This window comes from Microcebus murinus, chromosome 13, assembly GCF_040939455.1.
Source record: "Microcebus murinus isolate Inina chromosome 13, M.murinus_Inina_mat1.0, whole genome shotgun sequence".
NCBI lineage: Eukaryota > Metazoa > Chordata > Mammalia > Primates > Cheirogaleidae > Microcebus > Microcebus murinus.
Window position 1 is genome coordinate 74,185,671 of NC_134116.1, and position 288,358 is coordinate 74,474,028.

Here is a 288,358-nt window from a genome sequence, read left to right on the forward strand (position 1 = left end):
CTTAGGAGCCATATAAAAAATCAAATTAACACACTATAGGTGATTTGTTTTAACTTTGATCTAATTAAATTTGGAGAAATTGGTTGTTGGATTTAGAAGTGTATAAAATACCATTAGAAAGTATGGGGGGGAGGGGAAGTCTGTTATAAAGAATATGGGTGTGGTCTGCTCAGGCTAAAAGGAATAGATAGTAGTTTCATAAAGGACTGATACAACTGTAAGGTCTTCAGAACTAACCATTACAGACAGCACATTTTCTCCACAGACATAAGTATGTCTATTAATACCAGCCAGCTTGGTGAGTTAGAGAAACCACAGCCTGTGGATTTGGGCATATGCACTCTCTGCCTGCATCTAATCCTTCGGGTAACAATATACCTACAACTCCTGTAATCCTAGAGCAGTTACATGGATGCACTAAGTGGTGTGATGGGAAGGAAAGATAGCATCACAAGGATTCGTTTGATTATAACAGTAATCCACACCAAGTCAAATAAAATAGCCAAACAGTTTAAAATGTGGCCTCTAATGAATTTGTTAATTCTAGCAGGCCCTCACAAACATTTCCTGCCAGAGTACCCCATATCAAAACGAAGTGGCTGTGCTTTAATTACACGGAATAATTATTTGATTTCCAGGAAGTTAAGACAGGGCTTTGTATTTAAATAAAAAGTTCTAGACATGCTGTGAAACTCGATCAAACCCAGAAAAAGGGTGAAACTGAATGCCTGCTCAGTGAGTCAAGATTTCAGCTGTTCAGCAAGCCTGACGTGAGGGCTTATGAGCCCAGAAAAGGGGCATTTTAAACCCGGCTGGCTGGATCGTGTCACTTTCTTATAGAAGCCCTGCGTTTCCAGAGACCTAAAGCATAAAGCAACCAGAGGCTGTCGAGGGGCTCGAGACTCGGCGGCTTCCGCCCCTCTGCACTAGCAGAGACCCCAATTTTTAGCGGACATTCTCTCATAGCGTCGCCCTCACTTTTGAAGGACCATTAAAAGCCTGGGGCCTCTTATCTCAACGGCTTTGGGCGTGAGTGTGGGGCAAGAAGGGGGGGGCGAGGCCTGTGGGTGTCTCTTTTGCCTGAGGAGTTGGAGGCACTTGTGGAAAAGTCAGGCCCTTTTCGCTCCGGCGGCCGCTCCGGTGTGGGGCTGGCTTGGGTTAGACACATGCACACATACACCATAGAGCTCTGCTTTCCCGTAGCAGCTGCTGCCTCTGCCTCTGCCTCTCCCGCCTCAGCCTCTTTGCCCGGCATACACACACATTCGGATTTACGCGCTGTTTCAATCCTTGATGACGTGTCCCCGGAGACAGCCAATAGCAAACGGGCTCTGGTCAGGACAATGGGAGGTATCGGGCCAATGAGCGAGCCCCGTGAGTTGGCGGTAGCCAATAGGAGCCGCGCTGGCTGGAGAGTAATGTTACAGAGCGGAGAGAGTGAGGAGGCTGCGTCTGGCTCCCGCTCTCACAGCCATTGCAGTACATTGAGCTCCATAGAGACAGCGCCGGGGCAAGTGAGAGCCGGACGGGCACTGGGCGACTCTGTGCCTCGCTGAGGGTGAGTCTGGGGCAGCGCCGCGGCGGGGAAAGCGCCTCCGGCAGCTCCCCAGCCCGCGCGGCGGCCGGATCCCCGCGGCCGGGAGCCGGCGGGTCAGGATCCACACAAAGGCAAATGAGGGGGGACCGTGGGGGGAACTGCGCACGGAGCGAGCCTCTGCTCGGGCGCCGGGGACGCTGCCCCGCGCCGGAGCCCCGGCCCACAGGCTGCCTGAGGCGCCGGGAACCCCGAGCCCCGCGAGTTTCCACCCGCGGCGCCGTCCGCGCTGACTGGCGCAAAAAAAAAATTTTTTTTTAATTAAAAAATTTTTAACGTGTTTTCGGCCCCCGGGCCGGGCGTTCGGGCGGGCGGCGTGCGCGGAGCGCGGCCGGGGCGGCGGCGGGAGGGCAGCGGCGGCGCTTCCCCGGGCTGCATTGGCCGCCGCCGCAGCGAGCCGGGCGCCGGCGGGGAGCGCGGCCGGGCGGGCGGGCGGCGGGCGAGGGCGGCGCGGCGGCCCGGGGGCGGCGGTGCGGGCCCGGCCGGCCTCGGCCCGGGCGCGGCGGCGGCGGCGGCCCGGCGGCGGGGGGAGCGGCGCCGCTGCGCTCGCTGGAACATGGCTGACTCGGGCCCGGCGCTGCTGGCTGGAGAGAAAACAAGGCGGGCGGGCGGGCGGGGGAGCTGGGCGCAGCAGTTCCGAGGCAACTTTTTTTTTCCTCTCTCTTTTCACAGCCCCGCGTTCTCCGTGCGGGGGCGGCGGGGCGCGCGGGCCCGCGCGGAGGGAGACGGGGAGCGGCGGGCGGGTGGGCCCTCGCGGCGCCCCCACCCCGCGGCCGGAGGGGGAGGGGAGCGAGGGAGGGCCGCGCGCCCCCCGCCCCTCCCCCGGCCGTAATGGCCGAGTGTGTGCGCCAGAGCGCGGCGCGCACCCCGCCCGCCGCCGCCTCGCTCGCACTCACACACTCACACACACACACACACAAAGGGAAGGAGCCATATTCTCGCTCGCGCTCGCCCTCGCGGCGGCGGCGGCGGCGCAGGCGGGGAAGACGCGCAGCGGCCATTCCGTGCGCGCCGGCCCCGGCGGCCGCGGGCGGAGCCAGCCCCCATTTCGAGCGGGGCTTCTCCCTGCGCCGAGCCTGACAAAATGGGGGCGGCGGCGGCGCGGGCCTGCCGGGCGCACGTGGCGGCCTCCGGCCTGGGAGCCCGGCCGCGAACCCTCGCCCCGGCGCGCGGCCGCGGGCGAAGTTCTGGGGGCGGGGGCCCGCCCCGCGCGGGAGTCACCCCAACTTTCACCGGCCCGAAAAATACTCCCCTAGTGGGAGGGAGGGGGCCACCGAGCCACGGGCAGGAGTGGCTTTTGTCCCTCATCCTTGTTTACTCGGAGAAACTTCAGACCGGACGTGTTTAGTCAGAACAGAAATACATCTCTGGGCCAAACCGATAGGAAGCTGCCTCGCGGTGGCACCGCCACCCCCCAGCCCGGTTCCGAGCGCTGGAGCTTGCTGCTCTCTCCTCGCAGCAAAGTTTTATGCAAAGGGGGTATTTTAAAAGTAATTGGGAAAACTTTAGATGCACGGTGATTTATTTTTTTAAGGTTTCATAATTTGGAAGGGTCTGCTCACTTAAGCTCTTCCCTGTTCTCTATCTAGCAAAGATCCACGAATTGGCAGCACGTTTTCTGACCTTTGGTTTTCTTGGTTAAAAATGGTTTTCTGGATTTAAAAAATTGTTTAAATGACTAGTTAGATACTTAGAACAGACACAGGCAGATATGGAATGCTGTTTAAGTATATACCCTTGTTTTTATACTTTTTGAGATCACGTTGAAGGACCGTTTTTTTTTGCTTGGCATAGCCCCTTCTAGGAATTGGCTGTCACTGCCATGTTGTCTGGTTTTTATGGAGGTTAATGTCACTCTTAAATAACCAGTACTTTAGTTTTCATTCAGTTCCTAACAAAGTACTTTAAGCTTAAGCTCTCACCTCTTAAATGTCATAGTTTTATTGCTAACATCAAACATTTATTTTTTAGAAAAATAACTAAACATGGGCAAAGGAGATCCTAAGAAGCCGAGAGGCAAAATGTCATCATATGCATTCTTTGTGCAAACTTGCCGGGAGGAGCACAAGAAGAAGCACCCAGATGCTTCAGTCAACTTCTCAGAGTTTTCTAAGAAGTGCTCAGAGAGGTGGAAGGTAAGAAGGCTTAAGATGTACTAACAAGATGATTAAAAAACAGTTATGATTTCCTAATGGGGGGGTTTAAAAGCCTAGCTGGTGTTCTTACAATGTGAGGCTATTGAATAGCAAAGGACATGGTTTTACTCGTTTTGTGTTTTTGAGAGTGATGTATTAAAATTTTTATAACCTAAGTTTGCAAGTAATTCTTTTGTAGACCATGTCTGCTAAAGAGAAAGGAAAGTTTGAAGATATGGCAAAGGCGGACAAGGCCCGTTATGAAAGAGAAATGAAAACCTATATCCCTCCTAAAGGGGAAACAAAAAAGAAGTTCAAGGATCCCAATGCACCCAAGAGGCCTCCGTGAGTATCTTGCCTATATTTATTTTCCAGGCATGTTTTACAGTAGAATCTGATAGAAATTTAGCAAGCCACCTGTGAGTTGAGTGCAAAGTTTCTTAGCTAATATTTCACATTGGTATATTTAAATATAAGTTCCTGTTGGATGAGAGTGTTAGAACATTTGGATTAGACACTTGGCCTCCTTTGCCTAGTATATCTTGTAATATTTGTAGACTGTTCTTCTGGAGCTCAGAAGAACATTTAACTCTTACAAGTTAAATAATTGTAACTTAAGCTTTGGTTGTGAAGGATATTTAGCTTATTATATTATATATTTACCCTGTCCAATGCACAAGAGAATTTTATCAGGCTGTTAATTGGAAGCTGTTAATAGGCAGCTTTTATATAGTAGTATAGTGTATATTTGATGACAGTATTTGTTTTGTGATCTACTAATTTTAGAATCCTAAAATTAAATTTCTCCTTTTATAGTTCGGCCTTTTTCTTGTTCTGTTCTGAGTATCGCCCTAAAATCAAAGGAGAACATCCTGGCCTTTCCATTGGTGATGTTGCAAAGAAACTGGGAGAGATGTGGAATAACACTGCTGCAGATGATAAGCAGCCTTATGAAAAGAAGGCTGCAAAGCTGAAGGAAAAGTATGAAAAGGTAAGTGATGGAAGGAGGAGGTATGCCAGATGTTGAATGATGGTAGTTGTTGTCTCATCTTAATTTCCTGTTTTGAGTTTGAGGTGTAATAGTTTCTAGTGTGTAACTGCTACATTAAGTATGATGTTGACCAAGTCATCAATAATATGGAGGACCAAATAAATTGTTACATGATTAGACTTAGACAAAGACTATACATTTAAATTGATGTTATTATTTCATAGTATGTCCAAATTGGTGAAAGTTTTGGTGGGTACTCTAGTCAAAAATAATCATTTGTAAATGGTCAGACATATAATTTAAAAATTAGGCTGGATAAAGTAATATAGGCTATATTTTTCATAATCATACCCTGAAACATTTATGTATCTTCAGGTACCCCCCAAAAATTACACCATCACTAAGTTAAATTTCAAGTCTGCCTATCTGTACAGTAAATAAGATGAAGGAAATCTATAACTCATAATTAAAATTAAAATATTAAGTTCCTAATTTTTAGCTTCTTTAGTCATTCTGAAAAATATGTATTTGTAGATGTTTAACCTATTTGCATGCTTACTGGCAAGTTACTTTTTTTTTTTTTTTAAGAGGAAATGTTCTCTGGATTGGGGTCTGACAATATAAACCTGTAGAATGCTTTTTTGCATTCAGAAGGTGGCAGTGTCTACCCTTTAATCAAAGTCTCTACATTCTAGTTTTAATAAACTAGAGTTAGGATGTTGTACATAATTGCACCTCAATGAGGCATAACTTTTGCAAATACTAGACCATGCCATTTAATGAGTTATAGATTGCTATAATTATAATGATCCCCATAGTATTTTAATGTGCATAACTTGACGTTCTGGTTATTTCTGGAGTTGAGTGGGTCTACATGTGTCTGATAATTTTAGTGTGACTTGTTTCTTTCTCATAGTTTTGCCATGTTCTATTTCTCCCCTTACTTAACAATTTTTTCGTTTCCTACTGTTTTATCTTGCCTTTATTTTGGAAGGATATTGCTGCATACCGAGCTAAAGGAAAGCCTGATGCAGCAAAAAAGGGAGTCGTCAAGGCTGAAAAAAGCAAGAAAAAGAAGGAAGAGGAGGAAGATGAGGAAGATGAAGAGGATGAAGAGGAGGAGGAAGATGAAGAAGATGAAGATGAAGAAGAAGATGATGATGATGAATAAGTTGGTTCTAGCGCAGTTTTTTTTTTCTTGTCTATAAAGCATTTAACCCCCCTGTACACAACTCACTCCTTTTAAAGAAAAAAATTGAAATGTAAGGCTGTGTAAGATTTGTTTTTAAACTGTACAGTGTCTTTTTTTGTATAGTTAACACACTACCGAATGTGTCTTTAGCTAGCCCTGTCCTGGTGGTATTTTCAATAGCCACTAACCTTGCCTGGTACAGTATGGGGGTTGTAAATTGGCATGGAAATTTAAAGCAGGTTCTTGTTGGTGCACAGCACAAATTAGTTATATATGGGGATGGTAGTTTTTTCATCTTCAGTTGTCTCTGATGCAGCTTATACGAAATAATTGTTGTTCTGTTAACTGAATACCACTCTGTAATTGCAAAAAAAAAGTTGCAGCTGTTTTGTTGACATTCTGAATGCTTCTAAGTAAATACAATTTTTTTTATTAGTATTGTTGTCCTTTTCATAGGTCTGAAATATTTCTTCTTGAGGGGAAGCTAGTCTTTTGCTTTTGCCCATTATGGATCACATGAGTTATTACAGTGTTTATCTTTTCATATAGTTAGCTGATAAAAAGCTTTTGTCTGCACACCCTGCATATCATGATGGGGGTAATAAAAATTAAATTGAGACAGTTTTCATCTATAACTTAAACTCCAAAGTTGATAAATTTCACATAGCCCACTTATATTTACAAAGTGAAGAGTAACCAGTCTACTCACAGCATGGCATTATTAGAATCAAAACATTTTGAGAGTCTGTCCTTGAAGGACTAATAGAAAAGTATGTTCTAATCTTTACATGAGGACTCTATTCTTTAACTCCCATTACCATGTAATGGCAGTTATATGTTGCAGTTCCCACATTAAAGAAGACCTGAGAATGTATCCCCAAAAGCGTGAGCTTAAAATACAAGACTGCCATATTACATTTTTTGTTGATGTTATTCCCAGTGAAGACTAAGTGCTGGCCATAAATGTCTTTTCCCATTTATCTAAATATGGACTGCTCAGGAAACTTAAGGTTCTCCGTTAAGAGTATCTTTAATTAATTGGGCCAGCCTTTAAAATGATACCACATTTTAAAATTGGGTTTTCCTGTATTATGGCTTGCCATTTTACAAATCAAATTGATGAGGAAAGGTGAAACTTAAACTTTGCATTTCAATACAAATTATTGAATTTATTTGAATTTAATTTTTCTTTACAAAACCCAAACTGATTTGTTGAAGTTATGTTTATCTGCTTAGCAGTTTAGGGAACAATTTGGCAATTTTGAGGTTTTTTGAGATTATCCTTCTCTTAAAAGTGCCAGTATTTTAAAATAGCGTTCTTGTAATTTTACACGCTTTTGTGATGGAGTGCTGTTTTGTTATATAATTTTGACTTGGATTCTTTCCATTTGCATTTGTTTATGTAATTTTAGGAGGAATACTGAACATCTGAGTTCTGGATGATACTAATAAACTAATAATTGCAGAGGTTTTAAATATTAGTTAAATGGCTTTCACTTAAGAATTTAAGATTTTTGTTATATATTTTAATCTTGTTTCCAATAATACCTCTTAGCAACACCTTTTAAATATAAGGACTGGCAAAGTTTTTCCTTTTAAAAATACTCACTTTATGCTTATAAATAGGTTAATGGGCTGATAAAAACAGGTTTTGTCAAACATTCTAAGTACTCTCAGTGGATGCTATATATATAAATGAGGAAAAACTAATTTTATTCTCAGAATGATTAAACAAGATTTTTTAAAGTAAGGCACGTGTAAGTGAAAAGCAGGGTTAGTGATGGAAAGGCTGTAATTGTTTCAACATTTATCAAATTTTTAGTCAAAGGGAACAAATGACTCATTTAATCTGATTTAGATGGAAGTTTCTATAGCTATAGAATCAACATTAGTAAGTCTGATCTATTTAAAAATGAATTCTGGCAAGGAAACTTAACTTTAGTAGGTGTGTCATGACAACTACCATTTTTGAGATGTTGAAAATGAGAAAGATTTTTTAGGTTACTTTTTAACTGACCTCAGATCTTAACAGGAAAAAATGGACAAAAATTCTCTTCAACCTGAAAATTAATAGTTTAGTGTTCCAACAGTATTCCTGGGAAGTTAGATGTCTAAAACTCAAGTTTGTGGAGGTGAGAGGCAATTATAAGACTTAGATGATTCAGTGTAAAATCTGTTAAAACTGGAGATAGGTTTTTCAGAATGTGTAGGAACTATTTTAATTCTGAGGTAGTTAATGGTGCTGTGGGATTTAAAGATTTTCATAACATCAAGAACAGATTAAATAGCATATAATTTAGTATTTTAAATCAGTATATTACATTCTGATTAAAATTTCTCTAAATCCAATTTCCTAACTTGCTGTGTAAAGGTTGAGAGTTGTTGCTGGTTAACTGCTATAATTCTGGTGCTCTCCCATCAAGGTGTTGATAATTTGTCATACTTGCTTTCTTACAGCGATAGCTGAAAAGTCTTGTATGTGTCCTGTGTACTGCAGGGTTTAGGGATTAAGTAAGTGATAAAGATAGGAAAAGTGCCCAGGTGACACAAAGTAGCCATTCAACAGATTATTTCCTTCACTGCCTTGAGAATCTAACATGCTGAGACATGATGGTAGTATCTAGCTATATTGAAAACTGCACAGGAAAGACGAAATAGTGATTTTTGAATAAACACGGCTACTACCTTGCTTGACCACATGTCTATAATGAAAGTTCAAATTTAGGTCTGGTTGGTATAACACAACCACCTGTAAGAACTTGAAATAGCTTTCAGTACCAGTCAGGCATTTTTGCATATGATAGTATCTGCAAATTTGCACAAATCAAACTTATGTCGGAATTAACTTGGCTTAGATGTGAACCATTGGCTATTTGGCTGTTTTATTAATAAGGGATTGCGATAATAGTCACTTAAATTTATTTTTTATATTTGTGCTTTATGTCACTTTCAAGTGACCCCTGAAATGCCTTTTTTTTTTTTTTTTTTTTAAGAGAAGGTCTCACTTTTGCCCAGGCTGGAGAGTAGTTGGCACAATCATAGCTTACTGCAGCCTTCAACTCCTGGGCTCAAGTAACCCACTTCAGCCTCCTCTGAGTAGCTGGGACTACAGATATGTGCCACTATGCACAGCTAATTTTTAATTTTTTGTAGAGATGGGGTCTTGCTATGTTGCCTAGGCTGGTCTCAATCACTTGGCCTCTAGTGATTCTGCCTTGGCCTCCCAAAGTGCTGGGGTTACAGGCATGATAGGATGCCTTTTAGGCTGGGCATGGTGGCTCACCTGTAATCCTGGCCCTCTAGGAGGCTGAGGTAGGAGGATTGTTTGAGCTCAGGAGTTCCAGACCAGCCTGAGCAAGAGCAAGACCCCATCTCTACTAAAAAAAAACCAGAAATTAGCCAGACAACTAAAAGTATATAGAAAAAAAATTTGCCAGACATGATAGCATATGCCTTTAGTCCCAGCTGCGCAGGAGGCTGAGGCGGTAGGATTGCTTGAGCCCAGGGGTTTGAGGTTGCTGTAAGCTAGGCTGGGTAACAGAGACTCTCTCTCTCTCTCAAAACATAAAATGCCTTTTAAAACTAGATAAAAGCCAGAAAATGGTTTGGATAGCTATCCCGCAAAAGTTGGAAGGGATGGTTCATTTTCTTTTCCCCTTCTAAGAGCAAAGCAGTGCTGACACTGGCCACAACTTGGGAAATTCTCTGGGTCTCAGCCAAGTTGCTCCCTGGAGTAATGAGGCAAAATGATGCTGTTATAGGATTGCTGCTATTTCACGATAAGTCATGGCATGGGATCATATCACAGAACGTGGAATGACACATAACATACCACACTCCAGAATATAATGCTCATCTTCCAATGAGTATCAGTCCAAAATAGATCCTATCTACCAGGAGAAAATGTAAGTAATCACTTTTGCCTCTAGGCCTGCCCACTAGTTTGGACCCGGCATCCTCAAACTACAGCCTGCGGGCCACCTAGCACATTTATCCCGCCCTCCAGGTGTTTTTGCTGCAGCTGCCTGTCCTGCTTAGTAGCCCATGAAATACTCATTTTTAAAAGATGAAAAATTAAAATACTGAAATTCTATTTGTCCAGAGCTACCCAAACACAACTGGGAACACAGACGGAATTGCAACTGAAAGACCCTGAGTATAGCTATTGCTTATTTAAACTGCTAACCTATTTTTCTAAAAAGTTACCCCAGGCCAGGCGCGGTGGCTCACGCCTGTAATCCTAACACTCTGGGAGGCTGAGGCGGGAAGATCGCTCAAGGTCAGGAGTTCGAAACCAGCCTGAGCAAGAGCGAGACCCCGTTTCTACTATAAATAGAAAGAAATTAATTGGCCAACTAATATATAGAGAAAAAATTAGCCAGGCATACTGGCGCATGCCTGTAGTCCCAGCTCCTTGGGAGGCTGAGGCAGCAGGATTGCTTGAGCCCAGGAGTTTGAGGTTGCTGTGAGCTAGGCTGATGCCATGGCACTCACTCTAGCCTGGGCAACAAAGCAAAACTGTCTCAAAAAAATAAAAATAAAAAGTTACTGCAATGACTAAGTTTATCCATTGCGTGAAAATGAGGAGGTTCCTTCCCATTTTGGCATGGAAGTATCTGGTAGTTTTCATTATTGGTGTTTTATCTGGGCAGACAGTGTGTCAATCTTATAGAAGCTGCAGTCAATAGTTTTGGAAAACCAAGTTTGGCTATAAGGTATAGCAAAAGAATGAGAAATTAAAGGATCATGTGGGCCAGATTCTAGGGCTTAGGAGATAGGTTACAGTATTGGAATGGACACTGAGGATTTGCCTTAAATGGAACAAAGTTCACCACTGCTTCACCTCCTTGCTGGAGGTGGTACTTTAAGGGTAAAGGACATATTCCAAATGGGTTCATAAACACAGTTTTGTTTATAGGCTGAAAGAGGAATTAAGCTTGGTTCCCTAGAGTTACATAGAATCTCTAATTACAGGCTTTACCATATTTTTGTTTATTGAGTTTCAATTAAAGATCATCTTACAAAGTGTGCAGAACATAACCAGGTAAGAGAATAAAAAGTCTTATAAAATAAGTATCTGTTGGGTGTGAGAGAGTACTAAAGATAAAGAAAAACACGACCCTCAATTGCCAGACCCTCAGGTGCCAGTGTAATGCCCGGGATGGTATGAAGAATAAGGAGGCTATTCAGAGCAAAGACATTGCAACTTGCCCACCCCTACCACCTCCTGAATTTGAAGGAAGCCCAGGTCCTGCTCTGCCTTAGGGAATCAGCCTGACTGGAGAGCCTCTTTTCAGAGGAGGGCAAGAGTTGTCACTGCTTTGGGAGCCATCAACAGAATAAGGCATAGCACCAATGCAGCAGAATCATAGCCTGTTAGAGGCCAGGGGGCTCTAAGAGTTATTGCAGTCTCATCTGAGCATTTTTTTATAGTAGTGGACAGAGGTAATAGAGACTCAGAGGCTTGCTCAAGGACAAATAGCACTATCAAAACAATCCAGTAGTACCTGGCTCACAGTAAGTGCAGCGAGCTCCTTCCCCTTCCCTTAAGGACAGCATCAAAGAGGCTGGAAGCCTTCTTCCCTGCCACTCACCTCCGTGGTTGGATTCTCCTGCCATGGCTACAATTGTTCATATGCTAGTGCAGCCAGCGCACCCTGCCAGCTCTGAGAGAGATTCGATTCACTTGGACTTAGAACACTTCCAAACCAAACCAAACCAAAATACTTCCAGTCATGATAGAAAGTTATAAAATACCTGATTCTAAAGGGCTGGTGGTCATCAGAAGAATGGGTGCTGCTTAAAACTGTAGCATGGCTTTCCAGAAGTGGAAGGATGGCAATACACTCCACACAGCAATAACTTTTGAAAAACTGGTTGCCCTTATTATGAATGAAATTTACATTCCTTGAAACAAAATAAATAAGCAGGAAAAAAAAAACTACAATTCTACCAATCAGAAAGACTATTAACATATTGTATACCCTTCCAGTTTATATATATATAACATGTATTATTGTATATAAGTTTTTAAAATCGAGACATGGCATGAAATTAACCATTTTAAAGGGAACAATTGAGTAACACTTAGTACATTCACAGTGTTCTGCGACCACCACCTCTATCTAGTTCCAAAACCTTTTCATCATCCCAAAAGGAAACTTCATATCCATTAAGTCTTCTCTCCTACCTAGCCCTTGGCAACCACCAATCTCATGGTCTCTATAGATTTATTTATTCTGGTATTTCATATAAATGGAATCACACAATATGTGACTGACCATTTATGCCTAGCTTCTTTATTTTTATTTTTTTTTTTTTTTTGCATCTAGAAGTAGGTGGCATAGCTTCTTTAACTTAGCATAATATTTTCACAGTTCATCCACAATTAGCATAGTATCAGTACTTCATTCCTTTTTAAGCCTGAATAATATTCCATTTTATTTATATACTATAATTCCTTTATCCGTTTATCCATTGATAAACTCTTGGGCTGTTTCCACCTTTTGGCTATTGTGAGTAGTGCTGCTATGAACATACATGCACATACTTTCAATTTTGGGGGTATATACCTAGGAGTGGAATGGCTGTATGTTTAACATTTTGAGGAACAGCCAAAGTGTTTTCCATAGCAGCTGCACCACTTAACATTCCCAACCAACAATGCATGAGGGTTCCAATTTCTCCACAACTTGCCAACACATTTTCCTATTTTTTAAAAATTATTATTATTATATCCATCCTAGTGGGTGTTAAGTGGTATCTCATTGTGGTTTTGATTTGTATTTCCCTAATGATTAATGATGTTGAGCATCTTTTCATATGTTTATTGGCCATTTGTAAAGCTCCTTTGGAGAACTAACTCAAGTCCTTAACACATATTTCAATTGGGTTGTTTGTCTTTGTTGTGTATATATAGATATACATTTGTTTTACAAAAATGGCAATATGTTTACAGACATTGTATTTGTAAGCTTCTTTTCCTGCTTAGCAGTCTGTCTTGAGCAAAGAAATATGTGTCATCATATAATATGTTCTTATTCTAATCTGCATCATTTTTAATACCCATGTGATATTCCACTGAATGAATGCAAAAGACCATCAATTATTTAGTCAATCCTGTATTACTGGACATTTGGGTAGTTTCTGATTTTTTACTGTTACAAATAAGGCTGGCTATCCTTACCTTATACTCATACCTTTGTGTTCATAATTGTTTTATTAGGATATAAATATATTCCTCAAAGTGAAATTGCTCAATCACAGGATGAACCAAATTTGGTGAGTTTTACCTGGCTGCTTTTGGAAAATTTTCACTCAAAATATAATAGCTTTTATAAAGGCTATTCGGGCAATTTTACATATAAAGGATACAGAATAGGATCATGATTTCTAAGATTTTGTAAAAGTTTGAGCCTACAACACTGGGGAAAATTGTGAAAGGGGTAAACCTTCAAAGCAAGCAGATGAAAAGCCTAAAAAAACTGGAAAGACATTTGGTTGAAATGTCCATTCCCCTTTATACTTCTGTTACTTTACTACTTTTCAGGTTGAAGATTAATGGAAAGAGCTTTTATATTCAAGTAATTGCAGAACTGTAAAAAGTGAATGTGCAGATCAATTGGAACGGGTGGGAAAACTTTGAAAATTTTGCAAAAGCATTAGAGTTTTTTGGTTTTTCACTTCATTGTATCACCATTCTTTATAATAACCTACATAATTTCCAAAATTTACTAATCAGTAATTGTATCAGAATTTTATTCTTTAAATATATGCTTTAAATAAGGTTAAATACATTTTCATGTATTGTTTTAAGACCAAGATGTAGGTCAACATTCTTTTGAGGCATACATATCTTATTTAATGGTGACCAACATGTCAATATGAAATTGAATTAATAATATATAATTTATCTGATAGACAATCTGATAAGAATCTTTTTCATACATTGATGACTACTAGATTTAATACTACATAGATCAAACCTGAAAAGCAATGTAAATTTCATGTTTCTTTTAAGAACCTAAATTTTAGAGGTCAACATTGTACACTTTCATGTCATGAGTTTATATACATTGAACATCTACAGATAATTATAATATGACATTAGAAATAATACTGATTTTATTTCTAAAAATTAGAAATATATAATAGCTGTATTAATATAACACTTGACATTGAAAAAAATTAAATGTTAAGTTCTTTAGGATTTTTACAGAATTGTGGTTTAAGAAAAAAAAAAGAATTGTAATTAAGAATCAACTGACCTAGGGGGGAAAAGATGCAGTTTTTTACTTTGTTTATTATTCTATACTATATCTTCATTTTTAGGCCAAATCTAATTTTTTCTCACTTTAGGACCAGTCTTAGGAGGCAATTAATAATGGTGCTTAAAACCTCACTAAATCCAAGAAATGTGTCACCATAAAAAAAAAAAACAAAAAAAAACCTCACTAAAAAAACTACCAAAGGCTGAGCAAGGTGGCTCACACCTGTAATCTTAGCACTTTGGGAGGCCAAGGCAGGAGGATCCCTTGAGGCCCCAGGATTTTGAGACCAGCCTGGGCAACATAGCGAGGCCTCATCTCTACAAAAATTAGAAAAATTAGCCGGGAATGGTGGCGGCGTGTACCTGTAGTTCCAGCTACTGGAGAGGCTTAGGCAGTATTGCTTGAGCCCAGGAGTTTGAGGTTGCAGCGAACTATGACATCACTACACTCTAGCTTGGGCAACAGAGTGAGACCCTATTTCAAAAAAAATAAAAATATTTCCATTTTGTTTATTTTGAATATCTTTTTTTAAATGGGAAAATTAAGAAACCGCTGGTGCAAATAGAAATTAACCTCAAAATATATGTTTACTAGCTTTTTTTAAAAATTATTTTTTATTTTTTCCAGCATATTATGGGGGTACAAATGTTAAAGTTACGTATATTTCCCTTGCCCTCCCTCCCCTCTGGAGTCAGAGCGTCAAGCGTGTCCATCCCCCAGATGGTGAACATCACACTCATTATGTATGTATATACCCATTCCCCCCCACCTGCCCAACACCCAATAGAAGTTATTCCTATATGTCCACTTGTGTGTTGATCAGTTAATACCAATTTACTGGTGAGTATATGTGGTGCTTTACTAGCTTTCATGACTCCACAATCAAATAAAGTATTTGTGAAAAGGATTAAGAAAAAAAAAGAAAATAGATAAATTCCAAGCCTGCTCATGTTAGAGTCGAATATGTTACTTTACTTCTTTTTATTTAAACCTGTAGACCAAGGGCGTGTGATAAATATGTAGACTTGAGTGTGATATTATTTGAGAGTTTGGCCATGTTCTCTAGTCATGCTTTGGCGAGTCAATGGACAACACTTTGGCCAAGGATGGCAGCCAGAATTTTCACCAGGGAAACTGTCCCTCAGCATCAGCAGGGGTTCTTGCTGCTGGAGGGCCTGTTCTAGGGGATAATTTTTACAACTTAACATTTCCTTGATTGGCGTGACTTTCTGAACACCCATCCAAAGCACCTCCCTCAAAATGGAGGGGTCCCATCTGAGCCGCATTCCAATGAAAGGAAATCTGAAACCATTTTCCCCAGAGATAGGCAACCCACTGCTAGAAGAGCTATGATGTGATTTCACAGTAACAGACTTACAAGGAGTAGCTTTTACTAACTTCCAGAAATCCAAAGGAATTCCTAAAACTTATGTTTCCACCCAAGGGTTCTGGAACATGGGTCTCCATAGTTTCTTGTCTTTAATTCCAGGAAAGAAGGAAGTTAGGTGAATAATGGAATCAGATGACAGTAATCTCCTTATCATCTACTCTACATTCTTTTCCAGGACCCAATTTTAGCTAAAAACAGAATAAAAACCATCTGGCACCACTTCAGAGAGTTAAGGGGAAAAAGCCTGAGGAAGATTTTTAAAAGAATAAGCCAGCAAGATATAGTCATGATAAAGATGACCAAAATTACAGTTGCAATCTAAGTTTACTTAGAAAAAAATTTGCTCCCCAGTATGAAGAAGTCTTTCAATTTTTTAAAAAAGGATTTTAAAAGAAATGTTATTCATCAAAATGTGGCTGCTATAACATCATAATATTGAACCATTAAATGTATGGTACCCATTTACTGTATGTACATGTCTTCTCACTAGCTTAAAACTTACGCTTAGCATGACTTTGAAAGTACAAAAATGGTAAAACAAACAAACCAACCAACCAACAGACCCAGGGCAAACACTCAGCTGTCTTTTCCTTGAGAGAAAGTCTGAGGCATGAAAGAACCCTCAGGTACCAAGTTTGTTTCCTGATCTGTAAATTCTCTGATTAACCAATGAACTTGTCTCTTCTTTCAGGTAGGTTCTGCTGATCCACCAAGATTCCTCCCCTCAGCCACTTTCCTTGGCTCAGCCTGACCCAATCCTCCCTCTCTGTGGCCACAGCCAGTGCCAGGGGGTGCCTGGCCCACCAAGGAGAGTGCGGTGGGAAGCTGGCCAGGGCCTGTGCACATCCCACAGGCCTCTCCAATGGAGAGGCTTTGGCAGGTTTTCTTTTTTCTTTCCTGAATTCTTTCTCTTCTAGTCACCAGAGAGGGCCAGTTTCCCTGGTGACAAGAATCCATAGGCAGTGGTGTTATATTCCCAGTTCCCTACCTCTAGGCACGCTGCCTTCAAGCCAAAGTCCTTGCACAGAAGATTTCTATTTTCCACTTTCTATTAAACAGCAGGGAGGGAGTCAAATGCAATTCAAATTGCATTTGTTTACCACTTTGTTCGAAAGATGTGGTAACATTTATTTTTCTAGTAAGTTTGTCAGTTCCAGAAGGGCTGGGACTACTCCTATCTTTTGACTGTTGTATCACCTAGGTTGGCGCTCATAAATAAGTGCTTCATGAATGAATTTGTTTTCTACTATGTGACAAACTACAAAGTCTAACATGTTGATTCTAATAACGAACAGGATACAAGTCATTTCTAGAAACGTAGGTTGGCATACCTTACTACCCAGGTATAATGCTAGCAAGAAATGGGGACATGTCATTATAATTACAGAGAAATAAGTGATGAATTCTGAGATTGTGGGAAGAATGGGCACTAATATGTCCAGTGAATATAATTTTCACAGTATCTCCAGATGTAGGTATCAGTATCAGAAAGGATTGTCACTTTTGCTGGGTGTGATGATACACATCTGTGGTCCCAGCTACTGGGGAGGCTGAAGCAGGAGAATCGCTTGAGCCCAGGAGTTCAAGGCTATAGTGCACTATGATCATGCCTGTGAATAGCCACTCCAGCCTGGGCAATATAGCGAGATCCCACCTCTAAAAAAGGAAAAAGAATTGACTATCACTTTTGACAAGCTTTTTGTTTTCAGCTAATATTCTTCTTAAATATAAAATATTTAGGTTTAAAGAACATTTGCTTTCAGAGTGAAGGCCTTCAGTTCCATTAACACATAAAGGTAATTTCACTAATGTCATGAAATCTTCCTTTATAAAGGTCTGAATTCTTACTAAATATAGCAGACTACAGATTGGATCTGTCAGTAAGTTAAATTTGTTGAATTGAACTGAACTGAGTCTTAAACTTATTTTAACTAAGTTTTAGATGACAATCTTCTAAATTATTATGCTTAAGGTTATATACTACTATAACTAACTTTCTATTTACCCTATAATTTTACATTCCTTAATTGACTTGAGATTGTATTAAACAGTGACAAGTGGCAAGCATCATCAAAAGCCTGTAATCCTAGCACTCTGGGAGGCCAAGGTGGGAGGATCGCTCAACGTCAGGAGTTCGAAACCATCCTGAGCAAGAGGGAGACCCATCTCTACTGAAAATAGAAATAAATTAATTGGCCAACTAATATATATATATATATATATATATATATATATATATATATATATATATATGTATTAGCCGGGCATAGTGGCGCATGCCTGTAGTCCCAGCCTCTCCGGAGGCTAAGGCAGGAGGATCGCTTGATTGAGCCTAGGGCTTTGAGGTTGCTGTGACCTAGGCTGATGCCATGGCGCTCTGGCCCAGGCAACAGAGTGAGACTCTGTCTAAAAAAAAGAAACCATAAAGACCACGAATATTTTCAGATCCTACACTATGGCTTGGAAAATATGTAAACCCAGGGAGGATGAATTTCCTTACCCTCACATAAATTCGTAGGTGGACGACAACATCCTCTCCCAAGATAAAGTTGAGAAATCCAACTACTTGATTGATGAGTAGGAAGCCTGCTCGCACTGGACTCATTCATTCACTTACAAATGAGCCAGGCCGGGTGCTGAGCCTTGGAGACCCAGAGGTAAACAAAACAGACCAATTGCCTCCCTGGCAAAGTTTCAATGAGTTTGCATTTTAATGGAGAAGAAAAACAATGGACGAGTAAACAAATACCTAAGAAAGATAATTCCAGATGCTGCTGAGGGCCTGAAGATAAGAGGGGTAATGGGTAGGGGTGGGTTTCTGAGGAGATGACGGGAGGAAGTTAGTTCATTTCCAGACTCGATGAGTACTTCTGCTTGCTTCCTCGCTTCTGGTTGGCTTTGGACGAGGAAAGGCGGCTGGCATGTTCCATGACCCACTGAGGCAGCCTCGGCCAACCGTTTGCTGCTCAAGACTCTGGAGGCCAATATTTCACAACCGCCCCAGGCCTCTCCCCGGGCCCGGAGAAGCCTGACTCTTCTCGCAGTTTTCCCAGCGATCTCGCTGTCCCCGCTCTGCCCCTGCGCTTTACGCACAGCCTCCGAGGGACGGCGCGCGGCCAGCTCTCAGGATGTGGAGAGCTGCAAATAGCGCCGACAGCTGCAGCCGGAGGTGGTGGCCGCCCGGGAAGCGAGCCAGCTGCTGCCACCGCAGGAGCCGAGCCCAGCCGCGGCCGTCCTCGCGCCCTGCGAGCAGCCGGCGGAGCCCTCGACGGGCCAGGCCGGCGCGCTCGTGGGAGCGATGGCGCTTGCTTCCCCATCCGCGCGCACGCGGGCACGGAGGGCGGCGGGCCTGCCTCGGAGGTAGGTCCGCGCCAGTGGTGTCGTCCTCGGTATAAACAGGGCACAGAGGTGATGAAGGGGGACGGTCTGGCCCCCTGTGTCGTGGGTGCTTGGCCTTTTCCTCATGGGGTGCCCGGCCCTTTCACACTATCTCCTTAGCGCGCTGTGTTTTCCGCCACTCACTTTCTCCCCTGGCCACACTCCTAAATGTGACGACGTAAGCAGTGCTCATAAAGCATCACTGGAAATGTCTTTAAAGAAGGAAGCCTAAAAAAAACATTTAAAACGCATCCTTCGGTCAGCCGCACACAGTGGGAGCAGGGATGGGACCCAGGCCGGTGCGCGGCCTGCCACGCTTCCCTCACAGGACGGCGGAAGAGGCGACGCGCGCAGGCCGAGCAGAGGGGCCGCCGCTTCTCGAAGGGGACCCGGCAGTTGCGCGGTAGGTACACATGTGCGCGAGTGCGCGACTCTGCACACCCTGGCGGCAATGAGTTGAGGGCTGATGCTTGGCCCTGAGAGCCTAGTACTCTTCCCCGAGCACATGGATTCGCTTCCTCCGGGCGCTGCCTGGTGTGGAAAGTTCTGGGCCCTTTCAAGGCCGCAGCGGCTGTCCCGCGCAGCTCCTTCCTCCTATGTGGTGGTGGCTGTGCTGGGTGCGAGCAACGCCCATGCGGGAGAAAACCCGCTCTCTGGAGGCCAGAGGGCGGCACAAAGACTGCTGACGTGGCGATTCCGCGCCGACGGGTGGCCCTGGTCCCCGGGGAGCTGCTCTGGCCGTTTTAGCTCCTTTCTCGGCTTTTAGGCGAAAAGGGAGACAAGCCACAACTGAGAGATGAGCGTACAGCAGCGTAACTGTACACAGGAAACCGGTGCAGATGACCGTGACATTTCACTGAATTTTCGTCTTTCTTCTTTTTGTTTTGTGTTCTGCAACAAAAAATGTTGATGTTTATAATTTAAATGCTAAGCATTCAGCTGGTATTCAGTAACACATGTTATTTAAGGGGCCTACCAACAAGGAAAAAACAACCTTGTTAAACAAACCCATACAGGTTGACGGGTCAACACTGACGATTTTATGAAACAACAAGATTTGCAGCAAATGGAAAGCACAATTATATTCTTACACTTTTTCAATTAAATTTGAAGCACACTTCAGCAAAAGTGTATGTTTCCTCCAGGTGCACGTGTGTTCAGCTTTCCTTTGCCTACCAGTGCTTTAAGTCTGCCAGAAATTCCCCTGAGAGAGGAGATCTTAATGCAGAATATTAACTCCTCTGCCTATTATATCCATAAAGCCAGGCCTACCTCTCTCCCAGGGGCGTCAGAAATTGCTTCTGTGTGCTATTTGGAGAGGCCTTGGCATCCAGAAACAAAGAAAAGTGAAATAAACTAGTACCCCCAAGAGAGAAGATAAGAAAGTCCAAAGACCTAAAGAAGCACTGAGGGGTTTTTTTTGAGACAGAGTCTCACTTTGTTGCCCAGGCTAGAGTGAGTGCCATGGCATCAGCTTAGCTCACAGCAACCTCAAACTCTTGGGCTCAAGCAATCCTGCTGCTTCAGCCTCCCGAGTAGCTGGGACTACAGGCATGCGCCACCATGCCCAGCTAATTTTTTCTATATATATTAGTTGGCCAATTAATTTCTTTCTATTTTTATAGTAGAGATGGGGTCTCGCTCTTGCTCAGGTTGGTTTTGAATTCCTGACCTTCAGCAATCTGCTCGCCTTGGTGTGAGCCTACGCGCCTGACCTAAAGAAGCACTGAGTTTTAAGTCACTGGTTTTAAAAAATAATTCATATGCAGGCTTTGAAGTCACAGCCATTGTGCTGATTTTCACTGGCCACTTGCTAGTTGGGTGTCCTTGAACAAATATCAACCTACTGTGCCTCAATTCCCCCATTTGTAAAATGGGCACAGTAATCCTACTGACTTCATAAGGCAGTATGGTAATTTAATAAAATAATCCATGAAAATGCCTGGCACTTGATAAGAACTCAGTAAAGAGTTAGCTACTTGTCATATTGAATGGCACAAGTTTAGGTAAAAAAAAAAAAAAAAAAAGAGTTAGCTACTGAATTTTTTATAGCAATAAAAAATTATATAATAAATTATTAGTTTATAATAATTACTATTATATTATTATAAAGTTTCATTCATTCTTTTCTCCTTCCCCAACTTGGGCTTCCACCTTAACAGAAAGCATAGAACAGTGGCTCTTCATTACTGTTTGAACTTTAAGTAAGTGGTCCCCAGGTTTATTTGAACATTGGAATCATTGGGGGACCGGTGCCTGGATTTCACTCCAGAGATTCTGATTGTGTTGTTCTGGGATGTGGGTTGGGCTTTGGAAATTTTAAAAGCTTTCCTGGTTATTTTAATGTACAGCTAAGTTTGGAAACTAATGCTTTTTGGTGTTGTCCTAACCAAAAAGGCAAAATAAATGTTCATAGTTTAGATCAAATTAAGGCAATATGTATTTTGAACTAATAATTTGACTCATTTTGCTGTGTTAGCCAGTGAAATCAGCCATACAACCGTTTCAACTATTTTTTTCATTGAATTTATAAGTTGTGACTGATTTGACCAATTCAATAAAAAGTTTGATTCCTTAAAATCATATAGCCATAGGCTCAAGTAAATTGAATTTGTTGGAAACCAGCTGTGATTCTGGCTATTTTGAACTGTTTAGATGACACATTACCATAGAGGTATACATTATTTAATTCCATTCTATACAGTTACTAAGAAACTGGATATTAAATTAAAATGCTGATAGTTTTAGATTGACTTGATCAGTTCATCCAGTAAAAATTTGATTCCTCAAATTCATAGAGTCATAGCCTAAAGGAAATTGAATTTTGGGGGGAACAGCTAGGAGTTTCAGTATAATTTAGAATATAAATTACTACAGGAGTATGATTTTTTAATTCCATCATGCACATTTGCTAACAAACTGTATGTTAAATCAAAATGTTGTTATTGGAATGAGATGCATGCTGCCTGTGCCTTTGATATCATTCTGGGGACTTTTGAAGGCACGTAGGTTTCTACCGGATTTGTGCACCACTGTCTATGTATTACTAACCTCTTTAAAAAATTAATGAGCATGTTGGTCCCTGTAGCGCCTCGGGTCATACTGATCCATCAGATGAATCACGTGTGAGGTAGCACTCTCAGGCTCTATCAACTTCCTGCCAACATTTCCCGTTAGAAGCATGAATTGCTAGATTAGATAAAGGCCCTGACCCTTGTGCCCAGAAGTTCTTCATCTGACCATGGACCTGGGGCAGTGTTCCTAGTTGGGGAGAGCAAACCTCTGAGATGTATCCACAGTCACACAAAACAGAATCCAGGCTGGGCACAGTGGCTCACGCCTGTAATCCTAGCTCTCTGGAAGGCTGAGGCGGGCGGATCGTTTGAGTTCAGGAGTTCGAAACCAACCTGAGCAAGAGCGAGACCCCATCTCTACTACAAATAGAAAGAAATTAATTGGCCAACTAATATAATTGGCCAACTAATATATATAGAAAAAATTAGCTAGGCATGGTGGCGCATGCCTGGAGCCCCAGCTACTCGGGAGCAGGATCGCTTGAGCCCAGGAGTTTGAGGTTGCTGTGAGCTAGGCTGACACCACGGCACTCACTCTAGCCTGGACAACAAAGTGAGACTCTGTCTTAAAAAAAAAAAAAGCAAAACAGAATCCAACAACCAACCACTTGTCTCAGTGAATCATACAACAGTTATTAAGTTGAAAATCAGGCAATTATATGTATATGAGCTACTTCACTGCAGAATAAGCTGTTTATTAGGGTATTAATCTATAATGGGCAAAGAAATAACATCATTAGAAAATAGAAGACATAAGAAAGGAAATTTTTTTTTTTTTTTTTTTTTGAGACAGGGTCTGTTGCCCAGGCAGGAGTACAGTTACAGAATCAATTCCTGGGCTCAAGTGATACTCCCACCTCAGCCTCCCAAGTAGCTGGGACTGCAACTACCCACGACCACTCCCAGCTAATTATTTTTTTTAAAGATGGGTTCTTGATATGTTGGACTCAAGCAATCCTCCTGTCTCAGCCTCCCAAAGTGTTGGGATTATAGGCGTGAGCCACTGTACCCAGCCAGAAAGGAATTTAAATTTTTTCCTTCTGATAGTTTTATGAGTAAAAGGAGTTTGCACTGAAGACTGGGTTTAAAACAGTTAGCTCATGGCAGACAAAAGGATAGAAATGGAACTAGTATTTAGTCAATGCCTATTATGTGCTAGGCTCTTTCTGTACATAATCTCCTTTAATCCCTACAACTCCTCAATATAGACTCAGTCCCAATTCATAGGTAGAATTAACTGAGATTGAGGGAGATCAAGTAACTTGCCCAAGGGTGCACCATGACAAATCCCAAAAGTGGGATTTGAACACAAGTCAGTCTGCCCCAGGCTCCATGATCTATCCACTACATCTCGGGGTGACCAGTCATCCTGGTTTCCCACTGAGGGATTTCCAAAAGGTGGGACTTTCTGTTTTAAAACCATGGCAGTCCCAGGAAACCCAAGAGGAGTTGATCACCCTGCTTGGTAACCAGAGGTTATTGCTGCCTGAGCCAGCTAGATAGATTCCAGGCCATAGGACTGGGAAGGACACGTGGGAGGCCTGGATCTCTCACTTAGTTCAGAAATACTATATCCATTATACCACATTCCCACTGAGAAAGCAAGTTAATGGCACTTCTAGCCAAATTTCGTACTATATCCTTTTCCCTTAAAGGGCCATTTCAATCACGATTTTAGGTTTTCAATTTTGTGAGCTGTGTGGGGTCTCTATCACAACTACTCGACTCTGTCATTGTAGTGGGAAGCAGCTGTTGACAATACAAAAACAAGTGAGTGTGGCTGTACTCCAAGCAGCTTCTAGTTACCAAAACTGGAGGCAGGCTGGATTTGGCCCATGGATAGTTTGCCAAACCCTGATGTAGGTTATTAATAAAGAATTCTTTGCATAGATAATGCATTTTTGAAGAGGAATTATTTCTCGAAGTTACTTTAGTTGGTATAGGGCCAGTAGGCAGTTGAGAGCTCACTTTTGAACCAGTTGGCCATTCCAACTATTTTCTACTATTTCGGGACTATGGAATTTGACTTTTCTAATCCTACCCAAAAATCACATAGTGTGTGGGTGTGTGAAGGCAGCAGTGTGTGGTCTCCCATCATAAATTTCTTTTCTCCTTTTTTTCAGATTTAGTCCTGAATCCAGATCACCACAAATTTCTGTCCCCTTTCTTGTCTGTAAGGAGATATTAGACACATTCATTTGTCCATTGTTCTTTTCAATCACTTCTTTTATTTCCATATACCATTTAAAATGTAATTCTCATTGCACTCTATATAAACTTAAGATATATCCATTTGCTTCAATATAGCATGTTCTTTATTGTATGCTAGAAAAATATTACAGAAAGTTTCTTTCTTTTTTTCTTTTTTTTTTTTTTGAGACAGAGTCTCGCTTTGTTGTCCAGGCTGGAGTGAGTGCCGTGGCGTCAGCCTAGCTCAACAGCAACCTCAAACTCCTGGGCTCGAGCGATCCTTCTGCCTCAGCCTCCCGAGTAGCTGGGACTACAGGCATGAGCCACCATGCCCGGCTAATTTTTTATATATATATCAGTTGGCCAATTAATTTCTTTCTATTTATAGTAGAGACGGGGTCTCGCTCTTGCTCAGGCTGGTTTTGAACTCCTGACCTTGAGCAATCTGCCCGCCTCGGCCTCCCAAGAGCTAGGATTACAGGCGTGAGCCACCGCGCCCGGCCTAGTTTCTTTCTTTTTACTTACTAGAGACTGGGTTTTACTCTGTTGCCCAGTGGCATTATCGTAGCTCACTGCAACCTCCTACTTGGGCTCAAGTGATCCTCCTGCCTCAGCCTCCTGAGTTGCTGGGACTACAGGTGTGTGTCACCATGCCTGGCTAATTTTTCTATTTTCTGTAGAGATAGGGTCTTGCTCTTGCTCAGGCTGGTCGTGAAATCTTGGCCTCAAGCAATCCTCAAGGGTTGGCCTCCCAGAATGCTAGGATTATAGGCATGAGTCACAGTGCCCAGCCTCATACCATACTTGTTATTGAACTGTTGGTTGGTAAGCTTACAATTGACTTGGGAGAATTAACTCAAACAGCTGATAACCCTAAAAGAGATTCATTTAAAGAAGATATTACAACAATTAAAAATACATAAACAACACTTAAATGTTTCGATAATGCATGTATTAAGCAAGGCACTATTTTGGTTTGATGATAAAATCAGGACCAGGTATTTATCTGATAACATTTCATAACTGTTTAATTTATCAATATAACCTGCGGACTTCCATTTTCTAGCCTTATACTTGTAAGAAAGACATTAATATTGAAGATTATTGTGATATCCAGTAGAGGAGAAGACAGTAATAAATAATTTAGCATCTTTATGTGTCACTTGCCTTCCTAAATTACTTATGAAACAGCAACAAACACTACTGGTGCTATTGGGAAAGGTGACATTGTCCATTTCATATTTAACAATGGAGCCATTAAAAAAAGAGAGGACAAAAAGAAAGGAGGGAGGAGAGAGAGAGAGAGAGACAGAGACAGAGACAGAGAGAGAGAGAAAGAGAAAGAGAAGGCAGGCTGGGAGTAAGAAACTCCTTATTGTATTTAAAATACAGATTCTGGTATCTTGAGAAGCTGCATGTTTGGTTTGGCTGAAGGATATCAAAAGCCACTAAGCAAGAGAATGACATTTGTTGTCACCAGAGTAAACAATTTTTATTTCTGTTTTCCATATGCAGGCATATGAGTAAAACATGGCACATTTTCTATTTGTACATTTTGGGAAAACATGTAGCATTATAATCATCATAATATGAAACACATCCCTTATGCTACTAAATGTTTCATCACTGCTTTGGGAGTTTTACAAGAGAAAGGAAATGGAAATTAGTGATCCTAAGAAGTGTTAGCACTAGTATGGATTCTGGTATGGTCCAGACCAAAAGAACCATACCTGAATTGTCTCAGTTATGTGAAAATTTATTTTGTAATCTGTTTCCAGAGCATGTGGTTCAAATATCACAATAACTCATCAAATATAAACTTCATTGCCAGGAAAATTTTCCTTGAGCCTTGCTGAGATTTTTTTTGTTCTTATCTCACTAGAGATGGAAATGTCTCCCATTCTCCATAAACTCAATGGATTTTTCCTCTCTGTAAAAAGAGGAGTTTTTGCACAGGCAGAATCCCTGCCCCCTACCCCAGGCAAACATGATCAAATGCATACATTTTCAGAAAGGTCTTTGTCAAAATTTCAGATAAATTGAGAGTTCTTTTTATGAGTGATCATTTCCCAACACTCTGATAACAGTTATGCCTGCCAGCCAAGATGTTTGCAATAAACTTTGTAAGCCTCCATATCTTAAGAAATCAATTGTGGTGTTAAGACTGGAAATAGAGCCAGGAATGGTGGCTCACGCCAGTGAATCTGGAGGCTGAGGCAAAAAGATTGCTTGAGGCCAAGAGTTCTAGACTGACCCGGGCAAAATAGCAGGACCCATCTCTATCAAAAATTAAAAAAATTAACTGAGTGTGGTGGCATGCACCTGTAGTCCCAGCTTCTCAGGAGGCTGAGGCAGGAGTATCACTTGAGCCCAAAAGTTTAAGGTTAGAGTGAGCTATAATCACACCACTGCACTCCACATGGGATACAGTGCAAGACCTGGTCTCTTAAAAAAAAAGGCTGGGCCAGGCATGGTGGCTCATGCCTGTAATCCTAGCACTCTAGGAGACTGAGGTATGAGAATTGCTTGAGCCAGGAGTTCAAGACCAGTCTGAGCAAGAGGGAGAACCTGTCTCTATAAAAAATAAAAAATGAGCTGGGCGTGGTGACACACGCCTATACCAGCTACTTAGGAGGCTGAGGCAAGAGAATCACTTCAGTGAGCCCAGGAGTTTCAGGTTGCAGTGAGCTATGATGATGCCACTGCACTCTAGCCTGGGCGACAAAGAGAGACTCTGTCTTAAAAAAGAAAAACAAACAAAAAAGACTGGAAATAGAAGAAATAAATGAAAATAAGAAATCACTGATAATATATAATATATAAAGTCTTGGACAGTGCTTGCCATAGGGTATGTGCTCAATAAGTATTATAAATATTAGCTATTGTAATTTTATTATTTGGGAATATTCATATTGAATGACCAATGGTACATATATATCTATAAATGTGCATATGTATTTATGTATATAATAGGTATGTATAAACAGAGAAGAGTTTAACTTTCCTAATTGCCAAAAATCATCTTTGCTTGTGCATTAATTCATTGCTGTTGCTGTTTATTTGTTGTTCTGCACAGAGTTAGAAAGGGGAGCACTGGCAGAGGTGTGGAATGGCTCATTTATTTTAGTTCATTATTAACTTTGAAGCCTCACCCGAATTGTTCTAACCTTAGCATTGAAGCAAATTTGGCCATTGATGAAATACCTAATCAGTGAATTAAAATCACAAAATATACTGCACAGTGCCACCTTCACCACAGAAAAGTGGAATGTCAGAATGAGAAGAGACTTCAGACAGCATCTGGTACAATATCTTCATTTCATAGGTGAGGGGACATGACAAAGAGGGTCATTCCAAAACTGGATTTCCCTCCGTGTCCAGGCTCTGTCCAGCCTCTTATCTGGGAGGCTTTTCTTACCCCTCTATAAAAACCAAGTCCATCTGATGATGCTGAGCATGTGTGGTGCCATGCAGTTGGGTTGGCCCCATATGTCTCTCCATTCTAGAGAGGAGAGATGACGATTCCAAGACAATTGAACGGAAGGGGCTCCAACAAGTGTATCCCCTTAACATCACCTTTTCTGCTCTGCCGTTGTGGATATCCAAAACTATATGGGTGCTCAGGAATGGGTGCTCTACCTCATCTTAGAATTAAAAATTCCATTGTTATACTTTTGTTTTCCAAGTATATTTTTTTAATGAGGTCTTTGAAGTAGGTCATGGGAATTCTAGACACAGTGCTTTTAGTGAGAAGTGGTTATTGATGAGTTCAAGAAGTCACTTGTCTCTGATTCTGATGGTCAGAATAGGTGGTCCAGTTGTACAAATTAGCAGAACCTAAAATGGGGTCAGGGCTGGAGGGCCCTCAAAGGCAGGATTTGGATCCTGCATCTGGTACAATGGTGTTTGTGCCTTCTTGGTGTTTGTGTCTCCAGGACCAGGTGCAGCGTTTGTTACATCGTAGGTGTCCAGTAACGTTTCTTGGACGACTTAAGGAGAGACGAAGTAAGCAAACTAAATCTCTGGTTCTCCAGGCTTTCCGTGGGCAGAGAAGAGTACTTTCACGTGGAGACAGGCATTTGCTTTTTCTGAAGTGGTATCTTCCAAACTTGATGGTTGGGTGGCTACTTTTGTGAGTCTAAAAAAACTAACCAACCAACCAAACAAAAACCAAAAAATCCTTTTAAATGTTTCTACTTTCTTTTGGTAGTCACCAAATAGCATTTCCCCATGTATGAAAGGGCATCCTTTCAATTGCAGTGGGTGACTTGGGCATGAGTCCCTGCACCCCCTAATTCCTCAGAGCTCTATGTGATTCAGGGTTGCTGACCCATTTCTCCTGATCACTACTGAGGCCAGTCAGCCAGCTGATTTAGCATACCACATGTTTTGGTCATATCTGTGGCAAAGCCCACTTCCAAGTGTCTTGCCTTAGTGGAGTTATGTGTTGTATGGTGTTTCCACCAAGAAAAAAATTAATGGATAAGTTTGCTTGCTGAAATTTTAGATTATTTCCATCTAACAAAGGCCCACACCTGCCTATTGTTAGAATCTCAGCCTGACCTGTGACTAAGTGGTGGGAGATGCTAACATTAAGGGATGGAGTATATGGCACTTGAGAGAGAGCCCTTCTGACAACCACCTGTTGCAAAACTATTTTGTGCATGTGGCCAACTAGTGGGAACAGGCATTCCAGTACATAAGATGTGTATGTCAGTACTGTCAAGAGATCACACATAGGCATGAAATATGTATATTTTAAGGAAGAAGCAACAGTTGGGAATGCATAAAAGACATAGCCAGGGCACTCTCCAGAAGCCTATAATTATACTAGGAACAAAATCTTTCTTTAGGAAGCTCAGTGCTGCTCATTTTTAGAGAGGTCAAACTGCATCTGAAGACATGTTTCTGAGATTTGAACACCGAGATCTCTTTAGTAGGCATCGGCCATAAAACATCTTTATGTTGAACACATCTTTCCCAGAGACATCCGAAAAGAACATGACTTGCCTCGTAGGTCTAAAAAGGACACTCTGTTCCTCTTCTTAAAACCTCCTGTGGTGGCGTTCTACTTTGGTTTTGAATTATAGCAAGATGGGTATTTTTGTTCCTGTGCCAAGAAGACTACGTGCCACGCGTCTTTTACATAGCAGCTACATTTTACAAAAGAAGTATTTTGTACCTGATTTTTCCTGTAGCATTTTAAAAATTTGCACTGGACTTTACAACATTAATATCTTCCGTCCTCAAGGCACCATTCTGAGTTGGTGGGAGGAAAAACATTAACCTAATTTAAGCCTGGGGAGAGGTCAAGCAACACGTCCAGAATCACACGGGGGACTCAGAATACCTGTCAGGGCGGTTTCTGAATCAGTCAGAAGGTTGACTATTGAAGCAGCAGGGAGATATTTATTCATTTTGGACGTCTCTGCTGCCGTGTTTCTCAATGGTTGATATCTAAATTTAAGGGGAAAATCCCTTAGTTTTCACGAACCTACCGCAAGTCAACAAAGTGAAAATAAAAGCTTGCAGAAAATTCCCCTCAGGATAAATCTATAGCTGGTTATTATATTCGGGAGGTGTCTCCTGCTTTCAAAGTTGATCTCATGGAGTGGGTCTGTCCTCATGACCACCCCGCCCTGCCCCAGAAGGGGCAAGACTAATATCAAGGCCACCAGACATTTGAAAGTGTCCTTATATCTGGGTGGAAACTGACTTTCCAAATATCTGGGTAGCCACTTTGTCAGTCTTTACACAGATGCTTGTATTGTAGAAAAATATTAGAGAATGAAGGGAATACAACAGGCAATTTAATGACCATCTTCCACACTCCAGCAGTTTCGAATCCCACCTTTAGCCCAGTGTAAACAACTCATGGCAATCACTGCTTCTAGATTAAAAGTTTCCCCTTTTTATGTTCAGCTGTGGTTGAAACTTGTATTTTCTTTGAATCAAAACAATAATTTTGAAGTTGGAATCTCCTCAGGTTTTCTACTCCTGTTGGGACATAAAAATTCTCTTTGCCCCTTTGCATGTGAAGCAATCCTAGCGCCCTTAATTATCCTGATTTTTTCCTCGCTCCCTCTCCAGCCGGCTGGATGACTCTTCTCTGAGCCTGCTGGTAGATTACTGATTATGTTCTCAGGGTAGTTCAGAAATCTGCCCTCACCAGTAGCCCTCACTTTCCAAAACAAAAACAAAACTACTTAATCACATTCTTCAGACTAACAGGAGGAGGGACTCACTTTCCCTATTCAGCATGTGTCATTTATATTTTAATATATGGGTGTATGGTGTCATGTGTAGGTTTCTCTAGCCCCTTTATAGAGCAAATTAATTTCTAAGCTAGTCTTAGCCAGGCATGGTGGCAGGCGCCTGTAGTCCCATCTACTCAGGAGGCTGAAGCAGGAGGATAGCTTGAGCCCAGGAGTTTGAGGTTGCAGTGAGGTATGATGATGCCACTGCACTCCAGCCTGGGGGACAGAGTAAGACCCTGTCTCAAAAAAAAAAAAAAAAAAATCTAAGATAGTCAAAAGTTTAGTAATCATAAATTGACTAATAAAATCTTAGGCACCTAATATGGTAATGAAATGAAAACATGTCTTCCCAGAAGACTGGCTACCACAAGGATTAGAGAAGCAAATTGCTAGCTAGCACTCTTGGCAACACGGTGATTTCTTGTTGCTGAGGTATGAGGGCTTCCTCTAACTGATGATAATCACAAGTGCTGCTCCTACTGGAACTAAAAAGAGACCTTAAGAAGAAGGCAAACTTTCTTTACAAGTTGAAGGTAAAAAAAAAAAAAAAGCTGGAAATAGTTTCTCAAGTGCTGCTCCTACTGGAACTAAAAAGAGACCTTAAGAAGAAGGCAAACTTTCTTTACAAGTTGAAGGTAAAAAAAAAAAAAGCTGGAAATAGTTTCTAAAGATTTGAGATGTGAAAAATTAAAGACACTGGCTTCAGTTACTAAAAGGCATGAGCTTGGGCTTTTTGGTCCCTTAATTAAAGTTCTTGTTCAAAAGAATGTGTTCAAACAACCTTTAGCAGCTCAATTTCTAAAATAATTTCATAAAATGAGGAGAGTGAACAAACCTACATGTATATGTACTCTATGAGAGAACTCTTAACTCTACTAAAGCAGGGACGTACAGCCGTCCAAGCCAGGTTGTCAAAGATCTTACTGGAGAAGCATGGGGGAGGGGATGGAGAATATGGAATGGTCTGGAAGGATCAGAGCTTAAGCATGATAAAAGAGGCAGCACTTTAGAGCAGCCCAGCAAAAACTAGAGTTGGCAAAGCTACTTTTTTTGTCTGTGAAATCTGCATTTGGTTCATTCCCTTTACCAATGCCTCCTGGGTTCCTCCAAGGCACCTCACCTCTGTAGTCTCCCCTTTCAACCTAATAGGAAAACGCCTCAGTTGTGGTGTGCATTCCAGGTATTTCAATCTCTAAATGTCAGTTCAATGGGAAACATCAGTTAAAACAAAAATGATTTCCCACAAGTTCTATTCGACCAGCTACTGTGGCTTATATACGCTCAGGTTCGAATTTGTCACCCTTACCCCTCTTCCCCTCTCCAGCCACCAAAAAACAAACAAACAAAAAAGAGAATAGTAAGGAATGGGAATGGAGCTTGTAATTTCTTTTCTTGCAGGTTCTCTCTAAGTAAACCTTGGGTTCTGGTAGGACTGTTTGTCAATATCCTGATGTCTGAATTCTTAGTTGTTTTTTTGAGAAAGTCTTACTCTGTTTCCGAGGGTGGAGTGCAGTGGCCTCATCATAGCTCACTGCAACCTCCAACTCTTGGGCTCAGGCAATCCTCCTGCCTCAGCCTCTTGAGTAGCTGGGACAACAGGCGCATGCCACCATGACTGACTAATTTTTCTATTTTTCGTAGAGATGGGTCACACTCTTGCTCAGGCTGGTCTCCAACTCTTTGACCTAAAGTTATCTGTCCACCTAGGCCTCCCAGAGTGCTGGGATTACAGGTGTGAGCCATCATGCCCAGCCCAGATGTCCAAATTTTTATCCTATCAGAATAGCCAAATTATGGTTTTAAAACTGCAACTGGTCTGATAGATAGTCCCATCCATTTATGGCCACTTTCAAGGGTTACATATGTACAGATTCAAATTAAGTCCTGATGTGGCAGTTTGAACTTGTCCTCAGCACAGCAACTTGCCCACTGGTTAGAGTGACCAGCCATGATCCAACATATTGTTATCCTATCTGCCTGTTCACCTGTTGCCTGACTGAAGACTGATTTATGTACAAATCAAATCGCTCATTTTGCATTTCACAGCACAAAGTGAGATCCCTGGTGTTTGAATTTTTTTTCCTGAAGAATTTCCATTAATCTAGTTCATGTTCTCAACAGGAAGTAATTCAGACATGGGAAATGTATGCAACTGAGAGCCAAAGATGATAATGGATAGAAGTCAAATATACAAATATACCCATGCAAAAGGATAAAAATAATATATTTTGGGGAATTTTCACAAAAAGTTGCCACTTTGGAGTAGAAATTAAAATGATAGTTCTTTAACTGAATTTTCAAATATAACCCACTTTGTAGAATATTTGATATACTGAAACTCTCTATAATTTTTATTATAAAATTGGATCTGTATTTTTTCTAGAACAAGAATTAGAGCTAGGAAAATACAAAGAACTCAAAAGGAATGCAGCAAAACCTCAAAAATCCCATAGTTAAAGGTAAGATTATCTTTTACTGATAAATTATTAATGGTACTACTTAAAATAAGTTATGGAATATGAATACAAAGTAGTCACTTATTTTTGCATTTTGCATAATAGCTTAAAATGAAAGCCAATATTAGAACAACAAAAAATGGGACAGGAGAGCCTCTTGGCTTCAACAAGCTTTCTCTACAATATTCTGTAAAAAGAATATATAATACAAGTGACATTTTTAGAAGTTAGCCTCTAGTCATATGCATAAATCCTAGCACTCTGGGAGGCTGGGGCTGGAGGATTGCTTGAGGCCAGGAGTTTGAGACCAGTCTGAGCAAGAGTGAGACCATATCTCTACAAAAAATAGAAAAATTAGTCAGTCATGGTGGCATGTGCCTATAGTCCCAGCTATTCAGGAGGCTGAGGCAGAAGAATCAATCACTTGAGCCCAGGAGTTGGAGGCTGCAGTGGGCTGTGATGATGCCACTGAACTCTAGCTAGGGCAACAGAGCGAGACTCTGTCTCAAAAAAAAAAAAAAGGCCAAATTAGGTTTTACAAACTGATCCATGTGGCTTCTGAAATGATAACCATTCAGTTTGTTGAAGAATTTGCAGCTTGGCTTCCAATGTTAAATTCTGTAACTCTAAAGTATTATAATCGGCCTAGCATGGTGGCTCATGCCTGTAATCCTAGCACTCTGGGAGGCTGAGGTGGGAGGATTGCTGAAGGTCAGGAGTTCGAAACCAGCCTGAGTGAGACCCTGTTTCTACTAAAAATAGAAAGAAATTAATTGACCAACTAAAAATATATATACAAAAAATTAGGCCAGGCGTGGTGGCTCACGCCTGTAATCCTAGCACTCTGGGAGGCCGAGGTGGGCGGATTGCTTGAGGTCAGGAGTTCGAAACCAGCCTGAGCAACAGCAAGACCCCGTTTCTACTATAAATAGAAAGAAATTAATTGGCCAACTAATATATATACAAAAAATTAGCCAGGCATGGTGGCACATGCCTATAGTCCCAGCTACTTGGGAGGCTGAAGCAGGAGGATTGCTTGAGCCCAGGAGTTTGAGGTTGCTATGAGCTAGGCTGACTCCATGGCACTCACTCTAGCCTGGGCAACAAAGTGAGACTCTGTCTCAAAAAAAAAAAAGAAACTACAAAAAATTAGCCGGGTGTGGTGGCGCATGCCTGTAGTCCCAGCTACTCGAGAGGCTGAGGCAGTAGGATCACTTTAAGCCCAGGAGATTAAGGTTGCTGTGAGCTAGGCTGACGCCACAGCACTCACTCTAGCCTGGACAACAAAGTGAGACTCTGTCTCAAAATAAATAAAGTATTACAATCTTTAGGCCAGGTACGGTGGCTCCCACCTGTAATCCCAGCACTTTGGGAGGCCGAGGTGGGAGTATCGCTCGAGGTCCAGCAAGAGTGAGACCCTGTCTCTACTAAAAATAGAAAGAAATTAGCCAGACAACTAAAAATATACAGAAAAAATTAACTAGGCATGGTGGTGCATGCCTGTTGTCCTAGCTACTGGGGAGGCTGAGGCACTGAGGCAGGATTGCTTGAGCCTAGGAGTTTGAGGTTGCTGTGAGCCAGGCTGATGCCATGGCACTCTAGCCCAGGCAACAAACCAAGACTCTGTCTCTAAAAAAAAAAAAAAAAAAAAAAAAAAATTAGCCCTTATGGAAGCTTCTGGTTTTGAAAATGAGTAGCTGATCTTGGTGCAAGCCTGAAAGAAACACAGATGCTTTGAATCAAAATGCAGTAGGATAAATTAAGAGTCCTTGGGCTTAGAAAAGAACTCTTACAGATAAAATCACCACCCGAGTAGGGGCTGTAGAGACCAGTGTTAAAAAAGAGGTTCATCTGGCAGGAAAACAGCACAGGACTCAGAGAGCAAACAAGACCACAGCAGAGGCCATGGTACAGATAACAACAAACAGACAAGAATTCAAAATAGTTTGTCAATATGGCCTACCTTCCCCAACTAAAAGCTCTGTGTGGGCAGAGATTTTAATTTTGTCCACTACCATATCCTCAGCTTCTGGAACAGTGGCTGGCTTCTAGAAGGTGCTCCATAAATATCTGATGACTGAATGAACAGAAGCTAAGTTTCAGAAGACAGACTTGTCCAAGGAAACAAAATTCTACAAATATGTAACAAGCACCTAAACAGTACTATGCTAAGTGTCCACAAGTAATGCTGAAGTAACTGGTATCCGAGACTCTAATATAGCAGGAGAATGGGTGGGGAGTGCTTGGTGGGGAGGAGTGATGGTGATGGAATTAAGGAGCAACTTTGGGAAGAAGACAGCATTAGCAACGGATGGTACTGAATGATGGGTAGTAGGAAAAGCAGGGACTGGAGCCAAATGCTCCTGAGCCCCCTGAAGACAGCAACCACCTCACCTACCTTTGGATGCTGGGTGCCTACTTCAGTGCATTCTTCAGTGCATTTCCGGTAGGCACGCACTAAGTGTCTGGGAACTGAAGAGTAGGCAGTTGGGTTCCAGGCAGGGTGTCCGATCAAGCCTGCGGATCAGCTTGCTCCATCTCATCCGCCTGAATGTCCAGGATAGGCACTGTCACAGTGTGGTCTGAGAATTCCTGCCTCAGAATTAAATGTTAAAATGCCGACCGTTGGGCCCCATTTGGGACTTCCTGAATAAAAATCCTGAGTGAGGGACCCAGAAACTGGAATTTTAAGCAAGTATCCCAGTAAGTTTCCTATATACCAAAGTTTCAAGGGACACAACTATTTTGGGTGGTTACTGTGGGCCAGATTAGGCTTTTACACTTAACAATTTAATATTTATAATAATCTAAGGAGGTAGTAGGATTTAATAACTATCTGTGTTTGAGGAAACAAGCTCAGGGACAGTAAATAAATTGTCTAACATTGCATAGCAAGTAACTAGTGGAGATCCAAATTCCTGAGTTTAATTCCTGAGACCACACACTCTCCCATGTCTCAGGCACCTTAGGGAAACACAGAAAAAGCTAACCAAACCATTGGGTAGAGCTGGTCTTCAGGAAGTGTACAAGGTCAGTTTCTGATGGTTGAATCTGCCCAAATGAATGTCTAGAAATCAAGATTTGGGGTTTTAAGGTATCTTACGTACCCTACTGCGTACGTAAGACATTTATGACTTTAACAATCCTTATAATGAGACTGAGCACTGGGTGCAGTGGTTTGTCTGGACCAACACTAGAAACATGTGCGGGGCATACAAGTGCCTTCACACAGTGAAGGGAGGGGTGAGTGGGGAGGACAGCAGAAGAGGTGGGACTGTCATTCCCTCCCCCCCCCACCTAACAACTGCTGGCTCCAGCCAACAGTCCCACCCACGGTGACCAGGTCTTCTCATATTTCAAAGAGAAGCCAAAAGTCCAGCTTTCCACATGAAACATCATGATTTTAAAATATCCATCACTAAATCAAAAAGTTTAAAACACGCCCTGCAAGTCAAACAAACAGGTCTGGAAGACAAGTTCAGGCCCATAGAGATCCGGCATCCAACCTCTGATCTATCCGGAATACACAAATTCCAGGGCGTTAAGCTACATAAAGTAACTAGTGGAAATGGATTCCTTAGAGTCTGCATCCTGCTTACATAAAGTATATCCCTATCACTACTTCTGGTTTCATCAAACATGCATCACCTCATCTTTTGATTTCATACAGGTTTATCAGGTGTGCCCTGAAGGGCAAATTTTTGTAAATTTTGTGACTTTCTATTAACTTACCATTGTAAAGATGCCTTATTCTGGTTTTGGAGGGATCTTCAATGGGCGCTGGCCAATTTTAAATTTATGATTCCCTGGCCTTTCAGCTTATTGTAAAGAAAATAGAGCAAACTCTGGGAAAAAACTTTCAGTTTTCGTGAGCGCGGTACTGCGTCTGCTTTACAGTAATTGTGTTTAGAGCTTTTCCGAGGTGGAAATTCCCCCCTACCACGGCGATAAAGCTGCTCTGCTTCAGAGCGATTATCCATGTGTGTCTCTCTCACACACAAAGACTGGATGTCGGGTGATTTCCCACATATGATACGACGATAAACACTATAAGTCAGTAAGTTTAAACAAGTAATTGTGTTTCATCACTGCTATTATTTAGTGATTTTATCATGTCACTTTATGCAGAATGGCTTTGGACTAACCAACGAGGTTTTGTTGTTTTTTAACATTTCCACAATCTAAATAATGCTCCACTCTTCCAGTACTGGCGTGGCTTTAGGGAGTATTTTCTTATCTGTTTTATGGCAGGGTTAGATCTGTGCCTTTATTTTTGCCACGCGTGTGCACGTATTACATGCCATCAAGTGAGGCAACGCCAGCCGACCACAGCAGAAATCCTCATCACAGCAAATCACCGCCACGCCACCAGGTTCCCGACGTTAAACACGGTATAGACGCGAGCACCCGCGTGAAGGCATGAAAAGGCACTTACAAGGATGACCCGCCAAGATTCCTACTTTCAAGACACAACAAAAAGCCTCCAGGAAGTGAAGCCAGCAAGTCCTAATCTCATTTATTTTCACGGCTGTTTTTTTTTAAATTGTAGTTTTCCACAGTAAAACCAAAGAGCATCAAAGGACTCTGGTGGATTTTTGAGAAGAAAAGCCTCCTCGCTCCCGGAAGCCAGATGAGGCGAGTTCCCGGAGCCGCGCGGCCGCCGGTCTCGGGGAAGCGGCCCCGGGCGCGGAGCTTCCCGAGCGCGCCGGCCCGGCCCCGCCGCCGCTGTCACCGCCGCCGCCGCCGCGGGCCGGGCGGCTCGGCCGTCTGTAGTTAGTTATTTATTTAGCAGCTTCAGGAACGCTCCGCGGCGCTCGCGCAACCCGAAGACGCCTTCCCAGTCGCTGGGCGCTTCGCACTCGCCTGCCCATCCCCGGCTTTAGAGAAACTAGAGAACTTGCTCAGCGCGCAGGCCCTTCCCCTGCCGCCGCGCGGCCCTTCCCTCCCCTCCCGGCCGCTCGGGCTTTCTACTCCCGCCCTTCCCCCTCCCCTCCTCCTTCTCTTCCCTCCCCTCCCCCTTGCCCTCCCCTCCCCCTTGCCCTCCCCTCCCCCTTCTCCTCCCCTCCCCATCCCCCACTGCCGTCTCCCACCCCCTTCCCGCCCCTCCTCCTCTCCCCCCATCTCCTTGTCCTTCCCCCACCTCCTCACCCCTCCCCTCCCCGCCCCCTCTCCCCCCATCCTCCCCACCCCCACCCCCCAGGGCTGCGGGCGGCTCCCTGGTCCCGGCGTATACAGATTTGGGCAGAATGTGCTTCCAAGGCTGTAGGTCATGAATTCTGAGGAGAAAAGTTTGCGGGCCGCGCCGCGGGCGCTCCGCGTTCCCCGCCCCGCGGGGCGGTCCTCGGGCGGGGGCCGCGCCGCCCACGGCCGCGGTCCGGGAGCCCGGAAAGCCCGCTTACATAAGGGCCTGCGGCGCCTGCCTCGGGCCCGCGCCTGTCGGCGCTCCTCTGTCAGTTTAGCCGTGATTCTGCTCCTGAGGTTTAGCGGGCACAGATAAAATGGGCAGCAATACGTTTACATTTAGACAGGAAAACGGGAGAGCGAAAAGGGACTGGGAGGGAGGGAGGCCGCAGAACCGGAGAGCAGGTTCGTGCTGGTGGGCAGGTGGATGGAAGCTTCCTTTGGAGCAAGTTCATATTTGGATTCCCGTGTAGGGGGAGTGGGTGGGTGTAAAGCCTAGATAACAGCGAGGCGGCCTGGAAAACAGAGGCCGGGCAAGCAAACTGGGTGGTACTTCTGTTGCCAGAAATGGTGGCCACTTTCCTGATCCTTAGTAGATAGATCCAGGGCACATGTGCGGGGGTGAGTATAGCCCTGTTCAGAGAGCATAACACCTGCTTTCCCAGGGGCAGGCTGGGCATACAGTAGGCGCACAGTAAATAGCAGCTAACGTGTGCTAGCTAATAAGAACTCTGCCAGCGTTGTTGCATTTAATCCTCATGATAATTGAGTCAGAGTTATTCCCATTTTACACACGAGGACACCGAGGCATGGCTAGGCTAAGTGACCACAATCACAGCTCTTTTGGCTGAGGACTAAAAGCTGGGACCCCAAAATTCATGCTATGATATGACTTAGTATTTGGTAAGCAGAATACAAAATGGTTCAGCTTTAGCACAGAGTGAACCGCACCCTGTTTGGAGGACAGGCAAGTTGATTTGTAGTATAAGTAAGCAACGTGCTCAGAGTTCTCCCAGACCTGTATTTCACAATTGACATAATCAGCACATCTTCCCCCTCAGGATGTTACTGAGGCCTTTCATTAGCAGGAGTTTTGTAATTCTGAGACCCTCTCCAGAGTGGGTACTTTCAGAGCTATTGTCTCTGGTTAGCCCAAGTCTCCTGGTGGCTCATTAGAGAAATTGACTGTGCCCTAGGCTGCTATCCCTGTGCAAAGTTACTAGGACTGTCCAATAGGATTTAAAAAAAATCTCCCAAACTCCCGTTCTTCTACAAAAGAAATGTATAATAGTGCGGGTGTGGGGGGTTGAGGGTTTACAGCAAGGCAAGTGAAGCTGTGATTCCTGGTCCCTATGATATTTGCAAGGCATTTACTGGGTAGAATAAGGATATAGTGCCAGGAGGTAACGGTAATGGGACATTCTCCGTCTGATGAATGTGTGTCCCTTTTCTGATTCTCCCCAGCAAACAGAAAACACACCTGGTACTGTTAGGGCCCTATGGGAGTTTCTTTACAGAAGGTTTCAAGATCCCTTTTCGGATGTTTTTTTGCTTCTGTTGATATTTTTACTACTGCTTAACATCTACACACTCACAAGCCACCAGAATACACCCTAATCCTCCCCCTAAAATGAGATAAAGATTTGACAAGCCCAGCCCACTAAGATAAGAAAGTTAGTGGGAAGCCTGCTTCTCAAATCTTATGTCCACACATGTTCTAACAGGGTGCAGAAGAAATTGGTATTCAATAAGCCATGTGGGGCCAGACCGAGGCAGAAGGATTGCTCAAGGTCAGGAGTTCAAAACCAGCCTGAGCAAGAGTGAGACCCCCCTGTCTCTACTAAAAATAGAAAGAAATTAATTGGCCAACTAATATATATATATAGAAAAAATTAGCCGGGCATGGTGGCACATGCCTGTAGTCCCAACTACTTGGGAGGCTGAGGCAGAAGGATTGCTTGAGCCCAGGAGTTTGAGGTTGCTGTGAGCAAGGCTGACCCCATGGCACTCTAGCTGAGGCAACAGAGTGAGACTGTCTCAAAAAAAAAAAAAAAAAGCCATGTGGTGGTATAATACCTCAGGGTGCTGATAGTTCATTTATTTCTAAACCTACTACAGCTGCCATATTGACAAATAAACCCCTCATAGGAGCCTAGGAAGCTCTCCTCCTGGTTCTCCCTTCTCCATTATTTTAGATTAAGAACTGGAGCCACTAAAGGGGGGCTTGCTTTGCAATCTGACACCCAAGAGCTTGTTTGGGGGAGTGGGTGGGTGGGTTTGTAGGCCTGTGGCTCCTTAAGCTGACAACCAAGTGAGGAAGGAAGCTGGCTCCACTCGCCAACTCCTACAACAGAAGAGGCCCCTGGGGCCACAGGGAAGAAGCTTCCGTTGATATTTTTACGGTTGATATTGTTCCAGGCAGCTGCTCTACAACAGAATTGGGCCATTTTCTCCAGTGTGGTCAACTCTCCCTAGTCTTTTTGTCATGACTGCCTGGACAGTAGAAGCTGGGGCCAGGGTTGGCTCAGAGGAATTCTTCCTCTTACTGGGGCCTGATGTCCGGCTTCCCTTGTATTGGGGAGGGGTCCTGGAGAGTGGCCAGAGACTCTCTTCCTACTGGGCATCCTGAAAATGGAGCAAAGTTTAGTGCAATGCCTGGAGCTGCTGACCCTCCTGCCTAAGTGCAACTGGCTTAGAGATGGTTCCCCACCTTGGAGCTCTTGGCTACTCATGGGCTACCCTGCACACACTACTTACTGCCCAGGCCTGTCTGCACCACCATGCTCTATGCCCTAGACTTGTCCAAATGTGCCTCTGCCGGATCCCATGCCCAGTATCATTCCTAGAGAATCCAGAGGTAATTCCAGGCTAATAAGCTCTGGAGAAGCAATGGGCAATGTAGGTGTTTGCCTTTTGACCGAGACTACAAACAAAGCTTGGATCCCAGGTCCAGCTCTGGGGCCAGAGAAGCTTTGGGCTTGGCTGTGGCAGAACAGTGAGGGAGGTACTTTGGGTTTTCAATACTTCTTAAATCATCAGAGAGAGCGAGCACCACTCACTTTCGCATGCAGAAGCTGCCGCTGGCTCTGTCACAAGAAGATGAACTACAAGTAATAAAATCAAGATGAAGTTCTGTGTAAATCTTTCCAGCTCACAAAGATTGTAGAAAGTTGAAGATGAAAGGGATATTAAAGACGATCTCATTCTACCTCCTCATTTTGCAGCTGTAAAAACCGAGGCCCTGGGAGGGGTACTGAGGAACCTACCATCACACAGCTGCTTCATGGCAGGAGCTGTGCCAACTTTCCGTGGCTGTGGCCATTACGCCCAGCATCTTTTGAAAACAGTGAAGGAGAAATCAGTCCTCCCAGCATCTTCACCTCCCACGACGTTTGTTGTTTCCAGCTGCTAAAAATTGGCACTTTAAAAAGTGGGTCGCCCTGCCAGTCATTGAGGGTCACCACTGTGGGGAGTGCTGATTTAGAGGGCTGGAGGACAGGCAGGTGATTGGAAGCATAATTGCCAGTCTACCCCCTGGCACCTGGGGATTTCTGTCATTCAAGTCCCTGGGTGTGTGCCCTCAGTAAATACTAACCCACAGAGTCAATTGCCAACTGCAGTCATCTGTGCATTTGCCCTCCGGGGATGGAAAGCTGGAAGAAATGCCATTTCCTAATCTAGTTGGCCTTGTCTGTAAAGATGTTTTTGCCGGGTGGAAGCCTTCAGAGAGTCAATAATGTGTATTTAGGGCCTACATTGCTCTCCAGGATCCTGTGAGCGACCTGGTTGTAAGGAAAACCTCACAGATGGTTCTGGCTTTGTGTTTGTCTTAGTTAAGACCTTTTGGTTGTAAGTAATTAAGTTGAGCTGGCTTAAGCATTAAGGAAAATATGAGGATGAAGTGCTATATTGTGAAGTCCAAGTGCAGATGGTCTCAGGGTAGCCCGGGAAGCTGCTAGGAACCCAGGCAGTGTATCTTCTCTAGCTTTCTCCCCTGCATCATGTCCCTCTCTGCAATCAGCTTTCCTTTCTTTTTCTCTTTGGGGTATCTGGGTGGAAGACCGTCCCTCAACCACTACCAAGTTTACATCTCATCTAGTGAGACATTTGCCAAAGGAGACTGGCCGTCCTTAGTCCAATAGCAAATTCCCAGGAGAGAGAATTTGATTGGCCCAGCGTTGGTCAGGTGCACAGGCTGACCCCATCAAGTGTGTCCAGGATAGGGTGCCCTGAGACAGGCTTAGCTGGGGACACTCATCCTCATGGATGACCGAAGGGCATTTCTCCAAGAAGAATAAAGTGCAGTGAGCAAACATTCATAAGCGCCAAATTAGTTATTGATATAGAAAAAGTGGCAATGCCCAAGTAGGAGTCTTGAGAAACAATCCAGACACCAGAGAGATTTCCATTATTTGCCTAACTTCCTGAGAGATAAAGGATCTATCACGGAGCTGTATCTTTTTCTACAGCAGTTTTCTTGCAATTTAACCCCTATCCTATGAATGGAAGGCCCATTCAGACAATCTGAGGAGTGTCTTTATCTTTTATGTGACTAGCATACATATTTTCATCCTGTTGAGGTGTGTTACGTAGATACTGAAAATGAGATAAAAGTGTAATTTTAAACTTGCATGTGTTGAGATATATGTATAAGCATATATGCACACTCAACTATATTTTAGACACCAAACCCGCTTCCAAAAAGAATTTGAAGCAACATTTAATAAAAACATGGGACAAGTATAACCAACGGCTATTAACACCAAAAAAGAAGTAAAAGACAAGTAAAAACTGGGTTGCAGTTGAACAGAGCTTCATGAGACTTTAATGCCTGGCCTGAACTGATTGCTAAATTTAGCTCTGGACTTTCTGATATTCAAGGCAAATATATATATATATATATAATTAATTGAATAATTATTATTTACACAATGTCTACCTCCTATGGTCCTTAAAACCCTTTCAGGGGATTCACAAATCAAAACTATTTTTATAATAATACCAAGACATTGTTTGCATCTTTCACTCTCGTCCTCTCGTGTGTTATACAGGCGAGTTTTCCAGGGGGTACATGTCAATCTGCATCCCCGCAGATTGAATACAGAAACAGACATGGGAACCTAGCTATCTTTCTATTAAGCCGGACATTTAAGACATTTAAAATTGTAAAACAATGCCACTCTTCTCACTAATATTTTTGTTTTGGAAACTATATTTTCATAAAATATTAATATGTTGATACATTATAGGCTTATTATTATTTTAAATGAATTAAATAATTTTTGTTTCAACTTCTGATATAGTGAGTATTGATAAATATATCCTTTATAGAACAACTCTTTGGGGTTCTCAACTGTTTTTAATATTTTTAAGAGTGTTAAGGGATCGTGAGACCAAAATGTTTGAGAACTTCTGATCAGGAATATTACTATTATTTACACATCTAAGATGGTTATTTTGCCCCCAAGAATTCCTTTCTAGAAGTCATTGGTTATGTCATTGACCCCTAAAAAAATAAAATCATTTTAGGAATAGATGAAGTAGCATTCTGCACACATACATTCATTTATTCTTCATTTTATCTGTTCAAGAAACATTTATTGTGGCCGGGCGTGGTGGCTCACGCCTGTAATCCTAGCACTCTGGGAGGCCGAGGCAGGCGGATTGCTCGAGGCCAGGAGTTCGAAACCAGCCTGAGCAAGAGCGAGACCCCGTCTCTACTATAAATAGAAAGAAATTAATTGGCCAACTAATATATACAAAAAATTAGCCGGGCATGGTGGCGAATGCCTGTAGTCCCAGCTACTTGGGAGGCTGAGGCAGGAGGATCCCTTGAGCCCAGGAGTTTGAGGTTGCTGTGAGCTAGGCTGACGCCATGGCACTTACTCTAGCCTGGGCAACAAAGCGAGACTCTGTCTCAAAAAAAAAAAAAAAAAAAAAAAAAGAAACATTTATTGAGCACCTGTTGTGCACATTCCAGGTATTGTGCTGGACTCTGGGGATGGAGCGGAGGGCCAGGCCGTCTCCTGGCCTCACGGAGATTGTGATCTAGAGTGCAAAGGAGCAACAACGACAACTTGGAAATAACAAAGGGTAAAGATAAAAATAATCCAAATGGAAACAGCTTTTGTTTGTCCTCACATAAATTACCAATTTAAAAAAACTGCTCTTTATTTTGCTGAGTCTGAAGACTTAAGGTTAAAGAATTTCCTGGCAGGATGACATCATGTGCCAGGATTTACTGGTGATTTAAGTTACAGCAGCCCTAGCCTGTTATTTTTGTGTTTAAAGAAATGATATGTTTTGAGAAAATTCAGTGTAAGTAAACAAAAATCCACATTAGAAAGTATTACATTGTATTACAAAAAGATTTTTCACTTTAGAAATATTAGATTTAAGGAAGGGGTGATAACTTTATTGACTGAATGATTTGATTGATTATTGCTTGAATGACTTAGCTCATTGTATACTGAAATTTGATTCAGATGATTATAATTGACTCACAGTTTTTCAGATACATGTATAATACATTTAGGAAGGCAAAACTGAATTGCAGTAAAAAAGAAGGAAGCATGTTTCTAGGTGTGGCCAGTGTCTGCTGTTAGGCGAGATCCAGGACAGGAGGAAAAGTCCAGAGTTGGTACAAGAGCAGTGCCAAAGAAAATGTGAACTTAAGGTTTAAGTAGAACTTAATTCCTTTGACAGCATGGTTGGGCTGGAAGTTCAAGGCAGTGCATATAAATTTCAGGAAGACATTAGACAAAAATTTTTTATAGCTTCCTTGGTGATTAATGGAGAGATATAGGGTAGATCATGGTACAATTAGACTGATTTGCAGCTAGTTGAACAATAATTTCCCAAAAGTCTTGGTAATGGATCCATTCCAACTTTGATAGAGCTCTCTGCTGGCTCACTACAGGGTTCTGTCTTCCGCCTCACTCAATATAATATTGTTATAAGTGATATGCCAGAGAAATCTGTCGCTGTCAACAAGATGAGAGGAACAGCTTATACATTGAGATGCTAGAACCAGAGTCCAAAAACATTTTAAAAGAATGAAGCAATGGGTCGAGTTTAATAAGATATAATTTAATGGGGAATTATTCCACATCGGGCCCCTAAAAGCCACCCAAAGAAGTTCAGGATGTTTGGAATCTGGCATGTTTAAATGGAATCAGAATGAGGTAAATATGAAAATGTATCTCATAACCTGAGCCAGAGTGAGACTCCGTCTCTACAATAAAAAAGAAAAATTAGCTAGGCATGGTGGCACATACCTGTGGTCCCAGCTACTTGGGAAGCTGACACAGAAGGATGGTTTGAGCCTAGGAGTTTGAGGTTGCAGTGAGCTATCATGACGCTAGCCTGGGAGACAGAGCAAGACCCTGTCTTATACACACACACACAAACACACACACACACAAAGTGTACAAAAGACATGAACAGAAGCTTTTGAAAGGAAGATAGAAAACTGGCCAGTAAACATATGAAGAAATGCTCAATGCCACTAATCATCAGGGAAATGCAAATCAAAACCACAACGAGATACCCTTACTTCTGTTAGAATAGCTTTTGTTAAAAAGTCCAAAAACAACAAATGCTGGTGTGGATGCAGAGAAAAAGGAACCCTTACATACTGTTGGTGGGACTGCAAATTAGTACAATCTTTATGGAAAACAGTATGGAGATTCCTCGAAGAACTAAAAGTAGACCTACTATTGGATCTAGCCATCTTACTGCTGGGTATCTACTCAAAGGAAAAGAAGTCATTTTATCAAAAAGACACCTACACCTGAATGTCTATTGCAGCACAATTCACAATTACAAAGATGTGGAATCAACCCATGTGCCCATCAATTCAGGAGTGGATTAAAAAAGTGTGGTATGTGTGCCGGGTGCGGTGGCTCACGCCTGTAATCCTAGCTCTCTGGGAGACCGAGGCGGGCGGATTGTTTGAGTTCAGGAGTTCGAAACCAACCTGAGCAAGAGTGAGACCCCATCTCTACTATAAAATGGAAAGAAATTAATTGGCCAACTAATATATCTATAGAAAAAAAAATTAGCCTGGCATGGTGTCGCATGCCTGTAGTCCAGCTACTCGGGAGGCTGAGGCAGAAGGACCGCTTGAGCCCAGGAATTTGAGGTTGCTGTGAGCTAGGCTGATGCCACGGCACTCACTGTAGCCTGGGCAACAAAGTGAGACTCTGTCTCAAAAAAAAAAAAAAGTGTGGTATGTGTATACTATGGAGTACTACTCAGCTATAAAAAGGACAAATTAATGCCTTTTGCAACAATTTGGATGGGACTGGAGACCATTATCCTAAGTGAACTAAGTGAAATATCACAAGAATGGAAAAACAAACACCACATGTACATGCTATTAAACTAGAACTAACCTATGAGCACACATGTGCACAGAGGAATGTAAATCATAGTGAAATCGGGCTGGGTGCGGTGGCTCACGCCTGTAATCCTAGCACTCTGGGAGGCCGAGGTGGGCGGATTGCTCAAGGCCAGGAGTTCGAAACCAGCCTGAGCAAGAGCGAGACCCCATCTCTACCATAAATAGAAAGAAATCAATTGGTCAACTAACATATATATAGAAAAAATTAGCTGGGCATGGTGGCACATGCCTGTAGTCCCAGCTACTCAGGAGGCTGAGGCAGGAGGATTGCTTGAGCCCAGGAGTTTGAGGTTGCTGTGAGCTAGGCTAACGCCACAGCACTCACTCTAGCCTGGATAACAAAGCGAGACTCTGTCTCAAAAAAAAAAAAAAAAAGTAGTGAAATCAAGGGGGGGGGGATGGGGAAGGAGAGGAGGGGCAAAAACCCACCCAGCCCTCCTTTCCCTGAGCACCCACTGTCCCTTCAGGCCTTGACACTGGGAAAGGCTCTTCCTCAAAGGAGCTCCTCCCCAGCTTTGGAAGCGGCTCTCAGAGGCTCTCCTTCTGTAGCTTTGCAGTATGGCCTCATTTTATTCCTTGAGTATGTCAAAATTTGGACATCGAGTACCTAAGATGTCTCAGGGATGGGAGAGGAAAACAAAACCCCAGCCCTCCTTGGACTTATAATCTATTGAGGAAGACAGAAAATAAATAGTTAAACCAGTATACTCATCATGTAATGTCAGGTAGGTAGGCCAGGGGACAGGAGGGTGAGGATGAGAAAGAAACCTGGGGTGGGAAGTGTGGTTTAAGAGTGCAATATGGAAAAGAAAACAGTTATTTCAATAAATGGCTTCCTAAAATGTGACATGAGAAGCCTCAGATTGTATTAATGGAAGTATAATGTCCAGAATAAAGGAGGGGATGGTCTAATTCCGTGCAAGTTAGGCTTCACCTGGAATATCGGAGGCAATTCTGGGTTATTACATTTTACAGAGACTTTGAGCAGCTAAATATTAATATATAGAGAAGACAGCAACTAAGATGGAAAAGGTGTTAAAATCATGCCACGCCCCTGCTCTCAAAGTGTGACCCTTGGCCTTCAAGGCCACATGGCTCCTGGCTACCTCTCAAACTTCACTTCCTACCTCTTTACCTTCATGGTCTCCACTGCACTGTATCCGTGCTGACTACTTGATATCCCGAGACATCAAGCGTTCATCATCGCAGGGCCTTTGCTGCAGTGGCCCTCAGATATTGACATGGCTCACCCCTCAGTTCAGGGGATTTGTCCCAAAGTCAGGTCTTTGTCCAAATGTCACCTCCTGAATAGGACCTCCCTTACTTCCCAGCCTAAAAGCAGCACTCTCATTTCCCAATCTCTTCACCCTGCTTTTCCTTCAATGTATTTATCACTACCTGACATTGCATGATAAACGTACTATTTTAACTATTTATTTTCTGTCTTCCTCAATAGATTATAAGTCCAAGGAGGGCTGGGGCTTTGTTTTCCTCTCCCATCCCTAAGACATCTTAGGTACTGGATGAGCAAATTTTGACAGACTCAAGGAATAAAATGAGGCCATACTGCAAAGCTGCAGAAGGAGAGCCTCTGAGGGCCACTTCCAAACCTGGGGAGGAGCTCCTTTGAGGAAGAGCCTTTCCCAGTGGCCAGGCCTGAAGGACAGTGGGTGCTCAGGGAAAGGAGGGCTGGGAATCTCAGGCTCTGCCAAAGAAACATTTCTAAGAGTTGGAAAGGGAGGGGCACTTCCGGCATCCCTGCCACCAGTTGTGCTTCTTTAAATACAAGAAAACCACTTATTAGGGATATTGTTCATAATTTGGATTAGATGATACCTAAGACTTTCTCCTAATGCAAGGTTTTATGAGATTGTCACAGATGAAGTCACCTCTTTCTTGTTAATATACACTTTTAAAATTTGGTATGCTGAAGTAGTTTTTCTATGTGAATATAACTTCAATATTTTAAACATGATAATGGGATTCAGTTTATACTGAATGGCCATTTTCTGAAACCTGATTTGGACTGTGTGAGATTTAGAGGAGAAAGATTTTGGTTTCATGGGAAATGTCTGTCCTTCTCTGAGGGGAACCTAAGGATGATCAGGATGTACCTAATTTTTCTTATTTACATACCCAATGTTCTTACCACCCTAGTAAATAACCGTAACTGTTGCTTTCTGGGTATCTTTCTAGATAAGACATAGCATCTGTCCCAAGGAGAATGGGACACTCAATAGCTAGGAAAGGAGTTGAATTATTCCATTGTAAGTTAGTACTAGGGCACTTTAGGTAGTCAGAAATGACCCTGCTATGGACAGACAGACAAAAGAGTAAACAAGACTCCGGTATGCTTTTCAACAAAGTAAGTTTTCTTTTTTGAAAATAGCACAAAATGTTTAGCATTAACACAGAACTTGGAGGAAACTGAACACAGAGGTCTGTATTTTCATAAAGCAAAACAAACAAACAAAACAACATAACAGTGCTTGTAGAGGACTCTGTGTTTTCCACTTAGGGGAAAAGGGACAAAATAACAGTGTGGAAGGACTCCAGGAAGCTTCCAGCTCATATCTCCAGCTCTGACTCCCTCCCACAGCCCTCAAGCAGGCCGAGAGCTGCAACATGGCCTGAAAGCGAGTCATGGGAATTTGTGACTATTTCTCTGGCTATGTGAAGAGATTTCTGCTGCCTAAAAACCCTGGAGGTTAGAACCACATTGTCTAGTGTTCCATTAAGTTAGTAAGTGAGAAAAGAAGGTCCTTTTCAGAGTTCTGAATTTTAAAAACTTATTTCAAAAAACAAGCAAAAAAGCCCAGACATAATTCCAGCACATTAAAAACAACAGAACCCAGCAACAACGATGCACAACTGATCTACATAATAGTAGACACAGGGATAGCAGCCATATTCTTCAGCTCAGGTTCATGAGAAGGGAAGGAAAATATGTGAATGTTTGATACTAATTCCTAGTAACTTCCCAGGAAATGAATTTGTAGGGGAATAGGATGAGTGAAGGGAGAGCAGATCTAAGATCAGGAATTAGGGGGCCTCTATTACTTTGTCCCAGGATAGGGACGTTCTTCCCCAGGCACCAGCACCAGGTGGTGGCTTTCCTATGTGATTCTGCATCATTTGGGTTAGGCTTTTGGGTTGTCCCCAGGGCCTGTGTCCTGGTTCTTCTTGTGCCCTACAATCAGTGGGATCAAGACATCTAACTGACCAGGCTCCAGCCCATTTAATTGCTCATTTCCATGTTTATCAGTTTTACTGTCCCTGCTGAGCTGCAAACTCCTTAAGGACAGAAACTGGCTCTGAGCCTCAAGCCTATAATCCCAGCACTTTGGGAGGTGGAGGCGGGAGGATAGCATGAGGCCAGCAGTTCAAGACCAGAAGGGGCAATATATCAAGACCCCTGTCTCTACAAAAAAATAAGAAAAACTAGCCAGGAATAGTGGGGTGCCCATATAATCCCATGTACTTGGGAAGCTGAGGCAGGAGGATTGCTTGAGCTCAGGAGTTTGAGGTTGCAGTGAGCTATGACATTGCACTGTAGCTCACTCCATAGAATGAAACCCTGTCTCAGAAAAAAGGGGGGGGGGGAGTAAAGTAAATAAATAAAACAAAAAACAAATGAAGAGAAAAGGTCCAGAAATGCAAACCTGCATCAACCCTCTAACCAGAGACAAAGAGTGCATGCTTGATATGACAGCAGAGATTTTCTGTTCCACAGCGTCTTAGATTTTTGAGTTTTAGGCACCAGAGTCATCTTGCTGCCTGGTAACTCATTCCTTTGGTGGTCTGCGTAGCCAAGGCAGAGTCTGAGTTCTTGCTCACTACTGAATCTCCCCTATAGTGTCTGATATTAATAGATGATCAATAAACATTTGTTAAATAAAAGAATAAAAAAGACTGCCACTGGCCTGACTTCTGCCTAGCAGGCTGCTGTCATTACCCAATACATGGGCCTCTTTCAAAACAGGACATGTTAGGAAACCGAATTTCCCTAAGGGGAAAAAATGGTAGGGCGGCAGCCCCTTTTTCCTACTGCGTTTTGGAGAGGTGATAAGGAGAAAGACGGGAAAGGGGAGAAAATTTCCCAGGGTCATGCCTGTTGGTGTTGTTTTGTTTTTTGTTTTTTTTTTTTAATTTTTTATACTGAGCACATTTCAAGTGCTTGCCAGTTGATCTTGGGTTGACAGGGGATCTGGCACTTCTAGCCATAAAGCCTCAGAAACATGAGCCGGCAGGTTTGGAGGCCGGGGAGGCACTTCCTCCCCCACGGGGCGAGGTGGCTCCTCTCCGCGGCCTGCGGGGCGCGCAGCCACCGGTTTCAAAGGTGAGGACCGGCGGCCCGGCGGCGGGCAGGGGCGGCCCCGCTCCCGGCTCCCGGCTCCCCGCCGCCCCTCCCGGTTCCCGCCCCCTCCTCCTCGCGCCTCCATTTGGTGAACTCACAATAGGTCCCGAAGCCAGGAAAGAGACACCTGCCGGTGGCACGCGGCAGTGCGGGTCGCAGACGGCCCCCAACGCGCAGGCCAGGCCGACAACACCCCCAACCCCGGAGGCCCGGGCGGAGGGGCCGCGCCTGGCGCGCACGTGCTTCTCCTTTGCAAGCAGTGCTCGATTCAATTCCCAAGGACACAGCGCGATCTCGTCCTTGGACGTTCTCCCAAAGATCTTACAGCAGACACAGGTTCACGTATAGGGGAGCCCGAATGTCCCCCCAGCCTGGCCCCCCACACTTAGTGTCCCCAGAGCTTCTGGGCCAGGAGAACACGTGAGCGGTCCTCTGCAGTCAGAGAGCACAGCTTCATTAGATTTCTTTTAAGTTCCCTTAGGCTGGCGGGACTGTTCTCTGGCGGACATTCGCCCATGTCCGCCTCAGACAGAGCCCGTGTACTAGTGCTGTGCCTGTGTGTGCGCGTGTGCGTGGATGCCAGGGTGTGTGGACGTCTAACACACCAACTGCAGCAGTTGCTCACGAAGAAAGAAGCAAGCAAAATGCTGTGAGAATGCAATAAGGACAACCTACTATGCCAGACCACGGGAGCCCAGTTTAGTTGGAGAGGCAGGATCAAGCTCGCAGTTACAATCACCGGCTTTCACTGCCTCTGAGTGCTCGAAAAGCAAGCTCTGTGAAGGGTGGAGAAGCGAGAAGTCTTCTCGGAGCTGCCGGTCTGGAGCTAGTCCCTTCAGAGCTGGGTCACCTGGGTGGAGAGGCAAGTTGGAATGAAAGGAGTGGCTCAGGTCACTGAGGAAGTACGTGTAGTGAGAGAGGACCACACTGGAATAGAGGACCAAGAGTCCAAAAACATACAGGAGAGCTGGTCAGGGAGGAAGAAAGAAAACCCGGACAGTGTGGAGTCGTGGAGGCACAGAGGAGAGGGGTTCCAGAAGGGACCAGTTCATGGGAGCTGGCCTTGGGCAGTGTTTTCCAAACCATGAGAGGCTGTGAACCAATATGGTTGTGAAAACCAGCATTTAAAAGAATAATAGAAAATGTCAGAGTGTATCTCACATAGTAAAGATACGTTTCCTGAAATTTCTGTTTAAGATACATATTTTGAGGGGCACACCATCACCTCTATGCCATTCTTGATGAGAAATGTATAACCTCAGTCCAATAATGAAAGAACATCATAGAAGCCAAGGACACTTGACAAAACAGCTGATCAATGCTCTTCAAAAGTGTCAGCATCATGAAAGTCCAGGAGAGACTGAGGAGGAACAGCCACAGACTTGGGGAAACTAAGGGGACAGGACAACTAAAAGCAATGTAGGATGCTGAATAAGACCCTGGCACTGAAAAGGAACATCAGTGGAAAACTGGTGTCTTTAGTTTGGTTGATAGTATCAAACCAATGTTGATTTCCTAGTACCGACAATTGTACCGTGGTTCCGTAAGATGTTAACGGTAGGGGAAGCTGGATGAGGGATATATGGAAGTTCCTTGTACTATTTGCAACTTTTCTGCAAATCTGAAATTAGTTCAAAATAAAAAGTTAAGAAAATTTTAAAAATGGGGTGGTTGCAGGTTGGCTCACACCTGTAATCCTAGCACTCTCGGAGGCCAAGGCAGAAGGATCACTAGAGGACAGGAGTTTGAGACTAGCCTGAGTAAAAGTAAAACCTTGTCTCTACAAAAAATAGAAAAATTAGCCAGGCATGATGGTGCATGCCTGTCGTCCCAGCTACTCGGGAGACTGAAGCTAGAGGATCACTTGAGCCCAGGAGTTTGAGGTTGCTGTGAGCTATAATGAGGGCACTGCACTCTAACCAGGGCAACAGAGTGAGACTCTGTTTCAAATAATAATAAATTAATGAAAAATGTATTTTTGTATGTGTGAAAGGTAGGGGGTTCGTGATGTGAAATATGTTTCTTACGGGGGCTGTGGTGGAAAACGATCTCAAGCCACCTGCCTCCATGTGAAGGGTGTCTGGAGGCACCTGCCTTGGCCAGGCCATGAGGGGAGATCCCAGAGCTGAGGGTCTCAGAAGGTTTGTGGGTGTAATGGGGGACAGTGAGAAGCTGCCAGGGACAGGTTGTGATCAGAGCCGATGGTAGCTGGAGTTATCAAGTGCCTCCAGGAGTTTCTAGGCCTTCTTTCTGCTGTTTGACAGAGGCTGTGGATTCTAGAAGGGAGAGCGTCTCTGACCCCAGGAAGTCTGAGAGGTAGGCTCAGGGGCTGTTGAAGCTGTCACAGCGCTGCTGCTGTTATAACAGAAAACAGCCACTTTGGGGGAAGTTATATGCCAGGAACAGATCCTTTTGGGGGAAGGTAGTGTTTAATAGTCTAGCCTTGTGTTATTTCTTTGATTTTTTTTTTTTTTTTTGGAGTGGGGTGCTGATTTCAGCCCTAAATCCTAGTTTCTCTGAAACCTCAAGGGTGCAGGCAGATGAGTGTTCCTCTTCCACCAGGAAGCTTTCAAGCAACCAGGAGGAATAAAAGGTTTCACGACGCAGCTGCTTCTAACATCTGTATCCCTGCAAACATGTGGCGTTAGAGCAGTAGTTCTCAGTGGGGGTGGTTTTGCCCCCCAGGAGATATTCGGCAATGTCAGGACACAGTTTCAGTCGTCACACTGGGAGGGAGTATATGTGCACGTGGGTTCCTGGCACCCAGTGGGTGGAGGCCGGGGATGCTGCTAAACGTCCTACACTGCACCAGACGGGCAGCCCCTCCACCACCACGGCAGAGAATTATCCAGCCCGAAATGTCAACAGTGCTGAGGTTGAGAAACCCTGAGTTAGAGGAGATGAAAATCCAAGGTCTGTTTATGGTCCAGAAAGTTGCCTGGGTGCTTTTCACAAAAGAAAGGGTATTAAACTTCATTTCTTGGCTTGATTTCAAGTGGATAATTATAGCCTGCCTACCTAAAATTTACACTTTAATTTTCCGTGGGTATCTTTCTTCTGTTCCTGCTTAAACAAGCTGAGTGTGGCTGTGTTCTTGACAACAGGGCGATATTCGATGGCCGAGCCGGTCACAGGTCAGCAGAGGGTGAAACAATTGGTCTGCCAAGTCATTTGAAACCTTCCGGGGCTAAAAAGCACTAAAACAAGAAACCCGGGACGTTACCATCATTATTAATTATTAGTAATATTACAGCACTTATTCAGCCACTCTCAGGATTCCCATGGGATTCCCACTAGCACTAAGGTCAAAATCAGATTCCTGACCTTCAGTCTAACCAGACACCGCCTGGAATTAATATGTTAGCTGTTAGAAGCAGGGAGCTCTCATGCTGCATGTCCCTGCTGCTCTGGTGTTCGGGAGAGGCTTTGCACTGGCAAAGCCGAGCTTCAAAGTAAATCTTCAATCTTCTATTTGTACTCGCTGTTCCCATATATAGAACAGAACGGCATATACTTGTCTGTTGCTTCAAGGCAAGAGCCTTGAAGGTATTAAATAGAGTCTTACTTTAAGCAAACAACAGAGCACAGAAAAAGTTAAGGACAAGACTCTCTCTCTCCCTTCCCTTACATTTTAAAGATTGTAATACTTTAAAGTTGCAGAATTTAACAATGGAAGCCAAGCTGCAAACTCTTCAACAAACTGGATGGTTATCATTTCAAAAGCCACATGGATCAGTTGTAAAACTTGATTTGGCCTTTTTTTTTTTTTAAACAGCATTTAAGTGTTAAACAAGCCTGGACAGCCACAGACAGGTAACAGGTAAAAAATAAGCAGGCTTAAAAAAAAGGTTTTTTTTGGTTTGTTTGTTCATTTTCCCTAGGATTTTTTTCTTCAGAAAGATAGCATCAATTTCATCATTAGTAAGTAACCTGGAGTTTTGGCAAAGTGTGATGTTTGGAATTTTGAATGGTGATATCTGTTGTTTCTTTGCTTGACACATCTTTATTTAAATAGGTTTAACATGGAGGTTTCTCTGCCCGACAGAATTTCTCTGCTTGTTTCTCTGCTTGACGTATCTTTACTTAAATAGGTTTAAAATCTCCTGGCATGATTCTTCCTTTAAAGAAATCCTTATAATTTGCCTGTGCTAAAACATGGAAATGCTATTTAAAAATAATAATAATTTCACAGTACAAGTGCTACCTTTCATACATAGACAAGATACCACTGACTTTAGTTTGATTTTTTTACGAGCTGACTCATTCACACCCTCTCACCTGGGCCCTTGAAAACAAGCCTTTCAAAGGTGTTAGCTGAGGTGAGGGGCAGAAATTTTAGCCAAGGGGCAGAGTCTGTCTTTGCAAAGGAAATTGGTGTGTTCTAGACAGAGCCGGAAACCTGGGTTCCCACTAGGAATAATGACAACAATATTAAGAGTTAATATTTATTGGCTATTTAGTATGTGCCAGTCTGAGTCCCAAGTGTTCTGTGGAGTGACTCATTTCAGCCTTACTGAAGGTAAGTGCTACTTGTTCCTCTGTTTTACTGCTAAGGAAACCAAGGCTGCAAAAGGTCGGGTATTTTATTTAACTAAGGTGGAGGAGCAGAAAAGACCGCTGGACTCTGACGCAAGCCGTCTGTCCCTAGAGCTCCTGCTCCTGACCTTTCCCCAACAAACATGAGATCTAAAAAAAATTAAGCATATTAGCATGTGATAATTTATATGAATAGTTTTGTTTTTTAAATGTTTCAAGCTATTTTCACATTCGTTACCTCTTGAGCTCATGTTGGTAACAAAAATCCTGGAATGTGTCTTTTCATAACAATTAGATTTGGAAATGGCTAGACACAAGCATAGGAGAACTCTTTTCCAACCCGACGTGAACAGAAGCCCTATTTGAGTAAATTTGGTGCCCCAGGAGATCCACTTCAGTTTATTTTCCTTCTCCCCAAGAAAAATTTAGGTGGTGGGGTGTTTTAGGTTTTCTTTCAGTACCGCTTTTCTTTTTCTACACTTTTCCTGAACATGATGCAATTGATACTCTTTTGAAGTTTAATTATATCCCCAGCGTTGCATTGCATGAGGCCTTTTAACTCATGGCTGTGTTTTTGCAAGCTAAGTGCATGGCAGTAACAGCATGTTTATCTTGGAGTTGAGAGTTGAGAAGTGAGTTCCCCCCTTGCGCTAGAACAGAGATACATCACTTACTTATCTGGGATTCCAATCTCAGGTACATAAGGGAGCCAACAGTAAGTGTTAAGAGTAAAGGGGAGTGAGAAGTCATTTATTTACTTATTTGTTTATTTACGTATTTATTTAGAGACAGGATCTTGATCTGTTGCCCAGGCTGGAGTGCAGCGGCATGATCATAGCTCACTGCAGCCTCGAACTCCTGCTGGGCTCAAGATATCCTCCTGCCTCTCAGCTTTCCCAGTAGCTGGGCCTACACGCATATACCACACCATGCCCAGCTAATTTTTCCTCTTTTTGTAGAGACAGGGTCTCCCTATGTTGCCCAGGCTGGTCTTGAACTCCTGGCCTCAAGCAATCCTCTTGCCTTGGCCTCCCAGAGTGCTGGGATTACAGGCATGAGCCACCGCCAATTTTCCATTCATTTAGATGAAAGCTGATGAGGTAAAGTGCAACCATCTATCATTTCTAGGGGGTTTTAGTACTAATATATTCCCCCCACTGCCTCCCTACTCACTATACCCAACGTAGGTAAAGGGATGAGAATCGTTGGCAAACTGACTTTCAGCAATGTCTATTTAGGCTTAAATGTGGCCTTTCTGCATCAAGTTGAAAAGGGAACAAGTTGCTAATGCGTGGACAATTCTGTGCCTAGGAGTCACGGGGCAACTTGTTGGCATGGCCTGGGAGGCCCTTTGCAATCAGTCCCCAGCCCTTCTTTCTCGCCCTAGCACCTGTGGCCCGCCACCCTGCATGTGTCCCAGCAGGCCTGTGCCGTTTTACTCCATCCCAGGCACAGCCACATTATGGCATCCCCAGGGCTGGTTTCCCACTTCCTCTAGGCTGCAGCTGTGAGATCGAGTGGCTCTGGGATGGGGGATGTGGTCCCCGCATGATGGACTTATGCAGCCTGAACCCTCAAGAAACAGAGGCAATTCAATGTGGTCGTTTAAGGTAGGAGACAGTGCATGTTGCTTCACACCTCCAAACCTTTCATCCACTCCGACCCCTGGTCCTGGGATGCCGTCTTTCATTTCATCTCCCGAAATATAATCTTCCTTCAATACTTAGTGCTCCTCCAGGGAGAACCTTCCCTGACTGGCCATCTGACTGAGATGTCCTTCCCACACCCCGTCACACCCTGGGCCCCTCAGTCACAGAGCACACCACGCAGGGACCTCTCGAATTGCTTTGTCTGTCTTTCCCACTAAAGTGTATTCAGTCATTCTGGCTGGTTGTAGAAGATCAATATATTTGTTGAATGAATGAATCATCTTTCTTTCTGGCAGAGGAGTTTATTTGGGAAACAACTCAAGTCAGAAGATTACTTGGTGAATATGGAGGGCTTGGGACAAGCTGAGATAGAAATGCCCCGTGTCCACATCTGAAGCCGGCCACCTGGTCCCATGGCCATCGTCAGCTCTGGTGGAATCAAACGGGCCCCCAAGTAGGTGCTGCCTCTGTAGTCAGACTTGGCCATGATGGTAGCAGAGAAGCAACCCCAGAAGGCACTGGTTTCTTATGCTGAAGGAGTGATGCTGCTTCTCACCTTTGCAGTAAGAAGTAGGGCAAGGCTGTGGGCTCCTTCATTTGCAGGTTCTGTCGCCACTGTCTCTGGGCCCCCAAAATACTCTCTGCCTGCCTTTTTGTTTTTGTTTTTGAGATGGGGTCTTGCTATGTTGCACAGGCTGATCTCAGAACCCTTGGGCTCAAGTGATTCACCTCACCCTGCCACCTCCCAGTCTCCCAATAGGTGGGACTACAGGGTGTGCCACTGTGGCCAGCTTGCCTGCTTTCTGAAGGGGTGTAGCCATGCTTTTATGTTAATGGCTGCATAGGACACCACCCTGATGGGGACAGTTTTCTCCTGGAGGCAGTTCTGCATGCAAGCAAAGGACATGGTCTCCCTGTTATGAGATGAGCAGAACAGAAACTGCTCAAAACAGTTCTCTCTCTGCTCCTACACTGAAACCTTACCATCAAATCCAAGTATCTGCCCCCAGGGGCTTGTATATCTACAATCTATTAACCTCTCCTAACGTGTTAGCACTAATTAGTTTGTTCAAGGACAGGTCCATTTTCATCGTGGAGGAAGGCCCTGAGAGGTGTGTAATTGCAGGGATGGATGGAACTCTCTGGGCAGCATGAGGACCAGGCTTGCACCATGATCGTTCTCTTGGCTAGGCTTAGAGAAATGGGCCTTATGAGGCCTTGGCCAGGCTCTCTAGCTGTGGAGTCTTAGCCACAGTTTTGTGGCAGAGAGTACTCAATTTTTTCTGGGCCTTAATCAAGTGTAAATACCTTGAACTGCTGTCAAAAGCCTTAGAGGCACCCATAGGTCAGATGCTATCAGTGACTAATAACAAAGCTCGATCTTCTCCAGTCCCTGTGCTTGGCATGAGGCCTTTCCCATCCCCTGTCCCCTGCAGGAATTAATCTCTCATGCCATCAGACTCCCAGTGCATTTTCTTTTTATACCTCTATGTGTCATTCGTGGCTGTCTGCCTTAAATTAGAGTTATTTGTGTACCTGTGCCTGGCAAGCCTCCCCACTCCTCGATGATTTGAGCTTCTGGGGGACGAGCCATCTCTTTTTCATTTTTCTATTCCTCACAGTGCTCTGCTCAATATTTTACATGCTCAATGTGTGCTTGTGAATTGAACTGAATGCAACAACCAGGATTTGTATTAGTCGGATGAACCCACTACCCTTGTGTATTCCAAAAGATCTGGGAACTTGGGGAGGTGTCATAGTTAAGTGGGAATAGTCTGTCAACCGTGAGCCCATGAGAAGGGCTACACACAACCTGGGATTTTCCAGACCGTCTTGGATTGAAGTAGTCTTATCTTGCTCTCTGCCTAAGTATATGTATACATTTTACACCAGAAGTTCCTAATTTGGGACTTGGAAAATATAATTGCTGTATCTGTGGGACATCCAAAATAACAACAATGACAATAATAATGGTAGCCAATAATTCAAACATTTGTCAGGTGCCAAGCATAGAGGTAAGCACTTTTTCCTGTAGTGTGACAATACAATGAGGCAGAGAGGTGGAGAAGTTAGGTCGTGTCTTCATTTGAGGCTTTGCCATTCATGTTTTTCCTAATGAGTTTTCAGCCTATTTGAGGCTCTTCATTGTAGGCTGTGCATGAGTCTGACTTGGTAAAGGAGGAAGCAGGGGACAGGTTTGCTGGAGAGTCACAGCAGAACCTTCCTCTGTCTAACCCGCTTTCAGCTTTGTGGGTTGATCAGAGCATTGCTCATGGCGACTGTCAGCCGTTAATGCAGACAACAGAGGCCATCCTAACCACCAGTGCAACTTCTTCCAAGGAGGCCTGTGGTTTTTCCAAATGAAGGTTTTCCTTCTTTTCTAGCAACTCAAAGGACCATGTTTACTTAGCGTTATTAAGTACATGCTTTATGTGACTATGGAATATTTTTTATGATTTCTTGTAACATGAACTATTCTATTGGATGTTAAGTCATAAAGACAAGGCAGAGGACATTTGCAACTTGCTGTCTGCACTTTCCCCTCTCATGCTTCCTGGGATCTTCCTCCCTTATATCCCGTCAAGCCCAGCTCTTGTGGTAATACTCCATCAAGAATTTTGCATCATCTTCTGCAAAATCTGTCCACTCACAGGTGAGAAAGCATTTACAAGTGTGGGCAAAAAAAGTTGATCTCAAATCTATAACATTTTCTACTGGAGGAGTAGAAAGCAGTTGGGCAGCTGGAGTTTAATCTTGTATCTTCCTTCCTAGATGGTACCATTTCTCTTGCTAGCAAATCAGATCAACGGTCAAGGCAGCTGAGTGAGAGTGAGAATGGACTGATGACGGGGGAGACCTTGCCTCTCTGGGCTGTGGGCATCACAGAACCCAGGCTCAAGGACAAGAGAGGTGGCATCACAATGTATGCGGCCACTTTTTTACTTCATCCCCTTGGATATCCAAAGGGAACAGACTGGTGGGTAATTCCCAGAGAGCCAGTTGCAACATGGGACACAACTTCTAGGGCGAAGATTGTTTGAGATTACCTGGAACTCCAAAAATAACTTTCCAAACTGAAACTCCATGGCTATTAAACATTAACTCCCCATTTTCCCCTCCCCTAGGTCCTGATAACCACCATTCTACTTTCTGTCTCTATGAATAGACTGCCCTAGCTATTTCATGTAAGGAGGGTCAGATGGTATTTGCCCTTTTGTGACCAACTTATTTCTCTTACCAAGATCTCTTCAGGGTTCATCCATGTTGAAGTATGTGTCAGAATTTCCTTCCTTTTTAAGGCTGGATAATAGTCTATTATAGGTATATACCACATTTTGTTTATTCATCCATCTGTGGACACTTGGGTTGTTTCCACCTTGTGACTATTATGAATAATGCCACTGTGAACACGGTTGTACAGATATCTGTGTGAGTCCCTGCTTTGAATTCTTTTGGCTACATATCCAGAAATGGGATGGCTGGATCATAGGATAACTCTGTTTAATTTTTTGAGGACCCGCCATACTGTTTTCTGTAGCATCTGTATCACTCTAACACTCTTGGTGGCTCAGGTCTTTGTAAGAGGTGAGCCTGGAGAAAAGATGAATTTTAGTCTTTGATTTTTCTAAGGACTTACTGATTCTGGGCACATTACCAAGTTTCTGCCTCAGATTCCCCATCCACAGAGGGAAGATGGCAGTTACTGTCTCAGGAAAACAAGGGACTATGGGAAGTGTTATTGAGATAGGCTGGGAGAAGAGATTTGTTTTAAAACACAGTATACCCTCATTCTTAGTTTCTTTGCCGTCCCTGCCTCCAGCCTGAGCTGCCACTCCTTTCGATGGCCACATTTGGGTGGAAAGTCTGATATGTACTGTTTATCAGACAGATGCCAAGGAGCTTCTCTGAGGCGATGCTGCTTGTATACAGGACCATCCTCAGCCGGCAGATGCACTGCGCCTGCATTTCTGACTTTTGTTCAAGCCTACCATCTGCCTTTTCTTTGGTGTGGTCTACATGTCTATAGGGAAGAGTATCCACTGAACATCTAAAAGGAATCCAATCAAGATTTCACTAAGAATGTGATAGCCGCATCTTTTCCTTCAGCCTCCCACTTCCTGACCCCTGGCCAGATCTCACTCAGGATGTGAGAAGCTCTGCCAATTTCAGAACACCCTTTTGCTCTCTGTTCATTCACAGCCCCACATTAGGCTCTGTCAAAGCAGGGAAGGCCCCACACCGATCTCTCAGCGAGGAATACAAGCGGTATCGGCACGCTACCCTTTAGAAGGCTGCCCATGGCTGCACCTTGGCCCTCTGGTCACGGAGCTCCTGCCAGAGTCCTTCAGGTGTCCCCCAAAGGCTGGCTGTGGAGAAACAGGGAGGGGAAAGGTGTTGACACTCTGGCTGGAACGCCGTCTGTGCGATGTTTTGATCATAGTTCACAGAGTGATCACTCCAGAGTAACTGTGCTGTATTTTCAGTCTGCTGACAGCCGCATGAGCCTCTACACCAGGCGTCCTCAAACTACGGCCCGCGGGCCACATGTGGCTGTTTTTGCCCGTTTGTTTTTTTACTTCAAAATAAGATATGTGCAGTGTGCATAGGAATTTGTTCATAGTTTTTTTTTAAACTATAGTCTGGCCCTCCAACGGTCTGAGGGACAGTGAACTGGCCCCCTGTTTAAGAAGTTTGAGGACCCCTGCAAAGGGTCTTGTCTGTGCAGGATCAGAGAGGTGGGGGGCGGGTGGAGAGGGAGACACACTCCTTGGTGCTGACTGAGGAGGTGTCTAAGAAACAAGACCTCACCTGTATCTGCCAGCAAAGACTCAGCTCTTGTTTGCAAAGCATCAGCTGGTAGATTAATTAGTCCTTAGTGGCCGGTGGAGAAGGGCCTTGGTTGTTGTGGCCACGCTGGTAGTGCAGAGGGCAGTCTCCCACGCTGCTGCCGCCTTCCCATTCTCCCAACCCTGCCAGCCGGGCTCTTGGCTTCTTGGAGGAGTGGGAGGGAAAGTGCCCTCCAGGAGGGCAGGGCTTCCTCTCTGTTGTTCAGCCTTGCATCCTTGGCACCTGCAATCGCATCAGGCAGAGAAGACAGTCAATATTTGTGTAATAAGTGAATGCACAGCTCAGGACAGGCACTGAGGTTTGGGCTGAGATAACTGGCTGGCTATGTGGTTACTGGATAACTCATCAGAGATAACCAATGCTATTGTTCCTCCCTTGTTTTTCCCCAGTGATTGAGTCCTCTGAAGACTAAGAGGCAGACCGCCCTCAGAGGTGGGAGAAAGCAAATTATAGCAGGGCTTCTTCAGCATTAGAAGAAGGGGAGCAATATTAAAATGTGCAGGATAAGGATGTCACCTTCTTGGGAGGGGTAAAAACCCTCTTGTGGCATATCTGCATATATTTGCATTCTTATGCATGCATACACCCTAACCTGCAAATGGACATCCACCTCTTCCCACCTATGAAAAGACTAATCCTTCTGAGCTCTCCTTAACAGGCTGTGCAGAGAATAAAAGTTTATGTCCTAGAAACCTTATGGGGGGGGAGCAAAAAAAATCACAAAATGAACATGCCATTTAAAATTTAAATTTAAAAATGTCATTTTCAGTGTACATTTTTTATATGTACAAAAGAGCAAATTTTGAAGACTTTCAAGGGAGGGAAAAGGGGAACTAGTCAAAGATAAAAATCAATCTTGAATCTTTATTTGAAAAGGGTATTGCACCTACTGTTTTTGTCTTTATTTCTGTGCTGAGCAATACTTGTACCTTATTGTACCAAAAAGACTAACATGGTTTGGAGAAACTGGGCTTTGTCTTTTTCCAGGATCATCATAGATTTTCCAAAGAGAAAATGGACTCTCACTTTGGAAAATACAGAAAACCCTGTTTAGTTTTATGTTCCTTAGAAAACAGCTCCTTGAGCCGCTGGAAGACCAGGCTGAACAGCGCGTTGTGTAACCCGCCCGGGGAATCACGTTGCACTGACGAGTTCCACAGGCTTTCACTGCAGTAATAAGCTTGATCTTCTTATTCAAATACAAGTAACAACCGCAGCCGGCTCCAAGTCACGTGTGCAGGTCACATGGCGCTCTGACGCAGAAACAGGCTGGCACTCATTAACTAACTAACGCCGACTCCCGGGGAGAAAATGCGGGTTTTAAAGACACGAACTCTGTTTTCATAAAACAACCAGGACTGCACCAGAAGGTAGACAGGGTGGGTGGGGTGTCTGATTCTTGCTAAGTGCTTTACAAGGAAAGGAAAAGCACCAACAAGCCCTCCCTCCTTTCATTCCTCTCCCAGAACTTTCCAAACTTGCCCGGCTTAGCCGCCTTTTCCAAACCTGGAGGAGGCTGGGGCGGCTGCAGCCCGGGCTGAGTCCCCGGGCCAGAGGGAGGGGCCGCCGGCCTGGCGCTGGGGCCTAGCGCTGGGAAATGCAGGGCTTGCTCCGGTCTGAGTTTAGCAGAAAGCCAAGTTTTCTCTTCCTTGCGAAACTGATGCTTCTGGATCGATGGAGCTGGGGGCTGGGGGTCAGGGGAGCTTGAGGGGCACTTCTGAACTTTTCGTTAAAATGAAAAACAACATTCAGAATGTGGCTCCTTGAAGTCTTTCTGCGGTAAGAACAGAAACTGCAAGGACTGTTCAGTGTTCCCTTGTTCAGCGGTTTGAATGTAGAAAAAAGTTCTTTCACTTTCTCTGACTTGCCCTTAGTGTTTCTTAGTGCTTTCAAAAACTGTAATTATCCAGCCAAGTTTGCTTGATTTCAGTGTAGAAATGACAATAGCGGGCGTGAATGAAGACTTTAGGAGCTTTGTTGGAGTGAAGGGAGAAAGTACAGATAAAAGCAGAAAACTGACATTAAAAAAACCCTAGATGCGTTTTATTTCACACTGTAACAAGTATTTTCCAAAAGCACTATGCAATACAGATTCAGCCTTACCAGAAAACCCACTGGTGTGGTCTGGAGTCTTTTAATCTTATGTTGTTTAGCTCTTTTCAGAAAGAAGAAACTTGCAAAGAATTTCACTATATCTCTGAAGTATAATTATTTCAGGAAATTTAGTTAGGGGGTTTAGTTATCTCTCTCTTCGCTTTTTCTCCATCCTACCCTCTTCAAAAAGCTACCAATAAAAGTGTGTTTAGTAAGTGACCCAAAGGCGTGAACCCAGGTTTTGTAAGGCCTGAAGCTTATACAATTTGGAGGGCCTTTTGGAAGGAAGAGAATATAAAATTATATATACAAAATTAGGTATTAAAGTGTCATTAAATTTAGAAAAACGTTATTATTAACTGATGAACACACCTCTAAAATCCTTTTGATGCTGCATTTTGAGTCATATATTTTTTGATGGCGTGTTGTGTTCCTGAAAGGAGAGAATTTTCGTCTTGAGCAGTGATTAATGTTAAGTGTGCCTACACTTGTAGAAGATCGATGAGTGGAAATCTTTGCCCCAGACTTGTGTGGGGCCCTGTCTATTTCATCTCTTGTTTCTGCTCCCCTGGCGCACAATACCTCCAGCACCAGATGTGGCAGGAACACGCTCATGTGGTGATGTGATACCTGGGCCTTCACAACTCCAGGCGGAATGATTCACACCGTGGGCTGTAGGAATATTCCTGGAAACCTTTTCTATTCCAGAACAGACAGCAGTAGTAGCTTAGCTGTGTGGAAGTGACTGCATCATTGTAATCCACCCAAACTGGAGGTAGCTCTAACTCAGTCAGATTCCTTAGCCAGATCTTGAAAATCCCCACGGTCATTCCAAAGCCACCCAAAGGAGGGGAATGTGGTCAAAGGGAAGTCAAAGTAGAAAGAGGCAGCGATCTGAAACAGTGGAGTCTCTTACCCTTGCAAAGTGTATCATAGCAAGCGATTGTAGGAACATGATGCTGGGGCCCTGGCTTGGGCCTCCGAGAAGACCAGTGAAGTGAGAGGCCTGAAGTTTCATTTTCGTCAGCTTCATGGTAAATCTGCTTCTGGGGACCCTAGGTTCATAATAAATGTATTTCAAGGAGCCATTTTCTGGGTTCTAGAGAATTCTAAGATGCTCGTGTGGAAGTGAGGGGAAACTTCCCCTTTGCCCCAGAAGGTTTGCTGAAAGATCAACTCACAATAAGGCAGATTAATAATAAAATTTATTTACCCTACCATGCTTATGGGGGGAATCACAGAGTGCTTACCCAGTTTCCCAGTGGGGTCCAAAACTTTGTATATTTGCAATTTAGAGGGGAGGGGAGACGAGGAATATAGGTAATTCTGTTGAGTGGCAATAGATGGTTACTAGGGAGGATGAATAGATATTAGGGAGAATGAAGGGTGGGGGAAACAGATTAACTTGTAAATGATTCTCTTTGGAAATTAAGTTAACCTGAGAGACAGGTATTATCTTTAAAATGGGTTGGGCCAGGTCTGGTTGCATTCTTGATCTTCTTTCCTGCAATATAGTGAGCTAACAAGTGGCAGGGGAAGGAAAGGCAATTGTTCTTTTGGATGGGTCCATCTGGTTTTATGCAGACAGAGGGAAAGGCCTTTCTATCACCTGTTGCTCTCTAAAGGCCTTTAATTCAAAATACTCTTTATACCAAGGAGTCATATGTTGGGGTGAAATTTCCTGATTTCCTTCACTTGTTTGAGGTGAGCTTGCTTATCTAGACATCTCCTATGGAATAATTAATTTGTCAGGGTAAATTCCATTTAATAAAAAGCCTCTGTTGGGACTGGAGGAGTGACCCCAGGAAGGGTTCCTCCCGACAGCCAGGCACAGGGAAACCGGGTGCAGGGGAAGGCAGGAGGAGAGCAGGACAGGGACCCGGCTCTCACTCCAGACCCCTTTCGTGCACAGCACTCTGTCCAGGCATGGATTCCACGCGTCACAGCCCTTGCTTCTGGGGATGACCCTGTGAAGTGGCTCTTTCTACCGCTCCTGCCTGCCAATGAGAAACCAGGGCTCAGAGAGATGTTTCCTACCTACACAGGGCGAGAGTGGTTCTGAGTGGGAAGTTGAAGCCAGGTGTGTCTGCCTCCCTCGGCTGGTGCCTTCGTGGCAGAACTCTGACCTTCAACTTTTCGTGAAGCAAATGCTGGGCATCTTGTTTTTGTTTCTAGAGTAGAGCTGACTTTATTTGTAGCAGTATCTGGTTAAAGCTCCCCTTTCTTTACCTCCGTTCTTGCAGAACATGATCTCATGGTCTGCCATAGTAATTAGGGAGTGGAGCCGATAGGATCCCCTGGCCAGCTTTAAAGTTCTGCTGTCCCCCCATCTGATGATGATGGTCTTTCCTGGCTTTGCTGTGGTGCCCCTTGGGCTCCTCAACGCCACACTTCACTCTCAGCACACTGACTGTCTCTGAAACATGCCTCATGCCTTTGCCTTTATGGCCCACACACCGCAGAAAGACTCACCTTGCTGAATCACCTGCTCAGCTTGTCAGGACAGCACTTTGAATTTGGAAAGACTTACCAGCATGCTTTCTGTGGGGGAAAGGAGGCTGTCAGTCCAGACACTTTCTAAATGCACTAATTAGCTGGATGGAAAAGCCCAAGTGCAAGCAGCAACATCTCCTCTCCCAGAAGAGATAAGGCACCTGATACTGTTTCTTAAGTGCAATATCTGCCATTCTTCAACCCGGGCCAGCCTGTGGACAAGGCTAAAGAACATTACTGATTCCTTTAGCTTAGGGTTTTTCAACTTCAACACCATTGACATTTGATGCCAGACTGGAGGTGGGTGGCGGGGTGGGGGTGGGGGGCTGTCTATACATTTTTTAATTTTAATTTTTAATTTATTATTATTATTATTTATAGAGCTAGGGTCTTGTTTGTTGCCCATGCTGGCCTCAAGTGATCCTTCTGCCTGGGTCTCCCAAAGTGTTGGGATTATAGACGTGAGCCACTGCACCTGGCCATGCCTGTGCATTATGGGATGTTTAGCAGCATCCCTGGCTGCTACCCGGTACTCCCCCACCCCTACACCCGCCTAACTTGTGATGATCAAAAATATCTTCAGATATTGCCAAATGTCCCCTGGAGGACAGAATTGCCCCTGGGTAAGAGTTACTGTTTGAGCTCTGTCAACAGACTCTGCCATCATCAGCTTCCAGTTCTGTTGACTCTGAAAACATAGAGTCAGGGGGCAGAGTGGCTTTTGATTGTCACACAGGGGTGACCCAACAGTGGGAGTGTTCTAAGGGCTCACCCTGCCAGCCCTCTTGGATGAGAATATTGTGAGGAAAAAGGTAATATGTTCAAGTGTAGCCACACACTCATTTCTCTACAGTCAGAGTTAACCTGAGACTGAGATGGTTACTGAAAACTTGGTTGGTAGTTGGGAGCTCTGTAGTCAGAGATCCAGATTTGAATCCCAGCTCAGCCCCTTGGACAAGTTACTTTACCTATTTGTGTCTCTGTTTCTTTATTTGTGATATAGAATAATAATATCTATATTGTTGGAGTTGTTCTAAGAACTAAATGATAATGCATGCACTCAACACATAGCAAGTGCTTAACCAATGTAACTCATTTTTAAAATTTCTGGACAAATCTTTGATTCTTTTTTTCATGATGTAGATAATAGATTTCTGCCCAAATTCTCCAGATAATTGTGTCAACTTCTTGGTTTGTTGGTCTTCAAGCAGTGTGTTAAACATCAACTTTAGCATCTTTTCTTCTTGCTCTATATGGGAAGCACAGATGCCTTCTCCTTGAGAACTTCCATGGTTATTGACAAAGCTGTGCTCTCCTGGGGACACTGCCCACCACCACCAACTGGGGTCAGGATCTTGGCCACAGGCTCCTTGGCCTGAGGTGTGTTTGTTCCACAGGTACTGGGCACTGGGGTGTTTTACAAATATATTTAACCCCATCATGTCCATGAAAGGGCTTACTAATATATTTAATAACAAACAAGAGATAATTTTTTAAAAAAATGGAAATAAACAAAAAGGTAGTAAACGCTACCCTTGTGTATGGACCAAGTCACTCAACAGTAGGAAGGTTAGTTGTGTAATATATAAAAGCTGCCTCGCCTCTGTAGTCAACCACAATGAGCAAGAGATAGGACAAGTGCTAGGCTAAACCCCAAGGACCTGACATGCCATGGCTCGAAGCTCTGCACCAGCAGAATCTACCAGCTCCTCAAGGGAGAAGGCTAGCTGCTTGAAGACTCAGAGGCTGGGAGTGATGAAATGTTTACGCCAAGCCACGGATATCTCCTCTATATAAGGCCCCTTTGAATTTGTCCAGCTTTAGAGTGCAGTGGGGTGGTGGACATGAAGCTGCTAAGGAGATTCTTATGATACTTGCAGATGTTATCTGTCTCGATGGAATTTTCAACGCAGAAGAAGTGGATTTGTTCGTGGAAAATATGCCTGAGGGTGCACACACGAGGTCGGAGGAGGAGCATGCGTTTGGTTTTAAAACACGCCTGTTTGGTGCAAATAAATCTGAGGGCCGCAAGCTTAAACCCTTCCAAGGCATCTGGAATGACAAACAGTGCACTTAAGAACAGGCTTTCAGGACCTAACCTGCTTCTGCTTGGAGAAGCTTCCCAACATGAATAGTCTTGCTGCTGCCTGGCAGCTTCTTCGTTATTTGTCCGCAAACGCGACATGTAAGCTCAGATTTGTAAACATGGGGATCGTTTTTTAAAATTCTGAGGGCATAAACAGATGGTATAGTTCCAACCTAGACTATTTCATTCTGTAATCTTTAGGAGATGATGAAAGAGTGGCTTCCGTAGAGGTTTAGCTTTGTAGAGGGGGAGCCAGCAGCAGCTTAGCAGAGCACAGGAAAACAGGTTCGACCCCTGTGGCTATTCACATCCCCTTCCTCTCCCTTCTAGTCCAGCAAAGTCTGAGGCCTTGGAATTCCAGCCAAACCTATTGGCTCATGTAGAAAAATGAGCAAGGAGAATGAGCCAGGCAGCTGGCCCAGGCACCAACGCTGAGTTATCCATTAGGATTGAGCTCTGGGGCAATTTACATTTATAAATCCACATCATTATAGAATAAATCTTAGAAGTTAGCTGTGACAGTTCAGTTTAGAACATAAGATGACTTATTTTAACATGGTATGTGTTTAAAAAAAATTTTTTTTTCAAAATAATTTTAGACTTACAGCAAAGTAAAAACAGCTGGGTGTTGTGGCACACACCTGTAATCCCAGCTACTCAGGAGGCTGAGGCAGGAGGATCACTTGAGGCCAAGAGTTTGAGGCTGCAGTGAGCTATGCCTGTGCCATTGCACTCTAGCCTGGGCGACAGAGTGAGACCCTGTCTCGAAGAAAAGAAAGGAGAAAGAATAGTAAGAATAGTAGAGGATTTTTCATATATCTCTCACTCAGCTTCCCCTAAGGTTTACATCTTGTGTAACCATAGTACAGTGATCAAAGCCAAGAAATGAACTTTGGTACAATACTGTTAACTAGACTACAGGTTTATCCGGAGTTGACCAGTTTTTCCACTAACATCTTTTTTCTGTTCCAGGATCCAAGCTAAGATCCCGCATTGCACTTGGTTATTTCTCTTAATCTTTTCTAATCTGTGCAAGTTCCCAGTCTTTCCCTGTGATTCATGATTTTGTCGCTATTGAAGAATAGCAGTCTGCTATGTTGTAGAATGTCCCTCTATTTGGGTTCCTTTGTTGATTTCTGGTGAATTTTTAGCAAGGATACCACATAAGTGATATGCCCTTCCCAGTGTATCTTATCAAAGAATTCATGATGTCTGTAATTCTTATTATTGCTGATGTTTACCTTGGTCACTTGATTAAGTGGCTGGGCTAGTGTAAAGTCACCATATTTCCCATTTCGGGTAATAAATATCTTGAGGGAGACACTGTTAGACTATGCAACTATCCTGTTTCTCCTCAAACTGTTGCCCACTAATTGGTAGCATCCATTGGTGAGTCTTGCTGGCAACAATTATTACTGTGGTGTCCTAATGGGGATTTTGTATTTTCCTTGTTTCTTCTATATTTATTCATTGGAATTATTCTGTAAGGAAGAGCTGTCCCTTCTTGTTTATTTATTCATTCAATTATTTATTTCATATCAGCATGGACTCACGAGTGCTTATTTTATCCTATGCGCTATGATCTAATTATATTGTCATTTATCTTGTATGTGAAAATGGTTCCAGCTTTGGCCATTGGGAGCTCTTGGTGTGGTTCCTCTGTCCTTTCAATCCTGTGCCTCCGTTCCTTTTTTGAGCACTTTCTTACTTTCTGGCACTGCAAGATACTCCAGGCTCATCTTGTTTTCCCTGCTGCAACCGATCAACTACTTCTTCAAAGAGCCCTGGTTCGTTTTAACAGAGAATAGCATTTAGAGACGAACATCTGGGCACTAGATGTGTGCTCATTGCTGCGGCATGTCATTGCTTAGGCTCTCTTAGCAGATAGAGCTAGGAAATATATGTACAGGCATACCTTGCAGATGTTGTAGGCTCAGTTCCATGCTACCGCAATAAAGTGACTATCCTAATAGCGGGGCACACAAATTTCATTGTTGTCATTTCAACAGTGTTCACAGCATATTCACCTGGGGCAGGTTCCATCTCAAGAAACCACTTTCTTTGCTCCCCCATAAGAAGCAACTCCACATCCATTCAAGTTTTATCATGAGATTGCCAGTCCCATATTCAGGCTCCACTTCTAATTCTGGTTCTCTTGCTATTTTCACCATATCTGCAGATACTTCCTCCACTGAAGTCTCGAACCCTCAAAGTCATCTATGAGGGTTGGAATCAACTCTTTCCAAACTCCTGTTAATGTTATTATCTTGACCTCCCATGAAACATGAATGTTCTTAATGGCATTTAGAATGATGAACCCTTTCCAGAAGGTTTTCAATTTACTTTCCCCAGCCCCATCAGAGGAATCACTATGGCATTTACAGCCATATGAAATGTATTTCTTAAATAATAAGACTTGAAAGTTGAAATGACTCCTTGATCCATGGGCTGCAGAATGGATGATATGTTAGCAGGCATGAAAGCAACATTAATCTCCTTGTACATCTCCATCAGAGGTCTTGGGTGACCAGGTGCATTGTTAATAAGCAGTAATATATTGAAAGGAATTCTTTTTCTGAGCAGTAGGTCTCAATAGCTGGCTTGAAATATTCAGTAAACCCTGCTGTAAACAGATGTGCTGTCATCCAGGCTTTGTTGTTCCATTTGTAGAACACAAGCAGAGTAGATTTAGCATAATTCTTAAGAGCCTGGGCCGGGTGCAGTGGCTCACGCCTGTAATCCTAGCACTCTGAGAGGCCGAGGCGGGTGAATTGCTCAAGGTCAGGAGTTCAAAACCAGCCTGAGTGAGACTCCGTCTCCACTATAAAAAAATAGAAATTAATTGGCTAACTAATATATATATAAAAAATTAGCCGGGCTTGGTGGCGCATGTCTGTAGTCCCAGCTACTTGGGAGGCCGAGGCAGGAGGATTGCTTGAGCCCAGGAGTTTGAGGTTGCTGTGAGCTAGGCTGACGCCATGGCACTCATTCTAGCCTGGGCAACAAAGTGAGACTCTGTCTCAAAAAAAAAAAAAAAAAAAAAGAGCCTTATGATTTTTGTAATGATAAATCAACATTCGTTTCAACTTAAAATCACTAGCTGCATTAGCCCCTAAAAAGTGAGTCAGCCTGGCCTTTTAAGCTTTGAAGTCAGAGATTGACTTCTCCTCTCTAGCTATGACAGTCTAAGATGGCATCTTCTTCCAAAAGAAGGCTGTTTTGTCTATATTGCAAATCTGTTGTTTAGTGTAGCCACCTTCATCAATAATCTTACCTAGATCTTCTGGTAACTTGTGACAGAGGCGGCATCTTTCCTTAAACCTCATGAACCAACGTCTGCTAGTTTCAAACTTTTCTTCTTCAGCTTCCTTGCCTCTCTCAGCCTTTGTAGAACTGAATACAGTTAGGGCCTTGCTCTGAATTAGGCTTTGGCTTAAGGGAACGTTGTGGCTGGTTGGATCTTCTGTCCTGACCACTCAAACTTTCTCCATATCAGAAATAAGTAAGGCTGTTTCGCTTTCTTATCATTTGTGTGTTCACTGGAGTAGCTCTTTTAATTTCCTTCAAGAACTTTGCCTTTGCCTTCCCAACTTGGCTGTTTGGCATAAGAGGCCCAGCTTTCAGCCTATCTCAGCTTTGGACATGCCCTCCTCACTAAGCTTAATCATTTCTAGCTTTTGATTTCAAGTTAGAGGTGTGCAACTGTTCTTTCACTTGAACACGGAGAGGCTAAGTTCAATATTGTTGTGTTTTGGGGAATAGTGAGGCCCAAGGGAAGGGAGAGATGGGGAAAGCCCCATTGGTGGAGCATGATATGTACTGTTTTCTTCAATCCTGGGATAATTCTGTCAGAATAATTCCCTCATTACTGTCCCCTGTCGTTACCTCCATCTGTTGGCAAACACTGGTCTGTTTTCTGTTCCCGTAGTGGCCTTTTCCAGAAGGTAATATGAATGGAGTCATACAATGGTCTTTTGCATCTGCTTACTTCACTTAACAAAATGCATCTACGTCATCTCTGCTGTTGCATGAATCAATAATTTGTTCCTTGTAGTTGCCGAATAATATTCCAATTTTTAGGCACCACAGGTTATTGCTGCCATTACTGCCACACTGCCTTGAGTACAGGCTAGAGTATTCCAGTATTCCAGAGGAAAAATGATACTCACGGCTCCTTTGGTGGTACTTTGCATCTTGGTCTTCTTCCTCAATCTGCCTGCTACTATTAATATTTACTTTTTAAAGTCTTCAAACAGGCCAGGTGCAGTAGCTCATGCCTATAATCCTAGCACTTTGAGAGACCGAGGCAGGTGGATCGCTCAAGGCCAGGAGTTCAAAACCAGCCTAAGTGAGATCCTGTCTCTACTAAAAATAGAAAGAAACTAATTGACCAACTAAAAATATATACAAAAAATTAGCCAGGCATGGTGGCGCATGCCTGTAGTCCCAGCTACTCGGGAGGCTGAGGCAGGATTGCTTGAGCCCAGGAGATTGAGGTTGCTGTGAGCTAGGCTGATGCCACGGCGCTCACTCTAGCCTGAGCAACAAAGTGAGACTCTGTCTCAAAAACAAAAACATAAAATAAAATAAAGTCTTCAAACAGCTTCTGTATCATCCTGCCCAGGTGTTGTAAGTACAGTTCATGGGAGAGGCCAGGTGGAGTGTGTGCTTGCCATTCTACCCAGAACTGGGACCTCTGTGCATTGTCTATTTGCTTTTATTTATTTTTATTTTATTTATTTATTTTGAGACAGAGTCTCACTCTGTTGCCTGGGCTAGAGTGCCATGGTGTCAGCCTCGCTCACAGCAGCCTCAAATTCCTGGACTCAAGCAATCCTTTTGCCTCAGCCTCTCGAGTAGCTGGGACTACAGGCATGCACCACTCTGCCTGGCTAATTTTTTTCTATATATTTTTAGTTGGCCAATTAATTTCTTTCTATTTTTAGTGGAGACAGGGTCTCACTCTTGCTCAGGCTGATCTCAAACTCCTGAGCTCAAGCAATCCACCCGCCTTGGCCTCCCAGAGTGCTAGGATGATAGGCATGAGCCACTGTGCCCTGCCTGTCTGTTTGCTTTTAAATGTCTGAAGTCAGTGTGTTTCCTGATCCTTATAATGACTTATTTTATCTTTATGAAAACCCATAGGATCTTTCCTTTTGGTCCCTAGTGTTTAGAAATCACTCAGTGATGTTCCTTGGTGTGACTCTATTTTCATCCACTGTCTTGGGTACTTGGTGGGCCCTTTCATTCTGGAAACGCATGTCTCCCTGTTCTGGGTAAACTTCTTGAATAACTTTGTTGTTAGTTTTCCTTCTATTTGTCATTTCTCTCTTTCTGGGACTCCTTCCATTATCCAAATGTCAGGCCTCCCGGACTCATGCTCTTTTTTGTTTCATTTTCCAGCTCTTTGTCTTTGTTCTAGTTTCTGGGATACTTCCCATCAATTTGATTTTCCAGCCTCTTTATTTAATTTGTCATCTTTGTGCTCCTGTTTTTAATTCTCAAGAGCTCTTCTTGTTGTTGTCATTCTCTGCATGTTTCTTCTTCTTCTTTTTAATGACACTCTGTTCTTTTTATAGGAGTCTCTGTCATCTCTCTGAGGATATTACTTATTTTGGAAAAAGTTTTCTTCTCCCTGTGTAGACTCCAAGTTTCTCTTTCCTTCAGTTTGTTGTGAAACTATCCTCATGAAAAAGAGTTGAGAACCGAAAAGCTAAGTGGAAGCTCTGACATCAAGGCAGGGTTTGTTGTCTGTGAGTCTCGCTGTGGAGCGAGCTGGCTGGGTGGACCATTTGTTGAGCAACCCTCATTTCAGTATCTTTGGATGATTTCTCTTGGGCTAGTCGGATTCTCTGGAGCAGAACTTTAGTCTCCTGCTTGTCTCCTGAAGATCTGGCTATCAGTCCCTTGGGAGCTAAGCAGGGGATGAGGGCTGAGGGGTCTTACCACTGTGCGTGAGTCATTTCATCTTCTTGGTTTTGACATGGCGCTCTCAGCTTCCAAGTCCAGAGGCTTCTGTCTTGCACTCTTAAGAGAGTGAAATCTCTTGACAATGAAGGGTGAGGAAAAGCAGACTCCCTGTGACATAGTGTCAGGGGGAGTCTAAAGATGTGTGTCTCTGGGGGTTTTCACCCAATCTTTATTTTCACCATGCTCTTTGAATCTCCACTTCCAGAGATACCTGGTGCTGTTGGTTCCCGAGATTTTGAAGAGTCTGTAGTGAACTGGTTCATCCTTAGCTTAATCAGTTGCCGACTCCAGGCCTGGGAAGTCATGTATCCCTCCCTCGTCACTGTAGAAGCTGGGTAGCTTCTATAACTCTGTCACCACTGTCTCCTCTCCTGTCCTGCCTGTCCTCATGGGATATGATGTTTAGAACATCTCTTCACTGTAGTTTTAGTGTGTTTGGGAAGGGAGTACGTTAGATGTATGTCTTCACTCTTGCCTCCTAAAGTGGACGTCTAGAACTTACTGTTTTGAAATTACAGAAATCATAACTCTTTTTTTTTTTGAGACAGAGTCTCGCTTTGTTGCCCAGGCTAGAGTGAGTGCCGTGGCTTCAGCCTAGCTCACAGCAACCTCAAACTCCTGGGCTCAAGCAATCCTTCTGCCTCAGCCTCCCGAGTAGCTGGGACTACAGGCATGTGCCTGCCTGGCTAATTTTTTGTATATGTATTTTTAGTTGGTCAATTAATTTGTTTCTATTTTTAGTAGAGACGAGGTCTCACTCAGGCTGGTTTCAAATTCCTAACCTCGAGCAATCTGCCCACCTCGGCCTCCCAGAGTGCCAGGATTACAGGCGTGAGCCACGACGCCCGGCCAGAAATCATAACTCTTGATGCTACCATGAAACTTGCATGCCATCTCGACTTTGCTAGGCCTCAGCTAGACAGGTGGCTTGTGCTAAGCCACAGAGCTAGTTATTGACGGAGCAGCTTTAGAACCCAGGACCCGACTTGCCTGATTCTGTCGATTCCATACCACCATAGTGCCCCTTCTTACCATCATCAAGGACAAGCAAAACATACTTTTATTTAGAACTAGTTTAGGGTGCACACGAGGTGGCAATCGTAAGTTGCAGAGAGTCCCCATGTGCTCCACCTCCCAGCTTCCTCCCATGGTACCATGTTATGTAATAACAATAGTATGTTGTGAAAACCGGCAGCTTGATCTTGGCGCAAGACTCTTCAGTCAGGTATAGACTTTCTATTAACATTTCTGATGTATGCATTTGTATATTCTGTTAAGAAAAAGCCAGAAAAAGACCCAATCTTTTCATATTAAGGACCTTACTATTTAAATAGATATACAAAGATTACCTGCAGACTCCCTGTACAGGTTACCCTCTCTCTATTGGGAGGGAGGATAATAACAAAACCCAAATAGAGGCCCAACTATTAATGTGTTTTAGGGCTTCTTTCAGAAAAAAGCCAGAAGTGGTGGAAAGAATATGGATTTTGAAATCAGACACATATAGGTCTGAATTGAGCTTTGTTCCTGAAGATTTGTGTGTCCCTAGGCAAGAAATTTCCCTGATTCTCATTTTCTTGATTGTAAAATGGAGAATATTATTATCTACTTCTTAAGATTATGAGAATTAAATGAGACAGTATGTATATACATACACATATATACATATGCCTATAGTGCATGACATGCAATAGATATTCATCAAATGGCCAACCTAATTATTATCAATAATAATCCTTAAACTCATAATTCTTTGGTTGCTCATGTGAGCTTAAGTCCTGCTCAAATACCACGTAGGACCTTCTGCCTCTTAATGTACTGTGTGGGTTTAGACCGAAATCAGTGACCCAGCAGCAGCCGTTGCATATGAAGGAGGTCTAGAGAGGGCAGAGTTACTTTCCCAAAGCAGGCACATGGCAGGGCCTCTGCTCCTTCTACGACCACGTCAGTGTCAGGCATGGGAAGACTGTGAGACATTTAACAAAATGCTAGTAATTTACCTTTACTTTTAAATCTTTGGAAAAATGACTATTTTGGGGGGGTATAGTACAAGGTAGGGATGTTTATGTAACAGCCAAGAGGGTGAGTCTGTCTCTCACCTGCAGGGTCAGTTCACAAAGACTTCAGCCCACGCCCAGGTTAAGATATTTGCTCCTTTTGCAAACTCCCCGATTCCATACACAAGTCCCAGGGTCTCACCCCAAAGAGAGAGTTTTTATCACAAGCCCAGTGGGATATCTTTGGAATTTAAGAATGCGTACAAGTTCGAAATTGAGCTTTATTTGATTATTTGAGTAAAATTACGTGTCAGTGTTTGAACTAAAGACTTAGGACTTTTCAAAGGCCTCCCCTTGGGCCTCAGGCTGGTTGACAGATGTTCAGGCTGTTTCCCACCACACCTGAGGCCCCACCTGCCTGACTCTGGCTTGAATTTCCTGCCCTTGGCACCGACTGAAAATGGGGCTTGCAGAGGCGGCAGCTGCCAGTTTGGCCCCACAGCAAGGAAGAAGCTCTGCCTGGAAACCTGCCCTTTGTTTAAGTCACAAAGTCAGGACTGCCCTTTGGGGGTTGGGCTGTCTCTGTCAGTGGGGACTGACAGGTCTCAACCAGACTTAACAAAATCCTCATGTGGATCCACGCAAGCAGGTTGATGGTAAAACCCTACCTGAGGATAAAGAAAAAGCTTACTTCATGATCATGTATCTTTTCTCACTCTTATTGCATGTTACTGGAATGAATGCCTTCCAGAACTTTATTTACGTCTCTAACCCCGCCCCACGCACGGAAGGATCACGTTTCCTTTTTCCTGTTTATCTCTTGTCAGTGTGTGTGTCTTTTAGGTGTTCAGCTCTACCTTTTTGGTAGTGTCATAGAATTGCTAAGTCAAGAAAATCTCTCTTCCACTAGTCGTGTAATTCACATAACCAGAATATCCTAAAAGGAATTTGGCTATGTCTAAATCAGCTGTATGGTAAGTGCTGAACTATAAATGGAAAGCATGGCTTGTTATAGGCTGAATCCTTTCACTTCAAAATTCATATGTTGGAGCCCTAACCCCCCGTATGTCATAATGTGACTACTGTATATTTGGAGACAGGGGCTTTAAAGAGGGATTAAGTTAAAATGCAGTCATGAGGGTGGGCCTAATCCAGTCTGACTGGTGTCCTTGTAAGAAGAGGAGATTAGGACACAGACATTCACAGGAGGAAGACGATATGAAGATACAGGGAGAAGGCGGCCATCTGCAAGCCAAGGAGAGAGGCCTTAAAGAAACCAACCCTGCCCACACCTTGATCTTAGACTTCCAGCCTCCAGAACTGTGAGGAAATAAATGTCTGCTGTTAAAGCCCACCAGTGTGTGGCACAATGTGAGCAGTTTGACATTGGCCTGCACTCATGACACCATCATCACAATTATGATCATGGATGAACGCGTCTATCTGTCATCTTCGTAAGTTTTCTTGTGTGCTCCTTTGTAATTTCTCTGTCCCCTTCCATTTTCTAGGCCAACATTGAATCTGCTCTCTGTCACAATAGATTCATTTGCCATTTCTAGAGTTTTATATAAATGGAATGCAGAAGAAGTATGCACTTCTTCCACCTTGCATAATTCTCTGGAGGGGCTTCGAGGGTGTTGTGTGTGTCCACATTCCTTCCTTCTTACTGCCGAGTTGTGCTCCATATGTGGATGCACCATGGTTTATCCGTTCACTTGTGCGAGGACTCCGGAAAGGCTTGTTATGATTTTTTGAGATTATAAGTGGCTATAAGCATTCATGTACAAGCCAGTGTGTGGACATATGCTTTTTTTTTTTTTTTTTTTCCTTTGGGGAAAATACCTGGAAGAGGCTAGAACATATGGTAGGTGTATGTTTAACTTTTTAAGAAACAGCCAAACTGTTTTCCAAAATGGCTATACCATTTGCATCACCACCAGCAGTGTAAGAGAGTTCCACTTCCTCCACATCCTTGCCAATCCTTAGTATAATTGGTCTTTTTGAGTTTAATCACTCAAATAGATACACAGTGGTATGTCGTTGCGATGTTAATTTGCATTTCCCTAATGATGTCGAGCATCGTTGCCATCATCTATCTTTTTTTAATGAAGTGCCTGCTCAAAGCTTTTGCCTATTGTTTTTATTGGGTTGTTTATTTTCTTATTATTGAGTTTTGAGAGTTCATTTTGTATTCTAAATACAAGTCCTTGATCACATACATACTTTGCAAATATTTCCTCCAACATGTGGCTTGTGTTTTCATTCTCTCGATAGTCTTTCAAAGGGCAGAAATTTTAAATTTTGGTGAAGTCCAACTTATCAATCCTTCCTTTTATAGATTGTGCTTTTTTGTTGTCAAATCTAAGAAATCTTTGCCTCACCCAATACCACCAAGATTTTCTCCTACGTTTTCTTTAACATTTGTTGCAGTTTTAAGTTTTACATTTGGGTGTATGCTCCATACACCTGAGAGTGCTCCCAATCTCACCTTCTGCTACCCACCTGGAAATGCACACCATTCATTAACCCTCTCCTCCCTGCATCGCTTCCTTTCTGCTTCCTCCTTTCTGTGGAGGTGATCACACCAAAACAAATGTTTTCAGCTCCTGCTAAGAGTTGAGTTAATTTTTGTATATGGTACAAGGTATGAATCATAGTTCATTTTTTCCCCCTGCATATGGATGTTCAATGGTTTCAGCACCATTTGTTGAAAAAAACTATTCTTTCTCTGTGAATTTCCTTTACATCTTTGTCATAAATCAGTTGTCCTATATGTATGAGTTTATTTCTGGAATTTTAATTCTGTTCCATTGGTATTTTTGTCTGTCCTTATGTCAATATGGTACCACACTGTCTTGATTACTATAGCTTTATAGTTGTCTTGAAATGAGGAAATGTTAGCTCTGTAGCTTGGTTCTTCTGAATGTGCTTTGTAGATAACACGATCATTAATGCCTTCATTGCACTGAGAGATCCTTTTGGGCAATCTTAATTCATTCCTCTCTTGATCCCCACTGTAGCTCTTCTGCTCAAGCCCTGCCCTGTGCCTGCTCATCTCATGCTTAGTTCTTGACTTTGCCAAATTTGAGGTCATCAGCTTACAATTCCCTTTAGTCGTTACTCTCCCCCAGCTATAAGGTTATCTACATTTGCAGCAATCCTTCGGCTGCTTCTTTCCTGGCTCAGATAACAATACTGGTTATAATGACAATTAGTTAATTATAGTTAAAAATATTGAGTTCTTTTTATGGGCCAAACACAGATATGTACTTTACACCCTTTCTTAATCTGTATGACATTTCTATCAGATAGAGATACTATTATTGTTCTCATTTTACAGATGGGAAAACAGAGGCCCTGAGGTTAGTTATGTTTTCTGTGCTTGTGCAGCCAGTAGGAGGTGGAGCTGGCATTCAAGCTCAGGGCTGTCTGATTCCTGTCCTTCCTCCTGCCCTGAGCTAACACTCCTGCAGTGGTCCCAGCGTCACCCCATCCTTCCCCACCTGGAAGCGCACACCATTCATTTACCTCCCCATCCCTGCATCTCCTCCACTTTGCCTTTCTGCTTGCTCCTTTCAACTCCTGCTAAGAAGTTTTCCAAACCTTCCTCTGCAGCCAGACTTTGATTCTGCAGAGTCATGTATTAAGTTGGGTGTTGGATAGCTCCATTGAAATATCTCATGGGCACCTTGAACATCAAAACAAAACTTACCATCTTCCTTCCAAACCTGCTTGGCAATAGAAGGACTCAGATTTTGGTTGCAAAATCCAGTTCTGCCACTTACCAGACAGGAGACTTTTGATCCTCGATTTCCCAATCTGAAAAATGGGGCTAATAGTACTGCCTCACAGGGTTGCTTTCAGAGCTAAATGATCATGCTAGTTGCTCAAAATTAGGTTATTAGTTTTGTCATCATCATCATTGTCATCATCATCATCATTGTCATTATCATCATTTCCTGATACCCCCTTACCTATTTAAGTTCCATAAATACATCCTTTGCACTGATATTAATGTCTTTGATTCTGCTATTACTTCTGCTGGAAGATTTCCCTGACATTCTATAACAGTGATCACTAAAGTACAAAATCAATCCATACAGATGTAGGAAGAAAATATTAGCACTTCAATTTATATTCATTTAAAAAAATCTCATCTTTTAGGTTCTTATTTATATGTGTGTTTTAACATTTTTTATTTTATTTTTTTAGACAGTCTTGCTTTGTTTCCTAGGCTGAAGTACAGTGGTGTGATAATAGCTCACTGCAGTTTTGAACCCTTGGGCTCAAGTGATCCTCCTGCCATAACCTCCTGAGTAGCTAGGACTATAGGCCCACACCACCATGCCTAGCTAATTTTTATTTTTATTTATTTATTTATTATTATTATTACTTGAGACAAGGTCTCTGTTGCCTGGGCTAGAGTACAATGGTGTCATTATAGATCACTGCAATCTCAAACTCCTGGGCTCAAGTGATCCTCCTGCCTCAGCCTCCCCATAAGCTGAGATAACAGATGCATGCCACCATGCCCAGCTAACTTCTATTTTTTGTAGAGATGTGGTCTTGCTCTTGTCAGGCAGGTCTCAAACTCCTGACCTCGAGTGATCTTCCCACCTAGGCCTCCCAAAGTGCTAGGATTACAGGTGTGAGCCACTGCACCCAGCATTTATGTGTTTTAAAATATTTAATAGATTATGTATAAAATTTTAAAATAAACATAACTATTGAGGGTGCATGTTCAAAAGTTTTTAACAAGGATGTATTATAAAGTTAGTTGGGATATCACCGTTCTTGAGTGAGAAAGGTGCCCGGATTTTGTTCTTCCCGCAGAACATCGTGCTGTTTTGTCATTATTGTTTGTCGTCTCCCTGGACAGCACAAAGGGCAGGGACTGTGACTTAATCAGAGTGAAGTTGCCACTTTAGCTAGTTTTAGCAGAAGTGGATTTATTATCGGCTGTTGGTTTGCAGCCGAGGTTCTTAAACGTTAGGGTGCATCAGAACCACCTGGAAGGTTTGTCTAAGCCAAGACTACTGGATTCCCACCCTCAGACTTTCTGATTCAGCAGGTCTGGGGCCCAGGAATTTACGTTTCTGACAAGTTGCTGGGTGCTGCCGATAGTGCTGGTCTAGAGACCACTCTTGGAGAGCCCCTGGTTATAGATCGATAGCAGGGGCTAGAGAGGGAGGCTACAGAGTAGGGGCCCAGGTGCAGTCTCAGAGCCACACTGAACAACTGGCCTGGTCAGGTAGCTGCCGTATCTTCTGCTTCCACTGTGAACTCAAAAACCGCACTGTCCCTGCTGCAGACCGGAAAGCTGCCAAACCAGGAAGCTGTACTGATTGCTTCTCAAAACCACGAGGTTGGTGACTGACTAGACCTAGTGCCTTTGTCACCCCTATTGGAGAAGGTCCAGAGCACCCTCACGGCTTCCACAGGGGCAGTGTGGCAGCCCCTTACAATGCCCAGGCTGCATGGTACCCGAGCTTCTGCCTGGGGAAAGCTGATATTATTATTATAACCAGAAACCTGAGTGTAAGGAAGGTTAAAGAAGTCTTCAGTATTCTTGCTTTTAGAGCACAGGAGATCTTGCTAGGAGGTTGGAGTGGTTTTGAGTGAGGCAAGAGCAGCATTTGCCACACACTGTGTTTTTCATCTTGGTTCCTGGTACAGTGCCTGACCCTAGGAGTTGGCACATAGTAGGTCCCCAGTAAATAAGGGTTCCTTCTCCCTTTCTTTCCCCAGTGTGCTAGTCCCCTACAGGGAGCTACATTGTCTTGGCTGAGGGTTTGCCTTGCTGTGGTATAATCTCCCTGACTCCTGGCTGGGGCTTTCTGCCTTATACATCAATGAGACGGGCCCCTTGCACATGTTAGAGATGCAGAGGGAGCAGAACAGAATCTTTGTAGTAACAAGTCTGCCTGAGACTACTTCCATCTAGGAGTCAGTCACACTGGCTCACCCAGATCTAGTCACTTGCATTTCCTCGGTGTGACCTCTCCCCAGCTCCTCCACATCCTCATCCCCAGAGCCCGGAACTCAGGACTGAGTTTCTGAGTTGGCCTTGAGAGTCTCTGAGTCTGAATCCATTCCTGGAAAGGAGATGGGAGATCCCACCACAGGTGAGGTGGGAAGGGGCTTGGAGGGAACCCTCTGGTCCAGGGGCTAGCAGATCTCACAGTCGTTTCCAATGCACCCTTCAGGTAACAGATGCAAATGTAGATGGTCCCAAATGATGATGGTTCAACTGACATTCTTCAACTTTACAGTGGTGTGAAAGACGTAGCTTTCAGAAGAAAGAGTACTTCCAATTTTGAATTTTGATCTTTTCATGGAGGGCAAGCCATATACAGTAAGATACTCTCTCAAGATGCTGGGCAGCTCCCAGTTGGCCGCGAGACCATCTCGGTGAACGACACTTGCCGTCTTCCTGAAGAGCACCGTGCCTGCTGGTTCCATCAAGCGTCCGTGCCCCAGAGGCTCCTACCTGCTATTCTCCGGCCTCTTCAGAAGAGAGAGAAACGGATGACCTTGTCACTGCAGCATCCCCACCCTCCAGCAATTAATTTCAGTTCAATGGCTTCAAACATCGCTCGGGCCCGGTGTGCTTTCAGCTGCGCCAGCTGATGGAGACACCGTTCCGTTTTTCACTTTCAGTACAGTAGCCAATAAATCGCGTGAGGTGTTCAGCACTTTATTACAAAACAGGCCTTGTGTGAGGTGAGTTTGCCCAACCACAGGCTCACGGGAGTGTTCTGAGCATGTCTAAGGTGGGCTAGGATAAGCTGCGACATTCCAGAAGTTAGGTGCATTAAATGCATTTCTGATTTTCAGTAGTTTCAACTCAGTATACAGTGGGTTCATCGGGATGCGACCCCGTCGTGGGTCAGGAGCATCTGCAGTCAAGTTGCCTGCTTGCCACCACCACCACGTTGGGCAGGTTCTGAGGTTTGCTGCATCTTCCTGAGTTGTGAGCCGGGCTGCAGGGTGGGGGCCAAGAGGAGATGTGATCAGAGCTCAGGAAATGCTTCCTGTCCTCAGTAGTCCCAGCCTTCCTGTGAGGCGGCCGCCGCAGTGTCAGCCACAGCTCCCGCAGACCATGACATAAGCAAGCTGTTCTAGAGTGTTGGCAGGGCTGACAGTGCCGGAGCCAAGCTTTTAAACAGGCAGCGTGACGCTGAGGGAGGAGCGCGGGATGTGGAAATAGAAGAGGGCTCGGGTTTGAATCTTTTCTCGCTCTTGACTGGTTGCCTCACTTGTGCCTCAGTTTCTTCAGCTGTGGAAGGAGAAAACCAACACCTGCCTTAGAGACTCGTGATGATTTAGTGTAAGGTGTTTGACGCATGTTATCGAGTGACAGCGATTATTAATATTTGTAGTGAAAAGCATTGAAAATGGTCACAGCTCTCATAGTTTATTTTGCCTGTGCTCGTCTCAGTATCTGCGTGGTCTTAGCGAGATGGTGACCACGCTTGTAAACGTCACTTCTTTGCCATCTCGAATCCTTTTGGAACGGGGCCCGGGGAGGGGGGGGGTTAAAAGTATTTTTTATATTATATATTTATTAAGTGAGCACTCTTTGTGTTAGGTGCTGGGGGTACAGTCTGCTTTTTTGGGATCTCTCAGTCAACGGGGGAGGCGGACGCACATGTATCTAAGCACAAGACAGTGAGGGTGTGCAGTCATCGGGATGTGACATGGGGCTGACAGCCCAGAAGAGGGTTGGCCGAGCTAGGTCGTGAAGGTCTTTGAAGGTGGTGAGAGGATTCCGGGGCTGGTGAGAGGTCCATTCTGTAGGATGCAGTAACCTACTGGCTGTGGGAATGAAGCAAAGAGGCCAGACATGGGCCACTTCTGGGTTTCTGGCTCTTGTGACGGGGTGGATGGTCGTGCGTTGGCCCCACGTTCTTTGACTGCTACACCACCACAATCGTGGGACATTCTTAGTAATTCTGATTTCCACTGGGTTACTTTTGGTACCAGAGTTTAGTTGTCCTGTCTTCTCTTTTCCAATAAAATTCTACCCTGTAAGGAATAGGAACAGCAGAGTAAAGGCAGAAGCCTTTGTCCTTTCTTCCCCTAATAGGAAGGCACTCAGGATCATTTCTGTGCTGTTGACTTACACAGCCCATTAGCGAAAGAAGGGGTGCGGGTGTAGGAGCTGGAGTGAGGGCTGCACCAGGCTGTCGCCGGAGAGTGCTCAGTACCATCTGGCACGGCCACACTGCCAGGCACAGACCCAGAGGTTATGAAATATTCAATACCGTGCTTGTGCAGGAGAAATACAAAGAAGAGAAAGAAATGCATTGTAGAGGATGTCTGATCAGGTATTGCCCAACTCACTGCCTTATAGACCAGGAATCATTTTGGCCAATGCATTTAAAGAGCAGAAATGGAAAACAAAAACATTAAAATTGTATTTTTCTCAGATTTGGGTAAACTTGAAGGGAAGCTATTTTCTCAGTTTGAAAGAGAGTTTTTTTCTTCCAATTAAGATGAATGCAGAGATTAACTGCAAAGAACCTAGATAAAATAAAAATCGACTGCAGTGTATTTGAAAAGGTAAGGAAATTCGTGATGGAAGAAGTGGGCCCTAGCTGAGGCTGAGACAGATGATTCAAGTGTCTTTTACATTACTGGGCACTGAGATTTAAAGGTGTAGAGCAGATAATGCTTACCTTTGTGTGTACGTGCATCTTACACCCAAGACTGAAAGCTCAAAGAAGCCCCAGTTAGCAGGTGTAATGCTTATGCTACAAATGTACAGGCATGCTATGGATTGCTGCCGTGTACTTCTTTTCTGCAAACATACCATTCTGGTGTAATGTTCTCTTCCTGAAAGCAAACAGCTTCTAATATTGGATTCTTGAGTGTATCATTAAGCCTCTCCAAACACAAGTTCATCTACTATGCTTTCAAAGTAATGGCCCACACAGCTGTTTATCTGTGTGACTATTTATCTATTTATACCTTTGCCTGTATTTATCTACAGGTAAATGTGGGACCTCAGAAGCGTTAATGAAGTAACTATCCCCGAACACTCAGCAGTCAGAACCAAGCCTCCAAACTGACACAGCAGCAGCAGGTATGGGGGAAAGAAACGTTTCAGGTAGACTCTAACTGTGTGTCTGGTTAACTTGCAACCACACAGAGCGGCCAGGGCAAAGGTGTGTCTCAACCCTTTGAGGTGTACTTGGAACTCCGCAGCTGGAGGATTAGAAGTTGTTTGCTCACTCTGTTCAAAACAAGAGGTGTACAGGAAGTTCAACAACAACCGAAAGATGCCTCGTCATTTGTAACTGGCCCGGCTTGGTGAGCCCCGTGCCTTTGTAATCTTTCAAAGCCAAGTGCAAAGGCTCCTGAGCCTCATTCATCATCCAGCTGCAGCATTCCTGTTTATCATGCGCGTTGTCCCCACAAAACCTGAACAAAAGTAAACTTTTCCTTCCCAAGTTTTTCCTTGGGCTGAAAGAGCCACGGCTTGATCTTTCTAAACGATCGCAACCGACGTCTGCTTTGTGTGGCTGGTCCCTGGGGGTTGTGATTGCAGAAGTATAACCTGGCGGTTGTATCACATGGCCCGAGGAACTGCCAGGGCACCAACGTGCTTCCTGCCAGACAACCTTTTGCAGCCGAAGGCACTAGTGCTCTGTCTGCAGTCACTGTCTCTGCAAGAACAAGTCCCTGAGCTTCCCAGGGCAAAAAGGGGGTGTCTGTTGACAACAGTGAGTCAAAACTTGGAACCCTGAGCCCTCGTTGTGCACTGTATCATTTTCCTGTTAATGGAGTGGCTTGGCCAGGTGTTAATTGGCAAGGGTTTTTGTTTGTTTGTTTTTGTTTTCATAAAAAGAACTATTTCTAAGTATGAGACACTTCCTACCTTTGAATGAGCTCAGAGCACATTTCCTAGTACAAAAGAACAGTGACATCGGCAGAAGGATGCAGAAGGTCTTGCCCAGTTTAACCCCTGGGGATGGAGACCCGGTTTCACAGCCGAGGGGATTCGGGCCGTGCGTGGCCTTGGTGGCTGAGGATGTGGACGCCAGAGATGCTGAGCTCTGGGCTGGTTTGTGTCACCAGCCGTGGTAACCTCATCTGAGAAATAGGGTGGTCGTGAGGGGTCGGTGAACTCATGCACACAAATAATGACGGCTAACACTGTGTAGCCCTCACGCCATCCCAGGTGCTGTTCTTTCGTTGGCTTGTTCTTCCTCAGAGCAGTCTTATGAGGTAGGTGCTGTTGTTGTCATCCCCGTTTCACAGATGAAATGTGGGGCACACAAAGGCTAGTAACTGGCCTAAGGTCGTACAACTACTGAAGTGAGGCGTAAGATGTCAGGCGAGGTGAGGTGGGGGATAAAGGTGGGCAGGTAGGGCCCAGTGGCATATAGAACGGAACCTGGGCTTTGTTGGCTGCCAGAAATGTTGGTGCCATCAGATGTCCGAGCTGCTTTGCGAATGGGTCCCCTGACGGCAGAACGGAGGATGGAATTCCTGAGGGAGAAAGCTGAGCCAGGGAGACCTGCCGTAGCACATCCGGATGAGATGGCAAAGGCTTGAGCCAGGGCTGAGATCATAGCAAAGCCAGGTAAATGCCACAAGCAGGACTTGGTTTTATTGGTTATTGGGTGAGGGATGGGGGAGAGAAAATGAGAATTCAAGGATAATTCCCAGATTTCCAGCCTAGATGGGCAGGTGGATGGATGGTGGTACCAAACACCAAGCTCAAAATTATAGGAGGAGCTGGGTTGGAATGGAAGATGATGAGGTCAGTCTGGAGCACGTTGAGTTTGAGGTGCCCGATGCTGACAGGTATTTAGGTAGAAGGTCCGGGAGGCAGTTCCAGAGGCCTTGGCTAATATCATCAGCATCTAGTGCATAGTTGAAACCTTGCAGGAGAGATGCACTCAGCTGGGAAAAGAGTTGGGGGGGGCAGACTAGGGCTCTAGGAGGGGACCTGGCAGTGCTAGTGCCCAAGTCTGAGGATGCATCAGCTCTGGGCACCAGTTGCTGAGCAGCTCAAGGTGTCTGGTGTGGTCCGGGCTGCGGTGGGCATGGATGCAGTGACCTGCCTGGCTTTGCAGGGGCGTGGGTCACAGTAGGCCTCTTTCAGGGCTTGGGGCATGTGTCACCATTCGAGTTCTACTGCAGGCCTGCAGAGAAGGGTGGCCTTGGGGAGAAGAAAAGAGTCGCAGCCCTCTCCTGGGCACAGGAGCTCTTCAAAATGGGAACATTTAAACATCGGTGAAACATCACTGATGGTCCAGGTCGTTGGGCTCCGGGTTCTTAAGCAGATGAAGTGGGGGAGTCACCTGCCAGGCTCTTGCACGTTGTCACGCTCTCCTCCTCCCACGGGCCTCTGACATTCTCACAAGCCTGGGAGTTGTCCTCCAGGGAGGTGACAGTGGGGGCTGGTTTTGGAAAGTCCCCTGGGGTGATTCCGATACATCCTCACCTGGTGCGGAATGTACCATTTGCTGTCAGGGACTCAGTGCCAACGGCAGAGAAGGCTGGGGACCCTCCTTTGTATTGAGTGCCCTGAAGTGAGCCGTTCACCACCGGCATTTTGCAGTGTTCCCCTCAGACTAATGGCAGCGCAATCCCACCGTTTAGAATCCCCATGTGTTCCTTCACACCTTGGTGAGTAAAGGTGCAAGCCACTCCGTCACACGTGTTAGGAAGGTGAGGGGTGGCTCCCAAAGCCCTGGGGGGGGCGTCTTTGTAGAACCCTGTGAAACACTGCTGTGTTTATTTCTGTCAAATGATCTAAGAACAGTTTTACGGGCAGAAAGAATGACTGTAATGTATGTATGCAACCTTGCAACCTAAAACTACCAGCCACTGTCCATGAAGAAAAAGTAAAGCTGTCACACTAAATCTAACTGGCTGGTTCTGTGTTTTTCTGCTGATATTTATTAGCTACACTCATTTGTTTCATTGTATCAGTATTCCCTGGCAGAGAAGTACGAGCAGATGCCAAAGTTGTAACAAAAATTTAAGAGACAGTTTTCAGTTGAATCTATTGAGGTCAGGGAGCCTTTCAGACACCAGTACAATGCCATCACCCCTGAACGCTGGTGACAACGGCAATGATTTAGTTTCACCTGTGGAACCCCCGAGTCCAGCTTATGGAGTAAATTCAGGAGCATAGTTTGAGAACCACTGGCTTAAAGGATCTCATTTCTTGTTTCTTTCAACCGTCAAGCAGTGACTGTATTTACATATATATTCCTGACCCAAGTGACAGGCCAGCTTTGTGGCAGATGAGGACTCCATCTGAGAGGAAAGGTGCCCCCTCTGTGTTCTAGCTCTGGGGATTTAGTCCTTGGCTTCTTTCTGTCCCAAACCTGCTTCCTTCAGTCTGCACCACCAAGAAGCATGACTTCTAGGCTCAGCTCTTAGGCCATGCGCTAAAATCATCCTTCCAAGGGCTGGAAGGACTTCCACAGGCCACTTTCAGGTGCTGGCACTAGTTCAGAGCCCTACGGACAGCTCCAGTTCCTGCCTGAGTACCTTCAGAGTCCGGGAACTCACCACTTCTTAAAGCAAAGTTTCTCATGGACAATCTCCCATCTCTACCCTCTAAAATTACCTGGCTCTTAACTTCTGCCTTATTTTTGCAATCAGTGCTCTCCCTGCTTTGCATTATTGTTATTTGGGTACTTAACTGTCTCACAGTGGTAAGGACTCCAGTTTGGGAATCATTTGGTTTAGAATCCCAGCTCCATATTTATCTTCACCATTTACCAGCTGTGTGACTTCAGCAAATTACTTAACCTCTCTGAGCCTCAGTTACCACCTATATAAAACAGGAATAACATTCGGTCTTTTTCAAGGATTATTCTGAGGCCTAAGGTAATGGAAGGAATTGCTTGACATGTAGAAAGCTGTCAATACAGCTTAGATATAATTATTATCCCCTCTGCCACACTCACAATCTCCGAGGGCAGAGACCTCTTCTTAGAGATCTTTGAACCCCCTCCATAACAGTCGGCAAAGTGTCTGTCAGAGGAATTTAATGAATACACGACATGAAAGCGACTGTGCTGAGCAAGAGAGACAGGAAGCTTGGATAATTACTTGAATATGTACAGTCATTAGAAGGCTTAAAAATGTAAAGCCAAAGCTCTGCAAAAGAAGTGTGCAGAGCAGAAAACAAAACCCAGAGCAGAATGCCAGGGACAAGGACGAGTTGGGACAGGAAACGCAGAAGCATTGGAAGAGGTCACGCAGAATCAGGTCAAGCTCTGGGGGGAAGAAGGAGCAGAGACACATGACGAGGGAGTGCTAATTAAGGTGGCCAGAGAGAACAGCGTGGTGCAGTAAATGCCAGCAGAGCAGGGAGCCCTGCCGCTGGGCTGACCCAGCGCAGGCACGTTGATTAAAAAAGGAAAAGGAAGACCAGAGTTCACGACAATGCATCGTATATGTCAGAATAGCTAGAAGAGAGGGCTTTGAATGTGCTCATCACAAAGAAATGGTAAATATTTAAGGTGCGGGTTATACAAATTACCCTGATTTTATCGTTACACACTGTATACACGTATGGAAGCATCACATTGTACCCCGTAAATATATGCAATCGTTATTTGCCAATCATAAATGAAAGGTTAAATTTAAGTTAAAGAAAAAAGGAAACAATCTTTCCACCAGAGAATCATTCCATGAGCCTGCACATTTCCATGCGTCTTTTTTCCTGCTCTCACGGCCTTACAGCTGAAAACTGATGACGGCAGAGTGGCAGCCTCTCCGCATTTCTGAACCGTAGCGTGAGCTTCCAACCAACCCCAATGGCATTTTCAGCTGGAGCCTCTTCCTGCCATTCCTTTCCTCTCTGCATGGCTGTCCATGCTCATCCGGGGGCAGGAAATGTGTGCATACTTGGGCTTTTCTGCAATTAGTCCTCTAAGGAGAAAAACAAAACAAAGCAAGAAAGAAAACTGAATGTTTTAGGGATATTCTCAAAACTTTTAAAGACTTGTTATTTACCGAGGCCAGAAAAGAAAGGCAGAAGCTGGTAACTTGGCCTCTCTGGATGAGGGATTTGTGGGAATTCATCTCGGGCTAGTTCATGGTTGTCCTGCACTTCAAAATACCTTTGAAGGTTTATTTGGAGACTTCAACCTGGGAGAGAGTCCCTTGCCAACTCTTGACGGTGCAACAACACATCTTTTGGAGAGAGAGAATTACTTGGGGAGAGCAGGCAGAGGGGGCAGAGCCGCTCCCAAATCTCCCCACCTCAAGGTCACTGGTGTGCCCGTGGTCCCCTTCTACCCTTCTCTGTGCCACCTGTGGGAAGCGGTGTGCTAAATAAATTAAAGGCATTGCTGCAAGTTGGAAGTGTGCTAGGGCCGGGTGGTGGAGGCAGCTCCCAAATCTGCCGTCAGTGACGCACGGAATCTGCAAATGCTCACATCAGGGCTTTTTCCCTCCCCTGAGAATCAGCTTGTAAGGTCGTGTCTAAGTGAGATCCAAGAGGAACCGGCTAACCTGCTGGAGTGAACAAGGAGTTAGCGTGAAAGTGGGCGGACCAGCCGATAAGGCCAATTGATTACATATCCCTTCATGCACGGAAGCCTGGTAGGAATGCTGCCCATAGTGACTAAGCTGTTAGCTCCCTTTATCACACATCCTTGGAATGGATTTTCATGATTTCTTTTCTTTATTCCCCCCGTGAAATGGAGGCTTCCGGTTGCAAAGCTCCCTCCCAGTTGTCAGATTACACTGCCCGATGGGCACGAGACGTCCACAAAAGAGAGTTTTCTGATGGGAGAATTGTGGTGTGCAAGGTGTTGTCTGCAAATGGTGGCCCCAGATCCCCATGGTGGCAGGTCAAGGTAGGTGGGAAGGTTCTAGAACTGTGTGTTCTAGAACCTTCTCGTGTTCTTTATAAGCTGCATTCTCACTCCTCTCTTTTCCACCTTCTACCGGTTTTGCTTCCGTGACTATCTGCACGTACAAGTGCTGTTAAGGCTGGAGAGCAGCGAGTTTCACTTCACAGTGCACTTCAGAGACGGGCCTTTGTGTGTGTTTGGAATTGCTCTCCACACATCCCCCACATTGCAAGCCTCGAGCTCCACTCCACCTCAAGGTTGACATAGTTTTTCAGCTGAAAGACTCTGGCCTGGCTTCCTAAAGCTACAGCCCTAGGTCTATAGATTCCAGGCAGGTGGGACGCAGGGTGCCCATTTAGTTAATTCCAAAGACACAGCATGGTGTGAGGGAGAAAGAATGGATTTGGAATACAGGCATTTGGAGTCAGAAGACTAAGGTGCAAGGCAAAACCAGTCCATGGTGTGGAAGTCAGAAGGTGGTCGGAGGTTTGCTGAGAGAGGACACAAAGAGAAGCTCTGAGTGATGGAAATGTCTTTGCCCTTTTTAGGTGCTAGTTACACGAGTTTATCCCTTTGCCAAAATTTATCAGATTGAACACTGAAGGTCTGCGTGTCTTATTGAATGTCAATTATACAGCAGTCTTTAAAAGGACAGGTTCCAGTCCTGGCCCTGCCTCTTGTTGACTGTGTAGGGAAGTTCTTTACTCATTGAGACTCAGTTTCCGTATCTATGAAACGGAAGCAGCACTTGCACCTGAGCTGTGGGTTAGCAGGGTATTAGCCAGTATGTGAGTCCAGAGCACTGGGAATGGTAAAGAGCCTGTCTGAGCGGGGCTGCTGGTGTCATGCTTCCCACACAGCCGCCGTCTGGGGCAGATTATTACACAGAAAGCTGGTACGAGCCCGTGGGCTCTCCTTGCCACTTCCCCGGGAGTTCAGTGTTTATCTATTTTAAGGAGACTCTGGGGATATCCAAATGCTACAGAAAAGCAAATGGAATGTGGATCTGCCGGGGAGAGGAGGGTGGCTGGAAGGGAACAGCTGGGGAGAAAGCTATCAATCCAGGCGGCAGCAGGGCCAGGCGGGTGCGGGTGCCGGGAGGGAGTCGCTACATGCCTGAGAGGGAATCGTGACCAGTGAAAGCGGCGTGAGTTTAAAAAATAAAAAAAAATCACATCCTGCCAAACAAACTGGGTCACGTTTCGTGATGGAGTTAGTCACTGAGCAGAGATGGGAAAGCAGTTTTTGGGCAGAAAGCAAAAGGTAAGTGGTGACTCAGCTGGAGGAGGCAAAGGCCACTTGAGCCTCCTGGCCTGGTTTCGGAGTTGGGCAAAGACTCTTCATGTGGTTCCTGCCCTGCATCTTGCGGTATTTTTGGCTGGAACTCGATCTTTACTCCTAAAGGCAACCCCAGACTACCTTGACATTGGAATCAAGAGCACAGCACACAGTTTTAAAAAGGAAAGAGAGAGGCCAGGTTAAAGTGAGGCACAGCAAGCAGGAAGGCCATTCTGGAGTTTACCCTCCGAATTCGAGTGGGGGATGACGCTGCCCAACCCCAGGCAAGCTCCCCAGAGATCGAGAGATCGAGTGATCGCACTGGCCGAGGCCTTTCCATTTAGGAACTTTCAGTGCCAAAGCAAATGTCCTTTGACAACAAAATCCTGCAAGATGGTTGAACAGTGTTGAAATCAAATTTCAAATTGTTAGCCACTGAAGTTTAAATAGGGAAAGATTTAACAGGAAGAAATAATCTAAAAGAGAAGTCTGATGTGCGAAATTTTGATTTTATCCTCATTATAAACATTTTGGTGCTTTCTGCTAGACATTTCTGCCAAGAAATGTGATATGTTGAAAAAGAAGAGGAAATGTATTCTATCGAGATGCTGTGACTATAAAAGGCTGTTTAAAATGATAGGAATCAGTCGAGATTCTCCCAGTGACCAAGGTTATAAAATTAGAATCTTAAACTACCAAATCGGGGTGAGAACGAACATTTTCAGCAAAAGCAATATCTAAATTTATCTTAATATAATTTCCATTATCCCATGATGTTTGTCTTTTCTGTGGGCATGTTGGATTTCTTATGCTGTTAATTCCCTACCCTAAGCGCCATCCCCGTTGGAGCAGAGGAGGGGATGGGAGAAGAGGGGGTGGGGGAGGCACCGTGAGAAGGCAGGGACATCTCTCCTGCCACCTCTGTATCTGAAAGATGCTGACGGGTGCACGTGGTCTGCACCAATATGTTGATGCCAATACTCAGGATGCTGAATGAAGCCTAGTTGGGAGGAGCCTTCTGAACCCAGGTCTCTGTCTTGATGGAAATCTTGTGCATTAAACCGAGTCCTCCCTCCTGCCATCCCCTCCCCCGGTTTCTAGCTGTAGCGCTCTGCTAATTAGCACATGGAGTCTGGAGCTGGGCCTTTTGCAGCCTGGATCTGACTCCATGTGCTTTCTCACCTCGCATTGTCCCCAGGTCTTCGGGAAGACGCAGTTGAAGACGCAGCCTCTCCCCAAGTCTTTCGTGGGCAGTGACTCCTAAGTGGGTTCTTCCGTACAGCTCCCTGGCTTTGGGGCTGACAGACATGGCTTTGACCTCAGTCCCATCACTTATTGGGCACATAGGTAACCTCTGTGCACACTGATTTCCTTGCCTTGAAGGTAAATAAGTAGCCGACACACATGAGCTCTGTTATCTACTTAACATTTTTGCCAGTGATGTGACAGGACACCTCGATGGAAAGTTGGCCAAATCAGCAGGTGACAGGAAACTGATAGATATGAACTAAGAAGAGGGACCCGTGACCCTCAAAGCCTGTGTTTTTGTCCCAAATCAGTTTTCCAATTGCAGAACTGGGGACGTGACCGTAACTGTGAAACAGATTTAGGAATGTCTGGCCCACAGTGATCTCCTGTCGGGATTGGGGCAGGACAAGGTAACCTGGGTCAGAGTTCTTGGGTAGCAAGCAACTGAAATGGACTCTAACTTAATCAGAAAAGGAATTTTCCAGAAGGTTATGGAGTAGTTGTTGGATTCTGAAGAATCTGGCCTCAGCAAGAAGAGGGAGGACCCTCTGTCTCCCAGATGGGGTCATCACAACTTCCCTGCTCTGCTGTTTTCCATCACCTCGTTCTCCCAAAGACTGGAAACTCCAGGAACCAGAGCCTAAGTGGCCTAAATTGAGTTCTCCGTTCTCTGTCCTCTGAGCAGGAGGCAGCAGGGAGAACCACGGCTCCTGAGTGAAGGAGGCAGTTCTCTATGGGAAATCAGGGTGCTTTTACCCCCAAAGTGGGAAGGCACACTTGGCAGGCCAGAGCCAGAGCCAGGGATGCTGAGCTTAGAAAGGAGCGCAGAGAAGCAGGGAGATGACCCCACCCTCCCCTTTCCTGGCCAAGAGCAGGCCGAGTTCCGGGCAGCACACTTTTAGAGATTGTTGACTGCTTAGGGTTATCCAAAAATAGCAGCCAAGACGATGAATGTCTGGAACACATGACATGTAAGAAAGGTTAAAAGAACTGAAGAGACGGAACCCAAAGGAGAGAAGGCCGAGTTGGCCTCTAATGGCTGTCCTCAGATACAGTCAGGCCTGGTTCCGGGGTCCCCAAGCTTATTGGCTCCAGGGACTGGCTTCATGGAAGACAGTTTTTCCATGGATTGGGGGGGTGGTGACAGGCGATGGTTTCAAATTCTCATAAGGAGTGCACAACCTAGATCCCTCGAGTGGGCGGTGTCCAGTAGGGTTTGCGTTCCTATGACAATCTGACTGTCTACTGCTGCGGCTGCCCGGACAGGAGGCGGAGCTCAGGCTGTGATGCGAGTGATGGGCAGCGGCTGCAAAGCTCACCTCCAGCTCTGTGGCCTGGCTCCTAACGGGCCACGGACCAGTACCGGTCCATGGCCCTGGGATTGGGGACCGCAGTGGTACGTAGAAGGCGGAACATTTTGTATTCAGTGGCTCTAAAAGGAAGAACTAAAATCAAGAAACAGACTTAACAGGGGAACAGATTTATTTCAGACCATTCTACGTTACGAAAGATCTTTCTACGAAATAAAATGAACGGACTTGTAAGGTAGAAAACTTCCCTTCCCTGGGAAACCTCCGCTGTTCAATTACCTTTAGCAATAAGCGCACTCCTAAAAGGACTGTAACACACCAGTGTGCCATGGCCCTCAAGGACGCTGACCTAATGGCTATTCATGGCCAGAAACAGCACTCCCTGTGTGGTCACATCTGCCAAAGAGCGCTCTTCTGTATGGTGTTAGTTCCAGATGTGAGCGATGTGAGTGACGATGGAGAGAACAGGCCGTGTGCGGTCTGAACACACCACGGGGGGAGCCCTTTATGTTAGAGCTTTGCTTCACCAAAGGGCCTGCCTCTTCTGGGGTGTGTTACATTGGCCTACATCAGTCTACACCTTCCAGTGGGAATCATGCCAACATCTTGCAGTACCATGGAACAATGTCCAACAAACAGATATTGAGTCTCTAGGACTATACCTGTTATTAGGAAGTGTGGGTGTACATATTTAAAAATATCATGCTGTACATGATAAATACATACTTTTTTTTTGTCAATTAAAAATGTAAATTAAAAGAAAGCTAGAGTATCCTAGTTGGAAGGGACTGTTGTGGTCAGTGTCTTCACAAGGCTTGAGTGTACCCAGTGGCGTTCCTGACCGGTTGATTTGTAGCCTGGTCTTGATTCCCTTCTGACACTCGCAACTTCCTGAAGTCGTCCACGCCACTTTGGGTGATTTTGGTTGCTAAAATTCTTTCCGACTTGAGGGTAAAATCTACCTACTATTTGACCATATCTATCAAAATTAAAAATGCACATACCCTTTGACCAGCAGTTCTTTCTTTAACAATTTATCCTACAGACATAATCCCTGAGGGGCTAAAGTCATGTGTGTAAAGATATTCATTGCAGCAAGGGGCTGGAAGTAATTTAAATGTTTAACCAGGGACCTGATTAAATAAATTATGGACTATCTGCACTATGGAATTCCAGGCAGCTGTTAAAAAATTTAACCATTCTCATGCATTGACAGGGAAAAAAATCTCTCAAATTCATGTTGATTTGCGAGAAAAAGAGCCTGGTTCAGTAATATGTACAGAATAATTCCATTTATATGATAGAAAAGGATATACATGAATATATGTGTGGGTTTTATCTGGAAAGATACTGGTAACTGTGGTTGCCTTTGGTGAGATAATCTTTGGAGACTGGTGGTCAGGGATGGAAGGGAGAATTTTAGGTGTATGTGTATGTGTGTGTATATGCATGTATATGTTAAGAAAAATTTTTATCCTCTGCATGTATCACTTTAAAAACTTCTTTAAAGATTATTTAAATTATTTGCAGCCCTTTGCTGGAATATCTTTGCACACTTGTCTTTGGTCCCTCAGGGACTATGTCTATATAGGATAAATTGTTAAAGACAGAACTGTTGATGAAAGGGTATGTGCATTTTTAATTTTGCTAGATATGGCCAAAGAGTGAGTAGACTTTACCCCTAAAGTAAGAAAAAGTTTAAAAACTTCTTTAAAAGTCTGCTGTTGGCTGGGTGTGGTGGCTCATGCCTATATTCCTAGCACTTTGAGAGGCCGAGGTGGATCACTTGAGGCCAGGAGTTCGAGACCAGCCTCGGCAACACAATAAGCCCCCATCTCTACAAAAAACAACAAAAAAAAGTTAGCCAGGTGTGGTGATACTCGCCGTAGTCCCAATTACTTGGGAGGTTGAAGCAGGAGGGTCATTTGAGGCTGGGAGTTTGAGGTTGCAGTGAGTTATAATGACACCACTCCACTCTAGCCCAGGCAATAGAGCGAGATGCTGTCTCAAAAAAAAAAAAAAGTCTGTTCTCTTAAATCCTAGCACAAGGTCCGCCTGGTTTTACCTCATAAAGCTGTAGAGAACATCTCTATAATCTTTTTTCTATAACAGCATGCATATGAAAAATTCTACCATGGGCCCCTTAAGCGCCCCTCTTCTACGTGTTAAACGAACACGGTTCTTTACCTTGGTTCTTCTACTCCTGGTCCTCTGGTCTCCTGCCCCCTGCAGGCCCAGAACCATGGGAGGCGCTGCAGCAGGACTGAGGTGGCCTCCCCGTACCGAGGCCCAGGCGCCCTGGGTGAGGGAGGGCGAGTGGTGTGAGGGAGAGGGAAGACCGCAGAGGCAGCACTGCCCGGGGAGCATCTGGAAGGGGCGAACTGGGGGTGCGCGCCCGACGCTGACTGTGCAGAGACCAGCTCTGCTAAGCAGCAGGCCGCCCCGACGTTCCTAGAGGAGTGTCCCCTAAACACGGCCACTAGTTTGCTAGAACACAGGAGAAAAATCACAATCCCTTACATTCGCATGGCTACTTTGCACTTTTAAAAGGTGTTTAACAAACTGGATTAAATTTGCTTCTCGCCATGACCCTTTGAAACTAGGCGGTCAGGGACTATTTTCCTTACTCAGGAGAAGAAAGCCTTGGCCAGAGAGATGCAGGGTTTTCTCTGGTCTTCTGTGTCCTTACTGGATAGACCCTTTCCGCTATACAGACTTGTCATTGATTTCACAGAAAAACAAACAAAACAAAACCGGATTAGACTCTTTGCTGATTTATCCCTAGTGTTATAATTTGGCAAGATGGAGAAATGTTTTCTACAGCTAGAGACAGAGGTAACTGGCTGAATGATTCCCCAGATCATGCACATCCACGAGTCCCAAAGCTCCTCACCCCGTAAGGCCCTGGCTTAGCCAGGAGAGCCAGGAACTTCTCTGCCCCATTGGCCACAGGTGGGCCGCCTTCAGCAAAGGGTAAGAGACGGGTTAAGCTTCCCACTTGGAGAAAGCCAAGTCCCCTCCGCACGGCTGTAGAAGAGGAGCCCAGAGTATCTTTAGGGCCGGGGGGCATCTGCAGCCTGGGCCTTACACCTTCGGGACCCCTCTCTTGCAGGGGCTGAGGACCCCGAGTGACGGCAGAAAGGTGGGAGGGCAGGGGTGGAGAGGGCCGCTGGCAGCTGGGCTTAAAGAATTTGGGTGTCCAGCGTATCTCCCAGGCCTGCGGTCGGTCCCTCCAGCGGCACACACCCCTGAGGCTGCTTGTCGGTTCTTTTCCCCTTTTAGGATGCTCTCCCTGGCCACTTTAACCTAATTTCATCAGGATAAATGAGTTAAGGAAGCAGAAGGAAGAGCACAGAGGAACATTTCCTTGCAGGCTGGAGCACCGAGGTCCCCCAGGGAGTGAGCAAAGGGCTTCTCTTCTTGCATGTAGGAAAAGATGTTTGACTGTGAAAAATGCTCTCTGGTGCCCTAAACTGGCAAACACCAGCTGGGGAGAACAGGCGGCAGGGTGGGGGTGGGGGGCCGGAAGGTAGAGGGGTTTCTGCAGGAAGTAAGGCCTTCTGGCCTCTGATAGATCTGCTTGCCGGGAGTGATGTTTACAACGTTTAACAGCCGGGCCTGACCAATCAGAGCTGTCACTGCTGCGCCCCCACCCCCAGGCCAGTCAGCTCCTGGAGGCCCCCTGCTTGGCCATCTGTGCCCCCCCCTTCAGTTGCAGGGCACAGGGGAGGTGGAGGGGGCGGGGAGGGGCTGTTTACCCCCCAGCGTGGAAGTGTTTCCATATGAGCCTTCACAGCCGAACATCGGCCTGGGGTTAGGAGCCCGTGGTCCTGGCCGCCTCTCAGGGTGCCTGGCCCTGCCCACACGCTCATTCCCAACCCCGGCTGGGATCAGCCTCACCCCATCCCTGGCAGGCCCACAGGTGTCTGTTCTCCCTCGCAGAGCCAGGCGGTGCCCGAACGTGCCGGTGGCCAGCGGGGTGGCCTCTCCGCCTGCAGCATCCAGCCGGCGCCGTCCTGACTTACGGGGAGCAGCGGCTCCTGCTTCACCAGGAGGAATCTTCCTCTGGCTGCGCCGCCAGGATGACGGCTATATTTTCCCCACGCAGCTGGAACACGCTGTGGGAACGGACGCCTCGCTGCATCGGGAACTCAGGGCTCTTCGTCCAGAAGACAGGAGCGGCCCGGCTTCCAGGGCCACGAACAGATGTCTGCGCGGCGCAGGCTGCCCACCTGCCAAACCTCCGGCTTCCTTTCTCCTCCTTGAGGGCGCTGAGCAACAGGAGCGTTAGACAGACGTGTCGTGTGTGCTGCGGCTTCCACTTTCCCTGAGGACCAGCTGTCTGATCTCCTGAGAGAGAGGAATCAGGCAGCCGAGCTTTCGAAGGTGGAAGGGGAGCGGTGACGTGCGGTGCAGTACGCGTGGTGACCAGGGGTCCTCGCTTCGGCGGGATGACAGTGTGGACGGGCTGGGCTTGTTGGGACAGAGGAGTTGGTGAAGACCCCTTCTGATTTTCACAGTCTGAAAAGTTCTGTTCTGGCGAGGCTCGAAACGGCAGAGCTTCGTTTCATTATTTTTATGTTTATACATACTATTTTTACTTCTAATACATGTATGTAGTTGCAAAATTCAGATATTTAAAAGCCTTTGTAAAAAATCACAGCCCAGTAGCCTCCTGCCCCACCCAGCACCTCCAGTTACCGCTGCTAGAGTCAGCTGTTGTCGGTGGCTGGCGTTGTACTCCTGGAGCTTGCAGCAATCGCTCTAATACACTTATAGGGCTGCATCTTTATTTTTTAATTTTAGAAATGATCTCCTGACTTATTGCTATCGAAGAAGAAAGGGTAGCTTTTTCCCTCATTTCCCAACTGGGTTCCCCTATTTCTTCCTATCTTAGATGCCATCAGTGATAAGATTTACCCTTATTTTGTGAGGTACTACAAAAGAACCTAAGTGTTCTCCAACTAGGATACAGTGCTCTCATATCACATTGACTAGAAAATGTATTCTGATTTCCAAGATACTAAAAAGGGGAAAAATACATGCATTTTAGAACATGATAAATTATGGGACATCAGATCTTCTGATAAAAATCACTGGTCAGTATTTGCATTATTTTGACTATGTAAATATTGTCTGAAGTGTGCTGTGATTGCATTTCCACTCATGTACATCTTTTCCCCTCTAAAGTTAATAATTGACTTGTCTTTTTACGTGTTTTTGTTTTTTTTGTTTTTTTTGGTATTTAGGACTAAATACTATCCCCAAGCTTTCCTCAACGTGGGGAGCACACTGGCAATCTCTCAGTTGTGGTCCCCTCTCTGTGGGGACGTCCTCCTGGAACTCTCTTCCTGCGCCACACTCAGGCTGGTTTCTCCGCCCGTCCACCGCAGTTGGCAGCCCAGAGCTTCCTTCACAACATCCTCTTGGAAATTGTCTTTCCTTCTCTCCTGTGTTAGATTCCCTATTCCCTGGAACTTGTATCTGCTTTCTTGGTTAATTCTTTGTTTTGTTGGAGCATGTCCTCTAGTAGCTTCCTGAGGAAGGGTTCATGGCAGGTAAATATTTGGAGACCTTGTAAATGTCCCTTGCACTTTCAACACATCTGTTTTCAACCCAGCTGGACCCATGCTCTGCACAGAGGGAACCACGATTCTGCGGTGTAGCTGGTTTGCTTCTTACAGATTATCTTCCCTTTGGGCTTAGTTTTCAGCTTTTTCTTCTTTGCTAAATTAGTTGCCCCTCATTCATCTGCTTTTCCATTCCCAGAATATTGTCAGCATGTTTTGTTTGCTGTTGTCTCTGTTCCTGTTCTCTTTGCCCTTGTGGGTCTGCACAGTGGTGTGCTAGTAAATGTTTGACAGACAGCTCCTGGGGGAAGGGAGGAACCCCGATGTGTAGCAGTCCAATTTCTGTGGTGTAAATACGTCTACTGTGGCTAATTTCAATGCACCAAAAGGACAACACTGAGAATTAAGTTGGAAAGAAATGCAAAGTAGCACACCAGTATTCAAATGGTCCCTGACTTAAAATGGTTAGACTTACAATTTTTTTGACTTTATGATGGTGTAAAAGTGATACGCAGTCAGTAGAAACCATGCTTCAATACAGTATTCAATAAATCACAGAGATATGCAATGCTTTATTATGAAATAGGCCTTGTGTTAGATGATTTTTGCCTGACTGTACGTTAATGGAAGTGTTCTGAGCATATTTAAGGTAGGCTGGGCTCAGCTCTGGTGGTCGGTAGGTTAGTTGCATTTTAAAGGCACTTTTTATTTTCAATATTTTCAACGTACAAAGGGTTTATTGGTATGCAGCCCCTTCATGAGTCAAGAAGCATCTGTATGTTTCCACAACACAGATACAACTGACATGAACAGTAGAAGTAAATAACCTCAAGAGAATATATAATTGTAAAATTGTTACAAAGTGATAAGTTTTGAGAATTTATTAAATTTGTTTGTAATATAATTTTTAAATTGTAAGCTTATATATAATTTAGTTGTTTTAAAAATTGTGATTGTGGGCAGGGCGAGGTGGCTCACGCCTGTAATCCTAGCACTCTGGGAGGCCAAGGCGGGAGGATCATTTGAGCTCAGAAGTTCGAGACCAGCCTGAGTAAGAGCGAGACCCCATCTATACTAAAAAATAGAAGGAAATTATCTGGACAACTGAAAAAATATATATAGAAAAAATTAGCCGGGCATGGTGGCACATGCATGTAGTCCCAGCTACTCAGAGACAGGAGGATCACTTGAGCCCAGGAGTTTGAGGTTGCTGTGAGCTAGGCTGATACCACGACACTCTAGCCCGGGCAACAGAGTGAGACTCTGTCTCAAAAAAAAAAAAAAAAAAAAATTGTGATTGTGTTTAATGACTAGCTAGCAAAATTCCTGAAAATTTAACAATCAGTTCTCACAAGTATCGGCTGACCTTACCATATCACTGCGTTTATGCCTTTGGAGTGATTTTATTGTCCTTTTAGTATAATTATTAATAATCTGTTTTTTAATTTACTGCTGTATAGCATACAATTACCTTTTCTCATGTATTGTTAGCATAATGGTAATCCATTCAGAAATCACATTGTCTAATTGTAGCTGTCAAATTGTATCGAAACAAGGATGACACCTCAGTGGAACAAGAGGATGCCTGACGTGAGGGATAAATAGAAGGGTTCAGACAAAATGAGGTGTGGGTAGGAAACCGGTACCCATAGGTGGTACTCAAAGGAAAGTGGTGTCAACACGACTGGGCATGAGGTCTCACTAGAACAAGGCAGTAACTGCACCAACCTTTTCATTCCGATTTAATCTCAGTTTTTAAGAAGAGCATTTAGTGTATCTGTGTTTCTTAGTAATGCTCTGAAGTGGTTCCAAGCAACTTCTTACTCTGAACACATATGACCACGAAGGGTCGGTGTAATAACACCGAGGCAGGTGCAGAGCCTTTCATTAGGTGAGCTCAAAGCGTTTTGCCAGCAGTGCCTCATTAAGCCTCACCACACCTCGTGTGGGCGTTGAAGGGGAGTATCATTATCCCTATTTTACAGATGGAGAAAGCAAAGGCCTTAAAGCAAATCAGCAGTAGCCGAGACTGGCTTGTCTGCCTGCAAATCCAGCGTGCTGTCTTTTTGTGACAGTGGGATCTTGAGCACTGGGTTATATTTTCTGACTCTATCTAGCCAAAACTTTGGGGTACAGTTTTGTTGTCTGACATACCAAGGAGTTGTTTTAAGTCCTAAATTGTATAATTCTGCTTTTGACCTTTGTTGGCCCTTCCACACCTTCCACCATTCGTGATTTGATAGTATCCTGTGGTACATTATCCAACACAACCCCAGTGTGGCTGTAGGAATAGGGGAGTGTTGACAGGAGCAAAAATCTGCATCACTGGGTACAAATTAGAAGACCAGGCACTGTGGTTTGTCTCTGTGTTAGGCAGATAACAAAGCATTAATAATTGCCAAAATAGATGGTAGACTTTTTGAACATTTATGATGTGCCAGATACGGACTTTAGTACTTTATACTATTGCCACATTTAAATTATTTTAATCTTTGCAACAACAATTTGTGGTTGGTATTAATTTATCCCTATTTTGTGGGTGAAGAGAGCGAAGCTTAGAGAGTCTAAGTAGGTTGCACAAGGACACACAGCTAGTGCATGGCTTTGAACCTAAGGCTGCCCAGCTCTAGGTCCATGAGCTTGCAGGGGTTATTGCCTCGCCTTTCTACTCCTTGTTTTGGTAACAGCTGGTTATGGTGATTGGTGTAGAGATGGACCTGTCATCCAACAGAGTCCCAACCTGGATTTTCCTAGCTGGACCTAGCAGAAGAACCCTTCCTTCCTTGGTTACAGAGGTGTTTGACTGTGGCCCCAGGGAGGTGGACTCCCATGCCCACTGCTACGTGTGAGGAAAGAAAGCTCTCTGCAGGGGGAGAGAATCAAGTTCACACACAAAGAGAAAAGCAGAGATAAGGATTGGGAGAAAGAATCCTGAGGACATTCAAATCCTTGCCTCCAAGTCCTTGCCTCTATTACCTAAGCTAGTTCGAGTTCAGCTGTTGTCCCTTGCCCACTGGGAGAGTCCCGACTGATACGGAGTTTGCACACCACAGGAGCCTGCTGCTGCACCATGTGGACGGGGATAGGAGAGCTCACCACCCTTGGACTTACCCAGTCAATGTCGTAAGCAGGTTGTAGCAGGTAAACTTTCCCCACAATACAACCTTTCTTCCACTTCTAAATGCATTCTGTGTCTCATCTGTGAGATTCTTCTCCATCCCCTATCACTTGGCCCATGCCTCCTAATACAAATACAGCAGAGTGTATAGTGGTAACATGGGCATCTTAGACTTGATATGCATTACTTGGTCTTCTGACCTCAAGAGGCAGGAGAACAGTCATGGTACTAACAATATGAACAGTACGATGACACTACTGACTTCAACTGTGGGTCCCCAGACTATACGATTTTACAGGCCAGATTTTTTTTTTTTGAGGGGTTGGGGGTGGGAGAAATTCACAGAGTTGCCAACCTTTTACTTTGCCAAACAGGGCTAGTAGACTTAAATTTATCCTTCTCTAACTCCTCATTCATTTATTATAACGAGTATGGTAGACACCTTTCTGTAAGTCCAGAGGTTATCAAGTAACCTTACCCAGTGACTAGAAGACTATAAAGTGTCACACGAATTCTTCCACTTCACTTGATACCCTTGGTTACCCGTCTTGGTCCATATGCTTTGCTGTAGAGGAATGTAGGCAGACCCCGGGTCACAGACAACCTGATTCATGGCATTTGTACTTAAAACAGGCTCCTCGTAAGGGTAATTTATAATTAAGTAATGAAACTAATAATTCTGGGACTAGTTTCCTCTGTGCTTGTAAACAAACCCGCATGGTGTAAGCGGTTCTTTGGCACGGCACCTCTGCGCCAGCCGCCAGTCTCACAGACAGAGGAGAAGCTGATAGAAACACAAGAACAGGAAGAGTCAGAAGACCCAGAGCCAAGAAAGCTTACGCTGGAACAACGAGCTGAAGCCTTTTGTCTCACTGAAGCAGGATTTGCTAAGCTTGAGGAGCGAGATCCTAACATTGAGTGGTTTACAAAGGTTTACTGTGCAGTTAGTGAGAAGATCAGCTGCCACAAGGCCATTTATGATGAAAAGGAGAAGAAGGCTGTGCAAACAACCCTAGACACCTTTTTCAAGAGACTGACTTAAGTGGTGAGCTCCCCTCCTCCGGCGACAGAACCAAACCCTGATTGTCCAGCTCCCACTCCATTCTCTCCGGCACCATCTCCATCATCCCCGTCCGATCAGTGTCTTCTTGCCTCAGAAGTGCCCCTTCCAGTAAGGACAGGGATGCAACATCATGTGAGTATTAGCCGTTTATATTCTTTTTTTGAAATTTCTCCTATCTCCATCTAAACTTTTTGTATGAGTTTGTTTTTATGTTCTATTTGAATGAAAAGAAAGAGCACAATAGCTTCTGTAACTTATTATTACAGTGCAGGGGTATTATTATTATTATTAAAATATTGCACTGTATTATTACTACCACATACAGGCCATTATAGTATTGTTATTATTAATATTATCATATATGTGCTGTGCACCAGGGATCGGAAGTTACATACAAATCCAACCTAAAGACATTCTCAGGAATGTGTTAATATTTAATATCTCATTTGTAACCTGGGGACTGCCTGCACATAAGGCTTTGTAATTTATAAAGAAAGGAGGCTCATTTGGCTCACTAGAGGTATGGTGCCAGCATCTGTATCTCATCCGGGAGATTCTTCTCCATCCCCTATCACTTGGCCCATGCCTCCTAATACAAATACAGCGTAGTATATAGTGGTAACATGGGCATCTTAGACTTGATATGCATTACTTGGTCTTCTGACCTCAAGAGGCAAGAGAACAGTCATGGTACTAACAATATGAACAATACGATGACACTACTGACCTCAACTGTGGGCCCCCAGACTGTACGATTTCACAGGCCAGATTTTTTTTTTGAAGGGTTGGGGGTGGGAGAAACTCATAGAGTTGCCAACTTTTTATTTTGCTAAATGGGGCTAGTAGACTTAAATGTATCCTTCTCTAACTCTTCATTCATTCATTCATTTATTATAACAAGGAGTTTTATAACATTGTTATATAACATTAACAAGGGTCTACATAATATTTTATATATATTATAACAGGGGCTCAGCCTGCTTCCACTCAGGGCAGAGGGAAGGGGGAGCTGGCGTGTGCAGAGATCACATGGAGAGAGAGGAGGCAGGAGAGAAAGTTGGGGCAGTGCCGGGCTCTTTTTAATAACTAGCTCTCAGGGGAACGAGAGCTCACTCATTACTGCAAGGATGGCACCAAACCATTCATGAGGGATCCACCCCTGTGACCCAAAGACCTCCCATGAGACCCCACTTACCAACACCTACCACACTGAGAATCAAATTTTAACATGAGATTTGGAGGGCTTAAACAAACCATACCCAAACCTTAGCAGTTACCATCCAGAATTTAGAAGACAGTATATGGAGATTGTCAGTCGTTCTTGTTGGTGATAATTTAAAAAATGAGTTGGAAGCTAGAAGGGCAAAAAGAGGAGAGGAGAGAGCTGTGGCAGTGGAGTGAATGTGGTGCAGCCACGGGGCAGGCGAGGGGGTGTGGGGAGCACAGGAGCTGGCGGGGCCAGGCCCTGCACTGGCTGTTCTGGTGTGCTTTGGAATGCAGCAGGCAAGGGCAGTGTTGAGCCCGTAAACCCCTTGATGCTAGGCACTGACTGTGATGCCCCCCATTTCCTCCGCTTAGCGGAGTAGTGAGCTATGTTTAGCCAAAGCTGTGCCTGTAGGACAACAGCCAGAGCGAGACTCAGAGCAAATCAATGAGCGCGGCTCTAACATTGCACATAGGACCAGACACAGAGGAAAGGTCTGCTCTGTGTGCATTGTAGCAAAATGAATTTATCTACATTTTAGCAAAATGAATTTATAAGAGTTTCCTTGAAACTGCTGGCAAGGAAATCTGGAAAAGTTTCTAGTAAGAAAAGCATAACAAAATAGAAATTAATCATCTATCAGAGCTTTTGTGGATTCATTTGCCACCGTGGTCTCCCCGCTTTATTTCTTTTTTTTTTTTTTTTTTTTTTGAGACAGAGTCTCGCTTTGTTGCCCAGGCTAGAATGAGTGCCGTGGCGTCAGCCTAGCTCACAGCAACCTCAAACTCCTGGGCTCGAGCGATCCTTCTGTCTCAGCCTCCCGAGTAGCTGGGACTACAGGCATGCGCCACCATGCCCGGCTAATTTTTTATATATATATCAGTTGGCCAATTAGTTTCTTTCTATTTATAGTAGAGACGAGGTCTCGCTCTTGCTCAGGCTGGTTTTGAACTCCTGACGTTGAGCAATCCGCCCGCCTCGGCCTCCCAGAGAGCTAGGATTACAGGCGTGAGCCACCGCGCCCGGCCTATTTCTTTGAGATGGCTTTGAGTCCCCATGCCCCCAGTTCTGTCGCTGAGCTGGTGGTGGGGTGTGTCAGGGATTGTAGACCCCTGATAGGGAGTGTGGTTGGTGGCCTTCAAGACGGCCTTGGGTGGTCATGCCCTGGTGTCTTACCATCCAACACTGTCAGGGTGACTGTGGAATACAGCAGAAATGCGTGGAGTTTCAAGATTAGGCTTTAAAAGACACTGTAGTGCTTGTGTTGAGTGCCCTCTCTCTCTCTCTGTCTCTCTGTCTCCGGGATCCCTCATTCTGTAGGATCCCCCAGACCCCATCGAGCCTTAGATGACTGCAGCCCTGGCCTTTCTGCCACCTTGCAAGGTTGGCTAAATCACTCCCAGATTCCTGACCCCCAGGTGCTGGGAGAGATCACAGTTGGTTGTGGTGTCTGGGGATACTTTATTACACAGCAATAGGTAACTATTACAGGGAGGGAAGATAGTATTTCTTGCCTGCTACCCTAAATCTCTCTAGGGGAGACCCTCATCACTTCTGCAGGGAGAGCTGTCCATGTCTCTGATTAGAGGGTTGAGGCATCCTCACTTCCTTTGCTAGGCTGGGGGTACTGGCATTTTGAATTAGATATAGAAAGGGATTTTCCCCACATGCCGTGCTGTATGCTTGTAACTCCTTGTTATTTGCAGGTGTGGAGGGTGATGCACACATAGACTCCAGAGGCTGATGCAGAACAGTTCTTCTTGTCCCTGTCCAGCTGGCTCGGGTATGGGACACATTTTTATTCACATGTAAGCCTTAGAAACTGATATAAATTAGCCAGGTGCTGTGGCCTGCACACTTGCAGTCCCGACTACTCAGGAGGCTGAGGCAGGAGGAACACTTGAGCCCAGGAATTGGAGGCTGCAATGAGCTATCATCATATCTCTTCACTCTAGTCTTGGTGATATAGCAAGACCCTGTCTCTAAGAAAAAAAAAAAGATCCACAAAAAACAAAAAGCCTTAATTATTTCTTTCTTATTAATAACTGGAGCATATCTCTGCTTCTATTAATATTTATGTATATAAATTTTACATGAACATATAGTAAGTGCTATTTTATGACTTTTTGTATTAAATGTATTATGAGCCTATGTTTATGTCATTAATGTATTATGTCATCTACAATTATAATTTTAAATGGTTGCATAGTACTCTATTATACAAATGTGTAATAATTTCTTAAGTCAGTTCCCTTCCTTTGGACATAAATTTGTTTTCATTTTTGCTATTATGAGGATTGCTAAAAAGAATATGCTTATAGCTAAATATTTGTACCTACTTTGACTTTCCCTCTTAGGATAAATTATTAAAATAGAATGGTTGGATTAAAGCATATATACATTTTTAAAGCTGTTCTGACATATTGCCAAATTGCCTTCCAAAGAGGTTATACCAGTCTATACTCATTGAATTTTATTAGCTGCTCTATTTCCTTGTACCCTTGTCAGTGCTGAGTAATTATTTTTTATCTTTCTGTCCTTATATTTATGTGGGAATCACAAGGGTTTTTCAAGTAGTCTAGCTTACAGTCAAAAATTGGCAGCAGCTTTGAGTGTGGGCAATTGGATTGGTATAATCCAATACCCAATCAAGTGTGAGGAAATGGAATTGATGAAGTGACTCTTTTTCTCCCAGATTATGCTTAGAAGATGAGAAGAAGAATGTTGAAAATTGTGTGTGTTCAGTATGTAAGAAAGAAGGTCAAACATAAAATATTAAAACCCTTTGGCCCTACAGTTTTACTTTTGGGAATTTAGCCTAAAGAAAAACTCCAGTGAAAGGAAGAAGAATCTACACACAAAAGAAATTTATTAACTTATTTTATTAGGGAAACATTATTAACAATTCAACAGAAGAGAAATAGTTTAAGAAATTGGGGTATATCAAGTTGATGGAATATTATACAGTTGTTAAATGAGTAACTCTAAAGGTTATGTAGGAACATAAGAATATGTTCATGATATAAAGTGACGTGCAAAAAGGATATACAATTTTTTTTTTTTTTTTTTTTTTTTTTTGAGACAGAGTCTCACTTTGTTGTCCAGGCTAGAGTGAGTGCCGTGGCGTCAGCCTAGCTCACAGCAACCTCAAACTCCTGGGCTCGAGTGATCCTTCTGCCTCAGCCTCCCGAGTAGCTGGGACTACAGGCATGCGCCACCATGCCCGGCTAATTTTTTATATATATATATCAGTTGGCCAATTGATTTCTTTCTATTTATAGTAGAGACAGGGTCTCGCTCTTGCTCAGGCTGGTTTTGAACTCCTGACCTTGAGCAATCCGCCCGCCTCGGCCTCCCAAGAGCTAGGATTACAGGCGTGAGCCACAGCGCCCGGCCGGATATACAATTTTTAGCATTTGAAAATATGTACTACTTAAATCCACATCCATGAAGACTAGAAGGAAATATAAAAACTGCAAACAGTCGTGGGCGAGAGTGACACCCCATCTTTGAAAATGTTCTTTAAGGTCATTGTTGTGCAGCTACAACGAAAAGTAATAATTTTGAGAAAGGTGGGAAGCGTTTCACGTAACGAACGTGCTACGGGGGCAGCGCGGGAAACCCAGGGCACGTCCCGCGAGGCGTTGCTGAGCAGCGGAAAGAGCAAGGCACCGGAGGCAGACGGAGCTGGGCTGGGAGCCAGGCTCTGCTTCGTACCAGAAGTATGAGCCCAGACGCGCTGCTGAACTTCCTGCAGTTCAGTTTACTTAGCTGTGAAAATGGATGCATGATGCCTGCTTGTGCAGTCGCTGGGGAGGGGCCAGGCCTGCTTGGAGGCAGGTATGTCGTGGGTGCGCAGGGGGTGGTGATGATGATACAAGGCGATGCTGCTCTTTTTCTGAATCCATCTTTTCATCACTATTGATGCTACTGTGGAGAGAAGGGGACCCCGCTTAAAAGAAAATACTTGCTAATCTGCTTCCGGGAAATGGAAACGAGAGCAACAGTAAACCACACAGGTTGTCTGGACAGAAGAGAGTGAGTGAACGGAGACGCTTTCCTCGGCTGGACGGTTCTGGGAGCAGCTTCTCTGCTGCCTCTCTGTTAAGTAATTCATCTGGGCATCTGGGTTGATAATGACATAGCATTGAAAAGTATCACAAAACTGCAAACCTCCCGCCGTGCGTTGTAGGACTAAAATTGTCCACGAGAAGGTGATGGCCAGAAAAAAATTGGGGGGCGGGGAGGGGAAATAGAAAATCTTACATAGGCCGGGCGCGGTGGCTCACGCCTGTAATCCCAGCACTCTGGGAGGCCGAGGCGGGCGGATTGCTCAAGGTCAGGAGTTCAAAACCAGCCTGAGCGAGACCCCGTCTCTACCATAAAAATAGAAAGAAATTAATTGGCCAACTAATATATATAATATAAAAATCAGCCGGGCATGGTGGCTTGTGCCTGTAGTCCCAGCTACTCGGGAGGCTGAGGCAGGAGGATCGCTTGAGCCCAGGAGTGTGAGGTTGCTGTGAGCTAGGCTGACGCCACGGCACTCACTCAAGCCTAGGCAAGAAAGCGAGACTCTGTCTCAAAAAAAAAAAAAAAAAAAAAAAAAAAAAAAAAAAAAAAAGAAAATCTTACATAATATCTATTCCTGTGTTATTTTTAAAAATCAGTAATACGGTCTAATTTTGAAAACGAAAGGTAGATTTTAGCACTTGTCTAGTGGTTTGAAATGAGCCCCAAGAGAGCGAGCGAGCTGCGCTGAGTTTTGCTCTCTACAACACGATCGAAATTTGCCAATTACATTTGGATTTCCAGCCTCTCTGGCACTAGGGAAATTCACAGGGTGGAGAGAAAATGGCCTGAATTAGCAGATACTGAGCCGAGACTCAGGAGCCACCTGATGCAGAGGAACCTGTGACCTGAAAAAGTCTATTGGTGTCTCCTCCAGGAATTTAGGCCGAGAAGACAGGGGCAAGTTCCCAACTCTGTTCCACTGCTTTTACAGGGAGGAAACAAAAAAAAAAATCAGTGCCTTGTTTGTACCAAGTCCTTTCCGACAAATTCTTTGTTGTATTAAGATGCCTTTTATTTTTTTCCTTTTTAAAAAGTCTTTTTCGCATTGATGGCAGCTCAAACAACTAGGGTTACTTCAGCATTGAAATGCAGGCTTTGTGGACCTCGTATGTGGACAGATGCAATTTAAAGGCAGCTGTTTTGGCTGGGTCTGCAGCATCACACGGGATTTGGGGAGTGAATCTTCACCATTTCTGTGGTCAGAGAAAAGAAAAGCAGAGCTGTTCTTTCTAATTACTCCTCCCTGTGTGCGTACGTCTCCTTCTGTACCCTGGAATTAGGAGGATGTGGAAACGCGAGTGGTGATCCTCCTAGCCTCTTGAGGCAGGCTGGGCTCACCTTAAAAACCCCCAAACAGATGGCTGTTGATCATAGTTGTAACGATCCCAGGATAGACTTTCTGCAGCTTCCCTTGTTAACTGGTATCAGCGTTCAACCTTCTGTCATCTGAATAACTTTTTTTTTTATTATACCAACGATCATGGAAATTTAAATGAATGCCCCCCTCAAAAAAAAACCATTGCAAAAGCTTACCACCTCAATAAATCACTTGCAACCATGTTGCTATAGTTCAAGTTTACTGCAGAGAGAGCTGAAGTTTAGGAGCTACAGCTTTGTAAAAATACAGTATTTTTGAGAGAGAGTTACAAGTACAAATGAGCCCTGTTCCTTTTGCTGCAGGGCCTGCTTCACTCAGAGTCATCCTGTTTTCAGAAACCTCCAGCTAAGAGGCAGGATCTGGCCTCATGCTCACGTGAGTCCCCGGGCTCCAGGAGATGCGCACCTGCACTATGTTCTCGTCAGCCTTAGCTGCAGCCCAGGACGGGTCTGAGGTCCTGCAGCGTATCAGATGTCACTGTCCCTTCCTGGCAGGCTCACCGCACTCTCTCGGATTAAGCGTTGGCAAGCTACAGCCAGGGGCCACGTCCGGCCTGCTGCCTGTGTCTGTGTAGCCCATGAGCTACGAATAGTTTTTTACCTTTTTTAAGTGGTTGAAAAAAAAAAAATCAAGAGAAGAATACTAATTCGTAATATGTGAAAATCATATGAAATTCAAATTTAAGTGTCCCTAAATAAAGTCTTATTGGAAGACAGCCTTGCTCATTTATTTATGTCGCATGCGTCGTTGTCTGTAGCTACCTTCATGCTGCAATGACAGTATTGAGCAGTTGTGACGGACATCGCGTGGCCAGCAAATCCTGAAATATTCGCCATCTCGCCCTTCACAGCAAAAGTTTGCTGACCGTGTTGCACAGCCTCCCAGAACAGCGAGGGAGGCAGGCACCCCTCCTCGGGAGCACGGCTGTCCCTCGTCCCCAGGCAGTAGGCCCCGCAGACTGCCTGCCTCCCCTTCCCCAGTCTGCTTGTCCGGTGGATGGTGGCCGGGCTCAGTGAGCCGAGCGCGTGCTTGGCAGGCGGGGACAGGTGCCCCGGTCCCAGTTGTTGGCAGCGGTCTTTAGAACGCCAATGGCTGTTTTTCGGCTGTGGGGTGTCATTCCAATTCTGGAGGATTAGAACCAACTGGACGTGGGATGCGGGCGTCCAGGACAACGCCTCTGTTCGGGCCGTGTTTAGTGCCACGTTTGGAGGGGGACAGACCAGGGCGGGAGCGGGTTTGGCAGGAAGAAGGGGGAATCGAGGTTCCGCTTTGGCTGGACCACGTCTGCGATGTGTCGAGAGGACAGGTAGACAATGGCCACACGCGGCTGGGACGGAAGCCTGAACTTGCCAGGCGGCAGCAGGCGGATGGCGTGGGGAGCCTTGGTAGTGGATGAGACCTCGAAGGGGCCGGTACAGACAGACAGGAGGACGCATAACAGGCCCTTCCACATTTAGAGGTCGGGAAGAGGGAGCAGAACCCATGAGGGCAGGATCCCGAATGTCTCCTTCGCTGCTATATCCCTAGCACTGGACGCAGTGCCTCGCGCAGACTACATTCTCTATAAATTCTTCGTTCACCATATGAGTGAACTTGAATCCCAGCAAACTAGCGTCGTCCGCCCTGAAGAAACTCCACAGCAACAGCAGCATCACACTTGCCCACCTTCTCTCCCTCCCTCTTCCTCTTCCTGCCTCTCTTTCCCTTTTCTTCTGCCTTCTTCTTCTTCTTCTCTGATGTTTAAACTTCCACCGGGCGCCTGGCCATTCTGAGCATTGCTTGTCTGGCTGCGACTCTGGGGCACACCGGTTGCTGGCAGTGTACAGGCCGGTATATCTCCTTCTTTTTGTCCATATAGATTTTTTTTTTTAAGTTACACTTTCTTGTTGCACCTCACTCTTGTCGTGAGCCATTTGTTTAGTCGGCTGATGCTATTTTGACTTCTATTCCTACCGTCTCTGACTAGTGCCTCACAACTTGGTGTCATCTGTGATTTAATTAGGAAGTTTTGCGTCGTTGGGGTAAAGACAGATATTCAGTACTCTGACACGAGCGAGGCTATGCGGGGTGCTTCCAGGTGGAGGCTGAGTCACCGATAAGCCACCTTTTGGGTGATACTGTTCAGCTCTTGGTGCCGGCACCTGGGAGAAAAGAGCGTCTCTTACTTCCTGCTACCTGGTTGATGAGAAGTTGTTAGTGGCGGAACGTAGGGTCATACTCCAGCGCAGAGAGATAATATCTTTCGCTCGTTCCTTATCTACATGGCCTATACATCATCGAAGAAAGTTAAATTGGTCTGCCGAGATTTGATCTTCACATACCACGGAGATGATTGCAAATCGATTGCTTGTTGCTGCTGGACTCCATGAGCACAGGAGAGGAGGGGACCGTGTCACGCCTGCTCGGGAGCCGTCTGGGGCTGGCGAGAGCAGAGAGACCTGCGGGGACCGGCCGCGCTCTGCACTGGGCGTTCTTTGGGCTCTTCCCGAGGATTTTCTCACTTCCTGTCCACAACTGCCCGGAGAGGTTGGTATGGCTATTTCCGTTTTCTAGTTAAGGAAACTGAGGCTCAGAAGGCAGAGCGTCCTGGGCCGGGCCACACAGCTGGAGAGTGGCAGGGGTAGAACTTACCTGCCGCACCCAGACTCCGGCAGTTATGAATGCGTGGTGTCTGGGCCGGTGTCCCCTTGTGGGAAATACAGTCTTTGAACTCCTGAAGCTTCGCACGTCACGCGGGTACAGATGACTCCGAAATGTGTACCTGTGTCTCCACCCTCCAGTGCCCGTCTCTGACGGCCTCCTGACGTTTCCACCTCTGACGTTTCCACCCGGACGTCCTCCCTACGGCCGGAGCTCGACGAGAAACTCAAACGACCGTCCCCCCCACCCCTACCCCCGCCTCCCCAGTTGCTGCCCTGTGTTGTCAGTGGTGCACTCTTCTTCCAAACCCCGCAGGACCTGAGTTATTTTAACCCCTCCCTGGAGATTCTGTGTCTGAAATATTTCTTGCCCCCGTCTCCCGTTCAGCACTCCGCAGTCACTGCCACTTTGGCCTTTATCCCCGAGGGCGCGGCGACTGCGGCAGTGACATGCGTCCTTCACAGCCACCGCAGTTCCAGCACTGCGTCGCCAAGTCACAGCCTTCAGACTGTGGGCCTTGGCTTTGCCCGGATACTGGACCCCCCGGGGGATTATAAAAGCACTGAGAATTCCCTCCCTGGTCAGCATTGCAGGCCACAGCAGGCGCAGTTGTATCTCTGAGATACATGATTGTAAGATTGTCGTAAGGTTGTCGTAAGATTCTGGGATCAGACGCGGTCCCCAGGCATAAGGGAGGTGTGGGCGTACTCTGTTCTCTTTCGACCGGATGGAGGCAAGGAGGAGCCACTGCCAATAAAACGAGCTAAATGGGTGAAATTTAGCATCATTGCGCATTCCATTTTTCTTTTCTTTTCTTTTCTTTTCTTTTCTTTTCTTTTCTTTTCTTTTCTTTTCTTTTCTTTTCTTTTCTTTTCTTTTCTTTTCTTTTCTTTTCTTTCTTTCTTTCTTTTTTTTTTTTTTGAGACAGAGTCTCGCTTTGTTGCCCAGGCTAGAGTGAGTGCCGTGGCGTCAGCTTAGCTCACAGCAACCTCAAACTCCTGGGCTCAAGCAATCCTGCTGCCTCAGCCTCCCAAGTAGCTGGGACTACAGGCATGTGACACCATGCCCGGATAATTTTTTCTGTATATATTTTTAGTTGCTCAATTAATTTCTTTCTATTTTTAGTAGAGACAGGGTCTCGATTTTGCTCAGGCTTATTTCGAACTCCTGAGCTTGAGCCATCCTCCCACTTCAGCCTCCCAGAGTGCTAGGATTACAGGCGTGAGCCACCGCGCCAGGCCTGATCTTGGTCTTAATTAAGTCTAGTGATACTTAGTGACTTCCCTTGGGCCTGGGTTTTGTGGGAAAGCTGTGGGGAACCGCTGGGCAAAGCAGCTCTATTTTAACAGGATATTCTGGACATGCCTGAACACGGGCAAGGGGGTAGGAAGGGCAGGTAGAAGAGGCATCTGAGGGGAGAAGGGATATCTAGCAGCTGCCACTGCTCTCCTTTCAGGAGGATCGGCCTGGAAAGGAAGGGACAATGTCTTCCTTGCTAGCATCCTGGGCTCTGACTGGTAGAAGAGCACAATGACCCAGTCCCACCTTGCCTGGACTTCGAATGCCAAGAAAGAGTCTCTGGACTTGTTTAGTGATAGACATCATATGATAGAAAAAGGTTCATGTGTTTTGTTGTCTGGTGGCAGGGGAGGGGTGCAGGAGAGGTGGCCCATGGGAAGAGGTGTTGAACACCAGCTGGGCCTACTCTGGCCGTGTAAATCTCAGTGAGTTTCTTAACCTACCTGAATACCAGTATCTTAACATGCCAGTAGAATCCCCATGATAATAACCATCAGATAGATCATATTTGGGCTGTATATGACAGAAAGCTGACTATGGTGGTTTAACCAAACAGGCTTTTTCTCACACTTCCTGGAAAGTCTAGAGGTTTGCATTTTTAGGGAGGGCGGGTGACATCTGTGTCCCAGGTGGTTTCTTTCTTCCTGCTGGGTGGTCCTCACTGTGAGGCTTTTGTTTTCACATTTGTCTCCTCATGGCTACAAAATGGCCGCTCTGCCTTCCACCTAAGTCTGCATTCCAGGCAGGAAGATGAAGGAAGGAAGGGAAGCCCCTATCCTAGAAAAGCAACACCGTGTCCCGAAATCCCTAGCCAACTTCCATCTAGAACCCTCGGGTCAACATCATATCACACAGCCGCCCTTAATTATAAGGGAAGAATCTGAGCAGGCATGGTCAGCAGGTACTTTGCTGCTGTGAACAAAATTAGGATTTGTTAGAAAGAAAGAAGGTGAGTGTGGATACTGGGTAGTACTGACTCCTCTCAGGGCTGTGGGAGATGTGAATGAGGTAACACACACGAATGGGCCCAGCTCTGTGCCTGACACAGAAAGGACATGCAACAAATATTCTTCTGCCGGGCCTGGTGGCTCACGCCTGTAATCCTAGCACTCTGGGAGGCCGAGGCGGGCGGATTGCTCGAGGTCAGGAGTTGGAAACCGGCCTGAGCAAGAGCGAGACCCCGTCTCTACTATAAGTAGAAAGAAATTAATTGGCCAACTAATATATATAGAAAAAATTAGCCGGGCATGGTGGCGCATGCCTGTAGTCCCAGCTACTCGGGAGGCTGAGGCAGGAGGATTGCTTGAGCCCAGGAGTCTGAGGTTGCTGTGAGCTAGGCTGATGCCACGGCACTCACTCTAGCCTGGGCAACAAAGCTAGACTCTGTCTCAAAAAAAAAAAACAAAAACAAATATTCTTCATACGTCTCCCACGGCTGTTAATGTTTCAAACTCACACAAAAGCAGACACATCGTATAATGAACCCGATGTACCCTTCCTCCAATCAGTTATAAACATTTTGCTATATTAGTGTAATTTTTCTCTTTTTTTTTCCTCCTCCTCTTTTCCCTCCTCTTCCTTTCTTCTTTTCTCCTGAATAGTTCTGTGTCTCCATTTTCTTTCATAACTACAATATCATTATCATACCTAACAAAATTAACAATACTTCTTTAAATTACTTAAGATGAAGCCCATGTTCAAATTTCCCTCATTGTCTCAAAATGGTTGGTTCTTAAGCAACGATCTCCAATTAATGTCCAGAATATGAAATAACAGCCATTAAATGTTAGTTTAAATCACGGTGCCTCCTCCACCCCGGGCACTGTCTGAAAATACCAAGGCTGACCTTTCTGTGGAATGTAATTGTGCTTGTAAAGTTAAAAAGTCATATTTATCAATGGCCACTAAAAGTGAGAAAACAAGATATAAGCATGTTAGTTGAAAAAAGAGTTTATTTGAAATATAAATAAGACAACCTATGCATTTGCTCTCTTTTCCTTTTTTCTGCAGATAATAGCTAGCATTCCGCCTTTAGCTGTGACCTTTACTTGCAGCCCTGCGGTTCTGTAATTATCTAATGTTTTGTGGGTGCTTTGCATGCTATGCAGACTATACTGTGTAGAGTAGATTGTATATATATATTCTATGCAGTATGCTAAGAATACTATCTTTAATAGTTTGCTAGGCATAACAAGGTTAAAAACCAATAAGGGGCATGCATATTGCATTAGTCGGCTTGGGCTGCCATAACAAAATACCACCAACTAGGTGGCTTGAAACAACAGAAATTTATTTTGTCACAGTTTTGCAGGCTAGAATTCCAAGATCAAGGTGCCAGCAAATTTTGTTTCTGGTGAGGCCTCTCTCCCTTGCTTGCAGACAACGCTTTCTTGCCATGTCCTCGCATGGCCTTTTCTCCGTGCATGTACACACATGTGCCGGAAAGAAAGCTCTCTGGTGTCTCTTCTTCCTTCTTAGAAGGACACCAGTCCTGTAGGATCAGGGCCCCACCCTTATGACCTCATTTAACCTTCGTTACCGTTTTAAAGGAACCCTCTCCAGATACAGGAACATTGTCGGTTAGGGCTTCAACGTGTGAATTTTGTGGGACACAATTCAGTCTGTAATGTGCGTGCACACACACACACATACACACACGCACACACACACACACACACCCTCAAGATAAAGGGCAATGAGGAGGTGAGCGAGGAAATGATCATCAGATTTGAAGTGAGTGGATCTGTAGGGACCTTGTTGAGCCCACTGCCTCAGTGGCATATAGAGAGTGAACTATATATTGGAAATTGTCCAGGAGTGAATTGACTTGCAAAGTGGACACTTTAGGGACTTGTATTGGAAGAGGAGGAGAGCCATGTAGGGTCAACGTCAGTTTTTTCTGGATATGTGGGTATTTTAAGGGAAGCGAATGGGTGAATGGGCAACACTGAATGGAGATATCAGATCTGGAAGGGATCTCAAGAAGTCACCTGGCCCGATGGTGGAAGGTGAGAGTCAGTGCGGATGAAGATGAAGGTCACTGATTTCAAAACAGCGAAGGGCATTGCTCCCGGGAGACTGGTGAGATGCTGGTACTGCAGAGAGGTGGTGAGAGGAGGCCAGGATTTTAGAGGCAGATAAAACTCATGTGAAGTCGATAGTGGCTGGACAGTCCCCGTATGACTTAGGTCATCTGCAAAAGATCATTTTCACGAAGTGACTGAAACAAAAGAAGGGGCGACACGGGGGCCGTGGGGGCTGGAATTAAAGTGAGGAGTTTTCCTGCATCCTTTGACTTGGGTGACTGTCCAGTTTCCTTCCCAAATGGGGAACAAGAAGACCCTGGACTGTTCCCTGCAAGTTGAGTGTATGTGTACCACGCTGCCACTGACCCTCTGCTTTCTGGCAGGAGATTCGTTTAAGGGTTCTCCATCTGTTTGCAACGTGGACAGACACTTGTCTTCTGCCTTCCGGAAACCATGCAGGAGGTATTCTCTGGTCCGGGGTTTTGCTGTGGAGGGTGGTCTAGGGCAGGGAGCCAGCCAGCCTTTGAAACTGAAGGAGCTGAGGGGGCCCTTGCCCTTGGCCACACTCGTGATCTCAGCAGCTGAGACTGAGTTGGATTCTCTTTTTTTGTGCTAGGGGATCCGACAGATAAGTTTTATTGTGTTCATTCCTGGAATGAAGGGAGTATCCCAACCAGTGCAAGCAAAATAACTTTCTAAAAAGTGCAGGAAAATACTTGCTCTAGAGCGCCTGGGTTTAGAAATTAGCAATGTATTGAGGAATCCTTAATTTCTTGAACACTTGTTTTTTTAAAAAAATCTCCTGGTTTTAGAAGTAATTCCCCTTGTTGATAAATTAGACTTTGGAAATGTGTAGGGGAGAATTTTTGCTATTATTCAAAAAGTCACATGTAATTGCCAAGAATTTTGAAGAGACTGAGATTTTACCCCACTTTGCAAGCTAACAAGTTAGCTTAGCCCAACTTATTTTCATGGATATGAGAAAAGACATGAGACTGCTGGATTAGAGAAGGATGGTTTATTATTCACAGCCATAGCAGTAGAGTGTTAGTTTCTAAAAATTTATACTGGTTCCCCATGTCTCAGAAGGGTGATTGAAGAGGGCCAGATTACAGCTGCGCCTGGAGTGGGTTGCATTTCAGGAGAGGAAGTCTGAGCTTACAAGACCTGAATCTTTTATAAAGGGCACCAAGTATGCATGCCCTTTGCTTTAAGAGCAGATATTATCTCTATCCTCCAAGGATGTAGGCAAACGTGCCCTTTGCTCCAGAAGTAGACATGATCTCTATTTTCCAAGGTTGTTCACTATAGAAACATCCTTCAAAAGACAGTCCGGAACAAAGGGTGGCCAGTGTCTCTGCTCAAGATATACAAGAAATCCAGAGAATTGTATCCCAGCAGTAATGTTATTAAAACCTTACATTCTTTTATTTTTATTTATTTATCTATTTTGAGACAGGGTCTTGCTCTGTTGCCCAGGATAGAGTGTAGTGGCATCCTCATAGCTCATTGCAACCTCATACTCCCAGGATCAAGGGATCCTCCTGCCTCAGCCTCCCAAGTAGCTGGGACTACAGGCAGACACCACTGCACTGGCTAACTTTCTTTCTTTGTTTTTGAGACAGAGTCTCTCTCTGTCACCCTGGCTATAGTGCAGTGGTGTCATCGTAGCTCATTGCAATCTCAAACTACTGGGCTCAAGTGATCCTCCTGCCTCAGCCTCCCAGGTAGCTAGGTATTTTTTCTTTCTTTCTTTTTTTTTTTTTTGTAGAGAACATATATACCCTATGTCCTAGCAATTTCGCTCCTATGTATTTACCCAAGAAACAGGAAAACATTTTTCTATTTCTATTTTTTGTAGAGATGGAATCTCGCTCTTGCTTAGACTGGTCTTGAAATCCTGACCTCAAGTGACCCTCCTGCCTTGGCCTTCCAAAGTGCTAGGATTACAGCTGTAAGCCACCATGCCTGGCCTAAAAGCTTCATTCTTTTTTTTTTTTTTTTTTTTTTTTTTTTGAGACAGAGTCTCGCTTTGTTGTCCAGGCTAGAGTGAGTGCCGTGGCGTCAGCCTAGCTCACAGCAACCTCAAACTCCTGGGCTTGAGTGATCCTTCTGCCTCAGCCTCCCGAGTAGCTGGGACTACAGGCATGCGCCACCATGCCCGGCTAATTTTTTATATATATATCAGTTGGCCAATTAATTTCTTTCTATTTATAGTAGAGACGGGGGTCTCGCTCTTGCTCAGGCTGGTTTTGAACTCCTGACCTTGAGCAATCCGCCCGCCTCGGCCTCCCAAGAGCTAGGATTACAGGTGTGAGCCACAGCGCCCGGCCTAAAAGCTTCGTTCTTAATAAATGGAATTAGAATGAATAAAATTTTACTGTATCTTATTTTCAATTTTATCCCACATCCTCTATCCAGCTCCCTCTTAAAAAAAGAAGTAATCTTGAAGAGTCTTCTGAATATCTTTTTATCGATGCCCCTGGACCAAAGAAATTCCTAAATGCTGCTGGAGTCTTCCGTATGCAATTGTCTCTGCTTTAATTGTTTCTAACTCGGTGTCTCTGATTCCCTGTGGCTTAAATATCCCCTTTTTCATGTCTGTGTCCAAGTGACTGCTCACTAGCCCCTCTTCCCCACTCACTGGGCTCAGCGCTGCCCTCTATCTCCTTACTCCTAGTTTTTCTGGTCATCTTGGGTTTCATGCCATTTGCTTTTGCCTGTCAGATTTATAAAAGAAGGCAAAACCCTGACCTTGGACAACAATACTTCTGAATGCCTTGGCTTCTCTCATCACTTAGGCCTGGGAAGAATCTTAAAAGTCGTCTAGTCCAACCTGTCCATTTTACACATGTGTGGCTCTGTTGTCAAATGAATACAGGAACTACCAAATTTAAAAAGCTAAACAGGTACAACTACTTTGGAGAACTGTTTGGCAGTTTTTATAAAGCTGAGCAAATATACCCCATGTCCCTGCTATTTCACTCCTATTTTACCCAAGAAGAATGAAAATATATATGCACAAAAAGACTTATATAAGAATGTTTGTACCAGCCTTATTCATAACTGTCAAAACTTGGAAACAACCCAAATTACTATCACCAGGAGAACGGATAAACAAATTGTGATATATATATATATATATATATATATATATATATATATATATAAACATATCTCTATATATCACTATATATATATATAAAATAAATATATATCACAGTTTAGATACATACAGAATGGAATATAGCTCAGCAATAAAAAAAGAGAATGAACTAGTGCTATATACAACAGCATTGATGAAACTCAAAAATCTCACACTGAACAAAAGAAGCCAGGCACACAAAAATACATGCAGCACAGTCTAAGAACTAGCGAAACCAAACTATGGTGATGGTAGGTCAGCCAGTGGTTGTCCCTGAGTGGGGACAGGGGGTTCACTGGGATGGACCATGGGGGAACTTTCTGGGGTGATGGAAATGTTCTGTATCTTATTTTGGTGGGGGTAAATTGAACATTCAACGCTCAAAACTCATTGAACTGAACACTTAAAATAAGTGCATATATTACTTATACCTCAACTTAAAAATGTAAATATAATTCTTTACTATGGGACTTTTCTGAGGATTTAATAAGCAAATATGTATTTTGCATTTTCAAGAAGGAGACAGAGCATAGAATATTTCTTAAACACATTGGAGGAGGAGACACTACTTGAAGGAACATCTAATGGGATGGAAAACCCTTTAGAGGAGTGATGTTTTGGTTGACATGTTGGCCTTGGAGCATTTCACTGTGTGTGTTGTTTTCTGTTGCTGATCCCGTCCCCTCTGCTCACCTAGAGATGAAAGCTCATGCCAATCCATGGAGCACACTGATGAGTCACCCGCTGTGGCCCAATTCTCCTGCCTTCATGTTACCAGATTGGACCCCTCTGTCATCTCCCTCCTGTCTCCTAGGCCACTGGACCACCACCTTTGCCTCCCACCAGTGGCAGGAGACATACCTGGGCAAGGGGAGCATGGCCACCTGCTGTGTTTGCAGAACTTTGCCTGAATCAGTCACACCATTCATTTATTCAGCCTCACGTGCATTCATTCGCTCATTTACAACCTACATTCATGTGACTGCCTCTATGTGTCCGTCACTGTGCCATCCTCCAGAGACACACAGCTGATGGAAGCACAACTCCTGCCTTAAGGTGGAGAGAGTCACATAACACAACCTTTTTTTTTTTTTTTTTGACAGGATGTCACTCTGTCACCCAGGCTGGAGTGCAGTGTTGCGATTATAGCTCATTGTAACTTTGAATTCCTGGACTCAAGCGATCCTCCCAGCTCAGGCTCCTGAGTAGCTGGGACTACAGGCACATGCCACCACACTCAGCCAATTTTTAAATGTTTTTATAGAGACGGGATCTTGCTATGTTGCCTAGGCTAATCTCGAACTCCTGGGCTCAAGCGATCCTCCTGCCTCGGCCTCCCAAAGTGCTGGGATTACCTGCTTGAGCCTCTGCGCCCACCCTAAACACAACTTTTAAACAATGCAGAACTGCAGTATTAGAGTGGTGCCAAAGGTCTTGTTTTTATTTTATTTCTTCTCCTGCAAACGGTGATTCCTTCTTGCTCCTGTGGATCTACCAAAGGCAAAAGTAATACCAACCCTCAGATTCAGAGGGAGAATTATTACTTGGACCAAAAGGGTCTCTGTAGCAAGAGAAATACTCTACATGTCAGCGGAGTGGCAGGAGGTATAGTGGGTAGGGGCTTCAGGACCTGCCCGGGCCTTACTGTGCGTTTGTGGCTGCAGCAGCTAGAAGGGAAACTCAGAAGCAGACGCTTCAATGATGAGGCGACAAGTAGATCTGTAAGTCCTGATCCAGATGAGTTCAGTTTTTTTCTTATTTCAGACTAGCGGGGGAGGGGAGGTGAGCTTTACATAATAGTTTTTGTAGAATGAAAGGGCTGTCCCACCAAATGCATTCTGACTTCTTATTCATCGTTCAGCTCAAATGTGATATTTTCTTTGCTTGAACTGGCAGTGGGGCAGGCGGGGAGGATAAATTCGGCTACAAGCTACACTCAAGGGCAGCAGATACAGCCTGGCATTGGCCTCATCGACGATATGCACAGGCAGGCGTCCAAGAAAGGTGGTAAAGCTCCAAGTGTTTTTCGAAGACTAGAAGGTTCTTAGGGAGCAACATCCCTGTTGCTCCCGGACACGTGGCAAGATTGACTCTGTGTGTGTGTGTGTGTGCGTCGAGTTCTATGCATTTTAATATGGGTAGAGAATCTGGATGCAGAACAGCTCCATTGCTCCCCAATTCCTTCATGCGATCCCATTTAATCACAGCTTCATCCCACCCCTGACCCCTAGCAACCACTGGTCTGTTTTCCGTTGCCATAAAGTTTTATCTTTCTGAAAATGCCATATAAATGAAGTCATTACAGTACGTAACCTTTTGAGTCTAGCTTCTTTCACACAGGGCAATTCTGTCTGTAGATCTTTCTTTAGCAATTCTTCTAGAGCATGTCTGCTGCCAACAAATTCTCTTATTATTTTTCATTCACTAGAGAATTTTCTTATCTCACCTTCATTCTTGAAGGATATTTTCTTAGAATATGGAATTCCAAAATGACAATTTTTTTTTGAGACAGAATCTCGCTTTGTTGCCCAGGCTAGAGTGAGTGCCATGGCATCAGCCTAGCTCACAGCAACCTCAAACTCCTGGGCTCAAGCAATCCTGCTTCCTCAGCCTCCTGAGTACCTGGGACTACAGGCACATGCCACCATGCCCGGCTAATTTTTTCTATATATATTAGTTGGCCAATTAATTTCTTTCTATTTATAGTAGAGACAGGGTCTCGCTCTTGCTCAGGCTGGTTTTGAACTCCTGACCTCAAGCAATCCACCCGCCTCGGCCTCCCAGAGTGCTGGGATTACAGGCATGAGCCACCACGCTCGGCCCCAAAATGACAATTTTTTTCTTTCAGCAGTCTAAAACTGTTGTTCAACTACCTTCTCACCTCCAGTTGTTTCAGGGGAGAATTCCACAGTCATTTAATCATTCCCCTATAAATAATGTGTTGCTTTTCCCCTGGTTGTTTTAGTGATTTTCTAATTTGCTTTTGTTTTTTTAAACTTGTTTCATAGATTTGTTTTTTAGATTTTAGCAGTTTCATAGCATGTGTCTGGGCATGGGTTTCTTTGCCATTGCCCTGTTTGGAATTCACCAAACTTCTTGAATAGGTTTGTACCTTTTGCCAAATTTTGGGAATTTCTAGTCTTTTTTTTTTTTTCAAGTATTATTCTGCATCGTACTTTTTCCTGTCCTCCTGGGACTCTGATAACACAAATATTAGGCTTTTTTTTATTAAGCTGGTGAGTTTGGTGAGTTTTTAATTTTTATTATTATATTTTTTAGATCTAAAATATCTAATTGGGGCCGGGCGCAATGGCTCACGCCTGTAACCCTAGCACTCTGGGAGGCCGAGGCGGGCGGATTGCTCGAGGTCAGGAGTTGGAAACCAGCCTGAGCAAGAGAGAGACCCCGTCTCTACTATAAATAGAGAGAAATTAATTGGCCAACCAATATATATAGAAAAAATTAGCCGGGCATGGTGGCACATGCCTGTAGTCCCAGGTACTCGTGAGGCTGAGGCAATAGGATTGCTTGAGCCTAGGAGTTTGAGGTTGCTGTGAGCTAGGCTGATGCCACGGCACTCACTCTAGCCTGGGCAACAAAGCAACACTCCGTCTCAAAAAATAAAATAAAATAAAATAAAATAAAATAAAATAAAATAAAATAAAATATCTAATTGGTTCTTCTTTTATATCTCCCTTTTCCCCCTGAGGCTTTCTAGAGTGTTGACTCTTACTTCTTGAAGCATTTTTATAATAGTTGCTTTAAAGTTCTTATCAGATAACTTTCACATCCATGCTATCTTCATATCCACATCCATTGACTATCTTTTCCCTTGTTGAGTTGAGATTTTCCTGGTTCATAGGCCAAGTATTTTTGGATCATGTCATGGATATTTTGAATACTATGTTATGAGATACTGGGTCTTGTTTAAATCCTATAGAGAATGTTTGTTTGTTTGTTAATTTTCTTATTTTTTATAGCAGGCAATTGACACAATTGGTTTAGGCTGCAGCTTCTGAGCTGCCTTCTGTGGGTTGTGGTTGCAATGTTGGATCTGTTCTCGAAGTCTTTGTGGTGCTGTTCAGATTTCTCCTGGATGCCTACTATTCATAGCCAGGCGGGGACCTAGATGGTGATGTAGCTCTCGACTCCACTCTCAGAGTCTTTGCTAGGCTGTTTGTGATCGAGTCAAAGCACGCATAACTTGACGGTGAACCCAAAAGTTAGCAAATAACTTTATGGGTTTATTCCCAGGGTCCTTCCTCTCCACGGTCTGCCTGGCAGTCTCCAGTTTCCTAGGGTTCCCCGTTTGGGTTGTCCATGCAGAAAGCTGGAACTTCATTTACTCTGCTCTTCTGTACACTCCCTGTGACTCGGCCCCTGTCCAGAACCAAGTGGTGGGAGCACAAAGAGAGGAAAAAGCATGCTCTTGGGACCACAGCGCCTCTGATTGAAGAGGAAAGTTCCCCTTCCTCAGCATTTTCCGTGCTGGCAGGCTTCCCTGCTGTGGCTGTCACTGCCAGGAGCCTCCTTTTCTCTCATTTTAAGCCCAAACTAGAAGGCTTATGCAGGAGCTGTCTCTGTCCACACGGACGCTCACTTCTGGCTCTCAGGCTTCTTTGGGTCCTGCCCATGGAATACCAGAGGGGACAAATGCTAAGTCCACAGCCAGTTTGGTGGCACTTTAAATTCTGGTTTTCTTTCCCAATCTATCTGCTACTGTTGACTTTTTCAAGAATCCTCAAGGAGTTGCCCATGCCTTCTCTCCAGCTGTTATAGCTGTATTCAATGGGAGAACCAGAACCAGAATATGTGCTTTGACTTCTGCAGAGCCAATTATTCAATATCTCCTTGATCTGACAACTGGGGACATTTTCCTGGTTACAAAGATAGAATGGACAATTCATTCTGGGAGTTTATAATGACAATTGTCAAATGTGTGAGTTTGTATATTTGTGTGTATGTGGGTACTTCTTCAGTGCTGAAAACAGACATTGTGGGCTAATTCAGGCAACATGAAAGCTATAAGGAGGGACCAAATCCTTGTCCTGGGCTGGAGTGGTGGTCACCTCCTCTTATTCCTAGCCACTGCTGATGGGAAGAGAGCTTCCTCGGCCTGTTCAGTAATTACGGTACCATGGGCAGCAGCCTGTCTGCAGATCTATTGCAAATGGTCTGTTGAGCATGTATGATATTTTAGATATAGACCTGTCAGCCTTGCATCTCTTTGCATGTACATCTAAAACTTTCTCTCCTTCTCCTTTTATCCATTTCTCCTGCCTGCCCTTTGTTCTGGAGTAATGTGACATTAGGACAGAATGATTAGATCCAAATAACAGAAAGGGATGGGTGGAGTGTTCATGGGAAGGAATGAGGTTCTTACATGTTGTCAATGTTGTAATCTAGGCTGGGGCAATCTTTGTGGGGAAAAAGCTGCAGTGCAGAGAACTTGATTGATAAAGATATAGCTGTGCTTGCCAATGTCACCCAAGGGATAAACAACTTGCCCGCCATAAAATCTCATTAGTCCTGCCAGGAGAATGAGGAAATGCAAAGATTTGTGTCCCTAGTCTAACTAAAGCCATTATCTCAGGAATGTCTCAGCAATGCGTTATGGGCCTATTTGAAGATTTCAATTTACCTGTAGTAGGTTTGCTTTCTTTTCTTCCACTGGAGGAAAACATTCAGCCTGTTTTATGGTTTTGGATTCTTTTCAGAGGACTGAAAGTATCACAGCCCCTTTCTCCCAAAAAAGTGAAAATACAAATCACTCAGCACACACTGTCTGAAAGGAAATATCAGTTTCTGCAGTGACAGGTCAGTTGGGTGGGTGTCCAAGTTGAATGATATAGTTGACACAGTGGTGAATCCATTTGTGGTTAGAAAACACGCTGAGACTCTTTAAACAGAGAGTCTCTGCAGAAGACACTGTAATTGTTATATCTTTCTTTTTTACATATACTGTGAGTATAAGAAACATTAAGTCTTTCGACGAATGTTTATTAAGAACCTCTGAATGCACAGTCAGCGTTGGGAGCCGCAGGAGATATAAGGAATACACTGAGAGCCAGGGTCTTGCTATCTCAGAGCTTGCAATCTGCTTGTGAAAACAAGGCAAGCTCATAGGTGGCGCCATCTGAGTGTTCACTCAGTCGCCAGGTCGGAAAGCTTGGCCCAGCTTCAACTTCGCTGCTTCCTCACTTCCCACATCCAGTTGGTTGCCAAGTCTTGATCCGATTTCCAAAATGCTTCTCAAATTTACTTTGTTTTCCTCGTCCCACTGCTGCTGTGCTCTGTCAGGCTTTTACTCACTGTAATTGCAATTTCCTCCCAACCGACCTCTAGTCGAGTGTCATATCTGATCACATTTCTCCCTGTTCAGAATTTTTTCATGGCTCTTCATTATGTCCAGAATGAGGTCCTAGCTCCCTAGACATCTTCTGGCCCTATTGTCTGGCCCCCACTTCCTCTTTCACGTCTGTCTCCCACTGCACCTGTGATACTAGCTGCTGTCTGAGGAGGCCACAGATTTGCCTACACCCAGGCCCTTGTTCTTGCTATTCCTCTGTTTATAGCTCTCATCTTCTTTTCTCGTGCCAAGTAAAATCAAATTTGTCCTTCAATACCCAGATCAAATGCTATCTTTTCAGCGTGGCCAGTCAGTGGTCATAGCTCCCATTTCTAGGCTCCTGTAGAACTTTCTTTAGGGATAATTCATTCATTTGATCTATTCATTAAATAATACTTTATTACTGGACAATAGACTAGATTGCTGAGAATGCAAAGGTATGACATTCCTGCCCTCAAGAGACTTAATCCAATGGAGAGGTGAATCTGAGTATAAACATATGCAATGGGAGAAGACAGTGGCTATAAAGGATGTGTGTACAAAGGTGTGTGTGTGTATGTCTATGTAGTGGGGGGGTCCAGGAGAAGGCACTCTTAAATCTACCTAGAGGAGCTTCCATAGGACAGAGCATTTGAGCTGAGGTTTACTATTTAGGTTATTAAGTATGAAATGTCCTATTTCCTTAAGTACTAAGTTTGACAGTTGATATTTCTGACATTTCACTTTGACACTTCTTGTTTTATTTTTATTGTGAAGGTATATCCTCATTATTTCAAACCCATGGTTTGGCTTGTGATTGCCTTTCAAGTTTTTTTTTTAGGACACTTTTTGTGAAACCATGGATAAGTCAAAATTTGTGTTATTTTTGAATATGAGTTCTATCGTGATACCGATGCAGCACAGACAGCTCGAAATATTAGCAAAGCGTTTGGGAAGGGTGTGGCTAATGAACACACAGTATGTTCATGGTTTGAGAAGTTCAGTTCTGGTGATTTTAATCCTGAAAATGAGCCACACGGGTGACCTGAGACCAAGGTGGATAATGGATAATGATGAGCTAAAAGCTGTAGTGGAAGTGAATCCATCTCAACCTACGTGTGAATTAGCAGCAAGGTTTCACGTTACTATTCATTCTAACAATATTGGACCCCTTGAAACAAATTGGCAAAGTAAAGAAGTTGGATAGATGGGTACCGCATGAATTAAACTAGCATCAGAAGAGAAATCCTCTTGAAGCTTGCTTTTCTTTGCCGTCACAACATAAAGGCAAACCATTTCTGCTCCATATTGTTACATGTGATGAAAAATTTACTCTTTTTGACAATCGCAAGCATTGGGCAGAATGGTTGGATAAAGACGAAGTGCTGGAACACAGTCCAAAGCCGAATATTCATTATGAAAAGCTAATGGTATTTGGTGGTCCAGCACTGGCATTATCCACTATAGCTTCATGAAACCTGGTCAGTCAATTACAGCGGATGTCTACTGCAACCAGTTGGACGAAATGATGAGGATGCTTGTGATAAAGCAGCCAAGACTGGTCAGTAGAGACAGGCCAATCCTCTTATAAGATAATGCTGGACCACGTGTCACATAAACAGTGCTGCTCAAACTACAGAAGCTGCATTTGGAAACTCTGTCATCCAGTGTATTCACCAGACCTTGCGCCAACTGACTACCACCTCTTCAAGGCTTTGGACCACTTCTTGCAAGGAAAAATATTCAATTTTCAACAAGCTGTGGAAAATGCCTTTGGTGATTCATTGCCACTTGCTCTCCAGGCTTCTTGGCTGCTGGCATGAGCAAGATACCGTTAAGATGTCAAAACTGTGTCAATAGTTTTGGCACATATTTTGATTAACTGTACTGCCTTTTGTTTGAGATATAATAAATGTTTTATTTGAAACTGGACATTTCATATTTAATGACCTAAATAGTTGGTCAGTTTTCTTGTTAGAAAAGTGGAAGGAGGAAATTTCAGGTAGAAGGAAGGGCACACGCAAATGCACTGAACTGTGACAGAGCAAGGCACCCTTGGGGACAGGGTTCATACTGACAGAATGCAAAGTGTGAGGGGTGGTTGTAAGGCATGTAAGGTAGAGTGCAGGACAGTCACAGCTATTAAAGCAGAGGCTGTGTGATTCCTTCTGGAGATAATGCCCAGGGCATCCTGTAATGGGTGGGAGGTTAGACCATATGCTGTCATTAGATTCCAGGAGCAAAAGCATTTCAGGAAGACGTATGCTTTTAAAAATGGAGATAAAGTGTGTTGGAACCATTTGTAAGGGTACTTTCATGCTCCCAAGTGATAGCAGTATTAGTCAAGATATTTGTTTCTGAGGGCTGGGGCCAATATAAAAATTAAATCTTCCCATTCTTTTTCCCTCCTTTATCTTTTTTCTTCCTTTCCTGGGAATTACTGTAAGATAGTACTTAAGGCGTATATTTAAGTCTTGTTGAATTTTTACTGAAAATAGTAAGTCTAGAATTTAAAAATAGAGGAATATTCCACATCTATTATTATAAGAACAACTAAATTGATCTTATTTTATTGACAAGTCATTATGTTTCTGCTTCTCACCTCCTGAGTGGGCCATGGCTCTCTCAGACACACACACACACACACACGCACGTACACATGCTTGCACACACGCACATACACACTCGAATGTCTCTATTATTAAACTCAACACAGAAAACACTAATCCATATGTTACTTGCTGAGTGGAAAGGCATTTTAAGAGGTTATCTAGACTCACCTTCACTTTGAGCTACTATCCAATGGGGTGTCAAGTAAAGGCAGATAACTGTAGTTTCATGTCCCGCAGCTTGTAGGAATAGAAGGCTGTCGTTCTGGTTATTACATTCTGTGAATCTTGCATAAGAAATGATCCCATAACATAATATGGGCTATGTTATCAGACACATAGCAAACACTACGTAAACTTCCAAACCACAACAGTTAATGCCTTGGGACTAAGGTAACTGGCTAAGTAAGCTTTTTCACTTGACCTTAAAGCTACCTGAATCTTCTCTCTGCATCTTGAAGCATTAAACCTGTATTTTTTTCTCATCACCTTTATTGAGAAATAATTTAGGTACACTAGACTGCATCCGTTTAAAGTGTATACTATTCTCACTTTTTAAACTACTAAATTACTAGTGACTTATTCGTTTAAAATTATTCACCAATACAAATAGAAATAATTTTTAAGAGCCCTACACAAGTGGAAGTACTACATGCCTTGAAAGGGGAAAGACGTGAGTGTGGTTTTATCTTTTGCATCTGTTGGGTGCGCACATGATAGAAAGGCAAGAGGGAGTAAGTGGGTGTCAGAAGGAGATCTTGGAACAGTTTCCTGAGGCCTGTGGGGTCTTCATCCTCTACTACCTGAAAATTAGATGAGATCGGCCGGGGAGAGAAGCACAGAGCCCAGGGAAATGGATCTGGTGCTCCTGAACTTGGCCTGTTGTGCTCAGCTGACAAAGGCTGGTCCAGGTGACATTTTAGCTGTGAGAATGGAGTGAAGGGGACAAGGACAAGTCTTATTTGTGGTTTCATGGCTGTCACTTCCTTTTTGTTCCGAGTGTCCCCACTCCGGCAGGTCCTCATCACGTTATACCTAGATTACTATTAAACACCATCCTGCTTTTCTCCTTGCTTCCTGTCTGGACCTCTCTTCCTTATCTGTGTTTATGCTGCTTCCCAACCAACAAAACTTCAGGGACTCTCAGGATAAAGGCAGACTCTTCAATCTGGCATTTGTAGCCTTCAACCATGTAACCTGTGCTTGGTCAACCCATCTCACCTAATTTCAGACACAGATCACCTGTGCCAGACAAGCGGCTCTGTGTGCTTGCCCTTTCCTTCCCGTCTTCCTTCCCCCTAGGCAGTCCCTGCATTGTCCCCACCTGTGTTTCACGGTCCAGATGTCACTCTCTGTCAACTTCACGGACACAATGAAGACTTGGTTCCCTCAGAATTCCTTCCCCTCCACATTTCTGTAGCTCTTGCCATCTGAACTACTCATTTTATATATACATTATCATGAACTGCTTTGGATTTTTGTTTAATGTTTCATGGGCATATATATGTTCTGTCTTTGAAGTGGACTATAAACAAGTGGACCACAAGCATGTGGTCAGGGGCCATGTTGTGGAATACTTTCTTGGATTTTACATAATAAAAAAATGGCACCTTAATGTACTTGAGACTCTCTACATAAATACATTTATGAATCTGAAAACTTAATCCTTTATTAAACCATGTGTCTTGTTTCTTACTTTAAAAATATGCTAACTATTTTTATAGGCACTGTGGGAAATGCAAAGTGTGGCGATAATGACAACAAACATTTATTGAGTTCTTACTGTATGTTGGGCACTTTTCCATCTAATCCTCCTGACAACCCAAAGAGACAGGTATTATTAGTATTATCCCCATTCTACAGCCAAGGAAACCAAGGCATAAAAAGGTGAAGTCACTGTCAAGGTCAGAAAGCCAGAGTTCAGGCAGCTGGGCCTGGTGTCTGAGGACTTAACCACAGCAGGCACTGCATCTCATTCAATAAGAAACATATGAAATGCAGGCTGTGTTGAGGAATAAATATTGCACTTAGAGGCCAGAGAAAAAGACTGTGAAGACCACGTCAAGATTTATAGAGAAATGATGAGCTGGAACATGTTGTCTGTGTAATGAAGGGGTTATTCTCTAATTCACTCAGGAGAAAAGAGTTCATTATCTGTAGGGTCTATTTTTAGATCCTTTTTCTTATGTCATTATAAAGGAAATATAAAAGTTTCCAATTTGATTACTCTGTATATGATAGGTCTGATATTATTTTTTTTAAAGATGCTCTCCCTAAACTTTGTACACTTTGCTGAGTTTTTCCATTAAAAATATCCTTTTCAAACATAGCGAATGTTTAATCTTCTCCACTTTAATAGCTGGAATTCTCCCTTGGGGGGGGGTGCTGAGCTCTTAAAATATTTTTAGGTTGCCAGATTTCTTCTGTTGGCTCTCCAGGAAGCCAATTTTGTTCCTAAACCCCTTAGAGAAGTCCAGTTCCATCTTTTGTGCACTGGCTGAATCACAGTAAAATGCTGCCTAATTACTGCCTTTGTGGGATCCCAGAGGTGTGAGTGTTTGTCTCCAGGCTATTGCTGTGGACTATAAACTCTTCAAAGAGGAGAGATAAACCTCTTCATTATTTAAATCTCCAGGTCTAGTAAGAGGAGTTTACTCCATTCAAATTGTTTCCAGTCTCGTGAAAGAACTGATCAAAGGAGACCCAGCAACTCATCTCGAGATAGTTTCTGAAGGGAACAGTTTAAGGGAATGTCCCTGTCGGGTGGTGCCCAGCTCTAAAGGAGGATCCTTTCATTATTTTGTTTCTTCATTTCTGCTATGAGATGGAAGTTCAGAGGTGAAGAGATGAGGAAGTGTTACTTCCTCTCCTGTGCAGGCACAAAGTCAGAGTCTAATTGTAGCCGTACTCTGGATTTTAGCTGGATGTTTTCTTCTGATAATGGCTTCCTTAAGAAATTTGAGCAATGGCTGGGCGCGGTGGCTCACGCCTGTAATCCTAGCATTCTAGGAGGCCAAGGCCGGTGGATTGCTCAATGTCAGGAGTTTGAAACCAGCCTGAGCAAAGAGCGAGACCCCTGTCTCTACTAAAAATAGAAAGAAATTAATTGGCTAACTAAAAAATATATATAGAAAAAATTAGCCGGGCATGGTGGCGCATGCCTGTAGTCCCAGCTACTCGGGAGCCTGAGGCAGGAGGATTGCTCGAGCCCAGGAGTTTGAGGTTGCTGTGAGCTAGACTGACACCACAGCACTCTAGCCTGGGCAACACAGTGAGACTCTGTCTCAAAAAAAAAAAAAAAAAAAAAGGAAAAAGAAAGAAATTTGAGCAAATAGCTAAATGTATATTTTTATCAGAATCTATTTTTAATAGATAAGCAATATATTACATTTATGCTTATAAAGTCAATGTAGGCTTATTTGGGTTAACTCTAAAGTGAAAAATCATCTAGAATATGTATAATTTGCAAGTACACTGGAATTCAGTGGAAGAAGTTAATATTAAATAGTGCATGATTATTTCCTTATTATCTATGGGAAAATTATAGGATTGACCACTAGCTGGCTATGTGCTTATCCTCTGAGAATTAAAAAAAAAAAATAAAGGTATTCAGGCCAGGCACAGTGATTTGCACCTATAATCCAAGCACTTTATCCAAGCACTTTGGGAGGCTGAGGTGGGAGGATTGCTTGAGGCCAGGAGTTCAAGACCAGCCTGGGCAATATAGCAAGACCCCCAACTCTACAAAAACTAAAAAAAATTAGTCAAGCGTGGTAGCATCTGCCTATAGTCCCAGCTACTCAGGAGGCTGAAGCAGGAGGATTTGCCTGAGCCCAGGAATTTGAGGTTGCAGTGAGCTATGGCAATGGGACTCCAGCCTAGGCAATGGAACAAGAACCTGTCTCAATAAACAAACAAACAAAAACCAACCAAACAACAATAACAAACAACTGAGATCACTTTCAGCAGCCACTAAGATGTACAAATAGTCCCAAATAGCAGTGGTTTCCAACCTGAACTGCATATTAGAATCACATGGGAGAACTTAAAAAAAATGCTGATGCCCAGTTCCTCCCCACTGTAAGGCTGGTGGCAGGGCCCCCCTCCCCTCCCTAAATCAAAAAGAAAAGGCTCACGAGACCAGATCTGCAAAGGACAACTACCAGGCCCCGCTGAAAACAACAACACCTGAATGTCCACCCAGATAAGAAAGTTTTTGGCTCCTGGATTCTGCAAATACCGCCAGCCCCTCCTATTTCTCAATGACCACCAAAGGTCACAGTGGAAAAACCCCAGCTCTTCCTGACAAAAGTCCTCAGCCCACTTAAAACGGTATAAAAGCCTTCCCTCCTTTCAAACGGGCATGACTTCTCCAGCCCCCCCTCTCTTGGGACCCACAAACCTCGCCCGGGAGTGCTCAATAAAACCACGTTGTTTGGCCCCACTCTCTGTTTCTTTCGCCACCGGAAAACTTTACACCCACCAGATTAAACTTTTAATTGGTCAGGCTGAGGCCTGGCTACCCGCGTGTGTAAAGATTTCCAGGGGATTCCAGTGTGCTACAACATTGAGATCCCTGCTGGGAAGTCATGCTGAGAAGAAAGAGCTTCCCACTCCCTCACTGGTCAGCTGCTCATGCACCTTTACAGACAGTAGCAACTGGGGGTGTTATATAGGTTATAATAAGCTGCAAAATTATCGAATGGCTGTAATGAAAGGCACTATCAAAGTAAAAAGATTATAACAAGCATTACTGTTTTGTTAGAAAAGATTGCTAATATCTGACATCTGTAAATTACCACTTTAGTTATAAAGCACTTTCATACATACTGTTTTGTCCTCACAAGCACCCTTTGAGGCAGATAGGGAAGGCATTATTATGTATATATTTTTTGTAAGTGATGAAGTGAAGGTTAGAAAGATTGAAAGACGTGACCGAGGTCATACACCTTAATAGCTGGTAGCCTTGGGGTTCTCTTGTAACAGATTGGCAGTCCTGTAAATTAGAATCCCAAACAGTTCTAGTCACTTACTTGCTGTGTGACCTACAGAGAGTAGTTTAACCTCTCTGAACATCAGTTTCCTCACCTACCTACAAAATGAGGATAATGCTTATCCCTACCACACAGGGCTGCTCTGAGGATAAAATGAGATAAAGCATCTCATAGGTTATAAAACTTGATATAAATACAAACTGTTGCTATTATTAATAACCAGTGGGAGAAGGCAGTGTTTTGAGAGAGGTCAGGTTATTTATATTGCTGTTATTCTGCTCTTGGGATTTTAAATTAAGCCCAAAGCATGCGTGGTTACCTTACAATATTTAATTCCTTTTAATATAGCCTGCATCTGGTTTTGGCCTAGTTTATTCATTTATTCACCAGCCAGGGTTGCAGAACTGACCTGAGCAGACTGGGCTCCCCAGGGTCAAAGAAGTGCTTGAAGGGAGTCACTGAATCCACTTGGATCCACATTCCCTTGTCTGCCACATTCCTGAATGTTCTGCCTCCTAATGGCCTCTGCACCAGCTGCTGTGTGTGTCCTTAATGGCCCTTCAAGTCCGTAACATGCCATATTACCTCATTTTGGCTCCCTGGGACTATTTTGGAGGGCCTGAATTAGTCATGTGGAGTGCTTGATTAAAAATCACTTGAACAGCTCTGTTCTTCGCTCAACACTGGGCCTCACTGTTCGAGAGCAGACCTGGGTTAGGAAAGCGATGTCTGAGGTTTCTCCCTTATGAGATGAAAAGAGGGAATCAGTAAAGAGAAGGGATGAAAGAAACGAGTTCTTTCAGTCCCACTTGCATCATTCAATCCACTGGTGGGGAGACATCTGATGGTACTTAGTTGTAGATATAAAGAGTCCTTATTTATAAGTACAGTTCATTTTATACCTGTTTTTTTTATTTAGCACTGTCAAATTCCACTATTTTTTTCATAATTCTCTCTAGCACAAAGTTCTATGTACAATAGATTTTTCAATAAATGTTGTCAGGAACTTCTTTCTCTGTGACGTTCATTCATTTATTTAGTCACATAAGAGACATTTGTTAAGTTTTGACTTTTTGTCAGGCACTATGCTAGGGCTAGGGCTACAAAACTGTAGAGACCTACTCCCTATTCTCAAGGAGCCTGTTGTTTAGTGGGAAAACGGAGAAGTGAACAGACAATTCGAGCCAGCAGAGTGCTATGGTGGTGGGGGCAGAGGGTTCTACGGGGCATACAGAAAGAGGACAGGGGTCGGGGAATGGGTTTCTGAAGGGCCAAGTGGAGTTGGGGAAATAGAAGGCACAGTGGAAGGTGGGTGTAGGAGAAGGAGGAGCTGTGTCTGCACAGGGGTCTGGCAGTATGAGCAGGCTGGAGTGCAGAGAATAAGGAAAAGCAAGCACCATATACTCTGCGCTGTGCCCTGTATTTCTCTACACCTATTAGTAGTTCACACATTAAATGTAAATGAAACAAGGTAGGTAATATCAGAGCACATAATGTAGTAAGTGTGAGTGTCCTTTCATGACACTTACATTTCAGTTATAGATACATGGTTGAGTGTGTTTGTGTGTGTTTGTGTATCTGTACCGAATACAGGATTTGATGATTTAAAAAAAGTATTTGGGATTCTCTCTTATAGGCTGGCACTGCTACTGAAGAGTTTTACCCAGAGAAGTGATCTGATCGGACTTGCATTTTCACACAATGATTCTGGCCATAGCATGTAAAATGAATTCGAGTGGTTGGAATCCAGCACCATAGCAAGTGCTGGGGCAGCTCTCTTGTACAATGAGGTAGAAGCTACATGTTGTGAATGGCAAATCAACGAGGCAGAAGGAGCATGAGTCCCTGATGATTATGGAGCTGCCATACCAGCCCTACAATGCCTATCCAGACTTTTAAATGAGGGAGAAAAGAATCTCTAGTCCACTTGTTTAGGCCACTATTATTTTGGATCTGTAATGGCAGGCTAATCACTATCCTTAACGCCTGCCTGTGGTGGATAGACTGTGAGATGGTCTGTAATGATGCTCACGTCCTATTATTCATACTCCCCTAAAGTATGGGTGAGATGTGGGACTTGCTTCTAACCAATTGAACATGCAAAGAATGACACTTCCATGAATAGATTATTTAAGATTCTGACTTCTGTTTTTCTAGCAAGTCTCACTCTTGCTGGCTTTGATGAAGCCAGTTGGCATGTTATGAGCTGCCCTATGTAGAGGCTCATATAGCAAAGAACTGAAGGCGGCCTCTGCTTTCAGAGCTAGCAAGGAACTCAGGACGGACCTCAGTCCAACAGCCTGCAAGGAACTAAATTCTGGCAACCACCATGTGACCTTGGAAGCAGATCCTTCCCCCATCATGGCTTCAGCTGAGACCCCAGCCCTGGTCAACACTTTGATTGCAGCCTTGTGAGACGCCCTGGAGAAGAGAACTCAGCTGAACTGTGCCTGGATTCCTGACCCACAGAAACTGTGAGATGCTAAATACATGTTGTTTTGACACTGTAAGTTTGCGGTAATTTGTTATGCAGCTGTGGATAACTAATGCGCTGCCTAATTTATATTTGACTTCCTCCTCTTCCTTGGCTTCAGCTCATATTCCTGACTTGACAGCACTCATACAGTGATACCCACATCAAATCCAAGTACGCTTTCATACTCATCAGACAAGCAAAAATAGAAATGTTGAATAATTCCAAGATAAGATAAAGTAGAATTTCTCTTACATGGCTGTTGTGAGTGTAAATGGATACAACCACTTTAGGGTACAATTGGTAAAATTTAGGAAAATTGGCGATGAACATGCTTTGCTATTTGTCATTCCCCTTCTATTCCTATAAAACCTTTCACACATACGTATAAGGAAATATCCAAGAATGTTTATTGTATACTCTTTAATACTAATGAAGGATAGAAAAAAAACCCAAATATCCATCAATTGGGAATGGATGAATTGTGTTATATGGTTACAACAATTAAAATGAGTGAACTAAATCTATGTTTGTTAACGGATAAATCTCAGAAACTCAATGTCGAACAAAAAAGGTCCATCTCAAGAAAGCATAGTATGACAACATCTATATAAAGCTTGAACACATGCAAATATTATATAATACTTACAGAGATATGTAATAATAGTAAAAAAACATGCATCCAAGAAATAACATCAAAATCAGAATGTGGTGGGTACCAGTGGGTTTTTTTGTTATGCAACACTCTACAATTTTTTTTATATGTTTTAAAAAGTTAAAAAAGCTCAAAGGCTTATCTGTCATGAAGGTGTAAATCCTGACACAGATCAAGCAAGAAGAAACATATGTTTCTTCCAAATCTTATGTAATCGCCATCTTTACTTTATTTCATCTTAACTTCAATTTCGGATTTGGGGAAAAGGGATTTGGAGAAAAGGAGTTGGGATGAGGTTGAATAAGTGCTGCTAGAATTCTTTACTGTCAGTGACAGGTTTTCGGAAGTTTCGTGAAGTTTGAGGTGAGACTCGAAAAAGGAACTAGGCAGCCTGGTGAGCATAAGGAGAGAACATCAAGGGGAATAGGAGGACGAACAGTTTGCTTGAATAGTTAACCATTTAGGAATGACTTGTGGAGGCCAACATTTACAATTTTGTGTCATTTATGCACTTAAATCACAAAGAAGACCTAAAATGCATCAGAGACACAAGAGGGAAGAAAGAAAATAAAATTTTCCTCCACAGCTCATCACTCTTAATTCTCTGTAGTTGAAGCAGAACAGGACCCCCGGCCCCATTAGGAAAAGAAAGGATTTCAGGAATGAGAGGGGCCCTCTAGGGTGGAGGTACATCCTTAGAAGGGGAAATCGGATCCCAGCTGTATTGCTCTTTTCTTCATTCAGACTTGAAATGTTTTGCGGTTGGGGCTGCTTGGCACAACACTGTCTTCTGTGAATAGAAAACCTGATCGCAAGCTGCTTTTCCTCTGTGACATGCCACCTACATTGTAACATGCTTCAGTGGATAAATCAGACAGTGACATGCTTTTCAATTCACTAGAAGATACTCCTGCCTGTCACAAATGAAGTGACTCTTGCTAACATTTGCCTGAGTAATTCACATTTAGTTATGTATTCCTCTATTAAATGCAGGGTCCTAAAACAGTTAGGTGAAAGAAGTATTGCTAATGTATTAATATCTAGCAGAGTATACATGATGACATACTGTAGTGCTCAATGAAAATACTATTCCACTAGCTATCACAGATGACTATATATTCATTCATTATGTGCCCACAACAAAGTGTTACAAATCCACTTAACAGCCTCCAGTCCTGGGTTTTCTGTTCATATTTCTAAATTTGCATAAAGAAATGCAAAATCATAAGCAAGGAGAATCCTCATAGACTACTGCCAAGAGGTTTTGTGTTTATCTTGGCATACATAAGAAATATTTTGAATTCCTAAACTGTGGAGCCGTTCTTTTCATTAGGAATATGTGATTAAGTGAGTCTCGCTTCTAATGGGAGACTGAAGCATAAGTATAACTGGTTCACGAATAAAATAGAGCAAAACTTCATGTTGACTGGATAAGGCAGAAATGTAGTATAAGGTATAAGGTTCTTCATTTCATTCTCTTGCCTATTATCTCCTCATAATACCTGCAGGAAAAGGCAGCATCAGAGAGACAACATTGCCACCCGGCAAATTTATCTTTTTAATGCTTCTCTTCCACTCATCGAGTTCCACTTCACTGTATGTCTCTGTACTACTTCCTAGCTTTCTTCCTCATTAACTTTCTGCTTCCTCCCCCTTGCTAATAAGGAGTAAGAGGGTAGCTAGTGAAGCTGAGTTTTTGCATGTCTGAGAGGTCAGATTCCAGATGAAGCTTGGAGTTCAGGCCAAACTGGTGGACAACTGCAGTGTCATCTGTAGTGATCCCCACAGGCCAGGCTGGGGACAGTGACAGCTGCAGTAGTGGAATCGGGTCTTTGCTCTTCATGGGCCTGAAATTCAGAGTACTTCTACATGTTAGGACTGGCCCCACGGCTCTCAGGGCAACTGTCTGTTTATTTAAGAATTCCCCACTCCTCTAAGGCAGTGTTTCTTAAACTCTTTTGACGGACATTCCATAGCAGGAAATGTATTTTACTTCCCAATCCATATTAGTCAGGAAAATAGGAACTAGATTAAGTATTTCAACAGAGAGAATTTAGCACAAGGAACTGTATTAGACAGATGTTGGGGGACTGAAACATTAAAAAAGGAATAAAAGTGACACATAGGTAATACCTGCAAGAAGCAGCTCTTGCCTCTAGAGCTGGAGATGGAAGAGAGAAGAGGAAGCTGGAGTTATCAGAACCCAGATGTTTGCAGGAGAGGCCCTTTGGGGTTATCAGAACCCAGATGTTCAGAGGAGAGGCCCTTTGGGGATGGGATGCAGACTCTGAAAGAGGAACACTGCCTGTCTGATGCTAAGAATACTCTGGGTCAGAGGGAGAAGAAATGTCATGAGGCCAGTTCTGAAGCCCATGAAGCTGGAGACAGGTAAAACTGCCACCTGGCTAATCGGCCATTGTGGAGGGGATGCGGTCAATCATAGTGGGCCTCCTCTGTCCTCTGGCTACCGAGAGTACTGGAGGAGAGGAAACTATTTGCTCCTTTCTGACGAAGGAAAAATGTGGTTTGCACAGTTCCAGTCCCACCAACACAAAACAGAGGATAGAGGGTAGGTTTGAAGCTGAAAGACCATAGCTCAATAACTGCCACAAAATACTTTACTGTAACTATGAGCATACCCTCTGAATCTAATCTTCCATTGCATTCTAGTCTATTGTACTCTACCCTACACTACCTTGTCTTATCACATTTGAAATATTACACAGCTAGAAGGGACCCATCACATTGATTTCATGAACTACTAATAGGCTGTGACCCACAGCAAGGAAAACTCTTGCGTAGGAGATCTTTACCAGTAGCTGGGAACTGAACATTGGAATTCAGTGCTACTTACCTCCTGAACTCCTCGCATAGCAAAAATGACTTAAAGGAATTTCCTCCCACGGTACTCCATCCACTGAAAACACGTGGGAGCCCACACTGCCATAGGCTTCCGGGATATTTGAGAGGATGCAAATGTTCTGTATGGTACTGGAAGGGGCAAAGCTACCAGATAAAGGAAGTTCTGCTAAGGAGAAAAGTTAAGGAACCACCAATCAAAATGATTTATTGTGTCCTTATTATACATGAGGTATTATGAAGTTGTTTTTGGGAATAGCCAGAAATGCCACATTGGAGGAGCTTGAAATAAAGTGAGGAGAAAAGATGAAAGCCAATGAGTAAACAATGGATTAGCTGCCACTGGGCAGTATGGTTGCTTATCAAGTGAGTTATCTAGGCAGGACAAGTTATGAGTACAATGCAGGGTGATAACAATTGTGAGCAGGAATGATCTGGAAACCTTTCACACAGAGGTTTCATGTTAAGTTTTTGCAGAAGAGGTAGAATTTAGGTGAGAAAAGGGGCTGAATCTAATCTTCCAATGCATCTCAGATGAAGAGGAGAGTAACAACAGAACAAGGTGAGGAAGCACAAGGCTTGCTGGGTGCAGCACTTGGGGATCAGAACTAGCAACAGAAATGAGTGTCACCAGAGTTGAGAGGGGGCAGCCGTGAGATGGAGAGGGTGTAGAGATTGAACCTTGGGGACTATCCCTACAGTTAAGGAGCAGGTAGAAGAGCTGGTGAATAACACAATGAACTCTGGTCGGAAGGCTTTGAAGAGAACCAGTCATAGGCCACCAAGGAGGGTGGTCAGCAATGCCAAATGCTACAGAGGCCGAGAAGACTGAGAACTGAGGAAAAACCTCTGACTTTGAATTAGATGCATTAAGTCTTTTTAACAAGTGGTGGCTTTTGCCCCCACTGCCTGTGTGGATTAATCTGTTACTACTTTCAGCTCACCTTTTGGATTTGCACACTGTGTTTATCCCGTGGATGGGTCTAAAGTAGCCAGTGAAAACAGTAAACTCCAGTTCATCATCAGTCCCCATTCCTTCCCAGCTGTCCATAGCCACGTGAGGCGTTTTAAGGCTGTGCTTCAGTGGCTCCTGGTCTTCCTTTGAGTGACTGCTTACCCCCAGCTCCCTGCAAAGCAGCTGTTTGTTTGTGCTGCTGTCATCCATTCTCCAGTGGCTTGTCCTGATGAGCTGATTCTCTGGGATCCTGGCTGCAAAAAACAAGGAACACTATGCATTGGGACTTTGCCTTTGGAGACTTCTTCATGGCTGCAGGCTGCACTACAACCCTGGCCAGCTGCCTTGCTCAGACAAGTGACTGGTCACAAGGGAAACCAGATGAGGGATAGATGGATCAGGTGAACCTATCATCCCTACTACAAAAACATGTGTTCAGCTGGTAGCAGATCAGTATCATCACCTCCAGGAGTAAAGGAGAATCTATATGCTCATTACATATGCAGAGTTGTAACCAAATTGCTACAGGTGATAGGTACAGGTGTTGCTTCTGTAAGGATGTGAGGTGGCTTAATATTCAGATTTTGTTCTGGACTTTATGGTTTAAATGCTGTCATTTCTTCTGTACAATATAAACTATGGTTATGTCGACTTTGCTTTTCTTCCTCTTAGAAAGCAGGTTCCAGCTACTATCATTTGCTTCCTCATTTATACTAGTAGAGTAAACCATTATTATGGATGTAAGATAAGAAAATGGTTTTCATAATGGAACCCACTATGAAGGTAATAGGTCATGTACATAAGCTGCTTAATATTTATTAACTACGCTGTGAAATGAACTGAATAGAATATGAAGATATACACTGGGATGCACAACATTAATAGCTGGCACCAGAGTTCCTCTTGGGGAAGTTATTTTGTGTAGGAAAATATCTTGATAAACAGTTTAGGAATAGTAGGTAGCCATGAAGGTATAGGAGATTGAGATAACTAAAAATACTGAATAAAGAGAGAAAAGGAGCGGGGAGAGACAGGACCAGAGAGATGGTGGATTGTGGAAAGGTGCAACTTATGCTGAAGGGATGGGGGTCAGTGGATAAAAATGCTATGAGGGGAACTTAAGGAATTTTAAGAGCAGGGATTTTTAATTTTAGTTTTTTTGCATCCTTCATTTAAAACTCCTCAGTTGCTCCAGACTTTCAGAAGAGTCCATTATACAACCAAAGAAAAGGGGTTGATTTCCACATTATGTGTCAGTAGGAGTAGAGAGAAAAGAGTTGCAAGAGATGAGATGTGAGGGAGTCTAAGTGTTCAGAGAAAGCAAGAACTCAGAGCCAGAAATGATGGTGAGACTGTACACCCCGCAGGACTGTGCAATCATTGACAGGACTTTGGCCTTGAGGAATGACAAAAGGTAGATAAGGGACAAAAATCTCTGTGAGGGGTGACCCAATTGGATTACACACATAGTAGCTTGCTATTTTCAACCATAATGTCTCAAGTAATTGACAAATTGAAAATGACAGGGTCAATAATTCACTCCTCCACCTTTTTTTCCCCCTATTAAATCTCTAGGCCTCAGTTTCCTCATCATCTATAAAATCTGAAGATTGGGCCTAGAATATCTCTGTCATTTCATTAGCATCTACAGCTCTAATAGTAACTAATACTTTTATGTTCCTTTTTGAGGTAAATTTACATGCAGTGAAATGTACAAATCTTAAATGTTGGTACATGAGTAACAAATGGATTTACTTCTGTAACCTAAACCCTTAGCAAGATATAGAGCTTTTGAATCACTTCAGAAAATCCTTCCTCAGTCAAACTTCTCCCTCACCACCATTCTTGACTTTTATCACGATGGATTAAATAATATTTCATAGCTATTGTTAAATGACAGGCTTTGTTGTACAGTGCCCCATCAGTATCAGTGCGCTAATTTCTCACACGAACTGCGAGACACACACCTCCACTCTGCAGATTAAACGCTGAGCATCAGAGCGGGTAGGTAACGCGCTGCCAAGCACAGAGGCAGGACGTGAGCCAAGGCTGGGTTCTAGAAGCCCATGCTCTTGCCCTCTTTATACTCTACGACCTGAGACGATCCTGGAGAGTCAGCAAACGATTGCCTAAGACATAGGATAGGCCCAAATTCAATGGAAATCAATGCCACTTTACAAGTTCTAAAACCTCCTGAATAATCAATCAACAATCAATCGTGGCCGTATGCAGTCTATCTTACTGAATAATTCCTTTCTATCCCACTCCCTAGAGAATGGCAGAAAAGAGGTGTGAGAGACTGCAAATTCGATCTGAGGGGTGACAAACACAGAGGCAGCGTAGGCTCCCCACGTCGCGGCGGGGGATGCCGGGACCGGCGGCGGGGAAGGCGGCTGGACCGGACGCTCCCGGGCTCGTTCCTCTGACGCCACAGGCGTCCTCTCCGAATACCGCGGGCACAAACAAGCCGTGTCGCGGGGGCTGGCCGCGGCCGAGGCAGGGCTCACCAGGCATGACCAGCCCAGGCAGCCGCCCGTCCTCCTCGATGTCACCATCTCCCGCCTCTGCCCCTACGCGCCCTCGCGCCTCCCTGCGCCCGCACACTGGCGGGCTCCACAGGCTCCTCCCGGAACTGACGGGGAGCCCCCGCGCTCCTGAGCTCCCGCCCCGCTAGGCCCCCACCGCACGGCCCGCGGCTGCCATGGCAACCCTACGCCGCCGCCGCCTCTTCACGCACGTCGCGAACTAACGGACTCCGCGGCGGCGGCGGCCGGCGCCCCACCCCCACCCCATCTGGACCGCATCGCCAACGGTGCGATGAACTGCGGCACCCGAAGGAGAGGGGCGCGAACGGGACAGCAGGTGGAGGGGTGCTCGAGCTGGCAGCCTCGCCCCGTCCCCCGCCGCCGCAGGCGCCAGGCCCGTGCGCGGCGGGGTTCCTCGGGCACGGGCCGCCGTGAGGGGAGGGGAAGAGGAGCGGGCGCGGTGGGGCTCGCGGAGCATCATGGGGATTGTAGTTCTGCGGCTCCGCGGGCTTGCGGCCGCGGCAGGGCGGCTCGGCCTGGGGAACTACAAAGCCCGGCGGCCCCGGCCGCTGGCAGAGACCGATAAACTTTGAGCGGACCGAGAGGGAGAAAATCTCTCTCTTTGTCTTGTGGGGGCTGTGGGGTGGTCGCCGAACTGGGGTCTGTGCGCTGGAAAAGGGAAGTGGAGGTGAGACTCGTGCTTCCCGCCCTGTGGTCTGGCCCGCCCCGGCTGCAGCACTCAGCCCCACCCAGGCTGGGCCACCGCCCAGCGTAGTCTCAGGGATGAGCAGCCGCCCCAGCTGCAGGGCCTCGGGCCTTCGGCGCCTCTGACCCTCCCAGGTTGCTGCCTCTCGGTGCAGAACCGTATGTATGTCACACATTTGATGTGAGACCCGAGAAACCGTGTTTTAACAGGCTTTTCCCTTCCTGGATTCGTTTATTTCCAGATATTTAGTCATGGTTAAAGTAGCTCAGAGGTGTTTGCATATTAAACTCATCAATTAGCAATTACTCAAAGGGCAGTAATGTTTAGAAGGTTAAGTGTGGAAGTAGAGATAAGATATCATTACTATTATATGCTGATTTTTTTTTACCGTTTTGCATTTTATTTATTGAGGTTCAAGGTTGTGAAATGATCCCCCCCCATCAACCTGAACACTGCCTACACAGATTTCGATTCTCCTTTGAAGATTAGTTCAGCTTTAAATTATTAGTAACTTTTAAAGCACAGATTTTCTTTTTTAGCAGTAGGTAGTAATAATTGTATTCTTTGCTTATTCCAGTGTTTTTTCAGAATTTCTCAGGAGCAAGTTTACAGAATGAAAAATGCTATATTCTGATTTGTGTTTTTTAATGTTCTGGAATGCACCTTAGTCGTTAGAGTCAACCCAAGGCCTGGTGGCAAGGAAGCAGATACAGATTTAGAAAACCTTCCTTGCAACTTTGTCAGTAGGTAGGTAACCATTTTAGATGTTTGCTGTTTTATACAGTAATTCATTGATCATGGGCTTATTGTTATGAGTGTGTTTTTAGAAACAAAAAAATAAGACTAAGAACTTATAAAATTTGTTTTCTCTCAATTAAAATGAAGCTGTAAATTTTACTGAAACATAGCAATTTTGTACAAGAAAGAGATGGAAAGTAGGTTTAGTAAGAAAAAAATTGAGGCCTTATGTTACACAGTGTAGAGATTGGAAGTACTTTATATAATCATTCATGATTTGTGAAGAATTTACTGTGCACCAGGCATTGTGCCAAGTGGCTAGAATAAAGGGATGAATTCAATTGAAGATAGTCTATGTCTTGATGGGCAAACAGTCATGTCATCACTGTGGTATGATAGAGATAGGTGCAAATTGTAGGGACCCAGAGTGGAAATAAATAATCATATAACAGTAAAATTTATTGAATAGTTACCCTACAGGAGGCATTGTGCAGAGTATTTTGCATGCAGCTTCTTACTTAATCCTTACAACAACTGTGTAAATTAGTTACTGTTATTTAGAGATGAGGAAACAAATTTAGAAACCTTGCCCAAAATCATACTTTGTAAAGTATGAACCTGGGATTTCAACTCCTGTGACTCATGAGTCATGATATAAGTCATGATCTCAAGTACTGATGCCATTCTCCCTGTCAATTACTAGAGAGATCCTAACAAGGTCAGGGGAGGTCTTCAGTGTGATGTGACTTTTGGCTTGTGTTAAGACAATCAAATAAGCTTTCACTGGGGAGAGGATGAGGAAAGTTATTCTAGGTAAATGGCACAGCATAAGCAAGCGATAGATTTAAGAATGAGTGTTTTTTATTTGGGGAACCCTAGGTGGTTCTGAGTGACTGGATCCCAGGATATTTGCAAGTAGTGAGAGAGGCCAGATCTTAAAGTACTTGGTACCATGATCAGAGTTTAGAATTTTTCTTAACATGGGGCAACCATTGAAAAATTTCAAATAGAGTAGTGATGTCATCAGGTTTGTATTTTAGAAAGATAACTCCAGCTCTACTGTGGAAAGTGGACCTAGGAGAGGAAAGATTAGAGTGGTGGTAGGGAAACCACTTGTAGAAAAAATAAAAGTCCAATGGAGAAATGAAGAGAGTCTGAACTAAGTAGTTGGAGTTACAGAAAGAGATGGATTTGAGGAATATTTGAGAGGTAAAATTGATATGACTTAATAAGAATTTGGATGTTGGGAGCTAGAGAGATTTTGAACCCCAAGATGAATGATTTCTAGATTTCTGGCTAGGGATGACAGAGAGGATAGTGAAACCCTTGGTTGAGATGAGAAGTTTTTGTTGGGGTGAAGATAAAGATAAATTAGTTCAGTTTCAAATATTTGTTCAAGGTTCCTGTGGGATATTCAGGTGGGATGCATTTGGGTCTGCAGTTTAGAGAGATTGGGGTTGGAGATAGAAGTTTGCATGTAGATAAGTATTAATAGTTGAAGTTACAGGAGAGAATGGAACAGCTCACTTTGGAGGAATGAGTAAAAAGAAAAAGGAAGAGGTATGAATATAGAACTCTGGAAGCAGCATCATTTAAGGGGTGGTGTGTGTGTTTGGGGAAGGATCCATGTTGAAGAAGAAACGGTAGAAGAGCCCTCATGTGAGACTGAGGTTAGGAGGCAGAGAGGAAGAAGACCTGGGAGAGAGCATAACAGACAACAGAGCAGAGGCGAGTAAGAAGCAGGCACCAGGGCATCAGGTGCCTTTAAGAGGGCACATAAGGTTAAGGTTGAGAAGTGTTCAATAGATTTTGTGGCTAGAAATCATTTCAAAACTTTGCAAAAATGAAGAGGAATCAGTGAGCATAGGCTACTTTAAAAATGTTTAAATTTTTCCATAACAAAACATATGCAAAAGAAGAGAAAATAGAATGAGCCCCCATGTAACTATCACCTAGCTTGAAGAATGAACACATAACCAAGTTTGTTTCATCTATAATCCCTGCTTCCCAGTTGGATTATTTTGAAGATATGCAGATATCGTACCTTTTTTTGTGTAATTATTTCAATATTTTTAAAAGTTAAGGATTCTTTTTTTTTAAAAAAAATATGACTTTAATATCATTATTCTACTTAACAGTACTTCCTTAATATAAAATTTCCAGTCACACTTTTTTTTAAAAAGGAGCTTGACTATGAAGAGAAGAAAGAGATGAGGCAGTAACTAACAAAAGTTTGTAGGGTGTTTTTTTTTTCTTATTTTTGTTTTTGTTTTTGAGACAGGGTCTTGCTCTGTTGCCCAGGCTGGAGTGCAGTGGCGTGATCATAGCTCACTGTAACCTCCAACTCCTGGGTGCAAGCAGTCCTTCCACCTTAGCCTCCAGGTCTTGAACTCCTATCCTCAAGAGATCCTCCTGCCTCAGCAGGAGTGTGAAAAAATTGTTCTTGAATTAATTTGTCACATTTAAGAAAGATCAATTAAGTGCTAGCTGTATTCCTAGGCACTATGCTAGTATTGATAGAAGAGAAGCAGCAATGAGAAAGGAAGAAATGAGACTAGATATAGATATTTACATGTTGGGTATTAAAAAAAGTGCAAGGTCAAAGCTTATGGTCTCTAAGAGGTAGATAGGAGTAAAGGTCAACTGGTAAGAGAAGAGATTGAGGTATAAAAGCAGAACAGTGGAGATTTGGAATAGCCACTGTGGGAAAGGAACTGAGCAAGGGCAAGTAAGAATTGTTTTATTGAGTGAAATTAGAAATCAGTTTTCAATGGCAGTAAAACATGAGGTTGTGTGATTTTTCTCCTTAAATTTTGATTGATTTATTAAGGGGGAGCTTAACTAGTGAGGAAACCAGTAGCCTAATATGTTGCTGAAGAGAACAGAATCCAGACCAAGATCTGATGATTGGATCATTCCTCAACCATTTAGATTTATCAGTTTAACTAATAATTGTCTATTTTTTAAATAAATATAACAGTAAAACTAGAAATGCCCTTATAGATTACTACTTTATGCTTTATTTTCTCAATATTTTACAGTAATATTCTTAAAATTTAGTGATATGTTTTTATAGAGAACATTTCCCTAGCTATCATTTACTGAAAGTGATATAGTGGAAGGAGCCAAACAGATCTGACTCCTGGTGTTGTCTAATTCTGGAAGTACAACTTACTTTCTGTGTGATCATAGGCAAGTCTTCAAATCTATACCCTTATCTCATAAGTGGTGTTAATACTATCGATTTTATATGATTATGGGAAGACAAAACAGTTTAATGGAAGAAACCCTAAGTGCTCAAGAACTGAAAGCGTCTCTCTTCTCCCCCTTCTTTACTGTTGCCTCCCCAGCAGAGGAGTTCATTCGCTTGGTGGATATCAAGTCAGTCGGCACAGCTAAGTTGGTTATAGCCAGGGGTTTTTTATTACTTGGCACAAGCAAGGCGCGCACTGGGAATAGTTCCCAACGTTTTCTGTCACCAAACACAAAGGTTGAGCTGGTTTTATAAACATAGGATTTTATAAACATTGGATTTTGCAACGAGTTGATGTTGGGAGCCATGAACTGACTGGGTCCTGCCGTGGGGTCATGCCAGGGCTTAATCTGATTGGATCCTGGATCCAGCATGTGGTGGCCACTTGTTAATTGAGTCCTCGCTGTTGCTCTAAACAGCGTTCCACCTATGGTTGCATGCTTGATTCATCTGGGCACGCTCACGTTATATGACCTTCAACCTGGGGGTCCATGGCAACTGAAAAACAACTCACAACTTAGTTGCATAAAAATTGAGCCAATATACGTAACCTTAACACTTGTACCCCCATAATACGCTAAAATAAAAAAAAAAAATTGGAGGCCGAGGCGGGCGGATTGCTCGAGGTCAGGAGTTCGAAACCAGCCTGAGCAAGACCGAGACCCCGTCTCTACTATAAATACAAAGAAATTAATTGGCCAGCTAATATATATAAAAAAATTAGCCGGCCATGGTGGCGCATGCCTGTAGTCCCAGTTACCTGGGAGGCTGAGGCAACAGGATTGCTTGAGCCCAGGAGTTTGAGGTTGCTGTGAGCTAGGCTAATGCCACGGCACTCACTCTAGCCTGGGCAACAAAGTGAGACTCTGTCTCAAAGAAAAAAAAAAAATTGGTCTAGTGTGGTTATATTACTAACAGTGTGACACGACTGTCACTTCTGTCTGACAAAAAGGCCATGTTCTGTGACTTTAATTGAGCATATTAAGCAAGTAGATCAGGTAGTAGTTATATTACAGAATAAAGATTTGAATATGTAGAAGGATTATTCTTTTAAATGAAGCTGCCTTTAATGCTATAAAATGTTATTTTATAGGCCATTAATACTAATATATATGTTTTTGCCTTCTTTTCATCTTCAAAGAAACGAGAAGTTTCATTAGATGATTTGAGATCCCAAAACCTCTAACATATAATACTTTGATTCTCTGTATCTCATTTCTGAACTGATTTATATTATGATTTTACTGATATTTGAACATATGTTTGTAAATAAAAATATGTATATATTTTAATGTGTTCAATGTTTTAAAAACATTTTTTTCTCCAGTTTTAGCTATCCTTATATATAGTAGACCTAGGGAAATTATGCCTTAGCTTAGAATACCTAGTAAAAGTCAGGTGTGTACAGGCATTTGCCAGATAAATTGTTAGAGTAGTTTAAAAGATGGAATAGGTGTTTAATTTTCACTTGATATCTTTAAATATATTTCTTTTGCCTTGGGTGGTTTGATTGTGGTCTTAATTGAAGATATGGAAAAGGAATAAAGGACCTTTTAAGTCCCTTTCTAACTTTGTTTCTGTCTATTGGTATTTGTTAAAAACTCCTGTTAAGCAGCATATTAAAAAATGAGCTTTAGTTTGAAATCTTTATTTTTAATATTCCTTTGGTATGAAGCTATTTTTAACAAACACTTTTATAGTTTGTAATCATGTCTTAGTGGTTTTTTTGTGTTTTGTAGAGACTTTTATGCTTAATTACTGACTGCTAATCGTATTTACTCCCCAAGGTATTCTAGAACTCTTGAGAATGATAATTTTATGGACATTTATAAAGTACACATGCTTTGCATTTCAGTTCAAGAAACATTATTGTAAGTATGTCAAATAGTGTACCAAACTAACGACACACAAATAAAATCTAGCCCCTCTCAAAGGAACTTAGAGTCTAATCAGTGCTCAATAAATACCTATTTGTGGTATAATCATTCTTGTGTTTCTTAAGGAGAGTATTCAAAAAACAATTTTATTTCTTTCTTTCATAACTTGTTTAAGAGACAAATAATATAACTTCATTTGCTGTATTTCAATAGTCCATTCCTTTAGTCTCATTTATTTCTCTATCCTTATGATTGTCTATATGTCAGTATTCTTTTTTTTTTTTTTTTGAGACAGAGTCTCACTTTGTTGCCCACGCTAGAGTGTGTGCCGTGGCATCAGCCTAGCTCACAGCAACCTCAAACTCAAGTAATCCTGCTGCCTCAGCCTCCCTAGTAGCTGGGACTACAGGCATGCACCACCATGCCCGGCTAATTTTTTGTATATATTTTTAGTTGGTCGATTAATTTCTTTCTATTTTTGGTAGAGACGGGGTCTCACTCAGGCTGGTTTTGAACTCCTGACCTCAAGCAATCCGCCTGCCTCGGCCTCCAAAGTGCTAGGATTACAGGCGTGAGCCACCTTGCCCGGCCTTATATGTCAGTATTCTTTTCTTTCTGTTTTCCCCTTCATTCCATTTTTCTTGGTATTAGGAGGTCAGGAGAGGAAACAAACAAAAGAGAAGAAATCAGTAGGTTTTGTTTTATTTTTCTTAGTTGTGGATGAATATGGATGAAAGAGCTATTTAACACATACTTGGTACGAATGTAGGTATTTTATATTCTTATTTTCTGTTATCTAATATCTTAGATACTATTTGAAGTCAAGAATTAACTTGGTAAATTCCATGTGGCCTTACATAGTTTCTTACATATATACATAGATAATTGTTTAATGGGGTAGGTGCTTACTAAATAGTGTAGATTGGATGATGAATGAGTGGATAAATATGATAAAATTACTTGTTGAAAGACTACTTGATAAAGTAATATGAAGCAGATGGAATTGAAAGGTTTTATGTTATGTCATTTCAAAGGACTCTGAAATTAAGGAACAAATGAATTATAAAATACATTATTTCTACTAATGAGCCTTTTATTTTTATTTTTGGATTAGCTGCATAACTTTAAAGGAATTGATATATTTTGGAGGCATTTGAGGCAGTGGAGTATAATGAGCTAGCAGAGCGGGCTCTGAGTTAGAAACGTCAGAAACATCTGGGTTCAGATCCAGGCGCTATGGGCCTGGATTTTAAATTCTTGAAAGCCTCAGGTGCCTCCTCTATTAGATGGGGAGGGAGGATGTGTAACCATTTTTGTTTCATAGTGTTATGAGGATTAAATGAGATAATGGCTAGAAACCACTTTTATCATGTTGTCTGTTGCCAAGTAAGCATTCAATAAATGTTATTACTGTTATTTTCATGCTAAAAGGGATATTTATGCAGTTAAGGTAAAATTTATAGTTCAGGCTGCCATCTTGAGATAAAATGGCAGATGATCCACAATTTTCTATCTTTTGTAATGTTTTCAATATGCCAGTTAGTACATGAACAGAAATTATTGTGATGTTTACTTCTGAGAAACATTTAGAACCATGTATCTAGATTCTTTTGTGTTTCATAGACAATTATTTTTCTTTTTCTAAAGTATTTGCAGAGTTCAGGTAACTTCATTGCTATAGACATTCTTCTGTTATCTGTGGGTTTGTGATTAAGTTATATTTTCTATTATTCATGGCAAGCTACAGTCCTTGAGAATACTACCCAACATAAAGAGATGGGAAGTATTGTGATTTGTAAAGTTAACATTTTGGTGATGGGTACTTACATAGTAGGCTAATTTATTTCTATTAAAACATACTTCAAGATGTATTAATTTGAGAAGTTGTGGTTATGTATTAATTGCTCGTATTTATAGCAGTCATTGCATGAAATAAATGGGACCTTGGTGATTTGGAGAAAGATTTTTTTTTCTTTAAATATGTAAAACCTAGAAATTGGTAGATTATGGTACATAATGCTGAAAGTCAAACTTGATTTGTTGTTTTGCTTATTCTAACTGGTATTACTGAGTTCATATTGCTGTAGTTGAGGCTGCTTCAATATTTCTAAAATAAGCATCTACTTTCAGGAATTTTACAACTCATATAAGGAAAAGGAGCATATGAGAAATATGGAAGTGTGAGGATGAAAATAGTTTAAAGCAGAAATTTTTTTCTTAGCTTCATGTATTGTAATTATAACTGAATTAGATATCATGCACATAAAATTATTAATAGTTTGAAAAATGTTTTATTTCCTATGTAAAAACCACTATGGAGACAAAAGAGTTATAAATATGATTTCATTAAAAAATTATTAGTGACAACCCAAGCAGGATTGGGTTCTGGATATAAGCTTGTTTTTCATTTTTCCTAATTATATGTCTTAGTCTTGGCATGAGATAAAAATTCAAGCGTGTTGGGTTAGAGAGCTCATATGTGAGAACATGTGTGTATGTATGTGTATGTGTTTTGGGGATTTAAAGGAGAGAAGGGAGTGAGTAGTTGGAGATGTAGCTGAGGAGATAGGTTGGTACTTGGCTTTACATGTTATGTTTAGATCTGAGTCATGAAAGAATGACACATCATAATTTTCTAGGACCAAATGAATATTCCTTCTTGATCTGTGCATGAACTTGAACCAAGTTCTTCTCAGTCTGAGTATAAAACTGCTTGATAAAGATATTATTTGGATCATTTTGTATAGGGTAACATTACTTGGTCAGTTCAGCAGTAAGTATTGCAAGAAGATGCTGAATTTATCTTTTGAATACATGATAAACTCAAATAAGAGAAATATTATTAGATATTGCTAACATATTTCATGTCACAAGATTTAAACTGACCTTTAAAAAGTTCTAGAAATTCTTTTAATTTTTATTGAAGAAGATTGAAAAAATTATTTCAAGATTATGGTTAAATGTAATTAAAGTTATACTGTAGATTCTAGGAATTTATAGTGAAAACTGGGTCACTTGATTTCTTGTTTATGAGTAAAAATTAGGTGCTTCAATTCTCTATATTAATATTGACTGTAGAGTAAAAATAATACCTTACATTGATTCAGTGCTTGTTATATGCCGGGAATGATGCTAATGTAGTATTACATTTACTTTTCAAAGTAACCTAATGATAAATGTTATTTTTCCTGTTTTGTAGACATAGAACTGAGGCCTAGAGAAATTACGTGATTTGCCTGAGGTTACAACCAAAAATTTGTGGTACCTGGAATCATAGCGAGGTTTTTCTGTCTGAAATTTTTATATTGCATTTATAAACATAAACTTGAATATTTTAGTTTGATATATCTGTCTGAAATTTTCATATTGTGTTTACAACACATAAACTTCAATAGTTTAGTTTGATATACAGTTCTGTGTTGGTATCCCCCCTTCCCTTCCTTACCACTTGGAAGATACTATTCTGCTGTCTCCGGGCTTCTAATGTTCCTCTTGAAAAGCTAGCTGTCAATACGAATATTTTTTCTTTTGTAGATAATCTGCATTTCACTCTATTGCTTTAAAGGTTCTTCAGTCTTACTGTGTTGTCTCTAGGTTTGAACTTATTTTTATTTATTTAGAAACTGAGAATTACTGTCTTCTATCAATTTTGGAAATTCCCCTGTGATTATATGCTTGAATATTGCCTCTCCTTTTTTCTCCTTCTGGAATTCATAATAGACATATGATGGACTTTCTCTTTCTACTCTTTGCATTTCTTAATCTTGTTTACTTATTCTATCTGTACATGCTACATTCTGGGTAATTTCTACAGCTCTGTCTTCTGGTTTATTGACTCTCCTTTTATCGGTGTCTAATGTCTTACTTACTCAGTTCACTGAGTTTTTCATTTCTTGACTATATGTTTTCATGCCAGAAGTTCTTTTTAAAAAGAACTTTTATTTTTAAAATATGCTTATTCATTTTTTAATGTTTTATCCTTGTGTATTTAAAATATACTTGTATTATCCTTCCAATACATTATCAAGAGCTTTAAATAATGGCATTAATGCTGCCCATATGTTGTATTATCGGATTCTCACAGTGGATTTTTTTTTTTGTATGTTGTAGTTTTAGATGTAATCTTAGTGGAAATAAAGTAAGGCCTGGGTCAAGGATATATCTTGTATTTTTGTGATTGTTTTTGTGAAGTGCCTTATGGAGAACTGATTAGTGAATAAACAATTTTAGTATATTCATGTAATGAGATACTACTCAGCAATAAAAATTAAAATTACTGATACATGCAAGTACATGGTTGACTCTCAAAAGCATTATTCTATATTTTTAAAATTTTTAATATTTTTTTTATTTTAGTGTATTATGGGGGTACAGGTGTTAAGGTTACTTATATTGCCCATGCCCCCCTCCCCCCTCGAATAAGAGCTTCAAGCATGTCCATCCCCCAAACGTAGCACATCTTACTCGTTGTGGTTATATATACCCCTCCTCCCCTCTCTGACCCTCTCGACACCCAATAAATGTTACTCCTATATGTCTACTTAGGCGTTGATCCGTTAATACCAATTTGCTGGTGAGTACATGTGGTGCTGGTTTTTCCATTCTTGGGATACTTTACTTAGTAGAATGGGTTCTAGCTGTATCCAGGAATATACAAGAGGTGCTATATCACCATTGTTTCTTAAAGCTGAGTAGTATTCCATGGTATACATATACCACATTTTATTAATCCACTCATGAATTGATGGGCACTTGGGTTGTTTCCATAGCTTTGCAATTGTGAATTGTGCTGCTATAAACATTTTGAGTGCAGGTGTCTTTTTCATAAAGTGACTTTTGATCTTTTGGGTAGATGCCCAGTAGTGAAATTGCTGGATCAAATGGTGGATCTATGCGCGTCTTCTTGCTTCTTTCTTCTAATTTCTGCTAGAATCTGTCTTATCTGCAGAGACACTCTGTCTGGTGGTGTTTCTCATCTGCCATCTTGATTCAACCCCTCAAAAGCATTATTCTAAATGAAAGAATTCAGACTCCAGAGAACATACTGTATGATTCTATTTATGTCACATTCTAGAACAGACAAAACTACAGGCATACCTTGGAGATATTGTGGGCTTGGTTCCAGACCACTGCAATAAAGTGAACATTGCAATAAAGTGAGTCACACAAGGTTTTTGGTTTCCCAGTACATATAAAAGTTATGTTTACACTATACACTATAGTCTATTAAGTGTGTAATAGTATTACATCTAAAAAACAATGTACATACCTTAATTAAAAAAACCTTTATTGCTAGAAAATGCTAATGCTCATCTCAGCCTTCAGTGAGTCTTAATCTTTTTGCTGGTGTGGAGAGTCGTGCCTAGATGTTGATGGCTGCTGACTGATCCAGGTAGTGGTCACTGAATGTTGGTGTGGTTGTGGGCAGTTTCTTAAAATAAAAAAACAGTGAAGTTTGCCATATCACTTGACTCTTTCTTTCCCAAAAGCTTTCTCTGTAGCATGCGATGATGCTGTTTTGTAACATTTTACCCACACTGGGACTTCTTTCACAATTAGAGTCTGAAACTCTGCCACTGCTTTTTTGACTAAGTTTATATAGGATTATAAATCCTTCATTGTCATTCCAACAGCGTTCATAGCATCGTCACCAGGAGTAGATTCCAGCTTAAGAAACTACTTTCATTGTTCAGCCATAGAAAACAACTCTTATCTGTCCAGGTTTTATCATAAGATGGTAGGAATTCAGTCACCACCACAGGCCCCACTTCTAATTCTAGTTCTCTTGCTATTTCTACCACATTTGCAGGTACTCCTCCACTGAAGTCTTGAACCCCTCAACATTATCCATGAGGGTTGGAGTCAGCTTTTTCCAAACTCCTGTTAATGCTGGTATTTTAACCTTGAATCACCAATATTCTTAATAACATCTAGAATGGTGAATCCTTTCCAAAAGGTTTTCAATTTACTTTCCTCAGATCCATCAGAGGAATCACTGTCTATGGCAGCGATAGCCATGCAGGATGTTTCTTAAATTATAAGGGTAGAAAGTTGGAATGACTCCTTGATCTGTGGTCTGCAGAATGAATGTTGTATAAGCAGATCTGAAAACAATAATCTCCTTGTACATCTTCATCAGAGCTCTTGGATGACTAGGTGGATTATTAGTGAGCAGTAATATTTTGAGAGGAATCTTTTTTTCTGATCAGTGAGTCTCAACAGTGGGCTTAAAATATTTAGTAAACCATGCTGTAAAGTCCAGGGGTCCTCAAACTTTTTAAACAGGGGGCCAGTTCACTGTCCCTCAGACCGTTGGAGGGCCGTTGGAGAGTGCAGCGCACATTCCACACATGCGCACTGTGGGCCTGGGACAAGTCGGCTGCTAAGCAGGACAGGCAGTGGCGGCCAAAACACCCAGCGGGCTGGATAAATGTCCTCGGCGGGCTGCATGTGGCCTGTGGGCCTCAGTTTGAGGACCCCTGCTGTAAACGGATATGCTGTCATCCAGGCCTTGTTCCATTTATAGAGCACAGGCAAAGCAGATTTAACATAATTCTTAAGGTCTCTAGAGTTTTCAGAATCATCAATAAGCACTGGCTTCAACTGCAAATCACCAGCTACATTGGCTCTTTACAAAAGAGCCTTTCCTTTGAAGCTTTGAAGCTGGGCATTGGCTTGTCCTCCCTGGGAATGACTGTTTAAGATGGCATCTTCTTCCAGTAGAGGGCTCTTTTGTGTACATTGAAACTTTGTTGTTTAGTGTAGCCACCTTCATCAGTGATCTTGGCTAGATCTTCTGGTAACTTGTGCAGCTTCTTCACCAGCACTTGCTGCTTCACCTTGCACTTTTATGTGATGGAGGCGGCTTCTTTCCTTAAGCCTCATGAACCAGTCTATGCTCACTTCAAACTTCCTCTCCCCTCTCAGCCTTTATAGAATTGGAGACAGGCCCTTGCTCTGGATTATGCTTTGGCTTAAGGGAATGTTGTGGCTGGTGGGATCTTCTATCAGACCCCTAGACTTTCCATAACAGCAATAAGGCTGTTACATTTTCTTATCATTTGTGTGTTCACTGGAGTAGCACTTTCAATTTCCTTCAAGAACTTTTCCTTTACATTCAGATATTGGCTAACTGGCTCAAGAGGTCTAGCTTTCAGCCTATCTTGGCTTTAAACATGCCTTTCTCACTGAGCGTATTCATTTCTAACTTTTGATCTAAAATGAGAGAAATGTGACTCTTCCTTTTCACTTGAACACTTAGAGGCCATTGTAGGGTTCTTTCTTGGCCTGATTTCATTATTGTTGTTTCTCAACAACAAAAGGGAGGCCCAAGAAGAAAGAGATAGACAGAGGAACTGCTGTTTGATGGGGAAGTCAGAACACACGGAACATTTATCGGTTAAGTTTCCCATCTTACATGGGCACAAGTCATAGCTCCCCCAAACATTTACAGTAGTAGCAGGAAAGATCACCATTCACCATAGCAGATATAATAAAAAATGGGCCGGGCGCGGTGGCTCATGCCTGTAATCCTAGCACTCTGGGAGGCCGAGGTGGGTGGATTGCTCAAGGTCAGGAGTTCGAAACCAGCCTGAGCAAGAGTGAGACCCCTTCTCTATTATCAATAGAAAGAAATTAATTGGCCAACTAATATACATAGAAAAAATTAGCCGGACATGGTGGCACATGCCTGTAGTCCCAGCTACTCGGGAAGCTAAGGCAGAAGGATTGCTTGAGCCTAGGAGTTTGAGGTTGCTGTGAGCTAGGCTGACGCCATGTACTCACTCTAGCCTGGGCAACAAAGTGAGACTTGGTCTCAAAAAAAAAAAAGAAAGAAAGAAAGAAAAAAAGTTTGAAATTTTGTGAGAATTACCAAAATGTGACACAGAGATACGAAGTAAGCACATGCTGTGGAAAAATGGTGCCTATAGAATTGCTTGATGCAGGGTTGCCACAAACCTTCAATTTGGAAATAATGCAGTATCTGTGTAGTGCAGTAAGTGAAGCACGATGAAACAGGGTGTGCTTGTATAGTGATAAGTAAACAGCTGAATGCATGGTGAAGTTTGGGCGTTGACTGCAAAATGGCAAAAGAGAGTTTTCTGGGGTGATGGAAATGTTCTTTGTCTTGATTGTGGTGGTGTTTATGCAATTTATACATTTTTCCAAACTGATCACTTGTACACCTACAATTAGTGGGTGGAATTTTATGAAAGTTACACCTCAGTAAAGCTAATTTTTAAAAAGCAGGCACAAGTCATCTATGGTGACAGAAGTCAGAATAGTGATTAGAGGAAAAGTACTAACTGGGAAGGGATGTGAAGGGATCCTTCTGGGATCTGGAAATGTTCTGTATCTTGATGTGGCTGTTACCTGGGTATACACAATGTATATACACTGTAAAAATTCACTGAGCTTCACACTTAAGGCTTGTGTACTTCATATGAGTTACACACGTCAATAAAAATAGGACAAAAATTCTAGAGAAAGATTAGAATATAGAGTGGAGAAAATCTCTAAGAAAGTAGAGCAAAAGGACAGAGAGATGGAAAGTAGGAGAGAGACGCTGAGAAAATTAGAGGAATAGCTTAAGAAGTCTAATATCTGAATAAAAGTTGTTTCACAAAGAGAACAGAAAAAATGGAAAGAAGTTATCAATGCAGTAATTCAGAACTTTCCTAAAACTGAAAGACATTAATTTCTACATCTAAAGAGATTCAAACAGACCCATTTCAAAGCACATCATCAAATACTTGAGAAACTCACGTCAAAGAGAGGATCCTACAAGTTTCCAGAAAAGGGGAAAAATAGGTACTGTATAAAGGATTAGGATTTGAAGCGACTTCAGTCTTCTCAATCTAATACCTCAAAAGCAGTAGAACAATACCTTCAAAATTCTGAAGGAAAGTTATTTCCAAACTAGAATTCAATAGCTAGCCAAACTATCACTGAAGTATGAGGGTAGAATAAAGGTATTTTCAGACATGCACAGTCTCAAAATCGTTACCTCCCATCTGTGTAAAATGTGCTCCATAAAGTTAAGGGAGTAAACCAAGAAAAAGACATGTGCTACTTAAAAAAGGACAGCTCCCCAGGAGGAGTGTCTCCCTCCAGGTAGTGTCTCCCTCCAGAGCAAAGTTCAGGTTTGCTTACAGCCTTAGAAGATATGTATCTCCCTTTAGATCAAAGGGTAGGTAGGCATGCCTAAGGTTCAATGTGTAACATTAATAGATTTAGGTTCCGTAAGCTTAGGATTGTGCTCTTATAATTCATCTTACTTAATATGCAGATGTTGCCTGGCCCTTTTCAAATCGCTGTGTAGAAATTGGGGCTCAAGGAACTGGTGTAAAAAAAATACCTTGTGTCTTCTGGAACCTTTATAATTTTTATATTTAGACCAATAATCCATTTTGAGTTAATTTTTGTTTATAATGTGAAGTAAGGGGTGAGTTTCAGTTTTTTGGGAACAATATGGATCTATAGTTCAGTACCCTTTTGTTGGAAAAAATTTTCCTTCCCTCATTGAATTGCTTTGGTGCCTTTGAAAATATATTAGCTGTGTATGTTTGAATCTGTTTCTGGACACCCTAATTTGTTCAGTTGGTCTGTGTGTCTATCTTAATGTCAGTCCCACAGAGTCTTTGTAGTGAATTTTGAAATCAGGTAGTAGAAGTCCTCCTTTTTTACTCTTCTTTTTCAAAACTATTTTGTCTATTCTATAGCCTTTGAATTTTAGAATCTGCTTATGGATTTTTACAAAAAAGGCTGCTGGTATTTTGATTGGGATTGCATTGACTGTATGGATCACTTCCAAGCTAATTGACATCTTACCCATATTGAGTGTTTCATTTCATAAAAACATGCACACATATGTATATCCATTACTTTAGGTCATCTGTAATTTCTCAGTAGCTTTTGGTAGTTCTCAGGTTATAAGTCTTGCATATATTTTGTTAAATTTGTCGCTGAGTATTTAATATTTCTGTATAATTTTACTGTTTTCATTTTAGTTTCCAATTATTTGTTGTTAGTATATAGAAAAAATGGACTTTCGTGTATTAATCTTATATCCTGTAAGCTTACACAACTCATTTATTAGTTCTAAAGCTATTTGTAGATTCCCTGGGATTTCCCCTGAGTATTTTCTCAGTTGATGATCATGTCTGTGAATAAAAGTGCTTATACTTTCTTTTCCAATTTGTATGCCTTTTATTTTTGTATTGCCTTATTGCACTGGTTAGAATTTCTAGTTCTTTTGTTGATTAGAAGGAGTTAGAGCAAATATCCTGGCCTTGTTCTTGATCTTAGGGAGAAAACATTCTGTCTTTCATAATAAATATGATACTAGCTATAGGTATTTTATAGATGTCCATTACTAGGTTGAGGGAATTAATTGTCTTTCATTGTTAGTTTGCTAAGTGTTCTTACCATGAACTGTATTGAATTCTGTCAAATCTTTTCTCTATATCTGTTGAGATGATCGTATGATATTTCATTTGTATTCTTTTAAAATTATATTGGTTAGTTTTTAAGTATAACCATCTTGAATTCTTGGGATGTACTCCATTGGATCATAATGCATTATCCTTTATATATACTACTGGATTTGATTAGCTAAAATTTAAAGATTTTTGTATCTGTATTCAGAGGGACATTGGTACGTAATTTTCTTACAAGGTCTTTGTCTGGTTTTGTTATCAGGCTAAAAACTGGGCTTAAAATGTGAATTGGAAATGCTTCTAGTGTTTTCTGGGAGAGTTTGTATAGAATTGGTTTAATTTCTTCCTTAAATACTTGGTATACTTCACTAGTGAATCTATTTGGGTCTGGAGCATTTTTTGTGTGTGTGGAGGAAGATTTTAAATTACAAATTCAATTTCACTAATTGATGTAGGACTATTCAGATTAACTGCTGTATTTCTTCTTGAGTAAGCTTTGGTATGTTATGACTATCATAGAATGTGTGCATTTCATTAAGTCTCTTTTGCCTTTTAATATCTCTACGGTTTATAGTGATAGCCTTCCTTCGTTTCTGATTTTGGTTATTTGTGGGGTTTTTTCCTTCCTTTCCTTGTCAATTTTACTAGAGGTTTATTCATTTTATTGATCTTTCTGGAGAACCTGCTTTTGGCTATATTAAACATTTCTATTATTTTTCTGTTTTTTTTTTTTTTTTTGAGACAGAGTCTTGCTTTGTTGCCCAGGCTAGAGTGAGTGCCATAGCATCAGCCTAGCTCAAAGCAACCTCAAACTCCTGAGCTCAAGCGATCCTTCTGCCTCATCCTCCTGAGTAGCTGGGACTACAGGCATGCACCATCATGCCTAGCTAATTTTTTCTATATATATTAGTTGGCCAATTAATTTCTTTCTATTCATGGTAGAGACGGGGGTCTCGCTCTTGCTCAGGCTGGTTTCGAACTCCTGACCTTGAGCAATCCGCCTGCCTCAGCCTCCCAGAGTGCTAGGATTATAGGCGTGAGCCACTGCACCCAGCCTATTTTTCTGTTTTCTATTTCATCAATTTCTTCCCTTTATTATGTCCCTCCTTCTCCTTTTAGTTTTAATTTGCTCCTCCCCACCACCAGATTGTTAAAAGCTAAAAGCATAAGTTAGCAAACCATAATCCAGGGGCCAAATCTAGCCTACCACTTGTTCTTGAATGGTCCATGAACTAGGAATGATTATTGTATTATTAAATGGTTGGAAAAAATCAACCATATTAAAGTATTATTTTGTGATATGTGGAAATTAAACGAAATTCAGATTTCAAGGTCCATCAATAAGGTTTTAGTGGAACACAGCTACACTTGTTGTCTATATATTGTGTATGGCTACTTTTGTGCTAGAAGAGCAGAATCGAGGGGTTGAGACAGAGACCATATGGCATTCTCATGGCTTTGCACTGCTGTTTGGTGCACTCTAATCAGTGTTTCAAGTGCTGTGTGCATCATTATGTTGTGACATTTTACTTTATTATCAGTGCATGCCCATCATGTAAAAACAAGAAAAGATGGGGGAAAAAAGAGACTTGGAATGTTATACTTTTAAAGCCAGTGGAGTGTAGATTATTGAATTATATGACAAAGCCTTGTGTTTATTATGCCATAACCCTATAGCTGTCTTAAAGAAATACAGTGTACACTGACATTACCAGACTAAGCACTCATCACAGTATTGCCAACTCACAGGAAAGTAATGGTCAGAAAAGTTAGAAAACTTAAAAAGGAATATCTTATTTCAGCAGAATTTCTTCACAGAATTAAAAAATGAAAATGAGGCTGTACACAGAGTAAATTTTCAAGTGGCTCATTTGTTAGCCAAGTATGGAAGTCATTTACCAATGGTGGGTTAACTAAATTGTGTTGGATTGCAGCAGGCACAGAATAATTGTGCCTGGAGAAAGTAAACTTGTTTAAGACTATGAGCCTTTTGGCAAGAACAGTTGTTCAAAGAGTTGACAACATCAATAGTCAATTGAAAAAACAAGGCAAATGATTTTGAGTTGGTTTCCCTTGGCTCTTGATGAGTTGACAGATGTTACCAATACTGCTCAGTTGTTTATTTGAGAAATTGATGCTGACTTTGAAGTTATTGAGGAATTAGTCTTAATGAATAATGTGTGTGGAATAACTACGGATAAAGATATTTTCAAAAAGTTAAGAAACCACTATTTCTGTACAACCTGAAGTGCAGTCTGCTTGGACGTGTTATAAAGGATGATGGCAAAGTCTGTGTAGAATGGAAAAAGCTCAGGTGAACAAATTTATAAAGCTGTGAAAATTTAAGGTGTTTAAATTCTATGGTTATTCATTGTTTTGTTTCTTAGTAGGTGTTTTGCAGAGACTATTTGAATCTGTCATGTAATATGGAACCAATAATGTCATAACATTTGCCCTTGTTGACATAGCCATTGCAAGTTCCATGAATTTTTTTGTCAGAAATAAAAGCTGAACATCCTCACTTGCCCTGCTGTACAGTGGTTTGATTGCTTAGTAGTGGTGAGGTTTTATTGCAGACTTTTGAGTGTAAGGCTGAGATTGGAATTTTTCTGAATGGGTTGAATGGCTTTAGAAATCAGTTTTTACTGCAGACTTGATAATATTTCTTAATTAATTCAACCTAAAATTGCAAGACAAATAATGCTTATATCAAAACTAATACTATGCTAAAGTTATTTTGATGACAACTAATGTTGTTTGAATCACAAGTAATATCAAGTCATTTTATATAGCTTTCCATGCTGTCAAAATTAAAACAAAGAAATGAGGTTTCCATTCCTACCCAGAGTTTCAGTAGGTATATAATTTTGAGCTCAAACTGCAGTTTCAGCAGCATTTTTCAGACTTTGATGCAAGTACAAAGGAAATTTCCATATTATAAAATCCATTTAACTGTGCAGGTGTGGCATTTTTAATTGGAGTGATTAATCTGCAGTGTAGTTATTTGATATGATAAAAGGCAAATACTAAAAGGAGTAAATTGTTTAAATGCCTTCCAAACGGTGAATATGCTTGAAATCATATGCTTGTGATTTGATACTGTTATGTGGCAGTATCTAACTGGTACTTTTTGGAAAAAGATAGTTTCAAAGATGAAAAATGTAAAATCTTATTGAAAATTAGCACTAACACCATAGGAACATTTGCAGTGGATTTTGATGATAGAGAACACTAACTTTGAATCCCAACTAAGTGAAATATATCCTCCCCCCCCAAAGAGTTCCATTCTTCTCATTAGTAGACCTGTCCTACAGAAAGTTGTACTCTGTTATTACTATATTTTGAATTTCATTAATAAAGATTATGGAAAGTTTTGTCTCATTAGATAAGTACTACATAATATTCTCTATTTTGCTTGTCAGCCCTCAAAGTCTAAAGTGTTTACTGTCTGGTCCTTTATGGGAAAAGATGTTTTTTATCCTTGATAGTTTGTGTACCTGTACTTATTAGCAGAATTAATGTTTTTGTGTCATAGTGACTTTAATTAATGAATTAATTTTTTCTGCCTCGCCTCTCCTTCCTCCATAGTGACTTTAAAAGGAAATAATTTATGGAGCAGCTTTGTTTCCACTGGATTTATTAATTGCAGCTTATGCATTGTAATATAGCCTTACTGTTTTATGTTAATGTCCTAAATTTGAAGAATAGACTTTCCATGGTGTCTTGCATTCTGTGGCTATATCTACTAGACATTGGAATTTGTAATGGTGTAAAAGTAGTGTACTATTTGCTGCAGTGTGATTCTCAAGTAACAAAACTCTACCTTCAAGGAACCTGTACTGGATGGCATAAGGGACAAATAATATGCGAAAATGCATAAAACAATAGCTTTATTTTCAAGAACATGCTGAAGTCAGTTGAAAGGCATAGGACTGGTCATATTTAATTTTGAGAAAGAATTTTTGAGCTCCTCAAGAATAGATAAGATATTGAGAGAGAGGAAAAATCAAGCTTCCAAACCAAAAGTTCAATTCCCTCAGGAAGGCATAGAAAAGTATTTTGATTTTCTCTACTATGTGTAATCATTGGTTTACTGCTCTAGGAAATAGGAGTATGGCAATTTAGACTCTTTTCCAGAATATCATTCTTCTGTATCTCTGGACTTCTATCCTCTGTAGTCTTGGGAGGAAAGTGTCTTTGCATGGAAACCTTGGATGATTCCAGGAGACTTTTGGGAAGCTTGAAAGAAAAGCCAAAGTTACTAGACTGGAGGACTTCAGTGGAAACCAGAGGTTTAGAGGATATTCTAACTAGCGTCTTATAGAAAGGAAAAGATTAATGATAGTTATTTGTGCAGCTAAAAAGCTGTAGAGAATGACAGGATTGTAGAAGATTACACATTGAAGAACAAAACGGTTCAGATAGTTTAATTTATAGTTTTTTTAGTTGGGGCAATTAAATGCATATAAACAGCGCATGTACAGCTATAGGCTGGCTGTTCCTTTAAAATGTGTTCCTTAAGTATAACTTTTTTATTTTGGGGGCCAGAAAGTTTTTGTGAGAACTGATTTCTACAGTTTTAACTACCATCAGTGGAAATATAACATATTTATGTGATATTTGTGTATTTATTTCTGTGTTGTCAAAAATAAACTGAATAAAACAAGGCCATCTTTGCTATGATTACAGCTTGTGGTTATTATAAATGAACAAGGAAAACTAGTGTCCAATTTATATACCTGTAAATAAATCAATAGTTCAGAGCTCTGTAACGTCTCTCCCTGTTATCTCCTTGGTTATTCTATTATGATCATTTTAGTACTTCCCAAATTGGAAACTTTGTTCAGTATAAGACTGTGGTTCCCCAACCCTTCTGGGCTGAAGACTGGTTCTGGTCCGCTGCCTGTTAGGAACTGGGCAGTACAGAAGGAGGTGAGCGCCGTGGGCCAGGGAGCCAAGCTTCGTTTGTATTTACAGAGAGCGGCTCCCCATCGCTCACATCACCATATAAGCCCCGCCTCCTGTCAGATCAGCAGCAGCATTAGATTCCCATAGGGGCCCCAACCCTACTGTAAACTGTGCAGGCCAGGGATCTAGGTTGTGTGCTCCTTATGAGAATCTAATGCCTGATGATGTGACATGCCTGAGCAGTTGAGGCAGTTGAGGGGGAGTGGCTGCAATTACAAGTTATCATTAGCAGAGAGGTTTGACTGCACAGTGAATGTAATGTGCTTGAATCATCCTGAAACTACTCCTGCTCTCCCCACTGCTAGTCCCTGGAAAAATTGTCTTCCATGAAACTGGTCCCTGGTGCCAAAAATGTTGGGACCACTGTTATAAGATATGTTCAGATAACCTTGAATGAAAGGCAACTATTTTGACTTTCAAAGTAGTTTTAAGCAGATATTTTAAAGAATAATAAAAAAAATGTTTTAAAGTTGGTGCTGAACACTTAAAGTCGTTATATTTTATGTTTAGGTCTCTGAAAGAAGATGAATTTGGCTGAGATTTGTGACAATGCAAAGAAAGGAAGAGAATATGCACTTCTTGGAAATTATGACTCATCCATGGTTTATTACCAGGGGGTGATACAGCAGATTCAGAGACATTGCCAGTCAGTCAGAGACCCAGCTATCAAAGGCAAATGGCAACAGGTAGGATCACCTTAAAGTATTCAGTGAATGAGGGTGGCAGTAGCCTGTTACATTTGAGAGATTACAGTTGGAGAATTAGTTTGAGATATTGTAAATCGTTCTTATTTTTCTGAATGCTGAAATATATTTAAAATGTACTTTGAATAATATTCTAATGTCTTGTCCTGTCTAATTAATGTTTTATTTATTTTTGATCATATATTTGAAGATATTTAATTCTAATTGAGTCTACTTTTAATTTTTTTTTCCAATCAGTTACTTGTGTGTGACTACAGATTTTCAAAATAAGGTATTTCTACTTGCCCTTTTCCCTTTCATTTTTACATGTAGTTTTTACCCATTTCATAAAACTTTTCCTCAAGAAAGTTTCCTCATCTTTGGAAAGACTCCTTACAAATAAAAATGAGTCAGTAATCTAATAAAAGTTAATATATTTGCTGTCTTTTTACTATACAGCTTGATTATTTAATAGTACAGTTAATAAAAACTTGAATTATAATTTTCCCACTTAACTGTTTTTTAATTTAATTTTAATATTTTAATTGATCAATATCTTTTAACATAGTTCTTATTTTTTGATGGTGCCCTAATTCTAAATTCATTGTAACTTTTAAAAAAAGAATGTTTTTGAACAAGTAATACTTATAAGCATTATATCTTTCTTTAAGAAAATGAATAAATAAAACCATCCATCTTCAATAAAGTTTAGTTAAACAAAATTGGCTTTTGTCTTATATGGGCTTATTAGTTTGTATTTTTCACCTGTTATACTAAAACAATATACTAAACTTTTTCAAAAACTTGAAGTCAAAACATATGGAACACTTCCTAAGTTTGTGTGTCATCCGTGTGCAGGGGCCATGCTAATCTTCTCTGCATTGTTCCAATTTTAGTCAGTGTGTGGCCAAAGCAAGCACTCTCCACTTAGTGTTAAAACTTAAAATCTTTTTAAAATTAAAAGTACAAAGTCAAGCATTTCTTTGAAGTTTCCATTTTATGTACTAATGCCTTTCAATTGTTTCTTCTAATTTTTCCACTAGTTAGAAATTGATGTTTTACTAAGTTTTGTGGGTAAATTTGGCTTATTTTCCGATTTAAGTGTTACCAAATTATAACGAGTGAGAACAACATACTTGGTGTAACTAAGGCTGAAATTTTAGTTGTTTTCTTCTACCCTTCCTTCAGCCACAGGCAAGTTAGTTTGTTAATCTTTTATGGGAGTATTTTTGACATGTTCTTAATTATATATGTTAAATAGTGACCATTTCTATTCAGATATTTCTACCATGTTCTTTACATTGGGTTCTGAAATTTCATTTCTTCCAGTATGGCATATTATATAATTGTATGTCTTAGCAATTGAATTTTACCTAGATTTTTCTTTGATTCTGTAACTCTTTCATATGTTCCTTTAAATATAGTATTCAAGATAAAGGTAAGGGAAAGTTCCTTAAGCTTTGCTTTACAGTAAAATGTGCTTTCTGGTTAAAAAAAATTAGAATCATTAAAATGGATTTATAAATGTAATTTTCAATCTTTATCTGTTTGCTTTTGAAAATTTTATGAGCTCAGAGTTTGAAAACACAAGAATTCCCTTACAGTAGGTGCTCAGTTAAATTTTTTTAAATATAGGAAAAAAATCTTGCTTTTGAACACAAAATAAACTTTACACAGGACTTGAAAGAATTTAAATAAGGCCAAAAGAATTCAGATTTTAGTTGAAGGAGAATTTAAATAAAAATTGGAAGTGTATAGTTCATACTGTTATATTGCTTTTGACTTTTAGATACTCATGACAGGCATTTTATATTTAGTGATATCGGGAATAGGAAATGCTGGTGAAAATTTGGCTGACAATTTTTTGGAATCTACTTACAAATATATTAAAAGGATTTAGCATTAACATTTTAGATTTCTAGAAATGGTTAACTTGTTACCAACTTAGTTGCGTGTTTTAAATTGTATTAATGATCATCACATTTTTTTGGTAGAAATAGAGTTCCATTATGAAAGATATATAACTACTTCCCTTATTAAAAGGTGTACATTAAAAAAAAGGTGTACATAATTATCTTTTTTCAAACTAATATCTGCCCTTCTCTCTACCTTACTTTAAGTAGTTCTTTGTGCTTTTGAATATGTTTTAATGATTCATTTTTGCATACTTTGTATGGCATTAAGAAAACTTGCATTCTATAGCAATTGATTATTTACAATTTATAAACTCTTTAAACAGTTTCTAGAGTAAAATCTAATTTTTTTAAGGTTCGGCAGGAATTGTTGGAAGAATATGAACAAGTTAAAAGTATTGTCAGCACTTTAGAAAGTTTTAAAATCGACAAGCCCCCAGATTTCCCTGTGTCCTGTCACGATGAACCATTTAGAGATCCTGCTGTTTGGCCACCACCTGTTCCCGCAGAACACAGGTAAATGGGACTTTACATTCTCTTTAGGTACTTCTAGTTTATTGATTTTCAGAATGGAGCTTGATTTGAACAAAGTATGAAAAAACATTTTCGAGGGCATGTAAATTTCAGACTTGTAAGTTTACAGTTTGTATTTGATAAAAGCAGAACTAAATCATTTGTCCTGTATCTTGCTTTTCAAATGCTTTATTACTATAATAATAATAGAAATCTGCTAGTCCTAAAATTTATCAGTTAAGAGAGATCTTTTAGGTTTCATAGTATCAGCATCAAAAGTTAGATAGTTTTGCTTTTTTTTTTTTTTTTGCTGGAAGAGACTCTTAACAACTTCAAGTGAAATTGGATTTATCTGGTTGGACCTATAGCCAATTTCCAGAGTCTTAGTGTAAAAGGAACCTTACCAATAATGTTTGAGTGGCTTATTTCCTAAAGGTCAAATTTCCTAATGTGGCATATAAGGCTCTAAGTTTATCCCCCACCAGTTTTCTCTGGCATCTAGTGTATGCATCATCTATATTAAACCTCTCCCTTTTTACCTTTTCTTGTGCTCTTATTTGTGCACACTCTGTTCTTCAGGGAATATCCATAATTTCCACCTCTAACTAAGCAACTCATAGTCATTCTACAAGTTTCAGCTTCAGTGACTCTCCCCTCTGCAGCCTTTTGGATTTGTCCAGGCATAGCAGTTTGTTTATAGCAGTTATCATGTTGCATTTATTTGTCTCTTCACAAGATTAGGAGCTTTGCAAGGTCAAAGGACATGGTTTTATTTACTTAAAACAAAAATCAAATAACAAGTTACCATTGGTAGCGCAGGGTTTGGCACCTAATAGGCATTCAACCAACATCGAATGAATAACTCCATTAATTTTACAAGTGAGGAAACTGAAGCCTGGGAGACCCTGACTTGTAAGTTAGGCTAGACCAGGATGTGAGTTTAGGTCTTTCTGGCTTGTCTGTCCACTTTATTGTGAAAGTCATTATGTGGCCAGAGTGTTGGACTATAGAAAAAATAAGTTTTTCCTTTGATCAGTAGCTGTGATCATCTGTTTAACTTACTGATTTCTTGACGTTTTCTAAAAACATTTTAAGAATTAGAATTGTGGAAAGTGGTTAATTTATTCCTTCAGGATTTTTTACACTGAGTTACAAATAATTTTGTGAGTTTCATTGCAAAAACACTAGATAAAGATTTTTTTTAAAGGTTTCCAACAATTTTTTTTCTTCTGATGTAGCCACCTTCAGATGTTTTTGGATTAAGGTGACTGTTATTCCTCAAAAGGTAGTGTTTCAAGAATTGTAGAATTGTTATAATGGAAGTTCCAAAGTAAAGACTAAAAAAAAGTGGCATTGTGATGTATCAGAACTTGAAATTTTTCTGTATGTGTATATAATGGATACCTTGTTTTTCACTGAAAGTTATTAATTCTGAAATATACTCTAGTTTAAAACTAAAAGCCGACAATAACTTGAAATATAGGAATATATGTTCAGAATTGCTAGAGCACCACGATTCATTTCTAAAACTAGTATCCACTGTTAATAGCTCTAATATACATGACTCAAACTGAATAAAAAATTGTGGATGGCATTTTCCCATTGATGAATACTAACCCAAAAACTTTTCATTAGAATAGCACTAAGACAGTTTTCTTTGTCCTATCTTACCTGGTCATAACATAGGTTTAATTTAATTTTATACTTGTTTTTAAATCGTTTTTCTTAATGAAAGTGAAAGATGAATATATCAGAATATATTTCTTTGAGTTTCCTTTCTCTGTATTTCAATGTTTTAAAAAGTTTCCCTTCTGTATAGCCATAGTATGTATGTTTTTTTGTCCCTTTGTGAATGAGAAACCCTTAAAGCAAATGTAAGATGGTCTATTGCCTAGAAACAAAAAGATTTCCATTCTCATGTATATCATCAACAACAATAGGAAAACACTTAACAACTCCACAAGATTTTTTTTTCTTTTTGAGGCAGAATCTCACTCTGTCACCTGGGTTAGAGTGCCGTGGCATTAGCCTACTGTGTTTCCCTGAAAATAAGACCTACCCATAAAATAAGCCCTAGCAGGATTTCTAAGCATGTGCACAGTATAATAACCCCGAAAATAAGACCTAGTGACGGGCGTGGCTTATGCAGCTTATCTGCACAAACCATGCATTTCCTCATGGAGCAGTAAAGACGAGGAGCAGCCCTTCTCATCTGCCCCATCGTGACAGCTACTATCCCAGAGGTGACTGGATAGGTATGGGCAGCCCCACTAAGGTTGGCTCCCCCTGTCAGGTCCTGGCCATCCTGTGCGTGCTGCAAGCTGAGGCTTTGAGGGGAAAATAATACATCCCCTGAAAATAAGCCCTAGGGTGTCTTCTTGAGGAAAAATAAATATAAGACCCTGTCTTATTTTCAAGGAAACACGGTAGCTCACAGTAACCTCAAACTCCTGGGCTCAAATGATCCTCCTGCCTCATCCTCTCAAGTAGCTGGGATTACAGATGTGCACTACCATGTCTGGCTAATTTTTTTCTATTTTCAGTTGTTTAGCTAATTTCTTTCTATTTATAGTAGAGACGGGATCTTGCTCTTGCCCAGGCTGGTGTCTAACTCCTGAGCTCAAGCAATCCTCCCGCCTTGGCCTCCCAGAGTGCTAGGATTACAGGTGTGAGCCACCGTGCCTGGCCCAACTTGATTTGATATGCATTGTGAAATAGTCACTACAGTAAGCTATAATAATTAGCATATTCATCGTCTCACATAATTTGTCATTTTTTCTTGTTTTGTTTTTTTTCATTTTGTGGTGAGAACATTTAAGATCTCTCTCTTAGCAAATTTCAAATATATACTATTGTTAACTGTAGTCACCTTGTTGTATGTTAAATCTCCAGAGCTTATTCATCTTGCATTACTGAAACTTTGTACCTCCTGACCAACATCATCCCATTTCCCTCCCCCTCACCCCCTGGTAACCTCCATTCTATTCTGTTTCTATGAGTTTGACTCTTTTAGATTCCTTATATAGGTGAGATCATGCAGTATTTGTCTTTTTGCATTTAGCTTATTTCACTTAGTATAATGTCCTCCAGGTTCATCCATGTTGTTGCAAACCGCAAGATTTTCTTTTTTTTAAGATTGAGTAATATTCCATTTTGTGTGTGTGTGTGTATGTATATACATGTGCACACACACAAATATACATACCACATTTTCTTTATCTGTTCATTTGTCAACTGATTTTAGTTTGTTTCTATTAATATATATATCTTGGCTATTGTAAATAATGCTGAAATGAACATTGCAGTGCAGATATCTCTTTGACATATTGATTACATTTTCTTTGGATTTATACTCAGTAGTGGGATTGCTGGATCATAAAGTAGTTCTATTTTCAACTTTTTGAGGAACCTTTATGCTGTTCTCCATAATGACTATTTGGTACCAGTTTCCATTTCCAAGTGGTAGGTCTTCTTGAGTTACATCTTTTAAGAGGCTTGGCAGTAAGAATAGGATACACAAGGCTGAAATTAATCATTTGGCTTGGTCTGCCTAGTGCGTTAAAACTCTAATAGGCCTTCTAATATTATTTCATTAAAAACCAAGGGAAGTGGTATAATATGTTTCTGTGTACATATAGATAGGAAGATTGATTTTTTTTTATTGAATTAGTGCTATTCTGTAGAATTTCAGCGAAGAGAAAATTCTTTTTGACTTAATATTAAAGTTGTTGCCTTATGTTTCTTTGGTACTCAGATTAAGTAGCTGATAGCATTTTAAATCCTAATTTGCAGTGAAAAGATTAAGGCCAAAATCAAGTAATGATAGAAAGCAAATTACCCTCTCCTTCATACAAGTATTTCACCCAGGCTCTGGCTCAGTTATATTGCTAAGATCAGAAGGTTGGAGAGCAAATTTTTGTATCATTTCCACTACTAATTGATTGTGCAAGTTCACTTCTCTATGCCTCATTTTTTCTTCTGTAAAATTTATGTTGTAATGAGATTGCTTTGTAGGATGCTGGTACCTATTATATGCCAGGCACTTTACCTGGTGCTGTCCTGTATATGGTGGGTTGCAGAAACAGACATGTTCCTTGCTCTCTTAAGCATATATTCTTGTATTAATAGATGGGTGTGAGAGCCATTACAGAGGTGGAATTGACTAGATTTGGTGATTAATGAGACATAGAGAATGAAAGAAAAATTTGATCAGATAATTAAATATCTAGACCAAGCTGTTGAATAAAAATGAGAACCAGACCTGGAGAGAGATGGAAATTAGTGGTAGTTATTTCAGAATCATGAGCAACTAAGGACAAGAAAGAAATTTTAAGGTTGTTCTTTATATAGTGGAATAGGTTATTTGCCTAATACTATAGGCAGGTTGAGATTATATTCATTTTCATAGTATTATGGAATCATATTATCTTCCAAAATTCTGTGTCTGGAATATGGAATGGACTCTATTTTTAGACAATGAGTAGAATGTAGGTAGCAGGGCTGATTAACCCCAATAATAACTGACATTTATTGCATTCCTAACTGTGAACAAGGTACTGTGCTTTTACAAAAAGTTTTATTTCTTTTTTAATTTTCATAATCACATTTTAAAATAGGTACTATTATTATCATTCCTGGTTTTTTTGGAAGAAAAAAACCAAGGTTTAAAGATTCTAAGTTACTTTATCAACTACTGCATATAAGGCAAATAGTGTAAGGATTAAAGACTGGATTGGATTTGGCAGCATGAGCACACTGGCAGCCTTGACATGCAGTTTTGGTAGAATGGTAGAGAATGTTGGAGTGGGTTCAGAGAATGGAATGGAAAGAGGGGAGCTGACAACAATGAGTATTTATTAATATAATGCAGTTCTTCTAATGAATCTTGCTGAAAAAGGGAACAGAAAATGAGTGGTAGTTGGGGAAGACAAGGAGTCTAGGTTTATTTTTTTAGACAGAAAGGAGTAACAGGATGTTATTCCTGTTATGTTATGCTGATGAGAATGTTGCAGTAGAAAGGGGAAAATTGATGATTCATGGACCAAGTGGATGACTGCTGGACCAGTGTCCTTGAGTCAACAAGAGGTGATGGGATCTTAGACACGTGTTGAGGGAGTGTGTGGCTCACAGTCACCCAAGGCAGGTGGTTATAAGGGTGTGAATTCAATGAGGTAGGAAGATACAGAGATGAGAGCTTGTGCAGGTTCTTTTGTGATCATTTCAGTGAGGAGAAAAAAGCAAGCAAGACCATCTGAGAATGAAGATGGAGCAGGTGTTTTTCAGGGTCTAAATTCTGATTTGAAGTGTCCTGGGGTGGGAGGCCATTCCATTTGGCTATTTTATGTTATTATTTCTTTTATGTAAATTTTCTCTAGGGAGCATTTGTTTTATTTTATAGAACTCAGTAGTCATTCATTTGAAATTTCTATTTTGAAATTCTAGGTATTTTAATAAGTGTCTAAACACTTGGTATTTCTATTTTTTATGTTACAGAAAAGGCAACTGAAAGATAGAAATTGTAATTCATTAGAGATAAACTAAGGAGTGGGAACGAGATAGTGGTAAGTCAGAATGAAGCATAACACATTACTTTTACATTTTCATTGAGAAGATCTTTGCCTTGCTGAACGTGAGCCTCTGTCATTTCCCCTTTTCGTGGCAAACTGCTATATAACTGTAGTGCACATTTATTGACTTCCACTGTCCTTTTTTTCTTAGTTACTAGAAATCCTGTCTCTCCTGTCATTGCAGCATTGGGACAGATTTTTGAAAATATCCAATAACTTCCCAATTTAATAATGAGATACATTTTCTTATTCTTTTTGACCTTTGTAACATTTGATAATGTTTACCATCTTCTTTGGAACTCTCTTTTCCCTCTTACGGCATCTGTGACATTATACTATTCTGCTTTTCTTCCTCTAATGTTTTAATTCTGACTGTGGTCCCTTCTTCTTGTTGTTCCCTAGTTCCCAGCCCTCTGCTCTTTCTGTAGTCATTTCAGCTCAACACAGTCAGCACCCGTTATGTCTGGGCACTGTGGATACAAAGACCAATAGGAGGAAGGTCCCTGCCCTCCTTTTTCCTTTGCCTAGAGCTCAGTAATTAACCAGGCTACAAGGGTCTTATCCTAGCCCTGCCACATAGTGTCTCTGAGGACAAGTCATTCAACCTGCCCCTCATTTTCCTCCTCTGTGAATTGGGGATCAATATGAAAGTTACCTCATAGGGTTATTGTGAGAATTAAATGATTTTATACGAGTAGAGTGTAAAGAACAGCCTAGCACAGAGGAAAACCTCAGGAAATGTTTGCAGTTTTCACGACCCACTCCTCACTTCCACTCCGCTTGATATGCAGTGGCCAGTGCCCTCACCTCATTTACGCCTTTGTTCAGATGTCACCTAGGGAGTCCTGGCATGACCACCCTATTTAAAATATTTACCCCTTCACCTGTCACCACTCTGTCCCCTTACTCTGCTTTATTTTTCTTCATAGCAGTTATTGCCACCTGTTACTATATTGTGTGTGTGTGTTTTGTTTATCATCTCCTCTAGATTGTAACCTCTGTAAGGTCTGGGCCTTTGATTTGTTCACTGCTGTACCCCTAGCAATAAGAGCATGGCCTGGCACATTCAGTGAACATTTGTTGAAAGAATGAGTAAATAAGTGCTTATTTAGATTTATTCATGTGTTTAGCAATTGTTTTGTTTCTCGTTCCTTGCATTTTACTCTTTCGGGATTCAGTTTCATCCTTGCTAAAGAATATTTAGTATTAATATTTCTTACAGCAAAGGTCTCTGTTATTGGTAAACTAACAGTTTTTGTCTCAAAATATCTGTATTTTCCTGACACTCTTAAATGATAGTTTAGTGTAGAATACTAGGTTAGTGGTTATTCTCTATGCTTTGAAGATTACATTAGTAATAGTATTATTTTGCCTTCTGACTTGTATTATCAGTCTATTTGTTGTTTATAGGTAACGTTTATTTTCTCTCATTTTTAAGATTTTATTTTTTGCTTTTTGCGTTAAACAGTCTATCAGTTATCTAAGTGTGGATTTATTTTCATTTATATTAAGACTTGTATATCTTTTGCTTAATTCTTTTTTAAAATCTTTTACTAATTTTAAACATCTATTTTGTAGTCTATAACTGGCAGTTCTATTATCAGAAGTTATTGGGAGTCATCTTGCTTTTTGTTATTTCTGATGAGTCTTGTTTGCTGTACAGTTGAGAATGTCTCTTCAGCAAGGTTTTAATCAGTCATTCCAACATGTGGCTTGTTTAGAAGAGGTTGTTACTCCTGAGAGGTCTATGTTTGCTTCAACCACGTGCCTTAGGGATGTAACCTGCGTAGGACCACTTTTAGGTAAATTCCTTTGCTTAGGGTCATATAAAATTGAGGCTCAAATCCCTTGAGGATGGGCCCTTGGCTACTATTTCTAGGGAAGACATTTACTTCATTCCACAAATATAGAACATAGACCCCAATAGACAAATGTACTTATTTCTTCTGTGTGTTTTAAATTCTACCCTTTCACTGAGGTTGTTGCCCTTTGAGGGTCCAGGCTTTATGCAGTATTCTCAGTTCAACTTCTTTGACTTGTGTGGGCCTGAGACCCTGTCTCAAGTCTCACTGTGTGGTCAAATCTCACGCCTCAGATGTCTAAAGTCCCAAAGCCCTAAAGGACGACCATGTCATCAGCTCATATACTTACAGTTCTATCTCTCTCTCTCTCTCTCTCTCTCTCTCTCTCTCTCTCTCTCTCTCTCTCTCTCTCTCTCTCTGTCCAATAGGTATTTCTCATGCCTTCTGATAAGATCACCATGTATATAAAAGGATATTTATTAAATTTTATCTAACATATTTGTACATGTTTTATTATGGAAAGGTTTTCAGTTTGTTTATTTTTATTGTCACTATGTATTATTTTTATAGTTCTATTATCATTAAGTTCCTGAGGGTCTTATCCCACAATTTGTTGGTCTTTTTTATTTTTAATTAAAAATGTATTTTTAAGGCTAGTCAAGTGAAACAGTAGGAATGGAGAAGGAACAAAAAGTCTGTAACTGGTTGTGGTATTACTTGTACTGGCCCAGTTTGTTGTTTTTGATGACTCTTGTTTGTAGTTGAGAACTTTTCTTTATCAAGATGTTAGTTGTAGGTTATGTGTGGACAGAAGGAATATCCCATATAATTATAAAATATGTATGTATATATTTTTAACTAAATTACAGGTTTTTTGAATGCTGGAACTATGTCATATGCTTTTAGTATTCCCTTTTTAAAAAATTCTATTTTTATTTTACTTGTAAGACAAAGTATCATTCGGGTTAGAGTGCCGTGTGTCATCATAGTTCACTGCAACCTCAAACTCCAGGGCTCAAGTGATCCTTCTGCCCCAGCCTATCCAGTAGTTGAGACTACAGACACCTGACACCACACTTGGCTAATTTTTATATTTTTTGTCGCTGGGATTACAGGTGTGAGCCACCCTGCCTGGCCAGTATCCCTTGTTTTACACATCAGTAGAATAATCTCAGAAGTTGGACAGAGACCTGTGAGATTTTATTTAAAGTTTAACTGATATTATGGTTTTTTTTACTTTTTTATTTTTACTTTCTTTTTTTCCCTTCTGCAGGTATCACCTTCAAATCCAATATATTATGTTGTTATCTGTAGAGATTATGTAGTCCTGATAATCTGAAATAATACCATTGTTCATTTAGTTTTAAGGTCTTTACAGTTAGGCAGAAAATAAATTAAATATCTTAGTTTTTCAATTTCAGAGTTCTTTAGAATTAAATGGAAAAGATAAAGGCTTATCTTTTTTTTTTTAGTTTTAGAATATTATAGAGGTACAAACATTTTGCTTACATGAATTACTTTTGCACAGTCTGAATCTAAGTTATAAGTGTGCCCATCACCCAGATACTATGCAATGTACCCATTAGGTGTGAATTTACCCATCCCCTCTACCACCTGCTTGATTTCCATTGAACTTTACTACCATATATACACATGAGTGTTGATCATTTAGTTCCAGTTTAATAGTCAGTACATGTGGTGTTTGTTTTTCCATTCTTGTAGTACTTCACTTAGGAGAATGGTCTCTAGTCCCATCCAAGTTGTTACAAAAGGTATTAGTTCAACACTTTTTTCAATGGCTGAGTAATATTTCGTGGTATACATGTACCACAATTTATTAATCCACTTATGTATTGATGACACTTGGGTTGTATCCTTTGCAGTGGTGAATTGTGCTGCTATAAACATTCAAGTGCAAGTGTCTTTTTTTTTATAAAATGTATTTTTTTCCTTTGAGTAAATAACCAGTAATGGGTTTGCTGGATCAAATGGTAAGTCTACTTTTAGTTCTCTGAGGTATTTCCATACTACTTTCCTTAGAGGTTGAACTAGTTTGTAGTCCCACCAAGAGTGTGTAAGTGTTCCTTTCTCTCTGCATCCATGCCAGCATCTGTTGTTTGGGGACTTTTTGATAAAAGCTATTCTGACTGAAGTTAGGTAATATTTCATTGTGGTTTTGATTTGCATTTCCTTGATGATTAGAGATGTCGAACATTTTTTTCATATGTTTATTGGCCATTAATCTATCTTCTTTTGAAAAGCTTCTGTTCATGTCTTCTGCCCACTTTTTTTTTTTTTTTTTTTTTTTTTGAGACAGAGTCTCACTTTGTTGCCCAGGCTAGAGTGAGTGCCGTGGCGTCAGCCTAGCTCACAGCAACCTCAAACTCCTGGGCTCGAGTGATCCTTCTGCCTCAGCCTCCCGGGTAGCTGGGACTACAGGCATGTGCCACCATGCCCGGCTAATTTTTTATATATATATCAGTTGGCCAATTAATTTCTTTCTATTTATAGTAGAGACGGGGTCTCACTCTTGCTCAGGCTGGTTTTGAACTCCTGACCTTGAGCAATCCGCCCGCCTCGGCCTCCCAAGAGCTAGGATTACAGGCGTGAGCCACAGCGCCCGGCCATCTGCCCACTTTTTAATGGGGTTGTTTGATGTCTTCTTGCTGATTTGCCTGAGTTCTGTGTAGATTCTGATTCTTAGCCCTTTATCAGATGTGTGGCATGCAAATATTTTCTACCATTCTGAGGTTGTGTACTTGCTCTGTTGATTGTTTCCTTGGCTGTGTGAAGCTTTTTAATTTAATCAGGTATGATGGTGTATCTTTAGAGCCAAAGTAAAACAAGATACAACCCATTAATTAATTAAATTGCCTGGGAATGGTAGAATCTTACTATTAGACTAAAGAATTAGTGATGTTATCACCATTCCCACACCTTTGAAATGGTAGAATGACTGCCTTAGCAACTTTAAACAAGATTTAGTATGGCCCATCAGAATCACTGACAAGAATCCACTCAATGTCCTAGCTGAAATAACTGGTTGTGGGTAAATCAGAATACTAAGAAAGCAACCCCCAACATATTAAATGGGATTAGATAATATATAATATAAAAAGTAGTATATCTGTAGCACAAGCTGAAATTTCTGGTTAACTGTTACTTGGTTAACTTGAATGATAAATGTCTTCTGTAGTGGTTAAGCACCTTTCAACTCCCAGAAGATTTACTATTGAGAATAGACATATCTAAGAGAATCAAAACCATAGTAATGCTATTTTTCTGTTAAGGGATATGTGCATGTATATTATTTCTACATACTTGGAATATTTAGGAAAACATGTAATGAGGGTGATATGCATATAATTCCACTTTAAATGTCTTAAGGAATAATTTAGATTTGTAATTTTTTTACATACTGTTAAATGTTTTATTGGAACATTTAGGAGAAATTTAATATTACCTTATAAATTTAATTTATTATAAAATCTGCAAAAGTATGTGTAAATTATGCTTTATTAAGTAAGGTAATGCAAGAACTAAGAAGGAAATGAAATATGCTAAATGTATAAAGGTAGATAAAAATTTGGTGGCAGTTTAGTAACTGGGTTTGTAAATGGGACCAAATATTGTTCAAAAGTCTATTAAAAGTGACTTCTAAAATCTGCTAGGCCTATACATGCAAAAAGTTTTGTAGCTGAATCTAAAAGCTTTAAAGAGAACTGAATTTTTTACATTTTTAACTTTAATAAGTTGAATATTTTAAAAATCAAAGTAAGCCTCTAAAGAGTATTTTCTGCAGAAAAAGCACCCCTGAGGGGAGTAACAACACAACTGAGATCAAGATTGCCTGTGACACTCAGTATGTTTCTTAATGTGATTGATTTACTTAGATGAGGGAAGAGTTAACCCAGTAATACACCCTTTTATATTGTGTAGCATAGTGCCTTGTATTCAGTAAGAGTTCAGATGTTTGTTGAAAGAATTAATAAATATTTTGAACAGATTCCTACTTATATATGTTTATAATCTTCTGGTAGAAAACAATTAAAAAAATTTAAAGTCCTTTTTAGAGCTGGAACTTATCATTAAAGATTAAATTCTGTGAAGTCATTTGATTTGTGAAGAAGACACCAACTTAAGTTCGGTAGGGAAAGGTGGGTCTTACAAGTAAATACTTCTGAGTTAATTTAATATTCATTTGAGTGGAAAAAAATCATGATACTGCCTTCCCCAGCTCACACCATACAAAAATTAATTTAAAATAAATTAATACCTAAAATGTGAAAAGTAATAAAATAAAGATTCTAGAAGGAAACATGGGAGGATATCACTATGATCATGGGGTAGGCAAAGATTTATTAAACTGGACACTAAAGCATTAAAAATAAGATTAGTAAGTTGGACATCTAAAATTATGACCTTCTCTTCATCAAGATAGGTACATTAAGAAAGTAAAAAGGCAAGCCATGTACTCGGAGAAAATACTTGCAATGCATGTATCTGACAGAAGGCTTGTATCTAGAATATATAAAGAACTGCAAAGGCAATCCGATTTTTAAAAAATGGACAAAAGACTGGACCAGGGTTTCTACAAAAGAAATTAAGCATATGAGAAGATATTCAACATCTGTAGTCATTCAGGAAAGGCAAAGTAAAACCACAAGGAGATAGAACTACATTCCCACCAGAACGGCTAGAACTGAGAGTATAAAATGGCATCACCACTTTGGAAAACCGTATCTATTAAAGCTAATCTTTCATATACCTTATGATCCACCAATCCACTCTAGTATGTAATTTAAAGAAATGAATGCTTTTGTCTTTATTATATGAATATAATGCTCATATTCATAGAACTTTAATGATAACCTCAAACTGGAAATAACCCAGATATCCATCAACAGTAGAATTAGATAAACTGTGTCTGCATATTTTCCCCTCTTCCTATAGGGAAATCACTAATAGGAGAACTGAGCACACTGTAGACATTTTTGTCTTTTATCTGCAATAGAATACTACACAGCAATGAAAAAAGACAAGCTAATGCTATGTGTAGTAACTCAGATGAATTTTAAAGGTAATATTGAAAGAAAGAAAACAGACATAGAGTATATACTATAGGATTCTGTTTATATGGATCTTAAGGACAGGCAAAACTAACCTATGATATTATGGTCAGAATAGTAGTTATCTTTAGGGGCTGGTATTGACTAAGAGGGGGCATGAAAGGGCTTTCTGAAATATTAGGAAATAGTCTATGTTTGATGTCCTGATGGTTACATGTCACGAAATTTTTTGAGTTCTGTTGTTGATATATGTTCATTTTACTGTATATATATATATTATACCTCAATAAAAAATAAACTTTAAAAATTCTACGAAGTAATATTATCATCATTTACAGAATAAGAATGTGAGGCTTATAGATGTTAAGTGATATCCTTGTGTAATCAGTAATTGGTAGACCTGGGACTCTACCAAGATATCAGAGTTTTAGGATTCTAAATTTAGTGCTGACTCCAGATCACCATGCTGTTTCATTGTGAAGGTACAAACAGTGTTTGCAGCATTTTTATGCTAATCATAACATCAAGCATAGTTTCTGTACTTATTAGGTACATGATAAATATTTACTAAGTTGAAAAAAGTAGCAGTTATGTATTTGATGAGTAGACATTAAAATTCATAATCATTAATGTTTAATTTCGGGTCATAGGTTTAAACTTTGTTTTCTGCCTGCTGACTTTTCACCAAATAATTTCTCATGGATTCAGAAGTTTCAGATATTGACTCAAAGTCCTTATAGTGAAAATGTCAATGTGGACTACTTAGAATTTGTGTTTCTTGTATTTTTATTAACTATGAAGAGAAGTGTTTTCTTGTTTATTTTAAGATCAGTTTGATAGCTTAGTTAGGTTATCTTTCTTTTCCAGAAGTTAACTTTAAGTAATCTGGCTTATGTTTTAGGTAAAAGTTGTACTTGTTCCAAATTACTTACTCTAAATGATACCAGAATTCTAACAATGTATGGACAAATAGATGTAATCAAAGAATTTTAAATAATTATCAAACAGAAAGGTAGGGGAAGTGGAAAGAGCGCAATAGCTCCTCAGAAGGAGCCTTTTATATCTATCTTTTGGAGAAAATTATAATAGTAAATTAGATTCTATTTCTTAATATGGCATGAAATGAAGGCATCTTCAGAAGGATGCTTTCAGCTTGTTTTTTCACTAAACGTTATGGTCCTGAGATTCATTTATTGTTATTGCATGTAGCTGTAATTCATGTTCACATTTGTATTGTATTCCATTATGTGAATATTTGCTCATTTATGTATCAGTAATGAACATTTGGATTATTTTCAGGTATTTATTACAAGCAGTACTGATACGTACATTTATATATAATACTGATATTTAATATAGCTTGGAAAGAGGAAGTATTGGAATTTGGAGGGAATCAGGCTTATTTACATGTGATAAAATAAGGCATATTTTCCTCCCTTCCTATAGGGAAATCTCAAACAGGAGAACTAAGCACCGTGTAGACATTTTTGTCTTTTATCTGCAGGCCAATTTTATATTTGAAATGCTATAGTACAGTATCAGTCTGTTTGGCCATTAGAACAAAGGTCAGTGATGCTGTGTAACCTTACTAAAGTCTCTTTTGAAAAACAGCCTAGTTAAAGAAGCCTTGAGACTTTTATTATTTACACAGCCTGGAAGCTGTCACTGAGTTCTTAAATTGAAGCATGACATTGTGCAGTGATGCACTAGTGGACAAAGAAGTAAGGAACAGAATCAAGGATGTCCTTTGGGAAGTTGACAGAGGCTGTTCAAATGTAATATCAAACTGCAGTGAGATGGAACTGAAGACTTACAAAGCACAGGCACACTTCCTGTGAGACATGGGACTTGCCACAAATGGCACATCTGGCTTCTTGAGCAGTGTCATTCAGACCATTTATGAGCCCATCAGAATACTGAGTGGCAGAACAAGGTCAGTAACAGCAAACACTTGAAATGCAGCCTATGAATAAGCTTTGAAAATAGTTCTTCTACAACACAGCTTTACTGAGCTGGGTATGTGTGCAAAATGGACTACAACAGGATTCCTCAGTGGCTATTAAATAGCATACTGAGGTGGGGAAGGCACAAGCAGAGAAGGCAGAGGAAATGTCTCAAGCTTTGCTGTAGGTCACTCCTAAGCAATGAGGTGTCACTGGGCAAGCCCAGCAGCTGACTAGCAGCCTGACATGCCACTGTAAAGGATGGGCTTGCTGTTTTTGAGCAAAGGCTTCCAGCTGGCTGTTGAGTCTAAAAAGCAGGACCCTAAACAAGGACAGAGTATTTAAATAGCAGGCATAGCTGCTAACAAAAGGGCAAACTTGACACATGTTCTGTGTGGAAGAGATTTTTGGTCTCATTATCTTTAGCCATATCCATTAATCTGATTCAGGAAAGACATTTATACATCCACAAATACATATAAATAAAAGTAAAGTTGTACTCTACTACTTTCCACTGCTTCGTCAAAACAACAAAAATAGTTAAGTCAGAAAATGGTGGTTACATTGAAAATACTAGAAACAGAGTAACATTTTAAATTTTTTATTTTTTAACTAGTCTCATCACATTTTGATTTTATTGACAGAATGCATAAAAGACTACTAATATCCTAGAACCAATGATGTAATAATACTTTAAATTTCAAAATGCCTTACAGCCATCTTACTATGCACTGTTTTCTAGTTCCTTTCCTGTGAATTTCTTTCACAAGATTGCTTATTTATCTTTGTCTCCTTCTGGGGCCATTACAATAGAGACTGTATATCACCTAATGGGTGCTCAATAAATAATTATTTAACTAGACTGAACTCCAGTGATTAAGAGGTCAGTAATAGACATACAGTTTTCACCAGATTTTCTTATCTTTAGCAATTTCATGATGTCGTCTAATTCCAACAATTTTGAATATGCTATATAATACTTGAAACACCGTTTAACCTTGTCTGCCCCTAGTTTGCAACTTTCATGGCTTTTCATCCATTTTCCTGTCTTGCTGGATTCATTGAATTATGTGCATATGTAATCTTTTCTCATACCAGGAATGAAAACTCCATGATGGAGTTAGGTGAATTAAAAGTGTGAAGCTGCTAGCACTCTGGGAAGCCAAGGCAGGCGGATTGCTCGAGCTCAGGAGTTCGAAACCAGCCTGAGCAAGAGCGAGACCCCATCTCTACTATAAATACAAAGAAATTAATTGGCCAACTAATATATATAAAAAAATTAGCCGGGCATGGTGGTGCATGCCTGTAGTCCCAGCTACTCGGGAGGCTGAGGCAGCAAGATTGCTTGAGCCCAGGAGTTTGAGGTTGCTGTGAGCTAGGCTGACAACATGGCACTCACTCTAGCCTGGGCAACAAAGTGAGACTCTGTCCCCAAAAAAAAAAGTGTGAAGCTGGAAGGGAGTTCATAATAGATATGGCACACGGATAAAAAAGGAATACACATATGGGATCTGAAGGGCTACAAATACAGATACAACTATATATAGAGAAAAGGTAGGAAAATAGAGGCAGAAACAGTTCAAGAAAAAAGAACTAAGATTAGATATTAAGTTATAGTCTCTTACCCAAAAAGAGACAAATACTTACTGAGGAACCTCAAAACTTGACTATTTGAAGGAGACATGTTTCACATGACATGAAACAAAATATGCCACTTTGTATAGTTACATTTATATATTTATCAAAATTCTTAATCACATTTGGAAGTCTATATAATTGGAACCATCCCATAATTCTTGACACCTGCATGAATATTTTTACATATAAATTATTTTGTTTATAAGAAAATAATTGTTAAGCCCTGGCATTTGCAATTTGATGAGTGAAATATTGGGTTTTCCAATACAGAAGCAGAGAAAATCATCTTGATTGTAAAAATATAAATAAATTGGTAAACTGAAGATAGACATATTTTGAATTTCTGTCCTTTCAGCTTTTAATGTTTTTTTTTTTTTTGAGACAGAATCTCACTTTGTTGCCCAGGCTAGAGTGAGTGCCATGGTGTCAGCCTAGCTCACAGCAACCTCAAACTCCTGGGCTCAAGCAATCCTGTTACCTCAGCCACCAGAGTAGCTGGGACTACAGGCATGTGCCACCATGCCTGGCTAATTTTTTCTATATATATTAGTTGGACAATTAATTTCTTTCTATTTATAGTAGAGATGGGTCTCGCCTTTGCTCAGGCTGGTTTCGAACTCCTGACCTTGAGCGATCTGCCCACCCCGGCCTCCCAGAATGCTAGGATTACAGGCGTGAGCCACCACTTTTTTTTTTTAAGTTGCTTATTCTTGGTTTAGGACAGTAATGAATAAAATTATTGATTTTTCATTACACTGTTAAGATTATTAGATGGGAATAGTCTGTGTTGCCCTCTATTGGTGATTAATAGTTACTTTTGACAAAATAATTGCTACCGTATGTGTCATTTATATGTATTTAATAATTGTATCGACCAGTACATTTTAGAGAAAAGAATTTTTAAAAACTAACCTAATAGTTGTGGCCACAAATTGGCAAAAGGTGGAAAATGAGATTTGGGGCTTCTTGATTTAACAGTTTTATTGACTAAAGTTGTATTGAAATACTTTTGCCTTTGATTAATTTTGATTTTAACTTTATCTTTTTTTGTCAGAGCTCCACCTCAGATCAGGCGTCCCAGTCGAGAAGTAAGACCTCTGAGGAAAGAAATGGCAGGAGTAGGAGCCCGGGGACCCGTGGGCCGAACACATCCTATATCAAAGAGTGAAAAACCTTCTGCAAGTAGGGACAAGGATTATAGAGCAAGAGGGAGAGATGACAAGGCAAGACACTGTTTCTTTGTAACTCACTGACTTGAAGCCTATGACTTTTGGTGAATATTATGATTTTTGTTGGCTTTTCAAGGTTTTGATGTAGAAGAGTTAAAAAAGTCTTGATTCAAAACCTAAGCCTTCTTTGTATTTTCAAGGCCATGCTGCAATGCAGATAACTTCAGGATAATATATATACCCACGTTAAAAATAGTTAGTAAAATGGATCCTTTATAGCAATATTCAAAATAGAGTTTTAAAACTTTTTAAAAAATATTTTAACATATTCTGAATTAAAATGAATAATAAATAAAACAATTAAAGGAGAAAGACTTGTAAGAAAGTAGATATATATATATTCACAGAGTAAGATAAGGAATGTGATTACTACTGCTAAAAATAAATATCTTTGATTCATCCATAAATTGTAGAGTAGAACAGGATTTTTTTTCCTTAGTGAGAAAATGTCCCTTAGGATTCATTGTGCACATTTACTTATCTAGGAAATTGATCTCAGTGAATAAACATAGTATTGCCTAGAAATTCTGTATTTCCCTTAATATTGACTTTAAGACAATGGGTTGAAGATAATCTTTCATAGTAAGGAACTAGCAGGATGATTTGTTGCATCTCTTAGCCTTGATTTTAGTGAAAAAACCAAAATTTTTAGTGATAGCATTTCCCATTTCCATTGTGATGTCATAAATGAATGATAATGTAATTGAATTGCCGCAAAGAAGTTTTCTTGTTAGGAATTCAGGATCTGTAATCACATTCATGTCATGATACACATAATGAAGATATGACTTATAACTGATAATAAGTAGTTATCCTTCAAAATGTGTACTACATTTGAATATTTTTATTACATGTAATTTTGATCAGTATTGGACTCTTAAGTAGACCAATTTCCTAGGCTTTATGGATGTTTAGACTACGATAGAATAAAACTAGTGTTTTCTAAGCATTTTTTTTTCATGAGATAGATTCGAAGACACATTCTACCTCTCTGCCTCACTAGGACATTGAAAATGAATTAGAGTTTTTTATGTTTGTAATTTGGTGGAGCTTTTATGCCATAAAACAGTAGTGATTCTGTCTCAGACCCTTTTTGGGATTAGTGAAGGGTACTAATAAATAAATTTTTCCTGCTGATAAAATTAAACTGGTTCTCCTCCATTATCAAAAGCCACATAAATGGATACTTCAAAATCTATATCTGAAATATCATCTTTGTTTCTTCTTCTGTTCTTTTTTTGTGCAGCTAGCCTTGGTTTGCATTTTAGAGAATAAAGTAGGGGCTGAAATCCAACCCTCACTTTATGAATAGCTTTTTAGATAAACTTCTAGGACAGGGTGAGGAACTTTTAGTCTTTAATTTCACATTAACAAAGGAGAAGAACTGAGATCATGGTTTATTGGATCCGTCTTTGCTAGGCACCATTCAGAGTGATTAGACAATAATTCATGAAATAATCCTATGAAGTAGATATCTTGTTTTCCCCATTTTACAGGTGAAGAAACTGGTACAGAGAGCTAAAGTAACTTGCCAAGGGTCCTAGAGTAAGGATGGAGGCTGGAAGAATGGAATGGATGAAGTTATACATTTTTTTCCTGTTATCTTAAGAGTTTTCATATTATATAGTATCCTTACTTACCAAGCTAGATTAAAAATCTGGCTTGGATTTGGAAAAAGAGATCTAGAACTATTAAATAAACATTGGCTTTTAAATGTGATTCTTAAGCAAAGAACCAAATAATCAAGCAGCATTTATTGAATGTTACGTACATTTTACTGGAGATTTTAAATTGTCTTTCATTTATAATATTTCTAAATAATGTTTTAAATCCTAATTATTATTTCATTGACATGTAAATTCTCAGAATGTCATTGGAAAGTGAGCCTTTTATTTAAGGAAAAAAAACAACTCTATAGTTGTCTGGAGGTAAAAGATATTGTCTGAGTCACATTAATATTCTAAATATTCTCTAGTAAGATTTAAGGCAGTTTAGGTGAAACTGATAGATGCCCCACTTCACTGAAAGCTAATTTGAAAACGAGTTTTGGAAGTGTCCTCAGAGATATTGTAGTCCCCAGTGTTTGTGTTTTTTTAAAGATTGGTTTTGTGTGTTGTGTTGCAACCAGCTTTAAAAAAATTGAAGTAGCACAGACTAGAAAATTCAGAGTTTATTTCTCATAGTAAAACAGTATTATTTTGAGAAAAAAATTAGTTATATAAATATATTAAAAATTTAGATATATAAACATGTTTATGTTTATATATCTAGCTAATAATCTACAATGCATTTATTATTTTATGTCATGGTCAGAATTTTGAAAGCTGCTGCTGTACTCCACTTACTCAACTTCATAGATGTAAAAAAAGTGAGGATAAGAGAACTTAGACAAATTTTACTCAAGATCCCTGGTATATTTGGATTTTCAATTTGGTGTTGAGAACTATATGATAGAACAACTAATAATAGCAGTAGTATTATTACTACTAATATAGCAGAGCAATATTACTCTCCCTTGAGCATACTTATCATTTTTGAAGCTTTCTACAAAAATGCCCCTTTTGAGGTTTTTTACATATGTTGGTTTGTTTGATCCTTACACAGTCCTGTGAGCACAGCATTATTTTCTCTGTTTTACATATGAAGAAATTGAGGCACCGAAGTCTTAACTGCAGGTAGATGGTGAAAATAGGATTTGAACCTTGTGCGGCTGTCATACCTGAGCTTTTAATCATTATGCTATAAAGCCTCTTATTTGAAAATACATATTATCTTGTTTTCATGTATCATGAATACGTCTTTCTTACAAGAGGACCAGTTTATTTTCTGAGAATGATTATATCTCTTTCTTTCTTTCTTTCTTTTCTTTCTTAAGTCCCAGATATATCCGTTTCTGTAGCATTCTTTAGTTGATTTATTTCTAGAATAGCTTTAAAGTATTCCCAGTGATTTGTTTGAGTGTGACTTTGTAGCTTTGGCCTGTATATAATATAAAATATGATTCTATACTGAGCTTATTTTAAATTTGTTAATGTTGTGTTCCTTGTAGGTGTGCCAGAAATTTACTCATTTCAATAGTGCCAATTTTGATATTGGTTATATGAAATGTAAGAATCTTCCTGAAAATTGCTTAATACTACTTCCATACTGCCCAGAAAGAGTAAATTATTCATATTTTGGGTCAAGTCACCAGAATACTATTTGGTCATTTACCTTGTGACTTAAAAGAACTAGAATATCTGCCAAAGGGAGCTGCTTAGTCTTCTCCTAGCACTTCTAATTGAGCCTTTTGTCTATCTCAGAACAAGGATTAGACAGTTTCATCCTGTTCTATTGTCTCTTTTCAGATTGACATTTAGGAGACGGACTTATTTTGACCATTTCCCCCCTTCATTTTTACATTAGACAGTTAGTGTGGGGCTAAAGCTCTGGGGAGATAGTTGGCTCTGCCTGCTCAAATAGTTCCAGTAGTTGGACTGTCTTTGGCAAATGAGTACATATCATATAAAGCTCTTCAAAACTGAGTAAATCTTGGCAGAACCCCATAGAAACCATAGCATATAATTCTTTTCTTTAAAAGCACCATATTATTAAATGAAGAATTTGGCATAAATCATACTGCTTTAATGGTGGTTAATAATACTGTTTTAAAAAGGTCCTTTTACCATTGTCTTTATGATTTTACCAAGTGACTTAATGATGTGTCCTGAGGACCTTACTAGGAAGAAACCCTGAATCCTAAGGAGGTACTTAAAGTAACAGGGAAAAGGCTTTGTGAGATGCATTGCAGACTCCCAACTCTTCCTCATCTGCAGCCTCTTTCCTGGATGCTCTAGAGGATGTAATTGTTGTGCCATACACAACCTGCTCGAAAGCTTTAAGGGACTCAGCCAAGCACAGGCAGTATGATGTGAAAGGCATAGATTTAGGAGGCAGGAAGAACTGAGTTAAAATGTCTACCCTGACATTTATTAGTGAACTTGATTAAGTTACTTAGCCTTTCTGAATCCTAGTTTCCTCATCTGTAAAAAGAAGGAAAAATATTGTCTACCTTGTAGAGTTGTTATATGAAATGCAATAATGTATGTGAGATTTTCTGCCACATAGTAGGTTCTCAGTAAATTAATTTTCTTTCTTCCTCTACATTAATATTCTAAATATTCTCTAGCATTGGTGGAAATCCTCTGCATCCACCAGTTCAAAGGTAGGCTTTCCTAATCTGTTGGGATCTAGCAAGGATCATTTTAGTCTTACCTATACTGTCCCCCACATGAATGTAGATTTTATGTTTTTAATAAAGTTGACCAGTCCCTCTATTTCTGATGAGTTAAATAGAGGAGGGTAGCATTTGAGTAATAAGAAAATACTATCTTAAAATAATAAAAATTATTTAAAAAGTGATTACATTATAATGTTTTGAAAGTTTAATGATGTTAATTAAAATTATCTTGTTATTGACCAGCACTTTTTTTATATCTGTTACCAGGGAAGGAAGAATATGCAAGATGGTACAAGTGATGGTGAAATTCCAAAATTTGATGGTGCTGGATATGATAAGGATCTGATAGAAGCCCTTGAGAGAGACATTGTATCCAGGAATCCAAGCATTCATTGGTTAGAGTCTTTTAAATTATTGAATTAAAGTAGAGGAGAAAACAAGTTCTAGGCTGGCTTGTTACAAGTCTTCTCTTGCTATCCATTAATCTCTTGGTTATGACTTCATCCATAATATGAGAGTACAGAATTGATGGGACAGTTCCTCTGTCAGAATATAACCAAGGACACTTTACATGTTACTTTGATGTTCATATAACTGACAAAGGTTGTTAATTGAATAACATGTTCTAATTAATAACTGCAGTATGTTTTCACTGATATTTTTATGAAGTAAAAATTAGAATAATTTTTTAAATAAAAGAATAATTTTATAAGTAAAAAAATTAAAAGAATAGTTTTGACTATAAATCAAGCTGTCCCTGAATAACCACTATGAAATTTTGCTGTTCTTGCAAAGGGATGACATTGCAGATCTCGAAGAAGCTAAGAAGTTGCTAAGGGAAGCTGTTGTTCTTCCCATGTGGATGCCTGACTTTTTCAAAGGAATTAGACGGCCATGGAAGGTGAGAATTTATTAAAATAGTTTTGGAATAAGAATGATAATGCATGATAATGAAAGGAAGCATTGGTGTAGTTTTTTGTGTGTTTAACACAGTTTGTAAAGGTTGGGGTGGTTTATATACACTCAGAACACCTGGATTTGAACTTGTGGTTGAGATGTGCTATATCTGCATGACAGGAGAAATGGACTTGGAATGTAGAAACCATAGTCTTTAGGTAAAGTTACTTCCCTTATATATGCTGAGCTAGAGAATAGTTTTAAGAATTTTCTAGATGTCTCTGTAAATAAAACATTTAGTAAATAGGCCAGGCGTGGTGGCTCATACCTGTAATCCTAGCACTGTGGGAGGCCGAGGCGGGTGGATCGCTCAAGATCAGGAGTTTGAAACCAGCCTGAGCAAGAGCGAGACCCCCGTCTCTACCATAAATAGAAAGAAATTAATTGGCCAACTAAAAATATATATAGAAAAATTAGCCGGGCATGGTGGCACATGCCTGTAGTCCCAGCCACTCAGGAGGCTGAGGTAGGAGGATCGCTTGAGCCCAGGAGTTTGAGGTTGCTGTGAGCTAGGCTGATGCCATGGCACTCTAGCCCGGGCAACAGAGTGAGACTTTGTTAAAAAAAAAAAAAAAAATTAGAAAATAAAAATAGTACATAGTCTTAATAATAATCTGATCACATAAATACTTTTCAAAATTGCCATATTTCTCAGTAAGCATTAATTATTTTGATTATTGTTTAATCTAGGTTTGATATAATTCTCAAACATAAACAGAATATTTGTTTCTTTCCAGCTCACCCCTGGCTTAGAGTTTAAAGCTTAGAGTTAGGTCCCCCTAAGTCCAGCGTTTTCATTTTAGCATATTTAAAAACTCTCCTAAGCTGCTTGGAAGCTCCCACCTTCCAGGGTGTCTGGAACATTTTTTTTCGTTGCAGAGATATGCAGAGTTTTCACTTATTTTGACTGGTATAATGAAATGACAGCATGATCTTACTTTGCTCTTCTGAGTTAGCTAGGAAGGTCCGTTTGTTTGTTTAACACCTCTTCCTCTGTTCATATGCCCAAAATTAGAGGGGAGGAGAAATTGTGTATTTATATTAGTAGCTTAGAGCACCCATGGCATTTTGATTGCTTCGAACAACTTGAAAACTTTTACAGACTACATTTGTTATAGATTTACCTTATTTGGGGAACTTATCTCCCCCCTTTACTATAACTTTTAAAACAATATTTGAAAGACAAGTTTTTGTGTTGTTGTTTTTTTTATGAAGGGGGGCTAGTGAGGAGGGGAGTTCAGTTTCCTTTTTTCTTTTTTTTTTTCTTTTTTCTTTTTTAGAGTCTCACTTTGTCACCCTGTGTAGAGTGCAGTGGTGTCATCATAGCTCATAGCTTACTTCAACTTCCAACTCCTGGGCTCAAGTGCTCTTCCTGCCTCAGCCTCCTGAGTAGCTGGGACTACATAATGCCTGGCTAATTTTTCTATTTTTAGTAGAGATGGGGTCTCACTCTTGTGAGTAGAGATGGCGTCTCACTCAGCCTGGTTTTGAACTCCTGAGCTAAGGCAATCCTCCTGCCTTGATGTCCTAGAGTGGTAGGATTATAGGCATGAGCCACTGCACCTGGCCTTAAAGGACAAGGTTTTAAGTAGGTATTTAAAAAACATAAATCATATAATATTATGTATTTTTTGTTTTATCTTATGTTTTAATGAAACATTTATTGTATGACTGATGTTATAATTCAAAAGCATTCGTATACTCTAATAAAACCTCTGTTCGAGGTTATAATTCTGTTCGAGAATCTAATTTTCACTGTGGTATTTATAAGACTAAAAATAAATGGTTGAATTAAATTGCCGATATGTTAGGTTCTTTCAGAAAATTTAAAATTCAGTGTTTCCCAAACTTAGTTTATTTTCTTAATACTAGTTGTATTACCAATTCATGTATTTGAATTGTAGCAAAACGAACAAACAAGCAAAAATCCCTTGGACAGCTGAACTGAATTTAATACCCATCTGTGGCCTTGGGGATTGTGAGGGTAGTCTTGATTCCTTCTGAATTTGTCGGCCAGTTGAAGTTTCTAGCTTCCTTGATGTTACCTTCTACTTTTGATTTAAGCTGTGATAGGGCAATGTTTAAGGTATTTTTCTTTAGCTTGCTTAATTATGCAAGAATATTATAGGATTTTGCTATTCCATTTATCTAGGATTGTAGAGTTGATAAAACTGATGTAAAGAAAATGAACATTTTATTATTTTAGGTCATGCTATGTAGCTTAGTTATGATAAATTCTGTTCCCTTTCAATCTAGCATGCTATAGGAGATAGTGTACTCTGGAAGCCATCCCAATTTTTTTTTTTTTCTTTTTTTTTTCATCCCAATTTTAAATAAGAAAAATTAAAACTAAGATGAAGGACCCAGGGAGAGAAGGCGTTTTTGTAGTACGAGATCTAGATTTTGACATGAGATCATCTTCACTTCTCTTAGGGGTAGCTTCCCCAATGGAGGGCTTACCAACAGGAAGTAATGTTCATATCCCTCACAGAAGGTGGAATTCCTCGTCAGGTGTCCCAGTGGACATGTGGGGTGAGAGGGCAAAAGCTTCTGACCAGGCAAAGGTGATTATAATTTGCAGCCAGTATTTTTTTTTTTTTTTTTTTTTACTGTAGGCGAAGTCATGGGTATGCAGCCAGTATTTTTTGAGCCTTTGAAAGTTCACTGTACTTTGAGTTTTTATAAATTTTTCTTAAAGGGGTCTGCAGCTGTTTTTTTAAAGACTGTTTCTTATGTCATTGTTACAAAAATATGATCTGACTTTATCAATTTATTTACCCCTTGATGTGCTTTTGTAGTATTTATTGGCAAACTGGATTAGAAAATGTAAAAATGTATTTGCAAAGAATCTTATTCCTAGGCTAATAAATTGTTTCTGCATCAATAGAATAAAATTCTGGAACATAGAATTATTGTTCTTTTTTAGAAGGTTATGTTTGAGATTTTTAGATATTTGTGAGAATAGAAGATTATTTCCAAAATGGGTCAATAAATAGATTTTAGTTTAGTTACTAAATTTTGCCATGCCTCAGTTTTCTTATCTATAAAGTGGAAATAATAATATTCACCTCATAGGATATCGAGAGGTTAAAATGAGTTATTGAGGCCTTAGAACAGTATCTGACTAATTAGCACTATGTAAATGTTAAATAAATAAAATACATTGGTGGGAGATTCGAATGGAAAGGTAGGTTGAAGCCAGATTGTGTTTGCCAGGTGTTCAACCTTTTTCCATTAGGCATTGGGGAGGCCTCGTTGAGCAGGTAGGTAGCATAGTTAAAGCTATGTTCCAGTTAAAGCTGGAACATTTTCCCAATATTTTCTTCTAGTAGTTTCATAGTTTCAGGTTTTAGATTTAAGTCTTTAATCCATTTTGATTTTATTTGTGTATATGGTGAGAGATAATAGGGGTCTTGTTTCATTCTTCTGCATATGGTTATCCAGATTTCCCAGCACTATTATTGAAGAAGCTGTCCTTTCTCCAAGGGATTTTTTTTTTTTTTGATGGGACAGATTTAAGTATGTTTATATGCTGAGGAGAAAGAGCCAGTAGTTAAGGAGATACAGGAAAGAGAGGAGATAATTGAAGGAGTAACATCATGAGAAAGTGAAATTTATAAGTATTGTACTATATCTATGACCATCTATGTACAGATGCTAATGTTAGCAATTACACTTGGAGGTGAGTGTATTAATGACGTTACAGGAACTGAGAGGTGTTATTAGAAAGAGAAATATGAACTTTGCTATAGCCATGCCTATAGCAGTACCTGTAGCATCAAGTCACTTTTCATAGTTTCAAAATCTCAGTCTCACACACAGTTAAGGGCTCCCTAAAAAGCAAAAGAAAATTTTTGTAAAAGTAGTATTTCATGTCCTAATGACTCCTGGTCATTCTGTGTATCAAAATTCTATAGCGGCCAGTGCTCACGCCTGTAATCCTAGCACTCTGGGGAGGCTGAGGTGGGCAGATTGCTCGGGGTCAGGAGTTCAAAACCAGCCTGAGCAAGAGTGAGACCCCGTCTCTACTATAAATAGAAAGAAATTAACTGACCAACTAATATATATAGAAAAAATTAGCCGGGCATGGTGGCATGTGCCTGTAGTCCCAGGTACTCGGGAGGCTGAGGCAGCAGGATTGCTTGAGCCCAGGAGATTGAGGTTGCTGTGAGCTAGGCTGATGCCATGGCACTCACTCTAGCCTGAGCAACAAAGCAAGACTCTGTCTCAAAAAAAAAAAAAAAAAAAAATTCTATAGCTAGAAAAGGGTTTGGATAGTTTTTAAATTTATGGTACTTTGACATATACATAATTCCAAAGTTTAAACCCCAGAAGCTTATCAGACTGAATTAGCAATTGGGTCGGAATTTCTCTTAAGGAATCACCAACTATTATGCAAAAGAAATGTAGTGTTAGGTATGAATCTGAATTCCCAATAAAAGCGTTAGAAGAAAATAATTATTTAAAAATCCATTATTTTTAAGACTAGGGGATGGTTTCTTGTATAATTTTTATTCATGTATTTATTTTTATAGAATAACTTTTATGTTTGTTTTCAAAGCTAATAAGTAACTAAAGTTTAGTTTTTAGTCTATATTTAGTGACTCATCACTAACACTATTTTATATAAACTGTCTAGCACATTAAACTGATAAAATTTTAGCTAATTTGATGATAAAATTTTAGCTAATTTGATCACCACTGGATTTTACAGTTACCTTATTAACTTGTAAATGGATTTTTATTTTGGACTAAAAGCTTTACATGCATTGTGGAAGACAGGTTTTGTCCCATATTAAGGACAAGGAATGTATAATTTTGCTACATGTGATAGAAAATGTCTTTTTATTTTCATTATGTTTAAACAGAGCAGTCACTCTTAAGCAGTGCTCAAGAATATATATGTGTATATGTATATCTTGTGCCAGGTTCAGGAAAATTGGGCAGGTTCTTTCTAAATATATGAGAAAATTCTTTGTTGTCTAGGCCCCGTGTTAGCTTTTCTCTGACCACCTCTGATTTGAGACATTTTGTGAAATCATTCTTCATTTTTTTAACCTATAAAATGATACTCTTGCTAAATATACCATTTTACTGTGACAATTGAGTCTATCTTTTGATGGGAAAATCTTTATGTCCATTAATAGTTGATAATTTATAAAAAAACATTTTAATCTTATAAATCACTTAATTCATCTTTTGAAATTTCAGGGTGTACTGATGGTTGGACCCCCAGGCACTGGTAAGACTATGCTAGCTAAAGCTGTAGCTACTGAATGTGGTACAACATTCTTCAACGTTTCCTCTTCTACACTGACATCTAAATATAGAGGTGAATCTGAGAAGTTAGTCCGTCTGTTGTTTGAAATGGTGAGTGATTCAGATTTCAGAGTACTATTTGTATAGGTGTATGATGCCCCCATAAATCTAGGTCTGTTCACCTAGGAATCTTTTTTGAAAAGGGCAATATAGTTATATTTTAATAGTTCTTGACACACTAGCTAGCAAGTCATGGGTGGTGGGTTTTGTGGGATAGTTGGTCAGTGTATCTTTCTCTCTGAGGTAAAAGAGTGTCCTTTGGCATCCTGTCCAGTGAGAGTAGAGGAGGAGACTTTGGTCATGTTTGTGGGTTGACTGCTATTTCTGCCATTTCAGTACTAACCAGGCCCAACCCTGCTTAGCTTCTGAGATCAGACGAGATTGGGCGCGTTCAGGGTGGTATGGCCGTAGACTGACTGGTACTTCTGGATCACTAGTAAGCTGATAGAGTAGAAGAATAATTTAATACATATTTAAAAAATCAATCAGAAACTGATCTGCCATTAAAGTTTGTTCCTTTTTCATAAGGGATTTGCAATAATTACTAAACAATGCATATTTGAGGATAAGAGGTTGATTTCTTTTTTAAAATAATTTTCATTATGGAAATTTCCAAACATGAAAGTAGAAAGAATAGTATAGTGAATCCCCATATATCTGCCACTTAATGTTACCGATCATATAACTTTCATTTTTATAATTTTTTTTCTGATGTGAATGATTGATTTAGCCTCTGTCAATAACCAGATGGTGGCATTAAAACAAATTTGTACGCTTTTTTGCCATGGTTTTAAAAGGATTAAAAGGAGAAAATGGTATTTTTAAAAATATTCAGATTATTTTATGAGATCATTGAATGATTTCTTTAAAATATTTTCCCAAAGGCTAGATTTTATGCCCCTACCACAATCTTCATTGATGAAATAGATTCTATCTGCAGTCGAAGAGGAACCTCTGATGAACATGAGGCAAGTCGCAGAGTCAAGTCTGAACTGCTCATTCAGATGGATGGTAATTGATATTTAATTATTGTTTCAAAACTTACCTTTTTAAAAATTTTGTATAAATTCAGGCTTTGGGAATTCTCAGTGAATGGACTAGAAGGTAGCCTGAATTTTTAAAAATTATTTGTTTATTCATACACTCAAAAAGCATTTTATCACATACTTGTTATAAATCATGCACCATTTCAGGTTCTAAGGTTACAACGAAAAGACTACCATGGCCTTCAAGGAGCTTACTATTTAGAGCAAAGGTTCTAGAGGTGTGATCCAGAGTTCCCAAGGGTGCTTGAGTCCATTTAAAGAGTGTGCAAGTTCCAAACTATTTCCATAGTAATATCAAGACATTATTTGTCTTTTTCACTCTCATTCTCTCGTATGTGGATATAGTGACATTTTCCTGAGGCTAGAAGAAGTGGGAAGGCAGAAGCAGATATAAGAATCTAGCTGTTCTCTGTTTAGTCATATATAAAAGAGATTTGCAAAAATGTAAAAAAAAAATGCTACCCTCCTTACTAATTTTTTTTTTTTTGGTTTTGAAAAACTTATTAATACTTATTTTTCATATGAATATGTAAATAAGTAATGGACTTATATTCAAATGAATTAATATTTTTAAATTTCTGTTTTAATTTTTAATGGTAAATATTGAAAGATATATTCTATACACAAAAAACTCTTTGGAGCTCTTAATAATTTTTAAGAGCATAAAAGGATCTTGAGACCAAAAAGTTGAGAACCGCTGATCTAGGTGGGAAGTAGGTCACTAATCAGATAATTATAATACCTTATGACACGTTCTGTGGTCCAAGTAAACTGTGGGTGCAATGGAAACATAATAGGAGAGGTACCACCCAGACTTAGGGAGTCATGGAATGAGATAGTAGAGTTGGGCTTTGAAGTATTGGTAGGAGTTATCCAGATGAAGAAAAGGTGGCCGGGCGCGGTGGCACACGCCTGTAATCCTAGCACTCTGGGAGGCCGAGGCGGGCGGATTGCTCGAGGTCAGGAGTTTGAAACCACCCTGAATAAGAGTGAGACCCTGTCTCTACTATAAATAGAAAGCAATTAATTGGCCAACTAATATATATAGAAAAAATTAGCCGGGCATGGTGGCACATGCCTGTAGTCCCAGCTACTTGGGAGGCTGAGGCAGCAGGATTGCTTGAGCCCAGGAGTTTGAGGTTGCTGTGAGCTAGGCTGATGCCATGGCACTCACTTAGCCTGGGCAACAAAGTGAGACTGTGTCTCAAAAAAAAAGAAGAAGAAAAGGCATTGGGGAGCCATAGAGGGAAGAGAGTTATGGGCTAGAGCTGCCTTTTAGAGGTGTCTTACTGTGGTAGTGGTGTGATAAACAAGAGGCTGTTAAAGCAAACCATGAGCAAAGATAAAATGTGTTTAAAAATATTCAAAGTGTGTTGTTTCAAAACGGCCATGATCACCAACTGTGGTTGGTGTGTTGTATACAGTGCCAGTCACTGTATGATACATAAAATAATGTACTGAGTCCTTTTCCTCAATGAGTTTGCCATTTTAATTTTTGCTAAGGTATGAGAGAAAAGAGGGACTGTTATATTTTGGGGGAGGGATGTAGGGGAAAATATTAGGTGTTTAAGATTGGAAAAAGAAATCACTGAATATAAATTTGGTTGGCTGAATTTCATTGAGCAGTATTTGTGACTGTTGTTGATTATTAGTTGGATAGCTTGATTCTTCCTGATAATGATTCAAGTAGGAGTTTAGTAATAATTTATTAAGAAAACACCCTATTGAACTGGGTTGCTTTAAATCCACCAATATTTTGTTATATGTCAAGCTAGAAAGTCTTATCAATAGTTCGTGGATTTTTAATACTTTTTTTTTACTACATATTTCCCAGAGTGTCTGTTGTATGACCTGAAATTTTTTATTCTAAAGTTTTAATGCTGAAAAGTAGAAAAACTTTGTATATATGTATAGTCAGTTTGGTTATTTTTGTCAGTGGTTACTAGGTTCATTCTTCAATTTCTTTTCTTGTTTATTTTTTTTACAAGTCACTAAGTTTGAAGAACAACATTAGTACAATATGACCTGTCTTTCAAAATTATTATTTCATGCTAATATATTAAGTAAATGTGAACCCTCTTCTGTTCTTTCATCTTGAGAAAAGTCAAATAAATTGGAATAGAAACTAAAATCTTTGAGGAAATTTCCTCTTACTAATATTTTTTATAAATCATAATAAAACAGAGCCTAATCTCCTAAGCCTTTTCAGAGGAAATATACTTTTCTTATAGAAAAGTTCTTTTTTATTATTGGATTAGAATCCTACACTAGATTTTATAAATTCATCTACTTCTTTGTTTTGAAGTTATCTGTTGATATGTGTGGTTTTGCCACCATACAGAAGTCAGAAGGACTGTACTGTTTTGATCACTGATCCTACCCGCCAAGCACTGTGGCTAACATTTAAAATGTTAGTTGAATGAAAGAATAAAGGTTTGTAAGAAAAACCCTGTCTTTTTCCTCTCTTACTTTGTATAGGAGTTGGAGGAGCTTTAGAAAATGATGATCCTTCCAAAATGGTTATGGTACTGGCAGCTACTAATTTTCCATGGGACATTGATGAAGCTTTGCGAAGGAGATTAGAAAAAAGGATATATATACCACTCCCAACAGGTATGATGCCTTCTTATATATTTTGAGCTCTCTGTTACTTTATGGTATTTTTTCTGTTTATCTAAATCTTTATTCTATTGTCATTCTTCCTAAAAAGTTGATAGCATCACAAAACTGATTTATAGTAGATGGAAACAGGCCACAGTACTTTGTTGACATTCCTTACATTTCAGAGAAATTCTTGCATTCAGAGCAATATTCATGTTAAATAAATTTGGTAGCACTTTTAAGTTTTTACTTTTAAAGGTCATGAAGAGTCTTTATTAAACCTCATTTAAGTGATTAAGAATAAAATTCTGTTGGGATCTTTTTCAAAATATGCTGCTTTGGAAAATATAATTTCATTCTGTTAATGAATGTTGAAATTTCCATGAGTGAATTTTTGGGTTTTTTTTTGTTTGTTTTTTTTATTTCGGCATATTATGGGGGTACAGATTTTAAGGTTTCAATAAATGCCCATTTCCCCCCTCCCCCCACAAGTCTGAGTCTCCAGCATGACCATCCCCCAGATGGTGCACATCTCACTCATTTTATATGTATATACCTGCCCCCCTCCCCCCTGCCCAATACCCTATTACTGTAGTACCTATGTGACCACTTAGGTGCTACTCAGTTAATACCAATTTGCTGGTGAGTATATGTGGTGCTTGTTTTTCCATTCTTGGGAAACTTCACTTAATAGTATGGGTTCCAGCTCTAACCAGGAAAATATAAGATGTGCTATATCACCATTGTTTCTTAGAGCTGAATAGTACTCCATGGTATACATATACCACATTTTATTAATCCATTCTTGGATTGATGGGCACTTGGGCTGTTTCCACAGCCTTGCAATTATGAATTGTGCTGCTATAAACATTCGAGTGCAGGTGTCTTTTTTGTAGAGTGTCATTGGATCATTTGGGTAGATGCCCAGCAATGGGATTGCTGGATCAAATGGTAGATTCACTTGTATCGCTTTAAGGTATCTCCATATTGCTTTCCACAGAGATTGAACTAATTTGCAGTCCCACCAGCAGTGTAGGAGTATAGAATTTTTTTATTTCCATTTTGATTTCTTCATTTATGAAGTAATCATTTAGTAGGAGGTTGTTTAATTTCCACGTTTTTGTGTAGAAATGTGAGTTTCTGTTAGGGTTGATTTCTACTTTTATTCCACTGTGATCTGAGAAGGTACATGGTATGATTTCTATTTTTTTAAATTTCTTGAGATTTACTTTGTATCCTAGGATATGGTCAATCTTAGAGAATGTCCCGTGAGGTGATGAGAAGAACATATATTCAGTGGATTTTGGGTAGAATGTCCTGTAGATGTCAGTCAGACCCAGTTGTTCCAAGGTTTTGTTTAAGTCCATTATTTCTTTATTAATTTTCTGTTTGGAGGATCTGTCTTGTGCCGTCAGTGGGGTGTTGAAATCTCCGGCGATTATGGAGTTGCTATTAATCCATTTGCTAAGATCCAGTAAGGTTTGCTTTATGAAACTGGGTGCACCTAAGTTGGGTGCATATATATTTAAAATTGTTATCTCTTCTTGTTGAAGTGTGCCCTTCACCATTATATAATGACCCTCTTTGTCTTCCACTACTTTTGTTGGTTTAAAAACTAAATCGTCTGAAATTAGAACTGCCACGCCAGCCTTCTTTTGGCTTCCACTTGCCTAGAATACTTATCTCTACCCTTTTACTTTTAGTCTATATGCATCCTTGCAGGTTAGATGTGTTTCCTGAAGACAGCATATACTTGGCCTGTATTTTCTTATCCATTCAGCCAGCCTATGTCTCTTGAGTGGAGAGTTTAAGCCATTCACATTTATTGAGAGAACTGATAGGTAAGGAAGATTACTGTTCATTCTGTTGGATTGGATGTTGTTGCTTTGATTTCTCTCTTGAGCCATTGTATTATCTGGCCTTTAATCTTTGGGTTTTAGTTGTTTTTATATTCGTGAGTTTTTATTATGGTGTTCCGTGCGTAACACTGTTTTGAGTACTTCTTGTAGGGCTGGTCTTGTCTTGGGTGAATTCTCTGAGACTTTGCTTGTCTGAGAATGTCTTTATTTCTCCTTCATATATGAAGCTTAGTTTTGCAGGGAATAAGATTCTAGGGTGGGCATTGTTTTGTTTCAGAAGAGTGAGAATGGGGCCCCAGTCTCTCCTTGCTTGTAAAGTCTCATTAGAGAAGTCTGGTGTTATTAGAATTGGCTTTCCTTTGTATGTCACTTGCTGCTTTTGTCTTACAGCTCTTAGAAGGGCCTCTTTAGTTGATATTTTGGTCAGTCTGATGACTGCATGTCGTGACGTCTTCCTGTTTGCATTGAATCTCCCAGGGGTCCTCTGAGCTTCTTGAACTTGTATATCGAGATTTTGAGCAAGGCCTGGGAAATTTTCCTCTATTATATCTTCAAATAGCTTGTCCAACCCTTGAGTGTTGTCCTCTTCCCCTTCTGGTAACCCTATGACCCTCACATTAGGTTTCTTCACATAATCCCACATCTCTTGTAGGCTTTGCTCTTTTCTCTTGTTTCTCTGCTCTATCTCTGTGATGGTTTTATTTAGTTCGAGGGTGTTATCTTCAATCTCTGAGATTCTTTCTTCTGTTTGATCTACCCTGTTCTTCAGACTTTCCACTGTATTTTGTAGTTCCCTGAATTGATTTTTCATTTCCAGGAGTTCGGTTAAACTTTTCTTCATTGTGTCTATTTCTTTTTCCAGATCCTGGAGGTTTTTTGTGGTTTCTTTGTGTTGGTTATTGAGTTGTTGTTGCAGCTCAGTGAGTGTTCTTATGATCCACATACGAAATTCCTCTTCTGTCATTTTGGTTGCCTGATTTTGGTTGGTGTCCGTTTCTGGGGGGCTGGTGCTCCTCTTTGGGGGTGTGTTTTCCATTTGGTTCTTCATATTTCCTGAGTTCCTTCGGTGATTTCTTCCCATGTCGATCAGTTGTTGTTTCTTTCCTTTAGGTTTTTGTTTGGGTATTCACACGCCTTGTTTAGTTTCTGAGGCGTTAGGTGGTGTCTGTGGGTGAGATTAGACCACTCCCTGTATAATGAGTCAGTGGCTGCCGTGAAAAGGCTGTGCAGGATGCCGTCCCTGTCAGTAGGTGGTGCTTGCTTGGAGGAACAGGCTATGCTGTTGATTTTGTGTCCTGTTATCAGCTCTTGTTCTGGGCGGAGCTGGATTGGGTAAGCCTGCCCTCAGGCACCACCAGTGTCGTTAGCAGGGATCAAAGTTCCGTTCTCTCCTTCCAGGAAAAGCTGTCAGGGCGGGGCTGGAATGGTCCCGCTCAGCCAGAAAGTCTGCTTGTGGGGGTGGGGCTGTATGAGACCAGCAGTCTGGAGTGGGCCTCGCTTCTTTCCACCCTCCCCAACTCCGCAGCTACTCCTGGGCCTCTGCCAGCAGGCCAGACCACACGCCACCAGGCCTCCCCGGACTGTGATGCCGGCGGGGAGGTTCCCTGCACAGGAACGCCACCTGGGCTGGGCGCATGGCCTCCCTTTGGGGGGAGGGTTGCCCTCTATGACGCTGATCTGCCCCTGGAGGCACACATACCTCAGTAGGCTGTTCACAAATATCCCTTCTGTGCCCCGGGCAATGCTAGACCTCGGTGCACGGGATCTGGTCTGCAGGTCCGACCTCTGGGTCTCAGAGTTCAAACTGTATCCCCACCAGGGAGAGGAGTTCTGGTCCCAATTCACCCACAGGGAGCCCAAGCTGTGTCTGTGTCTCTCAGCCTCTGAGTCGGCACCGTTCTCCTGGGAACACCGTGCCAGCAGCACCTGGGAGGGCTGGCGGGTAGGGAGCTCACAGTCTCAGTTCCCCTTAGTCAGCTGTAGGGTCCCAAAAGGGAAGGTCCTGTTCCCTGGAGGTGCCTCTGGCTGGTGGCTGTATTGTCTCTTTGGGCAGCCTCGGCGGGTAGGGTTGGCGGAGGTGGGGAGGAGGCAATATGGCGCCTGCCGCGGGGCTCGGGTCTGTGCACACGGAGGTGCCCCGAGGGATTTGGGAGTCCGGTGCCATGTCTGCTACAGGCTCACCGCTAGCTGGCGGCGGCCGTCTCTGGGCTGGTATCCACAGGTCTCTCCACCCGCTGGGGAGCCCACCGGCAGTCCCAAATGCAGGGGAGGGGAAAGGTGATTTATCCACCTACCCTTCCTGCTGGTCTCCGGGCTGCTCCGGCGGTTTCAGCTTCCAGTTCTCCTCTGCAGCCTCCTCCTGTGGAGTCTCCCGGGGTCTCAGGTACCCCTCCTTCCCGCCCTCGTCTGCTGTATGCTCGCCTTCTTGCTTCTTTTTTCTAATTTCTGCTAGAATCTGTCTTTTCTGCAGAGACACTCTTTCTGGCGGTGTTTCTTGTCTGCCATCTTGATCCTCCCCCCCTTGTTTTTATTTTCAAATAAAATTTACAAATAGTGAAGTGTACGTATTTTAATTGTATAGTTTGATGAGTTTTGACAAGTCTATACTCCTGTTTAATTGATACCCTAATCAAGAGGTAGGGCATTTCTATCACCCTAGAAAGTTTCTCTCTGCTCCCCCTCCCCAGTTAATTCAAACCTTCATTGGGCATTCACTTTACCTGATTTTTATCACTATAGATTAGTTTTGCCCCTTGTTAAATTTCATATAAATGGAATTGTGACAGCATGTACTCTCTGTATCTGGCTACTTTCAGTTAACAAAATGTTTTTGAGATTCATCCATGTGATTACATGCATTAGTAGCTTATTATTGGTATAGTTATACCACAAATTGTTTATTTTCCTTTTGATGGGCATTTGAATTGTTTCTAGTTTTTGGCTATTATGAATAAAGCTATAAACCTTCTTGCACAAATCTTTTTATGGATGAATATTTTCAGTTCTTTCACGTAATATAGAAAAATAGAATAGATGGATCATAGGGCAGGTGTATGTTTAGCTTTATAAGAAATACCCAAAGTGTGTTCCACAGAGGTTGTACCATTTTATATTCCCATAATCAATGGATAAGAATTTTATTAATTCCACAAATTTGTGAACATTTGGTATTATCAGTATTTTAATTGTAGTAATTCTAGTAACTATAAAATGATATTATAGTTTTAATTTGTATTTGTCTGCTGACTTAATGATGCTGAGTCCCTTTTCATTTGCTTATTGGCCATTGGTATATTTTTATGTAGTGTCTTTTCAAGTCTTTTACCCAGTTTTTAGTTGGTTTATTTGTTGCTTTATTAATGCTTTAAATATGTTTTTCTCATATATGTGCATTGTGAACATTTTCTTCCCATGGTATTTTGCATTTTAATTTTCTTTATTATGTCTTTTTATAAGCAGAAATTTTTAATTTTGATGAAGTCCTCTTATCAGGTTTTTCTTTTATTGATAGTGCTTTTTGTGTCTTAAGAAATCTTTGCTTACCCCGAGGCTATAAAGTTTTTCTCCTATATTTTCTTTTAGAAACTATATTTAGAGCTATGATCCTTCTTTAATTAATTTTTTATGTATGTGTGTCAGGTAGGGCATTGAGTGTTCCTCATATGTATATTCAGTTGTTCTATTATCACTTGTTGAAAGGACTTTTCTTTTTTCATTGAACTATTTTGACACCTTTGTTAAAAATTATTTTGCTTTATATGTGTGGGTCTATTTCTGAATGCAATTTTGTTCCATTACTTTTTTTTAAAAAATAGCTATGAGGCTATCTATTCAAGTTAATCTGTTTCTTCTTGAGTAAACTCTGGTAGCTTCTGTCTTTCAAAGAATGTGTCCATTTCCTCTAAGTTGTCAGTTTATTTGGATTTGACCTAATACAGCTGTGGAAACTGGCAAAATATGTGAGGCACTGGATTTCATGTCTGGTTTTGGAACTTGAAGTTAGTAGAGAGGGCACTGAGAAAGAGAAGATGAATGTGCAGTGGTAGAAGTAAGGACAAGCTGTACCTGTAGGGATGAGCTGGAACCCATGAGGATAGATTGGAATGCATGTAGGGTTCTTATTTTCTTTAAGATTCCCAACCTTAATGGGAAGAAGAAGCTGGTTAAATGTATACCTGGCTCAGGAGTCAAAAAAGTGGAAGGAAGAAAGATGACAGGAGCTGAAAAGAGCTGGAGACACAAGTGCTGCCCCACACTAACAAGGTGAACCAATAGATAAGTGACAATATGTGTCAAACTTCTGAACCTAGTTTTTGCCTTTCAAATCTCAGATATGATGATTCATGTAGTCAGCACTAACCCAGAGCTAGTCAATGAAGAGGAATCAGAGAAATGAAATTCCAGCTTCACTTAAATTAACATAATACAAGTCCACACAAGTCCACACACCTTTTTTTCCTTTTATTGTTTGTAGGATCTGTAGTGATGGCTCCTTTTTTTCCTAATATTAGTAATTTTATCTCTGTTCTTGATCATTTTTGCTAGAGATTTATCAATATTATTAATCTTTTTAAAGAACCAGATTTTTCCTTTAGTTTTCTATTTCATTGATTTCTTCTCTTATTTTTATTATTTTCTCCTTTATACTCTTATTTTTCCAAAGTTAGAAACTCAGATCATTGATTTTAAGCCCTTCTTCTTTTTTAATATAAATAATATTAATGCTGTAAATTTCTCTTTAAGCACTACTTTGGCTTCATCCCAGAAATTTTGCTGTATCATAGTTTTCTACTATTAAGTTAGAAATATTTTCTAAATTTCCTTTTTCTATCTTTTTTCTTTGGCCCTTGGGTTATTTAGAATTGCCTGGTTTAGTAGTCAAATATTGGGATTTTCTAGATACCATATTGTTGATTTCTAATTTAATTCCATTATAGTCAGGAAGATATTCTGTAAGATGTCAATTTTTGAACATTTTGGAGATCTATTTTATAACACAGCATATAGAACATATTGACGAATGTTCCAGTTGCAATTGAATAGAGTTTTTATTCTGTGCTTTTTATAATATTCTATATATGTCAGGTCAGGTTGGTGTGATGGTATTCAATCTTTAAGATTCTTGCTGATTTTTAAGTCTAGTTTTTCTATTAGTTGCTGAAAGTGGTTTATATAAATCTTCAACTGTGGCTGGGAATTTCTTTATTTCTCCCTTTAATTCTGTCATTCTTTGCTTCATGCATTTTGAAGTTCTGTTATTAAATACATACATAATTATTGTTACAACTTCTTGGTCCTTCTGTTATTATGAAATACCTCTCTTTATCGCCGATAATATACTTTGGCATGATATCTACTTTGATGGATATTAATATAGCCTCACCATCTTTCTTTTGTTTACTGTTTGCATAATATATCTGCTTTCCTTTAATTTTCATCCATCTGCCTTTATATTTACAGTATAGTTCTTGTAGACAGCATGTAGTTGGGGTTTATTTATCCAGTTTATCTCTGCATTTTAATTGGAGCATCTAATCCATTTAAATTTATTATAATTATTGATGCAGCTTTGTTTAAATCTGCCATCTTGCTATTTGTCCTATTTATTTCTGTATGCCTCCTTTCCTAATTTCTTTTGGGTTAATTGACTAATTTTTACTATCCATTTAAATGTCATTATAGGAATTTTAATTATATCTAACTATTTATTTTAGTAGTTGCTCTAGTGGTTACAATATGCATAGTTTTATTTAGTTATTTTTTATTCTTTTATCTTTTAAATTCTAAACCTAAATTAAAAGTGATTTATGTACCACCATTACAGTATTACAGGTTATTATATTTATGTATATGTTTACCTTTACCAGAGAACTTTATATTTTCATTTGTTTTTATGTTGCTGTCTAACATCCTTTTGTTTCAGCTTGAAGGACTCCCTTAGAAATTTTTATAAAGCAGGTCTATTGGTGATAAAAGTCCCTTAGCTTTCAGTTTATCTGGAAGGGTCTTTATTTCTTCTTCATTTTCAAAGGGCCATTTTGCCTGATAAAGTATTGTTAGTTGGCAGGCTTTTTCTTTTAGTGCTTTGAATATATTATGCCATTCCTTTATGGCCTGTAATGTTTCTACTGAGAAATTTGCTTATAATCTTATGAATGCTCATCAGTAGATGACAAATAGCTTTTCTCTTCCTGCTTTCAAGATTTCTCTTTGTCTTTGAATTTTGGCAATTTGACTATAATGTGTCTCAACTTGCTCTTCTTTGGGTTCATCCTACTTGGAGTCCTTTTGAGTTTCTTGAATTCAAATGTCCATTTTCTTCCTCCTACAGGTATACCTCATTTGTTACATTTCTCTTTATTGCACTTTGCCCATGATGATTTTTTTTTAAGACAGAGTCTTGCTCTGTTGCCCGGGCTAGCATGCTGTGGTGTCAGCCTGGCTCACAGCAACCTCAAACTCCTGGGCTTAAGCAATCCTTCTGCCTCAGCCTCCCAAGTAGCTGGGACTAAATGCATGTACCACCATGCCCGGCTAATTTTTTCTATATATTTTTAGTTGCCCAGATAATTTCTTTCTATTTTTAGTAGAGATGAGGTCTCTTGTTTAGGCTGCTCTCAAACTCCTGACCTCGAGCAATCCTCCAACCTCCGCCTCCCAGAGTGCTAGGATTACGGGCATGAGCCACCCCGCCCAGCTGATTTCTTTTTAACAGATTGAAGGTTTATGGCAACTCCATGTTAAGTGGATCTATCAGCATGATTTTTCCAACAGCATGTGCTCACTTTGTGTGTCTGTCATATTTGGTAATTCTTGCAATATTTCAAATGTTTCATTATTATTATATCTGTTAAGGTGATCTGGGATCAGTGATCTTTGATGTTACTATTATAATTGTACTGGGGTGCCATAAATCATCCCCATATAAGATGGCAAACTTAATAAATGTGTATGTTCTCTCTCACTGTTCCACTGAATGGCCATTTCTCCCTCCCTTTCTTTCCTCAGGCTTCCCCATTCTCTGAGATGCAACAATATTGAAATTGAGTCAATTATTAATAATCTTACAATAGCTTCTAAGTGTGCAAGTGAACAGCAAGTGTCACACATCTGTCATGTGAAATCAAAAGCTAGAAATGAATAAGCTTAATGAAAAAGGCATGGTGAAATTCGATAGGATGAAAGCTAGAAGTTTTGTCTCAGTTAGCCATGTTGTGAATATAAAGGAAAAGTCTTGAAGGAAATTAAAAGTTCTACTCTAGTGAATACATGAATGATAAGAAAGCAAGGGAGAGTGGCTCACACCTGTAATTCTAACACTCTGGGAGGCCGAGGCGGGAGGATCATTTGAACTCAGGAGTTTGAGACCAGCCTGAGTAAGAGTGAGACCCAGTGTCTACTAAAAAAACAAACAAACAAAAAACAACAGAAAGAAATTAGCTGAATAACTAAAAAAAAAATATATATATATGTATATGTGTATACACACACACACACACACATACATACACTAGCTGGGCATGGTGGCACATGCCTGTATTCCCACTGACTCAGGAGGCTGAGACAGTAGGATCACTTGAGCCCAGGAGTTTGAGGTTGCTGTGAGCTAGGCTGATGCTACTGCACTGTAGCCCAGGTAACAGAGTGAGACTCTGTCTCAAAAAAAAAAAAAATAATAATAATAATAATAAAAAAGAGAAAGCAAGGGAGAAAGTTTTAGTGTTCTGGATAAAAGATAAAACCAGATATAGCATTCCCTTAAGGCAAAGCCTAATCCGGAGGAAGGCCCTAACTCTTCAATTCAGTGAAGGCTAAGAGAGATGAGGAAGCTGCAGGAAATAGTTCGAAGCCAGCAGAGGTTGGTTCACAAAGTTTAAGGAAAGAAACTGTCTCCATCACATAAAAGTGCAAGGTGAAGCAGCAAGTGCTGGTGGAGAAGCTGTAGCAAGTTGTTCAGGAGATCTAGCTAAGATCATTGATGAAGGTGGCTACACTAAACAACAAAGTTTCAATGTAGACAAAAGAGCCCTCTACTGGAAGAAGATGCCATCTTAAACAGTCATTCCTAGGGGAGGACAAGCCAATGCCCAGCTTCAAAGCTTCAAGGGACAGGCTAACTCCCTTGTTGAGGCTAATACAACTGGTGACTTGAAGTGGAATCCAGTGCTCATTGACCATTCTGAAAATTCCAGGCCCCTTAAGAATTACTGTTAAATGCTGTGCCTGTGCCCTATAAATGGAACAACAAAGCCTGGATGACAGCACATCTGTTTATAGCACAGTTTACTCAATATTTTAAGCCCACCATTGTGACCTACTGCTTACAAAAAAAGATTCCTTTCAAAATATTACTGGTCATTGACAGTGTAACCTGGTCACCCAAGAGCTCTGATGGAGATGTCCAAGGAGATTAATGTTGTTTTCATGCCTGCTAACAGAACATCTGTTCTACAGCCTGATCAAAGAGGAGTCATTTTGACTTTCAAATCTTATTAATTAAGAAATAAATTTTGTACGACTATACCTGCCATAGATAGTGATTCCTCTGATGGATCTGAGCAAAGTAAAATTGAAAACCTTCTAGAAAAGAGTCACCATTCTAGACAACATTAAGAATATTTTTGATTCATGGGAGGATGTTACAACATCAACATTAACAGGAGTTTGGAAGAAGTTGATTCCAACCCTCATGGATGACTTCAAGTCTTCAGTGGAGGAGTAACTGCAGAAATGGTAGAAATAGCAAGAGAACTAGAATTATTAATAGAAATGGAGCCTGTAGATGTGACTGAATTCCTACTATCTCATGATAAAACTTGAATGAATCAGGAGTTGCTTCTTATTAATGAACAAAGAAAGTAGTTTCTTGAGATGGAATCTGTTCCTGGTGAAGAGACACTGTGAACATTGTTCAAATGACAACAAAGGAGGTAGAATATTTTATAAACTTAGTTGATAAAACAGCATCAAGGTTGAGGATTGACTCCAATTTTGAAAAAAGTTCTACTGTGGTTAAAATGCTATCAGATAGCATCGCATGCTACAGAGAAATCTTTCATGAAAGGAAGAGTCAGCTGAGGCAGCCAACTTCACTTTTACTTACTTTAAGAATCTGACACAGCCTTTCCATGCTTCAGCAATCACTGCCCTGATCAGTTAGCAGCCATCAGTGTTGAGGGATGACACTGCACTGGCAAAAAGATTAAGACCCACTAAAGTCTCAGATGGTCATTCGGATTTTTAGCAGGAAAGTATTTTTTTTTAATTAAGATATGACTACTGGCTTTTTTTTTTTTTTTTAGATATAATGCTATTGCACACTTAATAGACTACAGTTTAGTGTAAACATAACTTCTATATACACTGGGAAACTTAAAGTCTGTGTGACTCACTTTTTTGTGGTATTTGCTTTATCATGGTGGTGTGTACCCGAACCTGCAGTATCTGTTAGGTGTGCCTGTATTTGAGAAGTGTTGGCCATTGTTTCTTCAAATAAGCTCTCTGTTCCTTTCTTCTGTTTCCTTCCAAAACTTCCATTACATGCATATTGGTTCATTTTATGGCATCTCATAAATTTCTTAGGCTTTTTTTTTGTTGTTGTTGTTTGTTTCTTTGACTTGATTTCACATGACCTGTCTTTGAGTTCACTGATTCTTATGCTTGATCAAGTCTAATGTAGATCCCCTCTAGTGAATCGTTCAATCTAGTTATTATATTCTTTAGCTCCAAAATTTCTCTTTGGTTCTTTTTTATTGCTTATGTCTGTTTGTTGAATTCTCATTTCATTCATGCATTTGACTTAATTTAGTTGTTTTTCTTTGTTCTCTTGTATAACACTGAGGTTCTTTGATGATTATTTTGGATTCTTTGTAATATAATTCACAGATCTTTGTTTTTTTAGTTTGGTTCCTAGAGATTAATTTTTTTTCCTTTGATTGGGCAATGTTTCTCTGTTTCTTCATATGCTTATTATTTTTTTGCTGTGATTTGTGCATTTGAAAGAACAGCACCTGTTTCACTCTTTATGGACTGGATTTGTACAGGGGAAGACCTTCACTAGTCATTCCAGCAAGAGAGTCTGGGGGCCTCTCCAAACTTTTATGGAGATGCCTCCTCTCTGGGGCCTGTGCATATAACTTCCCAATTAGAGAGATTTGCTGATTTCTCTTTCAGGAGCTTGTAGTCTGTTGCTCCCTCTGGTGTCTCTCTGTGGTACTATGGGATCTCTAGTGCTGCAACAAGGGCTTAACTTTCTTTTGTTCTTTGTGGCCCCCAGGCCTCTAAGGTATGCCAGTTCCATCAGTGCTATAAGTCTGGTGAGGCATAAATCAGTCCGTTGAACAGTCTTCTGAAAATCCAGAACATTAGACACATTTTCCACTCTCTTTCTTTCCCAAGTGAGAAGCTGGATACGTTCTCCCAATCATAGGGAGCTGTGCCAGCTTTTGTCCGTGGTATTATAAGTTGCTTGTGCTACAGCAAACTGCTGAGTTCTCTTTTGTGTGCCTGCACCAAGTCTGGCAAGACAGGAAGTAGTCCCTTGGGCAGTCCTCTGGAAAGCTGGAATGTTGAATGTACCTTCTACTTTTTCTTTCAATCCCAACAGAAAAGCTATGAGTTGGGCTTTTCCTCCCAGTGCACGGAGCTGTGCTGGCTTGGGGAATGGGCTGACTTGGTTGAAATAAAATGGTTTTCTTACCCATTGCAGTGCAGTTCTAGGCTTTGAACTTGCCTGTGGTGCTACGACTTCCTAACTGTTTTATAGGATTCTCAGAAAGGCTTTTTAAAACATATGGGAACTTCTATAGGCAGTCTGGGGCTCACTATTCTACTACTTTGCTGATGTCATTCTTGGCTACTGTTGTTTTTTGATATGAGATCAGCTACCATTGATATTATTGTTTCCTTGTGTTTATTATGTCTTTTCCCCCACTGGCTGCTCTTTTTGTATTTTTTAATCAACTTTATGAGGAATAATTTATATACAATAAACTTTATCCATTTAAAATTTGGTGAGTTTAACAGTTGTATATATCCATAAAACCACACCACAGTCAAGATGGAGACCATATCTTTTATCCTCAAAAGATTTCTTGTGCCCCTTTGTAATCCTTCTTTCCCTCTTCTTTCCATCTCTATTCCCTCAGGCAACCATTGATCTGATTTTTGAATATATTATTGTGAATTTCATATAAATAGAGTCAGTATATATTATTTTGTGACTGTCTTCTTTCACTCAGCATGATGATTTTGAATTTCATCCATATTGTCTGTTATTTTTTATTGGTGAGTAATGTTTTATTATATGGACATACCACAGATTATTTATCTATTCTCTTACTTGTGAACATTTGGATTGTTTCTAGTTTGGGGTTATTGTGAATAAAGCTGCTGTAAGCATTCATGTTCAAATGTTTGTGTGGACAAAAGTTTTCATTTCTCTTGGCTAAATACCTGTATGTGAAATGACTGGGACATGTGATAGTGATAATATATGTTTAACTATAGAAAATAAGTTGGCATTTTCTTGAGTGTTTGTTTTCTATTGTTGTTTTTCAGATATTTTATTTATCTTTGTGTTTTAGAAGTTTGACTATGATGTACCTCTGTAGGGTTTTCCTTTTATTTATTCTGCATTTATGTTGGACATTTTCATATTGTTGTATGGGCCATTGGGACTCTGTTAAGTTTATGTCAATCTTTTTTCTTTCTATTCTTCATGTTGGATACTTTTTATTCATCTGTGTTCATGTTCACTAACCCTTTCTTCTGCAATATCTTGTCTGCTTTTAAACCTGTCTGGTGAATTTTTCATTTCAGATATTAGATTTTGCAAATCTAACATTTCCATTTGGTTATTTTTTATAGTTTTCATTACTTTGCTGGTATTCCTCATTGGCTCATTCATTTTTGTCACTCTTTTCCTTTAATTCTTTGATATTCTTCCCTTCAGAAGGTGGGGCTTAATTCCCCTCCCCTCGCATATGGGTTGGACTTAGTGATTTGTTTCTGAGGAATATAATACGGCAGAAGTGATGCTAAATGATTTCTGAGACTAGATCCTAAAAAGGATAATGTTTGCCTGGCTCTCCCACTGGGATCATTTGCTTTTGGAGAAGCCAGTTGCTATGCCACGAGGACACTCAAACAGCCCGTGAATAAGGCCACATGGGAAGGAACTGAAGTCTTCCACCAGCAGCCAGCACCATTTGTCACTCGTTGAGCGAGCTGCCTCTAGATGACTGGAGTCCTGACCCCTGTGTTGACTACAGCTTCATAAGAGACCCTGTGTTAGTCAGGTTCTGCAGAGGAAAGAGAACCAATAGCATGTGTGTATATGCAGAGAAAGAGATTACTTTTAGGGAATTGGCTGACACAATTATGGGCACTTACAAGCCCAAAATCTGCACAGTGAACTGGTAGGTAGGTACCAAGAAGAGCTGATGTTGCAGTTGAAGTCTGAAAGCCATCTGCTGACAGAATTCCCTCTTCCTATGGGGAGGTCAGTGTTTTATTCACTTGATTAGATGATACCCACCCATGTCATGGCGGGTAATCTGCTTTACTCAAAGTCTGCCAAATTAAATGTTAATCTCATACAAAAACTTCCTCACAGAAACATCCAGAATAATGTTTGATGAAATGTTTGGGCCCCATAGTTCAGCCAAGCCATCATAATCAGTTAACCATCACAGACCCTAAGCTAGAACTTCCTAGCTATAAGCTGCTCTTAAATTCTTGGTACACAGAAATTGTGAGGATAATTTGTTGTTCGAAGCCTTTAAGTTTTAGTATAATTGGTTCAGAAATAGATAATTGGTATATACTGCTTTATAGATTTTTGTCAGCTAATTCCAGCATTTGATTCATCTGTTTCTATTGGCTACTTTTTAATTTTCTTGATTATGATTATGGGTCACATTTTTCTGCTTCACATGCCCAGTAATTTTTATTGTATGCTCTACATTGTGAGGAGTCTGAGTTAATGTTGCTTTCCTTTAAAAGGATGTTCTGGCAGGCATTCAGATTACTGGGAAAGTAAGAAAACTTCATATTACAGTTCTCTGCTGCCTGTTGGCTAATACATGAAAGCAGTTGCCTCTTATATTTTTGTCTCATTTTATATGTTTACCATCAGAGGGCAAGTCTGGTACTAGTTATTTTATGTCCAGAAGGAGAAGCCTCACCTTTGAATTTTGAAACTTATTTTTTATAACACATTCCTTGGTTACTTTCGTGACTAAACCTCAAGGTTGTACAACATAATTAATTGATAGATTTTGAGCTCACAGTTTCCATTTTATATTGTCTTTTCTGGATGTTACTCTGTATTTTATTAATTTTAGTCTCATTACTTAAAAAGAAACCTTTTCTTTTTCTTAAAATAGTGTTTAATTTACTGATTGAGCTCATAAAATAATAAACTTACTTAAAGCAATAGCAGAAGTGATTAGATTTAGAACTCATAAACTGTCCTGGAGTATTACACCTCCCAGAGGAAGTAACTCTTTAGTGCTTGGCCCTCTGTTACATCACTCTCATGAAAATATGAAATTTGAGTGATTTGTTCTCATTTCTGATTTTATAAATTTCTTCTTTCTCTTCTTTTCCCTTTTTCTCTTCATCTTTGATTTCTGAACAAAATATGTGTATGACATCTAGTATATTTGAAAGTTTTAATTTTACTGACCATATTATAGTGATTATAAAGAAAAATTAATACTGGTAGTAGGGGGAATAAAATTTTTACTCCTCAAACTGGCACATGATTCACACTTTTGTTCTTTGAACTTTTAATTCACTATAAAAAGGGAGTATTAGAAAAATAGTTGAGAATAAGAAGTTCCTGAACTGCTGAGGAATGCTTAGGTATTGGGGGAGCAGCATACTTTATGTTACTATTAGGTCATTAAATATGAAATTTCCGATTTCAAATCAAAAGTGTAGTTTATTGTATCTCAAACAGGAAGCAGTAACTATTGACACAGTTTTGCTATCTTAACGGTAGCTTGTTTATGCCAGCAGCAAAGAAGCCTGGAGAGTGAGTGGTGATGAAATCGTGAAAGGCATTTTCCACAGCTTGTTGAGAATGGAATATTTTTCCTTGCTAGAAGTGGCCCAAAGCCTGGAAGAAGTGGTGGTCGGGTGGTGCAAAGTCTGGTGAATATGGTGGATGATAAGAGAGTTTCCAAGTCCAACTGCTATAGTTTGAGCAGCATTATTTGTGTGGCATGTGGTTGAGCATTGTCTTGCAAGAGGATTAGCCTGTCTCTATTGACCAATCTCAGCTACTTAGTTGCAAGCATCCTCATCATTTCGTCCAGTTGGTTGTAGTAGACCTCCACTGTAATCAGTTGACCGGGTTTCATGAAGCTGTAGTGGATAATACCAGTGCTGGACCACCAAACAGATACCATTAGCTTTTTATGATGAATATTCAGTTTTGGACTGTGTTTCCAGGGCTTCATCTTTATCCAGCAATTGTGCTGAACACTTGAAATTGTCAAAAAGAATCCATTTTTCATCACATGTAACAATATAGTGTAGAAATGGTTTGCCTTTATGATGTGACAGCAAAGAAAGTCAGGCTTCAAGACGATTTCTCTTCTGATACTTATTTCATTCATGTGGAACCCATCTATCCAGATTCTTTACCTTGCCAGTTTGTTTCAAATAGTTCAATATTGTTGGAATAGTAACATCAAACCTTGCTGCTAATTCGTGTGTAGATTGAGGTGGATTCGCTTCCACTACAGGTTTCAGCTCATCATTCTCCACCTTGGTCTCAGGTCGCCCACGTAGCTTATTTTCAAAATTAAAATCACCAGGATGGAAATTCTCAACCATCGATGTCCTGTGCGTTCATTAGTCACATCCTTCCCAGAGACTTCGCTGATATTTTGAGCTATCTGTGCGGCATTGGTTCAACGACAGAACTGGAAAATAACACGAATTTTTTACTTATCCATGGTTTAACAAAAATTTCTCTAAAAAATTTGAAAGATAATCACAAACCAAACCTTGCATTTGAAAGACTGAAGATGTACCTTCACAATAAAAATAAAATAAGAAGTGTCGAAGTGAAATGTCAGAGGTATCAATGTCAAACTTAGTACTTAAGGAAATTAGACATTTCATACTTAATCATCTAATATAAAGGTAGGAACTCAGTTTCCTTTGGAAATATAGAAGAAGAAAATAAATTTGACTGACTAAAGGGCTTACTTCTAAGCTTGTTTTCCCCTATGGAAAGTTTGTGTCTGTTATAGCTGATCACATTTGAGTGCTTCTCTTTGCTCTTTATGCACCTGAAACTGTGTATGACCATGGAGAAATGCTCTCTTCAAAAGGGCTTCCCAAGCGAAATATTAAAAACAATTGATCTCATGGAGACAGATACTGATGGTTATCAGAGGCTGGGGAAGGGTAGCAGGAAGGAGGGATAAAATGGGGATGGTTAGTGGGTGCAAAAATATAGTTAGATAGAATGAATAATATTTGATAGCACAACATTGTGACTATAATCAACAGTAAGTGAGGGTATACTTTAAAATAACTAAAAGAGTAAAATTAGAATGTTCCTAACAAAAAGAAAGGATAAACACCTGAGGGGATGGATACCCCAGTCACTCAGATTTGATTAATTCACATTGTATACCATATCAAAACATCACATGTACCCTATAAAGAATGCAATATTATGTGCCCATAATAATTAAAAAGAAAAAAAATTTAAAAAGGGCTTCCAAACAAATAATCAGAACTCTACGATTTGTATTATAACTTTTTCTTTTATCTGTATTAATTCATCAACAGGTGTTATTTATTAACTCTCCACTATTTGAAAGACATTTATTAGGTACCGTGGGAATATAAAGTTAAATAATGCACAATCTTTGTCAATAATGCACAATCTTTGTAATCGCTGTTTTTCCTCTTGTGGAAGTAGTTTATTGCTTTTCCTTATCACTGAGTAATGTATCCCCGAGCAAACAGTTGTACCTCCTTTTAAACTTTACATAAATCAAGCCTCACTAATTGTGTTCATTTGTATCTTGCTTCTTTTGCTTGATATATTTTAAAATTCATCCATGTTGCCACATATTTGTTGCATTTCAGTTTTGTTGCTGTGTGGTATTCCATTTTATACCACACAGTGTTTGCTAGGGCTGCCATAAACAAATACCAAAGACCGGGTGGCTTAAACAACAGAAATTAATTTTCTCACAGTTCTGGAGGCTAGAAGTTGAAGATCAAGGTGTGAGTAGGGTTGGTTTCATTCTGGTGACTCTTTCCTTGGGTTATAGATGGCCATTTGTTCCAGTGTTTTCATGTGGTCTTCCCCTTGAGTGTGCGTGTGTCCTGATCTCTTCTTATAAGGATACCAGTCATATTGATTAGAGCCCACCCATATGATGTCATTTTACCTTAATTACCTCTTTAAAGGCCTTGTCTCTAAATATGGTTATATTCTGAGGCACTGGGGACGTAAGAATTTAACGTAAGAATTTTGGGAGACATGATTTGACCCATAGGATCCATTATATGATTATACCACAATGTATCCATCATATTATTTGATGGACATTTTGATTCTTTCCCATTTTAGGCTATGATGAACAATGCTACTGTGAACATTCTTATATATGCATAAAGTGAAAATGCCTGAGTTTCTTTAGGCCAGGGATGGAGCATTCCATCCTAGGAGTGAATTGCTAGGTCATATTGCATAGCTACAACATTAATAGGTAAATCTAATATGTTTTGCAAAGTGGTTGTTCCAATTTACACTCCTACTAGTCTATGACAGTTCCTTGGTGTTTCACATTTTTCCAACACCTGGTATTGCCAGACTTTTAAATTTATACCAATCTACTGGTATGCCGTGCTATCTCATTGTGGCTTAAGTTGTATTTTCTTTATTATTAAAGAGTTTGAAAATCTTTTATTTATTTGTCCACTTGTATTTTGTGATGTATCTGTTCAGGGCTTTTGCCTGCTTTCTATTGGGTAGTCTGACTTTTTCCTACTGATGTACAGGAATTCTTTAAATACTTTAGTTATAAGTCTTTTGTTATTTATATGTTATAACCATCTTCTCAAACTCTGTAGCTTGTCTTTTTTTAATGTATTTACAATGTCTTTTGACGAATAGAAGGTCATAATTTTAATGTGGTCGGAATATCAATCTTTTCCTTTGTAGTTGATTTTTTGAATATATATCTTGAGAATACTTCCATGGGGTCATTAAGATATTTTCTTGTATTATTTTCTAAAATACTTATAATTTTGCATTTTAGGTTTAGATGTAATATATCAGGCGCTCATTTTTGTGTGCAGTGCGATGTAGGACCTGATTTCATTTTTTCGCCTGCGGATAATCAGTTGTTCTGGTACCATTGGTTGAAAAGACACTCCTTTCTCTCATTGCCTGAACCACCTCTGTCATAAATCAAGTGTCCATAATGTATGCTTTTTATTTTGTGTCATTGATCTGTTTGTCTGTCTCTACAAGTATGATTCAAATCCTATTACTTTGTAATAAGTCTTAAAATCTGATAGAGCAATTCCTTCAACCTTGCTGTTGCTCTTCCAGAGCGTCTCTGTGGTTCTTCATTCTTTCCATTTCTGTAAACATCTCAGTATGTACCTGTCAGGTTCCACAGACAGACCTGTTAGGAGGATCTTAATTGGAATGCTTTGGCTCTATAAGATCAGTTAGGGGAGAATTGTCAATGTCAAGAAAGACCAAACAAAGTAAACAAAAAATAAACAGTGGGGAACTATTTTAGTTGAGAAAAGACTAACGAGACTTGGTAACTAAATGCAATATGTGATGTTTTATAAAAGTTATAAAGGCCTGGTACAAATGGGGAAATTATACTTTGAATTGTTTATTGGATGATGTTAAATTTCCTGATAAGGGTGATAAATGTATGTATACCATTGTTCTTAGGAGATATAGGTGCTGAAGAATTTAAGGTGAAGTGTTGTGGTGCCTATAGCTAGCTCTCAATTCAAAAAGGGGGAGAGGAGAGAGGAGGACAGGAGGAGGCAACTAGAGTGATAATGGCAAAATGTTAACAGTTGGCAAACTTGATGAAAGGTAAATGGGTCTTCATTGATTTCCGCCAACCAACAGATTTAAAAATTTTCAAAATAGAAGCTAAAGAAAATTAAATGTTATTTTGTGTCTCAGAAAATAGTACAGAGCCAGATAAACAGGTAATGCATTATCTTAGTGTGCTGTGTTAAGCAGATTTGCACTAAAAGCAATAGTGAAACGGCAGGCATAATTGATTATTTAAAAAATTTGCCAGTTTGAACTTAACTCAATACACATTTAAGTCATACTGGAACAGCAAATGTCTGTGGGCTGGCTCTTTAAGTGAAAAATATGTTAGTGAGGCTTTGGGTTTTTTTTTTTCTTTTTGCCAATTTCTGATTTCCAGGAAAATTTTTTTAAACTACTAATGAGAGTTCTGGAAATCTGTATCATATTAAAAAGTGAGCAAAGTAGTTCACACATAGGAGTTACACTTGATGCAGTCTAGTTTCCGTTTGCTGCTGTTGTTGAGACAGAGTCTTGCTCTGTCACTCTGGGTGTGAAGCAGTGGGTCATCATAGCTCACTGCAACCTCTAACTCCTCGGGTCAGGTGATCCTCCTGCCTGGGCCTCCTGGAGTGCTAGGATTACAGGCATGAGTCACCGCACCTGGCCAGGAGTTATACTCAATGCAGTTTAGTTTTGTAAAACTAGGCTAAATAGTTTTTTACTAGAAGCATTTTTGGTGCTTGAATACTAATGTTTATATTTCTCATATTCCTTTGTTTTCACAGCACGTATCCTCACAGTCTGTAAGGAAATTTCTGAGTTTTGTTTTAATTTTTAGTTATTGCAGCAAAGACAGATAGGAAGTTAACTAATTCTGTGAGTCATGCAATGAATTGGTAATACTAGCGGACTCACAGTTATTGATTCTTCTTTGCATTGGTCTCTTTCTTTTCTTGAATGTTAATATGTGATTTCTCGGAAAAATGATTTGTAAAGTAAAACATCTAACACAACAAAAAAATCTTCCAACAGCGAAAGGAAGAGCTGAGCTTCTGAAGATCAATCTTCGTGAGGTAGAAATAGATCCTGATATCCAACTGGAAGATATAGCAGAGAAAATTGAGGGCTATTCTGGTGCTGACATAACTAATGTTTGCAGGTATTTTTTTTTTAATGATCTGTGATCTTAGACATTGGTTATAGATTTGGCAGGAGGACCAGTCTTAATGTAATTAGCCCTTGACAGGAAAGCAGCTACCTATTTCTTTGAAATGTTTCCCATTTGTCTTAATTTTTTTCTGTTTAACTTAATTGTTCATTGTTAGATGAATAATTATGTAACAATATATGCACTGATATTTTTGATTTTTTGATTTTTAAGAAATTGTTGTGTCTAACTTGGTAATAATGATTTTGACAACCTAAGGTTAATTTAGCTCTATGTTGGAGCCTAAGTGAATCAATATAAAGTATAATAATACCATTTAGTTTTGGTTGGCATTATTTGACCACATGCAGATGAACAGAGTTGATCAGTTTAAGCTGAGGAAGATATATACACAAGCACATGCACACACATTTTTAAATTTAATTTTAAATTAAATTTTTTAATTTTCAATTTAGTGACATTTTTAGATAATTTATATTACTCAATGAAGAGGACTTTTCGTTTGGATCTTATGTTTATTTTTCTAAGATTGACTTTAGTAGCCTTTCTTTAAAGCCTTAACATCTCTCTCTCACTTTTTCTGCTAGTATTTTTTCTCTGTGCATCATAGTTTAGTGGCACACAATAAGCTCACAATAGTTTCTACTATCACTATAGTAAAATATCTAAAAATTTGAAATTTTGGTTGCTTGGCCTTCTTAATAGCTTTTTTTTGTGATTACAATCTTCCATTTCTGCCAGATCCTCATATTTTTTATAGTTGGTCAGATAGAGCTGAAAATGGGATCAGGGGAAGCCAGGGTTTATGCCTTTAGTTGCCCATAAATGTGCCATGTAGGGAGTTTCATGTGCTCTATATATGTTCTCGTATTCATGTTCCAGAGAAAGAGGTTCCTGGCCTTACCCCTCTAATTAGGCTATAGACAGACTAGTCTATGGTTTGAATTATCTTAACATTAGCTGTATACTCATTTCCAAGTGTACAATTCAGTGTTTCAAAGTTCAACTTCAATTTCCTAAACTTTTTGGTTTGTCCTTGAGGAGTAGGTGAGAAAGAAAATTCAGTGCTACCTGAGCTCAACCTAGACTTTTAGGGTTCATTAACCATAAATTTCATGTTTTAAGTTCTTTGATTCCTATTTTAACTTTTCCTCAACCCTCAGGATGGAAAATTCTAAGCAGTATCATAAAAACACGTAAGATGATCTTATGTTTTCCCATAAGTTGGTTACAAGTGAAATTGTCTAAAACTATACTATTGACTGATTTTGGTATATTTTTAGGGACGCCTCTTTAATGGCAATGAGACGACGTATCAATGGCTTAAGTCCAGAAGAGATCCGTGCACTTTCTAAAGAGGAACTTCAGATGCCTGTTACCAAAGGAGACTTTGAATTGGCTCTAAAGAAAATTGCTAAGTCTGTCTCTGCTGCAGACTTGGAGAAGTATGAAAAATGGATGGTTGAATTTGGATCTGCTTGAATTTCTGTCAGCTCTTTCATTTCTGGTATTATTGTTTATAAAATGTGAAGAAATTCCTGCAATTTTTTTTAAAAAAACAGGTTTGGAATTTTTCGTTGGAGAGATTTTCACTTAAAGGGAAAAAAATCTAAAACCACAAAGAATACTAAATGTAGTTGAGAAATAAGAAAAGCTACATAGAGAGCCTGATGATCCTGTCCCCCAGCCTTGTTCTGGTATTCCACATATTCATGCACTCATTTTTGCACCCCAAACAGTCTGTCAGAGAGGATGAAGAAAGTAAGCAGTATGCTATTTTAGGAACTTGTTTACAAGAGATTTAGAAGGACCTCTATTTCTCAGGTGTATTGTCAGTTTTTTTTTTCTTCAGTTCTTTTGCTTTGTCAACTTGAGGGACCTATCTATATATGTTGGGTTTTTTAACATCAAACCTGGGTTTTGTGTCAAATTCATTATTTGTTGTTAAGAGAAGAATGACAGTATATTTTGGAGGAAATGAATTTGCGAGTTAAACCTTTAGAATTCAATTATTACTATTAGAGTCTACCATGTGGTTAGAATTTTTACTCCTCCCTCCCGCTACCATTTCTTCTATTAGCTGTTTAATCATTTTTTGAGCTTTTATTGAGGAATATCCTCATGCTCTGTAGTTTCTGAATCATTTTTCCAGGTTGTTTCTCTGGTCTTTAGTATTTTTTTGCTGGTGCTTCTTATATTTCGTATTGGAAAGGTAGGAAGACTATTATGATTGCATTAGATTCACTTCTTTCTTCTGGACTTCTAAGTTTGTTTTCACTTTTCTTTCAATATGTTCAAACAGATACAACCATTATTTTTCTTATCTCCAGCATGGTTTAAATTTTATGGAATTTGGCTTTAGTATTTGAGGTAAATACTTTGGTATTCTAAACAAGTCCACTCTCTTGTGGCTAATGCAAAACAAACAAAATCTTTACAGTTTTCCAGACAGCTTGTTTAACAAAACGGCATTGAAAGTAATAAATGATGTTCATTCAAAAATTTTAAAATTCTTCCTTGTCTACGCTGAGAACTTGCACACACAGTAAGATTAGGATAGAAATCTGGCAGGCTTACTCAGTTCAGCAGGTATTAGACAATAGAAGGAAGCCACAAAAAGTAAATGGCATGTATCTAATCATAAATGAAGTATCCTAGTGTTAGTTTTTATAATTACATTTGTCCTGTTTTAATTATTAGGCAATCTATGTTGTAATGGTTAAACTTTTTAAAATTTATGTTTGATGATATCTTGAATTCTCAATTTTGGATAGCACCTACTGGTTTAAAACTAAAAATAGCATAACATTTTAGGCATTAAAAAAAAAACCACCTCTTAGCAGCTTGCTTAAGAGATTTTATTATTTTTTCCCTACTAAGAACTACAGATACCTTATGTTCTTTTTAGATAACTTGAGTCTGAGTCTATTTAAACTTCAGTATTTATTTGATGCTATAAATTGCCCTCTTTCCTGAGACACAGATTATAAGACTTGAAATCATAAGGCATAATAATTTTATTGTAATTGAATTAATTCATCTTAAATATTGAAATGAAAGGTTTTCTTTTATTTATGAATTTTAAAAATAAATCAATAAATAAACCCACTAAGATTATCTTGCAAACTATTGCCATCCAGTAATGTATTTCTTTTTCCTGAAGTCTTAGGGACAATTGCTAAAATATTGGTTTGTGATTGTTAAAACTTGTTTTTAATACTTTAATTGATTGTTAGACCTTTTCTGGGTTTTGTGTTTATTTATCTTGGCATGCATTTAATTTTTTTCTGAATTATTTACAAATAATGACATGGTAATTGTGATTCTTTCATTGCCAGTTTAGCAACATTTGGAAACTCAAACTTTCTATAAGCTTACCTTTACTATACTCAGTTGAGTCAGGTATGTTTTTTTATTTCCCTATTTTCTCATTTTGCTGTATCAGTGGATGGCAAATGCTTTGTATATCTTAACACATTGACTGCCACACTAGAAATTTTTTTTTCCTTTGGGGCCACATTGTTTTATTATGAAAACAGAATAAAAACTTGGAAAACAAAGTAATCCTTTCTAATTTAATGAAAAATTTGTTATTTTTTATTGTTTTCTGTGCAAGAGTTATATGCAACTTGAAAAATAGTTCTCCTAGCTCCTAAGGTGAAGAGATGTGTGAGTTACGTATGCCTCATGAGACCCTGGGCTCAAAACTAGCATGAGTTAAATATAACTCACATGGCAGTTAATGTGTTAAACCCCTTAAGGATCTTGAAGAGATCCCTTAGGTGTAATCCAGCATATAATGTATATTGTATATACATTGTCATTATTGCAAAAGACAGTGTGTTGCCTTACCCAGAATGAGATAGAATTGTTTTTCCTTGTTTTGTTTTTCTGTGTCACATTATCAAAGTAGAAATATTTGGTTCCTTTAATCCTCTAAAAACATGAGAATTTTGAGTTCTGAAGCATAATCATTTTAGGACTAAGTTATATATATTTAATAATTCTGCTTTGCAGATATTTGATCAGGTTGTCCCTTCATTCAGCAGACACATATTAGTTGCTTACTATGTGTAAGACACAATGAGTGAAAACTCTGTGGCTTTGAAAGCTAGAGCAGATAGTATAGTCTCAACTTGGCGCTTTCTCTAATGACTGACTCTGTGTAGCTTCTGGCTTCTACTACTGAAAAAAAATTTAGGTCATATATGGAGAGGTGCAATAATCTGTGTATGCTTTGGAAAGATAATACATAAAAGTTTTTTTCTCTCCTTTTTGTTCCCTAAATCTGTTTTAAAATTAGAACTGATATCTATTTGTTTGAATACTACATAACTATTATAGATCTATTTTAATGAACCAGTTCTTACCATTTTCTAACCTACATGTTTATTATTATTATTATTATTTTTTTATTTTATAAACTTAGGTTTCTACTTCTGTGTGATATTATTATTATTATAAGCTACATATTTATTATAATTATATGTACACATGTAATTATGGTAAATATATACACGTTATATACTTACTGTAAAGATTTTGCTTCCATGATTTCTTTTTTTAAGGAAATTAATATTGGCAAAATGTACCAGACAAACCACTCTTTAATGGAGGCTGCAGTTTTCTAATTAGCCAAGTAGAAAATAGACAGTGGCATCACAGACTTTATCTTCTAGTCTATAGCAGTGTAGTCATTCCAGAATGACCAAAACATACGTTAGGCTTTGACTGCTACCTCCCAAAATACCAAGCCATCTTGGAAGGGGGACATGATGTGGTCTAGCTGCTCGCTGGGGGCTTCATTTGAGCTATGAGATCACAGTTTTTGTGATATGATATTTAACTCTCAAAAATTAGGATGAAATCACTAATTACTCAAAAAGTAAGGGGCCGGGCGTGGTGGCTCACGCCTGTAATCCTAGCTCTCTGGGAGGCTGAGGCGGGCGGATTGCTCGAGATCAGGAGTTCGAGACTAGCCTGAGCAAGAGCAAGACCGCATCTCTACTAAAAATAGAAAGAAATTAATTGGCCAACTAATATATATAGAAAAAAATCAGCTGGGCATGGTGGCGCATGCCTGTAGTCCCAGCTACTCGGGAGGCTGAGGCAGAAGGATTGCTTGAGCCCAGGAGTGTGAGGTTGCTGTGAGCTAGGCTGACGTCACGGCACTCACTCTAGCCTGGGCAACAAAGCGAGACTCTGTCTCAAAAAAAAAAAAGTAAGCATGCAAGTATCTGGTGAATCTATGAACAGGCATACAGGTATATCAGGGAAAAATATATAATAAAATATACAGCCCAGATTTACAATATAATTGATACTCTTTCACTTTGCTACGCATAGCCTGACTCTGTTGAACGTGAAATTATTGAAACTCTTTATTTTTGGATAGCCTGAGTTCATTTGAATTCCTTCCTTGGAAGTAAGTTTCTATATACACTGCTGAGTCTGTGATGAGAATCATAAAACAGTAACCAGTTGACATGGTTATGTTTTACATGTTTTACTTTCCCTGTACCCTAACTTGAGATAAAATGAAGAGCCTAGGCAGGTATTGCATGTGGTTTGAGTGGACTTCAGCTCCTTCATTATTGTCTTTGTTATTGTCTTTCTTTGCCTAACAGTAGATTCCCACTCTTCCTTTTATCTTATTAATGATAAATCACTTTAGAATATATTCTGTACAATAGGCATAAAAAGTTAAGGGTTTGTGCTGGCCTTTTCCAAGAAAAGGACACTTAAACTTGTAAGAGGTAAAAATCATAGCTATTCGCTTTTTTATATTTTTTTTACTTAACTGTTTTGTGTATTTTTAACATACTAATTAATTTGTGATATGCATAATATTTATGTGAATCTAAGTCTGTGTCACAGTTGAAAAAAGTAGAAATTATAGGTGGAGGACATGTTAGGGAGATAAAAATATCTAAACCTCAAATGTTTTACTCTCATTTTCACTATTTTTGCAGAAAAAGCAAAAAACTCTTGTAATTACTATAAATTTACTTATTTATACTTTTCAATTAGGCTTTCATACTTATTTAATTTTATGACATTTGTTTTAAATATTTGTTTTTTAATTTAAATTGGAAACTGTATGAGTATTTGAAAAAATCAAATCCTTAAGTTAATAGATGTGTTCTTAAACATTCACTTCTTTAACAATAATTCTTTGAATTTTTATTAGGTTTTTATGGCTTTGGACAACTCTTAGTTTTAATAATATTTCCAAATTTCCACTGACTTATTAATAAAAACAGGAAAAATATTAAGGTAATGACATAAAATTATTTTTATTTTACCTTTCTCATTTCTTGAGAAAATAAATAAAAATTAAACCTGAATATTGCTTTATCACCAGCGGTGTGTAGGTTTTTGTCCATTTGGAAATTTGGCCCAACAAATAAGAAATTAATATAGAGAAGTTTCCCTCTCACAAAAGGGCTGCCATTTGTTTTATGTTCAGAACTCTAAAATGCACTTTTACTTTACAGTCTCTGAAATGACTCACTTGCCCTTTGGAAAACCTGAATCTTTGCACATGTTATTTATTCCCAGAGTCTACCTCAGTTAACCAGGCTTAGTTTTAGGCAAGAATGAATTTAATTAAATTCAGTTCATCATCTACACAGATTTGTTCTTTTAGCATTTCCTTCCTTTCTGTTCTTTCTCTGTCCCCATTTACTTTTTTTTTAACCTTGAATTTTTTATTTAAATTATTTTGTCGTCTTTTTCTGGCAAAGACTTATATTTCAAAGTAAGCCTCTCTGAAATGTCTGAATTACTTTTTCCCTCTTTGTTGTGGCCAGCTTCATTGTTTGCGTGTATTTCTTCTAAGCAATAGCTTCAAACACACTGACATCCTACTGTTTTCTCATAGCTTCATAAATACAAACTAATGTGACAATATTAAAATTTTTGGAGCCTAACTGTTCCTGTGTTCATTCTCTAAAGACCCACGTACTCCAGGAGAACACACAAAACTGGACAAATACGTGTACCCATATGGTGGTACACAGCAGGGAGCGTCCTTCAGTTAACATTGCTGTGGACAGTGTCTGGGGATCACTGCATGTTACAATGGCTTGTAAATGGGTCGTTAAGATTTCTGTTTCAGTGTTTTGTCTCACAGTGTTCAAATCTAATTTTTTAAAATAATGTTTCTAAATTGTATTTATTAAATATGTTTTTCCTTACATTTTTGTGCTGCTACTTTTGCTAGTCTCATGAGCTCAGTTGTGTTTGTGTGTAGGATGTAACTTGGTAATAAATTTCTAGAGTGTTGGTTGTCAGTGTTTTCTTTGTGGTTCATTTTTATCTACACTCACAGGTCCGCTTATTGCCACCAGTGGGAGCAACAAACCTCTTACTAGTAAGGAATGACTGTTCCCAGAATTTTGTTCTCATAAAATCACATATTGTAAACCTGACATTTTGTGTTTGCTGTGCATTATACCAAGGTATAATGCGAGGTTGATGCAGGTAAGATGTTTGTGTTTTCAATTCTAACTGGTTTAATAAATAAATACACTTGTCTTATTTGTGTAGCACCATTGCAAATTGTTGTTCCATGTGGTGAGATTCAGATGATGGTGTCTTATTTTATGACCCCTTTCAAACAGTTTTTTAGTTAATAGGCTTTATTTTTTAGAGCAGTTTTAGGTTTACAGAGAAATCGAGCAGCAAGTATGGAGCTCCCATAAACTCTGCCTCCTCCTGCCCTGCAGTTTCTCATTTTATTAACATCTTGCATTAGTGTGGTACATTTGTTAACAATTGGTGAAATTATACTGATCTGTTATTATTACTAAAGTCCATAGTTCACATTAGGGTTCACCTTGTGTTGTAGTTTCGTGGGTTTTGACGAAAGCATAATGCCATGTATCCATCTTTACAATATCATACAGAATAATTTAACTGCTTTGAAAAATCCCTTGTGCTCTACCTGTTCATTTTTCCTTCTTATCCCAACCCCTGGCAACCACTGATCATTTTATTGTCTCTCTAGTTTTGTCTTTCCCAGAATGTCATACAGTTGGAATCAGAATGCATGCAGCCTCTGTAGACAGGGTTCTTTCACTTAGCAATGTGCATTTTGTCTTTCTGTGGCATGATATAGTTCATTTCTCTTTAGCACTGAATAATATTCCATTGTATGGATGTACCACAGTGTGTTTATCCATTTATGTATTGAAGGACATCTTGGTTGCTGCCAAGTTTTAGCAATTATGAGTAAGGAAAAGAATTAGTGAGACAAAAGTAGGAGATGTCTGTGGATAGAGCCATCCCTCTTTTCCCTTCGGTCCTTTCTCCTTTCCCCAGTGTGTGTGGCCAGTGCTGCCTACTGGTGTGCCAAGGTTACTGACTCACATGGCAGTGAGGCAGTCAGGAATTTAACTGGAAACCACAAGGGAAGATGTAAACCTGGCTCCTTCCCGTCCCAGCATCAGCTGCTGCCTTTCTAATGGATGAGCAGAAAGGCAGGGCCGAAGTCTCACCTGGATAGTTCCATCAACTCACACCCAGTTTCTGGAGGTGCTTCCTTCCCCCTCCCGTACTGGATGTGACCACAGTCACTGCACCTGAGCCAGGTGGATGCGGAGCCTGCCCTGGGCATCCCACTGGCTCCTATTGCATGCAGAGTAGGCGAGACAGGGATCAAGGAGCAAGCACATGTGTTCAGTGGTTACTTGTTACCCTCTTTATGATCAACTCTTACGGCCACCTCTTCCCTAGTTTTACTTATTCTAGTATCTTCTGTGTAAGTTTTGAGAGGCTCACCAGGAACCTACAACATTGAAAGCTGAAATTGAAAGCAAATGACTTGGTCTCCTCATCTTTTAGGTGAAGAGCTGAACCCATGAAGATTTAAAAATATGTGTTCAAGATCACATTCTGACCTCGGAAACAGAGTTTTTACGTGTTTCTGATCTTGAAGAATGCTGCCGACAAGACTTAAAGAAAGCAAGTCAGGCAGGAAAACACTTACCATGGACCTTTAAGGCTGTAGCATGGTACCAATACAGATATTTCACACAAGTTGATCATAGTTAAGAAGAAGAAATAAAAGATAAATTGGCAACATGGGGTTGGAACCAACATTTACAGTGTTTACTGTGTGCTAGATTTACTTTTATTGTGAAGTTTGTATTAAATGTATTAAATTTATATATTCGTATGTATTCATACATTAGCCCTAAGATGTATTTACTATTATTCTTTTTCTCCAGAAGAGGAAATTGAAGGTTATAGAGTGACCTTTTCTAGTTGCATGGCTTCTAAGACATGGAAGGGTTAGAACCTAGATCAGTTTGGTTCCAGAGCTCATTTATCTGCCATACCCCAAGATTATGTTCAAGAATGTTAAACACACAAAAAAGTACTCAATTCTTGAAATAAATAGTTTGCATTCACTTGTGAGGTTATCAATCACTTTTTTTTATCTTTGTTACAATGCCTTTTTACCAGGATTAGGCCGATTACTGTGATATGTTCTGTCACAGTATTTATGTTAACAGTGATGGCACAAAAAAAAGGGGGGGGTGGGGCTCTTGAGTTGTGGGATTTAAATGAATTTGGGACTTTTGCTGCCATTTGCTATATCGGAGTACAACTATTGTGCTTCAGGGCAAAGCTTTATAAAGTGAACTAATTCTAAGAGCTTGAATTATATTTAGGTCACCAACTTGAGTGACATAGGACTCTGACAATTATTTTTATTACCAAGATCCCCGACAGTGCCCTGCTAATTGGATGACAGCCCCAGAGCACTTAGCTGGATGTATAGTTGTCATCAGAGCATAACCAAGGCCCTGGGCTCAGTGTCCATATTTGAAGCGCTACCCCAGAACTGAGTTTAGTTCTGAATGTTCAAAATCTTTCAATTAGCACATCTTAAATAATTTTTTAAGCACATGACTAATCATGGTATGACTACTGTATTCCATAACATAAATCCTAAACTGTAGTAGTGTCAGTAATTATTTTGTAATTAGAGATGGATGAATTGAGCTTCATTTGCGGTTTATATATAAAATACCTGAAGCTATTTTTTAAACATTTTGAAATGTTTTGTAGTATTTCTCAAACATACTTAACCAAACATATTTCCTCTAATTCTTAAAACCCTGGTGTATTTTAGGGGAAGTGTAATCCATATGTTTTTGATTCATTTGTACTTAACTCATCAAAGCTGTTTTTTAAGAACAATTTGGTTTCCAGGAAGCCTGAGGCACCCTTTTATGAATTCTGTCAGTCCTTAAAAGCCTTTTCCCAATCAAAACTTTTTTTTTCCACAAAGATAAATAAGTGTGGATGAAATGTTTTAGTTTCGTTTACAATACAAAGCCCATATTTCAAAATCTAAGCTAGTTCTGAATTTAGGATAATAAATTATTCTGCCTTTACTGTAAGAACTCATTTCATTTGTTGGTTTTCAAAGCAAGTGTCTGCAAAGGGCTTCTAATAACTGTGTGCTCTCTTGAAAACACAGAGCATTGACATTTTTATTCTGTCTTCCCAAATTAATAGCCAAGGGGACAGGTGGGTTGATCATACATACCAAACTAAATCAAATAGTTATTAGGGATCTATCATGTATGTTGAGTATATATACAGTTGATAGTCACATATTTATACACATGAACATAATTTTTGTAGTTCAGCTTATTTCTTTTTACCTATAATTATAAATTTTAACAAAACATTTCAAATTAATTTATTGTGAAGCAACTATAATTATTCTCATCTCTCTTTATACATGTTTTTTAAATCTCTCTTTAGGAGTGTTTTTCACCTGAGATTTAGTACAATAGGTTTCCGTTGCCTAGCAGTATGTTTTTGAAAACAGCTTTTTGTGTAAATTTAATTGAACAAGTTAATTGTATGAAATCATAGAAAAAGTAAGGTCATTGCAGTGAAGGTAAAAGGAAATATGCTGACAACTAATTGGTCAGAATGTCATAAACCATAGTGGCTCTGGAAAAGACTTGCAGAAACATAGCAACAAAAGAATGACGTTTGCTCAAGGTAGCTAGAAATTGCATTCAGAAACTATTCGTGTTGCTGGGCACAGTGGCTCACACCTGTAAGACTAGCACTCTTCGAGGCCAAGGCAGGAGGATTGCTTGACCTCAGGAGTTCAAAACCAGCCTGAGAAAGAGCAAGACCCCATCTCTACTAAAAATAGAAAAAAGCTAGCTGGTATCGTGGTGAGTGCCTGTAGTCCCAGCTACTTGGGAACCTGAGGCAGAAGGATCACCTGAGCCCAGGAGCTTGAGGTTGCAGTGAGCTATAATGGCACCACTGCACTCTACATGGGGTAACAGAGTGAGACTGTCTAAAAAAAAAAAAAAAAAAAAAAAGCACCATTTCCCTTGGTTCTCACTAGGGAATTGTGTAAAATACATATTTGCTAATAAAAAATAATGTCTTCAGTTCCTACTTCTAATGGAAACTTCTATTTTTTCCTGAGTTCTTTAGTATGGGATTATTAGACAATAAAAATATCTTTTCTGTATGTTTTAGAGTAAACTAATTCTTTACATATTTCATTAGTTTGTGCTATCAATGAACTCTTAATATTTCAGGAAAAAACTTCTATGATAAATTCCTTTTAAGAATTAACCCTGGGGGGGGGAGGGAAATGGGCATTTATTGAAACCTTAAAATCTGTACCCCCATAATATGCTAAAATGAAAAAAAAAAAGAATTAACCCTTAAAATTTTCTTTATTTGAGCCAAAATTAATTCAAAACCTCTTGCTTTAGGGGAGACTTTTTTCCTTTTATTTTGTATTCTTTTGCATGATAATTACGTTATAAAAGAAATATACTTACAAATTTATTAAGGTTTTAAAGCAGTATCTATAGAAATGGAATCAATTAACCTACCCTTACTTCTACAATACCTCCCCAAAGCCCTTGGGCCAAGAGTCAGCTATAGCTCTCCACCCTATTTCACTGGCCCATAGGGCAGGATTGTGTTAGTCATTGTCACTCTAACCGAGGACAGTGCTCTCCCAGCTACTTTGATAATGACTCTCCAGTAACAAAATGTTAGTTACACTCTATTACTATACTGATAGTTTAAGAATATTTGAAAACTACAGTAGTATTTGTAATTTATAAACATTTACAAAATACAGAAGGTTTAAAGACTATAAATATGAAAACACTTAAAAAATAATTGGTACAAGACTCTTCCAAAATTTTTGAATAATTTTATTGAGAGCCATGAGATTAAATATACTTCATTATTATTTTTTTTAATCTTAGGGTAACAATTTAGGGACAGTGATTTAGTTTATTTCAGTGCTTTGTTTTAATGATTGCTATAGCTGGAAAAGTAACTTCACAAAGGTACGTAGATCCAAGTGGAGGAAACAAATTATTGGCTGCAGCTACAAGTCATGAGCTTCATTTTTAAATCATGCCCACTAATTATGCAGTTTTTATTTAACTCTGGCTATTAAATTTGCATCTTCCTTGATGGTAGCCAGTTCTTGTAATTAATTGAAAGGTTGCATTTCATATTTATCAAAACCCATTTAACCTATTCATTTAGAAGATTTTTAAACAAGGAAGACAATTGTTTCAAGTTTAAGTTGCACATTTATAATAAGAGACTCAATGTTTTTGGCAACAAAATCATGTAACAATAGAAACATTTCCCAACATGAGTTTTCTCCACATAATGTGGATTTCTTTCATATAGTAGTACTTTTCTCATACATTAAAAAAATAAAGTAATTAAGAGTAAGCATTTCATTTTATATAGATATGTATGAGTTTATGTATTTACACACAGCAAAAGTTTAATAAAATAACTTTTGCCCTCATTACATGTAATGCACTCTAATATTTTCTAATAGGTTTCATTTTACGAAATTGCTGGAACTGCCCGAGGGAATTGATTTCATTACTTGGTGGCTGCAGCCCGCAATTTCAAACAGTATCTCCTGGACCCCAGAGTGCCCGTGGGTGCAGCCCTGGCCCCGTCTGAGCTTTGTGCTGATTACTTGGTGCCCCGTTTGAGAGGTGGACTGGTGAGCAGTGGCGGCCCACACCTGCCTTCCCGGACGCTCAGGGGCCCCTCCTTCCCCATGCTGTTCCTCACAGGCTGTTGAGTCTGCTTATTGCTTGGACCTGGCTGTCAAGTTCAGGTTCAGGCACTGGCTGTGTACTCTTTGCCTGCCACCCTGACCCTCCAGTGCCCAGGAATTCTTAACTCTTCATCCCACCAATTGCTTTCCCAATTTTGATTGGTCTATACATGACAGTCCTTGGATGATTTAACACAAGCCTAATTCCTGTTGAGTTTTCATTTCTCAGTCTTTTACAGTTATTCCCAACTTTTAGATATGAATGTGTCACTGTCCATTTCTTGCTTTTTTTTTTTTTTTAAGTGAGTTATCAGTGATCACTGTGCCAATGTCCACGATAGTTTTTCCAACTATGTTAAAAATGTCCCCTGGGGAAGGACCAGGCTGTTGTGGTTCTCGTACGAACTAGCATGGGACATTTAGACAGTTACTAACCCCTCATGGCAGGACAGCTGCTTGTGGACCTGCCTTGGAGGAGGAATGGGGCTCTTCAGTAACAGTACATGGGATCGGAATTATTCAAGGGAGGACGAGAGGAACAGAGACTCGTAGTTACCAACAAGAGTGTGACAGACTGTGAGACTCAGACTGGAAGGAAGAAACAGAAGGAGGGCATTGAGTTTTCAGAGGAAAGGAATCCCCATGTGTCCTGTTGTGACTGGGCGGGGAAGGTTGGCAGGAGCCACAACTGTGCCTCCTCTGGCCACAGCGCCATCCCTGCTGTTGGGCAGATGCCTGCTCTCTGCTTAAAACCAGGCACCGTGGGCTCCTGAGAGGCGTTTTGCCGTTGTGAGAACTTCTGGTCCCGCTTGACCATTTCCAAGCTTGGAACTCTGGCCCGTTACTTATGCTCTGTGTGTGTGTGTTATCACACCTGAAAACGGAGATGATGGTAATAGTACTTTTCTCATAGGACCATTGGGAAGGTTAAATGAGATTCTGAATTTAAAGTGCTTACTGGTTCTGGCACCATAATAAACCCTCAATAAACCTTCGCTGCAGCGGTGTGCGGCTGGCGGAGGGCCTTGCACACCAGGCTGTCGCGAAGCCAGTTGCTGAATAGTAAGGAAGGTTGCACGCCTTTCAGCCCTCGCCAGGGGAGGTTAGTCATGGTGAGAGTGTTCAGACCACGGAAATCGGCAAACACTACAAGTCAGGGCTTTCTCCGTCACCGACCCCCTTGGAGAGCTAGTTTACCAGCATGTCACTGGTTTGCTGTTTTTATGTTGTGAGTTTTTTTTTTTCCTCCTGCAAATAAAGCAAATCTGAATGTCTAAGCTGGCTCTTGGTCACACCTTCTGAAACAAGTGGATGCAACGGCGAATAACACTCCTAAGCATTGCCAGTCATGGCGAATGGGGTCAGTTTGACATTCAGTGAGCCATTTTTTGACTCAAGGTTTAAATGATTGTTTTGGGATCTACCAAAACTGGGGGCCACTCTTCACTGAACTAGACTCGACTCTGATACTTTTATTGCAGTGTTACAGAAATCTTAGGACACCAGAAGGAGACCAAAGTATTCTGCTCCCCTTTTATTCCCTGACAGATACATCTGAGCTGTATCTAGGCGATACCCACACTGCTTCCAGACTTGTGCCAAAAGTGGGATTCCTCAGTCATCCAAAAGGCTTTGAACCCCACAATTGGCATGGCTTACCCAGTGGCCGTGGTGCACATGTGCACACAGGAGGGTCTGGCTGAGGGCTTGTGAGAGCTGTTTGGCTACTTTTCCAGCAAAGGTGGAAAGGCAGAAGGAAGAAGGGTTCTGTTCTCACCCATTTTAGTACCTTTCCTGAGCTACAAACTGGAGGTTGGCAGTAGCCCCCAATTAGAACTCTCTTGCTTCATGAGCACACTAAGGATCAAATTTCTCCCTATTTTCAATAGAAACAAATATATAATTTCTTAATAGAGAAGCTTTTGTTTTTTTTTTGAGACAGGGTCTCACTCTGTCACCCCGGCTAGAGTGCAGTGGAGTCATCATAGCTCACTGCAGCCTCAAACTCCTGGGCTTGAGCGATCCTCCTTGAAAAGCAGCTGGGACTATAGGCACACACCACCACGCCCTGCTATTTTCTGATTTTTTATAGTGACAGGGTCTAACTCTTTTTTTTATTTCTGCATATTATGAGGGTACAAATGTTTAGGTTACGTGTGTTGCCTTTACTCCCCCTCCCCCCTCGAGTCAGAGCTTCAAGCGTGACCATCCCCCAGATGGTGCGCATCACACTCATCATGTATGCATACACCCATCCCCTCCCCCCTCCCACCTGCCCGACACCTGATTAATGTTACTCCTATATGTCCACTTAGGTGTTGATCAGTGAAACCATTGCTGGTGAGCACATGTGGTGCTTGTTTTTCCATTCTTGGGATACTTCATTTAGTAGAATGGGTTCCAGCTCCATCCAGGAAAATACAAAGGTGCTAGATCACCGTTGTTTCTTATAGATGAATAGTACTCCATGGTATACACATACCACATTTTATTAATCCACTCATGTATTGATGGGCACTTGGGTTGTCTCCACATCTTTGTAATTGTGAATTGTGCCGCTATAAACATTCGAGTGCAGATGTCTTTTTTATAGCATGTCTTTTGTTCTTTTGGGTAGATGCCCAGTCATAGAATTGCTGGATCAAATGGTAGATCTACTTGTATCGCTTTGAGGTAGCTCCATATTGCTTTCCACAGAGGTTGCGCTAGTTTGCAGTCCCGCCAGCAGTGTATGAGTGTTCCTATCTCTCTGCATCCACGCCAGGATTTATTGTTTGGGGACTTTATGATACAGGCCGTTCTCACTGGAGATAAGTTATATCTCACTGTGGTTTTGATTTGCATTTCCCTGATGATTAGAGATGTTGAGCATTTTTTCATATGTTTGTTGGCTGTTACTCTTGCTCAGGGTGGTCTCAAACTCCTGGCCTCCAGTGATTCTCCTGCCTCAACCTCCCAGAGTGCTAGTGTTACAGGCTTGAGCCACCGCGCCCAGCAGTCCCATTTGCTTTTCACAAGAAAGAAAAAGCATTACGTGATGTCAGAGGGTCTCAGGTTCCATAAAGGGGATTTCCCCCAAGGTCTCCCAGAAGGAAGTTTCTGTGTAATCCACAGGGAGGGGGGGAAATCCACACAGAGAGGACTCAGGAGTCTCTGGCCAAGACTTACTTTTCCATCTATTCTAATTTGAATCTCGTACAAATATTTATGTAGGCCTATTATTTAGACTTGTATAAAATTAGTCCAACTTATTGAATACCCAGTAGATTTGAGGCACAACCTCTGCCCTCAGGGAACTCATTCCTAGTAGAGAAAGCCATGAAACCATCATAGGATGCTGTCTGTGGAAATGACAGCCCGCAACTGAGAAAGGGTCTGGGGGAGGACAGAGGGGGTGTCACAGAGGAGGTGACGTCAGCCACGTTCTGAAGCAAGCAGAGGAGTTTACCAGGTGGCACAGGAGGGAATACTAATCGAGGTGCAGGCAGCAGTCACCACCTTCCTGGTAATTTGTGTTAGCGTTGCGTCGGCCTCTTACTAGAGCGAGTTCTTTCACGCAGCCGCTAGCGGGCAGGCACTGCGAGGGCAGGGGCATTCTCTCCTCCACAGGAGGCAATGCTTGTGGGGCTCATTGCGTCACGTGATAGGTGCAGTGAGAACCCAATCATACCAAAGGGTCTCCTTTCTTCACGGTGACCCTTTCTTCATCGTGGCCCCAGTTCCGAAGAACAGCGACGTGAGGAAACGTTCACTGCGTGAGGATGGCAAAGCTTGGATCCAAAGTCAGCTCCTACGCGGAAAGCTGGAGTGGAATCCGTCGTCTAGCCTGTGGGCTGCTCAAGATACAGGCAGCGCTTCGCTTCCTTCCTCATCTCTGGGACTCAAAGCTGCCTTATACTGATTACCGGGTATCGAGCGGTTGATGAAAGCTGCTCTGCCTGCTTCCTCGGGAGGGAAAGTGGCCGCCCAGCCGCAGCAGTCCCTGCAGCCTTGCGGGCTCCGCAGTGGCTGAAGTCTCACCTGCCCGGGATGAGGGGACAGCGCTACAGTCACAGCATCTTTTCAGGGCTAGAATTCCCCTGCACTTTTCCAGGTCCACATGCAGTCTGTTAGCCCGTCTCGAAGTTCTCTATAGGCTAGACTTTTTCCACTTGTGCAGGAAGCCTACTTTGAAAATCAAAAGGCGCCTCCTAATTTGCAGCTGTGTATTACCTTCACACGTTTCAGATTGAAATTCACACAATCTATTTTGCATTACTCGCACTTAATAGTAATTTCTTTTGGCGATTGCCCTTAGGCTATGTAAGAATGGAAAAAAATAGATTTGAGCTCTTTAGTTTTACTGTGTTCACAGATTGTATATCTAATTAGTTCTTTGGGGGTTTTCTTTTTTTCTTTTTTTTTTCCTTTTCAAGTAACATACACATTGCTCTCTGAACAAAGATTGGTAAGTAGGGGCAGGCTTGCCTTACAGCCATGTTCATGTTGCCTAAATTAATCCTGTTATTTCGCTTGAAAATTTCATCTTTTTTTTTTTTTCCTGCCCTAATATGCTGCATGAGGTTGGCGTGTGCCACCAGCAGGCATGGTGTCCTCCTGTGAGATCGCGAGGACAATCGTGTCCATATTAGGTGGTGCTTTAAGATTCATCAGTTCCAGAGCTGGAAGGGGCCTTATAGGTCCTCGAGTCCAGCGTTCCTCAGACTGAGCTAGAGAGTTCATTTGTTCTATGAGAAAATTTTAAATACTGTGTTTTAATTTAGATGAGCAACCACAAAAAAAAAACAAAAAAAAAAAACCCACAAACACAAGCCCATGGGATTGACCTCTCTAAATCCGGATTGTTCCAAGGTCACATGACGTGGCTCCAGGGATAGAGTCTGCAGACTTGGAGGGAATCGGCAGTTAGGGAGCGGCCCGGGGTCTACAGGTGACGACGAGTCCAGGACCCCCACTCACCTGACTGGGTTCCCATTAGAGCTGCGGTGACCGGGGGCGTGGCCACGGCGACTGTGTCATGCCGCCACAAATTCCTGTGGGCAGCAGCCGTGGAGCAGTTGTTTGTCTCTGGTGTCCTTGGTACTGTTGGAATCACTAGGCCGCTTCTGCTAGGAGCTTCCAACCTAAGGGCGTGTGTTAGTCAAGCCATCCCTACCATCCTTTGGTATTTATCATATAAACCCAGTGGAGGGTGATGGATCAACCAGCTTGCGCTGGGTGAGACCCAGGTAATGAAATAACCCCCGATTCCAGTGGTTTGCAGTGACACAGGCATTCCTTGTTCACATACGTATGTCGCCTGCAGCCCTGCCTTGGCTGTGCTCCTGCCGTGTGCATCGTCTCATTTTGAAGCCCGTGATGCCTGCAGTGGCCCCTGTCCTCATGGCGCAGGGAAGAGAGCAGGAGGCCTCAGAAACACTCAGAGGCTCTGAAAACTGCTTTCCCGGTGTGGCGTCACTTATCACTTCTGCTCACATTCTGTCGGACAATACGGCCAACCCCATTGTCACTGGAACCAGGAAATACTCCCTCCACCTGGCCTCACGCGGGCACGGGTGGGGATGTACAGACCTCTTCCAGGGAGGGAGGCTGAACGCTTGGGATCAGTAACGTGCTCTGCCGCGGGGCCGTCCGCCACCTGTGCCACCGCGTCTCCCGGACGGCCGCTCGTCACCGCTCCGGGTCCCCGGACTATTGGGTTTGCCTTTCTCTTTTTCATTTTCACTTTTTCTTATTTGGAAATTGTAGAATTGGAAAGTCAGAAAGCTTTAGGGCTGGGTGGACGTTTAGAGATCTTACGTAGGGCCCCCGCTTTTCTGGTGGGGGAACCGGGGCCTAGGGGGGCGACTGGCCCCAGACCTCACAGCGAGACTTCCCTGCAGTACTTGCCTCCCCCGCAACTTGGGCAAACACTAGACAAGATTTGTTTGCTGCTTTGCTAATTGTAAAACAAAACTTCTGTTGTTCCTGAAGTCATATCCCTTCTGAAGAGGAGACAGAGAGGAAACAGACCCTGAGTGATTAGTTTTGGAAGAAAACTAGCTCAGCTTTCTATCATTTTTTTTTTCCTCAGCCACATTTGTATCACAGGGAACTTTTAAAAATTTATTATGTAGCATCAACAGAGCACTAGGAGTTGTTTAGTACTATAATAAGTCACGGTTCCTGCCAAGGCAAATTGCAGCTCTATTTTATAAATAGTCTGCACCCTGTGCTGATTTGATTTAAAATATAACCTGCATGTAGTGTTTGGTACGTTTCTTTTCCGCCTTTGTGTGGGGGTGTCGTAGGTGGATGGCTCGTGATACTAGAGACGTTATATTGGGCGAGAGCTGCTCGGTGGGCATTCTGTGGGCTTCTAATGTGCTCATGGTGCTTGGCTGATAACATAACAAAGCCCAGCACTGCGGGTGTGAAATGGGGATAACCTTTATTTAGTCGCCGACTTTCCCAGCACCCCACTTCTACTCTGCAGAGATTTAAAATTCTGAGGTCAATGACCAATGAAAAAGTGATAAAATTGATGGAAGGTACTGGATGAGTTCCCAGATAGAGGACTGAGGTTGGCAGACAACAGAAAGAGGTAAAATAGGAGCTGCCGCAGCTTTGGGGAGGGGTGGTGATGGGGGAGACAATAGAGCTTATTGGCCGGGCGCGGTGGCTCATGCCTGTAATCCTAGCACTCTGGGAGGCCAAGGCAGGAGGATTGCTTGAGCTCAGGAGTTCAAGACCAGTCTGAGCAAGAGCGAGACCCCGTCTCTACTAAAAAATAGAAAAAATTAGCTGGACAACTAAATATAGAAAAAAAAATAGCTGAGTGTGGTGGTGCACACCTGTAGTCCCAGCTACCCTGGAGGCTGAGGCAGGAGGATTGCTTGAGTCCAGGAGTTTGAGGTTGCTGTGAGCTAGGCTGATGCCATGGCCCTCTAGCCCAGGCAACAGAGTGAGACTCTGTCTCAAAAGAAAAAGCGCTTATTGCATGAGAAGCTTCCGGATAAAAGGGAAAGTGAATAGGACGATTGCTGAGTGTAATCTTGTTCTCTGAGGGAAGCTCACGGGCAAGCACCTGGTGATGAATGACTGCACTAGTCTTAATCATACTTCACGTCCTAATGTCTCTTACATTTGTGATCAACATAATTTAAACATGTCTGCATTGTCCCCTGTCTGAGACAAGATAGGTCCCCAAAGTAGGGAATTTCTTGTGTAGTTGCCAGCATGGTTGAGGTTAAGTTGCAAACATGGGTCATGTCACAGCGGTCGTCCCCAAGACCCCGGCTGTGGACCGGCACCAGTGAGTGGCCTATTAGGAACTGGGCTGCATGGCAGGAGGTGAGCGGTGGGCAAGCAAAACTCCACCTGTGTTTACAGCCGCTCCCCATCACTCGCATCACCGCCTGAGCCCCGCCTCCTGTCAGGTCAGCGGGGCATTAGATCCTCATAGGAGCACGAACCCTACTGTAAACTACGCATTAGAAGGATCTAGCTTGCACCCTCCTTATGAGAATCTACTGCCTGGTGAGCTGAGGAGGAGCTGAGGTGGTGATGCCAGCGCTGGGGAGCAGCTGCAAATACACATTATCATCAGCAGAGAGGGCTGACTGCACAGGGACCATGGTAAATCTATTGTCTGCAGACTCATATCAAAACCCTATCAGTGAGTGGCAAGTGACAAGCGGCATCTGATGGCAGGATTTATAGTGTGGCAAGTGAGTTGATGTACTTCAATTGTACAGCTGCATCTGGTGGCAGGATTTAAGTCAGAATCCACACTTATTTTAGTCTGTGCGTGTCCCGTCCATTATTTTATTTACCACTTCCGTCTGCACCTCTTTGCCGCTCTGCGCACTTGTTTCAGTAGCAGCTTTGGAAAGCCCACAAGCTAACCCTAGCAAAAATGAGTGAAAAACAAACGTGGCTGGAGAGCTTCTTTGAAAAGGGGGAAAGACCCAATGATGAGATGGCAGAACACTCTAAGACTGCCAACAAAACAAAAGCTGCGTTTGAAAGAAAATACAAAGAGTCCTACTTAAATTGAAGGTTCATTGCAACAGGTGATTCACATTCTCCAAGCCTGCTTTGTATAATATGTGGAGACCAGTTATTCAAAGAAGCCATGAAACCTTCAAAGCTCCTTTGCCACATGGAGACCAAGACAAGCCTTGAGTTAAAAGACAAGCCTTTGGAGTTTTTCAAAAGAAAATAAATGTGATCATGAAGAACAGAAGCAATTATGGAAGGCCACCACTTCATCAGTGTGTCTGCACTGAGAACATCATTCTTAGCAGGTAACTGCATTGCCAAAGCTAAGAAGCCCTTTACGTTGGTGAAGAGTTGACCCTGCCTGCTGCTGAGGACATTTGCCATGAACTTTTAGGAGAGGCTGCAGTTCAAAAGGTGGCACGTGTTCCTCTTCCAGCTAGCACCATAACTAGACAAACTGATGAAATAGCAGAGGATATTGAGGCACAATTGTTGGAGAGGATTAATGAGTCACCGTGGTACACAGTCCAGGTTGATGAGTCTACCAGTGTTGACAAGATGCTTGTTTTTGTGCGATATATTTTTCAGGAGGACGTGCACGAGGATATTTTATGTGCGCTTTTGTTGCCAACCAGCACCACAGCTGCAGAACTATTCAAGTCTTTGCAGGATTGCATATCAGGAAAACTGAACTGGTCATTTTGTGTTGGTATATGCACGGACAGAGTGGCTGCCATGACTGGACGGCTTTCAGATGTCACTGATGGGGTCAAGGAGGTCGCTTCTGAATGTGAGTCTATGCACTGTGTCATCCATAGAGAAATCTGGCTAGACAAAAAAAAATGTCACCTGCACTAAACAATGTTTTGCAGGATGTGAATAAAATTATCAACCACATTGAAGTGCATGCCCTCAACTCACGTCTGTTTGCACAGCTCTGTGAGGAGGTGGATGCAGAGCACACATGTCTTCTCTTACACGCAGAAGTGAGGGGACTTTGTAAAGGTAGGTCACCAGCCAGAGTTTTTGAGTCATGAGAGTGGCTCCAGAGATTTCTTTTAGAAAAATAGTCACCATTGGCAGGACATTTCAGTGACACAGAATGGGTCACAAAACTTGCTTATTTGTGTGACATATCCAACCTGCTCAACTAAATCTGTCACTTCAGGGGAGAATGACAACTGTTGTTAAAGTTGGCAGATAAAGTGGCTGCATTCAAAGCCAAACTGGAATTATGGGGGTGATGAGTGAACACTACTGGGATTTTTGACATGTTTCAAACATTAGCAGAGAATTTGAAAGTGACTGAGCCAGGACCTTCTTTCTCCCGGCTGGTGCATGACCACCTATCTCGGCTTTCAGAAGAGTTTGAGCATTACTTCCCAACCACTAAAGACCCCCGAACTGGGAAGGAATGGATCCGTGCCCCATTTGTGAATAAGCCAGGTGAACCGATTTTGTCCGTGCTAGAAGAGGATCAACTGCTTGAGGTCACAAATCACAGTGACCTTAAAAGTATGTTTGAGACAACTCCAAATCTCCATACGTTCTGGATTAAAGTCAAGGCAGAATATCCTGAGATTGCCACAAAAGCACGGAAAAGCCTCCTTCCATTTCCAACTTTGTGAAGCAGGGTTTTCTGCAGTGACAGCAACCAAAATTTGATTATGGAGTAGATGGACACAAGCAATGCACTTTGGGTGTCACTGTCTCCCATCACCCCTGGATAGGACTGTCTAGTTACAGGAAAACAAGCTCAGAGCTCCCACTGATCGGGCATTATGGTGAGTTGTATAATTATTTCATTATATATTACAAATAAAGTGCACAATAAATGTAATGTGCTTGAATCATCCCAAAACCATCCCCCCCTCCACAGTCTGTGGAAAATTGCCTTCAATGAAACTGGTCCTTGGTGCCAAAAAGGTTGGGGACCACTGTGTTATAGAGTAGAAAGAACACCCTCTCCCTGGGTACACACAGATTCTACCTTTTGCACAGGGCGGTGGGAGGAGGAGGAGGAGGAGGAGGAGGGGGAGGGGGAAGAGGAGGAAGGGGAGGAGGAGGAGGAGGAAGAGGACTACGATGACAACACACCTAAAAGAGCTCATTGAACGCTGCTTTGGCATCTGGAAGACTGGAAGCAAAATTAGTCCGACCAAATTTTGCAAAGCGCTATTTCTGTTTTTCCACTTCCTTTCACCTTGTAGGGGCAGAAAAATTCCACCTCGAGCCTATGAGGGTTCTAGCTACGTCCAAGCATTAAATTGACATAACCGCAGATTAACAGCAGAAAGGCATGATCCAAGTTTAGTGTGGCATGAGAGGCCTCACAAAGACATGGAGAGCCAAAGAAGACGTTGGAGTCAGTGACTCACATACTGGGTCGGACAAAGCAGCGAACTGTGGAAATGGACAAGGCAGAGGCGCTTGGGCCAGGGCAGTCAACCGGGAAGATACGGGTTGGGGTAACAAGGCTCCTTCATACAGAATTCCTTTGGGCTCAAGTCGTCCTTGATGATAGAGATGTTGCATCTTTCTAGTATAGGGAGGGAGTCTCTCACATGGGAATTTCATCTCCTGCTTTTAAGAAGCAGCATGAGATCAAAGTGATTTTCTTGCACCTGCTTTTGTTCCCGGTGCCTTTAACTTAAATAATCAATGCACTAGAATAGCGCATTTAAACACCTTCAGCCTCCTAAAACATCTCCCAGTGAATCAAGTACCCAGGTCACTTAGGTTTTTTTGCGAAGCCTCATGCAAAAACAGCCCACTCAGCCTGCTCCATATTGGGTCAGAATAACCTCTCCATGTGCCATCTCAGAATGCCTTTTGCCTATGCCACGGTGTTGGGAAAGCAATCTGATTGAACTATAGGACGCGTATTGAGATTCTGCCTCTTCATTTTGCCTTCCCCAATCTTGCTTCTCTCTTTGGCTGCAATTTCTAATTACCTCTGGGTACAAAATCTATATGCATAATGGTTTTCAACTAGGATGATTATTAGGACCACTTAAAGAGCTTTTAAAAATACACATGCCTAAACCCCTTTCCTTGAGATCGTGATTTGGTAGGTTTCGGAAGGTCTGGATTTTTTCAAAGTCTTCGTGGGTGATTTGAGTCAACATCCGCGGCAAAGAACTCTGGCACAGGGCAGTCTGCTTTCCTCTTGTGCTGCCGTAGTGGGCGGGGGCACTCACCCTTCATGCTAGTTTCTCAATAATACTAGAATCAGCGTCCCAAGGGGCATTTCTTTAGTTTCTTTTCTCTTAGAAGATTGAACCAGTATTCTTAGACTTTGTTCTCCCTGCCCAGGGTCCTAACTTGTAAATTCAGCCACCTCCAGGGATTGAAAACACTTGGACAAAGATACACTATAATCCTTGGAATTACTAGGCTTGAAGAGAAGCAGAAGTCACCCTTAAACTTGATCTTACAGATGGCCTTAATCCTCTCTGCCACATCCTTTCTTCCTTCTTTTAGGAACTCTTTCTTTCTCTCTGTCTCTCTCTCTCTCTTTTTTTTTTTTTTTTTTTTTTTGAGACAGGGTCTCTGCTGCCTGGGCTAGAGTGCAGTGGCATGAACACAGCTCACTGCAACCTCAAACTCCTCGGCTCGAGTGACCCTCCTGCCTCAGCTTCCCAAGTAGCTGGGACTACAGGCACGCACCACCGTGTCTGGCTAATTTTTCTATTTTTTTGTAGAGATGGGGTCTCACCTTTGCTCAGGCTGGTCTTGAACTCCTAGCCTCAAGTGATCCTCCTGCCTCAGCCTTCCAAAGTGCTAGGATTACCAGCGTGAGCCACCGCACCCAGCCACGATCTCTCCTTACCTAATTCACAACCCAGGGACTTTTGACAATGTAAGGAAATCATTTCAATTGTTGTGGATGTGGTATCATCCCTATTTAATTGCCATACAGCACCATCATGATAGAGTGCATGTCATTAAAATGTATTAGATTCACTTTGTTGTATGCTTTATTTAACACTAACACTGAACTCTATGTGTTGCCCTGATACCATGCCTGTCTGCTCACAAATCAAGAAAACAAAGGGGGACAATTGTCTGGTAACCTTTCACTTCTATTTTGATAATTTGACACCATGCAACAAAGCCCAGCTGTAAACAGGCCTGAGTTTGCTAGCATGTCCAGAGCCAGATCATTGGGTAGTGTCACTTCACATTTTGAATTTCAAAGCAATTCCAGTCTCTCCAGCCTTCTGCCAAGATAGGAGTGTGTGTATGTGTGTGTTTATGTCTTTGGGGATGGAGAGGGATCTTTGTCAAGGTATTTGGTAACATCTCCAATGATGTCCTTGTGGACAAGGTGGAGAAATTCAACCTAGATGATAGCTTGGTGCTTGACTAGTTGGATGCCTACATCAAAGGGTATTATGGACCTCTTCTGGACTAGAACGAAGGCTTTGATACCATGCTACAGGGTCTTATGCGTGACCCTGCTCTCCAAGTGTTTTAATTGAAGAGGAAGATGTCAAATTTCCAGATGGCCCGAAGCTGGGAAGGACAGATTGTATTTAAGACAAGAGCTCAGCAGGATGGAAGGGAGAGCTGAAATGAGCAGAATGCAATGTAAAGAAATGAAACGAGGTGAGAACAGGTGTGAACTCCTACACTTACCACTTGTGTAATGCACACTATTATAGGGAGACCTGGTATGACAAAGGCTTGCTCTCATGCATGTCACCTGCAGGATGCTGGCTTCCTAGAAGCTGGTCAGGAGGGTCCCAGAGGACACTGAGTCAGGTTGCTGGGTCTGGGGTCTGCTGAGGGCTCTAGCCACGTAAAAGGCCAGCGAGAGGCACCCTGGGATGCCCGGGCCAGCCCAGTGTCCCCCACTCACAGCACTGTGTGCCTCTCCTGAGCCTACCAGGCACCACAGTTAGGTTATTTGTGCATCTCTCCTAAACTGGAAACTTCTCTAGGCTGAGGACCATGTTTCACCCCTTTCGGAGTTCCCGGGGCCCTAGCGCCTGCACAGGCGCAGAATAGGGTGACCCCACTGGCAGGGGTTTTTGTCTACTCTGTTTTGTTCCTTCTGTGTCCGCGGGACCTAGAACAATGCTTGGCATAAGCAACGCTCACTACGTGTTTGTCGAGAGAATGAATGGCACACACAGATGCTGAATCTTAAGCCATTCGTTCTCAATGTGGGGCGGCGTGTCCCGTCAGTAAGTCACTGCTGACTGTTCTAAAGGCTTCGGAACTTCACATCCTTTCTCTTCCTTATGCGCCTCAGTTCTTAGCCTGTTCCCATCTCTGATCATAGTGTGGGGTCAGATGAGAAAAGCCCAAATAGGACAGGGAGTTCAGCGATGCCTGGTAAAGACGCGCTGGAACATGATGATGCATCTCTCTTTGGCAGGGAGTTAATCGCACACGCTGAAGGCGGAGGATCTGGGTTCAGGTTTTGACGTGGACAGAAATGTATGACTTCGGGGGAAAATCTCATTTTCCTCAATGTGGCTTGATTTTCTCATCAATGTGGATGAAACACGCCAGAAGGTAGATATGGCATGTATAACACAGCACAGCCTTAATAAATGCCACTATTATTATTATTTCACCAAGGCATTGGCTCAAATTAGAGCCATAAGTAGAGAGGGGGGAAAAAACTCTCTAGGAAGAATCAGGGGAAAAGAAATTGGAAATTGCTAAAGGCTTGCCTTCAAGGCTTAATTCTTCTGCATGTCAAAGCACCTGCTCCTATTAGGCGAGTAAGCTCCTCGGAGGGGGAAATGGAGGCCCTGCGTTGCCGCGGGAGCTCTGGTCTCCATGGCAACGGCACATTAGCTCCTGGTGCAGGCACACCTGGTATTCTCAGGTTGCTGCGCCATATGGCACCTCGTATATTTCATCAAGGAAAAAAAACTTGCCTTGACCTCCCTGCTATGCCGCACAATCACCCTCTCCCTGTCTCTCCCACTCACACGCAGGAACACATGCCCCTCCAGCCCCCTCCCTGTCTGACCCACGGGTGCCGGAGCGATCCGAGCCTGTGTCACAGGGACTGGGAACACAGCTCCGAAAGCCATTTAATCAAACAAAGGGCCAGAACAGTTGCTCTTGCTTCAAAGCCGTGCCCAGAAGAGAGGTGCTTGACAAACGCCTTTCCTGCAAGACTGACGCGGAGCCGGCCGCCCCACCCCTCGGCTGGAGAATGAAGCAGCCCCATTCATCCCCCGCCACCGAAGGCAGGGCCACATCCCTGGCCATGACTCATCTGGTGACACCGTTCGCAAAGTGCCCTCTCTAACTGTCCCTGCTTATACATGGCCATTAAACGCTCTGCTTTGAAGTCGTTTAAAAGGAAAAAGATTTCCTGGTAGGGTTTTTTAAGAAGTGCAGACAGCCTGTAGTTGCCGTGTGACACAACAGAAGAAGCGTGGCTGCCTGGAGGTTTCCCGCTCTGCTTCAGAAACAGATGTTTGGAAGCTTCATGTTAAAAAGGTGTCAGAAATCGGGCGCAAAAGTCACTGTTTCTTGCAGCCTATCCCAGTCTTCCTCTTCAGCGAGCATCTTACTGATCTGGTTTCTCCACACCACGTTGCCTGCGAGGCCCGTGAAATGAGCCAGCCACGCCGGGTGCGACCCTGGTGCCGTGTGTACCTTACGCGCCATCAAGGGCCTTTGAAGACAATGTCGTAAAAAGCCACAGTGGAGAAAATGTTAGAACTTAGGGTCTAGAAATGTCGGCTGGCTTATGTTGCCCAGGGTGGCGGGGTTTTTTGTTTGTTTTGTTTTCTTTTCTTTTTTTAAAGTACCTTGGGTAGCCTCCTGAGTAAGAAATAATAATAACCAAATGTGTCCGCCCCACATGGGGAAGTGAGCTGTGCTCTATAAAGTTTGGAGTTTATGTGTTGAAACTGGCCCGGTGTGCAAGGTTCCTGGATCACTACTTAATTTTAATTTGTGGAAAAGTTATTATGTTTAAAGCAATAAGAACTTTTCCTTCTATGTCACAGCCACCTTTTGGCAAGCTTGCCGGCTCTCTCCCTCAGCTGCTTCTCCACCCCCTTGGTCACGAGGGAGTGTCGTGATCACCTTGGAACCCCACAGGGACGTGCAGGTCCCCTGGGGCACGCCCGACCTCTCCTAAACGTGCCGGGTACAATCAGGCTTTTGATTCCAACCAAGGTGAAGTCGTCCTATTCCTCCCAGCTCCTCCCTCCTACAACTAAAAGACCCTGGCATGACAACATAAACAAGCATAAAAAGACTCTGAGTGGGAGGAAAGACATGGCAGACTTCCCAGGGCCCTCAAAACTGGGAGAGCCACACAGCTGTGGGACCCCCCGGGTTTCCTTATTTCCTTCCATGTATATATTCAGGGCCCCAACCCAGAGCTGCCAACAAAAATCTCCAAGAAAAGCCTGTTGCCCACAGCCAAATCACCAAGAAGGTGGGGGGGGGGTTCTAATAACAGAAAACCTTTTTGGCGGTGCTCCTCCCAGCTAAATGACAGTGGGAAAACCACATGTCCCCTCCGCTGGAATTTCAATAGGGCTGACCTGGGAGCTGATCTAGCACTACCCTCTGCCCTGCAGGAACAGGTGATAGCACTCGAATTCCCCACTCAGTGGGGCTGAGCAGAGCCCTCGTCTTCCACTTCTGACTTGGTGGATGCGTGCGGCGCTTGAACTCCCCTGTTGGCTGCAGTCTGCAGGCTGAGTTGCTGGTTTATCTCCCATCTCTCCGCCATGGAAGCAGGCAGTGCTCCGGTTGCCCCGCCAGGGTGATGCTAATGGAGCCCAGTGGCGAGCCAGGCCTCACACACGGCACCACTGGCCTCATAAGGCAGCGTGGGGGAGCCCTCCCCTGTCCCACCCCCAGCTGTCAGCAGGTGCAGTGGGGAAACTGAGCTCACACTCACCCTTGGAGGCAATGGAACAGTGTGAGTTTATGCCCTGCTTTTGCTGGGAAGGTGTCTGTAGGGTTGAGCCATAAATCTAGAGATTCAAGAGACTGGGTGAAACCCAAACGAGATAAACCCAAGTGCTGTGAAACCCGTGCCAAGACACATCATAATCAAACTCTTAAAGAAAAAAAAAATTCTTGAAAGCAGCCAGAGAGAAACAGCACATTACTTATAAGGGAACACCAATCTGAATGACAGTGGATTTCTCATCTGAAACCATGGGAGCCAGAGGGAACTGGTACAACAGTTTCCAAGTATTGAAAGAAAAGAACTGTCAACTGCAAATTCTACATCAAGTAAAAATATCTTTCATATCTTTCAGGAATGAAGGGGTTGTCTAAAAGATGTATCCAAAAACAACAGCAACAATAAAAGAATGAAGGGAGGCTGGGCATGGTGGCTCACACCTGTAATCCTAGCACTTTGGGAAGACAAAGTGGGAGGATTGCTTGAGGTCAGGAGTTTAAGACCCCTGAGCAAGAGGGAGACCAAGTCTCTAGAGAATAGAAAAATCAGCCGGGCGTGGTAGCACATGCCTGTAGTCCCAGCTACTTGGGAGGCTGAGGCAAGAGGATTGCTTGAACCTAGGAGTTTGAGGTTGCTGTGAGATACGATGACACCACTGCACTCTAGCCCAGGCAACAGAGTGAGAACCTGTCTTAAAAAATGAGGAAATAAAAACATTATCAAACAAAGAAAAACTAAGAGAATTTGTAACAAACCTATCCTTTAAGAATGGCCAAGGAAATTTTCTATAGATAAAAGAAATAGGCCTGGTGAGATGGCTCATGCCTGTAATCCTACCACATTGGAAGGCCAAGGTGGGAGGATGGCTTGAGGCCAGGAGTTTGAGACCAGCTTGAAAAACATAGCGAGACCCCATCACTAAAAAAATAGAAAAAAATTGCTTGGCATGGTGGCATGCACCTGTAGTCCTATTTACATGGCAGGCTGAAGCAGGAGGAGCGCTTGAGCTCAGGAGTTGGAGGTTGAAGTGAGCTATGATGGCTCCACTACACTCTCAGCAGAGTCTGGGAAGCAGAGTGAGACCCTGTTTTTTTTTTTTAAAGATAACAGAAGAAGGTTTGGAACTTCAGAAAGGGAGAAAGAACATTGGAATGCATAAAATTAGGGGTAAATAGTCTATCCTACTTCTCATGAATTTTTAAAATCATATTTGATGGGTAAAGCAGAAATGATAATACCATCTGATGTGGCGTTCAATGTATGTGGGGAAAATATTAATACTTAAGACAATTATACCTACAAAGTGAGGTAAGTAGAGGAACCAAAATGGAATTAAGGTTTTTATTCTTCATTCAAGTGGTAAACTTCAATGCCAGGAGACTATGATAAGGTATATGTGTGTATACTGTAATACTTATAGCAACCACTAAGAAAACTATGCAAAACAAGATATCTGAAAACAAGATACTGTTAGGCAATTGTGACACAATGGTAAGCATTTGTGTATCTAAACATCTCTAAACATAGAAAAGGTACAGTAAAAATATGGTATAAAAGATCAAAAATGGTACATCTGTAGAGGGCACTTACAACGAATGGAGCTTGCAGGACTGGAGATTGCTCTGGGTGAATCAGCGGGTGACTCGGTCATGTGCTATAAATAAAGTCTTGTGCTGCATAGCAACATTTCGGTCAGTGATGGGTTGAATATACAGCAGTGGTCCTGTAAGATTATAACGGAGCTGAAAAATTCCTAATCCCTTAGTGACGCAGCTGTTGTAACACTGTGGCATTGTAGGGAAGCACATGACTTGTGTGTTTGTGGGGAGGCTGCTGCACACAGGCTTCTGTGCTGCCAGTCTTTTAAAAAGTAAAAAAAAAAAAAAATTAATTAGAAATAGAAAAAAAAACTTATAGGATAAGACATAAAGAAACAAAATATTTTTATACTGCTGTACAATGTGCTTATGTTTTAAGCTGTGCTATCACAAAAGTTAAAAAGTTTTAAGAAATTAAGTGTATAAAGAAAAAATGTTACAGGAAGCTAAGGTTAATTTATTACTGAAGAAAGAAAATTGTTTTTATCAATTTAGTATGGCCTAAACCACATATGTAAGTTGAGGCCTGAAAGGAAAAAAAAAAAGAGAGAAGTATAAATATCTTTTAAATAATAAAAAAAATTTTTTTTAAATAAATAAATTTAGTGTGGCCTAAGTGTACTGTGTTTATAAAGTCTACAGTAGTGTACAGTAATGTCCTAGGCCTTCATATTCACTCACCACCCACTCACCGACTCACCCAGAGCAATTTCCAGTCCTGCAAGCTCCATTCATTGTAAGTGCCCCGCACAGATGTATCGTTTTTTGATCTTTTATACTATATTTTTACTTTTCTATGTTTAGAGATGTTAGATACACAAATGCTTACCATTGTGCTCCAATTGCCTGCAGTATTCACTACAGTGACATGCTGTACAGGTTTGTAGCCTAAGAGTGATAGGCCACCCCATTAGCCTAGGTGTGTGTATCGTAGGCTGGACCATCTAGGTTTGGGTAAGCACACAAGGGTGTCTGCAAACAGCACAATTACCTAGCGACACATTTGTCAGAACGTATTCCTGTCATTAAGCATCACACGACTGTATATCAAGATGGAATCCTAAAAAAAAAAATGCCTAAGTAACCCACAGGAACATAGAAAAAATAAATGGAAGAATTAGAAACAGAGGAAACAAACAGAAAACAAATAATAAAATGGCAGATTTCACCTTAACACATCGACAATGACCTTAGATGTAAATGGTCTAAATAGACCAATTAAAAGACAGAAATTGACTGAGAGTGTATATATATATATATGAAAGATGCACCATATGCAGTCTTCAAAAACTGGAAATGTAGCACCATAGGTAACAGGATAGAAAAAGATACGCCACGCAAACAATAATTTAGAAATAGGCGTGTGTGGCCAAATTGACATTAATATCTGAAAGTAGCCTTCAGAGCAAAGAAAATTACCAGAGACAAAGAGGGACGTTTCACAGTGTCAGAGACCCAAGCTACCAGGAAGGCTGAAAGCAGTGAGAGAAAAACCCACCACCGCCTTGGTTGGGATGGCCATGTCCCTCTTCCTCCCTGGACTGTAAGAGCCTTTGAGGGCAGGGACCACACCTGTCAGCCTTGCCCTCTCGCCCTACCTGCCCCAGGTGCTTGAGGAATGTCTGTGACAAAACACAGGGCAGCCAACCGCACCTGCAGCGGGGCTCGTGGTCCACACCCGTCCTCTCCAGAGAGAGGGGGGCTGCTGGCTACGGCAGGCTGTGCCTACTGGGGCGCGTTGGAAGCAGGGCACGTGCTGGCTGGCCCTCTCTTGGAGTGTGGGGGGGCTTGCTTTCCCAACATGCTCTTCTTTGGGGTTGGGCTAGACTCACCCCCGAGGGTGGCTGGGCCCTCAATGTGGGGAATCTGGCCCTTAATCTGCTCCCAAGCCCTTTTTGCAGGTGCTTTTCCAAGAAGCCTCCGATTCTCATGCAAATAACGTCCCAGCTCCCCCGAGAGGCGTATGCAGATTAGGCCCACGGTGACCCAGGCAGGAAACCAGACCCGTACATTGTCCCAGCCCTGAGAGTCACGGGGCGCCACAGCCTGTGGGTTAATTAACACGCTGAGATGCAGCGAGAGTCCCACCTCACGGGAGCCTGAGAGGGCTGGCCAGGAACAAGCAGAAGCCTTTCTTGTTTGTGTCATTATGACACTTGGTGGCCAGAAAGGAAAGTATGCACTTGGGCAATCTCTGCAGCGACGGTATGAGGTTGCTGGCGTGTCGCTGATGGTTTCTGTGCTCCTGTTTTACAGTTTAGCGTTTGCTCAGTGCCCAGAATTTATAGGACGTGACCTGGCAGCAGATTTGCCTTGTGACCTCAGGAGGGAGGTTCTCCCCTGGGGCCTTTTAGGCACAGGCGCTGAACCCCGAGCTCCCAGACCCACAGAACCCGGGGACCCAGCCCAGGCACTGCCCAACCGCACCCGCCCTGTGGGCCCTCCCCGGCTCAGCGCCCCACAGTGCCGTTCTACTGTGGCACCCAGGCTGCAGACCGCTGCTGTCCCTGACACGGCCGGCCAGGCCCCTCCTCACGCCGGCCTGACCCCATGGCCTCAGGCACGTTGGTGGCTTCTGCGCTTGTCTGGCTCCTGAACTCCAGCACACATCCTGGCTCTTTCACTTGTCCTGTGGACCTCGGTAGTTGTGACCTTCGACATTCTCTCGGATCCATCTACCCGCCCCCTGGCTGCTCTTGTTCATCCCCTACCTGGCGATGGTCAATAGTGTCTTTGACCAGAGCCCCCACTGGAGGCTCCAGCGTCTCCCCCCTTCATCCCTTTGCCTCAACCATCCTCACCCATGAGCTGTCACCCCAGGAAGCCACCGTAGCATTTCCATGACGCCTCTGCAACAGGGGCCACTGCTCTTTGCATCCTGCGTCCCTCACTGCGTGCACGGCCTCCACGCTGAGGGCAGGACTGTGCACCGGTCAAAGGTGGCCGTGCAGCCCGGCTGCAGCCGGTTCAAGTCCCGGCTTCACCTGTCCAGCTGCGTGACGCAGGGCAAGTTGGGGAGCCTTTCTGTGCCCCGGGCTCCTTATCTATGAAACCGAGATCACAACCGTAGCTCCCCTGCAAGAGCGTTGGAGAAAGCAAATGAGTTGGCCCACATAAAGCACTCAGAGCAGGGCCCAGCGCACAGGAAGAGCCAGGCGTTTACCGTGTTGCTAAGTTAATCTTTAAGAGGTGACCTGGCGTTTAAGAGCTCGTTTCCGTAGCTCCAGGAACGCTGCCATGGCGGCGCGCATGGTGTGCCGTGGCCACCCAGCCTGCAGGCGAAGGCTGAAATCAAAACCAGCTTTAGGCGAGGTGATGGGAATTCCAGATGCTTTGGGGTTTGTAATTTCGAAGAGCGATCCCTCCCCTGATCTCTCCTTAGTGTTGGCGCCTGCGGCAGGCGACTCTTTAAGAACAACTTCTAACAGAGGAGATGCCTTCAGAGAGTGGGTGCCGTTTCCTCTAATTCGTAATCTCCTCTGCCAGCCAGCGGGGGTCTCAGTGCAACGCTCTGTGAGCGGGTGTTTCTGGGCAGGCTGGCTGGTTGTCACGCGTCTCTCGGGGTTGAGCTATCGCTCATTCTTAGCCACAGGTGCCTCCACTCCCTGCTGAGGGTGTTTGTGTTCCTTGCAAGAAAGACCTTAATTTATTTTGCAATATTCTTGTGCTCCTAGTTATCTCCTTTCTCTAGCAGAAGAGGGAAGAAAGAAGTGCTTCAAAGCTGCATGTCTCCATGAGAGCAGACGAATTCCTGGGACAGGCCTGAGAGCCACAGCTGGCGGCCGCATCACCTGGAGAGCCCAGCTTAACCCCTCAGACCCCGCCCTGGCCCTGGACCATCCACCCTCTGCGGGACCACACAGCCCGCCTCCCTAACCCGGCCGTGCCACAGGCGTGCTTCTGCGTCAGGGGCTGCTGGCTCAGGTTTGGGATGGGGTCGGTTTCCTGTGACGATGGAAAGGCCTGGCCCTTTGGCCCCCATTGTCCTGGCCTCACAGCGGTGACCTCGGCAGACTGGTCCCGCAGCCAGGATCACTGTGGAGGGACGGGTGCTAGGAGAGAAGGGCGCGGAACAGGGAGTGGCCAGTGCTCCCTGGGGCCCAGGAGTGGCGGGGGCTGGGGGATCAGAAGGGGCCGGAACTGGGTTTGCAGGGGTGAGTCAGTTACACCAGCTGACTGCGGGGAGGAGCGGGGAGGGGCGGGGAGGAAGGCCCTGGAGCGAGGATGTGGCAGCGCAGGGGACCTGCAGGAGGAGGGTGCAGTGACCCGTGAGCTAGCAGGGGACACCCAGCCGCCTGGGCTGAGTCTGGGCGCCCCGACCCTAAAGTGAGTGCAGGGCTGTACTAAAATCATTCACTCGGGCTGGTCAACCAGGCCAGGTTTTGCCTGCAGAAGAACCAGAAGCCTCTCTCCACAGAGCCCCAGCGGTGTTCTGGAACAAGGTGGTCCTGTGGGTGCAGGAAGGGACTGGCCAGCACCTCAAGGCAGGCGGCCTCACACCAAGAAGGAGCTAGGAAGTCATTTGGGGGGGGGGGGAATCCTCCACCTGGAGAACAGGCGGGCATTCTGGGGGGGGGGCGCGACAAGGGCCTGTGATTGAGTCGTGTCCACCCGTCCCCAGGATGAGCCAGGTGAAGCTAATGTGACCTGCACCCCCAGTGCTCCCCGGGGAACAACCCCAAAGCAGCGTCCTGGACAGGTCCCGGGTAGGGTGTAATCACCATTATAACTAATTAGCTAGTTCCACGTTTCTATTTAAGTAATTAGTTAAGCATTTATTAAATGGCATCCACATGCCAGGCGTCGCACGTCCCACAGGGATGCGAGGAGGAGTAAAGCTTGGCTCCTGCCCCGCAGCGCTGTGGCCGGAGAGACGACCATGCACAAGTGCCGCCGGCGCTGGAGCCACAGCTACGGCCTCGCGGAAGGGCGGACACTCTGCTGGCAAGAGGCGGGGGGCGGAAGGGGACGAGAGATGCGTCTGAGAAAGAGTACTGGGTGCGTCGTTTCTTTGGCGGGCAGGGTGGAAACAACCTTCCAGTCAGTTCCGAGGGCATTTTCAAAGGCGCCAAGTTATGGAAACCGTGCCATGTCAAACCAGCCCCACCCCCGAGCCGTGCGGATGAGCTGGGCAGCCACGGCAGCCTCTCTCGGCTCTTCTCTGCAGGGGTCCGGCCAGCTGGAACAATGTCGCCAGATTGTAAGGTGTTCGGGGAAGAATTTCAGGAGATGCGCTTGGGAAGGGAGTCTGGGGCCAGCGTGTGAAGAGCCTCACAGTCCTCCTGAACCACTCCTTCTGCTGTGACAGGAGCTGCCGAGCGTTTCACGCTGGGGAGTGAAGCCATCAGACCCGAGTTCTAGAAACAAACTCTAGGTGCGGTTTGGGGGACCCGCCTTCACCTCGGGGGCCGCACACACTGGGGTGCAGCGTGATTGTGAGGGGGTAGGGAAGAGGGATTAGGGCTGCAGTGTTGAGGTGTGCAAAGCACACCCTTAAAATAATAAGGAAGGGCAGATTCAACGTTGTCTGCAAATCCCTTTCCCTAGCACAGGTGGGAAAAGAGGCTGGAGTTCCTCCGCTGTGCTGGGAATCTCGCTGGCTCCCTGCACCTGTTTTTGAGTGTGTTGGGAGCTGACAACTGCTACTTGCTTCTTATTTGCTAACTTCTTCTTCCTGTTTCATGTTACTTTTATACTCCCCTGTCTCCTGGATCCTATGTATTATGGCAATTTAATTACTGGCCCATCTATTTCAATGACTGTGCTTCCAGAAGTGTCTTACTCTGATCAGGCTGCTATCACAAAATACCTGGGACTGGGCAGTGAGTACAGAACAGCAGTGCCTGTCTCACAGTTCCGAAGGCTGGGACATCCAGGGTCAAGGCCGGGGTCTGTCGAGGGCTGGCTTCCTGGTTCCTAGACAGCACCTACGTACTGTGCCCTCACGTGGCGGAAGGGGTGAGGGAGCTCCCGGGAGCCTATTTTATAAGGACACTAATCCTATCCATGAAGACTCTTCCCTCGGGACCCAATCACCTTCTTAAAGGCCCCACCTCCTAACACCATCACCTTCGGGGTTAGGATTTCAACAGATGAATTGGCGGGGACCCAGACAGTCACAGCATGGCAGAAGGTGTGTGCTGTTGGGCCTGATGTCCTTCTTTTCCCTGTGACTGCACTCCTCGGAGGCGTGGCTGTGTGGCCGAGGAGCTCATACTTCCCTCTCTAGTACTGCGCGTTAGTGAGAAGCCAACGGTCAGGCTGTGGTGTGTGTCCCTCCTGGTAAGTTTTAGGAGAGAGGAGGGAATGAGCCCCGGCGTGGAGAGTCCCCAGAACCACAGAACCTCTGTGGCCCTCCCTTGAGTCCCCTGTTTGCAGCCACCTGCTCAGAGTGGGCTCTGTAAACCCTTGGGCTAGGAGCAGCCTTGGGGCCAGGTGGGTCCCCAGGTTGCAAGGCTCCAGTCCTGACCCCTTGCTCTCGGCAGCTCCTCAGCTCAGCAGGCTTGGGTGGCGGAGCCGAACTTGAGCCTGTCCACAACCTCCCGCTGCCACCAGCCCCTCCGCCCTCCCCGCACACCTACCGGTTAGCAGAGCATTCTCACGGGTTCTCCTGTGTCTGCAGATCCATGCCTGCATGCCTCACACACCCGCAGTTTCTCCAGCATCGACTTTGGGGGAACATTAAGGTCCCTGTCAGCAGGGCCAGCTCTCTTCTCCACACACCTCAGGCCTGCGCCTCTCATTTAACATAGGACATGAAAAGCAGGTAGTTTAAGGCATAATTGTTCTGCAATGAACTGTTGCTACACTCTGTTTCACTTCTTTAAGAAAACTTTTGCAATATTGCAACTCTTACAATTTATTAATCAACCACTGATCTTTGACTCCCTAAATAGGAGCTTTCTCTGGAGCAACCTATACAAGGGTGTGTAATCCCCATTTGAGAATTTATTAAAGAACCACCTCAAGGTGCAGAAAAATGGGCTCCTGAGAGGGCAAATTTCAACTCCAAATGGCATAACACTGGATGATGTTAGAGTCCTATCGTTCCAAACTTCTGAGTCGATAACACTTAAAAAAACCTAATGTCCTCTTCAGAGGAGCACGTGCTCTGTTGATGACATGATCTTCCTCACACGGGCCAGCAACGTTCTCAGGAAGCAACTGAATCTGCTGTCCAGCTACAATCAGAGACCACAGCTCCGTGTTCATACCCCACATGCATTTTGCCAAATGCTATTGGTTTTAGCAACTCTCTTCGGGATCCAGGTGGATTGTGCTAAAATTCCAGTAAACAGGTTAACTGTTCTGAAGGTGTTCTTGATAAACAGCTCGTCTTGGCAGGTCACAGATGTGGCCATCCAAAACCAGACGTTTTAGAGAAACCATGTTAAAATGCTTCCAGGCCTTTCCTTACCTCTACAGGGCAAAGCCCTGGGGTTTCGAGCGTGCGCTTTAGCATTTGGACATATCCAAGAAACCATTTCCTGAGAAAAGTCTTGGACCTGCTTTTGGGTTCTCTTCTAATCCATCCTGGGTGGAGATGAGATGATCTTTCATCCAGGCACGAATATATAATTGGCTCTTTAATTTTCTCAGGAAATTCATAATTTTGCTTCCTACGGTCACAGCCAGCAAGGCTTTAGGTTTTCTTTTCAAGCGACCACCCAGAACACCTGTGTGTCACCTGTCAGTGTCTTCATTTTTCTGCAGCCCATGTTGAATGAATACACACCGGAATGAGGAAAGTGAGATTCAAGAAGGAGCCGAGGGACCTGCTAACCTTTCTTCTCTCTTAAGTGGCTCTTGGAGGGCGCATGTGCCTCCCCAACGTTGGAGTCTGAGGGAGGAGGTAAATTTATAATATACTTGCATTTTTCAAAATGAAAAATGACCAATTTATTTTTTTAAAAATAAAAGATGCAGAATGGGAAGCTCTGCAAATTCTTCCGGCAGGTGGAAGTAATGGAGGGGCAGAAAGAGCTCAGCCCCCAGCCATCCCTCACCGTGGGTGGGATCCGGGTGTGTCAAGTTCAAAGATCATGAGCGATGGCTGCAGACTGTCTGACCAAACTCTGCTACTGAACATGGAGTCCAGACAATATGTGGATGGCAATGGAAACTTCTTTCCTCTAGGGCCACCTTAGTCCCAAGTATAAAGGAGCAAAGTCCATGTGCCTCACCATTCAGAAAGCCATGTTGGAGAACATCAAGAAAGATGGTAGCAGGAGTTCAGAGGGTAGGACATGCAGGCACCCAGGAGGGGACTGGGACTGGATGTCAGGGAGCCCAGGTGGGCAATTCCTGGCACTCAATAGGCATCACCAAGGCATTTGTACTCACTTCCTATTCTTCTCCTTCGTTGGGTCATGCTTATGTGTAGACAGCAAAGATGTCATGTCACTTGATCACCAGAAAGCTCTGTATCCAGGCTAGACTGTACTAGCTCCCATGGAAATCCCATCAGAGACCTACAAATCCATTGTACCCTTGACTTTGAAAGAGGATCCATGTAAGAAATAATCATGTAAAATCAGTATTATATATATATAAAGACCAATATATGATTGGTTCCTTCCAAAGTTGAGTTCAATAGATTGATGAGCTTTCTTTTATTAAATAATGAAAGCTATACAACTGGTGTGTGTTTCTCGTTTTGCCTTAGCTCTAACGGTGATAACAATGTTTTAGAGCATTATGTCAAATCTAATCTATCAGCATCCTGCAAGGCCGTGGGGATTGGTGGAATGCCTGTTGGCTTAGAAGGCAGGTAACCTTTGCAGATATTCATAGGTATGTGAGGGGTGTGTGCCCGTGTGTGTGTGTGTGTGTGCATGTGTGTGTGTGCCCATAAGATGCCTCTGGACCATCTCATCACTGTCTCATGGTTCATACTCCTACTGCAAACTATTTTCCTGGCCTGTTGTCTCAGCACTCCTAATTAGGATGCAGATTCTCCTTTCCTCTCAGCTCCCCCACTCGGTACCTCAATGTTGCAGTAGGATGCCTGGTTTTTAGGTGACATTAACGAGTTCAGAACAGATTTATAAACATGTGAATTTCTTATTAGGCTAAGAGTTTTTTTGCTTTTAATTTTCTGGTAACCCTGTGTTTAATCATCCTAAAACCAAATTGTCTTTTTCAACCCAAATGAGCTATTTCCTTCTGAGATCCAAGAGCTCTCAAGCTTTGAAGATAAAAGCACAGGCTGTTCCGCAGCTCGAAACTTTCCATGACACGTTGCCGAGACAAGAAGCGAACTGGCAACCCTGGACGCATCCTGAGAGGTTCATTCTAGAGAGAGGTATGGGGTTCAAGAGCAGCCAGCTTGCTCCCCCGCCCTGTGAAGGACACCCAGCTGCCCTGTAGTCCTCGGGTCAGACACGGGACTGCGCTGGACACCCACACGGCCACTGGGAAGGCCAGAGAGGGCAGCCGGGAAGTCAGGCCAGGCCCATCGAGTCAGCCTCGATGACATCTTAAGGGGAAGGGTAGCATCCGGTTGGAAACTGGGACACTCATATTTGTCAATGACAACACTAAAAAAATTAAAGAAAAACTTGACAAAACACAAAATTTAATATATTACTGTTTTATCTTCTCAATGAAAATGGAGAAGTAACGATCCACACATTTGTCATGCTCAACAGAGCCTTCAGGGAAGTTAACACAGAACATTAAACATCATCTAGTAAAGAATTACGTTTCACAATAGCAAGTAAAAGGAAAAAACATTAGCAAACAAAGGACACCATTCTTCTCTCCGGCTTATTTTCATGCTCGGACTAAGCTATTAGTTACAAGAGGGGAAGAAAGACAAAGTTAAAAGCTTTTAAGATCTAGGATATAATAGAATTGTCTCTTCTTGTGAAATACTGTCTTAAATCTGTTTATTCCAAAGTCAGGTCAGATGCCACTGTAAGGTGACACAGTGCAAAGGGTTCTGACACCGCACACGCCTTAGTGGCTGTCAGAGAGACCCCGAGACCCCGAGAAGGTCTTTTAACCCTGGATGACTACAGGGTCACGTGGAGACAACAAATTCCACTTCTTAAAAGTTATTGCACACGAGCAAAAATGTTCCAGTTCACACTTGAGCCGTTTTGAGAAATGGTCACTTGGGCCCCACCTGCAAATCTGGCACCAAACAGATTCGTGAAGAAGCCACCTGTAGCCTATCAGTGAAAGGGGACGGAGGGTACCGTGGCTGTCATGCAGCCTCCCAGTGGAAACCTGTCGGCATGACGCATATTTCAAAGGTGTCTGGAGTTGGACAACCTCACTCGAGTGACCTCTACAGTGGCCACAGGACTTTTCCACTCAATGAGCATTTACAATGTGTGCAGTGTGGCCAGAGACTGTGCTAAGTAACTGTGGGGTACCCACAAAGGGCAGAGGACCAATTCCGCTCCTTTAGTATGTGTGAGTGACTAGCACAGTGACGTAATTAATACCACCCTTCTCCCTTGCTGCAAATGCATGTATGTGCCTTGTGAGGGCTTCAGGCAGCTCATACGTGTTCTAAAGCACGCCCAGGTGGTCGCCAGGCAGATGTGCCCAGCAATGAAGAGCCAGGTCGGTGGAGGCAGAAACCCTGGGCTCATGTCCCAGCTCTGCCGCCCCATCCTGGCTGCAGGACGGGGCAAGTCCCTTGACCTCACTTTCTACTCCCACGGGCCCCTTCCTTGTTGGGGCCACGCTGCCCAGTGTCTGGACTGCCGGGCTCCCTCCCTCCATGCTTTCAACTCCACTACAGACCGCCTGCCTGCTTCGTCTGCATAGAGCACCATGCATACTCAAGATATTTAATGCCCCCCATATAACTACAGAAAAAAATTAATTCATTGTCAAGTATTTGAAACCCTCCCAAATGGGCCTCTTCCAGTCCCCTCCTCATTACTCTCAACGCACTGCGTTCCTTCTGACCCCCAAGCCTTTTCCCGTTGCTCCCGCAGGGAGCATCTCCCCAAGTCCCGTCCTCCCTGGAGCTCCTCATCCACCACAAGCACCGCCTGCCCTCGGAGCAGCGACTGCCGGCCTCACTTCCTTGACTGGGACTTGAGTTTTCTGGAAGTGACATTGCCTTCTATTTTTCTGTCCCATCTCTCCCCGCTGGACACTTGCGCTCCTTAGGGCCAAGGCCTGTGTCTCCCGCTCCTGGCACCTCCAGTGTCCGCACAGCACCGTGGCCTCTGTCTCGGCTGTGCTGGGGGGCCACGTCCCTGGGAGGTGACGAGGGCATCAGAGAGACAGCAGGCAGCTCGCGCACACGGACAGGCGTGGACTGGCCACGTCCATTTCACTCCGCAAGCAGGTCCGAACGTGGAAAGGCTCTTTTTTTTTTTCAGATTCATTTTATTCTGAATACTGTCTCTGCAAAGGGAGAAGCTTCGTTGGGATGGGGATAAAATGACAAAAAAGAGCTCTGGAAATGGTGGCAATTTGGGAATGGAGGTCATCTATTCAGCCAATGCCGGCGTGCTTCTGTGCAAGCCACTCACAGCTCCGGTCTTCCGCGGCTGGGAGACAGGAAGACGAACACATGGGCGTTTTCCCTCCAGAGCCGGAAGCACTGCAGGAGCACGGGTGCTGGGGTGCCCGGGGGGGGGACCCCTAACTCATTTGGGGGGAGGTGGGTGTCCAGGGAAATTTCCTGAGGAAGGGCTGTCTACATTAAGCCTGGGAAGAGGTACAGGGCCTGGTTGAGAGAGGAGGAAGTGGGGAGGCCGGGCCAGGCGGGAGGAGCAGCAGGCACGGAGGCCGGGAGGGAGGAAGAGCGTGGCGTGCTCGCGGAAACCACCGAGGGGGTTGAGAGGGTGGGCGGGTGCGCAGGGCCCGGCTATGAAGGGCCCTTAATGCCGTGCTGGGGAGTTCGGACTGTATTCGAAGGGCGTTCCGACAGGCAGCCTCTGAGATGGAATGAGTCGGGAAGTGTTCCTTCCTCTTCTGTTTTTGGGGAGAAGTTGTGAAGAATTGATGCTAATTCTCCCATCCAAGTTCTAACCAGGTCCGACCCTGCTTAGCTTCCGAGGTCAGACGAGACTGGGCGCGTTCAGGGTGGTATGGCCGTAGACATAATTCTTTAAATGTTTGGTAGAATTCATCAGTGACGCCATCTGGTCATGGGCTTTTATTTTGTGGAAAGTGTTTTGATTACGAATTCAACATCTTTATTTGGGATAGGTATTCCCAGATTTTCTCTTTCTTCGTAAGGCAGTTTTAGTAGTTTGTGTGTTTCTTCACATTTGTGCATTTCCCACAATTAGAGGTCATCTAATTTGTCAGCATATAACTGTTTTTGGTATTTCCTTTTAAGGTCAGGAGTAATAATGCCATTTTCTCTCACCTGATTTTACTAATTTAAATCTTTTTCTTTCTTGGTCAGTTTAGTTAAATGTTTTGCAATTTTGTTGATCTTTTGGTTTTATTTATTGGTTTTATTGACTTAATTGTTTTTTCTCTTTTTCTGTTGTTTGTATGCTCTATTTTATTTATTTTCTTTCTAATCTTTATTATTTTCTTCCTTCTGCTTATTTTTGAGTTTAATTTGCTCGTTTTCTAACTTCTTAAGGTGAAATGTTAGATTATTGATTTGAGATCTTTCTTTTTTTTAACACATTGACTGCCGGACTAGAAAAAAATTTTTCCCTGGGGTCATGGTATTTTATTGAAGCAAAATGAACCTTTATAATTTGTTATTTTTTTATTGTTTTCTGTGTGTGAGTTATATGCAACACAATTCACATTTTTAGAATTAAATTGTCATTATTAATTGTAACAATAAGAACATCAACAAGTAAGATTTTCCCAAACCAAATGCACAGTTTTGCTTCATGAGGCTCTGGGGTCTAAACTAGCCTGAGTTAAATACAACTCGTATGGCAATCAATGTGTTAAAATATAAATGTTTACAGCTATAAGTTTCCTTATAAGCACTGCTTTAGCTGCATCCTTACTTTTTTTTATGTTGTGATTTTTCTATTTTTAGTAGAGATGGGGTCTCCCTCTTGCTCAGGCTGGTCTTCAACTCCAGACCTCAAGCAATCCTCCTGCCTCAGCCTCCCAGAGTGCTAGGATTACAGGCATGAGCCACCTTGCCTGGCCATTTCTCTCTTGATACTTTCAAGACTCTCTCTTTGTGTTTTGACAATTTGATTATGATGTGTCTAGGTGTGAATCTTTTTGAGTTTTTCCTACATGGAGTTCATTGACCTTCTTGCATGTGTAGATTAATGTTTTTCATCAAATGTGGGAAGGTTTTGGCCTCTCTCTGCTCTCACTTTGAGCTTCCCATCAAGTGTATATTGATACACTTGATGCCCCACTGATCTCACAGGTTTGTTCGATTTTTTTTCCTCTTCCTTTCTTTTTGTTCCTCAGACTGGATAATCTTAATTGGCCTATCTTCAAGCTCATTGACTCTGTTTTTCACCTACCCAAATCTGCTGCTGAGCTCCTCTAGTGAAATTTTCATTTCAGTGATCCTGCTTTTTAACTTCAGAATCTCTATTTGGTTCTTTTTTATGATTTGTCTCTTCATTGATATTCTTTATTTGGTGAGACATCACTCTCATATTTTCCTTTAGTTTGTTAGATGTGATTTCCCTTAATTTGTACCATCTTTAAAATAACTGATTCAAAGTTTTTGTCTAATAAACTCAATGTTTGGGCTTCCTCAGGGGAAGTTTCTATTCACTGTTTTGTTTTGTTTCTGGTGTATATCCCATACTTTTTTTTTTTTTCTTTGCATGCCTATCTCATAATGTTTTTGCAAAAACTAGACATTTTACATACTATATTAATAATGTAGCCACACTGGAAATAACATTCTGCCCTGTCTCCAGGGTTTGCTGTTGTTCCTGTTTCCTTGAGAGATTTTTCTGAACTAATTCTGTAAAGTCAAGATTCATCATGTTTAGCTACCAAACCCTCTGCTCACTGAGCTCAGTGGTCCGAGAGTGCCTGAAACTGACAAATCTCCTAGGCTTTGTGAGGGTCTCTGTGTACACAGGACACTCCTTCAACATTCAGCCAGGCGGTTGGCAGCTCTGCCTTAGCATTCACTTCCTGGTTTTGCAGAGCCTCAAGAGCAGTCAGGGTGAGGGCCCTGGGCCCTCTCAGGCCTTCTCTGGGCACACGCTCAGCCCCCGGCACACGTACAGTCCCACACTGCACCCGGCCTTCTAGATGCGCAGGAGGAAGGCCAAGCTTTTCTAAGATCCTCTGGAGATCTCGTCCCTCAGGTTTGCCTTCTTTTCGGTTAGCTACTTGTTTGCCTCGGCTATTATCTACTCCTCAGGCAGCCACAAAACACCCAGCCAGAATTGCCTCTAATTGTTTTTGGACAAATACCCTTGGAGGAAAGGCTTTTGTACCCAGTGAGCTCTAAGTCAGGGCAAACAAAGATAACCTGGTACACGGGGCCTTGAAGGGAACAACCAGAAAGGCCAAGGAATGACAATTCCCTGTGAATGAGGCTTTCAAGGAGCCATGACCCCCTTTTTCTCGCCCTGATGGCTGCCCGGCTGCTGTCTTTTGCTGTGATGGTTCGTTTTCCAGGCAGCCCAAGGCCGAGATAGGGAGATAGGAACAGGGCAAGTTGAAACATCACACTGCTCATACTAAGACTCAGCTGTTTTAATTAAATAAAAGCTTCCCAGAATACTGCAAGCATTAGGTTAACTTCCAGGGTTCTAGAAAAGTCGATTTTGACAATTTGTTTTGTCAGTTTCCTTACTGCTTTTTTTGCAGGAGAGAATTTTTGGATTATCAATTATTAATTGATTTATCAAATATGAATCAGTTTGGGCTATCTATTATCAATCAGATTTATGTTTTGGAGGATCACTCTGGCCCAGTGTGTAGCAGACACTGGAGTTGGAGGAGTGCTGGATCAGGGAGATGAGTCGAGAGTTGTGTGGTCAACAAGCAGCAGAGGACAGAGACCTGCTCTGAGGAGGTGGCAGATGTCTGTCTCTGCAGAGATACCACCCACCCATCTGTACCACTCACATTGGTGACCTTGATTTATAAAAAGAAATAAACTAATAAGGCAACAAGCACGGGCTGCTGCTGCTTGCCCGTGTGTGCCTGTTCTGTGCTGGGGTCTGCTCCTCTGTCCTGTCTCTAAAGTTCCCTATACATTGGAGGGCAGAGAGCTCTGACATTAACTTTTAAAAGATTTCAACCAAGAAAGCTAGACCTTAAATAAGTGAACATTTGAAATTCATGTGGATCAGCTCACAATTTGGCAAAATGAATTCACATGGACTTGCTCTTGCCCGGGGCTGCTGGGCGAATGACATTCGCTGCGTGGGAGTTAAATCCAGGTGGGAAGCGTGGGGAGCCGCAGGTGGGAGTCGCTCAAGCCCTCCTACCCAGGGTCAGTGACCTCCGTTACTCGGCACTGGCCCCAGGCTGACAGCGGGCACAGTTTGCCAGGGAGAGTTCACATTCCCCACTCGAATTAATCTTCCTTTCCAGGGCGCTTGCCAGTCTGCGGAGGAAAACACGCCTCATGTCAGCATTTCCGATGTAAATGAGCGCTTTGTTCCTCTGCGCTCCCATAGGGGAACCATCTTTTTAATGGGTTGCCACATACGGTTGGCTCACCCCAAACCAACCACGCTGTCCTCTGTAGCGCCTCATTGCTGCAATCTGTGGTTACAGTTTTTAAAGGCTTAATAGACGGATGTGTTTTTCTATCCCCGAAGGCATGAGGCTTTCCACTTGGCGGTGCTCTCTGCCATCGTGCTTGTGCTGTCGTAGACATGGAGCGGAAAATTGCCCCTGCTCCCTATTGCCCAACTGCCCGCGCCACGCCCCGTCCTCGGGAAGGCAATCGATTGCTTTTGCAGATTGCATTCAGACATTTGAGTCATCATCTGCTGAAATCCTCCCTGTTCTTTCCTCTGACCAGCCCTTAGCTCTGGGACGGAAAAAAGAAACCACGATTCCCATGCGAATGAAACATCAGCTGCTATTGTCTCCGTTTATTATTTCACAGTACCTCAATTTGTTCTGGGATATTAATGAAATAGATCAAATGTTTATGTCTATGTGTCCCGCAACTTTTAAATTTCTTTACTATTCCTGACGTTTATATATATACCGAACACAATGTGCATAGATCAGACGTCCTCAAACCACAGCCCTCGGGCCACATGCGGGTGTTTTTGTTTGTTTTTCTACTTCAAAATAAGATATGTCCAGTGTGCATAGGAATTTGTTCATAGTTTTTTTAAAACTATAGTCCGGCCCTCCAACGGTCTGAGGGACTGTGAACTAGCCCCCTGTTTAAAAAGTTTGAGGACCCCTGGCATAGATAATAGCACCTTCAATCTTCGCACCAACCGGGTAAGGAAGCTGCTTTGAGTCCCTTTTTATTGATGGGCAGCTGAAGCCCAAGTACTTAAACATCTTGCCTAAGTCCACATGCAGGCCCCACCCGGGAGCCCTCTTTACAACCATGTCCTCTGCCCCTCTGGAAATCAGCATCACCTGCCAGGAAGAAGTTCTCATTTTCCAAGTTTGTGCGTTTTGCCCAGCAATCACAATGGGAGCCAGCATACCTCATGCTTCCTTTCTTGCCAAAGATTTGAAGACAGTGTGTGTCAACTGCTAAAGAAGTGCTGCACAGATGCACGCAACCAATTACATGAAGGGAAACAGGTTTATGTAGTATGGTGAGGCTTAGAATTTCTTTTCGATGGTTTATTTTGCAAACCTGCAGCCCTGATTTAGAGCAAACATTTTGTACCTCTTGAAAGTTTTTGATTATGCAGCAACCAAGTAATTATAAAATTTGAGCTACAGTAGATAGCAAATTATGGCCAGCCAAGAGGCTCAGGTGAAAGACATTCTTGGTAGCAACTAACAATTTCAATTAAATACTAATTCTTTTCCAACTAGTAGATACTCTCTCTCTGGAAGAGGAAGAGTTGGTAAAAAATGTCATGGAGTTGTTTGGCAGAATTGAGAGCATGTGCTCACTAAGGTTCTAGATTGAATAATTAGGCATAATTGGCTTTGCTAAATGACCCCCTTTCTAGGTTATTTTTTGTTCCCTTAAACTTTACCAGTCGAGCTTAACAGCCAGACTTAACTAGCCTAACTAGCCTCTCCGCAGGACTGCCTAACTACTCACCATCCATCACTAACAGCTGATTCTTGAACCAGACCACCTGTAGAACCTAGGACTTCACCTCCCACCGCAAGGTGACCTGTATTCCACAATCCACTGTAAAAGCCCTTGTCCTTAGTCATCCGTCAGGGAGACAGATTAGAGACTATTTCCCCGTTGTCCCAGCAGACGTCATTTGCATTAAAATTCCTTCCTTCCTTGGCAATCCCCGTTGTCTCAATAATTGGCTTTTTGTTCAGTAGGCAACGAGACCTAGGCTGGACCCCTTTTGGGATTTGGTAACGTAGGGATGGATTTTGACACCGTACTTGACTTAGTCACCAACTTATTTAGTGGTACGGGCCACATCACTGACCCAGGGACAGCTCTATCCTGGTAGTACCTAGAACGAGGGTCTCCGCAGGTGAGTGTGAAGAGCGGACAGGGGAGGGGTGACAGGCAGAGGTCTGGGCAGAGGGCGGATGGGAGCAGGCAGGCGAGGCATGTCCTGGCGTAGTCCCTGCAGCTTGCGCCGGACTGCACCACTTGGCTGAGGCAACAGGGAGGCCAGGAGCTGGAGAACCCACGGGGCTGAACAAGGAGGCGGCGGGATGGGATTCCCCTGAGGGAGATTCCACCCTCTTCCAGCAGGGGGCAGTATGAGGGGTGTTGTGTTGGTTTGCTAGGGCACCATGACAAAGTACTGCAGCCTGGGTGTCTTAAACCTAAGACATCTATTTTCTCACAATTTTGGAGGCTGAAAGTCCCAGATCAGGGTGTCAGCAGTGTTTGTTCTTCTGAGGCTGGTCTCTCCCCTTAGCTTGTAGATGGCCACCTTCTCTCTGCGTCCTAACATAGTCTTCCCTGTGTGTGTGTGTGTGTGTGTGTGTGTGTGTGTGTGTGCTAATCTCCTCTTCTCGTAAGGACAACAGTCATATTAGATTAGGGTCTGCCCTGATGACCTCATCTTAACCTAATTACCACTTTAAAGACCCTGCCTCCAAATACAATCATATTCTGAGGAACTGGGGTTAGGTTTTTTTTTTTTGTTTTTTGTTTTTTTGAGACAGAGTCTCACTTTGTTACCCAGGCTAGAGTGAGTGCCGTGGGGTCAGCCTAGCTCACAGCAACCTCAAACTCCTGGGCTCAAGCAATCCTGCTGCCTCAGCCTCCCGAGTAGCTGGGACTACAGGCATGCGCCACCATGCCAGGCTAATTTTTTCTCTATATATATATTTGTTGGCCAATTAATTTCTTTCTATTTATAGTAGAGATAGGGTCCTGCTCTTGCTCAGGCTGATTTTGAACTCCTGACTTCCAGCAATCCACCCGCCTTGGCCTCCCAGAGTGCTAGGATTACAGGCGTGAGCCACCTCGCCCGGCCGGGGGTTAGGTCTTTAACATAGAAAATTTGGGGGACACAATTCACCCCCAAACAGTTGTTTTACAGTGGATTAATTTTATCATGTGTCCCACTGGGGGTGGGGGGGAGTTTTAGAGCATGAACATCCAACACGTCTATTTAATTACTTCAAAGTGTATTCCGATGGGCTAATATATTTTGCACATTATAAAGCATACCCATATATAGAAATTTTAGAGGATAAGCAAGATATAAATAGCAGTTCTATTTTGTCCGTGGCCCCAAGGATCATCTTGTTACTCGCTGGGATGCAGGCACCCCGCTGCCTCGCGGGTACACGTCTGTCTCACTGATTCGCAGTTTTTCTCGGCCTCCTCTGCACCCTACATTGACACGTTCTTGCCTTGGGTGCGCACACCTTCAGATCACAGCGAAGTCCCCCGCCCCGGAGCCTTGCTCCCTCTTTAAGCAGATGCTCTCTGCATCCGGACCGCCCTGTGCTGATGCATGGTCTGCCTCCCGATCGTATTTCCTCCAGTTCCAAGTCCTTGAGGGCTTGAGTCAAGCTCTGATCAGGCTCACCGCCTGCCCTTTCCTTTTGTCGCCTAACAATTTCTTTTGTGATACACTTTGCTTTCTTCTTATGCATGATTTCCATTTGCCTGCTTAGGCTCTAAACTCTGCGAGGGGATGGGTTCGTCTTACGTCGGTGCTTGGGGACAGCAGGCGTGTAGTCAAATGGAAAATTAACAACTCACCATTGCTTTAAAGGCTGTACATTCGTGTCTTGCAATTAAGCATAAAGGTAAATAAGATCCTAACACAATTTTTAATAAAACACTTTCACACTCACAGCCTTCCTGGTTGCCCTTCTGGGGGAGAAGAACACAGGAGAGTCCTCGCTCGGACTCCCCGGGCTGGTGCTGTCAGGGCACGACCCGGGGCTGCGGGAGGGCGGAAGCCAGCCCCAACTGCGGCTGGAGTGGCTGCAGGGAAATGACCCCTGGGTGTGGCCTGGACTGTCGTTGAAAGAAGGGCAAAGGCAAGATTGGAGGGATCCGGAAGAGGTTACCACGCTGAAGAGGTCAAAAGACTACAAGAAAGAGGAAGCTTCCATGGTGCCGCCCACAGAGGAAAGCCACTAGCAGTTACTGAGCACCTGTGACGTGCCAGCCTCTGTTCTAGCACTTGCCCTAGCCCGGCTCCTTTAATCCTTTCAATAGCACAGGACAGAGAATAGCTTCATCCTGCAGGTGCTCTATGTAGAGAAGTTAAGTAATAGTCTCTATATCACACGGCTGGTAGGTGTGTGGAGGAACCAGGATTTGAACCCAGGGCTGTCTGACTGGGGAGACTAGATCTTCATCTAGCCCACCTGGCGATCCCAGGACATGGCCCATTTTATAGCATCTTTTTTTCGACTCTCCCACCTTCATCAAAACGCGTCTGTGTCCTGTTCTCCTAGCGAGCTCTCTTCCGACGAAGGTGGGTTGGCAGCGGGGGTGGTGAGTGGCATCGTGGCCCACGTGCTTCTCTGGCGGTCAAGGGACTTGCTGACGCGGGTTCCCGGCCGTGCCCAGCACAGCTGCGCAGGAGATACCCGCGGGCAGGCCGGCCTGCGGGCTTTCTCAGATCGCGTCACGCAACCAGCTGCCTCTTGTGGCCCGTATCTAGGCGTGTTGGGGGTTGACAGGTTTAAGTCCTGGCAGCAGTGGAGGCTAATTATGGGATATTACACTCTCAGCAGCCTTAACCTTGGGCTACGATGTAAGACCACCAACGCACAGAAGAACAGAATCTATTTATTGCTTGATTAGAACGGGGAGCAGCGAGCTCTATTTTAAGTGTCTCTTTTTATGCCGGCCTTGCTTTCATGCTTAATGAGGGGGTTAGGGCTGTGGGTGCTTTTCAACATGATCTCAGTGAACTTTGCTCACTGACCCCTGGCCATCCTGTTTCAGTTCTTCCAAACGTTCCTCCTTTTTAGGTTTCTTTGCCAACAGACTTCAGCTTCCTGGGCAAAGTTACTGGTGAGGGTACGTTGGTGTTCATGCTATGTACGATCACAGGCCTCCTCGCTGCAGGGGAACTCGGGCATTTTGACACCGTGTGTGCATCCTACCCTCTGGTCTTTCCAAGTGAAGGAAAAATAGTCTCTCTTGAGCCTGTGCAACCTCAAAAACACAAGCAAAGCTTCACCTAGACGAGCACCTTTGTGCGTGCAGAGTCCTGTGATGGGTTGGGTGATGGGACAGTGGGGGACGCTGTTACCGGAAGGTCAGCACTCGCCCTCGAGGCCGCATCAGAAGAATGAGAACAAATGTTCTGGGGAGGAGGAAAGAGAATTTGTGTTACTTTGCCAGCAAAGGAGGAAAAATGGCAGACCTTCTCATCTCAAAATCCAAATTTCCTGACCACAAGAGGAAATACAGAGCCGTTAAAGGGAGGGTCCCTCAGTTCTAGGCCATTGTGGTTAACTATTCTTTTTTTTTTTGAGACAGAGTCTCACTCTGTTGCCCAGGCTAGAGTGAGTGCCATGGCGTCAGCCTAGCTCACAGCAACCTCAAACTCCTGGGCTCAAGCGATCCTCCTGCCTCAGCCTTCTGAACAGCTGGGACTACAGGCATGCTCCACCACTCCTGGCTAATTTTTTCTATAAATGTTAGTTGGCCAATTAATTGCTTTCTATTTATAGTAGAGATGGGGTCCCGCTCTTACTCAGGGTGGTTTCAAACTCCTGACCTCGAGCAATCCGCCCGCCTCGGCCTCCCAGAGTGCTAGGATTACAGGCGTGAGCCACCGCGCCCGGCCCTGTGGTTAACTATTCTAATCGTCCCATCTCTGCCAAAGACAAAGCCGTGAGCTCCACCAGTCATTTACCTGGGGTGCTGGCACAGGCTGGGATGGCTGAGTTCTCTCTTTTAATGAAGGACTTAACCTGCCTCAGGGACCGAGGGCCAGGCTGCAGTTCGCAAAAACAGTGGGGAAGTTTTAAGGAGACAGAAAAATCCTTTTTTTTTTCCCCTTCAGGCCCTTCCCTCTGTTACAGTGCTGTCCCTAACATTAACAAATGACAGCAGGCTACCTACACTCTGAACACCTGGTGCTCGGCCCTTCTGTTTCATTTACTCTTCACATCAGTGAGAAAGTCATTGCTGTCCCCATTTCACAAAGGCTGAGGGACTGAGTCACAGGGTTGCTAGTGAAAGAGCCAGGCCTGGTCCCGGAGCACATGCTCTTGCACAGATAGCCTTTGAACTCAGGACACTGTGTGGACTCCAGTGCTGGGGACGGGGGTGGGGGGCAGAGAGCTGGTCACCAGCTATGGCACAGCCATTGCTTATTAATCCTAGGTTGGCAAGCAACCTGTCACCTAATCAGAGGATGTTGTAGTTCTTCACACACGTCTCTGTGTTGGAGGCTACAGTTTTGTTCTTTCCTCAATGGACGAGGCAGCTGTGCATCTGGCTTTGGGTCAGTGAACCCTGCCAGGTGTGTTTTGGGGTCTGACAGACACAGGGCAACTTCACCTTCCTGTACCAGTTGGTGCTTTGGTTCATTTTACTCCAATTAGATGGGAAGTAGAGGGTGTGAAAGGACAGAGGGCAGCTAATAGGTTTCAGTTCTATTTTTTCCCTCCTGAATGTAATGCCAGCACTATCAGGTCCTACCTGCATGGTGGGATTCTTCCACGGCCCGAGCCATCCTGGGCCCCAGAGCTGGCACTGGCCCCTTTGTCATGAGGGTAGACACAGTGGATTTGCTGGCACCTCTCAGCCCAGTCTTTGCAAGGACGGCAGGGGCCTGTTCTAGCAAAAGGGTGCATATGTGCACACGTGTGTGTGTGTGTGTGCTGTGATTTTCCCCAGGGCAGAAATTATAGGTCCCCGGTAGCATCCTAACTGTACTTTGTCTTACTCTGTTGAAGGGATGGGTTTCTCTCTAATTTACTTTGTGTCAAAAGAGCAAATATGAATGGTTCACAAAGAGGGGCTGGGGGGTCATTAAGCAGGGAATTTGCCAGTGTTTATTTCTCCTCCCAGAGGCAGAAACGGAGCTGCTCCCTTGGAGAGAGCTGGAAATCTGTTTGTTGCTCCCACTGCCTTCCCCAGAGGAGGAAGAATCATTACGAGGTGGTGTCCGGCGACTCCGGCCGCGTGGGGGGAGGGGTGGGGTCTCCCAAAGGCCTCCCAGGAGATGTGGCGATTGTCAGCCTCCTGGATCCTCACGCTACAGGGAAGGAAAGGGAGACCCTGGCGGAGGCCGCGGGCTGGGGCCGGGCGCTGTGCTGCCTCCAGTTGTTTCTGGGGCTGCCTGGGGCTTCCCATCAGGAAAACGACAGCAGTCATGTTCACCTCCTCACCTCATGTGTTCTGGCGGGAGTCTGTGAGAAAAGCTCACACAGTTGAACGCAAAAGCACAGAGCAGTGCTCTGTAAAAGAAACATTTTTCTAAAGCAAAGAACTTCTGGGAAATGGTGTCTCCGAAAGACTGAGTGTGGGGTTGTGGAGAGAGCCCTGAACAGGGTCAGTGTTGTCCTGGTTTTACCTCGAGTGCTCTGTGTGACCTCGGGGAAGTCACCGTAATTATCTCCAGGGACCTCAGTGTGTTTATCTGTGAAATGGGGCAGTTGAATCAACAAGTGGGTTTCCAACCTGTTTGATGGTGGGAAGACTTCTCGGATTCCAGGATGCTGGGAAAGCTTTCTCAGAAATCCAGTCTATAAAACAGAAGTGGGGGCTGCAGTGGTCCAGGGTCAGGTGAAGGCAGGGACGGGAAGCCACTCCTTCTGGACACCTTCCCACACCCTAGACTTCCCCCGTTCTCAAATTCTCACACATCACCCTATTTCTTACCAGGAGATGGCTCTCTTACCTCGTTTCCAAACTGTATTATTTGGAGGGAAAGTTATGAATCAATCTAGTTTGGGGGCTTGCTGAGGAAAAACGCCTCTGAGCTCAGCCGCAGAGGAAAGGGACCACATGCCCCTCCGGTTTATGACAACGTGGCGCCCGTACCCGTGACTGGAGACTGTCCTCACGGTCTCCCTTCCTGCCTCCTGGGGAACGTGGACCTAGAGCAGCAGGGAAGACCTGGGTTTGTCACTGCCCTACCCACCCCGATGAGACGCTTGGATTGTTGCGGCCGTGTGTACAGCTAGCGTTACAGCTCTTGTTACAGCCCTTATTCATTTGACCGGGGAAAGAACCGAGCAGCACATGAAGAGTTGGAGAACAGCCTTTATTCTTCTACAGCAGGCTCAGCACACCCAGTGTTACAGCTCTCTTCATGTCTTCCTATGTTCTCCCCTTCCTGCCCTTCTGCCCCTGCTTTTATACCCTTGGTAGGGCTCAAGAAGCGTCCAATCAACTACAAGCTTTAACATCCAATCAGCAACAAGCTTTAACATCCAATCAAAAACAGTGGGATTCAAAAATCACCCAACCAGGATCACACAATGAGCGTGGCCGGAAACAGGCAGCGGTGCGTGGGCCTGGGGGCATTCCTGCATGCGGGGACCCGGCGGGGGTGGCTGTGTGCCCTGGGTGTCCAGCCCCAGCAGCATGCCCTCCAACTGGCCACGTGCAGCGCTGGCCCGCGGAGATGCGGAACTACGGGGAGGCATCAAGCGGCTGAGTCCCGGCGCCCGCCATTTTCCACTACAGAATGAATGGAGCCAATGCCAAGGTCTGAATGTGCGTGTCCCCCATTCCTACGTTAGAGGCGATGGCATTTGGAGACGAGGCCTTTTGAGAGGTGATGAGCTCATGAAGATGCCCTCATGAGTGGGACTAGTATCTTTACAAAGGAGACTGAGGACAGACACCTGGTTCCTGCCACCCACCCTCTGAGGACACACAGAAGGTGCCATCTGTGAGTGATGAGGGAAACCCCCATCTATTACTTGCCCCATCAGGCACATGGAGAACCCCCTTCTCACAGAGACCCCCACTTCTCACGGGGACCCCCACTTTTCTCACGGAAGACCCACATCAGCATAACACTAACCTGTTCCCTGGCCCACCAGCTGGTCTGTTGCCTGGCATCAGCGTAACACTAAATCTATTGCCTGGTGCATCAACATAATACTAACCTATTGGGTATCACATCAACTAACCTGCACCTGGTACCCCACCCCTAGGACCACCCCAGCTTAATAACAGTGGGAAAAATCAGGTAGATGGGGCTCAGAATTTGGTGGCGAGGCCCCTCTGAGCCTGCCGGAGAAATAAGCTTTGATTCTCCGACTCCCCGGGTGCCGCTCTGTTTGTCCTCCGGACCACCCACTGTGACGCTTGCTGTAACATGAGGCCTGTCCCTCCCCCACCAGACCCTGGCTCTGCCGGCAGCTTCTTGATCTTTGGCTTCCCGGTCTCCAGAACTGCGAGAAACAAACATTGGTTGTTTATGAGCCTCCTAGTTTACGGTAGTTTTGTTACGGCAGCCCAGATGGACTAAGACATGTGGCAAAGCAGAATAATTTTTTAAACATACCTAAATGAGCATTACCACGTTACCATCAAGGGCAGACTGCCGCTTCCAAGACGGTGAGCTACGGTGGAGTTCTCAGACCACCCCGCCCCTTGAGAGCAACTAGGAAAACTGCATACAATATTTTACAGACTCTGTTGAAGGTGTTAGAGAGCTACCAAGGCAGCTGGGCCTGGAGGAGCCCAAACCAAGGGGAGAAGGGAGTCACAGAAAGGTGAGCTGACATTCAGGTCCACTCTGCCCTAGCATGTGCCAATTTCAAATGCCACCCGAGAGGCTGAGAAGCTGAGTGGGACTTGCAGCAGTGTCCGGAGTTCAGGCTGTGCTAGCAGCAGGGGTCCTAGAAGCACCGAGGACTCTCAGGCGGGCAGCTGGGGGGCTACCCCAGGCATAAGGCAGAACCAGAAGGGACCCCTCTTCACAATGGCTGAAACCAGCTTTGAATTAGCCCCTGCAGGATGGATTAAGACAATCTGCCCCTGGCCTAAGTGCCTGCCAAAAGCAAAAGCAAATCAATCCTCTGCAGGCAGATAATGTCATCCAGACCTTCAGATCATATCTAGAATTTTTTCTTTTCTTCTTTTTTTTTGAGACAGAGTCTTGCTCTATCACCCGGGCTAGAGTACAGTGGTGTTAGCCTCGCTCACAGCAATTTTAAACTCCTGGGCTCAAGCACTCCTCCTGCCTCAGCCTCCCGAGTAGCTGTGACTACAGGTGCACACCACTGAGCCCGGCTAATTTTTCTATTTTTTGTAGAGACGGGGTCTCGGTCTTGCTCAGGCTGGTCTCGAACTCCTGACCCCAAGTGATCCTCCCGCCTTGGCCTCCCAGAATGCTAGGATTACAGGTGTGAGCCACTGCATCCGGCCATCTCTATAATTTTATATTCAGAATGTCTCATATTCAAAACAGACAGACAGACAGGTGTCAGGTCCTGGTTGAGACGTGTCTCGGGTGTTGGCTGGGTGTTTTCCGCAGCTGTGATTTCTGCCTGGGAGGGCAGCCCCTTGGCAGGGCCTGTGACCACGCTGCAGTGCAGGGCCCGCGTGAGCTGTCCGTGTGCTCTCTCATTTCCTCCAAACAACAGCCCTGGGGTGTCTATATTATTATTTTTCCTATTTCAGAGGTGAGAAAACGGGCTGGGAGATTTGACTTGAGTCTGTCTGATGGCACGGCCTGCTCCCCGCAGGGGCTCTTCATCGTGAGTGTAGCGCGGTGACACACGCGGGCAGGTACTCAATCCGTGATTTAGCGTGAGTGCCTGGCTTACGACTCACCAAAGCAACACTCATCCATCAGGCCCCGCGAGCAGACAGACAGCTCCTGTGTTTAGGTGTCGTGGAGCACGAGGCGACTGCAGGGTAACACGTCACGCCATTCGGTTGGGGATCGAGTGTCAACTCGCAGATGATTTTTAATGCTGACGAGATAGTTGCCTGAACACGGGACCGAATTCCTGGGCCTTCTGGGAGGCCTGCTTGGGAGGTGGAGTGATGCCCTGCTACCCCTGGGGACCAGGCACCCGGCCTCTGCAGTCAGGTGTGTCAGGCACGTGTCCAGGGGGTCCAGGTGGAAACGTAGAGCCCCAGGAAAGCTGCCTGGGGGAGGTCGAGGGGATGTGCAGCGTGTTCTTAACCGCGGGATCTCCAGCGGCAAGTGACGCTGTGCTCTCAAGGCTGCCTGAGGTTGTGTGGGGCAAGCGTGGACGCCCAGCCCGGGGCTGGCGCAGACCTCCAGGTGGCGCGGGGGAGATGCGGGCAGTGGGCAGCCTGGAGAGGTACGTGCTGGCAGATCCCGAGTGCGGTGGGGGTGCAGGGAGGGAGCCCGAGCCCCAGGTTTGTGGCTTTGCAAACGGGAGTGTGATGAGATGGCACTCCTGAAAAGTCACAGCCAGTGTAGGCAGCGGGGCTACCCGGGTCGTTCTGACAGCAGAGGCACTGTCTTTCCTCTGCACACACCCATGTCCTGGGATTATAGATCTGACGAGAGGGACCTTGGAGAGGAACCGGTGAGAACCTGGAGGTCGAGTGGCTCTTGGGCCCACACAGCCCGGGAGGGGAGACGTCAGGCGGGTGCTCCGTCCAGCTGCCTGGGGTGGGCAGGCACACTGTGTTCCGTGCCGCTCAGAAACTCGCTACCCAGAATAGCCACGAGGCCTTTCCCAGAAGCTCTTCTGTGATAAACAACCTGCTCTCTCCCACAGCTCCGGGAGCCGCTCCTCTGTCCCTTGCACAGGCTCACTGGACGGTCGAGTGCAATTAAGCCATCAGCCCACTGGGCAGGGGAGGGGGCTCAGCCTGCTGACCCTGGGGGACGTGCCAGGCTTCAAGGGTGCAGACCGGTCATCCCCAGGAGCTTGTGGGGACCGAGAGGCGTCCGTCCGGCGGAACCCTCAGCCAGCTTTCCATTATCAAACTGAGTGTGACCTTCAGAACCCCTTGTGATTGTGTGAGGCTGAGCTCTCTGCAGACTGACCACACGCCTGTCACCACAGCTCTTTCCCTGTGACGCACGGACCCTCCGTCCCCACGCTGGGCTCGCTAGAGAGTGTGTCCTCTCTCCAGGTTGTCATGACAATTTGCACTGAGAAGCTGTTTCTGGAGAGGGAGCAAGAAAAGAAACAGGGGAAAATGCTTATGAAAGCCAGGCCCAGGGAGCCCGAGGATTTCAGTGGTGCTAATATGTTTACGATGGTTTTGGAAGGGTGATCGGGATTTCTGTCCTCTACCCCAGCTAGCTGCTGGGGACTCTGCTGTGTATGGCGGCAAGGCATGGAGTCAAGGATGCATTACATTATGCTAATCATAGTAATAATGATAATAACAATTAAATGTGAGCCTTCAAAGGCAGTGCAGGTCCCCTCTGGCAGAATCCATTAAGGAGAATGGGTGTAATTATCCAGGCAACAGAAGCGCTGTGCAATTTTGGGGGGTGGTCAGTGTTATCCTGATGGCAATCTCATTCTCTAGCCTTTTGTCACTGGCCATCTGGCCGTCCAGTGTCTTTCTCTCCAGATTTGAACCATCTGTCCAGCAATGTCCCACGAATCCTTACAAACGACTCTGTGTAAAGTGAGCAGAAAGTAAAGGTTAACCCTCCCATTTCACAGATTAGTCATCGAGTCCTCCAACCAGCAGTGAAGAAACCCAAGGGAGGTGACCATCAGGCGAACGCGTCCTATAGAAGAGCCGGACCCCGGAGCTCTGTTTGTGTAAACCAAGGGGAAAAGTACACACTTACATTTTTTCCGATTTTTCTCTCTTCACTAAACAAATGCATGTTCCTTGTGGTAAATCTGAAAAGTATAGAAAATCTCAAAAGAAAAGTAAAAACTATCCAAAATTCTAACACCTGGGTTTAATCCTACTACTGAGGAAGGTTTTGATTTATAAATATGTCATCCTTGTCCACCCACGCTTAGGGGTTGACGTGAGTCGGGTCAGGATGGGTGGGGAGGCTGCCCGAGGGTCGGCCTGGGCCCAGCTCTGTCCTCAGTGACAGAGTGGAAGCTGTAGTTTCTTGCCGAAGAACATCCAGCCTTTCAGTCCCTGTGTCCACTGTGAGGACAGACACCTGGAGGAGCTGTATGTAGTCCTTGCTCTTCAGTTGCTCACAGACCGCCCTGGGAAACAGGCGTTTGAATCAGCCAGTTAAACAACCCTCAGCAACACACTGCATTTTACAGACGGGCAGACGGAGGCAGGAATGCAACATGGCTGTGTGGAAGTAGCAAGCCTCAATTTCAAGATCAAATACCAGGGGAAAGACAGCTCCCAGACGGCCCCCAGTGGCCCTCATCTCCTAATATTCCAGCCGTATAGTCTCTTGCCACACTGCATGACGCGTGGCTTCCAAGGTGAGGCGGGAAGGGCGTTGAGGCATCCCTCGTCCTGGTGGATTGCTTGCTCCGAAAGAAGCCGCCCAACGCGTCTTGGGGACTCCCGCCTAACCCTGTGGAGAGGCTGGCGCTGGGAGGACCTGGGGCTCCCGCTAACAGCCAGCACCCCTCATCAGCCGTGCAGGGGAGCCTTGGAGAGGAGCCCCCAGTCCCAGTCGAGCCTTCAGATGAGACCACAGCCGGGGCTGACCTCTGACTGCAACCTCGTGAGAGGCCCTGAGCCGGAGCCCCCACCCAAGCTGCTCCTGAAATTTCTGATCACAGAAACCGCAAGAGGTCTTAATAAATTATTATTGAGCCACTAAGTTTTAGGGTAATTTGTTATGTAGCATTCAACAAAAAATACAGTATCTCTTGTTTCTCCCCCGGGAAGAAATCTCGTAATAGCCCCCTTCCCCCCCCCCCCCAGAGTACTTCCTGGGTGCCATGCACTAGGGATTTACATCCACGAACTGATCTAATCCTTGCAACAGTGCAATGCCAACGGGGGGTGGGGGGAGTATCGCTTCTGTTTCCATCTGACAGATGAGGATGTGAGGCATAGAGAGGGGAAGGAGTCTGCCCAGGGTCAGGCAGCTGTACAGGAGCGGTCTGCACTTGAACTCAATGCAGCCTGACCCCAAAGCCCAAGCTCTGATGACAACACTTATTATTATATTTCCTCATAAATGTTCGACCCAGGAAAGATTTACCGAGATCCGGCCACAGGCCAAGCACATTGCCCGGCCCTGGGCACGACAGCTGCCCGGTGATCCCAGGAGGGTGTGTCTCAATGCGGCTCCCGGCCCTTCTCAAGTGCACGCCCCCTGTGCATGAGTGAGGCCCGAGAACTCACCCCTTCTTTCCCCCCGACTCAGGGCAGCTCCGTCCCTGGGTCTCTTTCCCCCTCTTCTCCCCGGCTGGCAGCAGAGAGACACACAGTCACAGCTGTCCCCAAAGACACACACAGGCCCTGCTGGTGAGAAGGGCCTTCTTGCTAATCACCGCCGGGCAGCGTGCTGGGAGGATGAAAACGAGCAGCAGTGGAGAAATCACAAAGGCCACAGACGCGCGTCGTGTTTTTGGAGTCCTGGTCGTTCAGGAAACGATATTTGTTAATGCATCTGCCCTGTGCCCGGCGCAGCTATGGGCATTCAGGGCACAGCAGTGAAAAACGCCAAGACCCTGCCCTGAGGGCAGACAGGGGCGCTCGGCTGAATGCAACATGGTGCTGGACGGGCTGGGACGGTGGGGACGGGCTGGCCCATGAGTGGGGTGGCCAGCGGAGGAGAGTGGAGCGTGACCGGCTGCCCCGTCTGTCCGGGACTGAGGGCATGTGGGAGTTTCGAGGCTAAAACCTGGAAAAGCCTGGGCCTCCGAGGCAGCTACCCTAAAAGCTGGCCAAGCAGACAGAGGGAAAGATTCCCCAAGGAAACACCTAGATCAGTGGTTCTCAACCAAGGGTGATTTGGCCCTGGGGGACTTTAGGCACCATCTGGAAACATTTTTGGTTGTCAAACTTGGCAGGGGCGGGGCATGGGGCCACTGACACCTAGTGGGCAGAGGCGGGGTTGCCGTCACACATCCCACATGTGCAGGACAAGAGTTAACCATCTGGGCCCCAGTGTGCAGAGTGCCCGGGTGATATATCTTGGGCCAGAGTCTTGGTCTTTAGTTCTTGATTCACTTCTGAAATGCCATTTGCATTTTGCTTTCCCTGTGTGTCCTGTGGGAGGAATATTTATTGCTCTGGTCATATAAAGATAAAAGCCTTGTCCCTCCTCCTTGGAATGTACCCTCACTCGGATGCCTCAGCACGGGGCTGTGAAACGCCAACCCAGACAGGCCAGCAGGGCATTGTACTGGGTGCTGTCCCCATCTTCCTGTGCCTCTGCCCTAGCCACCAGCTCATCTTCTCACCGAGGATCTCGCAGGTTCCCTCCGTGCCGGGCCACTCGGCACTCCAGTCCCCCCCGGGAGGCCACCAGCAGGGGCTGACTCTCCCTTGCAGCAGGCCCACCCCCTCTGGGCTGGACGGTAGCTCTTCCGAGAAGAGCTCTGGGATGTCTGTGGGCTCAGCTTAGGTGACCAGGCCATGTGAAAGAGAGAGGACATTGTGTTTGCCCTTAGGCTACATTAGGCATGGGAGAAGTCAACATATCTTCCTAGGCTGGGCGCGGTGGCTCACGCCTGTAATCCTGGCACTCTGGGAGTCCGAGGCGGGAAGATTGCTTGAGCTCAGGAGTTTGAGACCAGCTTAAGCAAGAGTGAGACCCTGTCTCTACTAAAAGTAGTAAAATTAGCCTGGCCTTGTGCCTATTGTTCTAGCTACTCAGGAGGCTGAGGCAGGAGGATCGCTTGAGCCCAGGATTTTGAGGTTGCAGTGAGCTATGATGATGCCATTGCACTCTAGCTAGGGTGACAGGGTGAGACCCCGTCTCAAAAATAAAATAAAATAATCTTCCTAGTCCTTTAGAAAAGAATTGGGGCCAAGATCTCCGGACATTAGGTATTTGAAAATACTCCCCCACCCCACTGGGTCAGATTTCCGTTCCTTCTACCGCTGACCAGCCCCTGTGCTCCTGGCAGGGAAGGGAACCGGTGGCTAAGATCTCCTGAGACACCAGCGGCTGAGTCCTTTGCCTCATGGCCAATTTGAGAGGCAGAAGCTGGGTCTCGTAGAGCCCCCGTTTCCCTGGAATATTCTCAGCTCAAGAGGGATTAGAATGTATTCATTCACTTTGCAGGTTTCAGATTCTCTGGGGTCTTCATGTAAGTTTGAGGAAAGCTCAGATCCTTTTAAAAATATTTCAATGGAACCGAAGCTCCCTGGACTGTGCCTGTCCCGTGGGAGAGGCGTGGTAAATCTCGCCAGAATGAGTTTCACTAGCAGACTCGCTGTGGGATGCTCTGTCGAGGCTCCTCTTTGTGCACATGAGCCCCAGGGACGCTTGTCCCCTGCCTGACCTGCTCGGTGGCTGACTCTTCACCCCAGACCCAGTTCCTGCTGTCCCCTGAGGCTGTCCCCAGCAGCTGAGCATTGCTGCTCCCCAAAGGCCCCCCATCCGTCTTCATCTCTGTGTCACCAGGGCTGAGCACAGCCCCTGTCACACAGTAGATGCTCAATAAATACTGGTTGCTTGATGGAAGGAAGGAATGAATGAACGAGTGAGTGCTGTAGGCTCTGGTCAAGCTCTCCTTGGCTGTATCCCTGTAGACAGGAGCCAACCATGATGGGCAAGGGACATAGCTCTTCGCATGGACCTGGGGCATTGAGGACTGTTGGATTCTACCTATTTTGCACAAATCCTGCTACTCAGAAACACAAGACCGGCCCCCTCCCTGGCGTCCACCCCCTCGCCTCTTCCCAGCGCCAGGCCGAGAATCGCCACTGGTGACAAGTGCTGGACGTCCTGCCCGAGGAGCGGTCCCATGTGAGCGAGGCGCTGGCAGCAGCGAGCACCAGGCCCTGGCTTCCTGCGCATTTGGGGCTGCGAGTTTGGAGAGGATCCACCACTTAACAGAGGGGAGCGGCTGGAGTGACAAGCAGATCTCGCGCCAGGAGAGCTTCCTGCCCAAAACGTGTGGTGCGTGTCCAAGGGCTCTCGAGGTACCCGAAGCCGAGCCAACTTGCAATAATTACTCAGTAAGACCCAAGCGAACGGGCTGGCTCTTGCCGCGTGACAGCCAGATGCCTGGGGTGTGAACGGCGGCCCAGCACACAGCTCTCTGCATCGCACCGAAAACCGTCTTGGTGAAACTGTGAAATCGTCAGTGGCGAAGAGAGGGGACAAGAATGATGGTGATTTGATGCTAACCTGGCAGCTCACGCCACGGGCTTCCAGGCGTCATCTCCTTCCCCCTGAGGGCAGGGACTCGCCTGGCCTCTGCCTGCCCTTACCCAGACGGCCCGCTTGCCACGCAGGGCCTGGGCCGCAGGCGGAGCGCACCTGCTCAGGGGACCGAGACTCTCCTCAGTCCCCGCCCAAGGCCCCGTCTTCGCCCTGTGCTTTGCCCACAAGTGCCAGGCCTGGGTAAGTCCTTCTCGGACGTCACCTGTTTCATGTTTCACAACCGATCTACGCAGCAGGGTCTTATTATCCCCATTCTACGGATGAGAAAACTGAGGCTCAGAGGCGTTACACTGTCTACCCAAGTCACAGGCCTTGTCCTGCAGAGGGGAGCGCAGCCCAGCTACCACAATTTCCTGCTTCTTTCAAACAAACAAAAGTGGGCGTTGTAACTGGGTGTTGTACTGTTTCCTGTAACAGGGCGTCACATACTGGGTGGCTTAAGACAACAGAGATTTATTGTCTCTCAGTTCTGGAGGCTGGAAGTCCGGGGCCAAGGGGTCTGCAGGGCCCCACTGTCCCGAAGGCTCTGGGGGAGAGTCCGTCCCCTGCCTCCCCCTCAGCCTGGTGTGTTGCCGGCAACCCTGGCGTCCTCGCTCGCAGCTGGGGACTCCCGCCTTCCCTCTCCACGTGGCATCTTCCCTGTGTGTGTCTGTCTTCACCAGGCCATCTTCTCGTGAGGACACGAGTCACGTGGGATTAAGGGCCCAGCCTACTCCAGTACGGTCATATTTTAATTTGACCAATTACACCTGTGATGACTCTATTTCCAAACAAGGTCACACGCCGGGAACTTTAATATACCCATTTTAGGGAACACAACTGACTCCATAACAAATGGCATCGTTGTCATAAATCTGCAGTGACCATAAAGCAAGAAGAAAATGCCTTTGACTTACAGCTGGATGGATGTCACACAGCCCCAAGGAAAAGGCATGGGAGCAGCCCAGTCACGAAGGGCCACTTCTTAAAAGGGCCAAGACAGCATCTGACTTTATCAACACAGGACGCCAGCGTCCGCCCGCGGCCCTCTGGGGCGTCATGCCCAGAGCCAGCACCTGGCCCAGGGCTTCCCAGAGCACCTCTGACCTCCCGGTTCTGCCGCATGTCCTAGGGCTGAAACCCACATGCTGGCCATCGGCTCTCTCCCCACGCCCTCCTACCCCCGCCACCACCAACAAAAGGACCCAGAGCAAGCAGCCTTATGGCGGCTGGGGGGCCTTCATCAGTGTGAGGAGGAGGAAGGGGCGACACCAGAGATGTCCCAGGAGTGGCAGGGAGGCAGAGACAGGGTGACTTAGTGTTGGTGACACCAATTCCTCTCATTAAGGAGTGATGGACGGTTTTGCTTGGTGACTAACCACCAGAGCCTTCTCCCTGGAGCTGGAAGGGATGGGACCCCCGGACCGAAGGGGGTTGGGAAGGCTGGGACAGCAGCTTTAGCAGGGGGCTGGCGAAGGCTGCCCCTGCGACTCACATGGGGGATCTGGAAGGTGCTGGTGCCAGGCTGCAGCCCAGACCAACGAAATCAGAATCTCTGTGGTGGGACGAAGGTCCTTGGGCGACTCCGGTGTGTGGCGTGTGGCCCGATTGGGAGCCACCGGGTCATGGGCTGAGCCAGGCGCCAGCGCTCACCATCGAGCCAGCCCATCCCTGCGTCCTGCCGCCCCCCGTGAGCTTCCCGCTCCTCTGCGCTCAGCTAAGGGGGCGCTTCTTCTTGGCGTGTTCCATTTCTTGTCCCTGTTTCCTCCGGTGTTGGGGTGAAAAAAGGGGTTCTGAGAAAGCCAGTTTGATGAGGTCACTGGGAGTGGCTATTCTATGTAGAAATACCCACACGAAATGTAAAAACGGATTTTTATTGCCAAGAAGTTGGCACAGCAGAGCTCCCCGAGCCTTAAGCACCCCACTTCTGGGGGTTGCAGGTGTGGGCGGGGAGTGTCTGTTTCGTGTGTTGCTCGGTAACAAAACAGTTGAAAGCTTGGTGGTTTCTGTCCGTATCAAAACGTCCTTGGGTCAAAGCAAGAGTGAAGTGAGTGTGTCGGAATGTCCCTGGTAACAAAGTGACTGTGTCACATTGACGCGAACCCACCCACCTGAGAGGAGCCTAGGAGACAACGGGGGCCCAGACCAGAAACAGGACTCTGCAGGTGGCCCCTCACGTCCAGGCCCTTCTGCGGGTGCTTGGACCAAGTTCGCCCTCTGGGACTCACCTGTGCAGGCTGGAGTCTCTGCCCACAGCAAGGGAAACCACAGTCCCGGCTCTGCAGGGGGGCGTTCTGAGAGCTGGGTCCATGCCGAGGACCTGCGGAGGAGTCAACTGAAACAGCCACCTGGGCTGGCGCAAGTCTTTGTAACCCAGACGAGCGGTG

At 42.6% G+C, this 288,358-nt stretch overlaps 3 protein-coding genes, 3 long non-coding RNA genes and 1 other non-coding gene across 15 annotated transcripts in view; 4 read left to right on the forward strand and 3 right to left on the reverse strand.

Moving 5' to 3' along the window:
- Positions 1 to 1,401: 1,401 nt before the first annotated feature.
- HMGB1 (high mobility group box 1) lies at positions 1,402 to 9,465 on the forward strand. Of its 4 annotated transcripts, none has more exons than XM_012746526.3 (5): positions 1,402 to 1,558; positions 3,566 to 3,729; positions 3,929 to 4,074; positions 4,546 to 4,720; positions 5,715 to 9,465. In XM_012746526.3, the coding sequence occupies exons 2-5, from the start codon at positions 3,580 to 3,582 to the stop codon at positions 5,889 to 5,891; spliced, it is 648 nt and encodes a 215-aa protein (XP_012601980.2). In that variant the 5' UTR covers positions 1,402 to 1,558; positions 3,566 to 3,579; the 3' UTR covers positions 5,892 to 9,465. The 4 variants fall into 4 exon arrangements, with proteins under 4 accessions (XP_012601980.2, XP_075865635.1, XP_075865636.1 ...); XM_076009520.1 differs by lacking the exon at positions 1,402 to 1,558 and adding an exon at positions 2,931 to 3,084; XM_076009521.1 differs by lacking the exon at positions 1,402 to 1,558 and adding an exon at positions 2,931 to 3,073.
- An 8,795-nt stretch (positions 9,466 to 18,260) lies between these two features.
- Positions 18,261 to 37,185, reverse strand: LOC105861187 (uncharacterized). The gene is made up of 3 exons (XR_012922487.1): positions 36,660 to 37,185; positions 35,326 to 35,474; positions 18,261 to 19,841 (listed from the first exon to the last, which is right to left on the reverse strand). It is a non-coding gene; the product is annotated as an uncharacterized LOC105861187 (long non-coding RNA).
- LOC105861188 (uncharacterized) lies at positions 19,267 to 37,496 on the forward strand. Its single transcript, XR_012922486.1, has 3 exons — positions 19,267 to 19,353; positions 32,855 to 32,930; positions 37,179 to 37,496. It is a non-coding gene; the product is annotated as an uncharacterized LOC105861188 (long non-coding RNA).
- A 25,628-nt stretch (positions 37,497 to 63,124) lies between these two features.
- Positions 63,125 to 229,979, forward strand: KATNAL1 (katanin catalytic subunit A1 like 1). 6 transcript variants are annotated; one of them, XM_076009522.1, is made up of 13 exons: positions 63,125 to 63,272; positions 85,538 to 85,630; positions 137,300 to 138,169; positions 167,622 to 167,797; positions 170,063 to 170,223; positions 187,294 to 187,462; positions 191,955 to 192,082; positions 192,483 to 192,588; positions 197,856 to 198,014; positions 198,848 to 198,974; positions 201,488 to 201,622; positions 222,557 to 222,683; positions 223,976 to 229,979. In XM_076009522.1, the coding sequence occupies exons 4-13, from the start codon at positions 167,636 to 167,638 to the stop codon at positions 224,172 to 224,174; spliced, it is 1,473 nt and encodes a 490-aa protein (XP_075865637.1). In that variant the 5' UTR covers positions 63,125 to 63,272; positions 85,538 to 85,630; positions 137,300 to 138,169; positions 167,622 to 167,635; the 3' UTR covers positions 224,175 to 229,979. The 6 variants fall into 6 exon arrangements, with proteins under 6 accessions (XP_075865637.1, XP_012601989.1, XP_012601992.1 ...); XM_012746530.3 differs by lacking the exons at positions 63,125 to 63,272; positions 85,538 to 85,630; positions 137,300 to 138,169 and adding exons at positions 145,501 to 145,818; positions 146,414 to 146,583; XM_012746535.3 differs by lacking the exons at positions 63,125 to 63,272; positions 85,538 to 85,630; positions 137,300 to 138,169 and adding an exon at positions 145,312 to 145,417.
- LOC142875285 (U6 spliceosomal RNA) lies at positions 168,608 to 168,716 on the reverse strand. Its single transcript, XR_012922681.1, has one exon. It is a non-coding gene; the product is annotated as a U6 spliceosomal RNA (small nuclear RNA).
- Positions 229,980 to 258,032: 28,053 nt separating the features above from the next.
- Positions 258,033 to 260,072, reverse strand: LOC142874982 (uncharacterized). Its single transcript, XR_012922565.1, has 2 exons — positions 259,866 to 260,072; positions 258,033 to 258,612 (listed from the first exon to the last, which is right to left on the reverse strand). It is a non-coding gene; the product is annotated as an uncharacterized LOC142874982 (long non-coding RNA).
- Positions 260,073 to 272,891: 12,819 nt separating this feature from the next.
- LOC142874908 (uncharacterized) overlaps positions 272,892 to 288,358 on the forward strand; it is a 25,939-nt gene continuing 10,472 nt past the window's right edge. Inside the window, exon 1 of the mRNA XM_076009523.1 lies at positions 272,892 to 273,254. The gene's annotated coding sequence lies outside the window, so the exon portion shown is untranslated. The remainder of the gene's footprint in view (positions 273,255 to 288,358) is intronic.

Coding starts and splice junctions, on each gene's coding strand:
- HMGB1 (XM_012746526.3), top strand. CDS start 3,580: ATGGGCAAAGGAGATCCTAAGAAGCCGAGAGGCAAAATGTCATCATAT. Junction 3,730..3,928: donor AGTGCTCAGAGAGGTGGAAG/GTAAGAAGGCTT, acceptor ATTCTTTTGTAG/ACCATGTCTGCTAAAGAGAA. Junction 4,721..5,714: donor TGAAGGAAAAGTATGAAAAG/GTAAGTGATGGA, acceptor TTATTTTGGAAG/GATATTGCTGCATACCGAGC.
- KATNAL1 (XM_076009522.1), top strand. CDS start 167,636: ATGAATTTGGCTGAGATTTGTGACAATGCAAAGAAAGGAAGAGAATAT. Junction 198,975..201,487: donor ACTGCTCATTCAGATGGATG/GTAATTGATATT, acceptor TACTTTGTATAG/GAGTTGGAGGAGCTTTAGAA. Junction 222,684..223,975: donor GACATAACTAATGTTTGCAG/GTATTTTTTTTT, acceptor GTATATTTTTAG/GGACGCCTCTTTAATGGCAA.